Source organism: Barbus barbus, assembly GCF_936440315.1.
Source record: "Barbus barbus genome assembly, chromosome: 12".
NCBI lineage: Eukaryota > Metazoa > Chordata > Actinopteri > Cypriniformes > Cyprinidae > Barbus > Barbus barbus.
The window spans coordinates 26,901,185-27,189,542 of record NC_136740.1 but is presented as its reverse complement, the minus strand read 5'-3'; the positions used below and the strand labels follow the sequence as shown (position 1 = coordinate 27,189,542).

Below are 288,358 nucleotides of genomic sequence, written 5' to 3'. Positions count from 1 at the left end.
GGCTGATATTTGCTCTTATCGGCCAGGAATCAAAGAGGACGTTTTCTGTGTCTCAAGTTCTTCGTGATGTTAATATTCTCCTTTTACAGGAGGTAAAACATAACCTGGGCTAACTCTTCCTCAAATGTCACTGAGTTCAAGAAAATGGATAAAAGCTGGAAGAGCTATTCTACGCTGGGAACAAGAGTTCTCATGCATTCAATTTTACAAAGAAATCTGCATTTTGATTTCATGAGTCAGTTATTTATATATACAGTTATTTATATATATATATTGTAAGGTAAACATGCTCAAATGTATTTTAATCTGACCTGAATTAAACATTAGGAGGATCCAAAAGTATGAAACCACAAGTCAAAATGCTTTTATTTTGCATTTTAATGTATTATTTTAATTTGATGCAAAAAAAAAAAAAAATCCATACAAATTATATGCATAGCCATTTTAAGTAGCAGATGAGTGAATGTAGTTACACTTAAACCATAATTAAAAATGCCACTGCATTAACAAAATGTCAAACCAAGCGACATTTATTTACAAATATTGCACAAGCTCTTCAGTCGACACTGATTAAGAAATGCATTAAATTTAGTGCATTTTCAAGTGTGTTATGTGTCAACTGTACATCACTTTTTGTGTTTCTTTGGGTTGGCAATGCCTTATGCAAAACCCAATGATCCGTGTTATTCCGTCATGTTGTGCTTCAGTGGAAGCAACAAAGTCTGACCTTTTGTTCACATGGTCAATGACACAAATTTGCTTTCATTTCATTAGTGACCTAGAAATCGTTCTTCATTTTACCCTATAGTGTTTCTTTGTTTGAAATGATTCAGTCTTTCTGTTTGTTTCCAAGTTTAAAGGAATAGTTCACCCCCCAAAAAAATTGAAAATGCTGAAAATGTAATCAAACCAGGAGGTAGATGAGTTTGTTTCTCCATCAAATTTGGAGAAATGTTGCATTGCATCACTTGCTCACCAGTGGATCCTCTGCAGTGAATGGGTGCCGTCAGAATGAAAGAATCTACACAAATCTAGTCTTGTGAAGCTAAAACCTGTATGTTTATAATTAGCCAATAAATCCAAGTGTTTCAAACCATTTCTGGCTAAAGTACGAGTCCTCTATCCATAATATTGCTTTCACAAGTGAAAAAATCACTCTATCTGAATGAGGAGAGAAATATGCACTGATCAAGCACAGTTTACAAGCGAAAACAGTCTGAAATAGTTATAAACTAAATAAATGTTGGTGGATTTTGATATGAGAGGACAACAGTAGGTGGACTTTTTCACTGAAGGAACCCTTATAATGGATTATGGACTGATATTTTGGTTAGAAGCAATGGTTTAAAGTTAAAACACCTTAATGATGGACTTATTTGTTACCAGTGCGCAGCTTTTCACTGAGCAAGATTTTAATTGATGGACTGGAGTGGTGTGGATTACTAGTGGATTATTGTGATGCTTTTATCAGCTGTTTGGACTCTCACTCTGACGGCACCCATTCACTGCAGAGGATCCATTGGTGAGCAAGTGATGTAATGCTACATTCCTCCAAATCTGTTCCCATGAAAAAACAAACTACTCATCTACATCTTGGATGACCAGAAGGCGAGCAAAATTTCATTTTTGGGTGGACTATTCCTTTAAATGGGAAAACAAAAAATGTGATCTCATATATTTTGACCTCACTGTTATATCTTATATGATACTGAAAACTTAATTTCACTGTCACAGTGATCTGAAATGTTTACAATCTCTATTTCCTATAAGCCCAAGAACTCACAGGCATCATGGCAGCCGGCCGTTATCAGAGAGAACAATTACTGCCTCATCCGCTCTGACTATCAGCCCTGATGATCTGCACAGATTCACATGACAGCTAAATAAATATGTAAAGGTGCTGCGCTGGAGATCCGGCAGATACTTACAAGCTCTCTGAGGAAAACTACAGCGCCAGAGGAGATGATAATGATTGTGGGAACGCACACTAAATTAATCTCTCCTTTATCACTCCATCTTCAAGCTGATAAATGTGTTACGAGCGTGTGATTTTGTGTGCCATTGTTTTGATAGCAAAAAAATTGCTACCAGGTTAGATGATATCTTTTAATATACACACACTGGAAAAATAGACAATTATTTGCAGTAATTAATTGTGCATTTTTTTTTATTACAGTTCTTTTTGTGTTCCATGGAAAAAGGAAAGGTGAAAGTCACGAAGGTTAGTAAATAATGACAAAAATATCAAATTTTTGGGCGAATTGTTCCTTTAATAATTAAAAAAAACATGAATATATGCTTCCCAATATCAGCTTTACCAAAAATACTACAGTACAGCCAAAGCAAAGACCTCAAAATCAGAGGTTTCTCTATGAGTGTCATAAAGCATGCAGACATGTCTAGTAAGCTCTAATGCTTTGGGTTGACGCCTGCTCCCTATTTCCCAGAATGCTTTGAAACATGTAAGACCCTTCTCAATCACTTTTCAGCTTCGATATTGGCTGTGCTTTGGCGACACAATAAGGGAGCGAGACGGTCATGGGAGGGATCAGCTTTATTCCACCCAAATAAAAGCAATGGAAACAAAGCATCATTGCTATATTTAACCAAATCTGCAGCTTACTGCGACAAGCACATGATAATGATATCCTCTTAACAAGCGTCGGCACTGAATGACAGCCAATGGCGCTGAGGCAGCCAGCACAAGATGGTGTAAGAAAACGGCTTCAACTGCAGCGATGCTACCAGACCTATGGGAATGTACAAATACTGATTATTAACTGTTAGATTTGTGGTGCTGTTCGTACAGTTATTTACATTTAGACAACAAGTAATCATCTGTTTTAAAAGAAAGGCACATATAAGTCTTACATACCCTTGTACCCTCAAAAATACACCTCTGTACCTTATTTACAAATATATAGTGTAGATAAGGTATTGCTATGCTTCTTTTAGGGGTAGATATATTCTATTTCTGAGGTTACTGCCACAATTTTTACTAGTATTATTTTAGATGTTATTTATTTACCAGTATTTATAAATATTTTGTGGTTTTATTTTTATATTTTTCTGTTTTCAATTAAATTTTATTTATTTTAATTATGTACTTTTTATTATTTTTATTTCATAATCACTATTTTTTTCAGTTTGAGACATTTTAGCACTTGTAAAAATTGTAAAACTTCTGTTACACAACATTTTTTCATTTTTTTTTTTTAAAGCGAGTGAAAAAAAAAAACATTTTAAATAATTTTTACAGTAACAGAAATACATAAAAAATGTATCCAATATACCCAATATTTGTGTGTGTGGAAGCTATGCTTCATCACATCCTTAGCTTAGTAACAGAGAAACATGCTAATTAAAAAAAAAATATTGAAATCAACTGTAAGTTAATTTTTTGTGCATTTCTTCTGAGGAGATTTATTTGCATGGCATGCACAATTCTAATGGTGTTTTAATGTTTTTAGAATGCAGTGGCGTGTGAAGTCAACCTTGTTTGTTTACAATACCTTTCAAAATTAATATTATTTAATATTAATATTAGATATTAAAATTTGTATTCATTAAATTGATCAAAAGTCACAGTAAAGACATTTATAATGTTACAAAAGATTCCTATTTTAAGTTAATGCTCTTCTTTTCTATTCATCAAAGAATCCTGAGAAAATGTATCACTGCCCCCCCCCCCCCCCAGCAAATTAGCATCACAACATTTTAATAGCAAGAAATGTTTCTTGAGCAGCAAATTAGCATAATGATTTCTGAAGGATCATGTGACACTGAAGACTGGAGTAATGATGCTTTCAGCTTTGTATCACAGGAATAAATCACATTTAAAAAAACAGTATTACTTTATACTGTATTTTTGATAAATATAATTGCAGCCTTGGTGAGCTTAATAGACTTCTTTTAAAAAAACTTTTGAACTGTAGTTTACGTATATGTAATCAGTACTTAGACAGGAAGTCTTCACTTCAGCGGCTGCCATAAACTTCCAACAAACTTTTGTTAAACATTACCTGAGTCCCATTTCTCCATCTCTAAAAATAGACTCGTCTTTCATAAGTGTCTTTTTGTTGTTCTGCCAAATCTTAATTAGCGATTAGTCAGAATTATTCTCAAACTCCCTGATTCTTGTGCAGAGCTGTAGATAGTGTGGTGTTTTAATTAAGCAGAGGTCAGATGTCTTAACTCGGCAGGAGATGTGCGGAGTGACGCCACGGTTGGTGGGAAGGGTGTGACTTCACTGTCCCACATCAGTGCCCAGAATCTGCATCTGTTAATCCAAAGAATGCATGGGAAGGAAAAGAAGAATGAGATGGTGAGCAGAGAGAATAAAAAAAACTGGAAAGCTGGTAGCTAACGTGTTGAAAAAAAACAGCTTGGATTCCCATGCTGGTCTATGATGGTTTATGGTGGTTAATACTGGTCTAGTTGGTTGAAAATAGGCTTGTTCAGTGTTATTTTATATTTTTAAGACTATTATATTTATAATATTTAGAATTCTATTTTATTTATATATTTTCAGTTTTAACATTAATTTAACCTTAATAATTCTATGTGCATTTTTTCATTTTTTTTTATTATTAATTTTGTATTAATTTTTATTTCAGTTTTAGTCATTTTAGTGCTTCATCTTATTTCAGTTGTCATCTTATTTTAGCTGTGCCTTTTTTTGCAAGCTAAAATTATTATATATTTATATTATATTTGATAGAGAAGGCTTTTTCTGTTTGGAAAATCCAAACTCAAATTCCAGCATGACACTTCAGTTTTAAACTGTGAACGAATACAAGGTTAGATGTAAGTTATTATCTGTTTAGCAATAAAAATGCTAAATGACTAACAGTAATATCCAGTCATGCAACCTTTTTTTTTCTTTTTGTCAAATTTCACTGTTATTAATTGAAAATACTGTATAGGCTGTCATTTAATTGAATGTGATGAGACGACAAGCCTTTTTCAGTTTTGCATTTTCAACATATACAAAAATGACTGTATGTGTGCATATAAAATAAAAATATGATTCGAGTACAAATTGATTACTTAAAGTAATTTCTTGTTCTTTTAGCCTTCTGTTTTTTCTTTATTCCCCTGAATCTATTTAAAATCCTTTACTTATTTAAATTATAAGGTTATAGCTTAGTTTTAGTTAACACTAGAAAAGCATATCATGCTGTTGAGCTGCAAAAAAAGGAGCAAATCTGCTGGTTAAGCTAGTTGAGAAGCCTGGTTGGATGCACAGTAGCATCTCATGTCACAGACTAGCATTCAAATTCATGCTAATAATTAAAAAGTAAAGAAACTACTACATTTCTGTGCAGAATCAATCCGCATTTTGGCTAAGATATTATCAAACCTAAGGTCTGCTGATAATAAAATGACTTGCTTTCATATCATAGCAGGTCAATAGGACTAATAGAAGAGCATGAAAATGACATTTGACTCTGGATTGGATTTACATGCATGATTTGAGTCCATCAGCAAGTCTTCTTAACTCTGATGAACAAAGTTTTCTTTCTTCGATGTGCAATAAGGCTCAAACGTCTGTAGCACCTGCTCTCCTCAAACTGTCTGGAAAGAATGAACTTCAATAAATAGGCTATACCATCAATGTCACAGATTCCCTCTCTGCTTTGCACGATCGTAATCACAAAATCTCCCTCTCCGAATTTAAACTAGTCCCCCCGGATGTTGAAAGACAAGACCGGTCTGATATTAAACCGGCTGGCAGGCCTCAACGCTGACTGACACCGTCCCAACGATAGCGAAATCTAGCAGGTGCGTTCACGCGCTCTCCTCTGATCTGTACACCGACCCACTTGTCTTCTTAGTGTACTCTGTAATAAGCTGCTTCAAAGATCACTATGTATGCTAGCGACCGATAAGATCTGCAGTATGGAGTTCTCTTTTCCTTTCACGACACCGTCTGTCTCGCACTTGTGCTCTTCTACTCCGTATCTCTCCCTCTCTCACTCTTTTGGTTTTCTTAAGAAAATGTCAGTCTAATCATATCTTAATGCTTTGATAACGCATTCTTTTTTCCATGGGAGAAGAACAGATATTCTAGTGTCTTAAAGGCCGAGGATGGGAATGGAAATGAAAGAAAACACCCTTGAAATTCAGTTTTTCTCCAAGCGTGTGGGTGGCGTTTGACCTTATGCACAATTACTTAATTGTTTCATTTAAAGACATCGAAAGATCATACAAACACGTGATAAACAGAAGAAATGTGCTGTGAAGTGTAAATGTGACACTGTCGTGTACTTTTGTTGGTGAAGTCTCTTCCTGCAGACGTGTAAAGGAAAACAAACTGGCATGTCATAACCGCATGATTCAATTAGTGTGATATTTCATTTATGCCAGCATCAAAGGACGTTCATTGTGATTGATGGCTGCTTATCGGCCGCAGTGAATAGATACAGTTAAATTGATTGTTTTTGGGAGGAACTGTGTAAAACGCTGTTATAGGTACATAAAGAGAAAGTATAAAAATGGTTCTCTCCTTTATCTTCATAATCCCGAGAGCACCGTCGCTTCATATACTTCCCACAATGCTCATATAGGCTCTTTGTAGTTAAACTTAGTGCAGTGTTGTATTTGGCAAGTTTAAATGAGCTAGAATGTAAAAAGTGAGTGGTGATTGCCTATGCACAGTGCCACTGCTTCTAGGCAGTGCTATTTGACATTTCATTGTAAATTTATTTTAACGTTTAGATGATGTATTTTATAACATGTTTTTATATTTCTTTTGAGTTTTATTTCTATTTATTTTATTTTAAGTTTTAATCCTTCAATACATTTTTTTAAACATTTCATTTTATTTATTTAATTTGTTACTTGCCAAGTTAGTTTTTAATTTTTATTTAATGGTTCATGCAATATTTATTTTATTTTTATTTCGATTAACAAAAATTATTTTTAGATTTAGTTTTTGTTAACAATAAATGGTGACAGAGTGGTTTGTAACATGTTGCTCATATATTATGTTTCAATCAGAACAGATTTTGAGAAATTTGGCATTACATTACTTGCTCACAAATGGATCCTCTGCAGTGAATGGGTGCCGTCAGAATGAGAGTCCATCCCATGTTGTCCTCTCACATCAAAATCCTCTAACATAATTGTTTAGAACTGTTTTGCAGTGTTTTGTATACATTGCTTGATCAGTGCATATTTCTGTTCTGATTCAGACAGGACAACTTTTTTACTGGAAAAAGTGAAAATTTCAGTGAATTTTCATTTTTTGGATGAATGTTTTTTTGAAAGTACAATTTTTTACAAACTAACAGTTATTAGTGTGAACTTTGCGACCCCATTTACGGGCGGCTGGCACAATTCTACCCTGGTGAATAAAGTGGGGTGGATATTTCTGCTATTTGCTCCATTAGGTGTGACAGACATGTCCCTATTATATGGCTCCACTGTGCCTTGAGTTCATGTCAGGATACTGATTGTGCTCTTGTTGTTACAGTAAAACCCCGCAGGCTGCCGGCCTGCACCTCTCACACTGCTTTACCGTGTCCCAATCCTGAAACAGCGCATCACATTGGTTAATATTACAGTTATGTCAAATCTCCTCATTACTGCCCTAAAGTTTCTGTATAGCATTTCACTGAATCGCTCTCCCGGTGAGTGTCAGACACACACACCTCCATCGTTAAAGAGGGTGATGGTGATGGCGGATGACAGCAGCCTCTGTGTATCTCCAGCCGCAGCTGCCCATCATCTTGAGTGACAGCTGAGAAAAGGACAAAAAAATTAAAACTCCTCCCAAAGGTCTGGCAGCGTGTGCACCTGCAATCTCAAGACAGAGGCCTGTACCTACAGAAGCACTTGTTCGCTTTAAACTGGGCCAAACAAAGCACTGCGTCTATAAAGATATGAGGTTTGCTGAATGTATTGCTTGCTATTTTTCTGCTTAAGCTTTTGAATCTTTTTGAACCCTAAATATTCAACTTCACAGCATAACTCCTGCATCGTTTGAGCTATATAAGGATGAACGATATCTTTAATTGTCTATCTTGTTGATGAGAAGTGATTTGAGTTATATTTATTTATTTGCTAGGAAGATGCTAAAAGTGGCAGTCAAGTGACCCACTACATCCCATCTACATTGACGGAAGGCATATTTAAAGACTTGCTGGTGAACTCCTTTGACTTGGGTTAGTATGCAACAACCAAACATCAAACACAATTTCAATATTATTATGAAGATAGCAGCAAATAGCAAACAATTTTGCCACATTAGAGTGCTGCTGCCTGATTTTTTAAATACATCGCAAAATGTAACTGTTATAATCCAGCTCTTTATATAGGGTTGGATATATTAGTATATCCAACTTCATCCTGCTTCAAAATATTAGTATATCCATACTTCAAACTGCTATTCACTGTATTTTCACTGTATTATCATCCAGCTCTAATCTGCTAAATGCGACTATAAAGCATGGAGATTAAGATATTATAAACATTAACATCATGATTTTCTGTAAAGCTGATTGGAAACAATGTGTATTGTGAAAAAGTGCTAAATTTGACTTGACGAGACTAGGTACATGCCAGGGAGTTATAGAAAGTGATAAAAAGTTTTTGAAAGGAGAATCTTATGTTCACCAATATAATAGAGTAAAAACAAAACTTAGCATTTTTTAAAAAATGTTTTGTATAAATGCATGATGGCAAAGGTGAATTTTCAGCATCATTACTCAGTCTTCGGTGTCACATGATCCTTCAGAAATCATTCTAATATGCTGATACATTTATTATTTTTATCAATGTTGAGAAGTGCTCAACATTTTTTATGGGATCTGTGAAACACTACCATTGAAAAGCGATTATATAATAAAAAAGAAATTATATTAATACTTTCATTCAGCAAGGACACACTAAATTATTTTTTTACAAAATAATTATGTTTTAAAAAATGTGTTCAATGGACTTTCTATTCATCAATCAATCCTGAAAAAAAGCATTGCGGTTTCTCTACAAAACTATTAAGCATTTTCAGCATTGACAATAATAAGAACCATCATTAATACGTTAGCACCAATAATAAGCAGCAATCAGCATATTAGAATGATTTCTGAAGGATCATGTGACACTGAAGACTGGAGTAATGATGCTGAAAATACAGCTCTGCATCAAATATGGCATTTATAATATTATAATAGTAGTAATATTGCATAATTGTATACTGATTTTACTGTATTGAATGAATGAGCATAAGAGACTTTGATATTTACAAAACAAGTCATATATTTTCAGATTTTTGTGGTGTGTTGCTCTACTCGCATCTCTTCTAAACAGGCACGTTGCTGTAAGGTTTAACACATGTGATTAGAGCAGTGCTCTGAGGACTCCAGCTTACAGCTTCTTCCAGTGCCTTGTTTTCCGCTCTTAATTTCACTTGCATAATACCAAATTGCTTGGGAGGATGCTGTCGGCTTCATCTTTTAATGAGTTGGTTTGCATGGTCTGTAGAAAGCACAGTACGCGGCGGATTTTGGTCGTCTTTTGTAAAACGCAGCTAGCCATGGTATTGTGTAACTATGTGTCGGCATCCACTTTGATTTGGGCTAATGGAACCCCACCAAGATATACAATTAGAGGGTTGGATGTGTTAGGATCTAATTCCATCTCATCTAAAAGAGCTATGCGCATACTGTGAGAGAAAATGGACACAACAGCACACCAAAGAAGCCAAATAAAGCTGTTATTAGTTGATCACAAACCCAGAACAGATTCAGAATCAACGCTTCCTGGCTCATTGACCGCCTTGACAAACTATTAACAAAATAAAACCTCATACGCAAATGAATTCCTCTGTTTGATCGGGAAAAGAGAAAATGGACTGCTTTCTGCATTTCCTTTGTTCTGTAGTTTGTACAAACTGTTCTTGGATGGAGTTGAGAGGAAAACAACAAAAACTGCTACAATAGAAACATTGATTCATGCTGGCTCATAAAGAATTTACTATGCACATTACAGATTCAGGTCAGCTCAGATTTAATTCATCCGTGCATCAATATATACAAATGTGCAGTGTTTTTGAGAGGTGCAACATAATTTATCTTCATTGCATGAATATTTGTTCTGACATATAGTATATGGAAGCAGGCAACAGCTCTTGATGGCATCTATCAATCAGGGCTGAATAAAATTATGAATTAGCTTCCTTTCTGTTCATGGATATAGAATTGGAATATGAATTAGAATGACAGGAAGCGGGTTTTGCTGCACTGCAATTAAATTTTTTTTATAATTATGCATATTGTTCTTTAGATATATGCATGTGTTTATTAATATAAATGTATAATATATATAATCTCTCTCTCTATAAATATACATTTATTCTAATATTAATCCTATTTCCATGAATTCAAAGTATGCATCCAGTTTGCTGCTGTTTTCCAAATTCATGATTCTCAATTCCGTTCTAGCAATCAACCCTGCTGTCAGTGCCGTTATATGATGGCCAGGGGTCAAAGGAATGCCTGAAATATTTCTGAGATTGGACAGTGTGTTATTTTTAGAGTTGTGGAATGAGAGGGGGAAAAGTTGAGAGCTTTACAAGTAGGTCAGCTGCAGCATTGCTTCATATCGCTTTCAGTATTATTACCGTCCTGCAGCCCAACTTTTAATCCAGCTTGAGCTGCACCAATTGCACTTTCACGGACATCTTTTATTGTAGTCGAAACTGCTTACAGAACCAAAACTGAGCTTCGGCAAATACCTGAAAGACTTTCAGAAGGGAACGATGGCCAACGGGTTAGATTTATTGTGCAGATTTAGTCATCAGAGTTGGGAGACATTATGTTTTAAAGTAACGTATTATATTACAGTATCATTGCTCATTGTCATTTGGTTTAGTTTGTTCTAAAACTGTATAGTAATGCTAATAATTTAACTTTCAGTGTGCACAAACAACTGTGTCTTGTCTGGTCAGGACACAGTGTAAAGGTGTGGTCACATTTGCCATTGCTCTGAAATTTCAATAGGAATCTGCGCTTTTGGGAATTCTGCATGAGGGTGAAAGATTGCATATCTTGTTGATTATGCATGCAGATTTCGCTCATGTTAAATGAATTCACCACACTGACCAACACAAAGCTGCTTGGTTTGAAAGTGACTTCTGTGTGGGCTGCGCTTCATACATCGCTACACTATTGACAATAGATTGTCTGGAGATTGACAATGATTAGTCTGGAAAACAAAGTCATTACGAGTGTTTCTTGAATGTTTTAGGCTACATATTTGAGAGATAGCCTGTTTCAGCCACAGAATTAAAAAGAGGAAAAATTAATGTTTTACCTCACAATCTCAGAATTACGAGATATAAACTCTAATTTGCAAGATCTAAATTTGCAATTCTAAGACAAAAAGTCAAAATTTTGAGATATAAACTCCAGTTTGCGAGATCTAACTTTCCATTAAATCACAATTTTGAGATATAATCTCAGAATAATAAACTTGTAATTTTCAAATTTTCAAAATTGCGAGAGAATTCTGATTTATTTTTTTCTTTGCAATTCCAAGCTCATATTTGGCAGTTCTTTGTATATTTATTTCAATGCTGACTTTTTTTCTCTGAATTATAAGTTTTGCTTTTCTGTTTGTTTGCGCCATGGAATAAAAATAGAAAAAGTAATTGTGATTTTTTTTATCTAAAAAATTATTATTATTGTCTTGCAATTCTGAGTCTGAATCGTGAGATTAAAATGTACCAATTACCTTTTATTGTTTTTAATCCCATGGTGTAAATGCTTCCATAATAACTTGAGTATTTTGGGTGTAATATTAAAACAGAAGCACAGTACTTTTATTTTTTTTCACTCAAAAACTATATCAGTTGCAATACTGCATGACATTGATGATGTTTTGATTCGTTGATGTTTTAGACCCTAAAATGTCTCGCTTTTATTTATTTAGTTTCGTTTAGCGGTGTGAAACTGTCTGGTGTTATGTATTCAGACTGAATGGGGTCCTCAGGAAGTGTTTGAGCTGTGGCGTCTCTCCGAGAGAAACACACCAGGTGTCCCTGCAATTAGCTGCTGTGAGATTGATGAGATCTGGCTGGGCTGATGGAATCACTCTTATTACATTACATCTGGACCGATGTCCATTTATTTATGAAGCACCGGAGGAGCAGGTGACTGCGCCGTGATGGAAATGATGAGGTTTATGGTAGCGTGGCCCTCGTTTGAACTGTGACAGGTAAACAAACTAATTGATTTCAGAGGCCCCACGGAAACAGGAGCTGCCACATTTCCCACTTTTCTGTTTGCCGAACAGACGAAGCTGTCATCCGCAGCGGCGAGAACATGTCAAACGCGGAGCCGGTAATTTGTGCTGATGAATGACAAGCCGAGACTCTTGTTAGGTAGACGGTACGCTCATTAGAAAACACATTTTCAGATGTCAGCGTGCTCCTGTCTTCCATTTTCCTCCGTTCTTTGGATGGAGGAAAGGACGAAATAAACGCTGCTTGAATATTGCGATGTCATAGAATCAAGCAGAAGGAACTCAAACCTCAATTGACACGTCTGGTGTATCCGAGCATGTTTTGAACGCTGACAGCCATCTGCGAGGGGTTCCTTTCACTCCTGCTAATGAGCGCCGTGTCACCGTGGCCCGATCTCCTCTGGCCCGTCCCGGGAGACGCGTTACAGCTGTCGGGCCCCTCGGCTCGATCCTGCGGCTCGCAGCAAAGAGCCTCAAATGACATCGACTTCCGCCGCTAGAGAAAACACAAAGCCTCCGCTGACTGGCTTTCATGAGCGTGTTTGTGCACATGAAGGGTTTATCAGAATGAGTTGAAATGTAAACTAGCATTTGAACGCTGCTTCTGTACCTGCTGTTGGTGCAATTAAGTTCTGCAAGTAACCCTTACCAAAAACTTGTATACTTCAAGCTTATTTTATTAAGTATACTTAAGTATATTTTTAAGTATACTTTATGTAGTAAGTATACAAATATCAGTGTACTAGTAGTATACTTGTAAGTGTACTATTTCAAGACTCCTTGGGACTAAATTGGCCCACTTTTTATATAAAAGTATACTTTTAATTATACTTTAAGTATAACAGTAGTAAACTTTGAGTACACAACTAGTTTACAAAAATGTTTTTAGCTTGTACTGCAAATATACTAAACCTGAACTTGTAGGTATACTGATAGTTTACTAATTAAATACTTTTAGTAGCATTTTTAGTACACCTTGAAGTATAGTCTCAGTAAACTACTAGTCTTATACTGTAAGTATACTCGTAAGTTTTTTTTCAGTGAACTTTACATCATACTTTTAGTATACTACTATGCCCCTATTTATGTATTAATGTATATATTTTGTTATATGAATATCTGAACATACAAAACATCAAAAGAAATAACAGAGTGTCTGCTTGTAAACAAAAATATTTTATTCTAGCTTCATGCATTCTTTTTTTAAACACTTGAATTTGGGTAAGTTTCATAAATAAAAAAAATAAAGAAATAACATTTTGAACAAAAAGCTGAAAAAAGACCATGAATTAGATTCAGAATGATAGTCGATCAGCACCCCAAAGCTTGACAATCATTATTACCTCTTCATTGGTCGACATTTTATTCCATAATGTAACACAGTTTTGATGCTGTTTTATGTCTGATGGTGGTGTTAGATTACATGTGGAAGCATCTGTTGTTTTGGTTTCTTCTTCGCTTGTTTTTTTTTGCGTAGTCGTGCGATATGTGTAGTCGTGGCCGAGAGGTTAAGGCGATGGACTCGAAATCCATTGGGGTCTCCCCACGCAGGTTCGAACGCTATGGACAGGGTTCACCGTTTTTTTCTTGAATCTTGAAAAAAAAAAAAAAACTACATTTCACTGCTGGTTATACTCTGTATAATTCTGTATGTGACAAATAAAATCTTGAATCTTGAATCTAGGGGTGCCAATAATTGTGTCCAACGTGTATTTGAGAAAAACATTTATTTCATAATGATATTTCCCCCTATTTTAAATTCTAATTATCCTATGAAAGGTTAGATTTTTGTGAATTTTTTTAAATAAAAGATCAAAAGGATTAACAATGCAGATTAATTTTCACAGCCTTCTTTATTTACCAAGGGTGCCGATATTTTTGGCCATGACTGTATGTATAATACAATACCGGAAATACCGGAAGTGGTGCATTCCACTGACGAGAATCCATGAAAGCCATTATTAGACCGTTTTCCAAGGCTGCATTAAACCCATTTAAAAATCATAATAAAGCATAATGCTATTATGACACAAAAGCTACAATTCAATTAGATAAGTATATACGTTGCAGATTTAATATAGGCGCTTTAATTATTTACATGTGTGTAGGTTACGTACGTGCATGTAAGAGTGGCTCTGTCGTAAATAAATGGCCAAATATTAAAGATTAAGTGAACATTTGAAGTAAATTTTGTTTAGTCAATATTAAACAAAGATTAGATCATGCAGTAAACTGTAAAAACAATCGTCAGGCATTTGGTGCCCCCGCAGTCATTATAATGCGTAATGTACAATAGCAATTTCTTTTTGTTCAATAAAGCCATATGATTACTTTATTTGAACTAATATTACCTCATTGCTATTGTATACTGTATGTATAAGTAATTTTAAAAGCTATTGTTCGCTTAGGTCTATTTGTATTAAAAAAAAAGATTATTATCCGATTACTCAATTTATCGTCAGAATAATCGACCGATTAACAAACAATCGTTACTAACAATCATTAGTATTCTTTATATATACATATATAGAGATGGAGAGAGAGGGAGAAAGAGAAAGAGAGAGAGACTGTTTGTTTTAAAAGAATCGAATACCAAGAATAAACAAGAAATGAATTTCAACCTTTCATTCCTTAAGAGGAGTATAAGAACATGAATAAAAGAAGTAAGATTATCTATGGAACTAGAAGAAAAATGGCCAATTGGAAATTAAGTCAAATGTTCACTGGTTTCACTCTGAAAATTTCATCCATGAGACGGCAAAGTAAACAACGAGCTGGAAGACAATTTCCCGTAGGCCGTAGCTGGGGATCATTTAACTGAAATACAAAGTTGTGATGATACCAGAAGAGAAGAAAAACACATATTCAACTCTCTCTAATTCTAGTCCGTACTATCAACTGGTTTGCAAGGCTTTTTATGTAAAAAGCAAAGATCTTTGTTTCTGCCTCCAACTGAACGCTGCTGTCTAGGATTTACTGCATTTGAATCTAATCACGAAATCTAAATATTCTCAAAGCACAGTGATATCTCCCAGAAGCAGCCAGCCGTTCATTTAGAAATTTGTCTAATTTATGAGGGCTGAAAACCGTTTTCTGTGCAAGAGAAAGAATCGAAATCAGTGAGAAGCACAGAGAATAATTTATCATGGGATGAGTGTCATTTGAACCTGCGATTCAATTAAACTGTATGTTTAATTTTGCCTCAAGATCAAGAGTTAAAAAGCCTATTAAAGTGGCTCTCTTGATGCCGAATCTATCTGTTATCAGCATGTCGAGGAAATTTGAGAGGCTCTCTGGTGAGCATCTCTATCTGTGACACACTGTCAGTATTGTTGAGGGGCTTGTGCCATCGATGACATTATTCACTGCATCATAGGACAGGTTGGGATGAACAGGGAATATTATTACAATAATAACCACCCCCATGTTCATAACAATAATAATAACAACCGTAATGGTTTTAAAGAATTGTAAGCAGCATTATCATTGCACTCTCCACAGAAACACGAGACAGCACCGGCGCTTAACATCCTTCACCTTTGTAAGTATTAAATTGTTAAAAGATGATTTAATAATGAACTCATGCTTAGACTAACAATGTCTTCGGTCTTTTGTTTTTGTGATGTGTTAAATGTGCTGGAATATTTATATGGTTTAACATTTAAGTCACAGACAAAAATCTACGAATGTCACTGCATTTGATTACAAAATATAACATTTATTTGAAAGAAAGATGGCACATGGTCAAGCAAAATCAATTCCACCAAATCCATTTATAATACTGTTTTCTTACTAGAAATGATGTCACTTCCCTAGGATGATGTCATTAAGGACCTGGCTTTAGTTATTTAAAGACATTTACAAAAGAATGAGAGATTGAACATTGCAATTGAGGAAAATCTAAAATAATAATAATAATAATCACAAATTAAAAAAATCCACAAGTTGACCTTTTAGAATATTTGTCAAATAACATTTTTGTAAATATACATTCAAAAAGTATTTAATATCTCATTAAAAAATATTCTAATTTTATGTATTTTATATCTCAAAATATTACAATTTTGAAATGACTTTATTCTGGAAAATTTTAGTTGACTTGTACAATGACTATTATTAGGTTTTTGGGGGTTTTTGTAAAAAAAAAAAAAAATTTTTTTGAAATATTGGATCTTTTTTTAACATGATACTCAACCTGATTTTCATATTTGAAAATTGTGAGTATATTTTTCATCCTGGATTTTACATCCATATAATGGAGGCAAGAAAATCTACTGCCCAACACTATTTGAACTTAAGACTGAAAGTATTGTGATGTTTTGTGGTTGTTAAATATTAGTGGAACATGTTCATGGTTACTATGATGAAATATGCTTATGGTTACTCTGCAGGAAACCTGTGAGAAATAACATAATACAGCCACTAATAATCACATTGAGACCAAATTTCTTACAATTGCAAAAAAAAGAAAAAAAGCTATTTTTGGTAAAAGCTCTAGAATTATTTGGCTTTGGTTTGGTTTTTGCATCTAATTCCAGCATTTTTTAAATGTGACTCAATTGTTCAAATGCATTTCAGGGCCACTATATATGCTAATGATCATAATAAGGCTTGCGAATTAAAAGCACGTTAGTTCTTCACAGCATTACTCCTGCAGTGATCTGTGCAGCAGTCTTTGTCAGTGATTGTGAACCTGAGTTGGATGAAACGTGGCGCTCTGATCGTGGTCTGATAACCAAAACGGATCAATATGTGTGTTGTAAAGGTTAAATGACGCTCTGTACTGTGTTGTCATGGTGCAGCGTGAGTCAGGATGAATGATAAGAGAACTACAAGCCTCTAACACGGACAGAAATCACGTTATAAGTAAATCAGAAGAAGGATTCAGCCATCAAAATCTTTGCTTGTTGAAATGAGAAATGTGTTGAAATTTGCAGTGCTCTGTGGGCTTGTGCTGCATTCTCAGGCTGCGTGTTGCTGACGGCGCTCCTGATGCTGCTGTGTTCTTCTCCAGGAGGATTAGACACTTCCTGAATTACGTAAGTGAGCTAATGAGCTGCACACACTCCCACACACACATGCACGCTCATACACACTCCAGTCCCTGTGGGGACCTCATGCAGACAGTCTATCCTCTCTCCCCCGGGCCTTCTCACTGCCTGCTATATACACCAGAGAGAGAGAGAGAGAGCAATACATGAACTGTACTGTGTATTCAAGGACACAGAGACAGTGTAAAAATGTTTGTGACCATCACTGTTTATCTTTAATTATTCTGATTTGAAAAGTTTGTAATCCTTCTGTAGTATACAGTATGCCTACTGAGTGTAGTATGCACATTTTTTAAATACTTTTTTTGTTTTTGTTTTTAACATTTTTCAGTGATTAATGAACTGGATGTAATTACAACCATGGTTTTCCTTGACTTGTTTTCTTGACTGATTTTCTTGCCTCCTAAAAAGTGTAAAAAAAACAACAACAAACAAACAAACAGTGGGAACAAAGTTGAGACAAAAATTGTGTGTGTGTGTGTGTGTGTGTTATCATAATAAAGCTGTCAATATTGTTTAAAAATGTTGTTTAAATACTGTAATAAATACTGTTTAACATTTAAAAATTGTATTTTGCCTAATTTTAGTAAAACAATATATAAATTCTAAAGGCCTATATATATATATTTTATATATATACAGGCTAATACACATGTAAACACATACAGTATAGTGAGATTTTTCTATTCTATTTCTATTTTATTTATTTTCTGTTCTGTTAAAGCTTATGCCAGTTGTGCTTCTTGTAGCTTTAAATATATGTTTAATATATTTGCATGTGTGTGTGTTTATATATATATATATATATATATATATAAATGTTGAAAAAAAGGAACCAATGTGTACTTAATAATGTAATTTACTTATTAATATGGATACATATTTATGTGTGTGTGTGTTTGTGTGTATATGCAAATTAGCTTTGAGGAAAATATATAAAAGTATATTACCTCTGTCATTTAGACTGGACAATATAGTACATTCACAAGCTTTATTATAACCAATATTGTACCAATTTTTTTCCACAATGGTTTTTAAATGACACACACACACACACACACACACACAAATTTGTAATGTCATTCATGTTTGATCAGCTTGTGAAGATCATTCTGAAATGACTAGAATGCATTAAATGAGAACATTGTGTGTATATGGTGTCTTTTCTCAAGGTCAGCAATGTTTCCTTTCACTTCATCATATGATGTAATGCAAATACCCATTGTAAATCAATTAAAGCGTAAATTAATTTGTCTGATTTATTCCACAGATGCTGTCGGCCATGAGGAGGGTTGTTTGCATCTGAATACTCTCATGTTCAGAACGAGCAATAAGATGGTGAGTATTATTTCCTTTATTCAGATAACTGCACAAAAGGACAAATCAGTCGTCCTTGGATCTGCCCCTCAACACAAAAAAAAAATCAAGTATTGTGAGTGTTTCAATTGCAGGAACATGATGTATTGTTTTCATTGTAGCAATGAGCTTAGTAATTGTAATGAGTACGTATTAATTCCCCAATGAACGTCAAATATTTAGATGTACCCCTTAATTAAAATGTGTACTTGAATGCTTATCTCTTCTGCTATATTACCTCTACTGTGAACAATTAGGATTTTTTTTTTTAAAAGACACTCGCTTCCATAAGCTAATTGTTTTCTCTTTTTTTCAGGGAGACTTTATCAGAACTGGCCACTAATTAACAGAAATCGCAGTAACTATTGCATAGGTAGCTTGTTAATTAATGGTCTAAGATGCAATTAAATTACAGATGCACATCCTAATTTACTAACCAACTTCTCTTAATCCTGTTTAATTTCAGAGGGATCTTGTTAAATCGAAAAGCAGAGTGATCAGGGTGGCAAAGTGCTAATTAAGCTCTGAATGGGGGGGGGGGGGGTGCATCAACAGAGCACAGGGATGATCCTTCGCTGTCTGTTTACATCACTGCAGTGCATTCTGGGAGGTCACCCCACAACCTGGGGCAGGCCTACTGTTCTGCTGCTCTGGAAAAAAAATGTGTAAGACAGATAAAAACAGCACATCTAAATCCCTTCAGCTCTGTGTTTACAGACACAGACGGCTTTATCTGCACTAATGTCATCAACGTTTAAAGCAGGAAACTTTATTTCCAAGAACTGAAGCCTTTCCCCACAATATGTGGATGGTGGGTTATTTGTTGCTGCAACAGAAGCACAGATTTTCTGTTACATGATGGAAAGGGTTTCTCATTGATAAGAAAATTCTCTTTAATGTCCCGTTTGTGTCTTCTAGACAGAAATATGGTAACTGAGTCTCAGATTTTTCTGCTCCTCTAGTGTTTCAAAAGAGATCTCAAAAATGTCTCAAACTGTACTCAGATTTGACAAGATACCAAAGGTGAAAAAGCTCAACAGTTCTCAACAAATCCTTAATTAGGCATTCTTTGTAGATATTTCTTGAGGAAAAAGTCAAATCTTGTCATCTCTAAAGTTTCAGAGATGACAGTTTAATTTCTCAAAAATGTTCCTAATTTTCCAATATGCCAAAGTCTGCAATTAGATATCAACTATCTCTGAATGAGCATGTCTCAACAGATTGTTGTTGTTGTTTTCCTCTTGAGGAAACGAATTCAGTCATTTTGCGTGTCGTTCCTCTAAAGTTTCAGAAGAGATCACAATTTCTCAAAATGTGCTAAATCCTAAGTTAAATCTCTTTTTTAGACTGTACCTGTGGGGACAAAAAAACACTCGTGTCATCTCTAGAGTTTCAAAAGAGTTCTTAAAAATGTCTCAAACTGTGCTCAAGTTTTCAAATATACCAAAGTTTGCAGTCAGATATCAACAATCTCAGAATGAACTCAAACTTTTCTCAACAGATTCTCTAGTAGTAGTAGTAGTAGTAGTAGTAGTAGTAGTAGTTGTTGTTGGTTTCCAGATTGTTCTCTGACAAAATGACTCCGGTCATCTTGAATATTATTCCTCTAGAGTTTCAGAGGAGATCTCACCAACATCTTAAAGATGCCAAAGTGTACTAACAGTGAGTGATTACCACATCAATCACAGAATTCACAGTTATGTCATTTTAAAACCCTGATGTTCTAATGTCATCTCTGGAGTTTCAGAGAAGATCGAAAAAATGATTCAAACTTAAGTGAGAAATTTCATTATGAAATCAAACATTTCTCATCAAATAATCTCATAATCTGTCTATCCACATTCATTTTATAGCTCTGTACTTTTACTGTATGTCAGCAATCATTTCATTTTTATGTCTCCAAAGGAATTTTATACAAAACATCTAAAAGAAAGTTGCCATTTAAATGAAACATAATGGAGGGACGCATTAGTCAAATTCAGTCAAGACTACAGACGTTTCTTACCACAGGGTATTAAATGACAAAGTCCAAATCAAATCTGAAAAATTAGGTATTGCGGTAAAAAAACTTTGCAACTCTGTCACTGCGAGTGAGATATTTTACATTTGTCTCATGCTTGTTGACCACAATTTCCCTCATTTTTAAGTGTCTCCTGTGAGGAAAACGTGGCCCCCGTCATATACGGTTAAGATGCCGTCCTCTGGGCTTTAGGGAATCAGACAACATGGCTGCCTCTGATTAAGAGTGTAAGAAATCCTGTTACACACTTGCAGCTGAACGCCTGAGAATATCACCACTCTCATTATTGGGCTGGGATTTGAAGAAGGGCTTGTAGCGTTCCTCATTGGGAAAATGTCTACAAACATCTTTTCATCCTTTTTCCTCTATATTTTACTCCCTCAGTCCATTTAGTTTCATCAGTCTTGTAAAACAATCATGTTTCTTTTCTGCATGCATTCTTATGGTCAAGGTGACTCTTTACTAATGCGTGTTATAAAAGAATTGTGTAGCGGGAAATGCTTACAGCTGTAGCGCTCTGCTTCCACAACAAGATCTTTTAGTTTTCCTACATAAAGAACAGACAAAAGGAAAGTTGCATGGTCAGTAAAACATTTCAATGGACTATGCTTAAGGTTAGTCCATCATGTAAGAATTAATTTTTTATTTTTGTTTTGCAGTTGAGAGATTGGAGAAGAATTAGAGAACAATTGAATGAAACAAAAAGAAAGAAGGTAAGACTAATTAAATTAAATGTACTTAAACATTTTTATTACAACATAAATTTTTACACAACAAATCAGAAATTATACTAACTTAACTCTAATTTTACAAATACAAATCGATAACTCGTAAGTTTGAGACTGATTTTTTGAATTATGAAAAAAAAGCATAAGTCACTGTTTAAAAGCAACCAGTTTATAAGAGTAATTTGTTCATAAACTACATTGAGTTGTTTGTAGTGATGTACAACCAAATTGCAAACTCATCTTTTAAAGTTTTAGTGATGGCGCAAACTGTGTTCTGTCCACATAGATGGAAGTGTGTAGACATTTGTGAACCGTTAACAGAACAGAACGCCAGCCAGGTATAAAAAAAATAGGTTCTAGTAATCAAAAGCTAGGTTCTCTCCATTCAAAAGCTTAGCTGCGTTGTGCATTTATTGTGCATTTGACACAACAGCTTGTGTGGGTTCAAACTCCCAATTTTAGAGCGTTCATTTCTGAAATGCTCTTTAAAGCATTAAAGTATCCCGAGTTTGAGAACACGTCTGCAACACAGAGACTTTGCTCTGTAATTACAGTCGTGCCCGCACCAGCAATTTGTTCCTTGACACAAAGCATAAAAGTCTTTCCTAAACGCCGACCATACACACCATATCAACTTTTCGAGGCCATTTTGATCCCTCTAGACTTCCTATCAATAACACGTCCCCCGATCAGCCGGCAAACTGCAAAACACAGTCGAGGCGGCAATTAGCACAAATTAACAGACATTTTCAAAACCGTCTTTGCTCAGAAAATGGCCGCTTTGTAGTTCAAAAACATCCCACTCTGGCCCTCGTGTGGGAGTTCTTCCAGCAATTGCTTAAATCCTAAAATAAGTACTGCAATCTCCAGGCACAGACACACTGGAATGCTTTAAAAACAATTTAGAAACTGTCATCGTTGTAATTACAGTAACTAATTACCGTCCTAGGCAAACAAATAGCTTAACATAATACTGCGGCCCAATCAATTTTGAAGAAATGCAAATTCCGAGCGCGAAAGGGGGGCATTTTGGCAAACCTGAAAAGGAATTCCGGAAATAATGCACTTTGTTTTATCCACACATAATTCCCAGGGAATATCATATCATAAATATTTGCATTCAGTTCTTATCAGGACATTTGCATTTGCCTCTTATCAGCCGGCAAACCAGGCACCGGCAGATAGCAAGAGCGGCTTCCAAACATACACACATTTCTAATGAGACACGTCCCAGGCTGATATCATATTTTGGCTAGAACTTTATCGCCAAAACGAGGAGGTCATTTTCTCCTAGAGTTGGCTCATCTTGGAGCTGTCTTTGAGTTGTTGCTTTTTTCTCTCATTTGATGTGATTCAACTCAGATTCATTTTTTAAAAGCCCGCAAAAAAAGGATTATTCCTTTTCTTCTTGCGACTGCCTGCTATCAGTGGCACGTATGCTTGCGGTGATTATCACCACGTCACAAAATATTTCAGTTTTATCTGTGTATTATTTTATTTGCCACTGTATCATCCCTTGAAAGAGGGCGGGAGGAGGAGGGGGAGAGAGAGAGAGAGAGACAGGAGGCTCATCTGCATGAACCGTCGTCCTCGCAGCACAAACAGACAGCTTGCCGCCATGCCCATCTTCTTCAATTACTACACGTATGCAACAGTTAGCGGGGAAAAAAAATGAAAATAATTGTTTGATAACGCTTTCAAAAAGGCATTCCACAATAACAATTTCATGGCGCATTGCGGAGTGTAATTATAAATCAGGCGTTTTTCTCGGACAGCCTGAAAAACACTGGAGGTCAAGTGAAGTGTCCTAGTCAAATGCTGCTCTCATTAGCACAATCTGCTATTATCTGCTAATTATTTCTCTGTTGCTCTGGGCGCTGGGCGTCCGTCTACCCACGCGCCTCTCAAATCAGTCACCTCTCCAGAGCCGGTGCTTGTGCAAATGCGTTCGTTTGCATAAATTACAAAAATCATTCAACAAAATGCTATATTTTCTTTTGATGTAACCATAATCAAGAGAAAAAACCCACAAATATATGTTGACTCTCACTGTTTGCCTACTTATTTTCTGGGCGTCTGTGCTTATCTCTTTTCTACAATTAAACGCATATGCTGAAAAAATAAACAGGAACTTATAAAATCCATATGCGACTTACCATAAAATGTACAGAATCTAGTGCAAAAACTAACTCATCTAGGAATACACACACACACACACACAAAAAAATCAGGTCAGGTAAGTTTTTTTCTCAGCAAGGGCACATTCATTTGGTCAAAAGTAAGAATTCAAATATTTATAGTGTTACAAAAGTTTTCCATTTCAAATAAATGCTGTTTAAAAAAAAAAAAAAAATCTATTCATCTAAGAATAGTGGAAAAAAATGTGTCTCGGTTGCCACAAAAACATTAAACTGTTTTCAAAATGCTTGAACAGCAAATCAGCATATTAGAATGATTTCTGAAGGATCATGTGACTCTGAAGACTGGAGTAATGATGCTGAAAATTCTGCTTTCTAATCACATAAATAAATTACATTTTAAAATATGTTAAAATACAAAACTGCTATACCAAATGTATATATATATATATATTTTATTTATTTATTTATTTTTATTTTTTTCTGTTTTTGCTGTATTTTCAATCAACAGTAAAGCAGCCTTGGTGAGCATAAGAGACTTCTTTCAAAAACATTTAAAATTGTACTAAACTCAAACTTTATGTGGACTTTATTATTTTTTTAAGTGAAGTGTGTCATTTCTGCTCTAAAAAAATGTTTTTTGTTCAAAAAGTTGTTCACGACTAAAATTAATTTTTGTCCAATATTTAACTGGGTTGGAAGAACATATTGTAACATGACACGCATCACCTTGAAATCTATGTGAATGTGTAATGTGCTGAAGTAAACATTTAGGTCAATGCTACCACATCAATGCTAACGCAATCTCTGTTTACTGCTATCTCTGCTCTGGGCTCGTTCTGATTCTGAAAGAACACAGATACAGAGGAATGAACTGATATGTGTATCCCGAGCAGACCGATCTCTCATTTTTGGAGCATATTAAATGTCTTGCATCTCCCTGTCTGCTAACGCTACTAGTGGCTAAGCTATCTCACCTCTGTTATTGTCTCGAAATCTTATCTTCATCTTTGTTTAAACAGAGAGGCCAGCACATTCCTATTCTGTTCCTGCTGTTTTCCCTTCATCCAGAGCACCTCCAAAATGTTGGTTTCGTGCTCAACTTCATTTAGACCAAAAACTGAAGAACCCCCCCCAAGAAATAGATTGATCATTGTGATAAGTGTTTTATTAAGCTTAAATGTAAATCATAATGTACTGCTATCTTCTTGTGTGTTTACATATACATTTATTCATTTAGCTGACGCTTTTATCCAAAGCGACTTACAATTGCTATATATGTCAGAGGTCGCACGCCTCTGGAGCAACTAGGGGGTTGAGTGTCTTGCTCAGGGACACATTGGTGTCTCACAGTGGATTCGAACCCGGGTCTCTCACACCAAAGGCATGTGTCTTATCCACTGCGCCATCACCACCTCCACCACCTGTTTCTTAGAAAAAAGTAAGTCACATGGGTTTGGAATGAGATGTGGGTAAGAAATTGATTTTATTATTAGTATTATTGTTGTTGTTGTTGATGTTATATGTGTCAGACCTCTGTTGTATGTGTCTTGTGTTTCTACGTGCTTCCTGTGTTTCCGTGCCCATGTTTGGTTTGTTTTCTGTCCTTGTCTGATGTGATTATTAGTTAAGGCTTGTCCAGCCGTGTTCGTCTCATTATCTATGATTTACCTGTGTATTTATAGTCCTGTCTGTTCAGTGTAATGTTTGAGTTTACGTCTACGTGTCCTTGATCCTCCCTGTTGTGTGCAACGTGACAATATGATTGTAGATATCTGTCAAGTCTGTAATAATAATAATAAAGTCATATAATCATTAATAATAATAATGTATATGTGACTTAAATATAAATATAATTATTTATTAATAAATTATATAATAATGAAATTACATCACATCATTATTATTATTTATACAAAACACACATATTAACTTGTGAAATGTCTACATTAATATAATAATAATAAAATAATTTGCATTTATATACACTGAATACACAAACACACACACGTTTGTTTCTGTGAATTGTGGGGACATTCCATAGACTTCTTTAACTTTTATACTGACCAAACAATATTTTCTATCCCCTAAGCCTAAACCTACCCCTTACAGAAAACCTGTTTGCATTGCTACACTACATCATTTGCTATTTTTAATAAACTTTTTCCAAAAAAAGTTTGTCTTTGTCAAAAATTTCAGGTTTTACTATCCTTGTGGGGACATTCGATCCCCACAATGTATAGCATAAACAAGTACACACACACACACACACACATATATATATATATATATATATATATATATATATATATATATATATATATATATATATATATATATATATATAATGATTTATTTATATACTTTATGTCTTGGATCTTGGATATCTTCCAAAAATTGTTATGTCATGAACCATGCAAATTTGATCAGATCCAATGGTAGTTCTTCCTAAGAAGTGCTTATTGTAGCATCCTTAAACTTGTAAACTAGTGAACTGATAAAATCCAGTGCACTAACTCCCTGAAATTTTGTAAAGCCAGCTAATCAGATTGAAGCTTGCGATTACAGCCAGCTTTTGACATTTTTGTGTGTATTATGCATCAGAAGGTTTGTAGGCAGTCTGTGAGTGTGCCGTCTGTGAGTGTGAAGCTCAGACTAGAATGGAGATGGAGATCTGTGAGATAACCCTTCCAATCTTTAATGGATTCAGTTGACAATGACTCTATCAAAAGCTGCTGATGACATTTAAGTTGTAGTGGATTTTAGGGATAAACGTTTCCTTCTCTCGCTTCTCACAGGTGGAGGGGCAGAGGATCAGACAGACAGGAGGAACAAAGACTCATTTACACAGATGAACATGTGGACAAAAGTCAGGTAGAAACCATCACAGTGTACACAGCAAGATTTAACAGTTATAATTTTAGTTACCTTATTTTAAAGAGATCTGTAAAGCTTTGGTAGTTTATAGATGTTAAAGGTGGGGTAAGTGATTTCTGGCAGCCAATGTTGACATTTGAAATCACCAAAACAAACACGCCCCTAGTGCAAAAGGGTCTTGCCCCTATTTTGATAGCTCTGCTCCACACATACGTACGGCAACAATTAGTTATGTGAAACATAGCAAAACCAATGTCACTCACCTATCGAGAAGAAACAGCTCAACAACTCAATCAGTGATGCTGTCTACAGTAGATGCCACGACACGACAAATCCCCGGCAGTAAACTGCTGCCGCGTTCTATTAATGACATATTGACACAAATTTAAAATGATTTTCAACGGTTGCTTTGTCACATCCAGTGTAGACATGGTGTAAGCCTTCTTTTGTTCCGCAGACGTTTTCCTCTTTTGTTTTTTTATCCGCCGTCTCTATCTTTCTGTCGTCGCTCGGCTAATCTCGTGGGGAAGTCGTGGCCTAATGGTTAGAGAGTCGGACTCGTAATCCAAAGGTTGAAGGTTCGAGTCTCGGGCCGGCAGGGATTGTAGGTGGGGGAGTGAATGTCCAGCGCTCTCTCCACCCTCAATACCATGACTGAGGTGCCCTTGAGCAAGGCACCGAACCCCCAACTGCTCCTCGGGCGCTGCAGCATAAATGCCCACTGCTCCGGGTGTGTGTTCACGGTGTGTGTGTGTTCACTGCTGTGTGTGTGCACGTTGGATGGGTTAAATTCAGAGCATGAATTCCGAGTATGGGTCACCATACTTGGCAGTATGTCACTTCACTTCAATGTCCGTCATGTGCACTGATGAGCGCTCTCTCCTCGCATCATGAGTAGATACGCCCCTTACTGCTGATTGGCTACAATTGTTTTGGTACTCGGCCCCGACTCAGTTTTCTAAAGCCCCGTTTCCACTGCAGGAACTTTCCCCAGGAACTAGGGACTTTGGGCTGGTACTCGTGTATTTCCATTGCAGGAACCAGGATCTAAAAATCTAAAGTTCCGGGTAAAAATTTGCCCCTCAGAAAGTACCTGCTTACGAGGTAGTACTTTTTGTCCGGAACTTTCGGGGACGAGAAAGCTGAACATGCTGATTGGTTGAGTTCACGCAGCATTATTTCAACCACCATTATTTTCTAAATATTACTGTTATTGTGTCATGAAATGTAGTTTTAAAAGTATTTTTGGCAAGAATGTAGTTGTTTAAAACTCGATGTGCCATGTGCTCTCATGTCAATTGTCTTTACCCCACGCACCTTGTTTCCTGATTATTGGTTAATTTGCCCCACCTGTGTTTACTTGTTGCCCTCTTCATTTGCTCCCTTTATAATCTTCTTGTGTTTGCAGTCCTGGGCCGGTTCATCGTCGATGTTACCCTATGTGAAGTCCTGTCCTGCCTTGCCTTGTCCTGCCTTGCCAGTCAGTTTTCCCCTACGGGGTAGTTTTTGTTTGTTTATTTAATTTTTATTATTAATAAAGCCCTATTTCCTCCTGCAAGTGAGTCCTCGCTTTATCCCTTCACCCACACCTGGCAAATAACATCATGCTCATTGTTGTACTCATAGATATGTATAGTTAGATTCTCCATTCGACTGCTCCAAGCATGTAGACGCGTCCGCCATCTAAATAATAGGGAATCTACCTATACATATCTATGGTTGTACCTGCATGAATGGTCATGTGACAAGCATTTTCGGTTGTGTAGTGTAACTGAGCTCATTTCTGAAATGCAGTGAAAACGCCAGTGTAGGTGAGGATCGATTTCATTTTAAAAAGCCATTTTAAAATGAAAACACACTAGTGTAAACAGGGCCTTAGACGTAAAGACACGTTTTGTGTAAACGGCCCTTAACACTGTTAAAGTCAAAATGAAAGTCAAAACTAAAAATGTTAAAATGCCCAATTTCCATAATGTGCATTATTATGTGAAATCTAATTTCACTTGTAGCACTTTTTGTTTTTTGTGGGTTTTTTATTTATTTATTAGATTTATTATATTATTTCTTCCTAAAAAATAATTTTCCAAATTTTGTAATATTTGTGCATCAACATATTGAACAATATAGATTATAATGTGTATTATTATTTGAGCTTCACTTTTACTGTGTCCTTGTAAGAAGACTTTGACCTGAGAGAAGATTTCTCTTAATCTCCCTCTCACAAACACTGAAAATAGTCTGTTTGGGGTTTGGAAATGGCATATGAGGGAGGACAGGACGGGGTTGGGTGGAGTCGTGCCGATTAAGTGATTGGAAGCATTCGGCCGCTGAAGCGCTTTTCTTCAATCCTGCAGATAACATCGTCCCTGCGCTCTTTATCTTTCTTCTTGAACTTCTTTTAAACATCTCTCCCTCACTCTCTCTTCATTACATACTGTCCACTTCTTCTGGCGTCCACTTTCATTACCGAGACTTATCTCATTCACCCTTCCGCTGTCACTCTCGTTATTGTGTGGTGAGGATTTTCAGATTAGCTGTTCCCACAAACTTTTCACACCGCGCTTTGTGAGATCGGCCCAAGGAGCTAAAAAATGTATTTATAAGTGAGGTAAATTAATTAGGCTGTCATTGAGAAATGGGCCGCTCACGTGTTTGCACGGTTGATGGTGCTTTGATTGGTGTGGAAAAGTTCATTTTGAGTCAAGCGATGCTTTGTGGCCTTATTAGACCCGACTGGCCCCTGATTCATGGGATTTAAAGCGAACAGCTTAACTCAGCTCTGCAATAGCGGTCAGAAGCTTGCTCTTCTATCAGTCCTGCTGTATACTAAATCAAATTCACCAGGACAAACAGCTCTGTTATGTATAAAGAGAATCATTGTGCGATGATCACGTGTTGCTTATTAATAATATTAATGCATTATTTTGTTCTGTTGTTCTCAATTCCAAAAACATAGTCAAACCAAAATTTATTCAGACACCTTCAACATTTCTCATTATGCTCTGTTTATTCTCTATATTTTAGAAAATGGTAATAAAATATGACAAGAAATCAGTTAAACTGTGTAAGAACAAATTCATCTTGATAATGTCAGATAACTTTGATAGAAAGGTATGTAATAAATTAAGTTGAATAGCTGTCAGCTGTTAAATTTAAGTACACAATTAGATAATACGAATTTAGGTCAACCAATTACCAAGCAATGCTTAATTTTCTTCAGTCTGTGGTGTAAAAAGGTCGCATTAGCATTTAAAGAAAAACATTTCCGCAAAACATGGTCAGGTCAAAGTGTCTAAATAATTGGGCCTAAATTGTTATCAATTTTACTGGTTGTGCACTGTATGGAGAATTTTATATAATATGCCACAGTTTACTTTATTTTGCTATACTCACTTACATAAACTATAGTGCCCTGCACCCACTATAGTAAAAAAATAAAATAAAAAATAATATCTGGTGTCTGAATAATTTTTGCTTTGGCTGTAAACATATATCTGTTTTTTTCTTTTAAAATAATGGCAATTAAAATGCTCCGTGGCACAAGATTCGAAAGAAAAAAAAATTTCAGAATAAATAAACTCCTAAGTCATGCTATTGGCTGAGACAGTGTTGCTACATGTCGACTCCAAATGTTCAGTCTCTTTCAATCAGATTTGAATTTGGATAATATTTTCAGATTGATTTGCTAACATAAAGGCTTTCTATTCTGATAGAGCTATCAGTTGGATTGCATGAAAATTCAAATGTATTTTGTAAATGCATGTTATTGATCTTATTGTGAACGATTCAATCATGCACCTTTCATTTTTTAGAATTATAATTTTTTTGACCTTGTTATGTTTAATCAATGACAGACTTCTCTCTGGTGATATATCTCAGACTTTTCCAATCATTTAGGCCAGTCAAACCCTCCCATTTCTCACAATCGACTGCAAATGTGCAGTCAGATGTGCCTGCATCCAATCAAAAACCAGTAAATCAAGACCCAGCTCTCAGTTATTTTATAAGAAATTACAGAACAAAAGATATGTTGCTACTTCTGTTTCCATTGTGACATTAAACTAAACACATAAAACTATCCATGCATCCATCCATCCATCCTTTGTAGTAAACATAACATTGTATTATATTGTATTAAATTAGGTTAGATTAGATTAGATTAAAACAGTACTTCTTAGTAATGAATTCCAAGTTTTAAATGCCTTTAGCGTGAAGGTGGGTCTTATTAATATTCCTGGGACTCTTCCTCAAAATTGTATTTTGTGCTTAATTTTCTTTTTGTGCTTCAATTTCCATTTACTGCATATCACCACCGGCCACTGAGACTAAATGCGGAATCAGTTGTGCATTAATCAGTGAATTTTTTTGAATCAGTGAACAGATGTAACTGAGTTAAATCAAATAACTAAAGAACTCTCACTCACACACCAAAGTGTTTTTGATCTGATAAGTTCTTCCCTGTAGTCTCTGTGCATGATGTAATTTTATCATTCAGCACACAGGTTAAGAGAGGTTAAGAACATTAATACGCTCTTTTTTTAATGCGCACATATTCGCACAAAGCACATTTCCCTGCTGTTTTAATAACTCATCTAAGACCTGCGATCTAATCGGCATGTACAGCAAGTAATTCAAGTTGAAATTAATTACTGTCTGTGCTGATATTCTAATCAAACAGCTTTGGAGTATTTTGTAGCAGAAAGTTGATATTTTGTCATCTGTGTTTTATCTCCAGCAGCGGCGTGCGATCGTCTGTACTTGCAGATTATTCCTCGCCAGGAAAAGCTCAGGAAGCGACAGATAAAGCAGGAGAGAACTTCCACGCTTTTTTTTTTTCTCGAGTTCCCGACCTCTTGACAGTTCTCATCCCTCGTTCTACTCCTCCGTCTCTCCCTCTTTCTCTTCCTTTATCATGACAGTGTTTGGAGAGAGATAGGGCCAAGGCTTTGTGACTGCGTTTGATGGAAATTAGACAATCGTTCATTAGTGAGTAAGATAAAGTCCCTCCCTTCCTCTCTCCAGGCTGACAGTTGTCTCCTCGTGTCTCCTCGGGGAGCTCATTTCACACCGCGAGCTTGCGGTGGTGCACGCGTCGCTGCTGTGGAAGTGACTCCGACTCGCTCGGGTCCCATCTGAGTTTGTCTCGGCAGACAGTGCCACTGGAAATGTCAGCAGGAGCAGAGAGGAGCTGTGTTTAGTCGCTCACTCTAACAAGCTGAAGGCTTCTCCCCGCGGGGCCCGCTTATGCAGAGCCGCTCTTATTTCTCTGCTTTGTCTCCAGTCAGACTCGTCGCAGAGCTCGCTGCACCTACAGAGGTTGCTTTTATAGAGGAGACTTGTGTTCTGCACCACTAGCATTAGTTGCAAAAATAATGACTGTTTTCAGACAGGTTTTGCAACCACAGATGCATTTATTAGATCAAAAACTACAGTAAAAATAGTCGTATATATAGTCGTATATATAATCAGCATATATTCTAATATGCTGATTTGCTGCTCAAGAAACTTATTATCAGTGTGGAATACAATTGTGCTTTTTAATATTAGTAACATTTAATAACAGGATTCTTTGAATATACAAAAGAACAGCATCTTTTTGAAATAGAAATCTACATTTTAAAATAACATTTTACATGCCTTTACTTTCAGTTTGGATCAATTTAATGCATCCTTGCTAAGTAAAAGTATTAATTTCTTTATAAAAAAAAACATTACTGACCCCAAATTTATAAACAATAATGTCATTACTACATAAACACCTTCAAATTCAGTTACATTACTTAAATACTTAAATAAGGATATACAGTGCCCTCCATAAGTATTGGAACAGTAAAGACAAAATTGCTCTGTTGGCTGTGGAGTCAAGACATTTGCAAATATGATTAAAAGATGAATATGAGACAAAACTACAGAATGTCACATTTTATTATTAGCCGTTTCAACACATATATGTTTTACCAAATAAAAAGAACAGCACTTTTAGAGTTCATCCCACTCATTGATGTGAGCATAGGGACAGTTGAACATAAGGCAGATATAAAAGATTAAAAGCTATTATTTAGTTGCAGATCCCTTACGCACAATCACAGCAGTGAGTCTGTGACCCATAGACATCACCAGACTCTTGGTCTCATCCTTTGAAATGCTTTTCTCAGCCTTTAATGCAGCCAATTCCAATTGTTGCTTGTTTTGGTGAGTTTCTGCCTTTATTCTCCTCTCCAGCTGGTGAAATTCATGTTCAATCGGATTTAAATCTGGAGATTGATTTGGGCAATCTAAGACTTTCCATTTCTTTGCCCTTATAAATTCCTTGACTGAACTGACAGTGTTTTGGGTCATTGTCCTGATGCAATATGAAGCACTTCCCAATGAATCTGGTGGCATTTTCTTGAATATTGGTTGGCAAGATGGTTTTGTACCCTTCCAAATTAATTCTGCTACTGTCCTCATACATTAAGTCATCAGTAAAGTTGAGAGAGCCTCTACCAGAGGCAGCCATGCATGCTCATGCCATGCCATCACCTCCACCATGCTTTACAGATGAGGCTGTATGCTTGGGATTATTGCAGTTCCCTTTTTTCTCCACATTTTTCCTTTCCAATCACTTAGATAAAGGTTCATCTTTGTCTCATCGATCCATAAACACAGTTCCAAAACTCTTCTGGCTCACCTTTGTGCTTTTTTGCAAACTTCAGGTCTGGAGACTGTCTAGGCCACTCCAGGACCTTGAAATGCTTCTTATGGAGCCACTCCTTAGTTGCGCTTGCTGTGTATTTGGGGTCATTGTCATGCTGGAAGACCCAGCCACGACCCATCTTCAATTCTCTTACTGAGGGAAGGAGGTTGTTGCCCAAAATCTCGCAATACATGGCTCCCTCCATCCTCCCCTCAATACGGTGCAGTCACCCTGTCCCCTTTGCAGAAAAGCACCCCCAAAGCATGATGTTTCCACCCCCATGCTTCACGGTTGGGATGGTGTTCTTGGGATTGTACTCATCCTTCTTCTTCCTACAAACACGGCGAATGGAGTTTATACCAAAAGTTCTATTTTGGTCTCATCTGACCACATGACCTTCTCCCATGCCTCCTCTGGATCATCCAGATGGTCTTTGGCAAACTTCAGACGGGCCTGGACATGTGCAAGGATACCTTGCGCGCACTGCAGGATTTTAATCCATGACGGTGTAGTGTGTTACTAATAGTAACCGTTGAGACTGTGGTCCCAGCTCTCTTCAGGTCATTGACCAGGTCCTCCCGTGTAGTTCTAGGCTGATCCCTCACCAGAATCAGAATGAGCTTTATTCCCAGGTATATTTACATTTACATTTAACATTTATTCATTTAGCTGACGCTTTTATCCAAAGCGAATTACTATATATGTCAGAGGTCGCACGCCTCTGGAGCAACTAGGGGTTAAGTGTCTTGCTCAGGGACACATTGGTGTCTCACAGTGGATTCGAACCCGGGTCTCTCACACCAAAGGCATGCGTCTTATCCACTGCGCCATCACCACCTCTTCACATTTGCACATATGAGGAATTTGTTTTAGTGATAGTAGCTCCACAGTGCGACAGAATGACAGCAACAGGACAGGACACAGATAATAAAAAATAAAAATAAAATAAATAATGTACAAATATACAAAAATGGCCAATGTGCCAAATAGCACAAACACAATATACAAAATAGACAATTCGGTATGTACAGGTATGTTAGGTGCAAATTTGAAATGTAATAAGTATGTGTGTAAAATAAAAATAAAAAGTATGATGCTTTCTCAGGATCATTGATACTCCACGAGGCGAGATCTTGCATAGAGCCCCAGTCTGAGGGAGATTGACAGTCATCTTGAATTTCTTCCATTTTCTAATAATAGCGCCAACAGTTGTTGCCTTCTCACCAAGCTGTTTGCCTATTGTCCTGTAACCCAACCCAGCCTTATGCAGGTCTACAATTTTGTCCCTAGTGTCCTTAGACAGCTATTTGGTCTTGCCCATAGTGGAGAGGTTGGAGTCTGATTGATTGAGTGTGTGAACAGGTGTCTTTTATACAGGTAACAAGTTCAAACATGTGCAATTAATACAGGTAATGAGTGGAGGATAGGAGGGCTTCTTAAAGACAAACTAACAGGTCTGTGAGAGCTAGAATTCTTGCTGGTTGGTTGGTGATCAAATACTTATTTCATGCAATAAAATGGAAGTTAATTATTTAAAAATCATACAATGTGATTTTCTGGATATTTTTTTTTATATTCTGTCTCTCACAGTTGAGGTGTACCTACGATGAACATTACAGATCTCTCCATTCTTTGTAAGTGGGAAAACTTGAAAAATCGGCGGTGTATCAAATACACATTTGCCCCACTGTATGCATCAGACGTTTAGCCAACGTTCCATGGGCGTGACGTCTGAGGCTGAGACTATGTATACATCAACATCTTCCACTTTCTAAATGTCAGCTGTGTCAGAACTAATATTGGCTTTAAAATGAATGTGTATAGCACAGCTCCAATGATGTTGTCCTTCTCCTTGAATTTATGTTGAAATTACTGAATTTTGATTAAAGAATTGGTACCATCTTGACAAACAGACGTTGTTGAGATCTTCTCTGAATCTCTAGAGACATTGAGATTACAAGGCTCTTTCTCTCGGTTTAGTTCATCTCAGTGCTGTCTATGAGAAACAGCTATAAGAAACAGAGCGAGATCTCATTTGTGATTTTGATCTTTCCTGTTGGCCTGCACACAATTTTGCTGTGTGTCATTTAAGTTTGATTGCGTTCAGCTCGAGCCATTGTGTATAAATCAGTTTGCATTAATATAATGAAATGAGCTCGTTTTCAAGCAGGTTTAATGACACAGTGCTGCAGAAACTGCAAAAACATGACGAATTAAGTGAGTTTTGTGTCATTTGCAAGCAGAATGCTTACAAGACGTATTTTCGTAGCATGAATTAAGTTTTCATTTTCCTAATGATGAAGAGAAGCAACTTTTGAAATGATTATCCAAACCTGGAGTCGAATATAAACAGTGTTTGAGACGGACACAAAGGAGAAGTTAGAGTCTCACTCCACAAACTTCCAGACAAAAGTTTTAGACAAACACTTTCTTTCATTGTCTTCAAGGCGATTTTGATGTGCAGAAGATCAAGCGTTTGAGAAAGCGTCTGGAATGCGGTCTACATCAGGGTCAGATGAACACATAATCACAGGCAACTTCACGCAAGGCAGGCCTGCCCTCTCTCTCTCTCACTCCCTCGCTTTTCTCTCTCTGTTAGCTCCTCAGATATGGAGAACTGTCCCTCGTCTCGGCTCACAGATCAGAGGCTTCTGTTCTGGCCTGCAACAACTTTTCCTGCATTAATACAGGTCTGACAGAACTTTCCAAAGCTTTCTGATGGCGTTCAGCATTCACCTCAGGGGGAAAATAACAAGCTGGTTGCTCACTTTGTGACCTGCTGGATGAGGTAAATCAATATAGACTTACCAGGAAGAAAAATTATAATTTTAAATCAAATAAAGCTTGTTTTACTTCTGTGATATGACACATTTCTGAGTGAAACATGATATTCAATAAGACAAATTTAGGGTGAGACTAAAGTGAAAAAGTGGATATAAAATTGAGAGGGATTGGTGATGGCAACCAGAAAGGTAAATCATTTCAGAGGTAGAGCAAGATTTCAACACATTTCATTTCTTTAGAATAATGTGTACCAATGATGACTTATGAAATTATAAGACTAGGGAAAGTTCATTTTTAATACTTGTTGAGTTTTAACAACGCGTGATACTATTATTCCAGTTAAATGTCTTGACCAAGGGTGCAATGGCTTTTGAGACATCAGAAGACTTGGTACACATTAAGTCATATGGACTACTTTTATGGTACGTCCTGTGAAATTTGTACATGGTTCCTGGTCACTGTATGCTTTTATTGCATATATTGTGTAAAAAAATAATATATATATATATATATATATATATATATATATATATATATATATATATATATATATATATATAGTGGCGGGAGGAGCAAGCGACAGACACAGTGGGCCTTTTAAGATAATCCTTTTTATATTTTATTAAAAAAAATCACAAAAATCTAACCTTTCATTGGATAATAAGAATTTAAAATGGGGGGGGAAATATCATTATGAAATAAATGTATTTCTCTAATACACATTGGCCACAATTAACGGCACCCTTTTATTCAATACTTTTTAAACCTCTATTTGCCAGTTTAACAGCTCTAAATTTTCTCCTATAATGCCTGCTGAGGTTAGAGAACACCTGACAAGAGATCAGAGACCATTCCTTCATCCCGAATCACTCCAGACCCTTCAGATTCACAGCTCCATGTTGGTGCTCCTTCTCTTCAGTTCACCTCACTCGTTTTCAACAGGGTTCCGGTCAGAGGACTGGAATGGCCATAGTAGAAGCTTGGTTTTGTGCTCAGTGACCCATTTTTGTGTTGTTTTTGAGGTTTGTGTTTGGATTATTGTACGGTTGGAAGATCCAAATATGGCCTATTATAAGATTTCTAACAGAGTCAGTCACTTATTGATTCTTTTATGAAGTGAAGTGAAGTGACATTCAGCCAAGTATGGTGACCCATACTCAGAATTCGTGCTCTGCATTTAACCCATCCAACGTGCACACACACAGCAGTGAACACACACACACCGTGAACATACACCAGGAGCAGTGGGCAGCCATTTTATGCTGCAGCGCCCGGGGAGCAGTTGGGGATCCGGTGCCTTGCTCAAGGGCACCTCAGTCGTGGTATTGAGGGGGGAGAGAGCGCTGGACATTCACTCCCCCCACCTACAATTCCTGCTGGCCGGAGACTCGAACCCGCAACCTTCGGATTACAAGTCTGACTCTCTAACCATTAGGCCACGACTTCCCCTGTTGGTATTTATCTGTTGGTATTTGATAGAATCCATGATGCCATGTGTCTAAACAAGATGTCCAGGACCTCCAGCAGAAATATAGGCCCACAACATCAAAAATACAGCAGTATATTTCATTGTACACATGGGGTACTTTTCATCCCTGTGTTCACCAAACCCATCTTGAGTGTTTGCTGTTAAAAAGCTCATTTTTTAGTTTCATCTGACCATAGAAGCCAGTCCCATTTGAAGTTCCAGTCGTGTCTGATAACTGAATATGCTGGAGATTGTTTTTGGATGAGCTTGGATTATTATTCTTGAAAACCTCCCAAACAACATGTGGTGATGTAGGTGTTGTTTGACAATTTGTTTTTTAGGTTTTCTGATCCGAGACTCAGCTATTTTCTGCAATTCTCCAGCTGTGGTCCTTGAAGAGTCTTTAGCCACTTAAGCTCTCCTTCTCACCGTGCATTAGGACGATATAGACACACATCCTCTTCCAGGCAGTTTCGTAACATTTTCTGTTGATTGGAAATTCTTAATTATTGCCCTGATGGTGGAAATGGGAATTTTCTCTTTTCTTAAAGCCACTTCACTAATTTGTGAAGCTCAATTATCTTTTGCTGCACATCAGAAATACTTTGTTTGGTTTTTCTCATTGTGATAGATGATTAAGGGAATTTGGGCTTTGTTTTCCCTCTTATTTATATTTCTGTGAAACAGGAAGCCATGGCTGGATAATTTCATGTTCATAATCACGCTGGTGTGCTCAAAATTGTGAATATGAATGGGAATATACTTCAGAGATATTTTAATCATAAGAATTTCTAGGGGTGCCAATAATTGTCTAATGTTTATTTGAGAAAAACATTTATTTCATAATGATTTTTCCCCCCATTTTACATTCTTATTATCCAATGAAAGGTTAGATTTTTATGAGTTTTTTAATAAAATATCAAAAGGATTAACAATGCAGATTAATTTTCACAGCCTTCTTTGATCATATTTACCAAGGGTGCTCATATTTTTGGCCATGACTGTGTGTGTATATATATATATATATAAGACATTTTAAATTTTACTAAAGGTTTCTGTTTTAAATGCCTTTCTTTTGAGCTTTCATTTTGTTAAAGAATCCTGAAAAAAATGTATCAGTTTCCAACTAAATATTTTCAACATTAATAGTAAAAGTAAGATATGTTTCAGCAAATCACTGAAGACTGGAGTAATGATACTGAAAATTCAGCTTTGCATCACAGGAATAAATCACATTTTTTAAAATAATATTAAAATACAAAGCAGTTTTCTAAATTTGTGATAATATTACTGTTTTACTGCATTTTTTATTTATTGTAAATAAATGGGTGATATGATTTGGGGCCAATTCTCACTATAAACTCGTCGCTGCTTAGCCTGAATTTTACTAGTATTTTGGCTGTTTATTAATACTTATTAAGCAAATATCGATATCCTATTCTGCATGACCATGTTTTAGTTCCATTAATACTACCCCATACCTACCATACTAACTATAATAAGCAGAAAATTAGGAGTTTATTCGTAGTTAATAGTTAGTTAACAGTGAGAATTGGTCCTCAAATTAAGAGTGAGCTTAAGAGTCTTCTTTCAAAGATATAAACAAATCTTACTGACCCCAAATTTTAACAATAAAGTGTACGCCAGAACTTTCTGACCTTTTTTTTTTTCTTTAGACTTCTATTAATGTCTTGATTTTGCTCTTGATGGTTCTAGGTGGTTCCAGGTGCACCTGTCGTACTCTTCCTCCAGGCAGGGAACGTTGCCCCCTTGTAGTGCCTGTACCTCAGCTGAGTCGGGTGGCAGTCTCCCATTTGTTAAATGCTACATGAGGTGACTGGAGCTTCTCTGCCCGTCGCTGAGAGGACAGATGGAGAGGCCATGGAACGTTCTGGAGAGCCGATGGTAATTACGAGCCAGTAGCAGAGCCGGTGGCTTCCGCAGGGAACCAGCCTGAGCGGAAGCGCTCGAGTGGCGTGGGGGGTTGTTTGCCCTTTGGCTGCTCAGCATGCTGTTGCTCTGCGCGGTGAGCTCGTGTTGGGACCGCCGTCGCTGCACATTTCTCCGCTCTTCTCGTCACTGAAGTGTGTGTGAGAACATGGTGACATTTGTGAGCTTTTGTCATTCACAAGGAGAGTTTAACTCTTCAGATGTGTTTCCGGTTCTATTCATTTCAATAGATAACTGATGGAAGTTGCAGATGTCTACAAAAGCATTTTATGGAATAGTCCACCCAAAAATGAAAATTGTCATTTACTCATGTCATTCCAAACCTGTTTTTTTTTTTCTTACAGCACAATTGGAGAATCTTGAAGAATCTTCAGGCAGCTTTTTTCTGTACAACGGTGATCAAAAGTGATATTTACAGTGAGTTTTCTTCATACATGTCTCATATTTCATATTCTCTTCTCTGACACTTGTCTCCTTGGTAATACTAACTTTTAAAAATTTACTTAATGACATAATTGTTGTTTGTGTACACCAAACGTATATAAATCATAAATTAGTAGAATTTTTCTATTGGATTTTTTTGTAGTTTAATTTTAATTCTGATTTTTAATGGATTTGTATAGTTTAAGATAAGGCTAAAACAATAAAATCATATGTAATTGTTTAATAATATTTCTATTCATTGGATTTTACATTTTACATTGGACTACAAAATTTTTTGCTTCATATATTAACTTTCTCACAATTACAAATATTTCTCACAACTGTGACTTTATATCTCACAGCTCTGGCTTTTTTTTTGCCATATTTTTTTAATAATATAAAAGAGATTTGAAATGTAGCAACAATAAATGAAGGCATACTAAAAAGTTTCTGTGCCTTGTAAACGTTTTCTCATGAATCCATCATTACTGCCCATGTATACATTTATATTTGTCAGTTTTATTGTTTTACCCTTGTCCCTGACTTTCACTCTTAACTATAACAAGTCATTATAAAAATATGAATTAATAAATGTTTAAAACTATGATGTGAACAAAGAGTTCAATACAAAGAATGTTTCGATGTTGATTGTGTAAAATGTTTTTTTTACACAAATTATGACTGTACCTCGTTTGTGGTGTCCACAAACAAGTTATTTTGTAGTTACTGTACTTGGTTACAATAGAGACAAAAAAAATTCAATGTAATCTTTATATAAAAAGGGGGGTGGGGCTTTAAATCTGTTAGTTTCAATAAAACCAAACCTTGAGATATAAAAAGTGCATGAAGTTGCATGAAGAAACACCCTTATATCTTCTCAGATCTGACCAGTCATTTGCTCAACATCTGAAGAGCTTCCTGTCAGCAGGTGATTTATTACTTTGTCAGCCGTCAGTCTCAGAAAATGAGAGGTGCGGAGAAAAAAAGGAGGAAAAGGGAGGAGTATGAGGGAAAGTGAGTGAGCACAGCTTTGCAGGATGCTGAAATGTAGCTCTGCAATCCCCATAGGGCTCATATTAATGAGGGTGCAGAGAAAGTTAACAACTCGCATTAAGCACTAATGCATTCTTTAATTAATTAAGTGCTCATTTATAAATATCCAACACATCCTGTACACGTTCAATCTGACTTAACAATAACATATTAACGATTCCTGTTCCAGGCATAACATATTTAAATGTCACTGATACTCCCACGGCTAGATAAACATACTCTGAAACTCTATTAGCAGCATTAGGTGATGTCTGGAGCAGCACGAATTCCCCTGCAATTCTCTCATAATTAATTAATTTCACATTTAATGTATGAACACAGCCATGGTGAAATTTAGTTAATTAGTTGATTAAAATGCATAGTTCAAAGTAAAAACTGAACAATTCTGGGCCATTTAGTGAATCATTTTGTAGTTATTGGACAGTTGTAACACTCGTCCTTTTCATTATTTTTAAAGCAGGTTCTTAGACCTGGATGATGCAGTTAAGACGCAGATGTGTGCAATACCACAGAAAATGCCTTTATTATCATTACTGATTGATAAAGCGGCCACTTAAATGGAGATGCCACATCCAGCTTTAGCATCATGTGACACATTCAGCTCAGACAGAACTGCCCGTGGAAATGTAAGTAGCCCATCACACACACACAGAGCTTTGAGACGAGTGTTAATCTCTGAGGTGTGTATCAAATAAAGCTCATGTAAAAATATTCTGGGGAAATTATTTACTAAAAATCATCCTAGTAAATTTGAGATAAGCAAAAACTCCATGTGTCATTCCAGTTTTAGCCCAATGCGATGGGTTTCATGAGAAGGATAACATGATAAAGATGTGTTTGAACATATAATTTCTGAGAAAAGATGTCATGATACGTGCAGTGAAATGAAGCGAGAACTCAAGTGCAGGGAAATGGTGGTTTAATTATAAAAGAAACAAAAACACAACATAAATTCTCCCGAGGGGAAAAACAGGCAGACTAAGCAATACAACGATCAGGATCTAGAAACACACAGGACTTACTGCACATCACATTAGACAACGTGGCCGAACAGGACTGCAAACACCAGGATCATTTAAAGGAGACAAACAAGGAGGAACCAGGTGTACACACTGAGACAATTAGGGAATAACAAGGAGGGCGGGGTCAAACAATCAACCGGGGAACACATGGAACAATCACAACACAACCCCATGTGCTCAGACAAGACAGTGACATCTGGTGGCCAACCAGGGCACACCCACAGGATACGTGACACTACCCCCCAACAAAGGAGCAGCTCCCAGATGCTCCATCTGCAACACTAAGACGACACAAAAACATGAAAAATGAAAATACAAAATGTCAAGAAGGGAGGTGGGCAAGAGACGGATCAGGGGGAGGGATGGTGGGCCAGGCCCGTGCAGAGGCAGGGGGCCCGCAGACCAAGGCAGAGCAGGAGACCAGAACAGATCCGGAGGGACGGACCAGGGGGTTTCTGGCCCAACAGGAACCCCAGCGCACGGCCAGGGTGGGGCCGGAGGGACAAGCCAGGCAGTGAGTTTACGAACGGCCTCTGTGGCCGTGACAGGGCAGACAGTCAGTTCAGAAACGGCCTCTGTGGCCGTGACAGGGCAGACAGTGAGCTCAGGAACGGCCTCTGGCAGGGTAGGGAGCTCGAGTGGAGCCTGCAGGGCGAGAAGTTCGGGTAGAGCCGGCAGGGCAAGGAGTCTGGGTGGCGCCGGCAGGGCAAGGCGCTTGGGTGGCGCCGGCAGGCCGAGGAGTCTGGGTGGCGCCGGCAGGGCGAGGAGCTTGGGTGGCGCCGGCAGGGCGAGGAGCTTGGGTGGCGCCGGCAGGGCGAGGAGCTTGGGTGGCGCCGGCAGGGCGAGGAGCTTGGGTGGCGCCGGCAGGGCGAGGAGCTTGGGTGGCGCCGGCAGGGCGAGGAGCTTGGGTGGCGCCGGCAGGGCGAGGAGCTTGGGTGGCTCTGGCACGACCTCCTGGCCAGCAGTGAGCTCCTGGGTAGCCTCCTGGCCTTGTGGGACGGAGAAGGCCTTCCTCCGCCTCTTCCTCCGTCTCCGGGAGCGGGGCGCCGCTGCGGCATCTTCGGCCACCACTAGGGGATTGAGAGCGGGCACCGCCGCCTCGGGAGCGCTGTGAGCGGGCACCGCCGCCTCGGGAGCGCTGTGAGCGGGCACCGCCGCCTCGGGAGCGCTGTGAGCGGGCACCGCCGCCTCGGGAGCGCTGTGAGCGGGCACCGCCGCCTCGGGAGCGCTGTGAGCGGGCACCGCCGCCTCGGGAGCGCTGTGAGCGGGCACCGCCGCCTCGGGAGCGCTGTGAGTGGGCACCGCCGCTTGGAGATGCGCCAAAAACTCCACAAACTCCCCAAAAGTCAAGCGGCCCAGCCCCCTCATCCACTCCTCATCGAGTGGCTCCTCCAGGGCCAGGTTAAAAAAGTCCTTGAGAGCCGCATCGTTGTAGCCCAAACCCTCTGCTGCCTCACAGAACGTCAGGGCAAATCTCCTCACGTCAGTGCCCCTCTGACGGAGGGATCGCAGCATCCTGACCTGGAGGATCCGTGAGTAGCGAGGGTTCCTCACGTTAGCGGCTGGAGGATGGTGTGGATCCATTCCCCGCTGAGTTCTCAGTGTCGGCCACGTTCTGTCATGATACGTGCAGTGAAATGAAGCGAGAACTCAAGTGCAGGGAAATGGTGGTTTAATTATAAAAGAAACAAAAACACAACATAAATTCTCCCGAGGGGAAAAACAGGCAGACTAAGCAATACAACGATCAGGATCTAGAAACACACAGGACTTACTGCACATCACATTAGACAACGTGGCCGAACAGGACTGCAAACACCAGGATCATTTAAAGGAGACAAACAAGGAGGAACCAGGTGTACACACTGAGACAATTAGGGAATAACAAGGAGGGCGGGGTCAAACAATCAACCGGGGAACACATGGAACAATCACAACACAACCCCATGTGCTCAGACAAGACAGTGACATCTGGTGGCCAACCAGGGCACACCCACAGGATACGTGACAAAAGATTCCTCTGGGTTAAATTCAAAAGAATCACTTTATGCACATCCGACCATGCTGATTTTTTTTCTGCAAAAGCAGGAAAACATCTCTCATACAGCTCTCTCATACCTTAATACTGAGACAAAGAAACGCATGCACGCCGCTAAAAATAAATTGGCATGCATAGTCAGAATGTTGACAATAAAACCAAAAAAACAACCCTCAGGATGTCAACAATCCCGACACTCGGAAATAAAAGCAGCCCTGTTAATAAAACGCTTCGTTTCCAGACAAAATGCTTAACAGGCGTCTCTCAGAGTCAGTTTCAACATGTTTGAAATCAATCAGAATATTTATGCCTGTGGAAGCAGGCAATCTGTGTAGAGCTGCACACCTCCTCACTGGAGAGGAACTTCACTTTTGGCACGGTGTGTTTCAGTATTTCATGGAGCTGCACCTCCTTTTTCCCTGCAAGCGTCTCCTCAGTGTTCCTGCAGAACGTGTGTGTGCTGAACAAAAGCCTAGGTTGTTTACGTCAGGGTAATTGGTCATGGATGGGTCATTACCTGCAGCAAAAAACTGGAGAAACGAAAAGTGTACAACAAGAATCCGCAAGAATCTTATGTCATGAAATCAAGAGAAGAATTAAATAGCGGATAATCACAGTTTATTATAGAGAAGAACACCAGGAACAACGAGAAGCAACACAGGAGCACAGAGATACTCTGAGGATCTGACAGTAAGAGTAGCGTTAGCAGATCTTAAATAGTCCCCAGTAACGAGTAACCATGAGCTGGCCACACCCACTCATGCCACACACACCACAACAGACAAGCAGGCTGAGACAGTGATTCTATGAACCGTGGCATCTTATCAGGTCATTTTTGAACAAGTGGAAATATATATATATAAATTAGTGCTGTCAAATGACTAATCGCGATTAATCGCATCCAAAATAAAAGTTTTTGTTTAGATAATATATGTGTTTGTACTGTGTATATTTCTTGTTTATAAAAACACACACATACAGTATGTTTTGAAAATATTTACATGTATTTATATGTATATATTTATATTCATATAATTTATATTATATTATATATAAGTATATTTAATATATAAACATGACATCTTTTTCTTAAATATATACATGCATGTGTGTGTATATCATTTTAAAATAAATATTATAAAAAATTAAAATTAATCATTATTTACTCACCATTTTTACAAAAAGGGCAAAAAAGTACTTCAAATTTACTAAAGCCATACTACAGTTTTGTGTGAGGAACGACCAAAATTTAAGCCATTTTTGACTTCGTGACTTTGCAGGACAATCGAGAATTTGATTTGAGAGCTGCAGTAAAAATAATGGGTAAAAATTATTTAATTTAACACAAAGCTTCCATATTGCTTCAGATGACTTAAAATGTATAGTGTAAAAAAGAGTACTTTTATGGTACTCTTGTTGTTGTTGTTGTTTTTTTGTGTGTGTGTGTGTGTGTGTGTGTGTCAGTCTCTGGTCAGTCTGGACTGTCTGTAAGAACTGCATGAAGATGCCTAAAAAGAATAGTAAAAAAAATAATATATATATATATATATATATATATATATATATATATATATATATATGGATGAAATGTTGTTTTAATTTTAAATGATAAATTCATAAATCATTTAAAATTTGTAAAATAATATACGTGTATATGGAATTTAAAAATATATATATTTTTTAATATTAATATTAAAGAAATTATAAAAAAATATTATTTTTATATTGAAAAATATATATGTTCCCAGGAGGGGTAGATGCTTATTGGGTTCTTTATCATTTATTAATCACAGTTTTTATGAAGTTATACCTGGACATCTTCTCTATTTGATTCTGGTAGGTATTTCCATGCGGTTGGGTGATGAAGAGCAGGTGGCCTCATTTGCAGGGGACACTTACTCAGAAGCAGCACCTTCACTGCCTCCTCTTCCTCCACGTGGCTGTTGGGCAGGCGAGGGCGATTGCGTTCCCCTCCCGCGCCATGCCGCCTGTCCGCCTGTGGGACCTGCTCCGTGGGCTTTTCATCAGCTGCCATTTTCACCAGCATGCAGTAATTTCATGGCTCATTGCAAGCGCTGAAAACCTTTGAAACTGCAAATGTTAACTTTTGCCTGGCCCGGAGCCATTTAGAAAGCGATTAATTCAGCAAACAGACGTGAGCGACTTTCTCCTCCCAAGTTTTCGCATATTTTCCAACCCCTTTCAATCTGGGATTTGCATTACAGGGAACTCGCAGGACAAGGATAATAACCACTCCGGTTAATTGTGGTTTGGAGAAGAAACAAGGCCTGTCGCTCTGCTGTCTGATCTGCCCCAATCCAGTCCAAACAGGAAGAATCGACACAATCGACATCGATTGTGAATCAGAGAAAATTGTGTACAAGACTCTTTGAAGGTGAAGTGCACAGTCTTTTAGATATTAAATCTACATGGTACATTGTTTGCAGTCCATTTAACATCCATAACGTGATGTATTTCTGAGTGAACCAGAATATTCAACAAAAAATGGTGGGGCTTGATTTAATCCATGAATTGTCAATTAGGTATTTACAGCAGCTTTGAATGGTTCTCATTTATTCACAACTATGCATTTCATAAAACACTATTAATTTGACTGTTTTTATACTTATAAGTCAAGTGTTCAATAATGTGAAGTACTAAAAGATTACTTTTCATTTGTAAAATATATTTTTTAGATTATTAGTAGATTATTTATAAATACTAACTAATATTTAATTCAGTAGATCATTTAGAAATACAGACTTTTTTGTTGAAATTCTAGAAAATAAATAAATGTTGCATATTGTACATGTTTGTATGTATGTGTGTGTGTGTGTGTGTGTGTGTGTGTGTGTGTGTACAGTATATATATAATATCATATGATATATATATATACATATATATATATATATATAATGATAAAATCATGATTTTTACAGCTTTTATTTTTGTTGAAAAAAAAAGATCTTTACATAAAAGAATCCAATGAATTAAATTGTGTATATGTGTATATATATATATATATATATATATATATATATATGTATAAAATCTTGATATAAACTCCTGTGATAAAAGGACTCATAACATGATGAAATTTCCCCGCCCACCCCTAATTCAGATGCATTAGGTTTACATTGAAATACTGAACTGAAAAACAATTATCAGTGCTTCCAAACATCTGGAGTTACAGATTCACACTTTAATCTGTCAACACAATCAATCAGAGCGCTGCGTATGAATGTTAAAGCTGCAGGTACAGCGTATGTTCTGTGTGCGGTAGGAGAGAGAAAGAGAGAGTCCTGTGCAGTAAAGCGTGAGAGACGCAGCCGTCCCCCACAGCTGTCCACCTGCGCTCTGGCACCCACAGACGCTTACCAAACACAAGAACTAATTCTGCTGCCTGAACTCCATTAATTTCCCTTTGCTGGGACACCCAATGCTTGACAGTCACATATAACTTGTGTCTGAGAAAAGCTGGACTTGCTCAAAATAGTATAACAACCCAACAGTGGCAGAGAGGTTTTTTTCAATGGGATCTGATTTACATCTTAATGGGAAAAATGTTAAAATATCTCTAAAATGAAATTGGTATTTTCTGGGCATCTGGTGTCAGTATAGAATACAGAAACCACAAGTGATGAGAACTGTATAATTTTTTTTAATGATTCTACTTTACTAAAACAACCAATTTGATCAATCTTTAAGTTTTTATTCACTGAAAAGAATCATTAGTTCAAGAATAAAATTTCACTAATTGCACTGTATGGTTTGATTTCATATACAAAAGGGCTCATGAGAGTAATTAGGTCAAGAATTAGACTTCAGTTCAAACTGAATGTTTTTGATTCACCAAAATATTTTTTTTTAAAATAGTTTGAGAAATGTTTTTGATTAACCAAAAAAGTGTATCATAAGAATCAATTGCTTGGGAGTAGGGGTTCACTGGTCGTGCTGTATGTGTCAGGGAAAAACACAGATTTAATTGCAGGTTCAACTCAAATATTTATTAAAGTCTCAAAACACAAAACTCGTCTGGGGCAGAAGGCTGGGAGCCGTAATTCAGGGCAAAGAATGGAGACAGGAAGAGGGGAACAGTCCAATCAAGCCTCCAGCTACTCTACAAGGCAGAGAGGGTAAGGCTAAAGTAGTTAATGAGATAACGATGGGGACCACGAAGATAAAGAGCACATAGCAAACTGTCAAAACAAAACTCACGTGATCTCAACAACAAACACGTACAAAAGACAAGACAAACAACAACCTGCTGATCAGACCGAAGTCATGACAGTAACCCCCCCCCCCCCCCCCCTCCCAGGAACCAGCAGGGTGAAGAGGGGAACGAAACACAGGCTTAACCCTGGATACATGAAAGACAGGGTGAACCCGACCAAGCGTGTGAGGAAGCTTGAGCTGCACTGCCACCGGATTCAGAACCTTGGTGATGCGATATGGCCCAATGTACCTGGGTGCCAGCTTACGAGAAGGCACCCGGAGAGGCAAGTCCTTGGTGGAAAGCCATACTTTCTGACCACACATGTACTGAGGAGCAGGAGTCCTGTGACGATCAGCTGCTGCTTTGGTCCGTCTGGAAGCCCGGGCCAAGACTTCCTTATATGCGACGACATCAACGAACGAAGGCTAAGGCAGACGGGACCGCAGCTTCGGGTTCCTGAGCAGGCAAAAGAGGTGGTTGGTAACCCATGGAACATTGAAAGGGAGACATACCTGTGGACGCTACAGGAAGGGAATTGTGGGAATACTTGACCCACGGTAGCTGCTGACTCCAGGAGCTCGGACTATGTGATGCCAGGCAGCGGAGAGCTCTCTCTCGAGATCCTCGCTCGGACTGCCCATTGGTCTGAGAGTGAAAACCTGAAGACAGACTTGTCGAGGCCCCGATCTGTCTACATAACTCTTTCCAAAACCGGGAGACAAATTGTGGTCCTCTGTCGGAGACCATATCCACTGGAAGACCATGAATCCGGAAGACGTGGTCCACCACCACCTGTACTGTCTCCTTGGCAGAGGGGAGTTTGGGCAAGGGAACAAAATGGGCCGCTTTAGAGAAGCAATCCACCACCGTCGGAATCACGGTGTTGCCTCTCAATGGGAGAAGGCCAGAGACAAAATAAAGGGCCAGGTGTGACCAAGAATGAGAGGGAATGGGCAAAGGCTGCAACAGACCAACAGGAGACTGGTTAGAAGTCTTTTTTTGAGCACACACCGACCGAGCAAGCAAACACAAACTGCTTGATATCCTGGGCCATGGATGGCCACCAAAATCTCTGATGGATGGTGGCCAGCGATCTCCGAACCCCTGAATATGACAGGTTACCCTGGATTCGTGACCCCACCGGAGGACATCAGGATGCAGCGCAGCCGGCACAAACAACCGACCCTCCGGACACCCCCTCGGGACCTCCCCCTCCCACAAGGCCTTCTTTACCCGCCGCTCGACATCCCAAGAGAGGAATCCCACCACCAGCCCCTTGGGGAGAATGGTGTCAGGAGCCACATCCCTCCCAGGACCCTTGAACAGATGAGAAAGGGCGTCAGGCTTAGTGTTCTTGGAACCCGGCCGATATGATAGGGAGAAGTTAAACCACCCAAAGAAGAGTGCCCAGCGGGCTAAATAGAACCGATTCAAAAGAATCATTTGTTCAAGAGTCAAATTTCACTAATTGCTCTGTATGCTTTGAATCGATTTTAAAAGAAAGGGCTCGTAAGAGACATTAAAGGGATCTCATTCCAAACATGTAAGACATTCGTTCATCTTCAGAACACAAATTAAGATATTTTTGATGAAATCCGAGAGCTCTCTGAGCCTCCGTAGACAGCAACTGAAATGTTCCCAGACCCATTAACGTAGTAAGGACATCGATAAAACAGTCTGTGTGACATCACATCAGTGCCTCCACTTCTATTTTGCGAAGGAGAAAACAAAAATAACATAATTTATTCAACAAGTCGTCTCCCCAACTTAAAATCTTCTGCCGTTTTGGAGAGTACCACAACGCATGCGCACGCTTTCTCCTGAACATAAACAACGCTGATGAGGGTAATTGTAATGAGTAATTAATGACAGAATTTTCATTTTTGGGTGAACTAACCCTTTAAGTCAGGAATCGTACATAAGGGCACAGTATATATTTTTGATTGTGAATCAGACCTTACTGATCTCGATTTGTTTTGATTCACTAAAAAGAAAGGGTTCATACGAGTCATTATAGCTTAGGAATCAGACCTTACTGATTGTACTATTTCTTTTGATTCTCTACAAAGAATATATTCATACGAGTCATTTGCTTGTGAATCGGACCTTACTGATCGCCCTATTTGTTTTGATTCACTAAAAAGAAAGGGTTCTTATGAGTCATTAGCTTACTGATTGGGCTATTTGTTTTGATTCACTAAAAAGAATATATTCATACGACTCATTCGCTTGTAAATCGGACCTTACTGATCGCATTATATGTTTTGATTCACTAAAAAGAAATGTTTGACTCTCAGGAGTCGGACTGGTCACACTGTACAGTAGAAAAGTGTTTAGTACCGTGTTCAGTCACATCGCATTTTTGTAAATGGAGCAGGTTCTGAATAAAAAAAATGGAAAAAAAAACAACGAAAAAATTAAGAACATCGGCACGTAAATGAAAACAATATTCATATAATATTCTGATTAATGCACTTCGGCAAAGTTATCTAGCAAAGTGATACTGCCATACATGGCGAGTTTTAGAATGCTATAAACCTTACAATAATGCTGTCCTCTTTACAGGCAATTTGTCAGTCACTGTCACTTTCCCTTTCCACTAAAAATGCATCAGCAAAATCATGCTGTTCCTGTTAACCACGAGCAATGGATTGGGTTGCTTCATGAAGCCGTGTGAAGTTTGTAGGAGACCTCTTTTACTCACGCGTACAGATTTTAATGGGAGACAAATTTGCATCTCAACACCTTAGCTGCACAGGAGTCTGACAAATAAAAGAGGCCACCTGGGTTTTGTGGAAGCTGCCCGAATGGCTCTAATGAGAATGAATTCAGCTGTTGGGATGCAGTCCTGACAAACACAGCCTACTTTTTGCATGGATGTTTTCTTCTAAATCATCCTCTGCTTGTCAGTATAACGCCCTTCTGCTCCCTTAATCAGCTGATTTTGAAAGAAGATCTGACAGCATTGCTGTTAGCGTTTTCCCTGCTAACAAATCTGGCAAATCTTCCACAAAATTTTCCATCAAGAACAATTAAACAGGAAAAATGAAAGTCTCAAAATAGTATAAAGGTATCAACATTTTCTTTTTAGACATGTATAATACATTTTCGGCATTTGTTGAAATACCTCAGAGTATTATATAAAGACCATGGTACATGAGTAATGTTATGTGAAAATAAGTAGGCATTTATTTATTTATTTAATATACTATTTATTTTTGAAAAATGCACACAATGTTCCCAGGACTATACATATAATTTTTTTTTTATTATTATTATTTTAAATGTACCATGGGAATCTGTATTTATTTATTTTGTTTGTTTGTTTTGCTTGTTAGGGACAATTTTTTTTTTAAAATGTCTTAAAAAATACCTAATTTTACACTAACAAACCATATTTTGCTACTATATCTTTTGTTTGTTTGTTTGTTTTATGAATTTGCTCTTATTTAAACACTATGGTGATACAATGGTACTTTTTTTGAAGTACATTGGTAAATACCATAATACATGATAACAGTCATTCTATACAATACAAAGTATATTATATACAAAGTACTATGGTAATACAATATTTTTGGATATATACCATTCCAATATCTTATGTCTATTTTCTTTTTTTTTTAGGGAATAGATTGGATGAAATGCTGTTGAGGGCCTGACATTGAGAAACATGTAAGCAGAGTATCTAATACCCCGAGGGTCTGTGGTTTAACACAGGGATCATGGCGTTTAGGAAAAGGCTGCTTCCTTACCTGGCTTGCCGACAATCACATCTGCATCCTGCGTTAACGGGGCAGTCCAGCAATCTCCACACCGCCAATGCGCCGTTAATTGCGTTGGAAGCCACTGAAGTCACCGTTACAGATAGCGGCCAGTTTTATTTCACTGCTTATCATAAAGGTTCCACATGTCCCAGTTCCAACACTAAAATAAAAACAGATAATATTGTCTTAATTGCATCCCTTCAACAATATTGTTCGACAGCCAAACACATCAAATTAAATTTTGTTTTTGTCCAGCGAAAGGCTAGTCAGTGTCTTATATTTCCATTGCAGGTACATTGTCTGATAAACAGGGGAACGAAAAGAGTAATTACAGGGAGGAAATTACATCAGAAATGAAGGAAGTCGTGAAAGGATTGGTGCTTAAATGGATTTGAGCAGAGCGTTAAAAAGGCCATTAGCGTGACTCCACACAGGTGTTACTCGCTCCTACCAAAACAAACACAAAATACTCAATAAAACAGACTTTTAAGTAAACATTTATCACATTGTTCAAAATAAGTTCTCGTTTCACACTTGAACCACTTGCCATAGAAATGACAACATTCTCATTCTGACTGTCACGTTCCCTCTCGGGACACAAGGAGCGAGGAGACGTAGGAGTTCCAATAAGGTTCTTTATTAATATCCAGCGGACAAACAGGGATCATGGGGAGAGACGAACACATCTGACGTGATGACCGGACACAGGGGCTAGGAAACACAGGGCTATTAAACACTAGGAAAACAAGGAACAGGTGTGGACTAATCAAACACAGGGCTAGGGACTAATTAAACTAATGAGGAAAGGAACGAGGATGGCCAAATAGGGACACGAGAGGAGGGGAAACACAAGACAAGGACTGACATGTAACATATCGCCCCCCTCCCGGAAGGTGCGTCCCGCACCGTAACATACACATCACGGGCGGGGGGGGGGCGGGCGCTCTGGAGGCTGGAGCAGGGCCCGGACAGGGAGGAGACCAGGGAAGCCTCCAGGGCGGATCAGGGGCCTTGGGAGGCCATGGCAGGACTGGAGATTCGGGAGGCCATGGCGGATCTGGAGCCTTGGGAGGCCATGGCAGGACTGGAGATTCGGGAGGCCATGGCGGATCTGGAGCCTTGGGAGGCCATGGCGGATCTGGAGCCTTGGGAGGCCATGGCAGGACTGGAGATTCGGGAGGCCATGGCGGATCTGGAGCCTTGGGAGGCCATGGCGGATCTGGAGCCTTGGGAGGCCATGGCAGGACTGGAGATTCGGGAGGCCATGGCGGATCTGGAGCCTTGGGAGGCCATGGCAGGACTGGAGATTCGGGAGGCCATGACGGATCTGGAGCCTTGGGAGGCCATGGCAGGACTGGAGATTCGGGAGGCCATGGCGGATCTGGAGCCTTGGGAGGCCATGGCAGGACTGGAGATTCGGGAGGCCTTGGTGGATCGGGGTCCTTTGTGGCCTTGGCCTTTGGCCTGGCCACACAGACTGGGACTATATGGCCCCCCCCCAAAATTTCTTTGGGAAAGTTCCCCTCTGGGGCCCACATTGGAGGAGAGGGCTCTTGGGGGCGCTCGGGAGGAGCGGGCACTAGAGGGCGCTCTGGAGGAGCGGGCACTAGAGGGCGCTCTGGAGGAGCGGGCACTAGAGGGCGCTCTGGAGGAGCGGGCACTGGGGGGCGCTCTGGAGGAGCGGGCACTGGGGGGCGCTCTGGAGGAGCGGGCACTGGGGGGCGCTCTGGAGGAGCGGGCACTGGGGGGCGCTCTGGAGGAGCGGGCACTGGGGGGCGCTCTGGAGGAGCGGGCACTGGGGGGCGCTCTGGAGGAGCGGGCACTGGGGGGCGCTCTGGAGGAGCGGGCACTGGGGGGCGCACGGGAGGCGCGGAGCTGGACGGAACCAGCGGAGACGAAGGAGAGCTGGACGGGACCAGCGTAGATGCAGGAGGGCGCTCTTGCAGCGCGGACTCCTGAGGGCGCTCTTGCAGCGCAGACACTTGAGGGCGCACGGGAGGCGCGAAGCTGGATAGAACCAGCGGAGACGAAGGAGCGCTGGACGGGACCAGCGGAGACGCAGGAGGGCGCTCTTGCGGCGCGGACCCTTGAGGGCGCTCTTGCGGCGCGGACCCTTGAGGGCGCTCTTGCGGCGCGGACCCTTGAGGGCGCTCTTGCGGCGCGGACATTAGAGGGCGCACGGGAGGCGCTGGGCTGGACGGGACCAGCGGGAACTCAGGTGGGCTGGACGGGACCAGCGGGAACTCAGGTGGGCTGGACGGGACCAGCGGGAACTCAGGTGGGCTGGACGGGACCAGCGGGAACTCAGGTGGGCTGGACGGGACCAGCGGGAACTCAGGTGGGCTGGACGGGACCAGCGGGAACTCAGGTGGGCTGGACGGGACCAGCGGGAACTCAGGTGGGCTGGACGGGACCAGCGGGAACTCAGGTGGGCTGGACGGGACCAGCGGGAACTCAGGTGGGCTGGACGGGACCAGCGGGAACTCAGGTGGGCTGGACGGGACCAGCGGGAACTCAGGTGGGCTGGACGGGACCAGCGGGAACTCAGGAGGGCTGGACGGAACCAGCGGGAACTCAGGAGGGCTGGACGGAACCAGCGGGAACTCAGGAGGGCTGGACGGAACCAGCGGGAACTCAGGAGGGCTGGACGGAACCAGCGGGAACTCAGGAGGGCTGGACGGAACCAGCGGGAACTCAGGAGGGCTGGACGGAACCAGCGGGAACTCAGGAGGGCTGGACGGAACCAGCGGGAACTCAGGAGGGCTGGACGGAACCAGCGGGAACTCAGGAGGGCTGGACGGAACCAGCGGGAACTCAGGAGGGCTGGACGGAACCAGCGGGAACTCAGGAGGGCACGTGCGTGGAGCCGGCACTGGAGGGCACGTGCGTGGAGCCGGCACTGGAGGGCACGTGCGTGGGGCCGGCACTGGAGGGCACGTGCGTGGGGCCGGCACTGGAGGGCACGTGCGTGGGGCCGGCACTGGAGGGCACGTGCGTGGGGCCGGCACTGGAGGGCACGTGCGTGGGGCCGGCACTGGAGGGCACGTGCGTGGGGCCGGCACTGGAGGGCACGTGCGTGGGGCCGGCACTGGGGGGCGCTCGGGAAGCGCGAGTTCGCGGGGGCGCTCTGGAAGCGCGAGTTCGCGGGGGCGCTCTGGAAGCGCGAGTTCGCGGGGGCGCTCTGGAAGCGCGAGTTCGCGGGGGCGCTCTGGAAGCGCGAGTTCGCGGGGGCGCTCTGGAAGCGCGAGTTCGCGGGGGCGCTCTGGAAGCGCGAGTTCGCGGGGGCGCTCTGGAAGCGCGAGTTCGCGGGGGCGCTCTGGAAGCGCGAGCGGCGGCGGGCTCGGGGGAGCCGCTGACGACGGCGGGCTAGCTTCGACTCGGGCCCGGAAGTCTCCCAGACACCGGAATATCCCCAGCCTCCAGGTCAATCCCGTGGTGTCTGGGAGGTTCATGGGGCGGTGGTGACAGGCCCCGAGCCGGAAGAGCTGGAGGATGACCGCGTCGTGCAGCTCCACCTTCCCGGCCAGCTCGCAGAACTCCTCCGTGTACTCCACGAAGGGGAGATCGCGGAGTATCAGGGCGCGGAGGCGGGCGGCGAACTCCATCGCCATGGAGGGAGCGGGAAAAAAGGAGCAAACAAAAAAACTTTCAAAAAACGGAAAACAAAATGGGGGAAAAGGAGCGCCGCTTACTTTGTAGGTCCGGTCATCTGTCACGTTCCCTCTCGGGACACAAGGAGCGAGGAGACGTAGGAGTTCCAATAAGGTTCTTTATTAATATCCAGCGGACAAACAGGGATCATGGGGAGAGACGAACACATCTGACGTGATGACCGGACACAGGGGCTAGGAAACACAGGGCTATTAAACACTAGGAAAACAAGGAACAGGTGTGGACTAATCAAACACAGGGCTAGGGACTAATTAAACTAATGAGGAAAGGAACGAGGATGGCCAAATAGGGACACGAGAGGAGGGGAAACACAAGACAAGGACTGACATGTAACACTGACTAAAGACCAGATTCAGATATTATTGTGGATATCCAGAAAGTGTGTTTTTTTTTATCTGCTTATAACCAATGCAGTTTGATCTTTTCACATTACTATTATTATGAGGAGGCCATATAGGTCTCCTGTATTGCTTCTTTATATCCACATATAAGCCCTATATGTACATGTAAATGTAAATTTCGACATTTTGGGCTTTTATTTATGTTGTCTAGTAACATATAAACATATAGGTGCATAATATATGCACACATATATATACATGCATATATGTACCTATATATGTACATATATTATAGGAAAACGGCCAATTTTATATATGTTACATATATCAAAAACATATATCAAAACCTATATTAAAACATATGTTTATATAGGTTATTTCCGTGTGGGACAGACTGATGCAAATATACATGTGCTATAGCTATAGAACTACATATTGAACACCTCCAAAGCATTTCATTTTATTTTTTAATTCATTAAAGGTGAGGTGCAGTATAATCGAAAGGCCAGAAACATAACAAAAGTGCAATAGCAATTAAGCACGTTATCAAGGTGAAGGTAATTAAAGCGTTTGGTGCTGGTAGACTGATGGCTTTGGAGTTGGTGTTAAGTCTTGGATTTCTCGCGCTCTCTTTCCTTCTCTCTTTTTAGCCGAAACATGTTTCATTCCTGACAGAGAACTTAAGAAATCTCTGTATCATTGCCTAGGATTCTGAAGCTGATTAAATGTTTCATTATGGAAATTAATTAAGCAATACTAGAGACCAGAACATTTGAATAAAGAACCTGTGATTAGAGTATTAGCTTGGGATGTTGACCTTTGTGAGGGAGAAAAAAATCCCATATTTAATATCTCAGGAATATCTAAATACTGAGTTATAGATTTTTTTTTCCCCCAATGTGGCTAAAATTAAATCTCTGTATTCTCATTAAAGTCTCACATAGCAAAAGTTTTCATTATCTTCATAAAGTCTGGCACAGTTTACAGCTGAGACTACTATCTTATCTGAACTGTCATGAATTTGTCCTACTATGTGTTTTTATTAAACTTGCTTGTTATAGTCTCTAAAACTACCGCATCTCATTCTCAGACATTGATCCTCTTTTCAGACTGTCAAAACCAAACCTTTAGGTTTCTCTTAGCTAACTTCAGTGAGTCCATTGGTTTCTGCATGGGTTTCCTGAGAGTGTTCTCAGTGTTTTAGTTCTATGGCAGAAGCACATAATTGTTGAGTGTTCACCCTTTCCACAGGTGTCCTGCCGTGATAAGATAAATGGAGAGCAGTGAGTCGGAGCTCTCTATATTACACTACTACAGGCCTCCAGGGCTGATCATCTTATAGAGAGAGAAACACTGGGGAAAATACAGAATTTACTTAATGGAACTAAATTTTCAGTATTAAAAATGAGAAAACATACCTTAGTAACATGTTTTGGTTTTTGATGTTGAACAGTGGCCTATAAATGAACAGGCTATAAATGAATACAACAAAAAGCTAATGTGAAGAGAAATAGATTAGAGGGTTAAAATGAGTTCATTGTCACATATAGGGGGTGAATCTAATGAACACATATCCAGGTCATAGTTCACTCCAAATCAGAAAGGAAAGATGTATTTAAAGCTATGAATTTATTATATTACATTTTTATAATTTATAGTTGCAGTATTATAGACATTTGTAGCATTACTCTTCCTTAAAATAGGATTAATCGTCTTTGTATAAAAATACATTATTGTGATTTAATGTATCTAATTTCAGTGAATTGGGGGGGGGGGGGGGTGTCAATCAGGCTCAAAATTAAAACAACAATAGTAACAAATTTGTTGGGCTATTAAATAATAATAATAATAGCAATAATAAAAACAATAATAATTTAAAGTGTTTATTTACTAATTTATTCATAATGAATAATAATAATAAATTATATAATAATAATACATAAGTATGAATATGCGAGAGAGAAAGAGAGAGAGAGAGTAGATGTACTATTTAGTGAAATAAAGTTGAAAAAATCATAAATTTGTAAAAGTTATTCATTTGTACAGCTATGAAATAATAATGTCCAGGGGCCCGTTTCAATAAGGAGGTTCAACCAACTCTGAGTTTAAACTTGAACTCAGAGTTGACTTACTCTGAGACAGGAAACTCTGAGTTTTCGGTTACAAAACAGCTGAACTGAGTTAGTTTACTCAACTCTGAGTAGGTTGACTCTGAGTTAAGCTCGTGCACCATGACTATGAAAAGTCATGATCAGCGGAGCGCCGAAATTACGATTCACCATGGCAACAGCTCCCGCCAAAAAGACATCAGCGTGCGTACTTCCGTCAACGCATAACTTTAATTCTTAATAACTGCCAATAACTTAATAACTTTTATAATATCAGAGGTGAAAACCATAAATTATTGAACTAAAATGCATTTTAATGGTATCTCATGATCACAAAAAAAAAAAAGAAAGAAAAAGACAGAAAAAAGAAACAAGAACGTGGCAGCAGCTAAAAATGAAGTATAAAAACACAATTCAATCAAGGTAAAGCTTTAAACATGAAAGGTTCATGGGTGTGGGCTACATGACTTTTGACATTAAATATCATTCAGTGTCTATTTCAATGCGCTGCAGCTTTTTTCACATAATTAAATATTCTCTAATCCAACCTGTTACATTTCTTAATTACAGTAATAAAATTAACTACTGACTTGTCGACAGCAAGAAGGCAGAGGCTCCCAAAAAGGGGGGAGAACCTGCACCTGCACCACTGACAGATGAAGAGGAGATGGTCAAGTATTGGAAGATTTCTAAAATCCAAAAGTAACTTATAAAAATAACTTTTTCTTTTGTATTAGGAAATAAAGATGACCAAAAAATTGTGACTAATTTGTTTATTTAACAGCTGTGGTGGTGGTTATGGCTTATACTACCCTTCCATCTGGCATCCTTCTATTCCATAAAGTAATCGGTTTCATTTTCAGAAGGGGTGATGGTGGGGATGTGCTTGTCATCAGTGCATCCAAGCTTCCACACTGGAAGTCCTGAAGGAAATTCGGATTATTGGGTTACTTCCAGACGTCTCAGAATGATGTTATCAAGTGAACATCATTTATCAGATCAGCCTCATTTAAACCAATTTTTATACCACTGACTTACAGTCCTGTGAAACCCCTCTTTGACGGATTTGTGCCCAGGAAAAAATTCTCAGAATGGGTGTGAGAGGGATGCACACTTTCCTTAGAATCTGCATACAGTGGACTTATAATGTGCTCTGCATCTCCGATGTTTTAAAGTGCATTTTTCTTATTTTGCAAATTATCTTCCAATAGGGTAAGAAATTAAAAGTATTCTTGTTTCCGTTTGCATTAAGATAATTTTTCTTACCCTATGGCGGACAATTTTACTTGTTTTATGTAAAAGGCACTTAAAAGGAAAATCCCACAGGAAAAAAGACTAAATATAGACAATTATATAAGATGCATATTAAGAATTTTTTTATATTTGTACTTGAAATAAGACAAAAATACTTGGTAAGAAAATCTATTTTGCAGCGTGAATGAATGAATAAGGTATTTAAACTTCGCTAACACTATAAAAAGGGGGAGGAGACCGAAAGAAACTCTGGGTTTACCGAAGAAAACCTGCTCCCGACCAGGTTAGGTTCACAGAGTAAGTTACTATGGTAACTGACTCAGAATATAAGTTACCTCTCTTTCAGAAACGGGCTTGACTTACCCTGCTTTCTCGGGTTTGACAAACCTCCCATTTTGAAACCGAAAACCCAGAGTTTCCCTGATTTCAGGGTTAACATACTCAGAGTTTTCACTTAACCTCCTTTCTGAAACGGGCCCCGGGTGTCCAGATATAAGTTTTATTATTATTATTGTTATTTATTTTATTTATCAGTTACAATTTTCATCAGATTCTCATCGGTGTAATACTTTCTATTTTTTTATGTTTTATTTATTTAGTAATTTATTTAAAAAATTAGAGTTTAAGTGTTTAGTTGTTAGATTTTAATGTTCCTTAAAATACAGTATGACTAATTTCTTTTGCATTACAATTTATTTTAATGTATTATTTTTCTTTTGATTTTGGGGTGAAATGTTTTTTTGTACCCTACTTTAAAATAGGACTAGAATGAACGCAGTGTTTATAAATGACATCCATTCACCTCCTCCCTTTGTCTCTTTTCCTGTAGTTCTGGATGGCATGAAGGTTGACGTGGCTGTGGTCCAAAATCATCGTGCCTGAGACCACACAGATGGGAATGAGATAAAACTTCTGTGAGTCGCTCTCTCACACACACACACACGATGCGTGCTCAGTGAGGATGGCTGGATAGGTTATAAGCGTGTGATTGGTTGTTTGGAGGTTAGGGGCGGGGTTAGTGAGCCACCTGCGGCAGTGACATCAGCACGACAGAGATCAGGGGCCCCATGGTCTCCATCCCCCACATACACCTCGTGTCCTTTTATCTGTGATCATGTATCACCTGCAGCTACACGTCCAGCTGGAGGAGACAGATTTCATCTGTCATCTGCGAGTGGATCTCAATACCCAGAACTAAGTCTGTCCAGAAGTCCATGTCCAGCGGCCGGCCTGCCAGAGCTAATCTCACAGATGAAGCATCTCCTTTTCTGCTCAGTCATGTACCTGTGCGGGAGGGGGAAAGAGACGAGGAGGCCTTGCGATCAGATCCATCTCTTATTAGAACATGCGTCTGGGGTTAAAGGGATAGTTCACCCCAAAATTTAAATTCTGGGATCATTTTACTCAAACTCAAGTCATTTTAAACCCGTATGACTGACTTTCTTAGGCCGAGAAGTCTCTCTATTTGCAGTTGCAGTTAATGGTTAATCAAGTGTTCAAGCTTCCAAAAAGACACAAAAGCACCATAAAAGTATCATTAAAGTGATCCCACATACCAAAATATAGGTTATTGATAAACTTTAAAGGAGTATTTCACCCCAAAATGTCATCCAAGATATAGATATAGAGTTTGGAACAGATTTGGAGAAATTCAGCATTATATCACTTGCTCACCAATGGATCCTTTGCAGTGAATGGGTGCCGTCAGAATGAGAGTCCAAACAGCTGATAAAAACATCACAATAATTCAAAAGTAATCCACACACTCCAGTCCATCAATCTTGTGACGTGAAAAGCTGTGTTTGTGTAAGAATCATTTGAACTTTAACCTGTCTATGCTTTCTCCAGTGAAAAAGTTTGTTCCCTGTTGTTCTCTCACATCAAAATATTTGTTTAGAACTGTTTTTGATTATTTTTGCTTGTAAGCAGTGCTTGAGCTGTGAATATTTCTCACCTGATTCAAACGAGATGACTTTTTTAATTTTTTTTTACTTTTGGATGGATGACTCATTTTAAATTAAAAACATTTTAATGATACATTTGTTTATAATAAACAGCTTTTTGCTTCACAAGACATTAATTGATCAATGTGGAGTCATTGAAAAAAATTGATTCATAAGAATGACTCATTTATCATTCCATAGACCTACTTCCCTCATGAACTCTCTTAAACATGCCAAAGGAAGCAAAGAAGCCATGATTTTGTGTGAATTTTACCTGTGAACAAGGATAAGTGAATAATTTCTCCAAACACTTTTGGAGAGACTTCATTTGCGTAGACTTCATTAATATGAAATCAGTTCTCGTCTAATTCTTCCAAAACCAAACAATCTGATCTATAGTATCCACATTCATTTTATAGCTTCAGATGTTGTCTTACACTCTTAAAATAAAGGTTCTTTATTGGCACTAATGGTTCCATGAAGAACCTTTAACATCCATGGATCTTTTCCACTGTACAAAAGGTTCTTTATAGTGAAGAAAAGTTAGCTTTAGATTAGTATAATGCTCTTCGCACTAAGAAAAAATGGTTCTTTTAAGAAGTGTTCACTAAAATGTTGTTTGGGGGATATTATTAAGTGTCTGTTATATAAGACATTTTAGATGTAAAACTTTAGACAAAGATACTTGACCGTTACTTTTCCACGCTAACTATGAATAGAGTTTGAGCACCGCTACACAAACACTATGTACGTCATCTTAATATAGGGCTGCAGTTCGACGTCTTTCATACAAACACACCCCCACACGACTGCATGCAAGCCTTGAGTTCATGTATCTCTGGTGTCAGGGGAGTGTGCTTTAATTAGAGAGACTAATCAGCGTTAACGTCTTCATATTGCAGACAGGAGACTGACACGTCAAAGACTCAGACTCGCTCTAAACTCATCTATAGTCATTGTGTTAACGTGCTTCGATGCAGTCAGAGATGCCCACCCACATATCTGCTAATTGTAGGTCTTTGCCCCTGAGCGTCCTCACAGACACAGAGACAACAGGAAAATTTGGTCGTTTTAGCTCTGCCACTTAGAATGAGACATTTATGACACTTTTGCCTCTTCCACCCTCCGGTGGCTTTGCAGAAGGAACAGACTTTTCCCTTTTCTTTATTTAGATTTTTGTGTTCAGTTAAATATTTGTTCCTCCAAAGTTTTGGGTGAATATGCACCCAAACATATTATTACATCTTGATTTTTTGGGGGGGTATTGCAAAGATCTCTGCCATGATGCTGAAATGTTGTTAGTGGCTTCTTTCAACAGAGTTTGGCGTTAATATGTTGCTAAACAAAGGTTTGCTAAAACAGTCCATTTTAATTAGATTAAAAAATGTTAAGTAATTTATTGTTTTATTGAATATTTTAATATTTGGCATTAGCATGTTGCTACGTTAATGGTATTATACTCAAAAAAATGCTAAGCAATTTTTAATTCGACTGAACAGAACAGAAATGTTCTGGATTGAACAGATTAAAATGTTTTAATGGATTGAACAGAAAATTATTTATTTTTATTAATATATATTTTCATTTGATCTATCTATCTATCCATCCATCCATCCATCCGTCCGTCCGTCCATCCGTCCATCTGTCTATCTGTCTGTCTGTCTGTCCGTCCGTCCAGAATTGAAAGATTTTGAAAAATGTTTGATTTTGGTGTTTTGGTACATTATGTACAAAACTAATCAGAAACTACCTATTATTAATCTTTGTGACACTGATAGGAGTCATTTTAAACGCTCTTAGGTGAACCATCAAACTTTCAGTCAAGGGGAGCCAAGCAAAGCTTCATCACATCATTTATTTTCTCATTTTATCAGACTCTGATGAATATTTTTGAATTGCTAAATGTCATTTCCATCCTGAAGCCTAAATGCCGTAGGATCGAAACAGACTTGTTTTTCTCTTCTGACTTTCCTGAGTAGCGGAAAGAGGTCTTCAGATAGTAGACAAGCAGAAAGCCATGAGCTGATGAGTGGAAATCCCTTTGCTTTCTAATTAATGGAGGTACACAGGGCCAGAGGATGAAGCGGATCAGGGAAATGACATCAGGAGAGAGATAGCATCACTCATTTCTCTGGGCCATTGTCGCCCCACGGGATCGGCTGAAATGAACCGCTCTAGCATTCGCCGATACATTTGAATGGTGGAGAAAAATTCATTGTCCAGTGGAGAGTTTTCGATAAGGATCTCATCCACTCTCTCTTTTCTATTCTGCCTCCACTTCTGCTCTTTGTCAGAGAGCGTCCCGATCAAAAAACGGAATCGAGGCATCAGCAACAGGTGCGGTACATCCCTCAAAGCTGCAGGAATCTTGCAAATGAACTGAGGAGATTTGGTCTCGCCTAACCCTGGCTTCATTCATCTGCTGGTCTGTGTCAAAAGGGGCAGACGTGAGGTGTTTCAGGAAGGTGGAAGAGGCACATCTTAGCAGGCGAGAGAATTCAATGCAGTCAAAAAACTTAGATTTGCAACCAGTGACTGAATAGTGTTGCTATACGAGAGTAAACACCAGTTAGATGAATGCAGATGAACTCAGATACAGAAACACTGAAGAAAAACTGAAATTAGTGTTTTGGAAAGTAGTTTTAACAAACAAGACAGTTGAAAATGGTCCAAAAAATAGTAAAAAGGATTAGTGTGCATGACAGTGTGCTATACTTGTGTATTTCAGTATATTCTAAAATCAGTTACATTTTTGGTTTGTTCCTCCCAAAAAAATAAAAATAAAATTAAGAACATGTTTGTTAGGAACATTTTTCACGGAAAATTCCTCTTTGCTGAAATTCTAACATGTCATTTGAACTAACACATCGAATGGGAAAAAGGCATGTGTTGCGGTGCTTTTATTGTAAGTAAACTTTTTATGTAAAAAAATCATTAAATCTACAGACAAATAGACAAAAATATACATCAAGAAAATCTTTACTTCAATATTTAAAAATATTTAAATGATGCTAAAATTTGATGCTACTGACAATAAAAATTGTCTCAACAATATCACACACTGTAAAAAATGATCGTGATTTTAACGGTAAAAAACTGTGAAAATGCTACGGTAAAAACCTGTTACATGGTTAACGGAAAGTTCCTGTAAAATTTACAGGGAAAACCCGTAAACTGACGTTCCCAGAATTCCCTGCATTCCATTTCAAATTCTGTTTGAATTTGACGTTTTTTTCTTTGAAATAACTATGTTTCTTCTTAGTTTTTTCTTATCGGTTATGTTTATTAGGGTTGTATGTTACATCTAATGTTGTTAAATTAATGTTTATAGCATATTTCAGTTTAATGAGTCTCACCATGATGGTGTTTAGTGCTTGTGTGAATGACACTGTGCACCTTCTGTATATTCTATTGTTTAAAAGTTGCTTGTGATGGGCTTTGGCTCATCATGTGACTTTCTCATCATCACCTGCATTTGGTGGTTATCAGTGTATTTCAAAGGAACAAAATAGATTTCAGTACTTTAATAGGTTGGTATATTAAGATTATGCCAGTTAAAGAAATTACGGTATTTAACTGTAAATTTAAGTTAAAACCGTAAAACCTAAAACGTTGCTACCGTATTTTTTACGGTAGAATTCTGGTAACCACAGCTGCCGGTTTTTTTTGTAAATTTTATGGAATTTTTTTTTACAGTACATGACTGATGTTGAATATGATTTATTTTTTCTTAAAAAATTATGTTTTGTGTTTCACAGAAAACTAACAGCATGGGAGGATGAGAGTGAGTAAATCAGAATCAGAATCAGAAAGAGCTTTATTGCCAAGTGTGTTTGCACACACAAGGAATTTGTCTTGGTGTTAGGAGCTTCCAGTACAGAAAGTACAAACATAGTGCAGACAACATATAATTAAGGTGATAAAGAACACTAATAATGAAGAGAATAGACAATAATTAAGAATAACAATAGTAATAAAGAATAAAAATATACAGAAGAGACATGGCCATAGACAGAACTGTGAATGTGTCCTTTGTACAGATGAAGGTTTGATGAGTTATGGATGAGTAAATACTGAAAGAAGTGTCCTTTTTCGATGAGCTATTCCTTTAGATACATTTCTTTCAGCTTTACGGTATGTCTATTTTGTTCATTCTTTCACAGTGTTGCGCTCAACACTATTTGCAGAGAAGAAAGACATGGAGAAGAAACCACAACCAAACTTCATCAGTTCTCGCGTGTATCGCTAACATGCCAGGTGAATGAAATTTCAGACTTTTAGGCTTTTTTTTAGAACTATTGGGTCAAAGGAACTCACAAAGCATTGTGAGAATGCTTTGTTCCACCATTTAATTCTGTTGATTTGCTAAAATGTAAAAGTTTGGAAGGGTCACGAGCAAGAAATGTATTTGCTAGGAGTCTCTTTTAAAAGCTACTGGTGTTTTCTGGTGAAAGGACGGTGAGTGAAGTGTTGAAACTTCCATGATCCTTGCATTTGTAGTCGTAATAGTCATTCCGGCTCAAACGGCGGTTCTGATAGGACAACAAAACTGGAAACAGAGGTATCTTCAACAGAACGAAAGAAACACAGCAGAAATCAGGGTCTGTTTTGGATTAAGCTTCGCCACCTTATTCCTGTTCCTTGCAACACCAAACGGTATCAAGAACAAAGAGCTTTGCAAACGTTACTGCAAAATCCCAGTTTTCTAAACGCAAAAGTGGAAATTACCCATCATTCTGCATTATTCGCCATATCGCTTTAGCGAAAACACCACCAAAGGTCCACATGCCAGAATCACACATGCTCTGTTGGGATTTGCGCAGCCTATCCATTGACATTCCCTTCAAAGTTTCCCGTGATAAGTGAGAACTGAACGCAGCGGAGCATATATTCCCTCCCTGCTTGCCTGCGGTAAATAAGCGGGTGTCTCTGAGCTCCACTAGCTTTGTCTTTCCTGGCTTTTAAATGATAATTTAAGTTTTCCTGGCTAAGTACTTCCGTCCATCCCAAGAGACCTCTATCCCCATGTAAGACGGTGTGTGTGTGTGTGTGTGTGTGTGTGTGTGTGTGTGTGTGTGTTTTTAATATATACATATATATATATACCCCCACCTCAGCCCTTATACCCCTTGCTGATATTTAACACATAACCACTCATAGTCTGCCTATGAGATATGAATATAATTGTATGTTAGTTTTTAATTACAGGAAGAATCTAACTTGTAAGACGATGAGCTGGAAGGTGCCACCGCATTGTTATATTTTTTCATCCTGGTTTTTCTGATTATGTGAGCTGGGCTCCTTTGCTAAGCGTTGATAAGCAGAATTTCCATGTTCCCTGCATAATTAATCCATCTCTGCCTGCCTTCCATGCCAACTCCTCCGTTATCGCCCGCACATGCCTGAATTGCAAAAGAATTCTCTCTTCAATTGGAACTTATTGAAATTCTAAAAAACTGGAAATCCTTAAATTTTAAGCCACAGATTGTTAAATGGATTAATTTCGCGGCAATCTCGAGCATCTAACGCGGGAAGACAGGCAAGGCGAATCCAAAGTGTCTCCCGTTTGTGGACTTTTAGTCCCAAATGATAGGGTTTATTGGCATCCCCCCCACCCCCCAGCTTCTCCTCCATAGTCAAAAATTACCATTCATTTGCATCGTATAAAACACTTTTATATGGTCTGAAATTCAGAGGAATGTCTTTCAATGCCTGTCGTTTGGCCACCCGATAACAACTCCGGCCCGGCACATCTGGAGCCTTTTGATACTGGGTGAAAGGGAAGCCTGAATATTTAATATTTTTATCTGTTTTTCATCGAAGGTTTCACTATTAAGGATGGCGGCGCTATTTGCATGGAGGCTGGCAGATGTAGATTCACTTCTCAGAGCTGTCTACACCCAACCTCACTGTGAAAATATACACAGAGATGCGTTTTTCTTCTCTTTCTTGTCGTGCTTCTGCTTCTGCGGATATACTGACCAAAACCATCACGCTGCAAAACAATTTTGGAATAACTAGCACCAAATCCAAATGTTCTAGTCCAGACATTTCAGATGAAACGGCATGCATCGGACAATTATATTAGTCGCATTAGAATAAGGGTCTCTGATTAACTGGCAGCTCTGCTCAGAAATGTGATATTATGCGGTTATTGTTACATCTGTCATGGGCGCAAGTGCTCCCTGCAAGCATGTAATTAACCGCAACTGTTGTGGACTGTGCCCGGCCGTTTGTAATCTAATAATTATAGATTAATCAACTCGATATTCTGTGTATTTTCCTCCCTTGGCAGCCTTTAATGAAGGTATTGCAGAAATAGTGTGCAGCTGTATTTCAATGCAATTATTCTGTCAGAGCGAACAGCCAGTTTGTATGCTGTTTGTGACTGATATCCACTGAATATTATCCTCGCAAACCTAAACGGAAGGGAAGACTGCAAATAAATCCCCTCGGGAGGATATTATGCACAATGCTGGACATAATAGGATTTGGATAAAAATAAAGATGTTGATCATTTGGTTGTAAGATACAATCAAATCTGCTGGTTATTCATAAAAAATGATTCTCTCTAATGGTAAGGATGCATTTACAACTGCACTTACAATTGACTTCTTAAAAAAAGTAACTCTTTCAAACATTTAGTCCATGCGATACACACATTTACTTGATCATCAGCAATAAGAAGTCTAATAAGTGGTGATTAAATATGCATTAAAAGTGCAGAACAGTTGTTGTTGTCCTTGAAAACTGTCAGTTGCATAACTGTAAAAGATCTGGTTCTCTCTTAATGTGTCTACACGCTGTTTCACAAGCTGTACAGTGCTTAAATGTTGCAATATTTCACAGCTCTTGCTGTCATTTCTTTGAGCCTGCATTGTAAAAAAAAATGTTTTGTCAGGGAACCTAAAATAGTCTGCTTCATTTGGTAACATCTAAAATAACCAGTCAAAATCAGAAATGTCATTAAATATGATTGAATAAACCTGACGGTGAAATTTATGGGTCAGGGCCGGTATAAATAACTCATTATGGTAACAATAGTGCCTTTTTACTTTTTATAGTACTGTATGTGTGAAGAGGTTATTAGATTAAAACTAATCCAATTTGCATTTTATGTCATTCTTTTTTTTTCTTCTAAGTAGTGAGCATTGCCTGTCTGTGCATATTCAACGCTTAGTGTTAAATATAACTTATTTTCTATTTTATTTTAATAGAATTGTATATTTATGACAACAGGAACAAACTATGTTTAATGCCATATTTGAGTTATTCTTAAAATTAGGGTAAATACTGATTAGTGGAACTGTTTCTATTTTAATTAATATAGTATTTCACTTAGAATACCGTTTATTTTTATGATAATTATTATTTGAATCATTTATATTAGCAAGATATAGATAATCCTAATAATCTTGATCATTTCCCTATAATTCTCTTAACTGTTTAAGTGCATATGTAACAATTATTCAAAAATTTGAAAGACGGTTAAAAAATAAATCATTTTTGAAGAATCAGTAAAATATTACATTTATCATTGATTGATTGATTATTTACATTTCAGTGAACATCTGACAGTGGGGTATATGAATATGAATATTTTAAATAGTGATAATATAAATCAAATCAATATTCGGAGGGGGGGGGGGTGTGAAGAGAAATCTAACATCAAGGAATAAAAATAAAAAATTATCATTTTAGAACATGGGTTGCATTAGCATTTGCAAAGCACACACACACAAAAAATATATATTTTTTTACTCTTTCCTCCCAAAGTCAAGAAAAAATGAACTCATTTCTAATTATTCTAACAATTTGATTTATTTACTAAGTCCCCTTTCAAAAAATGTCAAATCATTTTTAATCTCCATCTCTGTGTGTTTTACTTGTTTTCAGCTCCAAGACAGCAAAACAAACCGAAGACGAGTTTCAAAATGGAGGGATGGAAATCAGCAGCGAAAAGAGGAGAGGACGAGTGCAGAGAAAACAAAGAAACGGAGGAAGAAGGGAAGAAAAAAAGCAGAGAGAAGAAGGTGTGGAGCAGAAGTGTGGAAGTGTGTTGCTGGGCAGAGGGCTGGCGCTGAACGCGGGGGTTGGCAGGCGGGGTGGAGAAGCGGGCACGCTCACAGACATCTGTTGGCACGCTGCGGATGATGGAGGGGGCACGGTGCCATGACCAGAGGGAACATGGCACACTGATAATGCTGTAGCTATACTCAGATACACACTGCGTCTCTATAGAACACCACACACACCAGCACTAATGATAAAATAATCTCACACTATCGACACGAGCGACACAGGACACACATGTCGCTGATCAAAATATCATAATTGGCAGCTTTCAGTTTTCAATCTGGGCAAAATACTTTTTATGAGAATCTAAGAGAAATTATCCTGCAGAATAAAAAGTGAATTTACACTCCTGAAAATAAAGGTTCTTCATTGGCACCGATGGTTCCATGAAGAACACTTATCATACTTTCCACTGCATAAAAGGTTCTTTAAAGAGGAAAAAAGTTCTTTAGATTATTAAAATATTCTTCACACTAGAAAAAAAAAAGAAACTGTTCACCGAAAGGTTCATTGGGAAAAAAAATTCTTCTGTGGCATTCATTCTTAAAAATAAAAGGGTGCCATAGAATAGCCATTTTTTTCTCAAAGAACATTTCAATTATGAAAAAGTCTTGAAAATACAGAAAAAGCTATTAATTGATTAATTCAAACAATATTCACAAGAAAATGTTTGATTGAAACATTTTGAGTAGACAAAGTGGGTAAAATTGAAATAAATTTCCAGTTTCTCTATGTTAGAAGTAGAAGACAAAAAAATGATCACATCCTTCAAGGATTATAAAGTTCAAACATGTTTTTTTGGGGGGTTTTTTTTCATGATATTATTATAAAATACGGGAACATGAAAATATAATGCAAAGTAAGAATTTAAATAAACATATTGTTCTCAAACCTTTAAAATCCATGGAACATTTCTAAAAGGTTCTTTATAATGGAAAAGGATTGTTTATAATATAAAAATGTTCTTCACACTAAGAAAATAAAACGATGCTTTAAGAACTGTTCACTGAAAGATTTGGGGGGGGGGGGGGGGGCAAAATGGTTCTTCTGTGGCATTTACTCTTGAAAATAAAGGTTCCACAAATATATGTTTTCACAGCAGTGCCACAGAAGAACTATTTTTGGTTCCTTGAAGAACTTTTCAGTGAACAGTTCTTTAAAAGGACCTTTTTTTTTTTTGTCTAAAGAACATTTTAAAAATCTAAAGAACATTTTTCTACTACAGTATAAGGAACCTTTTGTGGAATGTTAAGATTCCATGGATGTTAAAGTTTCTTTCAAGTACTGTAGTAGCATAAAAAAAGGTTTTTTAATAGTGCAATTTGATCACCACAACTGACTTTCTTTGGTGCAATCTGGTCGATTCTGTCATAAAATTCTTACTAATATATTTGACTTCAATAAAACCAGTCAATTTAGATGTCACCACATTTTTAGGTTACCTGACAACACATTTTTTATTCTGTGCATCATTTCATAGCAATTTTATTCCCCGTATCTTCTGGCCTTTATTAATTTCATCATTATCAACACTAGACCTTCCATCTCTTTTCAAGCAGATGGACATGAATGCATGGCCTTGATGCTCGTCCACTCCTCCAGCTGTCTAACAGCACCCACACACGCAGTCACAGTCACCTCCTCTGGATAGCAGCCAGTCCCATAATGCCAGTTGGTGTGGCATCATACAGCAGAAAATCAGCCTTGCGACTTCAAGAGCCGCTGATGCTGAAGTTCAGACGGCAGTAAATCATATTTAAATGTGCTGGAGGCAGACGTGGATATATTTAGCTGCACCCACACACAACTCGTTTACAGTGATTTTGCAATATGAAAAACAAAAACGTGCCATTTTTAGCGTTTTTTACTTGACTCGATCCATTATAAATGACTTTCATTAGCGTAACCTGTGTAGTCAGGTTGATATTGTTGACTTCATTTAGAAGTTACCTCATTTTATAGGTTACCAGGCACAGATTTTTTTGACAGTGGACAAATATCGGCTTGATTTTCACAAGTGCAACACATATTTTGCTGTAAGTCTATGACTGTGCATTTTTTATCATCACAGCACAATCCCATATGTCTTCTAAATCCCTTAATTTAATGTTACCGTTAAACTCCTCACTGTATGTGTGTTAAAGCAGCAGCGGCATGATCTCCATGCCACTGATTTCCCCTGCTATGAGAACAGCATCATGTTAATTATTTCAACCATCTGCTGCAGCCCGTGATGGAGGCGCCCTCCACCTCACATAGATTTGTACCTGTCAGTCAAAATGCGGGACCAACACGAGGCGCCATGGCGGCGAGAATAAGATCCAACGCATGCCAAGGTCCTGAGGGATCGAGCTGTGGTGTGAAATTAATCTGGAGTTCACAATTTAGCTGGACTCTCTGAATTTACGCTCAAAGAAGCCTCAACATCTGGCTATTATTGGAGTGTTTTGGCATGAGAAATGTAGAAAGCAGAACTTTAGGAATTTCTGCAGCTCCTTTTGACTGAATGTGATGTTTCATGATACACATTTCTGTAAATATCATGAAACATCACAGAATTATTTGAATTTCTGAACACCCACCAAAAATTATGACACTTCCTGGAAGATGATGTAATTAAGTAACTGACCTTTGCTAGTTTCAGAGGGATTTTGAAAAATGTATAGGATGAAAAAGATCTTGAAGATAAAGGAAAAATACAGGATCTTATCAATTTCGATAAACATTTCAAATTTCAAGTTTAAAAAATAAAATAGTTACTTCCTGGAGGATGATGTCATTAAGAAACTGGATTTTGTGAGTTTTAAAGCGATTCAGGAAAGAAAGAAAGAAAGAAAGAAAGAAAGAAAGAAAGAAAGAAAGAAAGAAAGAAAGAAAGAAAGAAAAAGAAAGAAAGAAAGAAAATCAGCTTTAAAAAGCTTAAAAAAAAGGGGGAAAAAAAATACAGCATCTTATGAATTTTGTTAACTTAGTTGTTAATACTAGCTGATGTTTGTTCTGCTGTTTTCCCTACCACCAAACATGTCACTTCCTGGAGGATATTGTCTTTAAGAAACTGGCTTTTGGTAGTTTTTAAGAGATAAAAAAAAAAAAAATCATCGGTTTGAAAAATATTCATAGTAAAATGTTTTGTTTGTTTGAAACTTTGATTAGATAAAGAAAAAAAAACACTTGGAATATATTTAAATAAAGTTTTTCTATGGAAAAAAAAAATCTTGCATGTTTTTTATTGTGATATTGTGACAAAATATATGATTTCCATCTTTAAAACGTAGATTTAATATTTTGCGAAACCATTAGACCGAATCACCACAGTTAATCAGATTGATAATCTCATAATTCAGTCTAGAAATGTTATTGGTCTGTCTGTAAATGGAAGCAATTAAGTTCAATAATGCACTGCGACCAAATGCAACTATATTTGATGACATGCATGCAGCAGTGGCTGTCTCTGTGTGCTTTGAATTTGGGATGAACAACACCTTAGCAAACATTTTTATACAGCACATTATTATTTTTCAGCCATATTTATTATCTGACCTGGTGTGCCTTGAAACAAAATACAAGGTTAAATTAAGAAAGAGCAGCGTTTCCTGATCACTGTGACTGATATTGTGTCGCATATACACACAGCGTCCTCCTGCAGTTATATCTCCTGCAGCAAAACACTTTGATTCAATTATTGATTGGTTAAAACAGCCTTTAATTCCTTGCATATGTGATTTTCGAAGAAATGAAACATGTTTCCAAATGTAATCTAACCTTGAACGATATAAAAAGACAGCGCAGAAAGGACAGGGTGGGGTCACTTAATTAATTTGGAGGTGCTCGTTAATACAAACCACACGCGCTGCCGATGACCTGCCACAGGAGCTCAAAGAGGGTCAGAGAAGTCATACTCGGCCCTATTCAGAATTACACAAAACAACAGACTGTGACACCTGTGGCCTTGGAATTATGTGAAAACCATGTGAGCGCACAATAGAAATAAGCATATACGCAACATATTACTCTTATTTACAAGGGGTGCAGAGTTCAAGGGAACAGCTGTGATCATGAATTGAGAATAATGTGCTTTTTAACATGGAAATGAATAGCTTTTTACGGAAGAGTCAGAATGAGTGTAGGCCCAGACTGTGAGCCTTAAGTTTGCTGGAAGTCTCCTGCACAAACTGAGCATCTATAGAAATTCAGAATTCTAAAACTGGCATGTTTTATTGAGGAAAACAAATTATAATATTTTCTGGAGAAAAAAAAATCTATATTTACAAATCCTGATTTATATTTGGAGTGATGAATAAAATGATCACACATTCATTACAATAGGAAACTGATGATGATGATTTTAGAAAATCTTGGATGAGAAGATATAGAAAAATATTCAGTTTAACAGTGAAAAATTTATAAACCAGCATAAATACTATTCACTGAATCACCTAATATAAAATCAAGAGAGGCATGTACGGTATGCTGAAGTAAATTATCTGTTTCTTACAAACACAGCTTCAGACTGGAGTGGCGTTGTGGATTATTGTGATGTTTTTATCAGCTCTCATTCTGACGGCACCCATTCACTGCAGAGGATGCACTGGTGAGCAAGTGATGTAAGGCTACATTTCTCCAAATCTGTTCTGATGAAGAAACAAGCTCATCCACATCTTGGATGGCCAGAGGGTGAGTACATTTTCAGCAAATATTCATTTATGGGTGAACTATTCCTTTAAAATCAACATGAAAAAAACATTTTGTATGTGATTTATGTGTTTTAATCTGTATTCAATGAGAAATTGCATGGCATTAATTTTTTTTATAAAATATTAACTTTTTATTATTTGGAATAATAAGTACAAAGAAGTCATGTATAAGACCAGGAACCTGTTTTAAGAAGGTAAAAAGGCTCAGTTTTGGTTTCATGTTGGCATGAGCCTCAGTGTGCCACTAATAGCAGCAAGTAGAACTGGAAAAATAATGACTGCCTGCCATTGGTTCGGCCAAATATTTAGTTCCACCCCAAACTCAAGCCATTGGTTGAACAGGAAGGCTTCTCAAACAACAGAGCAATGTTTTAACGTGTCACAAAAATGACACAAAGCAGCTTTAATCTAGTTGTAGTTTATAGACAATGAACATGAGCTTTAAAATATTACACATAATAAGTGACACAAATTTGATATAGATTTTCACCATCATTTAGATCTGAAGCAGAACTAGAACTCAGCTGTGAATGGCTAACGCTATTCTCCTTCATGGCTGGAGCTCACAGCCCGCCAGCGCTGGAGCAGAGGACTCTGGGAAGAGCACACTTCTTGCCAGAGTGTAATGGCTGGTGAAAGCAGAAGCAAACTGCACAGAGGCAGATAAAGGTTTCCTCAAGGTGCAGCTCCGTTGACTAGTTAACCCCTTGAAATTATGCCGTAGTTTCAGACTCCGTTCCAAAGTCCCGGAATTGGGTTACAAGATAATTTCACAGGCGACTTGCTTGTCTTACTTGGCAGTTCAACTGGCTAATTGAAGAAGGCGATTTCCGGGCCCTGAAACTGTTTAAGAAATGATACTTCAAATTTGAGTAAAGGGATTTTCTGTGACGTGGAAGTTGCTGAATTTTTGAATATATATGAACGTATTTTTCACCAAATGCATGCTGAAAGTAGCACATTGAAAGTCTTGAGTTAGTTGAAGATCACTTTTTAATTAAAACATATGCACTTTTTTTCATTTGCGTTTGTTTTCAGGTGATTTCAGAGTTAGGACTGAAAAAGACAAGGACATTTGTATGTAGTTTTCTATAAAAAGATTTCTAAAAATCCTCACCCAGTAATCACGAAAGACGAAATTCATTTGAGCCACTTAACATATGTTCTTTTATATCAAATATAAAAAAAACTTTTTTGATTGCTTTATTTTAAAATTCTGAATAGGACATAATACGCATAACTACATTTGTATAGCTGCTTTAGAGTTTTTAACTGGGCTCTGCAAATAAATTGAACTGCACTGAATCAACAACATTTGAAATTCATTCAAAATTCACAAATACAAAGGAAAAAAAATGTGGTATCAAAGAAGATTCACCTACTCAGACCAAATGTGTTGGTACAAGGGTATTTTACTGATGCAAAGAAACTGCATATGAATCTACAATCAGTGGTAAAAATAAAAGAATTAAAGAATTGTTGCCTGTTAATGTCATTATTTTTAGACATCAAAGTATAAAACTATTAAATAACGTTTTATGTTTAATATATTTAAATTAGATATGTATATGTCATAAACTCATCTATTTATGATTTAAAAATTAATAGCCACACAATAGCCACTACATTTGTCAACGAAACTAATTTCAAGCATTTAAACACAATTCTTTACATGTTTTTCAAGTTTATGAAAATCATAAATTAAGCCAAGTGTGTGACAATAAATATACAGTAAACATCACGACAAGACAATATAATATATATATATATATATAAATGGTTTACGATTACTTCTGATATTTAAAGTAACGCTTAACCGTGGTAGGCTAGTTTATTTTTAACTTCACACCTGTTCCAAAACCCCGCCCTCCAAAGAATGGCAGCCAATCCGATTTGACCAAACCTGAACACAGGTAATGATTGGCAGGTAATCTACGTTTTTGATTGGCTAAGAAAAACGCCGACCAGGGCTGTGTAACTTCTGAGGACGCATATTTTGGTAATAGAAACGCTTTATACTCGATAAATTAAGTCATTAATACATTAATAAGTCTATTTTATTCGGGATTTCAACTATCAAACCTTTTAAATAAGTTTTTTGCAAAAAAGAATGAACAAATTTGGCCTGAGTGTAGCGCTTTTCGGAACAATAGTCCGCGTGTACAGAGAAGTTTAACAGCATTATATGTGAGAGATTGTGTGTGTACGGCGACCGCGGTGGATCAAACTTCATGTTCAAACAAAAGCGCGAAACGCCTTCCCCTCCGCCGTCAGTCCGAGCGGACCGCAGCTCCGCGCGCACACACACACATACACACACACACTCGTGCGCACGCACGCACGCACTGAGAGCCTGTGAATAATCCTCATTCCTTCTGCTACCCGTTCGGCTTTTGGATGATCCATAATAACCTCTCATAATAACCCATAATATCAATTAATAATCAATAATCATCCGGATCAACATGTCCCGCAGAAAGCAGAGCAACCCCCGGCAAATCAAGCGTAAGTTACTCTGTTTATTATTATCATTACTGTTATTTGTTTCAAAGCCAAGCGGAGTAAAGTTGGATGAAAGGGAGATTGAGATAGATCAGTTTATGATGATAACTGATCGTAGAAGCAGGTGCAAATGTTCTTCTTTTAGTCCTGCTTTAAATCTTGTTTGATGCTTCAGTGTTTTTGTCTTTAACGAGGCTTGTTTTTCGCGTGAATGTAACATTTTGAAGACTTGTTTGTTATGCTTTCATTTTGCATTTACTTATTCGTAGATTGTTGTGCCTTCTTTGCTTATAATATTTATGCACGTGCTTAGGCTATTTAATTCTTAAAGTTTAATATAGTGACGATCACAGAAACTGAGTAAAGTAGTTGTTTCAGATGATGATGAAGCCCCACGAGGGTCTGTTTACAGTCAGTCCTTTTTTGTATTTGTTGAGGTATATGGAGATGTTTTTCATAATAGTGACATTTTCTTATGTTTTCAGTTTTGCTTTTATTTATCATTTATGCATATTGCAGGTTTATTATTGGCTATCAAACATAATTCAAAATAAATAAATAAAATGCAGCTCTAGAAGTGCTTTTGTAATAGTTATGCATGTTTGTTTAGTGCTGAAAGATTTATATTCAGTAGTGAGGAGCTCATGAACTGATTCAGTGTTTTAGTTTAAAGTAGTTTTAGATTTGAAGACATTCAGCTGATTCTTTAAATAGTGTTTTGAGTCTGTTCATCTTTCGGTCTTGTTGTATTTGACCATGTGAAGATGTTTTCAACGATTAACAGGCAATACGTTTATCACATTTCAATGTCATGTTTTTATTCTTGACATTTATTATAGCGTTATTGTTGTTTGGCAAGCTGTATCAAATTATGATAGCTGAATTATCATTCAGTTTTTAGGTCATTGTAGTTTTACGTCCAGCGTTTCTTGTAAAGGTTTTAAGGGTCTGTTTCGAATCAGATGTGGATGTCAGAAAAAATCGCCCAGAATCCCTCATGCATGCAAATAAAGACTGAAATATAGTTTATGTATTTATGATAATGCATTTAGAAAAGAAAATACCAAAAAGTATTTCTGTGGTCTAAAATAAATATAATATTTAATAAATATGACACATCTCAGCCTAGAATAATCTGCTCTACAGAGTTAAATAAATAATGTGTTTCATAAAATATACACCATCAGTAGCTTGAGCATTTCCATTTTTCAGGGCCTATTTTTAGGACACTGTTATGATATAGTACCTGAATATTTTCAGCACCTCCCGAAATGAAAAGTTCAGACAGTAAAATTACAGTTCTGTCTTTTATACAATAATTAAATAGGCTGGCTTTTGTTGCATTCATCTTTTGTGAATGAAAGAGCCGAAGTGCGATCGCTGGTCAGGGCCTTTAGATACAGCCTGTGTGTGTGTGTGTGTGTGTGTGTGTGTGTGTGTGTGTGTGTTTGGACCGCAGGGAGGAAGAACGAAGAATCTTCTTCCTCTGTTGTGAAATGTTGTTTTTTTAGGAACATGTTAAACTGAGCCAAGGAGAAGGGATCAAGCAAGATTGCACACTTCTGAAAGCCATATGTCTCTTTATCGCCGCTTGATATTTGTATGTTTGTACTAGTGCAATGAAATGTTTCTGTTTGAGTGTTTGTGCGTGAGATCATACGTTGAGCTCATGTACATAAAGTAAAATTTGACTTAAAAAAACTGTATTCCTTTGAAAATGTTTTATTTTGACCATCCTGTCACTTGGGTGACACATTGAGATGTATTCTGTCAGATCAAATATTGTTTGACTGTACTAGTATTCAGTACAGTAAATACAAATACGTTTGAAGGCTTTCAGTCAGTGCAAAGCAATCTTTGCGTATTTTGTTTGATGTGGTACTTTCTGTTATCTCATTCGACAAGCATGACAGCTTCTGAATACCCGAAATGAGCTCGAGTCATTAAACTGTTGACCGAGGCGTATGCATGCAAATCGATCTGCGTCGATTTCTTTCTGAAATGCATCCGAGATGTCCAGGAACTCGGTAATCTAACGGCTCTCACAGCTCCGTTACTAGAGCATTCATAATATCAGGGTATTGTCTCTAGCTCTGAAAGGTCACGCAGAGCCCGTAGTTCCTGTCTCTGGCACTTCAGGAAGAGGAAGAGAGAAGAAGAGACCGTCTGATCCAGTGCACAGAGAGATCGAGAGTCATTCTAAAGGACAAAAAGGCTGTTGGGCATCGTACCCCCCCTCCACTGCCATACGTTGGTCGGTTATCTAAAATTGTGATTTATGCAGTATTTTAATATTTTGCTTATTCTCTCCCCTTGGGTGCTCTCTGAGCAATGATAAAAAGGCCGTGCTGAAAAAGCACCATTAATTTGCACCGATGCCTGTGAGATAGGGCCAGATAATGGGAAAGATAAGGCAGGGAGATATACCATCAGAGCTGCGATTATTACCATTAGAATTCCAACCCAGCAATCTGCAGCCGGCTGATAATTCCCTCTCCGTTTCCACCACTTTGGATGATAAGGCAAAAAATAGTCATCCACTGCTCCTTGATTAGGCTGCCTGGATATTCCGATAATGCGGTGATAAATTATGTATTTCTCCTCCTTGTTTTTTGGCCCTGAAACGTTACATCTGATTTCATTTTTTATTAATATTTATTTTGCATTGGTTTTGGTCCCCGCCCCCACCGGCGAATCGAAGACCCCTCTCGCCCTCTCCTCTTTCAGTTATTCTCATCGTAATAATAGTTTGACAGAGAGGTGATGGAGGGTGAGATGTTTTGTATGGGAGCTCATATCTGCGTTATCAGCTCATCTCCACGAGCGGCTGCTCGCCGCTGTTGTTTTTAGCCCTTATCACCTCATGCCAATATGCCAATAAATTGGGCCGATTGTTAACCAGGCCGAGCCAGGGCCAGTGAAAATTTATGACAGGAAGAGATGAAAATATCGCTGATGCACGATTAGCTTCGCAGTAGAGCGTGATGTCTCAGTCTGTGCTGAGGAATGCCTGGTGTCGCTTTAATAGGCAGGGCAGATACAAGGGTTGGCGAATGGAAAGCGTGCCCCGTGGTGTAATTTGTCTGTAAAATAGCCCCTCGAGTTGCACGTGTGGGCTTGAAGAGCAGGCGGGTTGATGGGAAAGGCCTCTCTCCATCTGTTTACGCTCGCTGCAGGTCTGTGCGCTTCTAAACGCCACTTTGCTTTGTGGGATGCTAAACTGTACAGTTTTTCTTTCATCTCTCTTTCAAAAGCTAGTGAGTTGCCTTGTTGTCTATTGCCTGCATAGGAATCATCATTAAAACATTTACATTTACCTCATGCTCTTTCACAAGCCCACCGTCTATAATTTGATTGGCCAACTAAATCATTTTGACATTGATGAGCACTGTTAGATTCGCTGAGACAGGCCAGGCTAAAAATGTAACTTTTAAAACTTGATTCGGATTCTCATTTATGAATTCCGCAGATGCTTTTATGCTTTTCAAACCGGCTTTAATTGCATTTAAGGTATGCATTTTATCTCTACATCCACTCCCTGGGAATCAATCCCATCACCTTGGCCAAATTGCTCCCCCTGATATATGATATTCTTGACGCGGCTCTGCTGAACTTCCACCCTGTTTGTCTTCCTCAGTGATCTCACAGTGCACATCAATGTCAAAATGATTGAGATGGCCAGTCAAATCAAAGAAGGCAGGCATTACCGTTCACAGAAACAGAACATGAATTCCAGTGTGACGCTTCAGTTTTTAATGGTTAGTGTGAGTTAAAATGCACAAAAGACATTTAATATTTGACAATTGTTTCACAACAGGCATGCTAAATAACCAACAGTAATACCTAGTGATTCAAGCTACTCTACTTTTTTCTCTTTTCTTTTTTTGCAAATTTTGTTGCAGTTTTGAATTTAAAGTACAAGCTTTTGATTCATGTGAGACAACACAAAAAATGAACAAAGCATTTTTCCGGAAAATTAGGTGTACGATAAATGAGAGAAAGTGCAGATTTTAGAAAAATTGATTACGTCATATCAGACAATAAATTATACTCTTTTCCTGGTCTTCTTTCTTTTCTTTATTCCCTTAAAGTCTTTTAAATCCTTACATTTTTTACATTTCTTTAAATGCTTAAAGAAAGTATTCAAGACATGGCCTACAGACATTAGTAATGTCTTCAGTAAGCATTTTATTTATACAATAGTACATTTTTAAATAGGTTAGTCTTTTAGTATTCACTTTTTGATCAACATTTTTTTTTGACTGAACTTATCGCAGTGCATTCTGGGATTGCCTTATCCCATATGAGCGACCCAAGGGGCGATCACACTGCCAGCAGTTTGTAGCGACCCAAAGTCCTTTCAGACAAACTACAGGTGATGTCACTTTATGCAAATGAGCAGTAGTAACATGCTGTTTAGGTAAGATGTTTGCTAGAGAAACTAATTCTAACCACTTGGGGTTCAACAACACAGTCAAGTGCAGTTTTGTTTCAAACCACTCAATTTTCAGCTGACATTTGACAAAGGAAACATGTCTGACTGAAATAGCTACTTTTAAAGTGTCTTTTTTGAGTTCCAGAGCGAATCCAAATGATTATTATGCTCAAACTGAAGTATATGGAGGATTTGCCAGCATTCGGTGCTGGAAAATGGTAGTCAGAGATCTCGGGTGGAGGTTTGTTGTTGCTCTTTGTGAATGTGTGTAATCGACTTTCAGTATGACTTCATAATAAGTGTGTGATTATCATCTCGGCTCCGCCCAGTAGATGATGATGATGTCAAACGAGAGCTCCGTCAGCCCTATCAGGTAACACGTCTATCTCTGGACGGGGTTTATCACAGTCTCAACTTATAATGGTGCAGTGAGAGTGTTTGCTGACTTGGCTGCCAACATGTCAGTGTGTGTGTGTCCATGGATATGTTTATGTTGGAGATGAAACGGATGGTGTGTGTGGTTTGAATTCTGTGGTTTACCAGTCAGTCAGTTTACTAAATTCTGTTCTATTTTTATGCCTTTTTATTTTATCAAATTATTGAATGCATATGGAGCATATGGAGCATTCAATAATATTTTTGTCTGCGGTCTGCTCAGTGTGTTTCATCATCAAGGAAGTTTTTGACACCGTAAGTCTGGGTGTGTGTTGTGTTCTAGTGTGTGTGATAATAATGAAACTCCTCTGAGATGACTTTCTCATACTTGAGACCTTTCTTTGGTAGATTCCACTGATGAAAGTGTGCAGCTTTTTTTGTGTTCCTCATAGATTTGTCTCATGACGAATGGCTGCTGGATGCCAACTTTCCTTTTCAACATCTGTTGGCTGCCAATTACAGCTTGCGTTGTTTTGCCTTGTCTAAGCTGAAGGGGCCATTTGACTTTACAAACTTATAGAAATCAAATGCTCTGATAGATAGACAATATTTTAATCGTCTGCTTTTATCAAGTATGCAAATGCTTGACCAATGTCTGCATATGCTTGGTTTCGTTCTGAATACTTTCTTGCACTGCTATGGCTGTAACAAACCTCAATACTTTAAAGGGATAGTTCATCCAAAAATGAAAATTCTGTCATTAATTACTCACCCTCATGTCATTCCAAACCCATAAGACCTTCGTTCATCTTCGGAACACAAATTAAGATTTTTTTTGGTGCATTCTGAGAGCTCTCTGACCCTTCAATAGACAGCAATGTAATTAACACGATCAATATCCAGAAACCTAGCAAGGACATCAGTAAAATAATCCATGTAACATCAGGGGTTCAACCGTAATTTTACGAAGCTACTTTTTTGTAATACTTTTTGTACGCAAAGAAAACAAAAAACTTTATTCAACAATTTATCTCCTCATCAAAAATATCTTAATTTGTGATCTGAAGATGAACGGATGTCTTATGGGTTTAGACATGAGGGTGAGTAATTAATGACAGAATTTTCATTTTTGGATGAGTTAATCATTTGATAGCGCTAATATATATATATATATATATATATATATATATATATATATATATATATATATATATATATATATATATATATATATATATACACACAGTGGGGGAAAAAAATATTTTGTACGTTTGCCCATTGACAAAGAAATGATCAGTCTATAATTTTAATGGTGGGTTTATTTGAACAGTGAGAGACAGAATAACAACAAATCCAGAAAAATGCATTTCAAAGAAGTTACAAATTGATTTGCATTTTAATGAGTCAAATAAGTATTTGATCCCCTATCAATCAGCAAGATTTCTGGCTCCCAGGTGTCTTTTATACAGGCAAGGAGCTGAGATTAGGAGCACTCTCTTAAAGGGAGTCTCAGCTTGATTCCTGTAGAAAAGTCAACCTGTCCACAGAAGCAATCAATCAATCAGATTCCAAACTCTCCACCATGGCCAAGACCAAAGAGCTGTCCAAGGATGTCAGGGACAAGATTGTAGACCTACACAAGGCTGGAATGGGCTACAAGACCATCACCAAGCAGCTTGGTGAGAAGGTGACAACAGTTGGTGCGATTATTCGCAAATGGAAGAAGCACAATAACTGTCAATCCCTCTCAGACTGGTGCTCCATGCAAGATCTCACCTCGTGGAGTTTCAGTGACCATGAGAACGGTGGGAAATCAGCCCAGAACTACACTGGAGGATCTTGTCAATGATCTCAAGGCAGCTGGGACCATAGTCACCAAGAAAACAATTGGTAACACACTACGCCATGAAGGACGGAAATCATGCGGCCCCCACAAGGTCCTCCTGCCTAAAAATCACATGTATAGGCCCGTTTGAAGTTTGCCAATGATTCAGAGGAGAACTGGGTGAAAGTGTTGTGGTCAGATGAGACCAAAATCAAGCTCTTTGGCATCAACTCAACTCGCCGTGTTTGGAGGAGGAGGAGTGCTGCCTATGAGCCCAAGAACACCATCCCCACCATCAAACATGGAGGTGAAAACATTATGCTTTAGGGGTGTTTTTCTGCTAAGGGGACAGGACAACCGCTCCACATCAAAGGGATGATGGACGGGGCCATGTACCGCCAGGGCATTGAAGCCATCCAGGGCATTGAAAATGGGTCATGGATGGGTACTCCAGCAGGACAATGACCCAAAACACATGGCCAAGGCAACAAAGGAGTGGCTCAAGAAGCAGCACATTAAGGTCCTGGAGTGGCCTAGCCAGTCTTCAGACCTTAATCCCATAGAAAATCTGTGGAGGGAGCTGAAGGTTCAAGTTGCCAAACGTCAGCCTCGAAACTTTAATGACTTGGAGAGGATCTGCAAAGAAGAGTGGGACAAAATCCCTCCTGAGATGTGTGCAAACCTGGTGGCAAACTACAAGAAACATCTGACCTCTGTGATTGCCAACAAGGGTTTTGCCACCAAGTACTAAGTCATGTTTTGCGAAGGGGTCAAATACTTATTTCCCTCATTAAATGCATATCAATTTCTAACTTTTTTTGAAATGCGTTTTTCTGGATTTTTTCTTGTTGTTATTCTGTCTCTCACTGTTCAGTTTAACTGATCATTTATTTGTCAGTGGACAAACGTACAAAATCAGCAGGGGATCAAATATTTTTTTTCTCCACTGTGTGTGTGTGTGTATATATATATATATACATATATATATATATATATATATATATATATATATATATATATATATATATATATATATATATATATATATATATACATATACATACACAATTGACCTGAAAGACAAGACTGGCTATAAAAGAACAGTTAATGTTTGCAGTAGAACCCTCTTTGCATCAGTGTTGAAAATGAAAACTTGGGTTGCAATATGAATTACATTTCCAAATGCAACAATACACACAATTGAGCTAGTGCAGCTAGAAGCATTTGCATTTACGTACTTGTGTTGTGTATTTTTCATGTCGTCTTGTTATTATCACTGGTTACCGTAGAAATGAATTGATGTTGTGCTTTTAAGTGTCAGTTTTATTTCCACTGAGTGAGTGTGCATGTAGAGTGTCCGTTTGCGTTTCCTGGGAGGAAAATACAGATGTGTGTGAAGAGTTTGCACATCCATCATTAGAGAAGAGGAATGCTGTCATTTCTGTCTCTGATCCATCCTTTCTCCCAAACATTCCCCTTTTTCCTTTCCTCTCTCGCTGTCAGTTTGTCTGTCTGTTTCTCTCGCTGTGTTGGAAAACAGTCTATGATACATCAGGGTTAGTGGTTTCAAAAGGTGGAGGTCATTTCCTGCTGAAGTTTCCTCTTTATCTTCCTTTTTCCTGAATTCCTCACAGATGATTCCAGAGCTGACAGTTTGCCTTTCTTTGCTCTGATATTTGTGCAGACAGAAACACTGTAAACAATATATTCATCTCAAGAGAGCAACTCATCAATTTACGGTTGTCACTTCAGATTCACATTAGTTTAAACTCTGAATTCATTAATTCTCACAAGCCTGGTAGTTGTTAATCATTCAATAATTTCTTCACAGTTGATGAAAGGAATAGCTTACACAAAATGAAGATTGTGTCTCTAATTAAAAATTAAATGATAAAAATGATTAAGAATTAAAAACTTATTAAATTGATCAAAAGTGATAGCAAAGACTTTTATATTGCTACAAATAGATTTCAAATAATTGCTGTTCTTTTGAGCTTTGTTCATCAAAGAATAAAAATATATTTTAAATATATCATAAAATAGTTTCCACAAAAATATTAAGCAGCACAACTGTTTTCTACATTGATAATAATAAATGTTTCATGAGCAGCAAATCAGCGTATTAGAATGATTTCTAATGGATCATGTGACATTGAAGACCAGAGTAATGATATGGAAAATCCAACTTTCCATCACAGGAATAAATAGCATTTTAAAGGGGTCATATGACATTGCTAAAAAGAACATTATTTTGTGTATTTGGTGTAATGCAATTTACCGTTTATGCGGTTTAAGGTTCAAAAAACACATTTTCCACATACTGTACATTATTGTTGCTCCTCTATGCACTGCCTTTCTGAAACGCGTCGATTTTTTACAAAGCTCATCGTTCTGAGAAGCGAGGCATGCTCTTATTGGCCAGCTATCCAGTGCATTGTGATTGGCCGAATACCTCAAGCGTGAGACGGAAATGTTACACCCCTCATTGTATTGTGATGCCGTGTCCCGGCGCGATGAGACCAAAACAATAAAGTGGGGACAAAATTACTAAAAAGTCGCGTTTGAATCGTCAGTGGCAAATTCTTTAAATAAGAAAACATAGCTACTTACAGGCTATGAGTCAGAAGCGCCAGACTGCCCTTGCAAAGTTGCGATGGCCCCACTTTATAGAAACAGCCTTTGTGCAAGCCAGCATTGTAGGCTACTCTTCCAGGTTCAGGAAATAGTCCTCCGTAAAATGTGCTTTCACAACAAAACACAGCGTCTCCGGGACATGGCGCCGGCGGCAGCAACAATACTACAGCGAGAATAATAGTTCCGCCTTATTTCATTGCGTATACGTTTGGGCGGTGTTTTGCAAATCTTCCCACACCGTGACGTAGACATGTGGAGGCGTGTTTGAATGAGCCGTTTTAGGGGGGCGTGGTCGAGTCTTAACTTTTATAAAGAATATCTCTTTGGTTTTGAGACTTTAGGGATCTTATCTATGCACAAACAGCTTGTAACACTCCAAAGAGAAAGGAAAACTTGAAATCGCATCATATGACGCCTTTAAAATATATGAATTTAGAAAACAGCTATTTTAAATTGTAATAATATTTCACAACATTAACGTTTTTACCATATTTTTGATCAAATACAGCTTTGGTGAGCATTTTTCAAAACTTTTGAGGAGTAGTGTATTAAAATTGTCTGAATGACTCATTTGAGTTATTTTTAACTGCTTTTATAGTACTTTTTGATTGGTTTCCTCTTTTGTGTTCAACATGAGGGTGAGTAAATGATTTTTGTGTGAACTGTCCCTTTAAGTCAACTTTTTCCTTTGACTCTGTCTTGAAGGACCTAACAAGATCAAATCACAGAAATTGTACTTGACTAATCTGTGTCGTCTGTTGTTTAGTTTATTTGGCTGTGATATCAGTGATCAGTCTATTGAACTCCAGGTAACAATTGACTTTCAGCCTTAGAGTTAATAGCGTTGTGTCTTGCTTGTACAGATCGATATTGGTATTAATTAATCAGCGTTATCGGCCACACGATCTGGTTCTATTTGTTGTTACATCAGCGCAATATCAATAGGGAAAGTGTACTCCCTGATCGCCATGGCAACTTCATCGCTCAGGTCAAAGAAAGTTTATCTTATCTTGCTGCCGAGAGTGGCAAACTGCTTAGAAATCTAGTTTAGACTCTCAGATCATCGATTGGGCCCTTTCTGCTCTGTCTGTCTCCTTACTCTCTCTGGCCTGCATTCTGATCAAGACAAGAATGGAAGGATGGATCATCAGTATTTAAAGTCTGATGCTGCCCTCAGGAAGGAAAAATCACAAATGAGATCTCTTTTACATCTCAATTGTTTCTTCAAGACACCAATGAGATTAAATAACAGGGTTTTTTTTCTCTTGAGAATAGACCCAGTAATCTCATGTGTGTCCTTTAGAATTTCTAGAAGATCTCAAACTTTTTTCAAAACGTTTTTCCTCAAACCATTCCTATACCAAATAATCTGAGATATGCTATCAATGTTTCTATCTATATCCTCTTCCTTTATATGGCAACAATTGCCTCAATTTGTGTGTGTGTGTGTGTGTGTGTTTTTTTTAGGGAGTTTTTAAGGAATTTATATGGTATTTTTTATCCTCTGAGTAATACATTTTTTCTTTTGGATGGAGTGTCTTGAAATAGGGCTTTTATAACTAAAATAAAGCTATGATTATTAGATTTTAAAAATATTAACTGTAAATAACTAAATATTTATATAAAATCACTTTTTTATATTGCATTGTATTATATATGCATTTATTAGTATTAACATTTTATATAAATTATAATTAAAGGGGTCCAATTATGCTTGATTTTGTTTAGGGGTGTACTAGAACATGCTCTCATGCTTGGTGGTTCGAAAATTGCATTATTTTTCACATAATTTACATGATTACAATATCTTTCTCCCCAGCCTGGCACAAACAGCTCGATTGTACCGGGTTTGATGAAGGCCCGCCTTCCGAAAAACGAAATTTGTTGTGATTGGTTAGCTGTCCCAGTGCGTTGTGATTGGCGAACAGCTTAGATGGCGTTTCAGTATTGCCCCGCCCCTTGCAAAAACGGCAAGTTCATCAATATTGCCATATCAGTTCAGACCCAGAGAATATTGAACAAGAGGATCGTGCAGAAGCTTTGCACGCACGGATATTTCAAGACATATTAAAGTGGTAACGTTATTGTTGTTGTTGTTTTTGGCTAAAGCACGTTTTAGATACGATGTCAACAACAGCTTAAAAATAACTGCATTGACTATGTACAGATAAGTGCAACGGTAATATGGGGAAGTCGTGGCCTAATGGTTAGAGAGTCGGACTCGTAATCGAAAGGTTGCGGGTTCGAGTCCCCGGCCGGCAGGGATTGTAGGGGGGGAGTGAATGTACAGCGCTCTCTCCACCCTCAATACCACGACTGAGGTGCCCTTGAGCAAGGCACCGAACCCCCAACTGCTCCCCGGGCGCTGCAGCATGGCTGCCCACTGCTCCGGGTGTGTGTTCACGGTGTGTGTGTGTGTGTGTGTGTGTGTGTGTGTGTGTGCACTTGGATGGGTTAAACGCAGAGCACCAATTTCGAGTATGGGTCACCATACTTGACAATACGTCACGACTTTAATGTATTATGCAGGGCTCGCAAAATCGCTAGCCCGCTAGCCTAAAGGATCATGTGACACTGACAATACTGCTTTGCTTCACAGGAATTAATTACATTTTAAAGTATATTAAAATAGAAAACATTTATTTTAAATTACAATAATATTTCACAATATTATTTAGTGAAATAATATTCAGTGGTTCTTTATCAAATAGATGCAGCCTTGATGAGCATAAGAAACTTCTTTAAAAAACTTTATTGATCCAAACTTTTGAACTGCAGTGTATTGTTCAGTAAAAATGTTTTCTCATGTAACCTAAAATCTGCAACATTTAGTTACATCAAGGGTCAAATCAAATATAAATAGCACATTAAAGTTAAAAGTTACACACTTTTTTGTGCGCGTGCTGTACAGGTCTGGTATAAAGAATGCTTTTGCTCAGGTTGTCCACCCAATAGAGAGAAGTTTTGCTCTGAAAAAAAATTAGAGGGAGCATTGCTCCCACAGGTCCTTAAATTTGATACAACTAAATTGAAGAGTTTTTAGGGCCTTAGTTTTAAATACGTTAAATGGTATAAGAAATCATTTTTCAAATTGCCTTAAATAGATTTTTAAGAATTCTACAGATACCTTGTAAATAGTAAAATAAAACTCTACTTTATATTCGTTTATATTTGTGTATTGGAAATGTTTTTATTGACATTTATCGTCTATTTTATTTGGGCTAGTTAAATTAATTTTCGGGCTACCAAAATCTGGAGTACATGCCCGAAGGGCTACCAGGGATTTTGAAATTGTGCGAGCCCTGATTATGTTTATTGTTCTTTAATTCTAACATTATAACATGAATTGCACTGAAACTGTTATACAGTTGAATTTACTTAGACCATAGTCCCATAGACTTACACTATTTGTGGCGGCATATATATGCAAATGAATTCTCTGCCAGCAGGAGCCGCTGTTGTAGAGGGAGAGATCGAGGTTTCCCCAGTATCGCTGTACACAAAGCAGCGCTCTGCTCACAAATGCTGCTTTATCAGACATAACATGCAAGATGAAATGAAAATGACATCCAAAAATTTCTGAAGACAGTTGGTTTCCTTCAGAAATACAGTGATATGAAAACACCCTTCACTTAACGTGCAGTGCTCAACCAAGCGTTCTCCCCACCCGCCGACTGTTCGAATTTCCGTAGGAGGGATTTATTTTAATTATATTCTAATGGACCACTTTGTGATATCACAAATACAGGAAAACAACTTTGTGGTCCAAACGAGTCGTTCGTTGTAGTTCTTGAAAAGGGATTTTTTTAAACGAAATATCTCCCTTTGGAGTGGACTTTGAGATTTGTAACTTTGTAGATCTATTTATGCCCAAACATGCACACTACACACTGACTAAAAAAAAAGCATAATAGAACCCCTTTAATATAAAACATTTTTGTTATTTTATATTTTTTATAAATTACATCCTTATAATTGTTTTTAAAGTCAGACCATGTATTTGCCACAAAAACAAATGAATTAGAATGACAGTTACCAGCATTAAATAAAAAAATAAATAAAACTAATAAGATTTAAATAACTCCATTAAAAACACAATGAAGTTAAGTTAGTTGTTAATGTAGTTAACATTTAGTCAGTTACTCCCCAGTACTAGTGCAGCCCGTCTGCAGCATTTATACAGCAACTTCTCTCTGTCTTTCCCACGTGTTCTCCTAGAGGTCCCAGTTACAGCCCAGTTTGCGGTTTGGTTCCAGCATGGTTATATACCTCATCAGGCTCAGAATAGCCCCCGGGGAGCCTAACACACAGACGCTTGCGTTTTCCCCCCTACTCCTGCCTGGGGGACACAGTCGCTTCATTTACCATTCTCTATTTGGCCCCTGCCAATAGGAGAAACGGAGAGAGAGATTGAAGGGGCCACATCATGAATTCACTCATTTCACTCGCACGTCTCCTTCACCTTGGCTCCGAACATCCCCGCCATGGAGATACGGCTCAATTAAGTGTGTTTCACGGGTTAGACCGCCAATCTGCCCGCCAAAATTTTATCAGCGGAAATCTTAGCATGTAATGAATATGGATATTGACTTGTGTTAAGCGTGTTTGTGTGTGTGAGAGACAGCGATGAACACAAACACACACTCCAGTGCTTCCCAGAATGAATAAGACTTTAGCCAGTATCTGTTTCAGAAAGAGATTCAGGAGCCCAAAGGTTGCTGCTTTTTTCTGAGCTCATGAGACATAATTTAGCCATATAAACTTATAGCTATAAAAAATATATATATATTTTTGAATGCACTTTTCAGCTTTGTTGAATTGAAGTTTCAAATTGGTCTCAGACGTTTCCGCATTTTTGGGGTGAATTTTTGCATTCTTATTGAGAGATATTTGACTTCTGATTGCAGACTTGATATCTTGAGAAATCTGAGAACAGATTGAGATTTCTTGTAAAGATAGCCTAAATTAAAGATTTACTCTGGTCTTTTTCTTGGGAGGATAAATGTTATACTCCACTTAATGTCACTGGTGTCTTAAAGAAACAACTGATATGTTAAATTTACTTTTTGTTTGTTTTTACTTCTTTTGATTTGTGTATTTTTTTTTACCTATTTATTTTCTTGCTAATTTTAACTTTTAAATTCAGTTATTTGTATTGTAATGCACTTTGGATCAACTACGGTTGTGTTAAACGTGTGCTCTGTAAATAAAAATGGCCTTGCCTAATTTCATTTGTTTGTTTGTTTGTTTGTTTATGTATTTATTTACCTATTTCTGCCTTGATTGGATTTGAGATCTCATCTGAAACTCTTGAGCAAAAACATTTTTTTTTTCAATAGAAAATTATTTTATTTGCATTCAGTTTAATTTCCTTTTTGTCTATAGGAGAAATAAGTGAGATTTTAAGGAGATCTATTTTTTGTGATTTCCTGTTCCTTTGCAATAGGAAACGTTGACCACACTCAAACTCACTTCATGAGCTCATGATGATGATATTAGTTTTTTGCTCATGTTAAGATCCTTTACAGGGAATATATTTTTCAGACACACTGACCTTAAGCTGATGACAGAAATATTGAAGTGTGAGTTTATAGCAGGAATTAGTGCAGCTCGTTTCGATCTGATGGAGGGGTTTGGGCATTTCCCTGGCATTTCTTGGGAAACATCATTAAGGAAAAGGTGCTGGGGAGGATTAAACATCAGGCCTTTCACTTCAATTTGTACATCAGCATTTCCTCAAGCTTGTAATATAAAGCGGACATCATGTTTCAGACTGACTGGAAAATCACTGGAGACAAAGCTCTGGAAAATAAACAGATCAACAAATTACGTCAGATAAGTAAGAAATAAGAAGTAAACCTCCAGAACATGTTAAGGCTTTAAGGGCAAAGCTGTGCATTGATTTGACAGGGCCACATGTCTGAGGTTTGTCATGATATGGACTTTCTGTAAAACTCTGTTTTATCGTCTGATTCACACATATCTGTCCTTTTGCGTTCATATGTGTCAGCACACACAGAACTTGAGCCAGGATTTGACTTAAAAGGGAAAGTTCACAAAAATGATAATTTTGTTATCATTTACTTAGGGCTGCCACTAACGACTATTTTTATTTCGATTAATCTATCGACTAATTTATCGATTAATCGATTGATCTAAACGATTAATTTCCCACAAACAATCAACAATTTTACTTAATATTTTATTAAACCAAACGAAATCCAAATTTCTATGAAATCCTTTTTTTAAAGCAAAAGTAAAGTGCAACATAGAGCAGGAAGCAAGCGTCTATAGTCCAAATCACTGAAATCAAAGTTCATTATTATAGTGTAAGAATGACAACATATCCACGTGTTATAGTCTACTAATACTAAAATTATAATCAAAAAACATTTCTGATTATTTACCAGAAATATTATTTACCAGAATTTATTTAGGTGAAAAATGTAAATGTGCTGAAAAAAAAAAAAAAATAAATATATATATATATATATATATATATATATATATATAAAATCAATTAATTGGAGATGCTTTTGATTATTAAAATTTAATGGAGCCATAAAAACAGAATTTGGTAAAGATAAAACTGTAAAACTTAATTAATTAGGCTTTTTGATTAATAAAATTTAATTTAACCATTAAAACAGAGTAAACAAAAATGAAAATGGATTTCATAGGGCCCTATAATTATAATAATTTTTTTTTTTTTAGCTTTTAATTTGAAACCGCAATGTATTCTCCTGTGTTTGAGTGGATTTATAAATGATTTACCTTGCAAATCTGATGAAATGGCGCATGTTGCGTCCCCAGATGAACGTTATAATAAACCCAAACTCACAACAACATGCAGAGATGTAGTTTAAGACGCTCCACACATGTAAATGATAACAGTTTCTGTGGAACTACTGTAACTGGAGCCGCTGTGTGACACACACACTTAACCTACACGCATGTAAATAATTAAAGCGCATATACTGCGTTAGAACTGCATCGCATATAATTATTTAATTAAATCATAGCATTTGTGAATTCACAATTCTGCTTAATTATGATTTTAAATGGGTCTAATATATAATGCAGCCTTGGAAAATAGTTTAATAATGTGTTTTATGGATTCTCGTCCGTAAAATGCGCCACTTCCGGTATTTTGCCGGTCGGTTAGTCGATGATTTTTTTTAAATCGACTAGTCGACTAAAATCGACGAATCGCGACAGCCCTACATTTACTCACCCTCATGTTGTTATATACCTGTATGACTTTCATTCTTAAAATAAAATCTTTTATTCTGTATTCTTTTATTCTGAATAAATTAAGTTAGAGATCAGAGAAAAATAAAAAAACTCAGCATTTTGTAGAATATCATTTCAAGAATGGACTGAGTATTGCTCTGTTTTTTCTTATGCATATGAGTGTGTATTTGTGTATAAGTGTGTGTATGTTTGCTAGGATTTGCAGAGGCGCACATTTGACCATCATCAACTTTCTTAAGCCACTGAAGCAGGATAACGCATGGGTCAAATGATAAGAGAGTCAAAAAAAAGGAAAGTGCTGATTGATTGATGTCTGGCTCTGTGTTTGACAGCGAGTTTCGGATCAGTGTGTGTTTGATTCCCTCTCTCAGATGGAAGCTCTGAAAATGTGAAGGACAAAAAGGTCACAGATATTCGTCGTCTTCTTTCTCATCTCCTGCTGGTCTCGTGACGCTAGTCATAGCACAGTGGTCAAGTGTGGCCGCTTCTGCTGAGGTGATTTACATTTTTCATTTTTACATGAGTTTTGTCCATGTCTGTTAGCTTTGCGCATAGTATATGCTGCTTTACTCATAAAATTGATCAATTAACTTTAAACTGATGTAAAATACATAAAATGTATTGTCTTAGTCAGGTTTAGAAACAACTCTTCTTTAATAAACGAGTTAAAATGACTTGCAAATCAGTGTTAAACTCAATTGAAATTTGTCTTATGTCTCACTCACTAATTTAATCACTAAGTGGCTCACTGAATCACTGAAAACCAATCATTACTTTTGTCATATTCAACTAAAAATGAACCAAGTTGCTGTGTTTGTGTGCTTATGGCTTGAGGTTGACACAAGAAAGTATGTATGTAAATGTAAAGAACCCCATGTCTTTTCCTTTTGTGCTAAAGTAACTGTTTAAGGAACCAGAAGTGCGGAATCAGAACCAGAATTGTTTCTCTTCTTAGAAATGTTTTAGAAAAAAGGAAAAATTAATGTGAGAAGAATGTGGGAAGCCAAACAGCTGCTGGTCCACAGTGACTTCCAAAGTATTTTTTGCTACTATAAAATTCAATGTGGACCAGTAACTGTTTGGTTACATTCTTCAAAATATCTTCTTTTGTGTTCAGCACAAGAAAGAAATTAATACAGGCTTGGGACAACATGTGAGTGAGTAAATAATGACAGAAATTAAATTTTAGGGTGAACCATCCCTTTAATGACAATCGGCCGAATGTTTACTGTCCCTTTAAGACCTCCACACGTCTAATATACAGGCACGCATCCGTTTTCTCTCAGCTGTTTACTTTCATTTTAGACATAATATCATCATTTTAGTCTATATATAAAGCTTGTGTGTTTTGACAGTATTAGCGCAAAAGATAACTTTAGTTCCGTAATCAGGTGCTGTTAGACAGGCTTTTTAGTGCGCGTGCTTCAGGTGTACGGGCTCAGAAAAAGCACACGTCAGACCAGCACGTGAATGAAACGTTTAACCGGCTAGGCTTTAAAGCTCATGCAAATAATGTACTTTTGTGCTTGCGAATCTGTGTCCCGTGAGAGTAACTCTACAGCTGAGTTAACACTGATGTGAATGCATGTGGCGTTGTACATTATATTGAGACGGAGACACCAGAACTGCAGCTGATAGAATGTGTGTAGCACGATACTACGATATTTCTTCAAAAGCAGATTGTGGAGACATTTTTATCGTCCACGATCAAAAATCGTAATATCGCGCACCCTTACAGTACTTGAGCCCACACTTTCGAACGTTTGACTCTTGCTGTGAATGACGGATTGCACGCAAACACACACTGCACACATGCGCATGGATATTACACGCACGTCAAGCAAACGTCGGCCACATCATTCAGTGAAGGAAAATGACAAGCAGCAGCTTCCAATTCGCCATTAACATTGAAGTATACAGATATAAAACAACGGAAGTATCAGTAACAGTATCGTTTGTCTTGAAGCTTATCGGTAGTCCGGTATATTGACCCAGTTACGTACCGGTCCAAAAAAATACCAGTTCTCTGTACCCATCCCTACCCAGGTGTGGTCATAACTTTAAAACCTGAAGTGAATATGGGAAAACACAAGCCCCTTACTAACAACTATCCTGGTTTGTGAGGTCAAAAAACGGCAGACTGAGAAATATAGTCCATATGCTTCTGTATTCACATGCATTTGAATGAACTGTGACCAGTCCTTTAGCGTGGAAGCGTGCTGATCCGGATCTAAGGTGTGAACGGGTCAGCGACTGCATGTTCACAATGAATAGGCCTCAGTGTGTGATTGCATGTGTCTCTGGTGTTCAGGCGTGTGTGGGTCCGTGCGGTTCCCTCTCGACTCTTTGTTCAGCACCTATCGGCATATCAGCAGAGAGTCCTTCAGTCCAGGCCTCTAATGCACCATGTATGGCTTTGTAGAAGCAGCCAGGATTGTGGGCAGTGCTGGGCAGCAGGATAGCTGCAGGCCTTCTCTGCAGTCAGTGGATTAGAGGTGGCCTGCTTTCACACACACACACTCACACACACACACACACACTTACACTGGTGTGAAATCGGGCTCTGCTCTCCTCTCCTCAAATGCTAAAGCCTCTTCCCGACCATCTGTAAAATCCCCCAACTCTGTGTCTAAGTTGAGTTCAGAGTCCAATCTCTACTGCCAAAGCCTGAGAGAGAGAGAGATAGTTGAGTGACAGCATAGAAAGGAAACAGAAAGAGTGATTTAGGTTATGTTTGGAATGGTATACTAGCCCTTGCTACACACCATGTGTACTGTAGTTAGTTTAGATATCAAAAGTGCCTGTAATTTGCAACCAAATGTAACAATATCAGTGTTTATATTAGTATCAGCAGGTACGGACTTGATCTCTGTTTACTAAACTGAGAAATGCTTGAGGGCTACATGATATTTGATGCATTTTATTTATTAATACTAGGGCTGGGCAAGTTAACGCGTTATTACGTTGTTACGCATTAACGCTGACAATTATTTTATCGTGCATTAACAGTTTATTATTATTATTATTATGAAAGCACGTTGCTCACTGGCTCTGAATTCACATACAGACAAACCATGGGTCACAGGAGGGGTGGGATGTTGATCAGTACTGGCTTGGGATGGGCATCATCACGCGTCTCAACCAATGAGAGCATTTGGGGAGGGCTTAAGACTGCAGCAGCGCTCACATGAAGCGCTCCCGATAAAAATGATTAAGGCTAAGCATCAACATTCTCAAACCACTGTTCACTGTTATTTTTAACAGAAAAGAATGCAACGTGCTCGTAATCACGACTTCATAATTGGGAAACAGGAAGTTTCCGTGAAGACAGCAGAGAAGCGCTTTTATGTGCATTGTTTTGTTCACTTTATGCTTTATTGTTTTGAGTTGTTTGGGATGCGGTGACACACGGCCCTCTCACTATCTATATATATATATATATATATATATATATATATATATATATATATATATAGATATATATATATATATATATATATACATGCGGAATGTATCAGAACAGAAGTTCTCCCACATCCCGCACACCCGAGTCTCTACCCTCCCGCATCCGTACTCGCCCATCAAGTGTTGTGCACAATACACTACTTTTGAATTATTAAATTTTGTGCATAACAATGCGATTAATCGCGATTTAAAAATTCATCTTTGCTCAACACCAATTAATACTCTTAAAATATTTCACTTTTATGTTATATTTGTTAAGTAGTCTGTTCAATAACTTACTGGAATTTGATATCAACCCTATTGCCCAATATTTAAAAAAACAAAAACAAAGTATGCAGCTATAAAAAAAATATTTTATTTTTATTTGCATTTTATTTAGTTTTTATTTTTATTTATTTTGTCTCGTGATTGCTGTTTAATTCTAATTCAGCAAGATAATTCATTATTTAAATTAATAATTAATTTAATTAATCTTTTGTGCTTGTAATAAAATGTTGTGTATAAATGTCAGACTTTTTAGCAGTCTGAGAAATGAGGTTAATACAAGTAAAAAAATGTGCAGTTTATAGACCTTATGTAGCTCCGCCCCTTTTCAGTACTGCAGTCGTTGTGTTATGTCTTCTGGTTTGTATCTCCACAGCGTTTAGGTAGGATTGTACAAATTTATGAATGAACTGCTCATTTTTTAAATCTTCCCAGTCTACTGACACTTGTAATGAAATCTGCTTTGAACATTACAATGCATGTAATAACTTTCTTTTAACTCTACAATGAGTATATTCACCAGCTTGGCCTAATTACTCTTCACCAGTGATGCTATAAAACTACCACAAAAAAGGAATTTCAAAGACAAAATTACAAGCGAAATTTTTTTAATTTTTTTTTTCTCCTTATGCGCATGCTCACTGATTTGTTTACGATGTTGTTCATAATGGTGTTATATTTCATAATCGTCTAAAAATCTAGATCTGCGCTTGAAAGCACACTGAGACGAGTGGCTAAAACGAGTACGACGTCTTTTCAGACTCTCGCATCCATTTCACGGCGCTTTGGCAGTCAGTCATATTCTGTGGTTAAGCTGGGTGCATTTTTTCCATATTTTGACATTTGTAAGTCAATGGTAACACTCCTCAACGTCAGCTCTCTCCGCAGCTGTGTCGAGAAGTGGAATAAAAGAGTCTATCATAATCAGGACACAAATTATGTCCTCTGTTTTTTGGGGGGGGGGTTTTTGTTCTGTGGCTTTGGAGTTGAGATGCATGTCTAATCTCTGGTGATTGTGTGGCATTTCGGAGGGGGCTGGGGGGAGGAGGGGGTCGACAGGGAACATTGGCCTTCGTCTCGGCCAGCACATCAGCTTTCCATCCTCGATGTGAATCACGCTGTCGCCGGACTCATCAGAGATGGAACGTTGATTGCTTTTTGACACCCCTCCAGCATGGACTCATTTCTGCATACATCATCCAATTTGAACACACCCAAAGTTGTGTGTGTGTGTTACTTCGTCTCGCTCTCTCCTTAAAGACACCGATTCTGAGTGCTCTGTCAGTCTGTATGTGCTTTAGGTGGTGAGGTTGATATTGCTGTGTTGTTTTTTTGTTTCTCAGTAAATTGCAAGAAATTTTAATGCCACATTTGTCCTTTTTGTAAGTGAAAGCAGAATGTGTTTGTCACATCTATCATCTGTCAGACAGCTGAGGAAAAATATATCTGTTTTGAATTTAGTGGCACAGAGAGTGGTGCTTTTTCATGAAAAGCATTTTTAAATCACAGGAAACAAGTTATGTAATGCTTAGTGCTCTCTTACTGAAAGTGTTGACTCATTGGTGGTTTATTAGACTGATGTCAGATTTCCAATGCTTTTACTTGTAAAAATGATATTTTATTACATTTCGTTTGCATAGTTCAAGTCAAAAATATGAAAGCTTGTTTCCACCACGTAAAAAAAAAACTCAATTATATATAATCTATGGTGGCCGAGAGAGCTCAATGCGCTGCAAATAGAAAAAACACCTGCCAATTAAGAAAACAACTTCGTCAATTTTACAACACATGCGCTGCAAATGCTCACAACACAAACAAGTAAAGAAACACACTGCAAATACTCACAACACAACCAAACAAAGAATAATCAAAATAAATAAAAAATCTTTATCAAATCTTTGTGTTGTGAGAATTTGCAGTGCGTTTCTTTATTTGTTTGTGTTGTGAGCATTTGCAGCACCTGCTGTCAAATTGATGAAGATGTTTTCTTGATTTGCTGGTGCTTTTTCTATTTACATGTGTTTTCTAAAGTTGCAGAACGTTGAGCTCTTGGCCACCGTAATAATCTCAGAATTGCAAGATATAAACTCGCAACAAACAATTGTGAAATATAAACTCAGAATTCAGAGAAGAAAGTCGGAACTGCAAGGAAAAAATAAGAATTCTGAGAAAAAAATCACCCCCCCCCCCCCCCCAATAAAAAGAAATAAAATCTGACAAAAAAAGCTATAATTTCAAGATATAAACTCGAGATGTAGCCTTTAAAAAATTGTAGGATGCACACTCAAATTGCAAAAGAAAACGTGCAAAATTCTGATTTTATATTTCAAAATTGTGGTTTTTATCTTAGAATTTCAAGAAACATTTTTTTTTCTTTTTTTTTTTGTTATCCTGTGGCAGAAACGGCCTTCCATACAAAAGGGATGTTTGGTAGGCATTCTTGATTATTTGCATTGATAAATTTTATTAATTTCTAAAGTTTTATGGGTTAATAACATTCAATTCAAAGGCAACATGTATGTTTAGTATTGCACACTGTTCACTGTGAAGATCTAAGATACCCAGAAGATCTGCTATATTTCCCAAAATGAACAGTACACAGAGCACAATTTATGAGATATGAATGTACCCCACAGTACAATGCACTAAACTTGACTTTCCATTTCCAGTGTGATGAATAAACCGGAAGTATCAGTTGCAGTTTTAACATTTTATCAGCTTGTTAAATCATTATTTGATCAGGCTGCCAAAAGATTTTTTTTTATTCTAAAACTGAATTAGAAATCCAAACCCATATTTTACTCATTGAATTAGACTTAAAATCGAATTAGGTCATGTGACTATTAATGTTTCATACTGCTGTTTGATGCGTTTATCATTGCATGAGGAAAACATAGAAAGTGGTACACTAGTTTCCATTCTGAACACCGTCTAAGTTTATCACTTACTGCTGAAAGCATGTATCACGCCTGATTCGGATGGTATTTAAAGAGAGTTCAATTAGGAGAAGAGCAGAATTAGGTTAATACCACCGGGCTTAACAACAAACATCTGTTTTATTTTAAGCGTTGACCAACGGGACATTGAGCTTTGAATGAGTTCGAGAGCTTAATTTGAGTTTCCTCCTACACGTGTCCCCCAGGTATGCTAATGAGCTCTTTGTAATTGGTGGGCGTAACAAAGGGGAGGAGTGTCGCTTAATTAGGCAGGACAAATGAGTGCATGTTATCCAGCCTGCTTTAATAAAATTACTGCAGACAGACAGCATGTCACGCCTCGCTCATGCAAAGAACACGAGCAGGACAGTTTGTACTTTTTCTAATTGTGCACAAAAAATGTACTCTTTATCATTATCTGCATTTTATTAACTTTAATTGATTTAGCTAATGCTTTTATCCAAAGTCATTTATAGATGACAAATGCTACAACACCGGCGATTTATCCTAGGAGACAGAAGTGCTGCAATATAAGCTTTGCTCTGAAAAGTTGAGCTTTTTTTTTTTTTTTTTTCTCTAAATATCAAAGTATATCAATAATATGCTTGATAAAGGTCATGAGACTGAAAAGTTGTCAATAAATAAATTTGATACTTTTGCAAATATTGGTATAGTGTGTGGGATTTTCTTTTGTTTCATTGATTTTGTTTTTTAAATATAAATTATATAAAATAATATATAATTGACTTAATAATTGAAATAATGTATTGTATTGCATTATATTTTATTGTATTACATTATATCATATTTCATATGTCATACATAATATATAAATGTTATTATTATTATTTTAAAAAAAAAATTTACGATCTACATTCAACTTAAAATGTCATCACATTTGATAAAATATCAAACCAAGTGGAATTTATTTTATAGAAAGACTACAAATTTCACCAAAATAAGTTTAAGAACAATCAATATTCAAAATGACAGCAAAATACTTTTTTGGGGGGTTGTCAGACGTGGCATTGTGCACTGAAAAAAAACAAAAACAATTTTCACTCAGATATTGCTAATTGCCAAGAAATTGCTACAATTGCAAAGAAATTGACATTGAATTAAACAAATTTATTGCATAATTCAAGTCAAAAGTATGAAAGCTTGTTTCCACCACGTTAACAAAATAAAATCTCACAGTTATATATAATCTCAGAATTGCAAGATAGAAACTCGCAAAAAACAATTGCGAGATGGAAACTCCAAAATCATAGAAAAAAGTGAAAATTGTGAAATATAAACTCAGAATTGTGTATTAATCCCCCCCCCCCCCCCCCAGAAGAAACAAAATCAAATAAATATATAAATAAATAAATCTGACAAAAAAAGCCAGAATTTCAAGATATCTCGAGATATAGCCTATAAAAAAAATTGTAGCATGTACAAATTTTGAAGAAAACTTTTTGTTTTAAATGTACTCCAACAATCTTAGTTTTATTTACAACTTTGAAAAGACATTTTTTACAGTGTGGGATATTAAAGTGTGGCTGCACAATTCCAAATCCCAGTGGATGTTGTAGGTCATCCAGGTATTGTTCACCTCCAGTATCATGAATACTAAGTAGTATCCTTAGACGTTTGACATACTGCTTTTTGCATACTTTGTAGCAGGTGCACAGATTCTGATGCAGGGCTTGACACCAGTTGGTTAAAAGTCGTTGCAAAAATGTCTCAGAAAAGTGAAGTTAGTTCAGAGTTCGTTTTATGCAGATGCCACTTGGTTTGATGTTTTGTTATCTAATGCAATGAGATTCACTCATTTTTAAGCGTGGCTGAAGTCTCCAAAGGGTTTTTTTAAAGGCCGCTGATCTGCACATCTCAGGTCTGTTACTAAAAGCTTTTGCAGGAGCACAGGTGCTGTTCTCTGAGCCGCAGCCCTGTTTTTGTTACTCCACGTGTTAGAAACGATAAAAAAATAATAACACAAAGTGCAATATCGGCTTCAACAGGAATCATACTGCTGTTTCTCCTCTTAATCTCGACACTGATCATAATTCCAATAAAACGTTTCCTTTTTTCCGGACCAAGAGGCACTCCAGTCGTGTTTCTGTGGTCATACTTTATTGAATATCATTTTAGATAAGAATATAATCCTTTCAGCCAGATGATGTATATTGACCAGCTTTTTTTTATCAATAATAGTGTACAAAGCTAGAGACCTTTTAAAGTGGAGTGTGAGTTCATATCAGTGTGTACTTGTGTGTCATTTCGTACCCTTGACTTCAGATCTATTGCAATAAACCTACATGATCTGGTAAGGAGGGTCTTGTATCAACTTGAAGGGGTTTATTTGATGATAATGACCCACTGACTGTTCATTTGTCCTGCTTATTATGTGGCTATTTACCAAATAAGATTATGTGAGAAGAAAGACATGATACAAGAAACATGAAACATGTCAATTATACAGTTTAACAGTCATTACAAAAAGTGCCAGACCACAAGATGCCACAATTGACCAATGGTTTTGATTATTCTAGGCATAATCACATCTTCTGTTGTTGATCAGTTTAAATGGTTAATCGGGATGCTTGCTTGGCTGTGGATTGTGATATATGCCTTTATGAACTTTTTTTCTTCCTATACAATACTTATTTTTATTTTCATTGTTAAATTGTATTATTATGCCGAAAAATCTGATATTTTTTCATAAAAAATATATTTTTTTTACATTTTCTTTTTTTACCTGTCTGTCCGTCTATAATAAATATGATTACTTTTTACCATATCTTTATTTTTTTTTATAAAAATATTATTATCAATATATTATATACAGTATTTATTTGTCTCTTATGCTCATCAAGGCTGTATTTATTTGATTAGAAAAACAGAAAAAACTGTAATGTGAAATTATTGCAATTTCTAATATTGGTTTCCTATTTTAATGTACTTTAAAATATAATTTAGCCTATTTCTGTGACGTAGCGCTGAATTTTCATGTGCCATTACACCAGTCTTCAGTGTCACATGATCCTTCAGAAATCATTCTGATATGCTGATTTATTATCAGTGTTGCAACTGTTGTGCTGCTTAATATTTTTTTGGAACCTGTGATACTTTTTTATTTGATTTTTTGATTAATAAAAAGTTAAAAAGAACAGCATTTATTCAAAATAGAAACCTTTCCTAACAATAAGTCTTTACTATAATTCTTTATCCATATAACACATCCTTGCTGAATAAAAGTATTAATTTCTTTTAAAAAAATGTACTGACCCCAAACTTTTGAATAGTAGTGTATGTATATTGTAACACAAAAATGTCTATTTTTGAATAAACCCTTTAACAAATTGCTGTCCTGTTAGAGTCTGGGGAGCATAGAAAGCCTGATCAACTGTTGGTTGAGTGAAAACCAAGCTTGTTGTCCTAAGGGATGGGAACATGTCTGAAGTGTTACTGTTAATGTGACAGCACAAATTTGAGCATGGCCTTGTTGGATGTGACCACAGGACCTCGTCTTATCATCCAGTGCATTTGCTGACTCGTAGAAAAGAAAAAAACTTAATATCTCAGTTGTTTCTCCTGGCCAGAAATGAGATGAGATTGAGAGCAATTGGAGTGAATGTTGATTGTGATGGTGTTGATCAGTTCTTGTAGTTGGCGAGCGATAGATCCAGATTGGAGAAGTTCTTGGTGGCAGATGTCCACATGAGAGCCCACACCGAGGTGACATCTCACCCCAAAACTTCACCCAGGAGGAGGTCAGAATGTGTGTTTTCCTCCAATTTACATCAAAATCTGTTCACCAAACTCTCTGTAGCTCTCACGTAACCCCGCTCACACCTGCTCATATCTCTCCTACTCTGTTTTCCTCTTTTATGCCACTATTTGATCCGTGAGACCTGCCTGGTATTAAGAGATGCAACCTGAAATTCCCAGTATTGGCATCTAGGCAGTGCATCTTTGCGGATTTTGGGCACAAAGAGCTTTTTCTAATGCTGTTATCCTGTGTTTCGGAGCGCTGCCGTTCTCTACCCTCAGACGACTGAGGCTTGTAGACCCGGTGTGTTATCAGCACCAGATGAGCATTGACTTCAGCCTTTTAATGTATGGTAGAAAGAGAGCGAGAAACTAATGAGAGCCATAAAGCTCCTACTGGATAAATAATTAGGCTGCTTCACAAAAAATCCTGCCTTAAAGAAAAAAAAAAAAAACTTTCATTTTCTTCTGAAGTCAACAGTGTCAGTGATTTCTGAGGTGTTTTTTCTTCTTTCATTTCTACTGTGGAGGATATTCTTCAGTGTATTTTCGTCTAAAGAATCTGAAGGTTGACTGCATTGAATAATGAATGTGTATCGCTAACAAAAGCACATTTAATCTGAATATCTCCAGCTCTGAATAATCACGCAGGGAAATATTTCCCTTTGACTTGCAACTTATGAGCTAATCCTTCAGAAAGATGGTTATTAAACATTTAGATTAAAGATGTTTGGAACATGTCTGTATATTCTGTTGCAATTGTTCGGATGATAAATATTATATCTTCATTTCTCAAACTAGATTTGCATGTCCTAAAGGAAATACAGTATCAGCATTTGCAAGGCAGTAAAGGAGTAATGTTAAAGTTTTATAAGTAGAGCTTTTATATTTTTCATAATATTCTGAGTGTCATGACAGCTTGTGATAGACTGTATATCAAGCAGGCATATTAATTGCAGATATTGGAGCATTATAGGAGATTATTAGCTTCAGCTGACAACCTTGTCCTATTGGTGGTTGTTTCACCTTATGCAAGTTACAAAATATTAAAGTTTTTAATGTTGTGCTATTAAGCTTTTTAATTTTTTTTATGTGTAATAAATATTGTGTAAAGTAGGTGTTCATTAGAATACAGTCTTTTTATTTCCTGTCATTGAGATTAAAGTTGCAGGAATGATCAGTCATCAAAGCGATGATTAGTTTTTATTGAATTTGAAATTCATTAATTACTATCGACAATGTTTCCAAAAGTGGCCACATTTTACATTTTGTGATTTTTAGCAGAACTTTGATGTACAATTAATCAGAAATGCATTTTTAAAAGTATTTTTAGACATATTTTTGAAACATGATTTTTCAAAGAACTTTTTTCAATTAAAAAGAAATGCACAGTAAAATTAAATTAAGATTTAAGAGTTAAAGAAAGATAAAGAGTAGAGAGACACACTTTATGAAAGTTTGTTAATTGTAGCAAGTCTTAAAACATAAGGCATGTAGAATTTGACATTGTTGAATTCACTGTTTTATGCTGTTCTCATTCCCTGAGTTATATCCTGAAAGAATAAGTTCTCAGAAAGAAATGATCTGCAAAACAATGTTTGGAGTCTGTAGATTAAGCAGTTCAAGCTGAATTAATTGTGGGGAAAAAATAAAAGAATAAGGATTTTCAGTGCAGTCTTGCTTTGCAAGCACTCTAATGAGCTTACTGTATACATTGCTCACAAATACAAGAAAGGATAAATTAAATTGTTTTATCAGATCACTTTGATCAAAAGACTTCTAACTGTTAACATGTGATCTGTACAAGCTTAATATGCATCGTGTTCAGACTGTTCATTTTTTTTACATGTGCCGGGTCCCTCAGGATGGGCTGCTATTGTTGTCACGCTCTACGGAGCGTTTGCATTCCCATTGTTCTAATACTCTTCCGACATCTTCAGAAGCGAGGGATAAAGGGGAGAGAAAGAGTGACATTATCCTCGCCGTCTTTGATGGTGACTCGTGTTTCGGTACTAGCTAATCTGCCACTCTAATCTCCCCGGCAGATAGAAATAAACAAGCAGGTCTATGAATGAGGCACCGTGCATGGGTGAATCGCAGGAGGATTATGGTAATTTTTAAGGGATAAGTAGAAGTATTTGAAACACGGCCGTTCTAATAGGGAACTTGCGAGAATTTTCTTGCATGAAAAACCTCTTTTTGCAGATTGTCAAATGCTTTTCGATATCCTTTGGCCTCCTCGATTCCAGTTGGCCATTAGAAGGACAGGAAAACACATTCAAAATTTGGAAAGTGGGAAATCAATTACGAGTTACAGCTCAAATGAAAGGCAAGGCACCGTTCGACTTAAAAGTCAGTCTGGCTCGCCTTTAACCGGGTCCATTACAAAGGGAAAAGGAAATCACACCGCATACCTGATCTACCAAAAAGCCCTTTTGAAACGGGTTGCTGGGTGGCATCCAGCCTGGCAAACGCAGCGGGCATCGATGGCACAGCCCCTGGGCGCGAGGATGCTTGGCCCGAACGTGGCGGTCCTGGGCATGTATCAATGGGCACTGACCCATCCGCTGGGAGCTCCTAAGCCATGCTGTCTGAAGGAGAACCGATGGGCTTGGCAGCACATGTGGGCATGCGGCGCCTGCCTGCGTGGGCACCCGATGTTATCGCCTTGAGCCACCGAACATGCTGCCCACCTCTCTGAGCCCAGCCCAGCTGACCTCCCTGACTGCGCCTCACACAAAACGCCTCCCTCAGAACTTTGCAAACAAGCTCTGCTTTCGTGCATTTATTTCAGTATACTTTTCCTTTTGGTGCATGAATAAACACGAAATGCAAAACAGTCCAAACGGCCTTTAGATGCAAAACTAAGCGTGTCATGTGTCATGCTAGCTACGCGCTTTCCTCGCATTGGATTCTCTTCGAAGAGACCGTGAATGTTGACTTTCAATGAAAATACATAACCTTTGCTGAAAAGCCAACTGGGTTTTTTTTTTAACCGCACAAAAACCTGGATGGAGAGCGAGCCGATGAAAGCGTCAGGCGGTGGGCGGGTGAAAGCATGGCCCCACGTTCACTTTAAAAGAAGCTCTAGGCGGAGGTGAGGGGTGCGCTCTCTCTGCTCCGCTGTCTCTGGAAGACTGCTGCCAGGACATATATTTTGTCTTCCATTATCTTTATTTTCTTATTATTTAAAATGGCCGGATTTTTCCCTCTCCTTTGCTCCAGCGGTCTTTTTTGATATCCATTTAGATTGGAGCTTCATTAAAAAAGCTCAGACAATAGAGTGACTTCTAATTAAGAGCAGCAGCATCTGGCCTCTGGCACTGTATCCCAGTGTTCCATCTCTTTTGCTGGGAGAATTCATTTGTTTCTTAATTAAGAAAAACACCAATAGCGTGAAAAATCTGCTTATGTTACCTGAATCCTAATTAGTTAAATAGTGAGTTGAAAAACACATTCCAGTAACCCTAGAAATGAACTCGGTGCTGATAAAAATGAACTAGCCTCGTATAAATCGAAGCCGGATGGAAAGTGTGCCATCATTACGGCTAAGACAATATGCAAACTATCTTCAAAGAAATCAAATTGCCGGAATGTTTTCATTTGCATGCATTAACCATTAACATAATGAGGGGAAGTGACACCGGACCCGGATTGCGCGTCTGCTCGGATTGATAACTCCTATGTCGGCAAATAGTCTTTTCCGCCGAGCACGAGCAGCCAGATCAGCTCTGAACCGTGAGCGTGCGCGTGCGCGTGCAAACGAATAAAGCCGTGTGCCTCCGTCTCCGGGAGGAAAGCGAGGGTCTGCGGACATGTCGTGCGGAGCACTATTCATTCTGAGGCGGGCAGGCGGCCAAAGCTGGCACCGCGTGCGCAGAACGCCACCGTTTTCAAATCCAAAACCGTTTTTCCTGCTTGCTACATGCTATTGCGGGCGATCAGCCTCTCAGGTCAAATGATTCAATTAAGTGTCTGTTTATGGCTGATACCAAAGCTGGGTGTCGTCTTCACTTATCACCTTTTTTGCAGATCAGTGTTCTCCCAGAATGCCACAGGAGAGATTGCTGGGGCTGTAATTAAAATGGCACGGAGACAAATTTCACGTAGGAGCTAACAAGCGGGAGACAGAGCTGACGCGGAGGGGGGAAGGAAGGAGGAAGCTTTTAGAAATGCTGTTAGCCAATTAGGAAAAAGAGCAGGTTTGGAAGAGCCGGTGCAGTTGAACCATGGACCCGACAGGCTTATTGGCTGTTTACGATGTCGACATGCGATCAGTCCTTTAGTTTAACTAGTCTAATACCTATTAAAGAAGGTCAGAGACTTTTGATAACGCCTAACTGGGAGTCTAGCTTAAAGGCCGGTCTTGGGCAGTTGATGTGTGTGGCCTCATTCGGATGTGGCCGAGTCCCCTGCTGTGCCACATTTGATGCTCGATTGGCAGGAAACAGACACACGTGTTCCCCGCGTCTCGTGGTAGCTGTACCTTTCACCACGTGACTTCTTTGGGGAGCCTGAAAAAAGAATTCAAATGCACCAATAAGCAGCAGAAATGCGAGATGAAAAAGAGACAGAAGAACAAGAAAGAGCTGTTACAAAAAGCGACTTTGGATTTCCGGCCCGAAATCTTCCACGGGCTTTTGACAATTTGCATTGTTATCGCCGATAAGGCTGATGTTTTTCCTCGGCTGTACATTTTGGTGTGAAATATTTCAAGTGTAAACCGAGCGAGCGTACCCTTAATGAGCAGGGGATCCGGTCTCTTGCCGGGATGGAGTCTTAAGTAGCGGCTTGCTGCTTTGGATGTCTGATATCTGAATATTTAAAAGAGTTTCAAGCTCATCTGCAAATGTGATTTGCACATATCACACTTCTGCAGTCGTCAGGCTGCCACATCGGCAGGCTTCTCAGCAAAGACGAGAACACAGGGAGAGAGAGAGTCGAGGGGGAGATGTTGCACATATGGGTTGCTATTGATGTATTCCAGTCCTGACCTAATTTAACTCCCTGCCAGCGAGCTCATATGCATACTGTACATTTGCTAAATTAGAGAGTGCAAACCTCGCCTTTCTCCCGGAGACAGGTGTAAACAGCATTGTTGTCATAATGCGGCCGCAGTAAATATGATAATTGTGTCGCGATGCAGCGGAGCACAAAATAATTTGGCCATCATTTTGATGCCCGGGGGCCCAGGGGATCGCCCTCCGGAAGGAAGACGGCCCATTGACATGCGGCACACGCGGCAATATAATTATGGCTGCCCATCTTTGTTCCTCGCTGGCGTCTTCTCGCTGCACTAGTAATTTGCTTGTAATATGGAAGCTTTTAGTAAAAAAGGAGGCTGTGATATTTGAGTTGGAGGATTCTCAGCATGCCGGAGATTGACGGCATTATAATGCAATGGGTCTGTTTCACAAAGCTCAAAGCTGTTATATAAGAACGCCGTTACATGCAAATGTAGATTCTATCATTGTTACAGCAATAATCATTTTAAATAATAACTATGTGTTAGTTACTTCTATAATAATAATTATTATTATTATAATTATAATAATTATTATATATTTATTGATTTATAGATTATAATATTAGATTTGCTTTTAGTTTAATTTACATAATATTTAATAACATTATAAAATTTGAAAAACTAAAGTATGTATTTCTGTTATGAAATATAAAATTATATTTTATTTTTTTTAAAATATGTACTTATTATATACAACATTTTTAACAACATTATTGACAACTACAACAACAACAATAATAATAATAATAATAACAACAACAACTATCATTTATTATTATTATTATTAATAATAATTAATTAATTAAATTTATTATTATTATTTAATTGAATAAAGATGCTAACTTTTCAAAGACAGTTATTCAGCCAGGTTAATTTATGGCAGTTAAAGTTAAGGACAGTGTCGCTGGACACATTTATTTATTTTTTAGTTTAACATTGTTGCTTCCCATTGAGTTATGATAATTATCTCCCATGGACTTAAGTTAATTCCATTTCTAAGGCGTTCTCAGGGTGTGATGTATTATTTTATGTAACTGTGTTACTGTGCAAGCGTTATTTAAATAAATGGTTATTTTGTATTATAAACTACAAAGCTTGTCATTTATTTTATTGAAAATATGCTATAGTAAAACATGGATTTTTCTTCTTATTTAACATGTATACACATAAGGTCATGAATATTTACCTCAAAGTCATGGAATTGTATTGGTAAAACTTTGTACGAACCCTGAATATTAGTTTATATTCTAATAGTAAATATAATATAACATGTAATATATTAACATTAATATAAAATGTTTTTTATAAAACAACAACAATAATAATGACATTATGCATAATTACTATATTCTATTAATATGAAATGTTTTTCAAATGATGTATAGAGAACATTAATACAATACAATGCAAAAATAAATGGGATAGAATAGAATATAATAGAAATGGAATATGGAGTAGATGTTAGTACATTGGTGAAATGAGACTGTTTCTAATGTGCTGTAGTGAGAGTGATATGTAAACATGGCTCATACAGTGTGCAGTGCTGCAAAGCTAGACTAAGACTTTAATTGCAAACATTCATCAGGCACATCTTTGTCTTATGAATCTGTTTAGTAGGCTGTGGTAAGAGCTTATGTTAGTGTGTGTGTGTGTGTGTGTGTGTGTGTGTGCCCTGTCAGGAGGGGTGTCTCTCATGAAGTCTTTTGACAGAGGTCTCTCTCCCAGCTTTAGTTAAAGGTCAATGCGCTGTCTTCTGTGTGTTACTGTGGGAGTGTCCGTTTCTCCCTCTGGAGGTGACGTCTCTCTCCCTTCACATTCGCTTCTGCTGCCAACTAACGAAGTGTATAATACACACAGAGACTGCATGCTGTTCCACATGGGTTTGTAGTTTAACTAAGTAGGGTTCTGGACATTGGGATTCATATTTAATGATCTGTTTCCTCTGACAGTGTATTTAATTTCCCCAAAATATTATTAGCCAGTAATACTATAGACTGACCATTAAGATTTTATCCAATCTTGATTGCTACCCTGTTGTTCACTAAAGATTCTGTTTGACTGAATTTAATGCACATTGACGTATATATAGTGTGTGTAGTGTAACATGCAGCGCAGATGTATTTTTGTATCATTTATAATTATATTTCTACAGTATGTATCAGAGTTCTGTCCTCTGAAAAACCATATTCTGCTGAGTCATTTAGAAGAGTGATGTAATTACTCACAGTTAAACAATGACTGTATTTTCGGTGGTTATTACACATCACACATGGATGACATTTATTGCACTATTATGGAGTTTTTCTCAAACCTTATGCAGCCTACATAGACTGCATGTTAAGGCAATTATACACAAAAGATAAGCAAATAAATATTTTCTTCCTATATTTGTTTTAGATATATCTATTTAAAATATTTTTAAATGTTTTCTTGTTCAAATTGTTCAGAAAGGAAGTAAATGCATCTTGATTTAATTTTTGCTGCCTGTTATTGAGTATTTGGTAACACTTTACTTAAAGCCTTGATGTATAATGTACTATAAAGGGTTATTAACAGGTATAATGCATTGTAATTATTCATACTCCGCATCGTAATACATTATATCTTGTCCTAAATGATTCTCTAACAATCTCTAACAATGAATTGATAAGTGTTATAATGTATTAACTGTAGTTACAATTATTCGTGAGATTCTACAATGCATTATTAGGTGCATTACAAGGCAAAATTAATAAATTACAACATTTTTTATAGTGCATTATACATAAAGGCTTTAAAGTGCACCTATTATGCCATTTTTAAGGTGGCTAATATTGTTTTATAAGTCTCCTAAAAAAGGTTTACATGCATCCAAGGTCAAAAAACACTAGTTTTCTCAAAAAATAGCTTTAATTTGACTTCATTTCTAAATGATTCCTAAACGACTTGTGTGAAGCAGTTCAAAGAATCAGTCTCTCTAAACCCCACCTTTCCGTGAGCCCTCCTTGCTGTGATTAGTCAGATGGCGCAGTCCTTTGTGATTGGTCTACCGCGTACAGCGCAAATGACAGCCCATGGACGGACATTATGCAATAATAAGATTCGAATTCCTAACAACTCATTTAAGCGATTGCGAGCCGACTCTTTTTTTTTGATTGACAATAACTTTATATATCGTGCACTTTTGGCTTCACAACTTTGAAGAAAGTTTATGTTCACATATTGCTACATGACACACCGCATGAAAGGTAATATTCAAAAAGGCATAATAGGGACACTTTAAGTAAAGTGTTACCAAGTGTTCTAAAGTGGTCACTTATGAGGTTCCATGACAGTCATGATGCTGCCTTATAGAAGACAGCAGCAGTAGAAAGCCAGACAGCTCACTAGGTTTTGGAACAGAGCCGATGTGTTCCTAACTCTCTGACGACATTAAATGAGTAACATTGTAATGACGCGTCTCCCTGCGAGTCTCATCGTCAGGATCATTAGAAGTGACACTGGTGCTGCTCTATAAAAGCTGAGTGTAAGTACCCTCTGGAGACGCTGTGGAGACAGTAGGTGAGGGCTCCAAGGGCCCCCGGCTCCGCTGTTTGAGAAACATTAGGCTGTGACACTGCAGGAGCATCTCTGATACATGATGAAATCAACACGAAACCTGAGACTTCATCTTCGGCGAGCAGATCGCGAAAGTGTCTACCCATAGGAAAGAAACATCACAGATGAAATGGCTTTAATATCACAGTTGTTTCTCCTAGAAAATTAAATAGATCAGAGAGCTCTCAGATTTCATCAGAAATATCTTAATTTGTGTTCAGGTCAACAAAATGAGGGTGAGTAATTAATGAGAATTTTCTTTTTTGGGTGAACTAACCCTTTAAGAGAAACATCTGAGTCAAAGTTGATACTTTAATGAATTTGCAACCTCTGGGCAATATCATTTCTTTCTAGGTTAGAAACAGAGCAGCCCAGATGAATTCACTGAGATGTTCCTTCTTGTGTTATCATAGAAACAGAAAATGTATTTCACACTTGACCCACACGTTAAACAGTTAGACCATCAGAGGACTCCACAGATATGGCCGCCCAATAGAGGCCTTGTGAGTGTCTTCAGGAGGCAAAACGGGCCCTTCTGCCTCGGCTTCTGACGGAATTTTAATCTCTCTCCGTAAGCTTCACACGACCACATCAAGACTTAAGAGCCGGCAAGAAAAAAACCCCGCCCTCTGTCTGTTTTAAAGGACAGCACTTTGAATGTCATTTGACAATTTCCTTTTAATTAGAACTAATTTACAGAAAGATGCCCACCAGCTAATCTTTACAGGATAATTAGCTTCTATTTTCTTTACTTTTAATTAAAAAGTGGAAAAGATTTAGCTGATCCATAAATAATTGTTCTTTTGAAATGTTCATCAGACTTCACACTTCTCTTTGGCAAGAGTAATATTTAGATCTTATCGTGGATTCTGTCTCCTTAGAGTTAGAGCAGCGATTCTTTTTTTTTTTTTTTTTTTGTATTATTATTTTTATCTGGGGTATTAAGAAGTGGAACTATCAATAATAGAAATAGGATCCAGAGGCAAATTAGAATTGAATTAATGAGGAATTTATTGCTTAAAGAAACTGCCGCCTCTTTCTTGCTGGAGTGAAATTGGAATTGCGGGTATATCCGTTTCAGAAATTGTTCCTTGATGGAGAAACATTGTTTTATCTCCAAGTATTTAAGACTCCAATCACTTTCCTATGAAAGCGCCTCATTTATTTCCTTGATATAAAATGGTCTTGATTTAAAACTAAAGCACTGAGAGCTCTAGAGCGTTCATTCTCATTTACCTCAGAAGACATCTGCTTTTGGATGGTGACAGAAATCATGTCCTAACCAGGCACGAAACAACAACATGTATTTTATTTCACAATGAAAGAGAAAATGCTGGACCTGACAGCCAGTCAGAACATATTTGAGGATTAATATTACAGTTATATATACCAGAATTTTGAACCGCAAAACTTTTAAAAATTCGATTTCAAATTCATATAGCGTAAAGATATTTTAATGATTTAGTATACAGTATTTAAAGTGCCATTTACATCTTACATTTTTCTGGTGTATTTTCTTCACAACCTAATATATTCCATAATGTGGTATATTTTGAATATATTCAGGAAAAATAGGAGAGAACTTGCTTTTATCCATCGGAAATTGATTGGATCATGAACAATGAGTGTTACACTTTTTAGCCAACTGGTTGGAGAGGAGGGATTGAAAAGTTGCGTATGTGAAGGAAAACAAAGATTACGAAGACAAACATTTCTTTAACTTCGAATATTGTCCACCAATAAATTGTTGGCAATAAGACCAGAAATGTTCATTTAAAAAGTTAAATGTGTCAATTCTTGATTCTGCTGTTATTAGTTCTTTATAATGCATTTTATCTTAAAAACAGAAGGCCAAAAGTGCAACAAATTGTTTGCTGAAGGCTGAAGTGATTTTGTGTGATTTAAAGTGTAGTGTGACCTCACCTCAGGCTCAGAAATCCAGTGCAGAAGGCCGTTCACTTGTAAATGTCTCTCTCTGGAGCTCACTGGAGTTGATGTGGAGCAATCGGAGAGTGTGTTTCTGAAAGACGGCCCAGTCCAAATTGGGACAGAGCACAGGAGCTAATGAGAACTCACACCTGAGCTTCAGAGAGCAGGGTCTCAGTGATTGGTGTTGAACATTTGGAGGACGACCCTCAGCCTTTAATAGGCGTGTGGGACTGCCAGTTGGTTGCAAAGAGAGAGAGAAAAGTAGAGGCTCTGAGATTCTGGCATCTGTTGAAGCCCATCAGCTCGCTCAGAAACGCCTCCAGCATTTTAATGGCCTTGTCAAATGCCAGTCCTGTTTTTATGCCATTCCAATTCCGGTCTACTAGATGCTGAACACAGGATGTCTCACTTTCATATGCACACAATCCAGTAACTCTGCAAACTCAACAGCTCAGAGAGGCTTTGCTGTTTGTTAGCATGTACATGTGTGATTTTTCACAGTGATTATGAAACGCTCTGTTCTGATTTGATCTTTATGGACTTTAGCTGCTATAGTAATTGAAACTTTTAATCATGGATCTGTGAGTTTAAACACATTAAACATGCAACCCAGAAAACATGACCTAATTAAGATATAACCAGATGTTTTGGCCTCATTAAACATGAATATATTCAGATGTTTAGATTTGAAAAACACTATATAGTGATTTTATGTAAAAAAAAAAAAAAAAATTATACTCAAGTAAAAGGTTCCCATAGGCATGTAAATTCAGAAATATTAGCTTTCTGAGTGCAATATCTATTCATGAAAAAAAAAAATGCTTTTGTGGTCAAAACCTGTGAACCCTGATTCTTTAATTTTAAATATAAACACACCTATAGTATTGTTTTATATATTGTTAAGAGGTTGCACTTTAATGTCTCTAGTTATATATTTCATTCCAGTATCAACTTTGTCTATTGTTTCTCCTTACATTTGAGTTCATTTTCATCTCTGTGGTATCTTGATAAATCTGAGCACAGTTTGAGACATTTTTGAGATCTCTTCTCAAACTCTAAAGATGACAGATCACTTTTTCTCAGGAGAAATATTCTGAAAAAGTCTCCATTTGGTGTACATTTGTTCTCCATTTAATCTCATAGATGTCTAGGATAAAAACATTCTGTGGTTATTTTAGTTGACTCTCTATATGTTCTACCAGCTGCTTTTCAGTATAGTAGTTCAATCGAAATATGGCGCAAATCCTGCATGTGTGAATCAACTGGAGGTTAACTGAACTATTTAGCAGCTTCAGAAGAGTTGCGCTGAGACGAGTGTGTGTGTGTGTGTGTGTGTGTGTGTACTTTCAAACCAGAATGTCCCAACACCACACCAGAATCTGTCTTTTGCTCACAAAAGGCAGGTTTCTGTCCAAGTCTGGCAGGGTTTGGACTGGTCTGGGCGTCCCTATAGGCCTTCACGCGGCATTATGTATTCCTGTTGGGTCTCAGGTGCTCGCTGTGTGTTTTATCCTCGGGCCAAGCTCGGTCCCGTTTTCAATGGCGCAGTCAGATGAAAAAACGACTGCTGTAGGTGCGAGTAGAATGATTTCCATGCTTGTAGAGATCTGCTGCTTTGTTCTATGCGATTCAATTACTTCTACCCTAATTAGGAGCCATAGTGAAGACCCAGACTGTGATGGGACTCCATACTGTGGCTCCCACTGATAAAGTGTGCTATCACCATCAGAGGCCCCAGACGAGCCCAGGCCCGCCTCCAAACGTGCACACGCGGTCCCACCACCGGTCAGTCCCCAACACCGACCCGTTTGTTTTCTGAATTCTAATTTTCTCCTCTTACTTGTTAAGGCTCGCCAGGGTTAGCCAGAGTTTAGATTTGAAGTGCGGTGACATGTTATGAATGATCAATTTAGAAATAACTTTTTGATTCGCGGCTTCCCTTGCGCATATTTCCAGCACGTGTCTTGTTTAGAGACAGCGAGCAGAGGTATCTTTGCATCTCTGGGCTGATGTTTATCTCGCAGGGTTCGCTGGATGAATAGAGGATCATGTGAATGTGAGGTAGCGCTGTGCTATATTAGTATACACTGCTGCAGCTTGAGTTGTGGAGTTTTATTATGAATTCTTAAAGCAGGGATTCCCAAACTTTTTTGTCAGCCAAATACCTTGGACCTAAAATATTTACTTGAAGTACCCCTTCGATTTTACGTTAACCCATATTTCTAAGGGCTCTATATTATCAAAACTTTGCTTAAAAAAACTGTTGTATACAATCTGATAGATGCCTTCTGTCATGAGTTTTATAGTTTAGATTTGTTTTAGTAAGTAAAAGGCCTTTTAGTATAATTGTATAAATGTCCACCTTCAAGTGTGGTCTTTTTTTAAATATCCACAGATTTTTATAAAGTCAGTGTAAGAATAACTTTTATATTATTGGTAATATTTCACTATGACCACTTACAGAACTGAAGGAGCTTATGTTTGATTATCCAATCCATATGTAATTTTTTAGAAATGTCAGTCATGTCAAATATGATACATTACTCTTTTGAGGAATGTTTGTCTCAGTAATTATTGTATCGCATTGTAATAAATGGTTTAGATATACAGTACAAGACATCGAGTGACCTGATATTTAATTCAGCTCCATATTCTCCTATAAAGCCTGATGTATCAAGTATGATACTCAACAAAAAAAAAATATATACATGGCAAAAAAAACAAAAAAACACCAAAGATTCAAGATTTTATTTAATTTTTTTTATTGATTTATTATTTTATTTATCAACCAACTCACAAACCCTAGTTTGGGAAACCCTGTCTTACAGTTCACCCAAAAATGAAAATACAGTCAAAATTTCGGCAGTTGTGGCCTAATGGATAGAGTTGGACTTGTAAGGTCGTGGGTTCGAGTCTCAGGTCCAGCAGGGATTGTAGGTGGGGGAGTGAATAACCAACACTCTCTCCACCCTCAATACCACGACTGAGGTGAGACCCTTGAGCAAGGCACCAAACCCACAACTGCTCCCTGGGCGCCGCAGCATTGGCTGCCCACTGCTCCGGGTGTATGTTCACTACTGTGTGTACACTTGGATGGGTTAAATGCAGAGCACAAATTCCGAGTATGGGTCACCATACTTGGCCACACACTTTCATACAGTGAAAGTGAATGGTGACCAGAGGCTTTCAAGCTCAAAAAAAGACCATAAAAGTAGTCCATATGACCTTAAGCCCTATATTTCAAGTCCCTGAGATGAGGGTGAATAACTGGTGACAGAATTGTCATGTTTGGGCTTGCTATGCCTTGCAACGTGCACTAAATATGTTGCATTCATAAACAGTAGTTCTTCAAATGTTTTGCCTATGCAGTAAATTTAATTCACTGTAGTATTTGTGCTGTTGGATGCATACATCCAACAGTTCTGTCATTATATATGACTGACACAGAGACAAATTTCTGTTAGCTTAACAACACAGATCAATTTTCCTCTGCTTGCTGAAAAGCTGCAGTTCGTCAATAGACCATCAAAAAACGTTTTTGGATCACAAAGTCTGTGGTTTTCACGTGACTTTTATTTTCATAGAATCTTCATCTAACGAGAGTCTCTCTATCTCGTAATATATCTGGTCTCATTGATTTTCTCTCTCGGGTTCAAGTGATTCTCTGATGGTGTCAGAGGGCGGCGTCTGGCGCATTTGGCCCCTCTGAGCATCTGCAAACCGCAGCCAGCGTTCAGCCGTCAGGAGATTGATTGTGACAGACTTTTAAACAGTACACAACTAAATATAGCGGGCTACAGCACTATCAGAAAATGAGCTAGGAGTGCGGGCCTAGTCGTTTAGAAAGTCATTATTCTTATCGTTTGCTGTCTCTGAAATTATTTCAGGTCTCTTCATGCAATGAATGCAGTATAATAAGCCAAACATGTGCAAAGGGCTTGAACTTTGGTAATCGAAGCAGGTCAGTGAAGTAGCCTTTTAAAACATGACTTCGATGCAAGACTGTTGTGACACATTTCATCAATCTGTTAAATGTCTTTCTTGTGAATGGTAATCATACAGTACCCTAAAACTTATATTTCTCAGAGATCTGACCCTTAAACATGACTTATACTGATGTATTCTTATGTAATCAGCGTTGATTCAGACAAAGTAAATCACATTTCTTGATATTTGTGATGAAACTAGGGCATTCAGTTATTAAGGTTTGGATAGATACCAGCATACGATTCCAGTCTCTCATACCATGTTATAAGATAGATATTGTTATTTTAATTTAATGTCACTCATTAGTGATGAATTATGAATTATATTAATGCATTAAAAAACAATCTGTAAAAAATCTGTAACTGCAGGTCTGGTAATTCATTTTAATGACAAATGTAGCAAAATATATGCGGAGCTGCGTAAAAAATAGAATTTCACATTTGTTGAGCTTTAATTGTGATTAAATTGTCCCATACAATGAGTGCAAATGAATTTACTTTTGTTATCTGATTTATAACCAATTACTATTATAATTTGAAGTTAGTTAGTACTGAACTGAAATAAAGAAATTGATACTTTTATTCAGCAAGGATGCATTAAATTGATTAAAAGTGACAATAAAAACATTTATAATGTTTCAAAAGACATCTATTTAAAAAAATGCTGTTGTTTTGAATTTTCTGTTCATCAAAGAAAAGAAAATCTATCACCGTTTACACAAAAATATGAAGCGTCACAATGGTTTTCAACATTGATGATAATAAGAAATGTTTATTCAGCACCAAATTGATTTCTGAAGGATCATGTGACACTGACGACTGGAATAATGATGCATCACATGAATAAATTACAGTTTTAAATATATTCAAATAGAAAACAGATATTTTAAGATTTTACAATATTGCTGCTTTTACTACATTTTCAATCAAATAAATGCAGCCTTGGTGAGCATAAAAGACTTCTTTCAAAAACATTCAAAAAATCTTACCAATTCCAAACTTTTGAATGGTAATATATCATATTTACCCCTTTTTTTTTTTGTCTAGAGTCATTTAAAGACATTTACAGCTGTGGGTGATGGTTTTTCAGGACACCTCCTCAGCTTTTGTTTGAATAGTGTTTTCAGAAATTCTCCCAGTCGCTCCTCATCCTCCCAGAGAGAAGTGTCAGGCCTCAGCGGTTCAGAGCAGCTGATATCTCTCTGCCCATCTGCTTTTAGCATATTGAGATGTATTGAGAGAACGCGAGGCGCCGCTTCCCTCCGTGAGCTGGTGAAAGGCCCGAGTGCGATTAGATCATAAAACTGTAGCCTAATTTAAACGCCGGCTCTCCAGCGCTTCACACCGTGTCTATTAGAGATCTGTGCACTAATTCTTTTCATGTACCATGAGTCCTGCAGATGTAGTGCACTATAAAGGAGTCATTTAGCAGTCTTAATGAACAGAGACGGCCGTTTGGGAAGATCAGGCAGTGCTCGACGGTGCTCTGTGCAGGAAGAAAGGACTCTTCACGGAATTTATTGCTTTATTAAAGCGAGCGTCTCGACGGTTACAAATGAACAAAATGACAAGTTAAGTGGTGTACTTAGGATGTCAACATTCCCTAACTTGAGAATATATGGGAATTTTGACGTGCAAAAGGCCATTTGTGCTTCTTATTATGGTTTGATAGAGAAACGGAATGTCAGTAAGCTACATTTTTTACATTTTTCAGATTTTTGGGAATTTTGAATGGTTGCAAAAGTGTGGCTGCCAAGATGTTCTGAGTGGTTGTTAGCATGTTGCTATACAGTTGCTAAGTTGTTCTGGGTAGTTGTATTGCTAGGTATTATTATAATAATTTGTAACATAATAAATGTACTTACTGTAATGTTTGATCAATTTAATGCAACCTTTATTGTATTTATTGTATGTATTAATTTCTTTCTTTCAAATGAGAAAAAAAACCTTTGAAAGGAAGTGTATACAAAACAAGTATTGGTTCTAAATGCACTATTAAATAAATATTTATTTTACATTTTTAGGGTGGAGTTGCAGAGAAAAAAAACCATCTCAAATGCAGTCTGATCCTTTTTTCCCCCTATACAATTTTAGGTGCAAGCAATTCCACCAATGCCCTTGATTGTAGCAAAATCATATGCACATATGCACCAACCCCAAAAAATACTGCTACAAGCCAAAGTCAAGAAATCATTTAGATTTAAAGAAATAACATTGCACAGAGCAGAGAAGAAAAAAAATTAATCAATGGGAAAAAATGTCTCCTTTAAGATTGCACCGGTGTATTACCTGGAGGCATGGAATGTAAATGGAAAATCAACATTGTATCCTGTGATAAGGCAGACAAATTAATAAAGGCATTTTCTGTCCTCCGCTCCTGCTGACGCAGGTGTTAAAAGTCAGTAGGTCGTGCGAGAGGAACTTTTCTCGCAGATGAAGAGGGTTTCACAGGTTTGACATCGGCTGAGAAGCGGCAGTGCTCCACACGTGCAGCAGCGGTCATGAGGATACTCAGTCAAGTGGGCCACAGGAAACACTTTCCTGAGGAGAGATTATGTTATGAATACTAGAGTACAGGATAAGGTGCAGCATGTACTGTATGCTGCCTACTATTTCACAAAAATATAATAGGAAACAGTATTCAGTATGCAGCAGTGCTGCTACATTGTTGCATTTGGAATTCAGGGAATACCAGCCAGTTGTCATCTAGGAAATAATTATGATTATTTTGCATTTCATTACAGTTTTGTGAAAAAAAGAAGACGTCATTTGGTGGTATTAGTCTAATAAAATACAGTATTCCTTTTCAGTTCAGTTAGCAGGTCAAATTGAGTGTAGTGCATTCTGGAAAACTACTTGTAGTAGTGTGGTACGGTTTCATTTTGAACATAGGCGTTGTTTGATTAGTGCAAATGCAGTTTTGTATAGTGACATTCTGTGGCTTTGTTTCAAAACCTAGTAAAGCTGCCTTTCTAGTAAGAATCCTAACTAAGTAGGATCTCAGCAGTGACTTGGATTTGTGCTGTGTGTGTCAAAGGAATTGTGCTTAAAGGGTTAGTTCACCCAAAAATGAAAATTCTGTCATTAATTACTCACCCTCATGTCGTTACAAACCCGTAAGGCCTTCGTTCATCTTTGCAGCACAAAATAAGATATTTTTGATGAAATCTGAGAGCTCTCTGACCCTCTGTAGATAGCAATGCAACTGCAATGTTCCCAGGTCCAGAAACGTAGCAAGGACATTGGTAAAATAATCCATGTGACGTCAGTGGTTCAACCGTAATTTTACGAAGCTACAAGAATACTTTTTGTGCGCAAAGAAAACAATAATAACAATTTATTCAACAATTCTTCTCCCCGAGTTACCGTCTACTGCCATTTTGGAGAGTACCCCCAGAACGTAATCAACCTAATCAGTGTTATGTTCAGTAGACAGCATGCGCATGCTGAACGTAATTATGGGATTGCCTTCTCCACAAAGGATACATGCTGCTCTTTATCAAAATTTGGTTGACTTAACAAAAAATAAAAAAAAAGATGTAAACAATTTTCACCTAAAGAGTAAGTAACATTGGATCAAACGTGATTTTTTTTATTATTAAAGAAAAGAGTCTGTAATTGTATATCTTGTAAAACATAATCAAAATAATCAACTTCAAAAGTTCCTGACACATGTGCAATACAAGTGTAAGTGTTCCTGCCTGGCAGCATCTCACTTAAACAGTCTGATTGTGCTGTGTTCTGTGTGTAGGTCCACTAGATGGAGGTCTGGAGGAGGAAGAGGAGGAGTGCATATCAGACGCAAATGAACTCACTGCTAAAGAGGAGTTTTCAGTGGAGGAAAACTTTCCTGCTGATTTTGAGCCGGACAACCTCACCTGTGAGGACATGGAGTACTTCTGCGGCAAAGGTCAGATATTCCTGACGCTTCTATTTCTACCATATATAGCACAACCTCTCATGTAGAAGATGTATAAACCAAGGAATTGTTTAGAAATTGATCACAGTGCATATCCTAGTGAAATGAATTGTAACATTCAAAGAAATTCAGTTTTGCTAATTGATTCCCAGCTGAAGTCTGGCTCGGAGGTGTCTCTGATCACTGGTTTGATGGCAGTTTTAAACCAAAGCTTGAACACATACTGTTTTGGCTGGGCTTGTAGAGGCGTGGGAAAATCTCCAGCATCCTCTGCGTCCAGGTTTGGATAGGCTCCCTTTGATATCCGATTCTCACTATGTACCTGAAAACAGGAGTTTGATCTAGGCAATGGCAACCAGTGCGCTGGCTAACCTTTAGTCATGTTCTAGCCAGGATTTACCATGGGGAGCGAAACATACCTGAGCTTTTACCGCTTAAAGGCATAGTTCATCCAAAAATAAACATTCTGTCGTCATTTGCTCACCTTTATGTTGTTCCAAACCTGAAAGCCTTTATACATACAATACAAATAATGAGATGTTTAACAGAATGTTGACACTGCTCTTTTTCATACTGCAAAAAAGGATTGGTACAAAATGAATAGAAGAAAACATAAAAGTTGTACATGATTTGTTATGTATGTACAATAGTACAGCACGCTTGAAATGTGTTGGTTAAGCATTTGCATCTGTGTTTGCCAGGTGTTTTGGGGTGTCTCATGCCAGTTCAGTCAGTGTGTGCCTTTTCTATGATCTTATTCCTTTTATGTATTGGTCACACCTGACTGATTTACAGTGTCTTTTAGTTCAAAGTTGTGAGTATGTCTGGACCCCCAGCACACCCCTCAAGAAACCCTTCTCAGGTGTCCCAATTCTGCCTTTACTGTTCATTGAGAGGAATCTGACCGAGTTGGTGCTTTGAATGTCCCTCTGCCTCAAACAGAAATGTTTTTAAATTACGTTTCTTTTAAAAACCACGTTGTCCAGAGGGATTTTATACAAGGTTTGTCTTTGAGGAGCAGAATTTTTTTTTATGTCTTGCACAAGGTGGGCTCCATTTTAATGGTTTTCCTTTTGTTCTACCCGTAAAGGTGTAACAGGCGTGACATGCGTGAACCTTAGAACTAATGGCAGTTTGGCAATATTTTGTTTCAGGGTCAAATTAAAATCTTCATATGTGCGTTTGTTTCCCACTGCTGGATTGAATGTGCGTGGAGAAGGCCTGCTGATGAATATAGTTTTACTTTGTTTTGTTTGTGGAGCTTGAATTCAGATTCTCAAGGGATAAAATACAGTATTGAGATGCTAAATTCAAGTACTATTACTAAAAGATCCCAAGGTTGTTTCTTCTATTTAGAAATTAATTAGGAAAAATGTAAGGCGTCATGTCTAGTAGATGTCTATATAAATGTGTCGTTTTCTTTAAACTGGTGGGATTCATGAAATAACCACTTTGGTGAATCTAAAGATTCAATTTAAGTATTCAAATGAGTTTTGGTTTTGACAGGGGTCACAAACTTTGTCACCATTTTTGTTTTAGTACCATGATATTATTTATTTTTGCCTTTTTTGTTTCTTTTTATTTGTTTATTTACTGTATATTTCTTATTTCATTTTTATCTTTATTAATTGTGTTTATTTTTTGTCATTTCTGCATACAAAAATATGAAAAGTGCTATGTTTTTTTGGACATGGCATTCTTTTAAGTATTTCATAGTACTCTGGAATACTTACAGTAAACATTTAAGTACCATAGTAATGTCACTATACACTTTTGTAAGTCTTGGACCAAGGCAGTTTTTGAGTATGCACTTGTATCAAAGCCATTCGATGGCCTCTTTTGTCTGAAGCACCAGTAAGTTTGAGCAAATCTCCTCTCTTAAGATTCCTTTGAACTGTTTTGATGGCTTTGCTAAAACGAAGACCAACAGTGGTCCAAACTTTCAACTCTTTAACTTCCGAGATGCTTTAGTAATCTTATGCGAGGGGTTTGCATCAGATTTCTCAAGCTCCCTATCAGCTGCAATTCGGCTCTAAGTCTTCCGTGTCCTCGAATTCTTCGGACAAGTTCCCATTCTCTTCCCGTTAACGCACAGTACAAGCTCATCAGGTGTATTCATTTCCCCCTGATCCTCTGCTCAATTAGATCTCTTTAAAGCGCATTTAGTCCAGCGTCTGAGTGGCTTAAATTCACTCCACTTATGCAGAAGTGCTATGAATTGAAGGCGAACGCAATCCTGGTGGCATTAAACGGTTTATGTGTGTTATTCCTCAGCTATAGGATGGCAGAGAGTGTTCTCTTGATTAAGTAAACCCTCTGAAATTAGATGACGGGCTGTAATTAGTCCAAACGGAGTCAAATGTTGGAGCTTTAAAAAGCAGTCACTCATCCCTGGGCCTTTATCTGTTCTGGAGAATAAGGTCTCCTGTGTGAAGTTCCTCGCTGGCAGGCGGTTGCTCCATGGCTGGCTCGTAGTTCAGTGGTCGTGTATCTTTGTCAGCATTTGCAGACAACTAGCTTGTCAGGAGAACCTAAAACCTCCATTAAAAGTTTCATCCTATAATAGGTATTAAAAAGCTGTCTGAACAAAAAGAGGAATCGCCCGTCTTCATTAACTCACCAAGCCCTTATTAACTTTGATCGGACGACGGTGAAGGAGCAAAGAAGCTTAAATTCACAGAGGTCAGGCGGTTGGACGGCAACAAAGTCTCACCCATTTGCTTGAGTCTGAATTTGTTGCACCTTACAGCTCAAGGTTTGAAATGGAATTAACTATAATTGTTAAGAGGAATCAGAATTGGTCAATTCCTTAAAATTCCCATTCCAGACATCTTCAGCTCATATGAAAAAGGGATGGGAACCATAAGGTATTATTTTTAAGAATGGGCATGTAATGAAAGTATTTTGATTTCAGTATTTAGATTTTTTTTTTTAACCAGATAAGAACAGCTTTTTATTCACAAATACTTGATTCACTTAAAATTCACTTAAATTTGTTCAGGAATCAGATTACTTTGCTCTGTTCTGTGCGTTTCTACGGTGTTCCTTCTGCATTAGCAGCGTATTACACATTCAAGAACCATTTCATAATGAAAATATGGTCATTTCTGTATTTTTTTTGTCAAACTGTATAAGAATTGGTTCTTATTTACAAGTATTTGATTCGCTATAAAGAAGGGGCTCATAAGAGTCATTTGTTTAGTAATCGGATTACACTTGTTGCGCTGTACTGTATGTTTTACAATGTTACCTCTGCATTAGCAGCGTATTGCACATTCAAGTGGCATTACATCATAAAAATGTGCTAATGTTTTTGTTTTATTTAATCTAACTGGATAAGAACTGGTGCTTATTCTTACGTGTTTAATTCGCGATAAAGTAGTGGCTCATAAGAGTCGTTTTTTCAGTAAACGATGTTCCTTTTGTATTAGCAGCGTATTACACGTTATACATTAATTTCTGTATTTTTAAAATCAAACTGTAATAGAATTTATTCTTATTCACAAGGATTCGCTGTAAAGAAGTGGCTCATAAGATGTCTCTGCAATATTATGTTTGCCTTGCTATATTAAAGAACTGTTACTTAATGAAAAACATTTTTTTTCTGTATTTTAATCTGTATTTAATTGAATATATGTACTTACAGTATCTATGACTCTTCAGCACACTGTAGCTTGAACAGTCAATGTCCAACACCAATATCTGTACACTGATACGCTCCGATGACAGCATTCATAACGTTGTGAAAAACCACACACACACAAAAAACTAACTGTTTGGTTTATAACAGTAAGCGCTCACAAGAACCATCATGCATTATGATCAGTAAATCTTTTTGATGCGTCGACTCTTTGCACATCACTCATTCCAATTCCCAGCAGCCTCTGTGGAACCAAATACCCTGAAACAGCAGAGGGGTTCCTCTCTGCGCCGACCCTAAACTGTTTGGAGAGGGTCTCGGCTTCAGTGGAATCGTTGCGCACTCATGTACCATGAAATGATTGAGACGCTTCCGTCAATGGCTTCATACGAAATGGTTTCGAAACAGCAGAGCACACTGTGAAATGAAGTCCCTGCCGATGAATAGAGTGAGTCTAGCGCACAAACGTGAATAAACATGAAACCTGAGGCCTTTCGGAAGAGATGGGCCTCCTTATTTGAAATAGAAGACGGAGGGAAATAAAGAGAAAAAAGGCACCCCTGATAGTCCAGAGAGACAACCTTGTTGTGTCCTTTGACAATTGAAGCAGCCCCCCTCCAAACAACTTCCTTTTCACGGTCAGTTTCACATTTATGGGCGCTGCGCTTGTGAACAAGTTTCAAACTGAAACTACAAGCCGCTGTCACAATCGCTGCTATAATTGTGAGCATGCTGGTGTTATAGTTTTTTGTAGTTTTACAGAAATTGTGCAAATTCGATCTTGCTTCTGTGCTTTTTTTGCGGTTGTGAACTCTTCAAACCAATAGCGAATGTTGGCCTTGCTAACGAAAAGAAATCTGCAGAATAAACATGTTCAATATGAATTAATTGATCTTAATGACAGCATTGAGATTCCATTCTGGTCTGATGGTATCACAGCGGAGAAAGACTTGAATAATTATGAGTCATTTTAGCCTGTAGCAAGGTGCCACTTCCGAACAAATCCTTTGAATTTGGGCGGCCTTACGACGCGAGCCAGTAAACAGTGCGCAGTAGAATTAATTACACTCTTCTTTGTGTCGCTTCCTCGCTAATCGGGATCTTCGGCTGCAGAAAGATCTATTCAATACATTTCTCCCGTTGCTGATGGTAAAGCGAGGAGAATATGGGAAAATGCTCATTTGCGCAGCGATAAGATGAAAGACGCATCCCTTTAGCCACGTTTGACTCTGTGCAGGAAATCATTCATTAATGTTTAAGTATGACAATCTAGCCTGGCCAGATCTACATACTCCAGACGGCATCGCATGGAGAGATAACGCAGGCCAGCAGCAGCCAGAAGAGAGCACAGCCAGTTCCTGTAATGATGGGGAATTTATGGGCCTTTAAAGAGATAGTGCCGAGGCCTTCCACTAATCACACACTCCACCGGGGTGCTGGGTGGGATTTTGCTGGGTTATTTTCCTATTTTGTTGTCCGTACTGGAGGCATTTGAATTTTTTTTGTAATCCGCTTCCGAGAGCTGCATGCCACTGCAGATTATTGGGCGGAAACGTGAAACTGCGGACTTTGTTTGAGTATTTGTTGTACAGCTGTCTCTAGTTTTTACAGGGAAATCTGTTTATTTAACAGCAGTTCACTTTATAAAGTCCTCAATTACCACTGCTTTAAATGGAGGGGAAATATTGGCTTCCTAAGTGGCCACCCATCACCAAGCATAACAAAATTAGCACTTTATCTTCAAAACACACAGGATACATAATTCAAAAGTTCCCATTATTAGAAAACAATTCAACGAGGCAATTTTGGTCATGTAATAGCTAGAGCTGTGTTTCTCTTTTTACTCACACTAAGAAAGCATTTCACTTTATTAAACATACAGTACACACAGAGGGAACAGAAGTGGGTAAATTACTAACAACAGGCACTTCCAGTCTTACTGGAAAAATAATTTTTGTACTCTTGATAAATGGATACCCAAAACCTTTGCAAAAAAGTACTGTGGTGGTAACATGGTACATCAATAGCATCAAATACTTTGATATATTCAGGACCATGCTACTTAAAGTGAGCATGAAATGCTCTTTATGATTATTTTACTTCATAATATGATGTTTTCTTGGAATGTTTTCCCTTGAGAAAAAAATTGGGTAGATCCTTTGGGAATTAATTGGATTGTGAAAAGTGGGTGTTATGTACCACAATGGAAGAGAAATAATAAAAAAAGAGAAAAAAATTTAATAACTGAAAACTAAGAGGTACTTATGACGCCAGCCAAAAACAATAAAAACAAAATAAAAATGTTGTTTAATTTTACTAAAATTATTTATTTATTTATTTATTTAAATTAGTGTACTGCAAATTTGATTTAATGTTTTTTTATTATTATTTCTAGTGCTGTCAAACGATTAATCACAATTAATCGCATCCAAAATAAAAGTTTTTGTTTACATAATATATGTGTGTACTTTGTATATTTATTATGTATATATAAATACACACATATGCATGTATGTAATTAAGAAAAACTTTATATTTGTATATTAAATATATTTATATATAATATAAATATATACATGTAAATACATGTAAATATTTAAAAAAATATATACTGTATGAGTGTGTATTTATATATACATAATAAATATACACAGTACACACACATATATTATGTAAACAAAAACTTTTATTTTGGATGCGATTAATCGCGATTAATCGTTTGACAGCACTAATTATTTCTATATCTGTACTCCAAGGTGGGTGAAAAAATAATAATAAAAAAAATCACATTATCATAGTAGCACGTCAAAATGACGTAAAAAAAGCATGGTACCATATTTTTGGTGCAAAATAGTATATGCAGGGATATGACCATTGAAATGGTCATTTTCAGTGAGAGTAATAAGCAGTATTTATTATATTCAGACTATTCTTTTAGCAACATTGGTGTACCATTAGAATACAAAATAATTTTTTAGCATACTAAAAATTTTTTTTTCTTTTCTGCACCGATATTGTTTATAGGTAAATCTTTCTGTGGACGTCTGTGCATGTGTGGTCATTCACCATCTAGACTATAGTATTTGATCTTTCTGTCACTCTGTCTCAGTTTGTTGGGATTAGAAAGCTTAGATCTCCTTAAAATCACCCTCACCAGATTGACATTTTCAAGGGCTTCCTTGGTAGAACAATGCTGAGAGGAAGAGAAAAGCCAATATGACTTTGTGTCTACCTTGCTGCAGGAGCTGTTTGTGTAAATCGCCTATAAGCTTATTGACCCGCATGCATGTCACTGCCATTAGACAGAACAGAGGAGCTGCGATCTGATTGGCTGATTTCTCACTAACTCTATCCTAATGTCTGACATATGCATGCATGGTTGAACGCACGCATGCAAACAACATCTTGGCACCCAGATCAATCTCTTACTCTTTTTCTTTTTTAGACCAGTGAGCAGAAGGGCTGTAAACCTTATGTCTGTCCCACCTCATTTGACACGGATTTAAACGAACCGGTTTCGAACCCTAGTGAGCTGACTCTACAAAGACCGCTTCCTTCCTAGGCAGCATCCTAATTGTCAGAAGTGACTGATTTGAAACGCTTTTCACAAGCAGCAATTCATTTAACGGTCACTCACACACATCACACAAAAGTCTTGGCAAGCTCAAAGTTAATTCCAATTCGATTATAGGCATTAGCATGTTGCTAAGCTAATGACTCAATGCTCTAATTAACATAAAAACACATGGCACGCACAAATATTGGATTAAATGTTGTATTTTAATCTGATATCTAAATGACTAAATCCGTCAAAGTAAAGATGGTTTTAGATGTGTTTTAAAGAATATACTATTTATGTATTTTTAAAATCATTTGAATAGTCCTTTTCTCTTTCTGATCAAGTTTATTTAGTCTTGGCATTGCGTACTATGAATATTGTTGGTTCTAATGATAAATTGTTTGTGATGCTACAAATTTGTAAGTTGCTTGGGATAAAAGTATCTGGTAAATGATTAAATGTAAAGGTACGTTTGGATAGCGAATATGAAACTGTTTGACCGATGAAGTATGGAATTGATCTTGTGGACTTTTTTTATCTTTATGAGTGCATGTAATTTTTTTCTAGCCATATATAAAAAAACAAAAGCAATGTAATGTCCATTTATGTCAACTGCTATACATCAGATGAATGAATTAATTAATTCTTTCTTATTCTGAATCATTTTGATTATTACTTCTAAATTGCTTGTCATTTATTTTTTAATTCAATAAATGCAGCCTTTGTGAGCATAAACACCTTTAAAAAAAAAAATTGCGAAGGGAACCCTAACTATTTTAAAATAATTGGCTGGTCACAATTGATAAAGAATTGATAAACACTTCTTTTCCAAAAGCACTTTCTATCTCACTTTCTAGCTTTTTCTCCTCTAGCATTTAGCTTGTATTGGTTTTCTCTTGAATGAATTGCCTGTGCTTGTGTTATTCTGATTTGTAAGTCACTTTGGATGAAAGTATCTGCTAAATTAATACATTTAAAAATGGGAATGTTGGCGTGAATATCTGGGGCATTTTGCCCTGAGCCCTGGTTAATTTCTGACCCTGTTATTTATCTGTCTGCTGAGAAGCAGGATGGATATTTATATAAACTACATACAAGAGTGACAAAGAAACATGGAGAAATGCAAAAATACAGGCAAGATGTGTCCCAAACAAGAAATAAAAGGTATATGTGACTTCTGACTTGGATTGTAAAAACGTCAGATTATATTCTGTTGCATGTAAGTCTTCTTCATTTTATTCAGGTAATTTCTGTTGCACTGTACCTGCTTGGCGCAATGTTTTCCCGGCGGATTCCCTCCATGTTCCTGAAAGAAACTTCATCAAGCGGCTGTGACACTTGTTCCCTGCGAGGTTGCCTGGGCGATTGTGTTTAAAATGCATTGCAAACGGTGTTAGATAGAAGGCAGAAAATCCTTAATCACTGCTTAATTAACAAATCATCTTGTAGCTTCATTTCCTGAACGGTAATTAAACATTTCCAAGACGTTTCGTTACAGGGCTTAACATGTTCGCTGGAGATCAAGGTAGAGCCTTTAATGTTATCTCGCTGCCTTCCCAAACTCGCTACACTGGAAAGGAACTGTTGATATTGCCTTTTGTTATCCTTATGGTAATGCTCAATGAGTATGCTAAGGAGCTTCTCAAGGCCTGACAATACAAATAGTGAGGCACTTTTTAGCGGGAGAGTGAGGAGGACAGAATGAATATAAAAAGCTGAGCCCTAGCAGGAACTTGCATGCAGGAAAATAGGTCAGAATGACCTCATGTGCAGTAAGTAGGGCAGCGTGGCCCTCTCCTCTCGCCCGGGTGTGCAGAGGCAAGCAAGAAGCTGCGATCCTTTTGGCCATGTTTACTGCCTGCCTTTGAAGTGAACCACGTCTTAACTGGCTTAAACACACTGTGGCGAGAGAATTTGATCTTTAGATTAACCCATCCGGACGGACCAGTGTGTGTTTGAGGACCATGGTGAAGGCCGTTTCGCTGCGTTAGAGGGTCACCGAGACACTGCCACGAAGCATCTTTACTCAAACTGTGACTCCAGTGTGCTTCGGGGGACAAAATGACTATCTATCTATCTATCTATCTATCTATCTATCTATACAAATGTAAATTAATGAAATATCAAGTGTCAATATTAAGTGTAGACAAAGCAGTTTACATCTTCTGTTAAATGTACAATCACAAATATATGATTTATTTATTGTGTTTTTAGGGGAAGAGAATGGCAAAAGAGAAACAGGAGAGACAGAGATGGAAACAGACAGTGGGAAGACCAGACATCCTCCTCTGGAGCCAGAGGAATGGGACGGTCCACGTAAGTGCATCATCTGATCGCGTTCAAGCTCATATGTTATAACCATCAATTTTGACTATATGTTTCATAATTGTGACTTTATATCTCCAGTTCTCACTTTACATTAAGTATCTGTACAGACAATATGTTGTCTGACTTATTTCCTTTTGTATGGAAGCCCTTTTCAAACGGACAGTGATGGACAAGAAATATAATTTTGTGACATTGGCAATATCAACTTGTAAACCAAACGTCACGATGGGCTTTTAGTCCAAATCAGTTGACCTTGAGGTAATCTATATGTTGACTAGTTGAACTTTTAACCAGTGATATTTTATATATCATTGCAATGCTCTTACAGTTTAGGTTTAAATATATTGATATAGTTCTTTATTTTTGTATTTTCTCTATTCATTTTAATTTATTTAATAATTTTTTCATATTTTTTATTTATTTTGTATTTTATTTTTTCAATGCATTTATAGTTTGTATTATTTTTTATTTAATGTTTAAATGAAAAAAAAAAACATTTAAATTTAATTTGACTTATTTCAAGTAAACAAATTAAATAAAAAAAACTTTATGGTTTTAGTTTTGCTTCTAGTTAACTATAATTACCCTGCTTTTAACAAATATACACATTTAAAAGTTTAATATTTTTTCAAATTCTGGTAAAAACTGACCAAATATATTGACAAATCATCTTGCATTCAGAGGTGCATCCAAATGTTTTTTCAGTAAAATACTCTATAGAATGAGAATGCCCCTCCACCAAAACAATATCCTTCTGACTAGCATTAGCAAGAGGCAAATCATGGTTCAGGCAGTGATGTAAACTAAATCTATTGAATATGTAAAATAGAACAAACACTTTGATGTAATATCGCAATTGTTAAAATGCATATGAACAAGAATTTAAATCATAAGTACACTATTAAAAACTAATGTTCCAAAAGATGGGTTTTGCGCAGATGCCATAGAAGAACCATTTTGGGTTCCCCAAAAGAACCACTTTTCTTAATGTGAAGAACATTTTAATAATATAAAGAACCTTTTTATGAGGTGAAGAAGTTCCATGGATGTTAAATGAAACATCAATGCCAATAAAGAACCTTTATTTTTGAGGGTAATTTTTAAATAGATAAATAAGTTGTTTATTAGGCATTTAAGTAATTCTGAGAAATAAAGTCACAAGTGTGAGAAATAAAGACAAAATTAATCAACAAGTTGCTTGTTTTTAAGTGTTGGGCCTCCATAGGTTTCTTAGCATGAGCACCTAATGACCTGGTCCATAGCCCTTCTTGGACTGTTTTTCATCTCCTAGAGTCTTTCTGCACCACAAAAGCTTTCTGATTTTATATGCTGGAGAACAGAAATATCAGAGAAGAAACCAGTGCTCAGTGCCCCTCTGATATGATACTCAGTCCTGAAGGTCCAATCCAGCACGCGATCATTCCTGGCCCTCCTTTAACCGTTTAGGCCATTAGCTAGCGGCCAGTAATCACTTGTAAGCGGCTCATTATGACACGTTTTAAATGAATCCATCTGGGATCAGGGGATTTCAGACGCTCAATAGCAGGACATCTAAAGATATCCTTGACAAGGCCACCCGACAGAGGTAAAACTCTCGGCTGCTTCTGAAGCCTTAATGAGCTCTTGAATTACGAAGAGCGTATTTTTTCTAACTTATGTTGAATTGTGATGTGGTGATCTCCTTTTGATCACAGTCTCATTGTATTAACAAAAAACAGTGACCGTGTTACTAAGGAAAGAAGGCAAAAATGGTGCACACCTTTTTTGTGCTTACTATTTTAGCATGCTGTCTACTCCGTATTTCATGGTTGGAAGTGCATGATGCAACTTCTAATATATTTTATGAAATGAGGAGATTATTATATAATCTGGAATCTGATGTGATTTGCATCTGACAATAATTAGTGTTTTGTTGTTCCCATGTGACATGTACAATTCCTATACATGAAAAAAATTCTGTCATCATTTATTTACTCTATAGTTGCTCCAAAGTGTGTGACAAACCTGCATTTTTCACAGATGTTAGACTGAATGTCTGAGGTTTTTTTTTTTTTTTTTTTGTACAGTAAAAACATACAGTAACCAGGTGTCATCAAACTTAAAAAAAGACACAAAATTACCATAAAATCACTGTAAAAATAGTCCATATTACTCATGTGTTATTTTCTGAAGAAGTCTACTGAAGTCTTCCGGTAGTTTTGTTTGAAAAAAAACAACAGCTGTAAAACTGTCCATAAAATAAAATAAAATAATTTGGACTTTTTATTTATTTATTTATTTAAATGTGATCAAGTTGATTTGCGATTTGAGAGCTACATTGGAGAAGACTTTCTGTTTAAATGGTTACTTATTGTAAATAATTACTGACTACTTATTATTGCTTAAAATATTACTTCAAATTCACTTCAGAAAACATCCGAAAACTTGAAATATATAACATTAGCCCTATGTACTATAAGTACTATATAATTTCATTATATGGAAAAGAGCAGTATGGATATTCTGCCAATGTTCTTCTTTTATGTTCAACTGAAGATAGGAGGCAATACAGGTTTGGAATGACGTGAGGGTGAGAAAATTATCACAGAATTTTCATTTTTTGGATAAACCATCCTTTTAAGCTTCAGTAGAAAGCACACAACAGACGTAAAAACAGATATCTTTTCTTTTCCAAGAATCTCGCCTTACCATGCAGATTTTCCCTCGCCGTCTCTCGGTAGAGAAAAAAAATCTGTTTTATCTGTCTTTTTGCACTTCTTAAAAGTCACTTCATCAAAGTGATGGATAATACATCCAACAAGATAGCAACGGCAGCAATTACTGTTCAGCCGTGGCATCACATCGCAGAATACACAAAATATGATTCCCCTTTTAATGCATATGACCTCCAGAATTTATTGCAGGTACGTACATTTACAAGAAAGTGGATTTTGGAAAGTTGGCACCGGTGAGCCCCCTGGGGTGTGTATTTTATACTGACAGCGAATCAGAGTTATCAGCACCTATCAGATAATGCATTTATCATTAAATTTCACATTTGCATTTCAATCTGGAAAGGAAATGAGCATTGGCGGCGTAAGATAAGAGCGGTAGGGACGACGGTAATAAACGGTCCCTGTGATCAGTCAGCCAGCAGGGCTGAGGGGGTCAGTCACACAACGATGGGGGCAAACGCATACAAAAAGAGGCATCATAGACCAGTTAAGGCTTTCCGGAAGAAAATGCTGAGCTTTAAACTCCTGTTAAAAAAAATAATAAAAATGGAGGGGGGCTAAGCAGCCCAATGTGTCTCTGATCATCCATGCTGAGAGAGAGACAAGTCCCTCCCTATTCGTTTTGAATGATTTTTGTTGGTTGTGTCGCTCATCTGTGAAAGAATCACACAAAGAAACATGTTCCATAACAACACTCGAATTCTGTATTTTCTGATGGAAATGTGAGTGGTGCTTGAGGTCTCCAGATATGTTGCGAGTGTTTGTCGGTGGGATTCATTTCACCTGTTTTATCGCCTGCTAGGTGAAAATTGTAAATCTGATCTCTTAGAAAAAGGACCATACAAAAATCTGCATGATTTCTGGTGTCACTCAGGTTTAGAGCATAAATGGAGCCGGGTGTGTTACATGCTGAAGTTCAATATTTTGTGTTAGAGGTATAAGCACGGTTGCCTTAGCAAACACTGCTAACTAGTCTGATATCAGTCGAGAAGTTGGTGTTATAGTTTCAGTTCATTTACTGATGCATGATACTGTACATTTACAATTATCATCTAATTACAATCAGACATTTTTATCACCATTTATAGCATGCTCATGCTATTAATGTATAGCATGTGCAAGCTCATTTGTTTCTCTAGTTTTACATTTATTTTTGCTTATTTAACTCTTACTTAAAGTTCTTTAAAAACACTGATTATTAAATAACACTGTTACTGCAAATACAATAACATTTCAACTAATTAATTAATTAAATTATATAAATAATTATATAAATAAGACAACTCATTGTCTAAAGAGTCATGGGTAAAATAAAGTAACAAATCCATAACTCACTGTGTAAATTATAACAGTGTGATAAATTCCTAAATTGTGTAATATACTGTATATTGATGGTAAAATCTGAGTTTTCAATATTACTGTCTTTACTGTCTTTTTTAAATAAATGTTCTATAATTTCTAAAATATTAAAAATAAAATTCAGTCCAAATTCCTATTATCCAAAATTGTAATGAGCATGCATCCCAATAATCGTTACACCAAACAAAATAAAAATTGTTAATTGTGTTGTGTAAAAAATGGTGTTACATTTGACCTGTTTAGCTTTGTTTCTTCTGTGAAACACAAAATGAGGTGCTTTTCTGAATATCCAAGTTACAAAATTAGATTTATACTGTCAGTCAGAATCCTGACAGTTAAAAACAGTCACAAAAAGAACAATAATCACCATAAAAGAAAACATGAAAGTAGTCCATATGAATCGTGTGCTATATTCCAAGTCCTCTGAAGTCATACGATAGCTTTGTATGAGCACCAGACTGACATTTAAGGCGTTATTCACTGAAAATCTTGCCTCCAGCTCTCAAATCTCATTGGAGCCACATGAAGGCGAGTAGATAATGACAGAATTTTCATTTTGTCAGATTCATCTCACTGCTGAATTCCATATTTACCTCCCACCACGATCTCTCTGTTGCTAATGCTGCCGATAATCTTGTTACATTACACAGATACCATCTATTCTACATGCCCCATTCGCTCCTCACAGAGACATTACTGTCAAACTCCAGCAGGAATGTGGATTTCTGGCAAAATAGAATGCAAATGAGAAAATCGCCCAACAGGAAACAACCCTCTCAGAATACAGGATATGACATCGCTCACGCAGCTGCATCACTGTCTCTCGGGGAGCTGTACAGTGGACATTAATCTCCGCACGTAATAACCGCATTCACTTTCACGTCATGTCTTCTTCTGAAAGGCTATTTCCCCCCCCTTTCATTCCTCCCATTGTGTTAGAAAAGTCAGATGGGCCTGTTATAATTTAAATAAAGATGGGAATCACACCATCAAATATGAACATCTCAAATGAGATGACTTCCTGTTCGCAGCGATTAAAAGCAAATGTATTTACTACCTTGTTATCACTTTATTTATTTAATTTTTTACTCCTTTTTTAATGTTCAAATCTGGAGTCTTTGTTATTGCCCGGCTTAAGTTAAAATGCATGATTACGATCGGGAACAGATAATTCTTAATTGTTCGGTGTGAATGGGATATTTAATAGAGAGTACATCAAAAGAAGGACAGTATCTTAATGAAGCGACTCACACAGGTTGCTCCTGCTTTAAGAATCTTTTAAAGCCAATTCCAAGATTTGCTTTCGGTGTAAAAATGGCAGAAGTTCACAAGCTTCAATGTTAAAGGGGTCACAAATCAATGGTGTTTTACGTGGTACCCGACCGGTGTTATTTTATTATCACTGAGATACTTTTATTAATATTTTGAATTAGATTTTTTATATACATGCTTTCTGGTTTCATTTTAATTTTACTTAAAGTTTTCGTCATTTTAGTTGTTTTTAATTGTTAAAAGTTTTAGTCATTTTATTAGTTTTTGTTGTTTTTAAATGTGTCTACATAGCTTTTATTAATTATATTTCAATTTAAGTTATTTTAGTATTAAACTAAATGAAAATGAGAAATGTGGTCTCTCGAAACTAGCTGAAATTATATCATTTTAATATATTTAATTTTATTTCAGTTAACATTTTAATTTGTTTCATTTTATTAAATTTTACTTTAGTTAACTATATAACCATGTACATAACTCTCTGGAGATTCTAATATTTTTGTGTTTATTTTTTATGTTTTTATTTTTTATTTTAGTTACTTGTTTTAGTTGTTTTGTTGTGTGCTTTTGTCATTTTCATTTTTATTTGTATATTAAATATATAATATTTATATTATGAGGTTATTTTAGTTTTATTTTTGGTTATTTTAGTGCATCGTTAAACTAAATTAAAATAAGAAATGTTGCTTTAGCAACAAGCCAAGTTTAAAATTTTTATATTTATTTCATTTCAGTTCAACTTTTTCTTTTTTTTAGGTTTTAGTTTTAGTTTATCCAATAACCCTGGTACCTAATTGGCCAAACTTTGTTTGCGATCTCGTACCATATTCGTTGCACATGAGAGGTGATGTAAAACATAAAATATTACTCTAATTACTATATATTTGTGTTGCATATAACTGATCACTAATAAAAATAGCAAAGCTAACTAAGTAATGTTTGTGAATTAACGTTTTAGGTGAATGAATGATTCTCATTCATACCCATGCACTGACTGATCAAGTCTTGGCACAAAAATTTTGGGGGCAAAATATGATTTGACCCCTATAAGCACTTGAGTTCCACAAAAGTGAACTTCTAGCTTCCTTCTAGTCCGTAAGCATGTTCTGTGAAGGCAGGAGGGCATCCCTGAGATTAAAGGAACATCCACTCTCAGCTCATAAAGGCGGTGCTCTGTTATCTGCTCCTCCGTCTCCTTCATTCTCTCTCATCATGGGCTTCTGTATATTAGTGGTAATAGCCTGTACAGCTATTTTGTTAATTATCATGGACGTCTTTGATACATATCTTGACATGCTCCTTAAGGCATAAAGAAAGTGCATGTGCAGGAACAGAAAGGGAAGGAAGCTTTTATGGATTAATGAACTTCTTTTTTGTACTTATCACAACGTCTGCCCTTAAATAGAAGCCTTTAACTTTAACTTAAAGTTACTTTAACTTAACTTTTGATCAATTTAAAGCATCCTTGCTAAATATAAGTATTAATCCCCCCCCCCCAAAAAAAATACTGACTCCAAGCTTTTGAATGGCATAATATATAATGTTACAAAAGCTTTATATTTCAGATAAATGCTAGATCAAATAAATGCAGGCTTGGTGAGCAGATGAGAATTCATAAAAAACATTAAAAATCTTACTGTTTAAAAACTTTTGACTGATAGTGTATATATTAAAAATGTATTTTTAGAAAGGTCGACGTATATAGTCAAATTAATTTATATTTTATTTATTTTAAGTATTAAAAGAGAGGCAGTATTAAAAGAGATTATATATAGATTAGTGCTGTCAAAATTAGCACGTTAACTCAGGGAATCATGAATTTTTCAGTTTAACTAATTTAAAGTTATTTATCGCCGTTTACGTAGGGGCGGAGCCTGGGTTGGCCACCCCACTCATAACTGCTAATTCTGTCTCTTTTTTTCTTGACAAGAAGTGCATTTATTCAGTCACAGACCATCTTTACGAGCACATCAAACAGGAGACGCTTCACTTCAGCGTCAGGCGCAAGTCAAACGAGCGTGGAAACTGAACTGCACTCGCAGCGCGTGCTCTTCGATACACGCACAAAGGTGCCAGCGCACGCATAGCCTGTATCATTTCATATCAAATCGACTAATTTTGATAGCACTAATATATATATATATATATGTGTGTGTATGTGTATGTATATTTTTTACTTATATTTTAAGTCAACTTGTGTGAGCTTTCTTGCTCTATCTATTACTATTATATATTATTTATTCTGAGAATGCACAAGGAGATGATGATGAGTGGAGGATCTTGGTTGTCCAATGAGCATTGAGTAACCCTCAGCTAGATCCAATCACCTTGAGGACTGACACACCTCCTCCTGGGCGGCTCTCTAAGCTCAGCAGTGCCTGTCGGACACAGTCGGTTTCGTCTGCGTGTGCCAACTGCACCCAGGCCACGAGCCGAACACAGGCAGGTTCTGCTGAAGAAGCCCTGAAGACAGACAGGAGCGGGTATCCAACCGCCTCCGCCTCGCAGTCAGGAAGCACGTATAGATTCCCTGTTCTCCTCTCAGCCCACCTGTACGTGGTGCTGACACTGTCTGCCCTTGACCGGACCCCCTCACCCGCACCAAACAATGGCCGCTTCAGCTTTAATGCACATATGTCATGCTAAGTGAATTTGTGGAGCAGATGGTCACGATAGCATGGCAGGTGCCTCGACAAATGTTTGCGTTTGCTGTGCTGCTATTTATATCGGCGCAAAACACAGCGGCACAAATATTTGAAAAGGCCATTGGGTGTTTTTTCAACATGCGTCACAATTATCAATGTGTCTTTTTTGTTCTTCCAAGCCCAAAACAAACAGATGGCTATGGGTTCAGTGCTAACCACCTTAGATTTCTGTGCAGATCTGAAAATATGCAGCAAAAAGATGGATGAAGGTCTTAAAGGAATAGTTCACCCAAAAATAAATATTTTCATTATTTACTCATGTCGTTCCAAACAAGCATGATGTTTTGTTTTGTTTTTTCCTGGGAAACACAAAAGGAGATGTTTATGCTTTTCAATCTAATGAAAGCAAATGAGGCTTCAAAAATGCCAAAAAAAGCAACCAAAAATAATGTAATAGTAGACTATATGTGACCCTGGACCACAAAACCAGTCTTAAGTCGCTAGGATATATTTGTAGCAATAGCCAAAAATACATTGTATGGGTCAAAATTATAGATTTTTCTTTTATGCCAAAAATCATTAGGATATTAAGTAAAGATCATGTTCCATGAAGATATTTAGTAAATTTCCTACTGTAAATAAATCAAAACTTAATTTTGGATTAGTAATTTGCATTGCTAAGAACTTAATTTGGACAATTTTAAAGGTGATTTTCTCAGTGTTTCGTTTTTTTGCACCCTCAGATTCCAGATTTTCAAATAGTTGTATCTCAGCCAAATATTGCCCTATCATAACAAACTGAATTCAAAAATGAATTCTTAGGTTTTTATTTGACTTATTTTGACTAAACAATAAATAAAAAGAAAATTCTGTTCATTTGGTGGTGGTGGTGGCGCAGTGGATAAGACACATGCCTTTGGTGTGAGAGACCCGGGTTCGAATCCACTGTGAGACACCAATGTGTCCCTGAGCAAGACACTTAACCCCTAGTTGCTCCAGAGGCGTGCGACCTCTGACATATATAGCAATTGTAAGCCGCTTTGGATAAAAGCGTCAGCTAAATGAATAAATGTAAATGTAAATGTAAATTTACTCCCCTTCATGTCATTCAAAACGTGTTTGACTATACTTTATTCTTTTATTTTATTCATTCTTTTTTTTTTTTTTTAAAGAATGTTGTTAACCAAATAATTTTGGTTCTCATTGATTTGTATAATATTTTTTGAACATAAAATGGAAATCAATGGGAAATGAAACTGGTGGGTTACCAACATTCTTCCAAATATTTTCTTTTTATCTACAGAAGAAAGAAAGTCATATGGGTTTGGAATGACATGAGGGTGAGTAAATTTGGATGGTCAAGTGAAAAAGATATATTCATATGAAGCAGTGTTGCATCTCAAATAAATGCATGTTGTTTTAAGGATATTTAGATGTCTTTGCTGGAAAATGAATATTTTTATATAATTTAACTGAAAGTGTGCAAACAAAAATGAGACTTGACCTAACGCAGATGGGTCCATTTTCATTTTTGTCTGTTACTCACATGAAGGTATCACATGGCTTTATAGAAAACTGCTTTTATTGGACTTTTGTGCTGCATTTTTGTGACACTTTATGGAACTTGTCATTCTGTGGTCACTAAGAAAGGAAGTCATATGGGATCGGAATGACATTAGGGTTAGTAAATTATACCAGATTTTGAATTGTTAGATGAATTAACCCTTAATGGTGCCACTGATTTAGCATATTTATCACAATTACAAACATCACAAGGGTTTGTTCCTTTAAGACTCTTCGAATCAGTCTGTGTATGTCAACATATTTAGCAATGACCTAGAATCCAGGAATTAAACATTCAAACAGCTGCAAACTGGCATTCTATTGTCTGCTTGCTGACAGCTTTTGAATTACATGCTTTAATGCTGGGCTTTCAGATAAACATCCCACTGTACCCACAAAAAAAATGTTGCATACAAACTGTTAATCAACGTTTGGCAACCGACACCTGCTCGTGTCCAGCAACTAGCAAAGTTTCTCATCTTTCTTTTCACATTTGTATCTTTTCCTCTAATTATTCACCGAAGTCTGTTAAGTCACGGTGCCGTCCGGTGGGAGGGAGGGGGGCCCAGATGCAGATTAGGCTCCTGAAGATGAGGGTCTAAAAGGGATTTAATGGTAGAATGGATTAGAGAAATCCTTGTAACAATGTTAAATAATTATAGTTCCAGCCGAGATCAAAGCAGCATTGATTGAACCCCTCAAGCCTTTAACACAGAGAGGAAAGAGGGAGAGAGAGAGAGAGAGTCTTGGAAAGCAAAGATTGGTAAACTCCTGCTCGGGCTGCAGCAGTGCTCGCACATGTGGATTGGTGAGGAAGCGCGTGGATAAAAAGATGTATCCTTTAGGAGAGCTCCGTCTGGCTTTTGTCACTGGAGCTGGAGATCCATTTGAGAGGTCTGATAACGGCGCAGACGAACTCGTGAGGGAACGTTGTCAGAGGCGCTCGCGCTGATACCTAAGCGTTTTAAGACGACTTATAGACAGACCGGATTTTAATGTATGCAAAGCACCAAGTTTGAGCGGAGGCTTTCAGTCGGAGTTGTTTATTTCCCATGTAATCAAGAAATTTTGACATGCCTGGCTGCCGCTCATTTTCCGAGCGAGGGTGTCTCATTCGCTGCTCTCAGCCATCTTACCGCAGGCTTTCTCTGCTAGTCTCGCGCAGATAAGTGGTATTGTGCGAAATCAGATTGTCGTGACAATGCGGTACAGTAGAATTTGGTATTGAATGAGCCGGGTTATGTAGACGAGGTGGGTCAAAAAAAGGACTAACTAATGTGGATGTGATTTCCGGTGATGTTTGGCAGCTGAACCAATACAACAACCTGATGCCTGAATGCCAATTTGTGGGCGGGGCTCGGTTTTGTGTTTACTGGGGAGGGAGGAGCTAGGCTTTGGTACCTTACTGCCGCACACACAGTGGCTGATTCTTGTGCTGATGATATACTCAAGCAGAGATTAGCCTGCACTCTTCGCTAGCAGTCTTAAGTGTCCAGATGCAAATTTCTCCACTGATCCGAGATGTTAAGAGGTTTAAGAGCAATGACTTCATGCTTGTTAGCAATGGAATCAATCTGAAAATGAACTGATGTAGTGAACAGGCTAGAATAATGCTGCACTCTTTATTATCAAACTAAGATGTTTGTATTTCACCGTTCAGATATGAATATAGACCTCTGTTGTGTGCTAGGAAGTAATATGTTTTTTGTTTGTTTTTTGTGGAATGTGAATCTTGTTTCTTTATTTTCATTATATTACTCTTTATTTGTCTATAGATATCTCTGCAACAGAAATCTAAAAGCTAATGGTACTATGAGAGATAATGCTACGTTAAAAGCCTTATAAAAGCATTCTAAAATAAAATCTGACAGTTAATTAGAAACTGCATGACTTATACATTCAGTCAGAATTCTCCAATCCAAAGCTTAGGTAGACCTGTTGACAGCTACATGGAATATGGGCGGAATAAAAGCAAGAGAAGGAGGGCAAACAGAGGGTGCGCTGTGAGAGGCATCCATATCAAAGCAAACACCCCCCTTATTTAGGGGAGGAGCAGAAAAAGCAAAATGCACATTCGCTATTCTTCCACAAACCCCAAAATACCTCCACTTCTACCAGTACAGTCGGACCATTCATGGAAAGCTTTATGACATCATCTCAGCAACAACAACAAATAATAATAATAATAGTAATAATTATTATTATTATTATTACTACTGCTGTAGTTGTTGTTACTATTATTTTGTTATATAGATTTCCACATGAAACTTATAGTTTCTTGTATGTGTGTCGTGGTATTCAATTATGCAATTTTCATTGGCATATTAATCATCTTTTCAACAAACAAGTCAGCGTTAATTAAAGCAAAGCATGGATAAAGATGTGTGACTGGATCATCACTCTGTTTATCACACAGAGCCAGAGTCAAATAAATTCAGACTGTGACAAGAATTTCAATGTCTGTCCTCTTTTCCATATCGTCTTCGTGAATGTGTGTGTGTTTGGAGAGAGGGAGAGAATGAGGAGTTGGGGAATGAGTGTGTTGTCATGGTAGCTCATCTTTTGTAAAGGTTCTTGACTGGAGATGAATGGATTTGTGGTTGGAGAGAGTCGTCTGATTGTGAAATCTCCTGAATGATCAGTTCAGCACAGAGGAAAACTGTATTTAGATGTATAGAGATTTATGTATAGAGTTCTCAGTTATATTTCATTTGTGTATCAATTTGCTTCTATCAGAATGATTTTAATTCCTACAGATGCCATATTGCTCTTTTGGGAGGGTTTTCTGCATTGGTAATTTGGTATATCAGCAACAAATCAAATCAAATCAAATCAAATCACTTTTATTGTCACATCACCACAGCACGTGTGCCTTCGTGAGTGAAATTCTTGAGAGCGTGCTCCAGACACTGCAAAAACAATTTACATATAGACATTACCATACATACGTACAGACTTATACAGATGACAATGTGTAATATACACATACATATACTCAGTACACATAGTGTACTATTAGACAGACATACAGTTACCGATACACATTATACACAGTATGTAGTACACATTCTACGTTATATACACACAGTAATATGCGAAGATGCAGCAGATTATATATAAACCGGGTGTGCAAATGTCATGGATGTGCATTGGATGGTATCCGGTGCTGGCAAAAAGATTGTTGTATTTGTGCAGTAGTGTACTGGTAGTCCAGTTTGAACTGTATGGGATTAAAGTGCAGTGCGTATACTGTAAGGTGGGATTATGCTGTAGGTATATTAGTTTTGACTGTTCATTAGCCTGATAGCCTGAGGAAAAAAGCTATCCCTCAGTCGGCTAGTGCGGGATCGGATGCTGCGGAGACGTCTTCCTGAGGGCAGCAGAGAGAGCAGTCTGTGGGACGGGTGGCTGGAGTCACTGATGATCCTCCGGGCTTTCTTTATACACCGCCTGGTGTAGATGTCCTGGAGGGAGGGAAGCTCACCTCCAACAATGTGACGGGCAGTTCGCACGACCCTTTGCAGAGCTTTGCGGTTGCCAGCAGTGCTGTTTCCAAACCAGGCGGTGATGCAGCCTGTCAGGATGCTCTCCACAGTGCAGGTGTAGAATGATCTGAGGATGCTGGGGTTCATTCCAAACTTCCTCAGCCGTCTCAGGAAGAAGAGGCGTTGGTGTGTCTTCTTCAGCACTGCATCTGTGTGAGCGGACCATGTGAGATCCTCAGTGATGTGAACACCGAGGAATTTGAAGCTGTTTACTCGCTCCACAGGTGTCATGTCGATGGTGATGGGTGTGTGTTCTCTGCTCTGTCTCCTGAAGTCCACCACCAGCTCCTTGGTCTTGTCGATGTTGAGTGAGAGGTGGTTCTCTTGACACCATTTAGTCAGGGTTCTCACCTCCTCTCTGTAGGCCGTCTCATCGTTGTCAGTGATCAGGCCTATCACCGTTGTGTCGTCAGCAAATTTGACGATGACGTTGGAGCTGTGTGTTGCTGTACAGTCGTGTGTGTACAGGGAGTACAGGAGTGGGCTGAGGACGCAGCCCTGAGGAGCACCAGTGTTGAGGGTCAGCGGGGATGAAGTGTTGTTGCCCATTCTGACCACCTGACATCTGCCTCTCAGGAAGTCCAGGATCCAGCTGCACAGAGATCCGTTTAGTCCCAGAGTCTGGAGCTTCTCAACCAGTGTGGCAGGCACTATGGTATTGAATGCTGAGCTGTAGTCCACAAACAGCATTCTCACATAGGTGTTCTTATTTTCCAGGTGGGAGAGAGCAGTGTGCAGGGTGAAGGCAATAGCATCGTCTGTGGAACGGTTTCTGCGATATGCAAATTGTAGGGGATCCAGTGAGTCAGGCAGCACAGAGCAGATGTAGTCTCTGATGAGTTTCTCAAAGCACTTGCTGAAGATGGGTGTCAGAGCAATGGGCCTCCAGTCATTCAAGCATGTGATTTTATTTTTCTTTGGTATGGGCACAATGGTGGATTTTTTGAAGCATGCGGGAACCACAGACAGAGAGAGGGAAAGGTTAAAAATGTCTGTGAAAACCCCGGCCAGTTGGAATGCGCATGCTCGGAGCACACGGCCTGGGATGCCATCGGGACCCACAGCCTTGCGGATGTTCACCCGTCGGAAGGATCGGGTTACATCTGCGACAGAAAAGGAAAGTGCGCTCGCCTCTTCTGCTACAGCCGCGGGAGCGCGCTCTGTGTGGGCGGTGTTGTGAGCCTCGAAACGACCATAAAAGTTATTAAGTTCGTCCGGTACAGAGGCGGCAATGTTCACAGTAGCTGGTTTATTCCCTCTGAAATCTGTGATGTTGTTGATACCCTGCCACATGCTTCTTGCGTTGTTGGTTTTGAATTGTTCTTCAACTTTGTTTTTATATTGTCGTTTGGCAGCTTTGATTGATTTCCTGAGATCGTAACTGGCTTGTTTGCGATCGTCAGAGTTTCCGGATTTAAAGGCAGATGTCCGCGCTGACAAGGCTGCTCGAACATCGCTGTTAATCCACGGTTTTTGGTTGGGGTAGATGCGGATTGTTTTTGTCGGTACTACATCCTCTACACACTTCCTGATGAAACACGTTACAGTATCTGAGTACGCCTCTATGTCGTCATCAGACGCTGCCCGGAACATGTCCCAGTCCACGTGATCAAAACAGTCCTGTAATATAGCGTCTGATTGGTCCGACCAGCATTGAATTGTCCTGAGGGCGGGTGCTTCTCGTTTCAGTTTCTGCCTATAAGCAGGCAGGAGCAGAACGGAAGTGTGGTCCGATTTGCCGAAAGGTGGGCGGGGGAGCGATTTGTAGGCGTCCCGGAATGGAGAGTAGCAGTGGTCCAGTACACGATCACCACGCGTGTTGATGGTGATGTGTTGAAAGTATTTTGGAGCTATTGTTCTGAAGTTGGCTTTGTTGAAGTCCCCCGTAACAATAAACGCTGCATCTGGGTACGCGGTTTCCTGCTCGCTTATATTCCCATACAGTTCCTTAAGTGCCTGGTCTGTGTTGGCTTGAGGGGGAATGTAAACAGCTGTGATTATGATCGCTGTAAATTCCCTCGGTAGCCAGAATGGTCGACACAGAAGCATATGAAATTCCAGATCAGGGGAGCAGGAGGATTTAATAGAGTGTAGGTTCCTTTCATCACACCACGAGTTGTTGATAAAGAAACAGACGCCCCCACCTCTGCTTTTCCCTGTGAGCTCTTTCGTTCTGTCCGAGCGGTGCACGGAGAACCCCGTGAGCTCGATGGCTGAGTCTGGAACCACTGCCGACATCCAGGTTTCTGTGAGGCAAATAATGCAGCAGTCCCTTGTTTCCCGTTGGTATGAGATGCGTGCCCGCAGTTCACAGAGTTTGTTGTCCAGTGACTGAACGTTAGCCAGCAAAATAGTTGGGAGAGGAGGTCGGAGGGGACGGCGTCTGAGTCTGACAAGGACGCCGGCTCTCTTCCCCCTTTTCCGGCGGCGTTTCTTCGGTCGCGATCGTGCAGCCCAGACAAAGGGCTCTGATGCAGTGTCTGTAAACAAGGCGCCGGCGTTCAGGAACTCAAAGTCCGGTTTGCGTTGCGCGACGAAGGAACCAATGTTTAAAAGCGTGTGTCTGTCGTAGACAGTTATACTGACAACATCTAACACGTGAAACAACAAAATAACAAATAAAACATAAAAAACATAAGAAAAACTGCAGAGTTTTCTTGGAGCTCGCAACACGGCTGCCATGCTCGGCGCCATCTTGGTTCACTATCAACAGGATATAATGCCATTTTATTTATTTATTTAAAAAAAGTAATGTGTCACAAATGCTAACCCCTAAAAAATTAATTATAAATAATATATATATATATATATATATATATATATATATATATATATATATATATATATATATATATATATATATATATATATATATATATATATATAAAAATACTAATATATTTTATGTTAATATTTATTTATAATATATGAATAAATATATAAATATTTATTATTTAATTTATATATATTAAAATTAATAAATGCAATAATTTTAAGAAATTAACTTATGAGTATTATCTCTAAGCATTTAGTAAGCCAGTAAGTCTGTAACATAATTCAGTTATTTTATATTTCTTTTTTTATTGTTCATTATGTTTATTGTAATAAAAAATGTATATATATTTGACCCCTAAAATAATCACAATTAAATATTATGACAGATTGTAAAAGACAAAAAATCTGCATGTTTTTTTAGTTTCAAAATTCAGAATTGTTTTAAATGATTAATTATCAGTGTTTTACCAGTGCCTGATTATTATTATTATTTTTAGAAGACTCTTAAAAGCATGAAATGGACTTGTCATGACTTCATTTTCATGGCTCAGGTGATTGGCTCAAATTGGTTCTGCCAACAGAACTGAGTGCCCGTGAGCAATGATGGCAGATTTCAAATAGTGCGCATACACAGGGTCCTGTGCCAGCCGAGAAGCTGCCTTTGTATAGAATGGAAATGCTACCAGATAGATTCCTCCAGGTATTACAGAGCCGGAGGTTCAGACAGACAGAGCTGTACCGGGACTGCAACTCCAGCTGCAGAGGTTCAGGCGTGTGTGGGCCGGCAGCTCTCTTCTTCTCTGACTTTATCAGCTCACACACTTGTGGGCGAGACGAGGGCGAGTCTCACCCTCTATACCTTAAACACAAGATCTCTGTGGTTTGAAGCACTCGGCTGCTCCTCTGTCCTCCAGCGTCGCTCTCTGCCAATCTGAAAGGCAAACAGACCTACACTGGAGCTGGTAAAATCACACACACACAAACACTTTGTTTCTGCTGTGTTAGCTTGAATCTAAATGCACTCAAACAGAATGTTTCACAGGAGCAAGATCTGTTCTCCAGGAAGACAGACAGAGGGAGAGAGAGGGAGGAAAAAAAAAAGAGAGAAATAGAAGCGGAGAAAGATGGAGAGAGAGAAACCAGAGTCAAAAACCGCCACATAACAATGCCGGAGAAAAATCAGAACATTTTCCAGCGAAAGATGGGCCATTTCCAAATCCTCGTGCCCTATCAGACAAATTAAAGTAAATCAAGCATGAAATGAAGAAGGAGAGCCCGGAGATAAGACTCCTTTAAGTCCTTTCCAGATTAGGATAGGGGAAGAGAGGTGCATCTGCTCTCTGCCAGCCGAGGAGGCTAGCTTCTCATTTCACAATAGCAGCCTGTGTATAGGATTACTTTCCCCTGTCACCGACACACACACACACTAACACACACACACACTCAGTCCGAACATGTCCTTAATGCGTCGCTCACTAACTTGTTTTACACGTTTTTGACAAGTGATCTATAAATGTGTACAGCAGCCGGTTGATCATGGAATTGTGTGAAAACGTGCTAGGTGATGATTTAACTTATAGTTTCTAATAGTGTTCCTGAAGCTCAACTGGTAGAATATGGTAAAAGCAATATGAAGCTCATGGGTTCGATTCCCAGGGAGCATGCATGTTTGTAATTTATTCCTTAAAGCATTAGATTTACATTTACATTTATTCATTTAGCTGACGCTTTTATCCAAAGCGACTTACAATTGCTATACATGTCAGAGGTCGCACGCCTCTGGAGCAACTAGGGGTTAAGTGTCTTGCTCAGGGACACATTGGTGTCTCACAGTGGATTCGAACCCGGGTCTCTCACACCAAAGGCATGTGTCTTATCCACTGCGCCATCACCACCCAGATTTAAATGGGTAGTTGAGAGGAAGTACTTTTAGGAAGTTGACATGCAGTGTGATGTGATATACTTTGTCTTTAAAGTACTTTAAACAGGATTTTGATCATTCTTTTATAATTGTACATGCAGTTTAATGGCCTCAGAGTAATATAGAAATATGGAATACTTGTACTTTTGAAAATGCATTTGTCAAAGCACAACAGGATTATTACTGAAACACTAAAACATTTAAAAATATATAAAAAACTAAAATTATTTTAAAGGCACTTCTCGTTTCCATTTAATTTAATTTGAAAAACTAAAATAACTAAAACTATTAAATAAAATTAATAAAAATTGACATTTTTAAATATATAATATAAATGGCAAAAAATAAAATGCTAAAAAAGGACTGAAATCAAATAAAAGTATTAAGTGAAATCAAGCAAAAAATCAAATCTAATTCAAATATAATGATACTGAATTAACACTGAAATCACAGGGCTGCAAAAATGCTCAAAACGCAAATGCTGCTTCTACATGTAAGGGACAACAGGGCTAGTTGTCAGAATGTCATTTAAAGGGTTAGTTCACCCAAAAATGGAAATTAGCCTGTGTTTTAATCACCCTCAAAGTATCCTTCAAAGCGATACCCAATAAGCACCACCACACTTACTAATTCATACAATATGCATCTAACAGAGAATTGTGAAAGACTGCTTATGTGATATCCACATGTCAATTTATTATAAGCAACAGAAGACTTTAACAGCCAATGACATTTACAGCTGGGGAGGCTGGACTGAATTTCTTTTTTTTTTCTCACTTGGACAAGCTGTCCAGGCGGATGCGCGCCTCTGAGATATGAAGGAGATATAAAGTGTCCTTACTTTAGCAAAGGAAAACCAGTCTCCTCTTGGCTAATATAGAAATCCTCTGACATTTTTTCTTTAGAAATCCTCATTTTGTGCTTCTAATTTGAGACCGGTGTTTTGTTTTGTTCTCTCTCCGCGTTCGTCACTAATCATGCAGCGCCGACATCCTATGTCATCCGCCTGGACGGCTTCCACATATGACAGTCAGCGGAAGTGAGAAAAAAAGTGTTTATTACGTTTGAAATATATATATTTTTCTTACAAAAACGCATGGATTCGCTACAGGAGGCCTTTATTCACCCCCCAGAGCCGTGTGAGGCACATTTTATTATGGATGTGCGCACTTTATTTCACGTCTTCTGGATTGTTGACAAAAAGCACCCGCTTACCTCATTGTAAGGCTTGGAGGGGCCAGGACAATTTTTAATATAACTCCGATTGGATTCGTCTGAAAGAAGAAAGTCATATACACCTAGGATGCTTTGAGGGTGAGTAAAACATTTGAATGAAAATTTTCATTTTTGGGTGAACTAACCCTTTAAGGTTTTGAGACAAAAGTCCAATTACAAAAACTTTGGAAACTTTTTCTAGACAAAAGTTTTACATCTTATATAATGTTTGAAATATATATTTGTATAATTTTATCCTCCAAATTGAAATTACAATACCTGTCTGTTTTCTTTTGGGTGAAGCAGTAAACAATGTAAAATGCTGTTGCTGGCGTTTTGTGACAACTTACCTCACATGTAAGGAGAAAACTTTATTTTTTAATCAATGTTCAAAGGACTTTTTTTGCAGCCAGACTTTTGTGGTTTTTACAAACATAAAATTAAACCTACTATGAGAAATATCCCCAGAGTAAAAGCATTCTAGCATAAAGAAGGCAAGTTCATATCCATGTTATTTTTCAGATGCAGTTTCCCTCCACATCTATAATTCTCCATATTTTGTAGATGGGCAGATTCTTTTAAATATTATATTCTCGCCATAAAGTTTTAGCACTAAGATTAATTATGTAAGAGTTACTATGTTACCATCTGAAATTATTGAAGCACAAGCCTTGCTGTAGCGCTATCACAAAGGTCATAGGTTTGATTCCCAAGGAAACAAGCATAAAAAATGTGAAATGCAAAATTAAAACACATTTTGTTTTCATAGTCATGACTGACGTTTCTCTTCTTGACTTCTCCCTCATCAGGAGTTTGTTAGTTATTAAACAGCGCGGCCGTGACCTTCTACGCCCTGGTGTCAGGTTTAGGCCTTCTATCACCCTCTATCTCCAGCCATTTAAAAACTCCTCCTGAAAGTGACTGATTTAACCTGCTTTTACGCCGTTTATATCAAAACTGGATGAGAGAGAGAAGGGGAGAGGGGAAAAAAAACTTAATCCATCTTATCTGTTGACTGTCAAACTGCTGGAGCTAAGACCTCCTCACAAAAGACAACTGGGTCAGGCAGGCAGGGGCGGCCGGATTTGTGCTGGAGGAAAGTTTGAAATGGGGTAATTGACTGGAGGGGCGGCTGCGGATAGAGCTAATGACCCGCTCGAGCCACTGGAGAAAAACATCACCTGTAAATGCAAAGGAAAAACAAATGTGCGGGAGATACTTGAGCTGTTATGTGACCCGGGAGCTTGGTAGTAATTAACACACCCGCAGATAAGCGGGCGTTTATTTGTGTCGTCTTGTGGAAGGAAAATTCATCCATGTTCTCCTTCAGATCATCGAGAACGCAGCGAGATTCTTTCAGAGGGGCTGAAAGCAGCATTCCCATAATTCAAAGTATTTATGAGCGTTTCCAGTGATTCCAGGCACCATTAGTCAGTCCGTGCTGACAGGAGAAAGAGGAATTATATCCCACATGAGCACTGAGATTTGTAACACATCGCAGACTATCAAATTTGTTCTCCTCTAGATTCAGATAGGGCATCTTCCTCAAGTTTACGTCTAATCTTTTGTGTCCTATCATTCAGAGTGACAGAAGGGAAATAAGCTTTGGAGATTGTTGTCGGAATGACTTTGCTCAGGTTTTGTTCGAAATGAGCTGGAGGAAACTGGACGATCAATGTTTAACTGGTTAGTTCCTGCTGGGAGATATGGTTACTACAGCATTTGGCTCTAAAAGCATCAATGTTCATTGGCGATCATTGAAAAGCAGCCATATATTCTGAGTCAGTGTATTTTTTTACAAAAACAAACAAATAACTAATATTTTTCATTATTTTATATTGTAATATATGTAGTGCTTTTTGTACTATAGTAGTGCCATAGTATTCTTTGAAGCACTGTGTAAATTCTATGGTATTTAACAATAATAGTTCAGTACAGTACCATAATATTTATCAGGGTCAAACTATACATATTGTCACACTTATTAGTGAAATGAGAAAAAGAAATCTGGTGATCAATATTTATTACCATCCATTAAACTGTATTTTGTAGTTTGATTGATTGATTGATTGATTGAAACACCATCATTCAAACGCTTGGGATCAGTAAGATTTTTTAATTTTAAATTTTTTTTTTTTTTTTTTGAAAGAAGCTCACCAAGACTGCATTTATTTGATCAAAAATACAGTGAGAATTTAAAATTTATAAAAAAATCTATTTTCTATATTCATTTATTTTATAATATAATTTATTCCTGTGATACAAAGCTGAATTTTCAGCATCATTACTCCAGTCTTCAGTGTCACATGATCCTTCAGAAATCATTCTAATATGCTGATTTGTGTTCAAGAAACATTTAATAATGTCGTAAACAATTATGCTGCTTAATGTTTTTGTGGATACAGTTTTTTTTTTTAAATATAAACTTTTTGTGGCATTATAAATGTCTTCATTGTCACTTTTGATACATTTAATGCATTCTTGCTGAATAAAAGTTTTTTTTTTTTTTTCCTGAAATCTTACTGTCCCCAAACTTTCAAATTACTTTTTGATTCCATCACTGCACCATTATAAATGCACAGTACTTTTTTATATAAGTAAGACAGTGTAACTGTTAGTGTAAGACGGACAGTATCTTCTTACATAAATGATGCATGTTCTCAGAATACTCCAAAATCAAAATTCTCTTTTAGTAAGAGGTTAGTTTACTAAGAGAGAGAGAGAGCGAGAGAGTATGTGTGTGTGTGTGTGTGTGTCAGAGAGAGAGAGAGAGAAAGAGCGAGCGAGGTAAAAAAGGTCCTTGTGTGTTTTAAAACAAGTGTCTGCCGAGGAGATAATGGTAAAGCTGTGGGATAAAAATGATGCATTTGCTTCTCTTCGAGCTGATAATGGGGGTTTGGAGGGGGGTGGAGGAAAGTTCATCACTCTCTTATCGAAGCGCTCTGACATTTCTCCTTCAGCTGTAAAATTTCAGATCACATATCTCCTTCAGAGCTCCTGCACCTTTTGTGGAGTGATACAGAGCTCTCCATTTCTCTCCACGTGCCCTTCACAGTATGTTAATTTGCTTCATAAGCTGCTGTACATCTTGATATGTGACTCCTGCATTGTCATACATGGCTGATGGGCATTTGTACTTTGGAAAGCGTCAAATTCATGACCTTTTTTAAAACATTCATCTTGATCTGATCCCGATCATTTCTGAAGTGTGAATGTGTGAGGATGACTATTAAAAACAAGGACTGTGTGTTTTGGGGTAAAATGCTATTAAAGGTAAAGCATGCGATTTCTGCACCAAAGGTTGGTTCTTTCTCTTCCCGTGCTGTGGCGTTATACTTGTTAGTTCCTAAAAACTTATGTTTTTGTCTGTATTTTAGAGGTGGGAGGTGCGTCCCCCTCCATCCCCCATCGTCCCTCCGTCACGGGGGGAAACAAACAGTTGCCACGTGCAGCATCTTTTTGGGGCTATCAGAGGAAGATCTGTGCACACAAAAGGGACATTCATGGTTCTGCCAGGGATCTGCGGTGAGGGGGAGCGGACCCCGGAGAAGAGCGACAGATGATCTTATCTTGGGAGGAGTGGAGGGATGGGGGGATGGAGTTCTCTTCACTCGTATCAACAGCTCCTCCGTGCCAAGATGGTGGCATTTCAGCGCTGGTTGATGATTTTGGGTGTTTCGACCCGTGAGCTCTGCTGAGGACGCTTCATTACCACTACTAAACTGATCTTGCAGTTTCTGTTTCAGTGATACTCAGCTGATGGGTTGTGACCCAAAAACTAGCCTCAGTTTATTTTGATAATGGCCACACAGGGAAAATCAATGCTAAATGCTTTTAGTAAAATGCAACTACCCTGCACAGATTAAACTAAGCTGGTTTGATGGTCTGAGCTGGTTTTAATAGGTCTAGAGGGTCTCCCAGCCTGGTTTAGTTGGTTGACCAGCTGGTTGGTAATCCTCTAAAACCAAAAGACATACCAATCTAACCAGACTAGGACAACAGGTAAGACCAGCAAACCAGCTAAGGTAATAATTGTGCTTGAATAATTTATACATATTATTCAAAATAATGTGTGATGTGATATTGTTTTCAATAATGTGCTAATCTGTTAACATCTCAAAAAATGCAAGGTAACTATATGATCATATACTGTGCCCTCCATAAGTTTTGGAACAGTAAAGTCAAAATTGCTCCATTGGCTGTGGAGTCCAGACATTTACAAATATGATTAAAAGGAATCAACCAATTTGTCATTGGGTGATTCAACACATAGATGTTTTACCAGCTAAGAAGTTCAGCACTTTTAGAGTTTCATTCCTCTATCTGATGTGAGCATAAGTATTGGAAAAGTTGCCTCACAGGTCTTTCTAAGTGATCAGCTGTGTCCTGTTGCATTAATTCTTCAGATATTAAAAGCAGGGAATGTGTCGTATCAGTTATATCCATTACTTCTGGATTCTGAATCTTGCATTCGATGATAACACACACAAACCAGGATGAAGACGAGGGAGCTCACTTTAAGAGAAAAGCAAGCAATTTGGATGCTAAAAGAAAAGAGGAAGTCAATTAGAGCTATAGCAAAAACAAAGGGCATGGGGAAATCAAGAGTTTGGAAACCACCAGCAACCAACAACGACCTGATTGGCTGAGAAAACAACGACAAATCATAAAAGCTGTGAAAATGAATCCTAAAAGACATATCTGTAAAATCACCAACAACTTCCAGAAAGCTGGGGTAATGCTGACAATTTACTGTCCTCAGGAGACTTTGACACAGAATTACAGATGCTACACAGCAAGATGCAAACCTCTGACCAGCACCAAAAATAGAAAGGCAATATTAGAGTTTAGAGCCAAAAGAGTTTTGGAACTGTGTTTATGGATTGATGAGACAAAGATGAACCTTTATCTAAGTAATGGGAAAGCAAAAATGTGGAGAAAATAAGGGAACTGCAAATGATCCCAATCATACAGCCTCATCTGTAAAGCATGGTGGAGGTGGTGTCATGGCATGGGCTGCCTCTGGAACAGGCCCTCTCAACTTTACTGATGACTTAACCTGTTACCGTTCACCAGAGCGACGTCGCACTGAACGCTCTTTTGTTTGCGTGTGTCATTGTTTTCTAACAGAATAAATGAAACGGGACAAAGTTAATCTTGACAAACTATATATCCTTCTGAAGGTCTAAGCCTCAAGCATCGACGACAGATCGCTGTTTTCCGATGGAAAGCTTATAAGGAATGTATTTGCTACATTTGTGTAAGCAGTACACATCCAAACACGCAGAGTAAAAAAGCAGTACGTACCTTTATCATTGTAATAACAAGTCACAAACGCGTCCACTGCTGAAATCCCAGTTTAGTTCGAGAGGTAAGGGTCCACAGAACAACATCCCAGCGAGCACTTTTAGTCCAGCGAAACAATAACGTTGTAATAAGGATGAATATTCCTTTGTTTACGTTTCATTTCTTCCGGAGTTATTGTTCGCGTCCGTTATGGAATAAATTACGCTCAAAAACAGCGTCTTGGTGGTAAAAAAACAAAACGGTGCTGTAGAATACAGTTTTACAAACAGATTGAGATCATCCACGGAAAAAAAAGTCTCAGGAAAGCGGAATATAGATTATTTGAATTTGGCGCTCTCTCCAGGCAGCGATGACGCTTCTGTGACGCAACTGTCATCTGAGCGGGGCATAACTTAGCGATCTGCTTTTCCATAAAAAAATCTTTTTTTTTTTTCTTCTACATTTTTTGTGTGTGTGTGTATTGTGTGGGGAATGTGGCCGTGTCTGCATCATTATAATCTGTATAGACGCACATCAGCGTGTTTATTACCGACTCTATGACGGCTATCATTGTGATTCATTGATCAGCTATTATTGATTATATGGCCCATCTGTTTAATTATCATCTGTATGGATGCACATCAGCGTGTGATTACCGACTGGATGACCATCTCTGCCAATATCACTTCATGTCTGGCAATCAGAATATATACTTCAGTAGACATACTATATACAAAGCTATTTTTTTTCTCCCTTTTTATTACTCAAATAACTATTTTTGTATTTTTTAGTGCTCAAATAAATCACTTGTATGATGTCTAAAATTCTGTATATTATTCTATAATTGAAAAACTATGCAGGAATATGTATAATTACTAACATAATTCTGCAATACATTTGGTGGTTATTTTTCCTCAAACAGGGGGGCTGGGGGGATTATAAATATTTTCAGAAAAAATATTTCAGGAATCTCATTTTTCATGGTATCGTCTTCAAATTTGAAATATAAACTCATGAGACACGTGGCTTTTAATCCATTACTTTTCTGGATTGCTCCAGGACTTATTTCATGTATTTGTATATGAAATAAAAAAACATTCAGTGTGGAAAAATATTTTTCAAGGCACGTTAGTGTCTATAACTTTTATCTTTTATCTTTATCTATAACTCTATCTTATCTTTTTGAGCATTATCAACTCTGGATGATGGATAGTAAAGCCAACAGTGTCTTCTTTCCAAAGATACCTAATTTGTTGGTGTAGCACACTTTGTCAGGAAATGTTACCATTCTAATTTAGGTATGTTATTTTCACCTGCGAGGCCCCAGATGGGGGGTGAAGGTTAACAGGTTAATGTATGATGATAGTAGCAGAATGAATTTGGAAGGGTACAAAACCATATTGCCTACCAATATTGCCACCAGATTCAAAATGCCACCAGATTCATTGGGAAGTGCTTCATTTTGCATCAGGACAATGACCCAAAACACCCTGTCAGTTCAATCAAGGAATTTATAAGGGCAAAGAAATGGAAAGTCAATCTCCAGATTTAAATCCGATTGAACATGAATTTCACCAGCTGGAGAGGAGAGTAAAGGCAGAAACTCCCCATAACAAGCAACAATTGGAATTGGCTGCATTAAAGGCTGGGAAAAGCATTTCAAAGGATAAGACCAAGAGTCTGGTGATGTCTATGGGTCACAGACTCACTGCTGTGATTGTGCGCAAGGGATCTGCAACTAAATAATAGCTTTTAATCTTTTATATCTGCCTTCCTGGGTTCGACAACATTTTGTTGACTTTTTTTTTTTTAGTACAAACAACCTTTTTGTTGACTTTTTTTTTTTTTTTTGGTACCAATTTTGGATTGACACTTGATGTCTAAAATTAAATAATAAATCCTGAATATAAACCATCGTATGTATTATAAACAATAAAGTAAACATATTTGTTGACTCTTTTCGGTACAAAATTGGTTTTCGGGTCCAATTTTGGATTGGCACATGATATCAAGAATTAAATAATAATAACATAAAATCTGAAATATAAAATAAAATTTTTGCTACCTATTTTGGATTGACACTTGATGTCCAAAACTAAATAATAACAAAATAATATATATATATTAGTTTATGAAATATAAACTGTAACAAACTTATTTATAATTATTTTCATTAGCTCTACAATGACCTATCCTTCCTCACTTTGTACATCAGATCAAAATTTACGTATTAAATAATTTTTTACTGTATGATTGACTCGTGGCAAAACTAGATAAAAAGTACATGCATGTCAGTAATGGAGTGGCAAAGCCAGCATTCATCGGCATCCGTGCCAGATCCAAGCGGATAATCTGCGACTATACATCTTGATCTCGTAATCTATGGTGAGTCAACATCTAAATGCTTGTGGCAAACATGGCGACGGTGGCAGGCTGGCTCATTACGCACACAGAGCCGTATGTCGTCGTCTTGCCTCTCGGGCTCATGTCGTATCGGTAACAGCTGGGACGAGCCAGCTGGGACGTGAGGTTTCGAGACGTGGCTTGGAACTCTCGGTGGACGACTGGCACGTTTGTACTTAACCAGCGTTAGGACTTCAGATGTCCTTGTGCCGCACGCCTTCCTCATTTACCCCAGCATGGGATGCACGGAAGACTTCGGCGAAAGTGTCAAGCCGGGCTAAAGAGAAACTTGTGCGATCATGGCGAAAGGCCACAAGGTCTTATCAGAGTAGGAACAGAGCACATCAAGCGGTGGTGGGCTAGCATAGATTTAGCCTTCCTGTGATGTGGACCAGCTGCGCTCCAGCGCTTAATTATTTCCCTTTAATGAGGTTCCCCACCTTCCAGCAGGCTGGCGGGAATGCGACAGGCTTCAGAGAGACCCCCCGCCTCCCAAATTCTCCCACTATCTCTGCTGAGCTCCATAACGGGCAATGAAGGCATTAGTGCTGGAACAGGAAATGAGGAAAATCATTCTTCTAACGTACAGTGTATTCACGTGCAGTATTTCATTCTCAAATACTCTGGAAATACCCTGGTATTTTGATATTTACCATAGGACTGAATGATTACAGTATTCATTTACCGTGGTCTTTATTAGCAGTGTGGTTCAGTAAATAATGTTTAGAGGCTAATACCGATAACTGATAATCACTGAGTGATCAGTTTGTCTGTAGTTATTTGTCAAATATTAAATTTTTGCTACATGTTTACATGCTTTAAGGCATATGCTGAAGCATATTTCACTAAATTGTTCTATATTGAAATGCCATCATGTATTGATATATATACAGTAAATATGTAATTAATATGAATATACAGTATATGTGGAAATTGGCTATTTTTCAAACTGTATATCATAAATCTGTGATGCCTAAACTGAATTAATTTTAAGGGCAAAATTTTATAAATTTTTTCTCTTTCATTATCTGTAATTTATTGCTTGTGATCATTATTTTAGCATGGTGCATCCCTAAAAACATATTTGTTTTGTTTTCTGCCAAAGATCACATTAGTAAAAATCATAATATTACCATAATACTTTTTCCATTTGTTTTGGTTATACTGTGGTACTTTTTGTAACACTTTACAATAAGGTCCTATTAGGTAATGTTAGTTACTGCATTAATTAACATTAACTAACAATGAGCAATACATTTGATATAGTACTTTTTTTTAATCTTTAGGTTATTTAATAAAAATACAACTATTTATTGTTAGTTAATGTCAGCTCAGGTCCATTAATTAATATTAACAGATAGAACTTTAGATTATAGATTAGCCTAGTAAATGCTTTAGAACAATTTTCATTGTTAGTTCATTTAGCTAATGTTACCTTATTGTTAATTGTTATCTTTTTAAATTCTCATTTGCTCTTGCTGAAGTCTCTGTCATGTGTTGTTGTGATATTTAGCAAATGTCAGGGAATCGCGGTACTGAGATGTTTATTTAGTCGCAGGGGAATTTACATACAAGCTGACTGGCGTGTTAGTGTGTCGCAGATATGTAGCTGATATCTGCAGTGAGAAACACAGCTGAATAGGTCATTTTAAAGTTCAGTCAGCACTGAAGACCATGCTGAAGATCATCTACCAACCAGCTTTTATTTAGCATGGGTCACGAAACACGCTGCACTACAAAAACACAAATGATGTCTCTTTAATATCTCTGTTCCCAGAAAGAGAACAAATGGTGGTCTCCTGCATCTCAGATGTTTCTCTTGAGAGTGTCTTCTCTTTTAGATTGTCTCAAACCAAAGATACCTAAGTCTACAATCTAAAATTCAGAGATCTTAACATGAACTTAAACATTTCCCACCAAATTCTCTCAAGACCAAATAATCCACACTCTTTAAAAATAAAGGTTCCAAATGCCATAGAAGAACCATTTTTGGTTCTTCAAATAACTTTTCTTTGAGCAGTTCTTAAAAGAACCATTGTGAAGAACATTTTAATAATCTGAAGAACCTTTTGTACTATAAAGGACCATTTGTACAATGGAAGGTTCCGTTGATGTTTTACGGTTCTTCATGGAACTAAACTTCATGGATCAAAGCCAATAAAGAACCTTTACTTTTAGGTGTGTACGAAGAACATTTTGTGCAATGGAACCGTCAATGCAAATAAATAACCTTTGTTCTTAAGAGCATGGGCTATTCTATAGCCTATATATTAATTTAAAGCTGGACTCTTTCAGTAATTCTCATTAGTGTATTGAATTTTAGAAGAAACATCTGAGATTTGCAAACAATTCACGTAAATATTTTAAGCGTGGTACAGATTCTCAGTCCCCGCCTCACTGTAAAGAGCTCTGCTGTTGTTATGAGTGCTGTGACACAGCCGAACAGGACGCTGGCGGGAAGATAAAGCAGATAGCACTCAAGCTCCGAGGGATAAATCTCCCTCAGTTGCAGGTCGGCCCCAAAAAGCTCTCAACATCGCCATGAAAACCCGCCGGAAGTCTGCTCTTGAGATCCTCGTGACAAGAGCCCCCTAGCCCTCGAGAGACGAGAGTCATGACCAGGCAGTCTATTATAATAACTCTTTGATTAATCACTGTCCTAAAAAAGCACACAAAATCTAACTGATTAGATAGCGGCGCTCGGGGAACTCGCGGGGCTAGCTGTGCTATCCCATGACACGGTTAATTAACTCCGAGCTCAGCGTGCCACTAACAAGAGGCCTCGGCCCCCTTCCTGGAAAAACAGAAATAGAGCCCACGCTGCCAGCCGGTAAGCCTGTAACATCTCAGCGAGGTTTTATCAGAGAGCGAAAGACGCTCTTTCAAGAGGAGTTAGCATCCCAGCGGTTTGACACGCTCCATCTGATCGCCATCAGCTCTGAGAACAGGTGCTGGAGTCTGTATCAAATACTGCACTCACTCGATAGAAGAGGCAGGAAAACATGCTATGATCCTCAAGTCATGGTTTTTATGAAACAGAAACTCAGTGATCATCACACATACAGTGAATTCTGTACTAATGTAGTTAAATACCTACAATATTACTGTTATGGTAATGAGCTACATTTTTATAGGTAATGAGCTACATTTTTGTTGATGTGATTGTTATTCATAAATGTAGTGAGACTTTTTTTTATGCAAATGTCCTGCTGCTAGTGTTTTGGATGGCTTCTAGGTTGTTGCTTACTTGTTTACATTAGAAGAAGAGCCAAGAACCCAAAGAACCCAAGTTTCTTTGATACTTTGGTCTGTAGATATGACTGATAATTATTTATGTATTTATTTCCAATTTCTTATTTTTAATTCTTATTTTTTTTATTTGTTAGTTAGTTTTTTTTTGTTAGGTCTTTTTTGTATGTCAGAATTTATATATACATTTATTTTTAGTTTCCATTTCATTCAAGTAAATTTTTTCCGGTATCTTTCTCAGTCTCATTGGTCCAAATTCGTATACAGTATTTATACAATACATTAGTCAACATTTGAAGTGGATCAAAACCTTTCATCAAAGTTGTCCTAAAACCAAAATGCGTTCTTGTCTTAGGACAACTTTGATTAACTTTTTTGATCCACTTCTTGCTGCGTATAGACTCATCACAAATAATATAGGCATAAAAAATTAAGGAATTGTTTTAGCAATTATGATGCTGTTGTTTATTCACCTTAAATATATTTATAGTCAGCTTGAAGCTTTCATTGTGTGACACTGACTGACTGCCCAGTTCTTTCTCACAGGAGAGCTGGACCTGTTCAACAAAGATGGAGAACGACGGATTCACAGCCGCCAGCAGCTTCCTGTAGGAACCACATGGGGGCCTTTCGAGGGAAAAATTGAGCTAAACACAGATGCTCAGGTATGTTATCTCAAGTTAAATGTTGATGAGGGTTATGGATGAAGGATACAGTTTAATTACACCAAATCAAATTAAGCGGTTTGTTAAATTGGAAGAATCTGTCATTGGCTGAACAAATGGCATTGGTTTGGGAAGATTTTAGGAACTTATTTTTTGTAATCCTGCTAGCACAGAAATTACACTCTTCACCTTTAGCAGAGTCTCAGTGTTTGTTAATCAGTACATGAAACTGTTTGTTGCAAAGGGTGAAGCTTATTTTCCTTGAAGTCCATCATTTGCATATTAACATATGAAAAAGATTACTGAACATAAACAGATGTTAATTGTGTTACATATAGATCATAACCCAGTGCTACTTACATTCCAGCATCCAACTGACCTCAAAATGACCTCCTTTGTGCTTTTAACCATTTCATCTGCACAATGTATTACTAAACTGTTGACTGATATTACATCTACTAGATTTGGTGTTGTTCTCACTGATTCTTCCAGTTAGGCTCAAGCTGTCGTTACAATCCTTCAGCCGTTAAAGAACGAGCAAAAAATAGGAAAGTGTTGACCTAACTACACAGGCGGAAAGAGGAATCCTTTAGGATTTAACATTCCATTTTGAATGTGGATTAATTAAGCAATAGTTATTAAAAATGGTAACGAATCTCATATTTATCCTGTTAAGAAACGTAAGGAAAAGTCTGCGAGCAGTTCGTAAGTAAGTAAGGCCCCATTCTGTCGGATTACTCTAACTTATAACTTTATTCATTTTTTTTCTCATTCTTTTGAGCTGTTTTTTTTTTCTTCTTTTTTTATTTTTTTCTGTACTGCCCCAAATTGGAATATCTTTTTTTTTTAATTTAACCAAATATTGCCTATATTTGAAGAGACAGTACACCTGAAGAGGAAAATTCTGTTGTAAAGATTTTTTAAATTTCTCATTTTGTGTTTCACTGTAAAATAACATAGAGGTTTGGAATTGTATACTGTAAGTGTGGGTAAATACTGATTAATTTTCAATTTTGGGTGTATTGTTCCTTTAAAATCAAAGAGAACAAAACATTGTAAGCAATGATTTATAAAACCAAACATTGTGTGATGTTTCCCAGGGTTAATAAATATAATGTCAGAGAGGAGCATGAAAAACCTTGAAGTTGAATTAGGTGTGATGTCTTTGAAAAGAAAGCTCTATCTTCATGAATGTTGACCCTTTAGAGGTGGTTAAACACTCTGTTGAATTACCCTCCTTTAGTGTCTGATCTGAGAAAGGCAGAATCTGCTGATATAAGATGTATGATATGGACTGAATCTAAAGTGGTGTCTTTTTGACTGCTGGTTTATGGGTTTGAATGTGATTGGCTAAATGGCGTCTATAAATGTCAAAGTTAGTAGACTGAATGTAGTCAGCATGCTGAGGCATTGGTTCAGATGATTGGATCAGCCAATCACACTATATTTTAGTGCTGTGTTCTTGTCATTCACTATGATTGCATGTTTAAGACTTCTAAAAAAAATTAATAGGAATATTTATTATTATTAGTTATTATTATTAATCATTCTTCATTTGAAATTAAATATGGTGTCTTTCCTAACCAAGTTCAGCTGGTCAGAAGTATGTGTGGGTGGTATGCCGATATTTATTGCGACAACTAAATATATCCATGCAGTGCAGGACTGCTTAAAGGTATTGATGTGTTAGAGTAATTAAAAAAGCATGCATGAATGAGAAAATAAAGTATGTATCACGCTTGATGTTAAAAAGAGATAAAAACTCAATGCAATACCTTCGCTGACAGAAAGTCCCCCAAACCCAGGATTTAGTTCTATTTTGCTGGATATTGTGATCGAATAGTTAAGTACAGAAAGAAAGAAACATGTCTTGATGAATATTAATGTAAACATTATCAGTAATGTCTTAAAGGTATATTCTATTCAAAAATGAATAAATCTGCTAAGCAAGTTTCTCATTGTATTTTTTGTACATACAGTGGAAGTCAATGGGAATGAAACAGTTTAGTTACTAACATTCTTCAAAATATATTATTTTGCATTTCACGGAAGAAAGTGAGTCAAACAGGTTTGAGTAAATGATAACAGAACTTATTTTTAGGTCGACTATCCCTTTAAGTGAACAAAAACTAATGGGAAAGAAACCGGATGTGTATCAATATATTGGATCCATGCATTAGGTCTTAAACTGATGGCAGCCTAACCTATATATCGAGATATATATTCTTATCATGAAATCATATTGTCAAATAAGATTTTGGTCATATCGATAACTCCCAGTTAATAACCTTTTAAAAACCTTTTGTACAATAGAAACGTTCCACATTAGATAGTAATGGAACCATTGATGCCAATATGCACATATGAATGAAAGTAAATAGAAATGAAAGATCTAGTGTGTCCGTCTCTTATATATGTTGAAGTAGGACAGGCATTTGGGGGGCATCCAGTTTTAAGAACTGATAGATGTCGCCCTCCTGGGGTGAGCGGGTGAAAGAGATCTTGGCATCTGCAGGGCAGAGATAGGGTCACATGATGAGGGCTTATCGGTGCAGAGGGCACATCGCACATCTGATGTACGGAGAAGTCAGTGGAAACCAGAGGGCTTCTGGGAGTTTACGATGCCACGCTCTGCCATGTTTACACATGAAACTCCTCAGATGCCTCAGTTTGGATGCCATCCATCTTCGTTCCATTCAAACGATTCATCCAAATGATTCACGACTCAGTGAGTCGTCTCTCTCTATGATTGCAGTTATTGATTTAACAGTCTGGAGCGGATCTTCAAAAGCTGTTTGAACACTGAATCGTACCTAGCGTGAAAGTGGACACTCTTTTTATATCATATTTCCTACACCAGGTCAGAAATAATTGAGGAATTGAAATGATTGAAGAGGTGAATAAAATCGCGAGGCAGACTGCTTTAACAGAGTCATTCTTTAAAATGTAACCAAAATGACTTGCAAATTGATTGAAGATACATTGTGGTGTCAGTGTCCGATGGATGTTTGAGCTGCTGTGTCTACAGAGCGCTTCCTCTCAGCGTCTGAGTGATAGTCGCCAGAGTTCTCTCCTCTCCCGCCGATCAATCAGGCCATTAGAGCTCAATTACCCAGCAGCCCCTGCGCAGGTGAGCGACGAGCCCGTCCACCCCCACCAAATTAACACAAATTAATAATGACACTCAGACATAAATGTCTGCCATCTGGGGGCCGGGTGGCCGGTGTGGGTCGAAGCTATTGAGTTGCAGGTGTCTTCATCACAGTAATTACTGGGCCTGGACTCAACCCTGACTGCGGCCTGTGGCTCTGTGCCTCTCTCGCTGCCCAGTGTCCATTTTAAGTGTTAATAATTTATTTGGAAACAACCTAATAATGAACTGCAGATTTACGGGCCCCTTCCAAGACGGCAGTTAGTTGAGTATGTTGAGTATTCAATGTTCATCTAATAAATGAGCATTTCTCTAATTAAAAAGCTTTGTTAAGTAGCGGTGATCAACAAGCAGGATCTTTGTCCTCTATTTTTTTTCTGTCTGTTCTAAATTTACTGACAGCCTTGTCGATGGATGACTTTTATGATTTTGAGTTACTTCTGAGTAAATATCAAAATTCATAATTTAAGAATTTGTTCCTTTTAAATGAATGAATGAATTTGAATTGAATTGGCCACATCCTACAAGAAGTTGAATTGGAATATTTAAAGTGGAATGATTTTGCAGCTTGTATGATATGTAAAAAAAAAATTAAAAAAAACTGTATGGCAGTTAAATTAATTCATTTCCGTTTCAGCTCATTTTAATTCTACAATTTGCTGCTACCTCAATTGAAATGAAATCAGAAAGGCATTCTCAATTCATTTCTGAATGTTGCACAGCCCTGGTAAATATATTCAGCAGTTTTGTGTCTCGTTTGTCATCATTACAGTTTTTTTTTTCATTGTAGATTGAAAAAAAAAAAACATGAGTTGACCATTAGTTAATATGTTCAAGGACACCCACAGGAAAGAACATTCTCAAATAAAAGTCTTTTTATCTCATTTGTTTCTCCCAGAAGTGAGACTTGAGTGCAAATGCTCTTCAGATGTTTCTCCTGAGAAAAAGACCATAGACTTTAAGAAGACATCTTAAACTGCTCAGATTCCAAGTCTGTTTTATTCTTCCCAAGGAATTGTAGGAGAAACATCTGAAATGAAGAGAACTCTGGAGTCTCTTGAGCTTTGAAAGAGCATCCTCGGGACAATCCAGATTCCTCCATGGAGGTTTCATGAGCCAGCATGAGCGTTAAACCAGCAGTAAAACTCTATTGAAAGTGAAAAGTGAAAGTGACATGACATATGGCCAAGTATGGTGACCCATTGCATTTAACCCATCCAAAGTGCACACACACAGCAGTGAACACACACACACCATGAACACACACCCGGAGCAGTGGGCAGCCATTTATGCTGCGGCGCCCAGGGAGCAGTCAGGGGTTCAGTGCCTTGCTCAAGGGCACCTCAGTCGTGGTATTGAGGGTGGAGAGGGGCTGTACATTCACTCCCCCCACCTACAATCCCTGCCGGCCCAAGACTCGAACCCGCAACTTTTGGATTACGAGTCCAACTCTCTAACCATTAGGCCACGACTTTGGTGCATGTAGCTTGTGCTTGTATTTGTGGAGTGTCCACGGCGGCAGAAATGACGTGCTATTGTCTTCATTTGCACCCGTCAGAGGATGAACCAGTGTCAGCTGGGCTCCTGGATTGTTTTTATGCTGTAATTCCTCATGAACCACTGTATCGAATGAGCAGGAGGAATAATTCCAGCCATCATTGGGATTTATCTCCTCCTCTTTGCTGTCCTCTTCCTCCTCCTATAGGTTTATTGTTCATCCCAAAGTTGAACAAGTGGCAGTAGATTTTTTTCATGCCGAAATTATATTTTTCTTCTTGTCATTACTTCATTAATCAAGAGCCGGGCCTTTGGAAAAATGTTTTGTTTTGGTGGCTGCAATCTATTTTGTGGGAGTGGGTGCGTGTGTTTGAAAGGGAGAGAGAGAGTGTGTGTGTGTGTGTGTGTATGTGTGTGTTGTTAATCTGTGCCTGTGGCAGGTTTCCCCTCCGAAACGCAGCGCTAAGCAGCGGTATCGCATGCCTATTGTTGTAGCCTCTGTCATAGCAAGGAGCGCCTGATGCAGGCCTGCACTGCTCTGATAAGAAAAGAGGATTCAACATGGCTGGAAAGACGAATCAGTGGGACTTGAGAGTGGAGCGCACACATACGCACACAGACAAACATCATCCTCGTGTTGGCACATGCATAACCAATTATTTACACTTACATCTAGTTATATATGCAAGTGGGCTTTATTTGCTCTTAATCGAGAAGTCGCACAACTGTGTATTTGGCACGTCGTGCTCATATAGATCTTATTTACATCTGAGGCTATATTTATCAGAGAGAATATCTCCCCATTTGTAATGTCGCCCGCTCATGAGCTTTAACGGGATTTTAATTCCTTGTTGGACACAAAAATTATTATTTTGGCAACCCAAATGTGGCTTTATCTAATGAAATAATAGGCCTGAAGTTTAGGCGGGGAACCAATTTGCGATTGCATACATCAATTACTTTGCTGGGCTTTAACAAGTCACTAGACCGCTGACGTCTCGGACTGCTGAAATGAAAATGGCTCTGCTTTTAGCGTCTGACTGAGGGTGAGTGGGAAAAGTGACAGGGCATGCAAAATCAACACGCAACTACATTTTATGAAGAAAGTATCTGTTTTTGTGTGCAAAAAAATCCCACATTCAAGTCTCTGTGATGCCCTGTTTGCTATATTTGGCACAGTGTAAATTGATAGGGTTATTGTCCACCAGACAAACAATCTCAAGATTGCTTGGAAAATAATAGTAGTATAGGACACTGAAGTTTAATAATTGGGGTCAAGGGTTTGTGGGTTAGTAAGTGTTTTTTTTTTTTTTTTTGTATAAAGGTGACACATCATGAAAATCTGACTTTTCCAGGTTTTAAGTGCTATAATCAGGTCCCCAGTGCATTTAGCAACCAAGGAAACGTGAAAAAGATTAACCCAGTAACTTTGTTTTAGTAAGCCTTTTTCTGCAAGCTTCTGAAAAAACGAGCACGTCTGATTTCGCTCCCTTGGTGACGTTGCAAAGGGATCTCATTATTACCGCCCCTTAATTTGTGAGTTTCCACCCGCTGCGCCGTCATTTTGATTTCGCAAGTGACAGCGGTGGACCAGTTCTAATGCCAAGGTGAAAGTCTGAGCAAAACATGCTAAGTGTTCTGTCTTTGGCTGCACAGACGAGCACAGAACACTATTTAGAGTCCCAGCTTCAGAGGAGACAAGAGAGCAGTGTATTTATTGATTTATTTATGTATGCTGCTACCACACAGATCTAAAATAATCATGCGATTTATTTCCCAGCTGTTTACCTTCACAGACATAACTGACTGTTTTTGTAACTTGTGCGTTTTTAACATAAACTTGTGTGTGAATGAGAACTTAGTTTACTCGCATGCTGTGACAGCCACTTTCTGTCCGTGTGATTCGGATGTGTGCACTCAGAAAACCGTATATCAGAAATTTAAACTAATATGGATTAAAACGCATGATTTCAGCACGATAAACATGATAATTAGAACCAAAACAGATGTTTTTAGCGTGTACGAGCTGAAATGGTGCAGCTCTATTCTGGAAAGGGGGCGGGAGCAGCAGCTCATTTAGATTTAAAGAAACAGGCACGAAAATCAGAGTGTTTCTGCCTCCACTCAAAATAGGCATATTCAAAATTATATAATAAATGATCTGTGGGGTATTTTGAGCTGAAACTTCACAGACAAATTCTGGGGACACCAGAAACTTATATTACATATTGTAAAAAGGAGCATATGCCTCCTTTAAGGAACTAATACTTTTATTCAGCAAAGATGCATTAAGGTGATCAAAATTTGTTACAAAAGTGTTTGAACAATTTTCAAATAAGTGCTGTTCTTTTGAACTTTATATTCATCAAGAATCCTGAAAAAAAATAGATAAAAAACCAACAAAACTGGATCATGGTTTTCACAAAACATTAGGTTAAACTCCTGTTTTTAACATAAAATGTTTCTTGAGCAGCAAATCGGCATATTAGAATGTTTCTGAATGATCATGTGACACTTAAGACTGGAGTAATGATGCAGAAAATTCAGCATATATGTAAGGCAAGGCAAGTTTATTTATATAGCACATTTCATACACAGTGGTAATTCAAAGTGCTTTACATAAAAGAAAGTGAAATAGACATTAAAATCAATGAATAAAAATAGTAAAAACAAGGAATTTTAAAATGATATAGAAAATGATTTAAAATAAATATAAAGAAAATGATTATACATAAAATTTATTGCAGTCAGTTCGGACATATAGCACAGTGCTCATTCAACAAATGCACAGTTAAACAGATGAGTTTTGAGTCTTGATTTAAATGTGGCTAATGTTTTAGCACATCTGATCTCTTCTGGAAGCTAGTTCCAACTGCGGGCCGCATAATAGCTAAACGCAGACTCCCCTTGTTTTGTGTGAACCCTTGGTATTTCTAACTGATTCGATCCTAATGATCTGAGTGGTCTGTTAGGTTTATATTCAGTGAGCATATCAGCAATATATTTAGGTCCTAGGCCATTGAGTGACTTATAAACGAGTAAAAGTACTTTAAAATCAATCCTAAATGTAACTGGAAGCCAGTGTAAGGACCTGAGGACTGGTGTGATATGCTCAGATTTTCTGGTTCTAGTCAGAATCCTGGCAGCAGCGTTCTGGATGAGCTGCAGCTGTCTAATGGTCTTCTTGGGAAGGCCGGTGAGGAGACCATTACAGTAATCCACCCTGCTGGTGATAAAGGCATGAACAAGTTTCTCCAAGTCTTGATTGGAAACAAAACATCTAATTCTTGCAATATTTTTGAGATGATAGTATGCTGATTTAGTTACTGCTTTGACATGACTACTGAAACTAAGGTCTGTCTCCAGAATCACCCCAAGATTTCTGACTTGATTTTTAGTCGTTTGACCCCTAGAGTCAAGGTATGCATTCACCTTGAGAACTTCATCTTTGATTCCAAATGCAATGATTTCAGTTTTCTCCTTGTTTAACTGAAGAAAGTTCAAGAAACTGAAGAAGTTTTTTTTCTGTAAAAAGTTTTTACAGAAATTCACAGATCTCCATAGATTTAGACAATCATCAGTCATACCATGAAAAAAAACTGGAATTGTCTGGTAAATTTAAAATTGAGGAAATAATAAATTGATTAAACTTTCTGTGCTGAATATATTTAGCTTTTTTTTTAGTGTATTCATAGTGTCTATACACATTTTCAATAAACTTATTCAGTAGTTATGAATGACTAAAAAATGTATGGAAAAATCCTGGAAATTCATTGTTCAGATGGTGTTGATGGACTCATGTTTGAATCCTCTCAACGCCCATTTTTCGTCTGATCTCACCCTGCTAATGAAACTATTGTAACACACAGTGGGACTAGTGATGCCTGAGGGGATACAGGGGACCTGAGGTCACGACCTCATGGTAGAGGGGTGTTTAGGATTTATTCTTCCTCTCTCTCTCTCTCTCTCTCTCTCTCTCTCTCGGAGGGATCCTCTCAGCCCATCTCCAGCTCTCTGACAGGAAACGGGGGGTGTGTGTTCTCTCCTCACAGCGCCAGCGGCTGCCGGGGCCACAGATGACTAGAGCTGAGATAATACATGCTCGACTTGATCTACAAGTGAACCTGACATTTCCCCCTTCTCCTCTTCATCACTGCATGTCCCAAACAGGCAAACAGATATGGAGGGAAAGCGATAAGCGGCCACCGCTTTGTGAATGAAGTGATGGCTACATAGTTTAGCACAATCAGGGCGAAGACACCGTTAAACGCCACGTCACAATTCATGGTGTCAAGTTTGTGAATGATACATCCACATAGACGTCATTTGACAATGGCTCTTTCCTTTTAGTCAGTGTGCAGCAAACTGGATACTTTATTTTATTTGAGCATAAGCGCCACGGGCTGCATTTTGAAGATTTTAAAGGCTATATTAAAATAAAGTAGGCCACAAGATTTTACCAGGAGAAAGCAAGACAACAGCATTGCATTAGGCTATTGAACTTGTTGTTTATTTGGGATTATTATAATTATTACAATTAATGCTTAATGCCACTATGGTGGAATCACTGCGTACAGCCTTCTGTGATGGTTTCACTGTAATGGAAAGAAAAGGTAGATAACTTGGCACGATTGGTTGCTCATTTTCCCTTAATGAGTCACAGGAGGCACTGACAGGAGCCGGTGAGGTGTTTGGTGGTCCTCAAGAACACAAGTGACCTGAAATCAGTACTGAGACTGGCTGAGACTCTAGAGACACACGCACTTATGCATTAGGGGACACATTAGCAACAGGAATCCGTCAGGGAGAACGTGTGAGGTAATTTCATCCATCTGGACTTACAGAAAGAGCAGGAGCAGCTCTGCAATTGCACTGAAGCTAACACTATGTTAAAGGTCTTAATAAATGTACTTGATTATTTTTCTGAAAAGAATAGGGACACTGAAGTCATGCTTTTCTTTGGACTTGATTATGACTTGAATACACTTCTTTTATCATTTCATTCATCCATTGTTTTCAATTTCTGAATTATAATTATTAAAAAAAAATTAATTTGAGCATAAAGTGCTAGTGAAGGTCAAGGTAAAAAAAAAAAATCCTGGGGAAAGTTTTTGGTGTAAACTTTTATTATTACTATTTAAAAAAAAAACAAATCTGTTTTTAAATACTACACACACACACACATATTTTTATTAACATAGACTGAATAAGCAGATAAAGATAAGTTTATGAGTTCAAAGTATTTGTAAAAACAAAAAATACCGTAAAGAATGTCTCAAAACATTTTTTCTCAAAATATTAGTTACTGTTAGTGATTTAAATAATTGTATGTTTTGAAAATGGTATAACTTTTTTTTTTTTTTTTTAAATGTATGAATTCAACATGGATACAAATTTTATATTTTTTGTAAGTTGGCACTTGTGTTTTCAGACTAGATATTTAAACGTTTCTCCCTTTGATCATCTGCTCATCTTGGTCAGTGGTGGTTTGATGCTAGTGAAGGCAGCATGAAAGCTGGTTAAGCTAGTTTAGAAGCCTGTTGTTGACACCATGATAGGCTTTTCAGCAAAGTAGAGAGTGGTGCAGTGGATAAGACTCAGGGCTGGTAACTGAAAGGTTGCTAGTTTGATCCTCGCTAACAGCAAGCTCTAACTATAATCGCTTCAAATGCAATTTCTAGGGCTAACATATGAATTGATGTCAATGGTTTCGCTTTGGGAAGTTTTTTTTTTTTGTCTGTAAAGAAGTAAAAACGCCCCAAAGTTTGATATTTTGCATAACCTCAATCAAATCTGAATTAGCAAGAAACAACATAAGTTTGTCCACAGTGTTGTCTCCCTCGGTTTGCGCCACGTCTTGCCAAAGGTGTTGGAATACGCCACGGCAGAATCCACGGCGAACACTGAGGGGGAAAATCTAGCACAAGGGAGAAGAGTTTGAGCGATGCCAGCTGCTTTGCCATCTGTCACTGTCAAGACTCCACTTGTGGGACACTGAAACAACTTCCTTGAAAAGTAGCCGAGATAATCCACAATAGTTTTCACTTGCAATCTCGATTCCCCTGTTGGAATTCAACATTCCACCGTGTGAAGCGGAGATGGTTAATTGGTGGCGAAATCCAGGAGATGTTGGCCGTCCTTTCATGTACATGTGCATATTTTGAAGTGTGCGACGAGCCAGTCTTGGCAATCGATTCTGAAATTGCCTTTCAAGTGAATAAACGTGTGATATATTGTCTAGTTTTGAGCTCGGAGCCAAGTTAGGCTCGCTTTTAGCAAATGAGTTGTGTTATATCAGCAGTTCACCAGTACCGCTTCTGTTTTTGAGTTCTCATATATTAAACTTAACGCCCAAAGTCTACTTGCCCTAACTTGCACTTGATTCCTCACAGGCAAGAGGCCACAGCCGAGGTCCTCATCTCCTCTCGTCTTTTGTCACACAAGCGCTCATCAAACCAGTCCAGATGGAGGAGCAGTACTAAATGAAAGTATTCAGTGTGAAAATCACAGATTTTTTGCAGCGGTCATCTGGTGCGCTATCACAGAAGCCTTTTGTGAGATCGAAACGCTTGATAGAGGCTGCAGAAGTCTGGACAGCGTCTGGCCGTCTGTCCTGGTGGTCTAGCACATTAGACGAGGGTGTACGAGCCTGTCAAAACAGGAAAATTAGACCACGGGGGTCGTCAGTAAACTAATTGGGTAACAAAGAGCATACGCAGCCCTGCAAACCCTCGCTTTAACGGTCGGCGAGCGGAGATAAGGGAGTTCACGTCTAATGCGCTCGGGGGGGGGGGGGGGGGGGGGGGGGGGTCACTCTTATTTATTTACCTATGACTCAATATCGCAAATAATTGTACGAAGAACCCATCTCAAATCACGTTGCGCTTTAATGCTGCCCTGGAAGTTTATGCAAATGGTTGCTACCTCATGCTGAGAGTTTTCTTTACCCACATCACTCCAGTTTTCAGAGGTTATATCACATCTGATCGCGTAGCTTTTATTCCTTGCATCTAACTATGAGAGGAATCTGCACAATGCAATGATGTTTTGTGCGATTGGTTGCCCGGCAGATGCCACCTGCCTCCTCGGGCCTCCAGGTATGCTGATATCTGTACAGGTGTACGGGACGTACAGAGAACACCTTGTTATTGGCCCAATAGCTAGCTCTTGCTGTAGGAGTCGACTGCAAGTTGCATGCAAAGATCAAAGAAGCCCGCAATTGGATTTAAAGTGGAAATTTAAATTGAAATAGGGGGATCTATGAGGAAGGCATGCCATTTCACGAGCCGAATCTGAGCACAAGAGCAGGGCATGATCCTCTGCCTCCTAGACATTATTACAATGCAAAGCAAACATTATGAATTCAGTGTCGCCATGTCCCCTGAACATAATATGCATGCGAGTTTGCTTTCAAGTCTGTTTGAATTTGTTCAGGTTGTGTTGTGTGGCTGTTTTTATTCATTGTAATTTCAGGCTAATTTGGGCACGTCCAAAATTGTTGCATCTACACAATGGCAATTGCTATCCACTTATGATATTGGCACACTTTAAAGAGATTAAAGAGTTGATGTAATAATGACGTTTTTGTCATTATTTACTACATTATTTATTTACCTGATGTGATAAACCTCTTTTTTTTTATTTGGTTTTAATATTTAATGTTAGTTTTATTTTATATTATTATATTTACTGTTTTTTTATTTTTCAATATTGTTTTATGGATGTTTTTAATATATTTTATGTATACATTGTTTTGTTTTGTTTTATATTATTTTATTTTATTTTTGTGGACACATTTTTTTGTGGAGAAATTTAGAAGAATTTTTATAGAGCTCTTTTCCATTACAGTTCATAGTAATTGCAGCTGTTAAAAAAACACTGTAAAGTATGTGTTCGTATGACTTATTATGCTATTCTGAAGTTTACAATAGCTGTGTGAAATAATTTTTCATTTACTAAAAATCTTCTCTCAAAATCTCTTAAAATATTCAGCATTTTGCATCAGTCGTCAATGGTGTTTAAACCTGCCATGATGCCTTGACACTCTTCTTCAATGGTTTTCAGTGATAAATGGCTTGAATTTCTGTTTTCTTCATGTAAATCTATCAATTAGCATCATGAGACTATATAGCGCACAAATGAAATGAACATATTTTATACCTCTTTTAGGTTGCACGCAGAAACCAGCTGGCATACAGAGGGAGAGTAAATGATGACAGCATGTTCATTTGTGGGTGACCTATCACTTTAAGTGCATTTCTTTCAAATTGTGCCATTATAAATCTACCCCATCACAGTATATCGCCGGGTGCATGTGCTAATGAAGTCTCCAGCAGCCCTCTGACTGTCCGTTCAGCCCTGGAGGAGAGAGACAGCGACAGGAAGAGCTCCTGTCCTGGAGGCTAAGTGCTCATTAAACCAGATGGCATTAGAGCTGAAACCTTTCCATGCCTGATGCTTCAAAACACGTCGAGATGACAATATAAGTCCAATGTAAGGTGCTGGCTAGCATCCACCCCTCATTTTGTAATTCATCAGATGAACCAATCAGACGTTCAATATCAGGAAATGTGACGTGTCAAAGAAAATGAGAAATGACAGACAAAACACGCTGTACAGCATGTCCTGTTTATTCGCCGTTGTTCGTAATCTCGATTAAAACCATTTGACTCCGTGAAAGCCTTTGTTTAGGAGGTAAATAGGACACATTTTCGTCTTCAGAAAAGATTGCGATTAAATCAGCACCGAGTCGAACTATGTTTTAAAGCAAGGTGATTTTGAATAAATATGCATGGTTCCTATAGCAACGGCGAACAGTGCAAAACGATAGGCCCGAGCGAACCTCAATGGGTGTTCCTTAAAAGATTGGTAGAGCCGGAGTGATTCTCAATTTAATCGATTTCAAACGAAAAAGTCAATTTAACAAAGTTGAAAAGAGAAAGCAGAGAGGCGAGGAGGAGGAGGAGGGGGGCTGAAAGCATTCTTTTGCACTCAAGCAGTAAACTAACTACGGCACGCGGGCTGAGATTTCTTCCCCATTATCTCCCACCTCACATTTGCTCTTAGGCAAGCAGTTTAAAAGCCAAGCGATTGAGCCAGTGATCCAATTTGAAATGCAGAAATGATTAGAGCAGCTTGCCTCATTTCATATCAAAATTCTCTGATTTATGACAGGGCAGGCGCCAAGATCTATCTCCAAAGGGAATTAGCGTGCAATTTCTCTTTTTGCATATTTCCGTTATTTAGCCTCCCAATAGCAGATGCTCGCTCAAAAAAAAAAAAAGAAGCAGCAAAGACGGCACCAAGGAGGAGGTATCTTTTCATTTTAGGCGATGAAACCACTGCCATTTAAAAAGAGCAGGCTGGAACAGATGACAGACATGGGAATATATTTTCTGGGCTAGATAGTGATTTTGAAAAAAATACAGGGCTTTATTTAGTTTATCAAACAGCACATGAAAAGGAGAAACATCAGGGTTTATTTTTAGAGAATCCATAATTTCGTGTGGATGCGTGTGAAGGGGATTTGGACATTTGCTGTGTGGAAGGGGGGAAAAAAATGTCCCCCGCAACTCACCCGTCCAGCAAGCCTGAGGAAATATTAATACGCGGAGATAACGAGAGCTGCAGGAAAATCTGCCTTAATGAAATTTCCAGTTGACCACATGCAATTTGTTTCATCACGGTGAACAACTAATTGAAGTCGCCGTATTGAGGGTGTGTTATGTTGTAAACAGAGTCTTAGAGCAGGTCCGGTCCTGTTATCCTCACCTTCAGCCTGCACCTCTGCCTCGAACCCTCGCACATGTCAGCCTGACATACGACATTCATATATTCATATAGAGGGGGGCGCACAGTGAGAATGTGCTGTGAATACTGTGTGTGTGTGTGTGTGTGTATGTCCGAGTTAAGGCTGGACATCAGGTGCTGTAGAAAGTTCTGAATGGCTTGTTTGAAAGAAAAAATCTATCATTTATGCATTTGCCAGACACTTTCATCCAAATCGACTTGCAGTACATTAAAGGTATGCAATTCATGCATTCCCTGGGAATATAACCCATAGCCTTGGCATTGCTAGTGACATACTTGACTGTTTGAGCTACAGGAATTTCATTCAAACTAAAGCATGATACAAAATAATTTGTTTTTAATTGACTTATGTTCTTGAATCTCTGCATTTTAATATTTGAAAATATATTAAAATGCAGATATTCAAAGACGTAAATCTAACAAACAAAGCCATTTTGTTTGGCTTAAAATTGTGTAAATTAATTTTTATAAACATTGTCATGTGGCATTGCTTGTTATTGTAGTTTTTTACTGCCTTTTTATGTTACTTCTTAATTTTTTTTATAGTATACTTTTTACTAGAATACTTATTATTTATATTTACAATTTTTATTTTACATACATTTACATTACAAATACATTGCGAGACATTTAATTTTCCAACATTTCTGTTGTTCCAAATTGAATATTTCACTGGTTGCATTAAGAAATCTCAAAATCCAGAAATTTCAAGTTGGTCTAAAACATATACTCTAAATGTACTACAAAAAAACAACTTATTACGTAAAATTTTATAAATGCATATATTCTTCATTGATTAAAATAGAGTGGAGTGTTTATCATGAGGATGTAGATGCGACAAATCCATACCTAACCATATTTCTCATGCTGAATTAAATTAAAAGGCCTCAAATCAAAAGGTATAACCAGCTTTTAATCTCTTCCCATGCAGTTTGGTGTCAGAAATGAAGGGTGCGTAGCGTGGACACTTGGATTTCCGGTGGCCCCGTGAGCCGCGCTGGGAAGCGTGGCAGCGTTCGGTCAGCAGCACCGCTATCATTAGCCTGTTGTTTACACGCAGACCTGGAGTCAGGGTGGCTCACAGTGTCATCAGCCACTTTCTTCCCTTCACCTCCTTCAGCTGATCAGAGGATCAGGGTATCAAGGCCGGATTAGCGGCGACTTGGGATTTGTGTGATTGGTTAATTTACTGCGGCGATGGCGGGTCTTTCATCTATGGCAACATTTAATCAGCTGCCGCCACACAGGCTATTACAGGTTAGCTCCTTTCTGCGGGCCTCCGCGCCACTGCCATCAGCTCCATCACAATTCCCCCTGAAATTTCCAAATTATCTGGAACAGGCTTTAGCTGCTCCGTAATAAAAATTAGAGCTGATTCCCGATAGAAGCTTTTGCTCGTACCGGGCCAATTATAAATAGTACAGCCGCAGCTCGGAAAGAGGTAGAGGAGAGAAAAAGGGAAGGGAGGGAAAAAAGCCAACTCTGAGGGATGTTAGCGTGGAACTTATCGGCAGCCCCTGCTTCCCTGCTCTGATCCAAATCCGACCAGCTGAAAATTTATATTAGATTTTATCACACAGGCCTAAGTCGGGAAAAATCAATGAAGGTTATCTTTTATGTTGCAGCAACTTGTGGAAATATTGATTTTCATTTTATAGCGAATTTGGAGCATCAGTTTGTAATCACTCGCTCGCTGACTACACTGTTTTGGTCACTGTATCTCTTACACATGGAGGAGAGAGAGAGATGGCGAAGCAGTGGAGTGAGACTAGAGATCTGTTACTTACACACAGCGCCTCCGGTGAAGGTCTTAAATCAAGCGTCACCTCAGCATCTGTCTGCAAATGAGAGACGCTTTCGCTTCACTTGTACATCGACGAGAGAATGCAAAACATTATCTACTTGTTCATTGTGGTATGTGTGTTCATTTGCAATCTGTTTTTGATCAGTTTTGTTGTTTTTTTGCTTGATGCTATTAACCTTGAGGATTTTTCAGTCAAACATATTGCAGAAGATTTGCAGTCTGTCTTTTGATATTTGAATGTCTTAAAATCATTCTAGCGCTAAAATCACAGATTACACTATATATTTTTTTAAAGAAATGGTCAGTTTCAATAGATGCAAGGGTCTCTGAGAGATCAACTCAGAATAGTATAGTATACAGTATGTATACTGTGCAAAGTTTGGAATTGTTGCGAATGTTTCACTAAAGGTTTTTTTTATTAACTGGTAATAATTACACACCAAATCAGCATATTAGAATGATTTCTGAAGGATCATGTGAAACTGAAAACTGGAATAATGATGCTGAAAATTCAGCTTTGCGTCACAGGAATAAATTACATTATAAATTCTATTAAAATAGAAATTGTAATAATATTTCAAAATATGTCTGTTTTTACTGTATTTTTGATCGAATAAATGTAGCCTTGATGAGCATAAGAGACTTCTTTTAAAAACGATAACAAAAACTGTAATTATTCAACTTCTGATCAGTAGTGTATGTATATTTCTATAATACTCAAATGTATTTTTTATGTAAAATTGCATTAAAATACAAAATAATCATAACAGAGCCACACTGAATTAAACATGCAGGTCAATGTAATATTTTGAAACACCTTTTGAAACATTTGACAACTGCATACAGAATATAATATTGATGAATAGCAGGATTTGCATTACATGATACTCATCTACATATAACAATTCACATATGTGCCCATTTTTTCATGAATTGCATCATTAGTTGTTTTGGTTGGAGAGCTTCTGGGCCTTAAAAGAAAGAGAGAGAGAGAGAGACAGGGCAGACCTTTGCTTCTGAATAAGAGATGACTCCAGACGGTGGGGATCAGAGAAAGGGTTAATCCGATTCTCATTTTAGATAGTTGTCGTGGCAACAATCAGACGGTCTCCGGTGCTCTTTGACAGGCCTGTAAAATTCTCAGGTCAGCCTGGATATAAGGTGTTATTGTATGGCTAATTTGAGATATGAAACAGGAGCAGTGTTAAATGTCCGAGGGTTCTCTGTCTCGCTGCCAGCATGGGGAAAGACGCCCACGTAGACATCCAGGTGGGTGAGACTGCCAGGTGAGGGTCAAAATACCCTTTACGACAAGGCTTTACTGAAAGAATCTTGAAATCATCTCAATTGTTTCCCCAAAATTAGATGGACAGCAAATGGATAAAAATCACAAAAATCTTTCATATGTCATTTTGTTTCTCTTAAATTAAATGGAGAGCAAATGAAGACTTTTCTCAAGATTTCTGCGTCTGCTGAGAAAATGATGTTTGTGATCTCACAAGTAACCATTTTGTGAGTTTCTCACCTCTGTTTCAAATTCTGAGATACTACTATTTAAAATATAGTTTCCAGAAGGGGTTTTTTACAGGGATGACAGAAGAACCATTGTGGGTTCCATATAGAACCTTTCAGTGAAAAGTTCTTAAAATAACTTTTTTTTTTTTCTTAGCGTGAAGAACATTTTAATAATCTAAAGAACCTTTTTCCGCTGTAAGAACTTTTTATGCAATGGAAAGGTTCCATGGATGTTCTTCATGGAACCATCAACGCCAATAAAGACATTTTATTTTGAAGGGTTCAGAGTAAAGGTCTTTGCACACTGAGTCCAAAATTTTTGTATGCGTTTTTTCGTTTTCTTTCATATTTGTTATTCTTTCTGATCAAAATGCTTACTACGGATGCGAAAACTTAGAAAATCGCAGACGAACGTTTCGGAGGCAGTGTGTAAACGTGATTGACACAACGTGAGGTCGTATTTATTTTTTAACATGCAAAAATTTCAGATGAAAATTTCGGACTCGAAAGGGAGGTTTCCCAGCAATGCCATGGAAGAACCATGAGTGCAAGGTTCTTGAATTTCCCTTTTTTATAGTGTGAAGACCATTTTAACCCTTTTTCCCACTATAAAGAACCTTTTGTGCAATGGAACATTAAAGGTTCTTCATGGAACCTTTATTTTTAGCAAATATGAGATATATATATATATGCTGTTTGTTTATTTCTCCTAAATAATTTAAATCTGTAACAAAGTTGATGCTTAAATGAGCTTTGAAAGAGCAACCACTGAGCAACACTTCCTTCTGACATAGTTTGACAGTGTGTTTCTGACATTTTATCTGTCACGAATGGATACTTTGCGGGAGAAAATCGCAATAGCTCAGCACTTGCTGGGGATGTGGACTCGGGAAAGGAAATGATGTCACGTGAGGCGCCTGAGAGTGACTCCAGCCCATTTTCACTTAGCTAAACTATTTCTGCTGCACTCTAATGAAGGTGTGCTTGGGGCGTCACGTCTAATGGCCCAGAAAGACAGACATTTTGCCTGCCAGTAATGGGCTACTGTAACAGCTGTCCAAGATCTCTACCAATCCTGCCTCGGAGTGAGGAGATGATGTTCTCTAGGCTTTCATTGGCCTTTAAAAAAAGCCATTTGAAAAATGAAATAGAAAAAAAACTGGCATAGAGAACAGCCGGGGTCCTTTCTCCACAAAAATGGTGCATTTTAGTAGCTTTTCTCTATCTTAACGCTTTCACCTTATAGATAGAACTTAAAGCGGCGCGTTTCGACCCTGGCCAGAAAAGAAAAATGACGTTACACATTCGGAATAATTTGCCAGAGCATTATAAAACGTAACCTCAATCTGCCTTTGAAATGGATACTGATTCTTTAAATTCTTCTGGGCCCGTCGCAGGAAATAGTGAGATGCTGGCGATAGGGAGGCACAATGTGGCCAAAGTTCAGTCCTGAACGCTTGCCTTCTCCTCGCCGAAAGCCATCCGCATTCTTTTTGCTATTCCCAGGCACCTGAGATCAGGTCGTAATCGGAGAGATCAGAAACTGGATCGCTGGGAAAAATTTGGGTTGATAATTCCACACTCTCCAGAGTTAAATGAGAGGACCCTGGGCTGGTGGAGAGGTTATTGATACTGAACACACCATTAAACTCTAGAAACTGCCTGAGCTTCAGTGTCACTTCTCATCATGTGTGCATATATATAAATTGAATTCTCCTCTTCTCATCCACAGGACAGACTGGTTGTCTTATTCTTTGGTCTATCCTAAAACGGTTCAGTTTTATGTTCATTCCCTTTTATAGAGGAAAGGATGTTAAATCAATCTTAACAATAAGGATGGCCAGTGCCATCTTGTCACTACTTTTTTTTTTTTTTACACTTTGCAAAAATGTTCAGTAAAATATTTGGATTTCTATGATGTATTAAATGTCATTATTACAAATCATGGTGACTTAAATCAACAGTTTAGGGTCTGTAAGCTTTTTTTAATGATTTGAAAGAAGTGTCTTATACTCTCAAGGCTGCATGTTTTTGAACTAGAATACAGTGAAAACAGTAACAGTAATATTATTACAATTTAAAATAAATATTTTCCATTTTAAGACATTTTAACATGTAATTTATTCATGTCTTTCAAATGAAAATTTTCAGTAGCCAATACTCTGATCTCTTTATTCACTTTTTTTGAAATGTACAATTTGAAAAATTGACTGAATATTTGCACATAAGAAAATATGTCTCTAGAATATATTTATAAAATCTATAGTTCCCCACCATCAAAGAATTATCAGTTTTTATTTTTTCATCCTCAAATTGTAAGGTTTTTTATTTTTATTGTGTGTGCGTGCGTGCGTGCATGCGTGTGCATTTTTTTTAATTTACTTTACACAAAAGTATGCAACTAGCTGGAAATAATACAGCTAAACAAATTCTTACTGATGCTTTCAAGACAATCACTAATTTTGACATTTAACAAAACAAAATAATAATCAATAAATAACAGAAATATCTGATCTTGGTGATAAATGAGAATTTACAACAACATTGTAGAATACATCACAGTGCATTGCATAAAAAAACTGAGGTACAAGTTATAAAATGTTTAGTGAGAAACCAAGGGTCATTAACTGACCCAAAACCAATACTCCCTGTGTTGGAAGTGTAAGAAAAAAACTGAATTAAACATATAATCTTTATTGTTGAGCCCTGTTGAAAATCATAAAGTTCCTTGTGCTTATGAGCTTGTTGCTAAATTGTCCCCAAATAAACTAATTGTTTGTGTGTGTGTGTGTGTGTTATCTCCACTGCTGCAGAAGATGAAGCCGCACATCCCGCTGGTGCTGAACGCAGGCCCCAGGTGGCTGCTGGATGTGACTTGGCAAGGAACAGACGACAACAAGAACAACTGTGTGGTATACAGCAAAGGTAAGAGGACGCTTTATCTGCCCCGTACCAAACACACCAGCACCGCACTCTTCCGCTATCTGCATCTCTTTTCTTTCTTTCCTTTTGACCCGTGTGTGTGTGTACGGCTAATGCTCAGAGATGTTTGGTGTGGCTTCGGTTCCCATGTCTCTTACATCTATTAGCGGTGTGATTTGTAATGTAAGGTCGTGGGGTCACAGGTCACTGTGGTTTTGCTATGACAAATGTCATTCGCTGACATTTGCTTTGTTGACATTATTTTCCGTGTTTCCAAATGGATTTCAACAGCGGGTGACCCAAAGGCGTCAGTGATTCACGCGTGTTTCTTCAAGCATGAAGCTGCGCACATGTAGCAAATCATCTGGACTTCAAACGCAACATTAAGATCTAATAACCCATCCATACTGTCTAAACTTCACACAGTATTAGTGAGAATACACAGCTAAAACCTTACAACTCTTAGTATTTCACCAGAATACTATAATTTCAACAGTTATTATTACTGTAAAATCTTAATAAATTCCAAGACAGGCTCATTGGAATACGTGCCTGTGGCGACATATCTGCAAAATGATATTACATTGCTTCTTGCACGTTTCGCATCAATTTCAAAGTGAAATATCCAGTGAGTGGCACTAAAAAAAAGTGTTCAGTTTTATTCATAACAGGTGTTTTTATTACTTTGGTTGTTGTATGAAATGTTGATTTAGAATAATTTCATGTTTGAAAATAATTTAAAGAACCACCTGTACTAAATCCCAGCCTAAACCTAACCAACAGTGTTACCAAAAGCTCCCCATCATAAGTGCTATGTTGTACCGGATGGGCTACCGAGCAAGTTTACTATGTCGGAAAAACAATGCATATGTAGCTGGTTTTGTAATGCAAACATCAAAATGTATTACAAATAATGCACTGTGTTAATTAATGTAAAACTATTTTGAGGACATAAAATTTTATGCAAGAAACTGCTAAAAAATGAGTCTTTATTAATAGATCATCTGCCCTGTAATCGTTATTTGTGTCAACAGGAATAAAAGTTGTCGGTGTTTTACATTTACATTTACATTTATTCATTTAGCTGACGCTTTTATCCAAAGCGACTTACAATTGCTATATATGTCAGAGGTCGCACGCCTCTGGAGCAACTAGGGGGTTAAGTGTCTTGCTCAGGGACACATTGGTGTCTCACAGTGGATTCGAACCCGGGTCTCTCACACCAAAGGCATGTGTCTTATCCACTGCGCCATCACCCACCACTTTTACTGCCATTAGTGTTCATTTCAGCTGGAAACTGCAGTGAATTGTATGTATAGGTATGTTTTTGGAGTTTTGTAAAAATGTAGATTACAATTGACTATAAAATTGTCATTACAATGTTCATGTTTTGATAATGTGATAGTAGCTAATAGCATATGAACACATTTTTACTGTAGAAATATGTATATTGCCTGAGAGTTTTTGCATGAGCATTGCTGCATGGTTGCTAGGGTTGTAGTTTGGTGGTTGCCGGGTAGTTGAGTGTTGTTTGTGGTCACTATTTTGGCTCGATTCCATCAGTCAACAGATTTTTTTCTTGTCCAGTAAGTCTCTCAACAACTCTTCTTAACAAGGTATTAGCTAAGGTGTTAGCAATGTAATTTGGCTAATTTCGGTCATTAGCCTAGTAAGCAGTCGCTTTTTTTGTGTTTTAGCAGAAACTGTGGTTTCCATCATACATTTTTGGATGACAATTTAAAGTGTTGTTTTTTATGAACGCATGCTTTGATGGCTATATTGCATTGAGTTGCACATATAAACAAGTAAATAAGCAAAATACAAGGATTCCAGAGCGAGAGCTCTCATTTAGCCGAATGTTTTTCAGATGATTATGACTCTCCCTGCGCTGAAACAGACTTTCTTCCCCCTCAAAGTGAACACGAGGCAGACGTGGGATTTTTCGTTTCCCTGCTCTCATCTTCTAATCACTGCACTGCACTGTGGGGCTGATCCTCTTTACCAGCGCCTTCATTTGTGCACTTTATCAGCAAATCATTAAAGTTTTGATAAGCTGTTAAAGAAGATTACGCAGTTCTTTTAACATCGTCTAATCTTTTTGCCAGGAGACTGAATATGGGAAACAAAAAGGCTAATAACAGGATTTCTGGAGTGTTTTGTTAAATCTCTATAATTTCTTCTCTGCCTTCGTATTTATTAGCGAAAGGGAACGACTCCACTGCGAGGTCACCGATTCATCTTTGCTGGACTGTATTTTATCAAATGGATGGGTACGGTTTTGGATGCTTACTGGTCTGATTGGATATTTAAATGTAAATGCACGCTCATTTTCTTCTGTTATTACATTTATATTACTTTTGCCATCTTCTAATGCTCGCTTAAAGTTAATATTTAAATATTTTAATCATATTTTAAACAAATAATTTAATAAAATTGTTAAATGTAATATTTAGCAAATTTCTAAATAAATAATCAGTTTCTGTTTTTTCATTTTTTTTTTTATTAACATTAGAATTCTAATTCTAATTATGCCTAAATTCACTATAACATTTAAGATTAATTTATTTAAGAATTTTAACTTCAGCCGTTTATTATTTGTCATATTTGGCCATAACATTCATTCATTCATTTATTCATTATATGCACTTTTTGTAAGTGTTTGCCAAAAAATTAGCGAAATAAATATATACATTTAAACAATAAATAATAACGAGACTCTGAGGAAGAAAATAATGCACATTATTCTGTTGGCTGACATACTTGTTTAGGATACAGCAGAGATTTATTGACATTTTATTGCGAATAGTTGCATCAGCGTTCTCTCGAGGCCTTGAACATTCACAGTCCAGTCCCTGTACACAACATCACCCTCACTGCACTAAAACACTTTCTATGAACAGACACACATGGTGAAGATGGGAATTGTGTGTTTGCTCCAGTAATAAATGCATCCCACAATCCTGTACAGTTTAATCACTTACTGTATATTCAGACCTGTTGGGTGTGTGTGATTCCCTGCGGGCCGCTCTGAGCGACCAATAGAGGACTTACTGAAAATAGCGCAGCAAGAATAATCAGGAAAACTAGGAACAGCAAACCTGTAAACAAACACTTGTCTTATTATCTTCCATCTTTTTAGCCTTGTCTTCCTTTTTTTCCTCTGTATTTCTTGGTTTTGTCTCAAATTAAATGTTTATTGTCGTTTCTGAATATAGATGCTACGGACTGCCCTGTGTAAGAAATGTTTTTCTTTTTTTTTTTAATGGACTTTTTTTCGACTGCGTACTTTTGAATGAACATTACAAGGTCTATAAACATTTCTGCTGAAAGAGTTTTTCTTCTTCAATGTATTATTGTTGAATCATCTATTTTAGATAAGCCCGCCCCTAAACAGCATGAAAAAACAAAGTGAACTGTGATTGGCTGATTTGCGTGTCAGTCAGATGTTCTTGGCCAAGTCTGGATTTTCGTGACTAAATTGACTGAGGCAGCTTTGAATTGTCACAAATCTGACACATATTTTGTCTTAAAGCCAATTTATTATTTATGTAACCCATTTGTGTTGTTTTTCTGAGACGTTAATGTGCCTGTCAGACACTGAAATGACACTCAAAATCAAATGTATTCTTTTGAAATTTGGGCAGCAGACATTTGAGCTCTTGTGCGTTTGGACAGCAGATATTCTGCTCTAGTGTGTCTGATTATTTAAAGGTCACCTAAATTTTTCCTCTAAGCCTCTTAGAAGCAGGAACAGTCAGATAGAGCGTGTCAGAGGAATCGAGGGGGAAATTTGGCCATTGTGCGTGTGGAAATTGACCAGTGTAACGAGAACGTTTTACATAAGCTCATAGATGGCAGGACTGGACTAATTCACTGTGTCTTTGTGCAGCTCATATTCTGTAATTCCTCTCCATCTGATTCTCCTCCAAACATCTTTATTGTGCGTTTGCTGTGACAGAGTCAAAGCAGAGACATGTTACCTTGACCTCCATCGCTGTCTTGACCTCCTGCCTCTTCTTTTCATAATCTTCTGTCTCTCATCTTCTATCTGTGTATATAGGCATTAAGGATGTGAATCATAAAGAACTGAGTGATTCTGGTTTCTGATTGCATTTATAGAGGTCATCGGATGCCCATTTTCCACAAGTTGATATGATTCTTTAGGGTTTTAATGACTAGTCTATAACATACTTTGGTTCAAATTTATCAATGGTAATGTAAAAAAACAAATTTTTTACCATTTCAAAATCAGCTCTGTTTTTAGCAAGCCATTCTAGTCCGTATTGCTTTAAATGCTAATGCTGACCCCGCCCCTCTCTTCCGTAAGGTGATGAGCAGTACTGTTTACTTGAGCCGCTAAACTGGCTAACTAGCACATTATCAGGAAAGGCGAATTTGCAAAGATTCATAAAAAACCCTTATACTCACTACTTCTGTAGGTGAGGTTGGATCACGAATGATTCGCGTGAACATAGACACATTTAGGTAGATCATGGACTGGCGCATTCCCTTCAAAACAAAAGTAACGTTAATCCTCTGCATCTTCAGCGGCGCAGATGTCGGGAGTAAATGACGACTGCTATGTTCATTATTACATCCAACAACAAAACACCTCAATCTCTTAATCAGAGACATTCTTGTTTTCCCCTGCACCGGAGTCCACACAATGGCGGACAGCTCTAAGGGGAGATGGCCTTGTCAATCAACTATCGTAGGAGTGGCCTGTACAGAACTACGTCATTCAAAAAGGAATCTCAGAACGACCTGATTTGAGAAAGGGGATTTCAAAATAGGGATTTAAAAAAAAAAACACTGGGTGGATTTGTATCATTATAGGATGGATGTGTACAGACATTTCCAACACACATTTATGTTCAAACAACATGTAAAGTAAATTTTGCATTCTTCTGTGATTCCATTGATTCTTTAATGATTCAAATTATTCTTTTAGTACACTGAAGAAGGACCCCCCCTCCAAATAATTAGTCCTAATTATATATTAGGTTAATACACTATATGCAAAACCATAGTTGTTTTGTTTATTTTTCCATGCACCGGTCAATTTTTTATTTTTTTTCCCCCAGCTATTTTGTTTCTATAACATCCAATTATAATATATCTTCATATATCTCCTGCACTCAGTCAGAAATCTCAAATATGTCCACAATATGCAATCGAAATTTTTAACCTGACTTTATTTTGTTTAGATTTCTGTTCTGGAAGTTTATGCAAATGTATACATATTTAATTAGATAATGCCCAATTTGCATATTTAAACAACATTTCAGGAAATGTGTAATAGAAAACGGTTGTCTTAATATACTGTGAATCATTAATCAACTATGGAAGTATCGTGATATGTATTAGTTTTCATTTTTCACCCTATTCACTTGTGGTGTCTTGCCTTAAACAAAAATACTAAACAAAAGTCATTAAACTGCTTTTGGAACTAATCGGTGAGTCTTTTTGACTGGCTCATAAAAAAAAGACCAGCTCATACGAGTCATTTCTCATCTATTTCAGCCTACATCAGACTGCTGTGTGTTTTACATTGCATATAATGAGTCTTTTGGGTTTTTTTTATTAATTATTGGCGCCAAGTTTGGCCTCCTACATTCGGTTGAATCTCACAGTTAAATATGATTTATTTTGCAGTGGTGCTGTAGATTCAATATCAATGCAGAAAACGCTAAGAAGCGCTATCACAACCAAATGTCATGCAAATGATTTGGTTGCCATATTTATTTGGAACTGGTTCTGAATACAAACCCATTCTCGATTCCCAACCCTAATAGGCACCGAAGTGTTTCATCACTGTACAAACCGAACCTTCAAACGTATATTTATCTCCATTTGCGTGCACATCTTTGTGAAAGCGCAGTGCTGGGTGAGGGGTTTCACGCTGGCAATAAAGCGCTAGAAGACGGACACATGCCATCTGAGTTTGGAACAACACAAAAGACAAACGCTGTTGTGTTTTAAACTGTTAAGGCCATTAAATTGTTTTCATTTCATCTTCCCCTTTGAAAGGCACGGAGGCAAAGCACACGGAGGTGCCAGGGTTATTATCTCTTATCTTTGAACAGCGGAAAATACGGCGACGCATAATAACCAAACAACTGCACACAATGTAAAATTTCATTATCAGGGTGTTAAAACTTGGTTGTACCCTGAAGGGGTCCCCACCAAAGCTCTGAGCGCCAGCGTAATTATGTTTAATTAAAATACAACAGAGATCAACAGAATCATTTTCATTAGGAAATTATTAATGATTCTACCATAACAATAATTGATTGCAGTGAGACGGGCTGCAAGAACAGACGGTCAGAGAGAGAGAGAGAGAGAGAAAGATGGGAGAGTTGCATAATTTTAAGTTGAGAGCACACACACACACACACACATAAACACACACACATTTACTGGACATAAAGTGTACTAAAACAAGACTGTGTCATTGAACTGAGACCAGAGGCTAACAAAAGGAATCGTGTTGAACATTGCCACATTATATTTGATGAACTTTAACATTTTATGACTAGTAATGTGAGGACTGAGTTAAAATAACCTCATCTAGTCTTTTACCGTGTTCAGTTGAATTTAACCGTACTTCAACCGTACTTCAAAGTACCATAGTATTACCACTGATGCTGTGATTTGTAAAGATAGTAAATGTCCAAAAAACATGATATTGCTATGATACATGTCAAAAAAATGTGGCATTACCATGGCCCATATTCAAAAAACTAAAACTAATAAAAACAAAACAACTATATTTAAAAATATATATTATTACTATTGTGCAAATAAAATAAAAAAACATAGTATTTTCATGGTACTGTAACTATAAATATTCAGAAAGCATGGAACTAATATGGCATTACAGTGGTGCATGTTCAAAACAAAAAACAGTATTATTATGGTACAGGCTAAAAACAAAACATAATACCATGGTAAATTTAAAAAGCATGGTACATGAATTTCAGTACCATGGTGTATTTTAGAGTACCATAGAATTACCATCAATGCTTTAATTTTTTTGTAAGGATGGTAAATGTCCAAAAAACATTATATTGCTATTGCACATTTCAACAAACATAGTTTAACCATGGTGCATTTTCAAATTAAATATGGTATTATAATACATATTAAAAAACAAAACTAGGATCATTAAAAATGACATGTGGTATTATTATGGTGCCTGTTCAAAACACGAAATTACTATGGTGGGTGCATATTCAAAAAACAAGGTAATACTATGGTACACATCCAAAAAACATAGTATAACCATTGTGCATATTCAAAATAAAGAAAGAAAATGGAAGTACCATGGTTCCTGTTGAAACAATGTATGACATTGCCATTGTGCATATTCAGAAAATATGGTAATAAAATGCTAAATTGTGGGGAAAATACATTACCATAATACCATGGTGTATGTTCAAATATGTATTACTGATTCTTTAAGCAGAAGGTTTTAGTGACATTGCTGTGTTTCTCTCTGCATAATTTGTCAGTATATACAGCTTTAGTATCAGTGTGTGTGTGTGTGTGTGTGTGTGTGTGTGTGTGTGTGTGTGTGGATCACAACCTCCTGCTGCTACTATTAATTATGATTCAATTGTGTAGCTCTGGAGCTGCTAAGAGTGATGTTCAACTCCCCCGTGGCATTTCTAATCAGTTCATGAAGTACCTGCACCTAGAGTGTGTGTGTGTGTGTGTGTGTGTGTCAAGAGTGCACACACTCGTCCTCTCTTATAAGAGTGTGTGTGGGCTTGATTATTTAACCTGCATAATTGTATAATCGATGTTGAGAAATGCCTGTGCATCGATTTCCAGAGGGCAGACAGATCTCAGTGTCACTGTGAGAGCTGAGCTTTAACACACTGTCTGGAGCTGAGCCTTCAATGCAGAGGCACACAGACACAGTAAACGCTTCACTTCCTGTATCCCACAATACATCAGCAGATTATGGCAAAGCTGAGCTCTTCTACTGAAATAATATAGACTTTAAACATGCTGTAATTCATGTCCTGGTCATATTTCACCCAAAAAATATAAATAAATAATATAAAATAAAAATCTTAAACAATGACATAATAAATATTAATAAGTATAATTTGAAAAATAAATATAATATTTAATAAAATATAAATTAATATAATATTATATGTATATGAAACAAATATTATTTTTTTATATTAATACATTTTTTAATTTTGACATTATTTATCTCATTGTATTTTTTTATGTTTAAATTATATGAGTGTGTGTGTGTGTGTGTGTGTGTGTGTGTGTAGTTATATGCATAATTGAAATTGTAAAACATTTGGTAGTGGGCTATTTTTTGTAAAAAAAAATAATTAGAAATCTTTGTATTACATTATTTGCTGTAGTAAGTAAAATAATTAGAAAAAATAACTTAAATAATAAAAACATAAACATCCATATGCATTGCATTAATCAGGTTTTGTGGAAAAATGTGCTGAGATGTCATGAAAGATATAGACACAACCGAAATAAATTTTGTTAATATAATATACATGTATGTATATTCTTATTTTCTTTGGGGGGGTATGACCCCCATACATTCAACCACACACCCTGTGATTTGTCTGTGATTTGCTAGATTTCTGATTGGCTACAAAAGCGCGGGCCGCTCTCCTGGCTCTTGTTTTGCTGTTTCCAGAACCTGTGATTTCTCAGGACACATTTTTCCTTGATATTCAGTGCGTGTGAGAAGATGGGGCCACAAAGCTCAGTAAAATAGATGTCTACAGTAGGAAGAGCGGCTATATTTTCATGTTTATTTCTTCTTTGTGTACAGTGGGGTGACGATTCTTGTTTTGTGTGCTGTGATTCTTCACACTCGATCTATATGTACCGGGGATGCTCATTTCCCGTTCCTAAATCGGAAAAATCCACCCACGCCGTGGCTATTTTTTTCCATCTGCAGACATTTTTCACCATGTTTAAGCACATTATTGTGATTATCTATCTCTTGCGCCTTTGGACATCAGCATAAGTGGATTTAGAGGCTTTCCTGTGTGTTGATTTTAAGTTTGGGCTCGAGTCTCTTTAAACACGGGCAGAATGGAGCGCACATCACCAAACGATTAAGAAGCGAAAGCTAATGTGATTATGAATATCATCATATGTTCTTACAACATAATCAACAAAGAGCACTTGAAAAAGAGTCGTTGACATATCTGTGAGTGTATAGAATACTTGAATGGAAAATTACTCTCCTGAAAAAGCCTATATATTCTTTTTGCCTTTATAAGCTCTTAAACCCTCCGAAGTCTCAGAAACCAATAGAACAAATTGACCATCTCATTTTTAAAAATCAGCCATTTTATTCTCGAAGAAAGAAAACTTTGGTCTTATAGTAACAATTATAATAATAAAATCAATATGAAACATTCACAAACTATTATATTCAGTTAATCTGACATTTCCAAGTGGAATCGGATATTGAACCAGTAAAAATTGTAGGGCGGGACTTGATTGGTTCATGAAAACTAATAGATTTCATTGTCAAACGCCTTGTTTGATAAAAATGGTTTACATCTGAAGAAAGAGTGATTTGAGGACGAATAGTGAAATGCATCTCAGTTAATGTCTTCTGGAGTTCAGGTTTTGGAGAAGATGGCAAGAGAGAGAGAGTAAATGGATCTGAAAGCATCAGGCAGGTCACCAGCCGCCCACTGAGTGAGGATAGATGGCGGTCCAGTCATGTTGTCTCCTCGGCTGCAGGGCTGCACTCTTTATGCAGCATATAATAACTGTCAGCCTGCATCTATACCTCCTCCGAGAGGTCACTAATGCCACATGCATGTTACATACACACATACTCTATACAATTTACTGTACACACTTCATAACTTGCTCTGACGTTAAGGGGATAATTCACCAAAAAATGAAATTCTGTTACCATTCACTCACCCTCAAGTCATTCTAAAGCCCTACGACCCCTATCTAAATAAATAAATAAAAACATCAATAAAAGTAGATGGTTACCATTCACTTTCAGTACCATTAAGATTTATAAAATGTCTGATATCACAATTCCAACTCATCCCACAAAATACCTAGGTTCTGGGACTGAAGAGACTTTTGTTCTTTGTTTTTTTTAATTGCACATCATATCATCAAAGATATGCAAAAATGCTTTATGAGTGATTTTGAATTGTTTAGGATAAATGTTGACCTGGTGATGTAGTTGAAATACTGAAATAATTGGCGATGTACTATTTTTCACTATTTTGATGTTAGCTTCTTGATATTTCTGTATTTGTTCTAAAATAGCGTAAATTGTGTCATCATTTTCAATTAGAGAAAGTAAATAACAGCAACTAATTATTTTCCACTTAATTTAATCAAGCCATTTTACTAACTATACTAATATTACTAACTATACTAATATGTAGTAATATTTAACATATATATATCATATATATTGTACATGAATGAAATGACATGGCATTTTTTGATTATTGAGGCATATTTATCAAAACAAAGTTGTGTATCGATTCACTGGACAGTTTGAACTGATTTATTGAAATTAATTGCATTTACTTCAACTGTGTTTTTGGTACTGAATTGAACTCCTCCACAGTTAAAATAAATTATATGCTATGAAAACAAATCACGGGATTTGTGAATGAATCATTTAGACTGGTTTAGTGAGCCGATTCAATAAAAATTGATTCAATAAAAAAATAAAAATAAAAGATCTGACTCAAAACAATGATTAATGTCAAAATCTGGAGTATGTTGTGTCAGTATGTTTGCCTGTCCTTCTCGCATTCATCAACCCATAAACATGCCTTCTGACCACTCCATAACTACCACTTACTCTGCTTAACAACCTCTTTCTGCTCTGTTCCTGAGCACTGCAGAGAGAGAGAGAGAGAGAGGTGATGGTAGCGCCATCTGTCCAGTCTCCGTGGGTATTGTCATAAAGAGAGCCTAATGTTGTCATCATCCTTACATGGCAGAGGTCATTACCGTTTATAGAGGCACATGAAACTTTATGGCAAATGAACTTATGCTGTCATGATGTGAAAAGCAATGAAACAGGATCGGAACAAAAGCCCCACAATGAACTTGCATGACCTGTCACATAAATTAAAGGCACGCTAACTTTTGGCATTCTAGCGGTTAACAAACAAAACTGCATGAATCTCGAGGAGGAACATTGTAGCCGGAACTGCTTCTGTGTGTTTATGGATATGATGTGATTTCGCCCAGACAGGTCTAAAATCCTCAGAATATAAGCACTTATTATAGGCGTACAGCAGTGATTCAAGATTAGACATTAACACAGTTTTGGAAGATGGATTCATGATGTACTCGCTAATTGTACAAATTTTGTACATTTTAAAAAAGTTACGTACTGTACCTTTAAGTAAAGTACATATTTTGAAAGCCACTGTAGAGGTGAGTTTGAGAGTGTTTTGAAACTCAATGATTTTCCATGAAATTCCATGTATTTTAGGTATGAAGACTTCTAAGAAAAGAGTTTAAGGTTTTTCAAATAAAATAAAATAAATAAATAAATGTTTTAAATTTATTATAACATTTATTTTTCATTTGAAATTTTTACAATCTCAGATTGATTTGATACATAATGTTACAATTATATTTATTGGTAGAAACAATAAACGTCATTGGATTTAGTACATAAAATTAATTGCTGTCAATTTGTAAATAAAATCATTTTATTTCAGACAGACAAAAAACTAAAATATGGCAATTTTTATTTTTTACAAACCTTTAATTAAAATTATTAGATTACTAAACCAACAGGAAATATTTCTGTATTTGTTTTTTTGTTTTTTTAACAAATACCACACGGGTGATATTTGTGGTTTTATTATCCACAGCAGTTTTAACTGCTATAAGTATGAATTTTGCTGCCATCATTTTTGCAATTCCATTTAATGCCACTTGTGTAGAAATGACACAATTTGCACATCTGTTTTTGTGGTTCCTTTCCACTCAGCATGGCAATCAGTTGCTTGTTTTTAACCACTCTCTGTGCGTGTTTATAAGTGAGGGTGATTTCTGGGTTCTGGTCGCCACGAGGTTGTCTGCTTTTCACTAGAGCCGGGCTTCGGGTTGATTTAAAGACCGTTAGGAATGGCAGCGAGAGAAGACAAAAAAAGACTGTCGACAAATCAACTCATGCCGATGCCTCTCAAGGTTTCAGCTGCAACCTATTCAGCAGGAGAAAAGAGAAAAATATATATCCACTCTATCCTGTCAGGGGCTTTTGGCTTATCTTGAGTGACTGTCAAGGCTGGGAATATCAGGGAATGGACAGAAACATATAAAATTAATAAGCTCCTGGATGTTGTCGGAAGTTATGATGCTTCCATAAATCCTGGTTTGATCAGAGAGGACAAGGCTTAAAGCCGGAGCCACCTAACGCACACAGCAAGTGTTTTTGGGCCTGGCTTCTCATTCTGTTGCTGAGATAGAAGCCCTTAGCTGGCGAAATAAGATTTATCTTCCTTCCTCCCCCTTTCATGACTGACAAATCTGAGAAAGCCGGAGGCGACTCGGCAGCCATTACTACCTTTAATAAAGGGCATGGGCTCAGCAAGGTGAAACTTGGGCCAAAGGCAAAAAAAATGCGCAGAAGAGAAAAGAAATTGGCGCTTACTTATCAGTTGTACGTCCCGTGTTGGGTGAAAGGTCGAAGAGCTTTTTGTTTGTTTGTTTGTTTCTTATAGCAAAAGGATGGATGCTATCTGTCCCAGCATCCAAACGGCGAGGCTTTCTGGAGTGGTGCGGGTAATATTTCATGTCAAGAATTAGGCAAGTGAACCTCTGTGGTTTTTTTCAGTGGGTGGCAGAGAGAAACACTGATCATCGTCTCAGCAGCGAACAACGATGTGTTGACTTTTTCAAGAGGATGTTCTGTGTGCAAGTACATTCGTCGCAGGGTAATCAAATGCTGACGGTGTGTGTGTGTGTGTGTGTTTCATACAGCTTGATTCAAGATTCAAGATTTTTATTTGTCACATACACAATTATACAGAGTATAACCAGCAGTGAAATGTAGGTGTAAGAGGTTGTATTGGAAGGGGTAAAAAAAACATAACAATAACGATGCTTGCTGTACCAAATTAGAAAAGCTATATTTCAGTTTGAGGGGTTATATTGTGAATACGTCATGCTTCCTGTGCATGCCAATACCAATACAATCGTAATGATTGCACAGAAGAAATAAAACAAGAAATGGAATTCAAATCATAAATAAATGACTCCGTTGTGATACATACAAATGTACAGAGGACTTATTCAAGTTTCACTTCAGAAATTATTCTGACATGCTAATTTGCTGCTCATTTCTTATTATTATCAATGTTGAAAACAGTTGTGCTGCTTAACACTTTTGTGGAAACCATGACCCATCTTTTTTCTTTGATGAATAGAAAGTTCAAAAGAACAGCATTTATTGAATATGAAATATGTTGTAACATTATAAGTGTTTACTGTCAAAATCTTACACACCCCAGACGTTTTAACAGTAATTTAAATAAAAATCCAAACTCTACAAAAGATAAATTAATAAACAAGTTATTTTAAATGTTACAAGTGAGTTTTGGCATCACAACATTTTGCTGTAAAGTAAGAAAAAATGATATCCATTTTGAAATTTGTTAAAGATTACATTTAAAAGAGTTGATTGATTGGCATTTTATAGATTAACTAAATGTAATCTAAGGGTGAATATGGGAAATAAGCACAATTCAATTTAATATACACATTGTTCACCCTGTCTTTCGTGTATATTGTGTTTGTTCTTGTTATATCATTTGGTTTGCCTAGTTGTGTAAAAATACATTGATGTTTTGATGCACCTTGAGAAATTGAAAGCTATTATGTATTATTTAAAATTTATTGTTGTTGTTTAGAAGGTTGAATGGCTTAAGAGGAAGTGACCTGTTCCATGTACTGTAGATTAAAACCATTTTTTAAACATATTTTTCACAAATACTACTCAGTTTGTGTAAAACTTTTTTTAATTAGCAAAAAAAAAAAGATTTTGCACCTTCAACTGTGAGCTAGAGGAGATTTTTCACAGCTTTAACTATCTTGACTAAAAGTCCTGTAAATGTATTCTGTGAATAAGTGTTTTCTAGGAAATAATTGAATTGAGTGTTTGACGTCTGCTGCGCTCTGGGTGCTTTACTGCTGGACTGGTTCTGAGCTGAAGTCTCTCAGATTATCCTGTGAATTGCTCTACCTGTGAAGTCTCCGGTTCGCCGATGGCTCTTCTGCATGAATTATTCAGATAGGCAGAATCCTCACAAAATGCTCGTGAAGGAAGTGAATTCTGCTCACTGGTAAACAGATTTTAGCGATTTTCTGCTCCGAATCCCTTCTGAGTTGAGTTGTGCCTCGGTGCCAGCGACGGATAATTACATCACATCTCTTTTTCCTCTCCAGACCCCTTCAAACTTTCACCTGAACCCATTGCAACCCCCTCCCCCATCACTTTTTACCGCTTCCCCCAGTCTCCAATCATATCAGTAGTGAGGAAAAATGGTCCCCTCATATTGAAATGGCAACCCAAATACTGGGTTCAATAATGATTGATTGATTGATTGATTGATTGATTGATTGATTGATTGATTGATTGATTGATTGATTGATTGATTGATTTGACTTTTGCGGGATTATGCATCATCACTAATAGGCGTCGGTGTAATGGTCAAGACTAGCTCCATATCGGCCAACACAATACTAAGTGAGTTATTGCACCTTTAAGTTTAACATAAACGGTAAACTTGCTGCGAGATGCTGTGGTTCTGTGTGTATGTGTGTGTTGTGGGCTGCAGTCTGACCTTCACCCAGGCAGTATTTGGGAGGGCACATCTGAAGCCGCTGACCCATACTGGGCTGCACTAGAGAGGAAACGCAGCAGACATGGAGTGGTGTTTGGCCGGAGCCCAACCGGGGGAGAGCACCCGACCCTGCTCATAGCGTGGGTACATGAGTGTGTGTGTGTGTGTGTGTCATAAAACACCTACTGGTGCAGTACAGAGGGTTCAGAGCAGCTCCAACATTCCAGGGCAGATGGGAGGAAAGGACACACACACAACCTGATAAGAATGAGATGCACTGATCCAAACTAAAGACCTGAATGTGTCTTATTTATATGCCATGCATGAGAGAAATTTTATTTATTAGATCTTTCTCATTCATAGCTCAAAGACACTTTTCATTTATATTTCCTTAAAATATCATGTAACTTTAATGTTTGGATGTTTCTCTCAAATTTCCTTAGTGAAGACACTGGGTTTTTCCTTAGGAGACAAATCTGAGAAGCAGTTGATCAAAAATTGATTTGTTCTCGCTGTAGGAACAACTGAGATATGAATGGGATTTTTTTCTGATTTTGGTGTCTTGGCAAATCTAAACACAGTTTGGGACATTTTTGAGAGGAGCCTCATGTGAGAATACTGTTGTTTTCTCGGCAAACACAATTAAGATAATTATATTTCATATGGAATTTCTGTTTTTTGAATACTTTGAGATCTTGGCAAATCTATCTTGGCAAAAATTGGATCTATCTATCAGAAACTTCATTTCAAAGCAGTCTGAATATCAAACACCAGTTAATTTGCTCAGTAATGTTTTGACTAGAATCCATAGGCTAGTGTTATTGTTCGCTCCCTCCTGATTAAAGATACAACAAGCATTTCCCACGTGTTGTAGCATTTGATAATATTTGCTTCTAATCGTCAGAGGACTAGCACTACTCCTATTAGTGAACATTAGCCGTTTAAAGCTGTTTACACTGCAATCAAGGCCATTGGCCGCCTTTACCACTTCACAGATAAATAAAGCACAAAGTTTGTTTTCCTACTTTGTCTTTGAGCTCTTTCGGTGCAGAGGTGAGGCCAAAACCCCAAAGGTGGAGGCAGGAAACACTCCTGTACCACAGCTTTGTCATCACGCTTGAAGAATTTCTGTTTAATGTACTGTAATGTGGAATTCAGCAGGGACCAGTTTAATTGAGTTTTACACAAACCAGTTGGGAGCGGCGCTGGAAGCTAGGTGATGTTGAGGTTCTTAATCTGTTTCTCCGTAGAGGGTTGTTGACGAAGTGGTTCTTTCTTTTTGTGCGGGGAAAAAAGAGGAAGCCTAGGAAATGATACATCCGTGGATAAAACCAATTGGCAACCCTCAAAGGGAACGAGGTTGATAAGACAAATCCAGCACTTGTAGAGAAATAAAAGAATCCAACTGTTCATTAAAGGCGGAAACAAAACAGGCGATTGAGAAGGCAGGCCGGCCGATCGAAAGAGAGAGAGAGGCAGGCAAACAGAGATGGCTCCTATCAGAGGAAAGGATTGGAAAATAATCAAGGATTTGTGAGCTGAATTAATAACCAGACAAATACTGATTTATTTATTTTTTTGTTCCCGCTTTCGCAAAATTAGGAAGGATGGACCACAATTATCTAACGCAGGAAGCCATTTAGCTGCACTTCCTCCTAATTATGAAAGATAACTCAAATCTAGAGCTTCAGATGTTTCATAAAAGCACTGAGAGAGTCAAACTTGCTGCCAAGACTTCAATGTGCCCATAGGAATGAAAAATCACAAAGGAGATCTCTTTAATATCTCAATAGTTTCTCCTAGACAGTGATGAGATTAAATGGTGGACGAATGGAGACGACTTCAGAAGTCTGAGGCTTAATCTCCTCCGATTTTTGATTTTTTTCCTGAGAAATAGACTTCAGTACTATCACGTTTCCTCCAGAGTTTCAGATGAGATTCACAATGTTTTGTAATCAACACAAGAAACATCCCTGAATGATACACTGCTGTTTGATTATATAACATCTGTCTGTATTTCTCTGGATCAGAAATTATCTTTCAGGAAAAAAAACTCAAATAAGATTATTTTTCCTAGACATTGATGAGATTTAATGAAGAGCAGATGGAAATTTCTTCAAAATCCAGATGTTTCTCCCGAGAAAAAGATCCCATCGCATGGGTCTCCTTCAGAGTTTCTAATAAGGTCAACAAAGTCTCACAATCAACACAAAAATGCCATTCAAATCTTAAATTGGGATTTAAGTATCTTGTAGGAAAGAAAAATCGCACAAGAGAGGAGGCTTCTTTAAAAGTCAGATGTTTCTCCCTCCTGAGAAGGAAACTCCAGTAATCTCACATACGTCTCCTCTAGAGTTTCTAATAAGGTCAGCAGTGTCATTCAAATGAATTGGCATTCGAGAATCTTATAGGGAAAAAGAAATCCACAAGATCTTTTTTTATTATCTCAGTTGTTGCTCATACACTGCTATGAGATTAAATTGGGACTTCTGCTTAAGTATTCTGCTCCATAGTTGTTTCTTCTGAGACAAAAGACCCCAGTAATCTCACATGCGTCTCCTCTAGAGTTTCTAATAAGGTCAACCATGTCATTTAAATTATAAATTAGGATTTGAGTATCTTGAAAAATCCCACATTAGATATTATTTGATGTTTCAATTGTTCCTGCAATGAGATCAAATTGAGACTTGTGGTTGAGTATTCTGCTTCTCAGATGTTTCTCCTGAAAAAAAAGACCCAAGTAATCTCACATGTATCTCCTGTAGAGTTTCTAATACAGTGAGGTCAACAAATTATTGCAAGCAACACAAAAATGTCTACAAATGATACACTGGCATTTGAGTATCTCCATTCAATCTATGAGAGAAGTTAGAACTTCCCTGGAGGGTTGTCTTTTGTCTTATTTGTTTCTGAAGAAATGTTTGTGACGTTGCACAAATGGGATCTCTCCTGGACTATGAAAAAGCAACCTCTGAACAATTGAATTTTCCATTGGGTATTAACTCAACACATGTGAATCTAAAAAGCAATTCCAGAACATTTGAAGCATAAGCGAGCAAGGGTGTGTGACCGCAGTACTTCATCAACTGACCATAGCTGTGTAATGAGAGACCGTCCGGCTAACGGTGATATAAACACACACAGACTCACAGAGGGCTCAGGAAAGGCAGGGGACGCTCGCTCGCCATAATCAGTGCTTGTGTGATCTGCACGCTTCGACATTCCATGGCTGTTTTGTGTGAAATAAAGCCATTCATCAACACATCAATAAAAATATAGTGCAGATTATTATTGCGTTGGCCGCCCCATACAGCTTCAGTCGTAAATAATGGCCTGCTCGCCGCTGCTTATATTAATTAGAGGTAGAATGCAGATAATACAAAGGCTCTTTTATTGCGGCGAGCTGAATCAATTTTACAGTGTTATTCAGACTCGTACAAGGTCAGGCAAAGTTGTTGAGACAAGATGTGTCCCTTGTAAAACAGCGTTTCTGTGATCAGCCTCTGTGCTGTGCACTGAGGAGTGAGGACAGATATAGAGATTGAGCACCATAACATCATGACATGCTCAATACTTTTGCATTGATAGTGGATGAGTATCGTGCATGCATCCGTGTTTGTGTGAATGTTACAGCAGAGGTTCTACACAGGTCACAGGTCAGATAGCAGGGACAAACAATGCAACTATCCATATAACCGTTAAAGTTAGGCAAAATGAATAGTTTAATCATAGGTTAATAATAATTTTAAATTGAGAAAATTCATTAAAATGTGAGAAGAAAACACTTTTTATAGCTTTTGTTGTTCATGTTTAAACAAAGGTGTTTTTATAATTAATATGTTTATAGTCTTGCATCCTCAAAAACTATTAATCAGTTTGTCAGCATGGATAATAATAGTTTGTGCTAATTATATATTTTTTCAGTACATTATTAAATAATAAAAAATAATTATTTAATAATAATAATGTTTAAAAAAAATTTAAAGTCAGTACATTTTAATTAATACTTTTATTTAATTAATGCTTTTATAACAAGGATGCATTAAATTGATCAAAAGTGACAGTAAAGATATGAATAATGTTACAAAAGATTTATGCTGTTCTTTTAAAAAGTTCTGTTCTTCAAAGAATCCTGAAAAAAGAAATGTATCATGGTTTCCACAAAAAATATTAAGCCCACAACTGTTTTCAATGTTGATAATAATTGTCATGTGACACTGAAGACTGGAGTAATGGCTGCTTAAAATTGAGCTTTGCATCACCGACATAAATTATATTTTAAAATATAACAAAATAAACCTTATTTTAAGTTGGAAGTTATTTTTACTGTATTTGTGATCAAATAAATGCAGCCTTGCTGAGCATTAGAGAATCTCTGATCATAAACAGCTATTTATCAGAGTCACATGTATTGCACAGAACCTTATTATTGATTTCTCACACCTACTTAATTTTTCTTCTTCTATTTCTTGTCTTCTTAGCAATAGGCCAGAGGTTTAGAGAGCAAACCCATGTGTTGAATCTTAATTTAAGATGGATTTTACACACGCTCAACTGTTCACCGTACTCTCTCTCTCCAGTAAAGTTGTCAGATTAGATGACAATAGTACTATCCTACCATTCTGGAATACCTTTATAACTCTCCAGTTGCTTCTGAAAATAGGTTTAACATGACTTTGACTGGTTCAGATGGCAAATTCTACATCCTCCAGATCTTATTTTGCTCATTTTCTTTTAAGATTTTGTTATTGATCAACCTAGCAGGGTTTTTCAGGATTGAAATCTGCTTTAAGAGATTCACTCTAGTGTTTCAGTGCAGTTGTCATTTCCATAACAAATCTCTGGTCTAGATCATTTTAGCTTGTTTCTGAAACGAGTCAAAACCCTCATTTGCCTGTTTGCCTTTAACAAACGACTTTATAATATAATCTCATCAACAAACAGTGTTCATAATTATTACAATTAGCTCCAGGAGAACCCTTCAGTCTGTTATGATGAAATAATGATGTTCACCCCTAATTTTCTGCAGGATGGGCCTATTGAAAGCCACCTGCAGATGCAGCTTCCTCTCTCTGCAGTAACTTGGCAAAATTGTGGCATTCTCTGTCCGTGAATATCAGACTGACCTGCTGTTTCCTGTGAATATCTCCATCTCTCTCTCTCTCTCACTCTCTCTCTGCTCAATGATCCGAGCGCTGACTCCTGTTAAATCTTGATTATGGATTGTGTGACATTGTAAATGACAGGAGGATCGGGTGGGATGTCTGGGATTAATCGGCGAGCACGGATGCAGATTCCGTCAGTAGACTCCATCTCGAGCTGAGAGGCTTCATTTCCACTCGGCCGCCCCCGTTGTGCATGCAAAGCAGATTTAGTGATAGGTAATCCATGTAAGGTTTTTAGAACAGCTTTTCAGAGGATTGAAGAAAAATTATGTACATGTTTTAAAGGAAGCGTTTGTCTAAAAATGAACATTCTGTCATTATTTACTCATTATTTTACATTATTTACTATGTTATTTGTGATTGTGAACACTGGTGAATTTGAATAACATTCAGAGCTTCAGTGGAAGTAATACAAACCTAAATTTCGGTCTGTTCCTCACGTAAACCAATTGAATGGCTTCAGAAAACGTACTGTAAGCTATAGCACATGTGTTACATGGACTGATTTTATATATGTTTTAGAGTTTTTTTTCTGTGTTAAGTGCAAAAAAGTTGTGTTCCACTAAAAAAATAACATCAAACAGGTTCGGAACAGGTGAGTAAATAATAAAAAGGTGAGTAATTCATAACAGTATTTCATTCTGAGATGAACTATCCCTTTAACATGGCGACTACAGTGCCTCAAATGTTTCATACAGTAGGAAAAACTGTCTCATTCTTTCCTCCTCCTTTCTTTCTGCCTTCAGAAGCGCCTCCAGCAGTCTCCATCTCCATCCCAGAGGACCTGAACTTTGCTAGAATATTCCGGAATATCACATTCTTCCCAGCTCTCTCCCTCTTGAAAAAGTTTGCAGCACCTGTCACCTGTCAAGCGTCCGGTTATTTTCTCTCGGTTTTATACTGCTCTTTCATATTATGGCTCATTAAAGCGCAGCGCGGTCTGCGGCCGTATTTACATAGGGCTGGCGGGAGAGTTTTAATTTGCACTGGTACTGAGCATGACCGTAACTGAGGAGTGCAGTGCCACAAAATGACTTTTCTCACTTGACATCCCCCTTAGAAAACACCGAGCCAGGCTTAATTGCTTGAACAGGGCCACAAAAGATGGAGATGGAGCCCCTCGCCGGGGGACCCGGGGACCGTTGCCCGGCTCCTCATTGGTCCTGGGTGTTCTACTGAGATATTATTTTACAGCATGTGACCATCCCATTAACCCTTTCAAAATGCCTCACATTTTCTTTGACTGCATCTTTTTTTTTTCATGGATTCTTGGATGGTTTTCTGACCCAGCGGTTTTCTGCATTTCATGTTTCTTTGTTAGATGTGAAATGAAAGATGTTTTAGTATTAATGCGTGTTTTGTGTCCTGGACATAAAAATTTCTATCATGAAATAACGGTTCTTGTTTAAGTATCAGCTTAGTTGTTTCTTATCAAATTCCTTAGGACAAAAAAAAAATAAATAAACAGAGGCATTATGATGCAGTAAGCTATATAAAACTATAAAATACATATGAAATTGATGAGAAATATTTGAGACGTTGGGATCTCATCTGAAACTTTAGAGAAGACGTGAGTAATGATGGCTGAAGTCTTTTTCTCATAAGAATATTCTAGGAAGCAGGAATTGTAAGCAAGTCTCAATTTGATTTCTGTTTAGCCTTATTGCCATTTAAGAGGAATTATTGAAATACTAAAGAAATCTTTGTTTTGATTTACATTGTGGTGGGAAAACTATTAAGTATCAAATTAGTCTCAGATTTTTCTCCTAAAATTTCTTAGAAGGAATAAAAACACAAGTTGTGGCGCACTGCGTGGTAAGTGTATGATGAATTTAGAAAAGAATTGATGAAAAATGTTTGCGGTCATTGAGATCTCATCTTGCAAATGAGACCTTAAGATCTCTTCTGAATCTACATTTACATTTATTCATTTAGCTGACGCTTTTATCCAAAGCGACTTACAACTGCTATATACGTCAGAGGTCGCACGCCTCTGGAGCAACTAGGGGTTAAGTGTCTTGCTCAGGGACACATTGGTGTCTCACAGTGGATTCGAACCCGGGTCTCTCACACCAAAGGCATGTGTCTTATCCACTGCGCCACTGCGCCATCACCACCCCGGAATAATCTCTGAGAATAGTCTGTTTAGGAGAAACATCAAATAGGAGACTTCAAGTCTCAAGTCAATACTGCATAGGGGAGACAATTTTTTTAGCCTTTTCTTTTCATATGGCAATACATAGTGACAAAAAATTAGATCTCAGGTATGTTTCATTTCAGTATCAAGGATATTTCTCAAAAAATTCAGCACTTCAGCAAAAATCACTTTGCGCCATTTGAGAAATTGCATCATTTGTGATTCCTCTCCTGTGGGTTAGAATGAAGTCTGTTTCTTTGTCCTTCTCTCTTCTTTGTTCATTGATGTAGTCAGTTTCTAGATCAGCATTAGTTTGAGGTGCTAAGCCAAAATATCACTCACACACACACACACTTACACAACTCTGAAATCAATCACCAGCAATGGGGTTTGGCTCTGATCTTGCTCATCAGCCACGGACACACCAAAGCGCTCAGTACTATCATCACCATGACTGTCGCGCTCAGAATGCGCTGTGGTTTTTTGGAAAGCATATTGTATCATTTCACCATCTGTCCTGGTGGAGGAGATGGTCGAGCCTGTTTACCGTCTGCTGCTTTCAGCACACGCAGATCTGGAGTGTTCTTTCTGGACCGGATCTGCATGGAATGGATAGCAACAGAACCTACAGGGGTCGCTGTAGAGCACAAATATCAGCTCTGGTGGATTCAAGTGTCTTCACAGGCAGTAGTTCCCATTGATTTTCTATTTTATTATTGATCTTGGTATACACATTTCTTTGAGGCAAGGCAGTTCAAATGAAAAACATGCAAAAATGTCATATTAAAGTAAAACAGGTTGCAAACTACAATTCATGTTGACTTCAATACTACTAGTGTCATCGTTTTGCTTGTCCATCAATTTGAGGGAGTTCTAAACATTCAAAATGTAAAATCCAAGGTATTATTGGATTAACACATTACTATAGCATGGAAATTACAACGTCCGGTTCCTCCGTGTGGCCGCTGGCTGCAGGTTCGGCCGCTCTTTGGCTGATGGAATAATATGGAGCAGATTGGTAGAGATCTGCAAGCCGTGTTGTTTGATCTTTCCTCTTCACGCCACGTTTGCTGGCACTCACCGCCTCAGCCTTACTGCATGGCACTGGCGTGGCCTCAACCTGCCTGCCAGCTTTCTTCCCCCTCGTCTCTCTCTCTTTCTCTCTTTCTCTCTCCATGCCAGACTTATTCCCTCATGGCTGTTCTTTATACATTTTGCGCCCCGTTTTACAAGAGCTAAACTAGTGCAATCACAGGACGAATAGTTCAATATACATATGAATGGCCCATACGCTCATTTTCATGATGGACACAAAAGAACTCTAGTAGCGGTACATTCAATTCATCTGCTCAAGGCCAAAGTAGACCTCACATATTATGTGCAGAAAGACGGACGTTCATGAATTGTTATGGCCAGACTAGAGATTCTCCAGAGAGTTTGGGAAGTGTGGACGTCTGAGGATCCTCAAATGGCGTCTTGAGTATCTTTTCATTTTTAGTTTTACAATGTACAGTATGCTCTCTTATTCCAGAGCGTTCATCATCTGTATTTAATGTGCAAAGGCAGTTTATTAAAGAAATAATTCAACCATTAATTTAAAATAAAATTCCTCTCTGGAACATAAAATAAAAAATGTAAATAATGCATTGCAATGAATGGAGACTGGAGCTTTCAGGTTTCAAAAAGGATGCAAATGCACCAGAAGCATCATAAAATAGTGTGTATGACCTGTGCACTGTATTTAAAGTCTATAAAAGCTTTGTGCAACAAACAGTTAATTTTTCATTATTCACTGATAATTAATTCATCATTGAGAACTGGATCAGTATGATTCTTGAATGAATCTTTCAGGATTTGTGAATTGAATCAAATGATTCATTTAAAAGATCCAATTCAATCTGATCGATTCATTCACAAATCAGACATTTCAAATTCACTCATGAACACGAAGACATGATATTTAGTTAACAACAACATGCAATGCAGTGCACACTCAAGTTCTAATTCACTCAGGTTCATTGTATATTGAAAAGAATGGATTTATTCAGACATCTTGTAGGTCATTATTCGATTGCTCTAAGAAATCGTTCTTTAACTGTTACGCTTTGTTGTTTTTTTTTCCATCCTTTTTGTCACGATGGGCGGGAAAACCTGGGGCTAATTTGGTAATAATAGTCTTTCATGATGTGTAAGCCCAATTTGCACACTTTCTTTGCCATTTCCCCGCTCTGCCACGCTATCTCGCCACATCTGTCTCTTATCTCCTCAGTGTGAAGCACTTCATTTGAGGCTAATGGCATATGCCTGATCCTAATCTCTTCCATTCATTCCTCCACTGTGAGATGGAGATCTTCATTGGCAGGATGAGAGAGTATGTTGAAAAAAGGGCTTGTTAATGAGCCGTGCTGACTTCTTCTTCTTCTCTGCTTTTGAGGGTCAAAGGCAGACGGAGCAAAGATTGAGTCTAGGAAACCGCAGAGATGGCAGCTTTGCGTGCGGGCTCCAAACTGTTTTTATTAAAGGGACAGAAGTCATGCTTTATTTGGAGGAGATATTTAAGGATTAAAACCCTTAAAGAGAAATCTCCAGAAATATTGTTCTGTTTGCTGTCCAAAGTGCATCCATAGTATCTGTCAGAGCTTTTAATTCTTTATTCCACCTCACATGATCTTTCCTCAATCTGTTTAGCTGTCTGATTACCAATATTAGAGAGACATCAACATTAAGTATGTGTAAACTTTGTCTTAACTTTATAACAGAAAAATATTTACTTGACTTTTTAAATTTTTATTTATTTGTTTTATTATTAATAATTTAGCTTTTTAATATGCATATTTAAAGTTGTGAAGCTGTAAAGTTATGTAAAGTTGTCTCTAGGGTATTTACTTTTATATTATATTATTTTATTGTATATAATAATTAAAAACTATTTCATATGATTTTTTATTCTATTAAAATGTACTTGTATAGATTTTTTTCTTATGTAAACTGCATTGACAAACTTTAAAAATGAGATATAAAAATAATTATAATAAAAATATAAATGTGTGTGTGTGTGTGTGTGTGTGTGTGTGTATATGCATGCATATGCTATTTATCGCCTTCTGTTTTATTATTAATAATTAAATATCTGTTTTCATATGCACATTTATAATTTATATTTTATTTTTACTTTAAATTATATATTGTTGTTTATATTTATATTTAATATTTTTTTATATTTATATTTGTTCTTATATTTAGCTTTTTCCTCTTTTTGCATATGCTACCTATATACATATATAACCACAGAAACCAGAAAACTGTAAAAAGTTATCTGTATCATTAGCAAAATTGTGTGTGTGTGGCAAATATTTTTAATGTTAAGTAAAACATTTCCAATGATACAAACATGGATATATTTTTGGTCAAAAATGTGTTTGTATGTGGGTTGATTCTTGCATTTTTCTGGGCTTTCCTCAACTACCAGGGCTCTTGATAACTGCAAATGGATTGTAAGTTTGCATTGGCCTTTCAACACTCACAACCAGACGAGCTATTGCAGCAAACACCCGAAGGGATGTAAATAAAGTTGCACTCGACTGGCAGAGCTCTTGATGTTCCATCACCTTCTTCACTGTGTGTCTGAGCTCACGGTAAAAGGGAAGTAGAGAGCGGGGATCGCTTGTACTGTCTGAAACACTGGGTTAGTCTCTCAGCCTCCTGGGCAACATATGGAGGGCTCTGAGTTGTTGCTGTACACCTCAACTGCTGCGGTACAAAGTGGCGCTCTAACTGCAGCCCTTGAGATCTCATTAGAGGCCTGATTCAGCGGCGTGGCTTTGGGAAGTTGCCGTGGGCTGAACAGTCTCGACCAAGACAGGATCTGTACTGCCTGCCAGATCATAAACAATATTTGCATATAATGTTAGTGTTTGGCTATTTCCTTTAGCAAAGGCACTATCTACCCTTTGACAGTTCCTCAACAAAAACAACTAAAAATGCAAAGCTGAATGGTAAACGGCGGTGTTTAGTATTCAAGTGAACATCAACAACAATGCAAAGATATTTGGATTGTTCATCTCAAGCAATTGTTTCTTCTTTTCTTTCTTGTGAAAGGGAAAGAAAAATGAAGTCTTATCAAGCAAGTGTGCCTAGTGTGAGGAAATATCTGTGGTTGCTGAAAATCTTCTCTTCTGCTCTATTCCCATCCAGTTCAAATATGGTCCATTGAATTTCATCAAATTTGATGTTAATGGTGAGAAACATCTTGATGTCAAGCCTGGTGTAACACAACTTGACAAGCCTTATTTGAATTAATAATGCCTTTTAGTGTTCATGTGAGCTGTAAATGTGAAGATATTTGGTTTATCTTGGTAACTGTTTCTCCCTTTCTTTTTAAAATCCCCTAAAAAAATATGAATTAGTATGATTTCACTGTTTACTGAAATCTTACTTAATTCAAATTTGACCTGTCAAGGATGATACATATAAGAATCATATTAGACATGATTACATCGGTTTCTCCCTTGCTTTCTCATGAAAAAGACACAATTTATTTTCTGAAGCAGTCTGATAGTTTTATGCGAAGAAAAGACTGCAATTTAAAATGTTCTAGTCAGAACGTAATGGAGTGCTGCAAGAAATCATTTTTGAAGTTCATTTTTGAACTTCTGTTTCCATCGTCTTGAAGTCAATGGGTTTTTCAAATAAGTTTTTGGTTAAAAGCCTGAAAAAAGGCCCGTGGTTAACAAAAACTCAAGATATTTGTTTTATTCTCTGACATAAAACACATCAGTAATACTCATGATTTTTTTATTTAACTTTTAAGTGTCTTGGAAAAAAGTTTTTAAAATGGGACTACAGGTTTTCGGGGGACATTATACATCATCACGCCAATCTCATCTTCTCACTAGTCCGCTTTTTCAAACCTTGCAAACTCTTAGAACTTTCCAATTTGTAGATTTAAAATAAAAATTAAAAGAGTTGACGGAAGCTTAAAGAATTAGTTCACTTAAAGTTTCCTGATCATTTACTCATCCCCATGCCATCCAAGATGTTCATGTCTTTCTTTCTTCAGTCGAAAAGAAATTAAGGTTTTTGAGGAAAACATTCCAGGATTTTTCTCCATATAGTGGACTTCAATGACGGCCAATGGGTTGAAGGTCCAAATTGCAGTTTTAATGCAGCTTCAAAGGGCTCTACACTAGCTCAGCCGAGGAATAAGGGTCTTAATGTGGTCTATATTACACTAGCCATGCACTTTAGCTTTTTACCTTTTGCCAGTTATATTTGGGTTCAAAATTCATAAAAGTTGTGCTCATTTGTGAAGATTATCATAATAAAAAAATGTGCATGAATCATAACCTTTTGTTAGTCACAGTGTTTTTTTTTTCTCTGCAATAATCTAATATAATCAGGTTTTCACTGAGGGATTTTTTTATTTTTTTTTTACTTCATTGTTGTATGTCTGTATTTATGTAGCACCGTGGTCCTGCGAGGCATGACATTTCGTTCCACTGTATGTCCCCACATGTAGCGGAATGACAATAAAGCTCAACTTGAACTTGATGGTGATGCTAACTTTCAGTTAGGCCTACAGAAATACGTCATCCCTTCAGCACTCTATTCAAATGAGAAACATCATGTTTGATGTCAATGATGAGAAACCCAAAAACCAGTGCCGTTTGACACGAGGACATCAAACCTTAGCACAACACGTTTTGACTCCCCATGTTTCACATTCAATATTCATGCAAACCTCAGCAACAATGAGAAGGTATTTGGATTGTTTATCTCCAGCAATCATTTCTCCCTTTCTTCCTCAAAAAAAATAAAGGCAAAAATCTCTTTACTCAGTTAATTAGCATGCTCACCCTTGGGTGACTCAAAGCTGCATGATTTCTCTCCAGATACTGCCGTTACTTTAGAGGCATCATTGTTGCGGAGTGCACCACATATTACCGGTGGAGTAATTAGGTGGCATTAGGTATTCTTCACACCTATCCAACTGTATTAAAGCGTTGTTACAGTGGCGAGCTCCGCGTTAATGAGAGCGTCTAAGCCGCTGCGCCATCGAGGACGCGCCGGTGCCCCCCCCACCCTCGCCGCTGTATTTGTCATGCAGCGTAGTCTCACACAATCAGCCTTCGGTTCCTCTGTAATTGCGGCATGGAGCTCCACACAATGATAGGCGCTGAGAGAATACAGTCGCCTTGACAGATGTTGTAGGTCTTTGGGGATAAATAAAGAAAAAACAGGCGTAACCTTTTTACTTGAACTGTAAATCACTTTGTGCTGCTCGCTCTCTCTCCGCCCTCCCTCTCGCGCTCCGTTATAGATGGAAAATAAATAATGTGTGAAGGTGCGATGATTTGGGTGATTTAGGGCGAGCTTTGAGAAGCGTATTACGGGGGTCTGACAGGCGAGGGGAGATAGTCGGGTGGTGTTAAGAGGCTGGGATAAGAGGCTGTGACATTATGTCTGCGGGGTTAAGGTGTCGGGCGTCAAAGCATCAGCTGCTATTACTGGATCAATACCTCTAAGTTTTGCACTTATCTCTGGGCTGATGGTGAGCAGCTTTACTGGATGCACACCAGGGACTGAGCGCCGACTTCCCTTCTGTATCTCTCTCTCTCTCTTTCTCGTTAGATAATGCCGGTGAGACCTTGAGAAATTAGTATCAGTGTAGAGAGTTCAGAGTGAAGCATTTCTTGCCTCTGTGTGCACTTTAAGTGCAGTCGTCGGTTTCTTTCCCTTTATGCAGTGGTTTTGTTGCAGACTTATGTTTTCATGCTAGGACAAGAGTGGCATGATAGTATTATTATTTTAAAAAGAAGAATAATGTGAAAATTAGGGCTGGGCGATATATCGAACTCGATGATCATGTCATGTGCATCTCATCAGTAAAGCCGGTTCTGGGATTAGCGGTAAATCTCCATCACCTGCTTTCAAATGGAGCAGCATTTAATACACAGAGCCGTAGTTAAAGCTACACAATATCATATTATTATCGAAGGCGATTCATCTGCGATAATGAACGCGATATTGCGTAGCTTTTCAGTGGTCTAAGGCTCTGTGTATTAAATGCCGCTCAATTTGAAAGCAGGTGATGGAGATTTACCGCTAATCACGTAAATGGCTTTACTGACGAGATGCACATGACATGATCATCGAGTTTGATATATCGCCCAGCCCTAATTTTCACATTATTCTTCTTTTTAAAATAGTAAATCCAAGAAGTTACGCAATACTTTCAAACAAGTAATCTGATTATGTAATGTATTACCCTCATCGCTGGTTTGGGTGTTTACGGTAAACCAAATGTCCTCTTGAAATGTCCTGGTGCATCAGTACAAGAGAGAGTGATTTATTGTGTTAGTGTCAGGCCACAGAGAGAGCGTTCCGGTCACGGCTGTCCTTTGATTTTTATGGAGGAAAATGTTGTCATGAGTGAAAAAGAGCCAAAAGTGAGCGAGTTCCCCAATGGGGCGTTTGCCTACTTTCAAGTCTTTCATTAAACTTCAGAAGCCAGAGTTAATCCTTGCTACAGCATACAACAAAAACACTGCATTCAACAATTGAAAAGGAGAAAAAAAAAGAAAATATGAGGAGGGGGGAGGATGGAAAAAGAGAAAAGAACAAGCCCGATCGCTCCATATTCATATTCCTATGCAGCCGTTATCACTTAAAAGGCTTTCTAATTACAACAACAAGACAAAAACTCCTTGGATTCATTCCAGACCCGCTAAATGATAAAATAAGCTCGCACTCTCTCTGCCGCTTAATCTCCGTAAAGCACCTTGGAGCGTCATCTCCCAAATACATGCCACTGAATGTGGAAATGCCATTTGGAGATGCAGGTGTGACATTTGATAAGAAACTTCTGGATTAAATATTTTCAGCTAATGAGGAACCCAGCTACCATCAGGGCAAACTATTGGTCGGATTGTGTGCGGGCTGATTATTAATAAACAGCCCCAGTCTCTCTCTCTCTCTCTCTCTTTCTCCTTCAGCTAGAGAAGTTGTTTCCCATTAAGGATGAGAGTGAGCGAGGGTGTGGGTTTAAAAGTGCATGTTAATGCTGCACTGAAACAAAAGTTGAAAGCAGAAATGAGTTGAGATCAGGGGCTGGGAGGGTGGTGGTGGCTTCTGGGCAAGCGCGTCGTCCGCTAAGCGCTTGGTGCATTGAGCCTGGAGTCCCCTGCCCAAGCTTGACATTTAGAGTGATTTGGAGCAGATTAAGGCCGCATTAGTGCCGTGGCCTGTCAAAGGGCCGTTAATGAGGTGTGGGGGGCGTCCGGACTCAAATGATGGTCCCGGATTCGGGTTCAATGCACTATAGCTGGTGGAAACGATCAATAAACTCGGGCCGCACGCATCACAGCTGACCCGGAGACTTTCTCGGAGGATAACTGGACTGCTGTGACGCTCCTGCCAAAGTCTCCGGCTCGTCTCATTGGAGAGTGTCCTTTTAAACCTGCTTAGCTCAGCCAGCCAGAGAACGACTCGGCGAATGACGGCAGTGTGTTAGCCGCACCACTGGCTGTCCACAAATATCCATATTTAAATTAAATTGAGAAAAACCAAATCTATTCCGAGCGCTGGGTTTGGCAGGAGTTGAGGTATACTGTGAACTCTGCAAGACAAAAGCATGTCAGACTAAAAAATTTAGTTTTTTTTTTTTTTTTTTTTACATTTTTCGTAAATAATTGATTGACAAGTCAACTAGATTTTGTCAAATTTCTTTTCATATCTGTGTTTCCATGTTAGAAGAGTTGGCAAATTTGCCATGATTTGAAGCTTTTTTTGCAGTGTAGTTTCACACCTAAAATGGCAATAAACGTATAGACAGTTCAAAATCATAATTTCTTTTTTTTTAATGGTAGTTGATGACAATTTTTTTGTTTAATCAACTCCACAAGTATACTGTGTATATTTTAGTAACTGTAGTTTGGGTACCACTTCTTTAAAATGTTACCTTTTCATGAAAATGCAAGTTAAGGTAATTACATTGGATCAAAATGATTGACTTTATTGCACAGGTTATTTATTTTACTTTTTAGTATCCCCCCTCCACCTTGTTACACTTGTTCCTGGTCAAAATGACCACTGATTGATTGTTAAAAAAGAAAGAAATAATAATAATAATGAAATATATACATAATAATAATAATAATAATAATAAAATGTTTTAAAAAATAAATCAATTACATTTTATGTTATAAAATGCATAAAAAAGATCACTAGTTCATTGTACTGTAGATGCTTCTGCAATGAAGAAAATGCATTTTTAAAAGTGCAAATACTCCAAATTATAGCAATTTGTCAATATTTGTAATAATTTATACAAATTGTATGTATAAAAATTATTATATAAAAATGACTTTGGTCCAAATAATTGCAAACTAGATTATTCTGCAAACAAAATTAGCATTTGTGACTATTCAGAGTTTTTCCCACAAGTTTATACAAATTATAAACATTATTATTTAGAAAATGGCTTTGGTCCAAAAAAAAAAAACATGTTGCAGTCCACTTTATAAGAGTATAAGATGTTAACTACCCCATAAGTTTAAAATTAATATTGCAAAGTTTGATGCTTAAAAATGAATATTTTGAATGAAGTGCATACATTAGCTGCAAAATAAAAACACTGGCCATTTTGCATTGTTTTAGCATGTGCAAATGAAGGTTGCAGGTGTCATGCTGTTGCTGAAGAAATGCTTTATGATGATAATGAGAAGTTGGGTAATTTTCAGTCTCTGCCATCAGCCGTGAGAAGTTCACAGTCCCGCTGTTCAACGGCACCCAAACGGGGCCACCGCGCAGATAACGAACGGGTGACAATGTCACGTGCAGGTGGTAGCGGTCAATTACAGAGACGATTGAAACCACGAGCTAAATGAATCATTCAGACAGCATATCAAACGCAGCCGCCACAGACTGGCATGTTGCACGTGTGTGTGTGTGTTCATTTAAAAGATAAACAAAAGAGCAATCTGCAATCCACTGTCATTAAAGAACCAGAGAGATTTATGTATTTGACCCTCATCATATTTAAATGGCAGCATAAATAAAGTTCTCTTCAACTGTTGTTGGAGGATGGCAGTGTATCTGCAAGTCTCAACTAGACATGCTAGGATTACAGAAGCTACTTTAATACTGTAGCTTGCCAAGGTATAATCTACTCATAATTTAAAGTATAAGACTGTGAAAGCTGCTAACAAGAGGTATCTGACTATACTGCAGCTACTGTATTGTTACATGAATGTACAGTATATGTGCTTACTGCAAATTGCCCCCCAAAAAGCTTCAGTTTAGTAGAAGTAGTTTAGTAGAAGAGCTGATAAAAATGTAAAAAAAAAACTGTAAATGAATGCATGTAACTTGAATGCAATGTAAATCGCTTTGGATAAAAGCGTCTGCTAAATGCATAAATGTAAATGTAAGTAGTTGTTAATGAAAAAAAATATTTGATTGTATAAGTATATAGGCTATTATAAATCATAAATATTATAAATAATATATAATGTATATAAATAATTAACATAATAATTAATATATAGTTTAAATAATAATCAAATTATTTAAATAAATTATGAATTAAATTATTGTAAATATATATTATATTTTATACTAAAATATTATAAATTATAATATATACAATTATTTGAATATGTAAGCATATAATAATTCAAAAATTATTATATAATTATATAGGAGCATCACTGGCTAATTTACATAAAATATATAATTTTGTACAAAAAGAAAAATGTAAAATTTCGGATTTCAAATAAATCAGTAAAAATTAATGAATGAATTAAAAATAATTAAATAAAATCAATAAATCAATAAAAGTAGAATTATTATTTATTTTATAGCAAAATATACAGTGATGTAACATTACAAAAATTAGATATAAATTATATATTAAAAATACATAATATACAGTAATAGTGGGATATAATCAAACTAACATTACAATTATGGTATTTTAAGTGCTGTTTGAGTTCATTTAAAAAATTTCACAAAACTAAATCAGACTAATCAATGCGATGTAAAGCATGCAGTAAATCATGTAGTTGAATTAGTAGTGCGGCTACATTTTGTAAACTACTCCCCAACAGCTGATGATCAGTGAATTTTGTGCAGACAGAAGTGTGATGGTGGAAGCGAGGTAATGGACATCATAAAATTGAGTTGTACAAGGTGTGCTGCACATTTCATAGTTTTTTTTCCCATCCGCTTCTTTATGTGGAGGGAATAAAAGCCATCGGAAGAGACTTTCATCTCGGTAGGCCATGCGACAGCTAATCTTTCCCTCCTCTGCAACAACATTTCCACTCCAGTTCCTATCCACTCCAGATGTATTTGCTCTCTGCACCTGCTCGTGTCCCGTTAAGATTTAAACGGCAAACACAGAATGCCCAAGATAACCTGCACGCAGGGGCTTTTGGAGACACTTTACTCCCTCAACATTATTTTAAAAGAGCAGATCTGAGTGCTCCGCCGCCGCTCGAGAGAGACGCGATTATCTTTTGCGATCCCTCTGCGACGCACCGTGGCCATTCATCTCTCTCACACACACACACACACACATGCAAAGGCCTGATCTGAATTTCAGGATTTTGGCAGGTCTGACTGTAGCGTCTGCGTTGTGACTCTCTCTGATGAATCGCTCTCTGTTGTGTGGAATCCTGCAAATCCTGCTCTTCATCAAAGGCATTACTGTATATCACTGCACCCTTTTTGATGCAGCACATGTACGTCTGCTTTCTTTCTGACGTAGTGCAAGTCTTTAAACATGCTTAGAGTCTGTAGTTATTGACTCATTATGAATTGTTTCTTGTAACATTTTTCTCTGCTCTTTAATTAACTCATGGAGCTCTCAGTTATGTTTCAGTTGACTCTCAGTCTCTCAAGTCTGTCTTGAGTTCAAGTTCAAGTTTAGTTGTATAGCACTTTTTATGATACAAATCGTTGCAAAGCAGCTCTACAGGAAATTAAGTTTCCACAATATATTTATATATTGCAGAACCTTAATATATATAACTTATGGCAAAATTTGGTAATTCTGTATGTTGTCTGAGCGTTGGCATCCTCTGAGGTCCTCTGAGGGGTTGGCATTATCTTTTCTCAGGTGTTCGGTCATCTCAGATCATTTAAGGGTTGGATCCAGACTGAAGTTTCTGTAATTCCTAGTTACCATGGGATGTTAATCAATGTATAACAATCACAATATTAATCCCGTGGCAGAAACAGAAACAAATAGAGACATAATTAGCGTAGCTGCTGGTCTATCTAAGCAAAAATTATTTGTTTAACCCAAGCTAAAGAATAATAATAATGTGCATTTGATCAGATATAACAGCAGTACAAGATTATAAGATGCATTATGTGAATGCTTGGCTAAAGAGATGTGTCTTTAATCTAGATTTAAACAGAGAGAGTGTATCTGAACCCTGAACGTTATCAGGAAGGCTATTCCAGAGTTTGGGAGCCAAATGTGAAAAAGCTCTACCTCCTTTAGTGGACTTTGCTATCCTAGGTACTACCAAAAGTCCAGAGTTTTGCGTCCTTAGGGAGCGGGTTGGATTGTTGCGTGGTAGAAGACAAGTTAGGTACGCAGGAGCTAAACCATTTAGGGCTAAACCATTTATTGTAAATGATATGGAACTTAATAGGTAGCCAGTGCAGAGACTGTAAAATTGGGGTAATATGATCATATTTTCTTGACCCGGTAAGAACTCTAGCCGCTGCATTTTGGACTATCTGTAGCTTGTTTATTGAAGATGCAGGACAACCAGCTAGCAGTGCATTACAATAGTCCAGTCTAGAGGTCATGAATGCATGAACTAGCTTTTCTGCATCAGAAACAGGTAGCATGTTTCGAAGCTTGCCAATGTTTCTAAGATGGAAGAATGCTGTTTTTGTAACATGGGAAATATGATTTTAAAAGGACAAGTTGCTGTCTAATATAACACCCAGATTTTTGACTTTAGAGGACGTAACAAAATGACTTTAGAGGACGTAACTCTTGAGAGGAACAAAAATAGACAAATGAGGTCATTGTTGACATACAGGAGGAGTATAGCGCTATTAGATGAATGTGCATATCAGCTCTTTTATTTAGACTAGGAAGAATGTGATGAGAAATGTTCATTTTGAGATTTTTGATTTAGTGTTTTGGCAAAGCTAAACTCAGTTTGAGACATTTGGTTGTTTTTCTCTGGATACAAAAATGAGAAACTAGACTTTAGAAGTATTTTTTGATAACTGCTGATTAAGAGAAAGAAAAGAGATATTACAGATCACATTTGGGGATTTTTCAGACTGAAATAATATATATATATATATATATTTTTCAGCATCATTACTCCAGTGTCACAAGATCCTTCAGAAATTATTCCAATATGCTGATTTTTGATGTATTTTTATATAATTATCAATGTTAAAAACATAAAACAATATTTTGTGGAAACTGTGGTACATTAATTCAGGATTCTTTGATGAATAGAAAGTTAAAGAGAACTGCATTTATTTGAAAAAATTAATATTTTGTGGCATTATAAAAGTCTTTCCTGTCAATTTTCATAAATTTAAGTAAACAAAAAAGAATAAATGTTTTATTTTTTAAATTGAGATCTCTTATAAAAAAGAAAGTGCGACTAATAGCACTTAACAGTATTGCAAAAATTATAATTGTTTTTAAGTATGTTTCCTGTCTGTCACTACCTCATAGTCCCGCCCTAAACTCATCCTATTGGTTGAGCCAGCGTTCCTAGTTGGGATGCTCAAACAAACAGCAATGTTTTGATAGTGTCACAGTGTTTACACTTTTCTAAGGGAATCAGTCTACAAATTGCTCCCTTATAGTTGTCTGAATATTAAGCTGGGGCTGGAGAAATATTTTAACACTGGTATTTTATACAAATTAATTTCTTTTGACCTCTTGATGTAATGACCCTAATTGGTTCCCTCTCAGGCCAGTAAATCTGGACCCTGTATATTAAACACAGTAACTGTTTGCATTCTGCCTGTCAGGATTCTATTATGGAGTGTGCGGCGCTCCTTGTTTTGATACAGTGGTAATTTAAAGAGCGTCTTAATTGACTTGATTTCTTCCTGCATGCACCGCAGTGAGCCTTGTTGCTTTATTGGACCACACACAATGCGCCAAGTTCAATTTTACCATTCATAATGAATGCAGTCGTGCCATTCAAATGCAGCCATAAGCACACAGCAGATAAGAATTTAATTAAATGTAGATTAAAACCAAACAGGAAAACACACTCGCTGATAATTTTTTATCACATCCCCTGGTCATATTTTTTTTTCCCTCCTCCTTCACACTTTCAACTTGTTCTTCCTTGGGCTACAGGACTCTCTCCCTCTCTCTCTCTCTCTCTCTCTCTCTCTCTCTGTCTCTCTCTCTCTCTCTTTCTGTCTCCCTCTATCGCTTTGCGAAGCTGTGAAAGTGGAAGCACCTTGTGCATCTGGATTTTGGTGCCCTGATGAATGGAAATGCAAGACGGGGAGCGGCGCTGGTTTAATCAGCGGAGGGAAGGAGAAATGAGGGGCAGGAGGAGGAGGGGAGAATCACAAACTTAACATGAGCCGAATTACACGCACAAACAAAATGTCATAGTGACACGTCTGCTGTATAATATCGATTTACACTGACGCATAGCTGCAAATGCAACATGCATATCTCTGTCGTTTCGGCATGAAAGCATCATGATTTTATATGAACAGTGGCTCCAAAAAGTATTTTGACATTATATTACACTTTTGTGTGTGTGTATGTGTATATACATATATATATACAGTATATTGTTATTGTTGTTAAATTGTTTGCCGTTTACCGTTACTATTTAAAATATTTTTTGTTTAAAGTTAAAAAAAAATATTAATATCTTTCTTTTTAATAAATGACACTCGGTTTTGTTATATAATGCAATGATTCAGCCATTTTTAAGCATGTGTGAAATGTACAAATACTTGGAGCCACTGTATATGAAGCAAATAAAAACAATTTATAATTAATTATTCTTAAATTAGTAAATTAGTCTTATTCTTAAATTAATAAATTAGTCTTTATTTGCTGTATATTAAGACATTTTATTTTTCATTTATTTTCACAACAATATAAACTTTTTAACCATCGTGTTTTATGCAACTCAAAGGATTAAATCTGCATAAATGTTATGAAATGTTGAGTGTTTTGTAGAAGTGGCTCACTGGACTAGCACAAGGAGTTTAGCAGATGTTTTGCGCTCATTAAAATGTTCCTGTATTCAGCATATCCTGAGCTACAGAGTATGTTTGAGCCTGAAAAAAGCAGAACGTTCCCCATCTGGCGTATTTATCCCTGTAAATATTTTGGGATATATTTGGGTTTGTTTTTGACACCTTTCCAAACTCTTTTGCTATTTTGTGTCATTTTCCAAAGCGTACTGCGAAGTGAAGCCTTTCAACGCATATAGAGAAGTTTTAATGATGCTGTAGACATCAGCAGGAAGGATTTTCATTTCAAAACAGTCCCTTTTCCGCTTTATTTCTTCTCCTGGGATGACTGTCTTGCCGCACACACACACACACACCAGCTGAAGTGGGCACACCCTGGCACAGTGTTTCCACCAGTGCCCATTCCACGTTTGCTGTGGATACCAGGGCTGGTGTGTGCTGCGGCGAGACCCAGCGAATCTGTTCCACTCTATTACCCTCGTGCCTGCCGCCCACCTTTACTGTGGGGAAAAGAGCAATTTCCTGTCGCAGTCTGTTTGATCAAGTGCTAAACCCTTATGATCAATAGAGAGACAGATGTCAGCTCCAGATGGCCGTGTGGCAGTACCTGGGGCAGTGGACGGGCCGTGCCAGGACGACAGCATGGCACTGTGCAAGGGCAGCAGTGTCCTCCCTCCGCACCAGCCGACAAACGCAATTAGATCCTTTAGCCGCTGACTGTTTATTTCAGACGCTCGAAGCGACGGCGGACGTAATTAGCTCACGCTTTGCGCAATATGTGGAATTACAGAAGAGTCGTGGTGCAGGCGTTCGGGTTTCTTGGGTAGAATTGTACAGTAGGTGATGTCTTTCTGTGCCATTGGCATTATGACAAAAATAATCTGCCTTCAAACAGGTTCCCAAACACTCCTTCATCCGCCATTGGTCAGACAAACAATGAGTCTATGGTTTACTACAGGGGTTCACAAACTTCTTTTTTTGTCAGCAGAACCCCTTGGATGCACTGGTTTTTAGGAACCCAATCAAATGTATTATTATTATTATTACATTTGGTTGGGTTGTTTGAACTCTAATTACAATATACAATTACAGTTACAATATCTAATTATATATATTACCATTGTAAATTACAATTGTACTGTAAAAGTATTATTATTATTATTATTTGTTTAGGAACCCAATCAAATTGAATCATTTATTAATAATAAAAAATTATGATAAATTATTTATAAATAAATAATAATTATTATTATAGTTATTTTGTATTTTGTATAGTTTTTTGTTACAAAAATGAAGCCAGAAATATATTACTGTAAATTACAATTGTACAATTATAAAAATTAATATTTGATCATTATAATGACAATTGTATTTTACACTACAAGTTTTTAATTTTTATCTTACAAACCATCAACCTATAAATATCAACCTATAAAAATCCTTGTGCTTTTATTTTGGCTGAAAATAAAAATATTGTAAATGTTGGCAGAATGTAAAAATGTTGCCCGCCCACAAAAATGATGGAAATTACACAAATGTGTAAATAAAGCGAACCTAGCACATGCTGCGTTCCCAAGTGAACATTAAACTTGCAGTACATGCAGAGATGGAGTTTGCTGAATTTACTGTGAATGCCATGTTTCTCTTTAAAACAAGCAGAGCATCTACAGTTATTTAAATAAATTATGGCCTATGTTTTGATAATTGCACTAATGAATATAGCGACTATCGGGCAGCCCCTTATATTTATTTTAATTTACATTGGATATAATTCATTACTAGCGTTTCATCTACACACAAACCCCCTGCAGTTCCCTCATGAACCCCCAGGGGTTCGCAAACCCGCATTTGGGAAACCCTGGTTTACTGTATTATTATAAAAAAGACACGCTTTATCCTCAAACGCCTCTTTTTCCAGAATGCACTTCCACTGCGAGACATCTTTGTCAGCTCTCCTCCTGCGATTTGTCCATGTTGCAGCGATCTGTCATCTTCCAAAATGGTTGACAGGTGCATCAATCTGGCTCAATCTCCCACGAAAAAACGCCACTGCCAGACGGCCCGAGTCGAGGTTTCCAAAGAGGAGAAAGAGCCATTTTTCCAGGCCGTGCATTTGCATGAGGGCAAGCGTCCACGGGCCCATGTGGCACGGGGACGGAGCCATGTTGGAAGAGAGCGGTCCCGCTGGAGCCCGGCCGTTCACCTGCTCCCCAGCGTGGAGCATGCTGGGAAGGGGACGCGGGCCACCGACCACAGCTGGGGGTCTGCTGCGCAGCTCAACACTACCGCTCCCCGCTGCCACGAAGGCGTGACGTCCCATTAACGCTGATGGTCAAGACGGGTGGCATGTGTGTGTCCCTCCCAGCGGGGGCCGCAGTAAACACATGTCGACTAGCCGCAACCAAAATGCAGTAACCTGACGAAGTGAGCACTTCATGTTTGCTCAACGCTCTCTTTTACTCTCGAGTATTTCGAATCTGCAATGAGAATATTAACAAGATTTCTTACAATGAGTGAGCTAATCTATGCCGCTTCCCATGAAAAGTAGATCACGTTCTATTTTTATTTTTTTCCATAATAATGCATGTACACAAAATGTGTAATTTCAAGCCAAATATATTTATTTTCCGCTGCGGGATGCTTCCTTTTCATCCAAAAATGCTTTTGCAACATTCATGTGATGAGTAAACAAAGTTTGGGCTTGACGTTAAACTGATGAGCGGATGTGTTTTTAATGCTAATTCTCATCACAGCTGTTGCTGTAAACACAGTAAATTAAAGCTTTTGTCAGTGTGATTCTCAAATCGGCAAATGAAAAGTACTTCTAAAGGGATTTGTCAAAATCAGCTTTTAATCATTAAATAAACATCACATTTTGACTATTATAAATCATTCAGTATTATAAACACATTTCTGTATCTGATGGGAGTTAGAAACCTGTAGTGTTTTGAGCTGGAATTTATAATATTGAGAAGAATTTCATATTTCCTTTTGCTCTGTCATTCCAGATAGTCGGGAATTACTGTACTCTGTCTGCCACAGTCTACTATATGATACTGCACTAATGCAATACTGCATTTCACACCACAACATAACATGTACTGTACTACTCTACACAGTACTATACTGCATTACATTAATGCATATATTTTAGACTTTTTATGCTAATATCAATACTGTCATTTTATTTACTTGAACTCTTCCACAAATGTGCATCCCATCTGCAAAGAATGTAAGCACGTGTACAATAATTCCCATTTATGCTTCAGAAAATACTGTAAAACAGTCACTACAAGACAAAGAAATGGTTGAAATGCTTAGAAAAAACTCTTTTCGGGGAAACAAGGAGGGGACAAGTAGCTGTGTCTGAGATTGGATTGGTCTCGTGTTGTTTTGGGGATGAGCAGAGTGAGCTCTGATAGGTCAGATCTGTATTACAGTATGGGAACAGTGCCCCCTTATGGCCATACACAGTGATTGTTGACATTGAGACAGAGCATAGCCTGATGGCTTATCAGTAACATGACTCCCTTATTTAGACTTGTATTGTTTTTTTGTTGTTGTTGTTTTTTATCTTAATAATTAATTACTGAGGTTCGAAGTGTAGATGTGCATTCACATTTAGTTCAAAATTAGTGTTAGCATTTCATTGCTGGACTGAGTTCAGTCTTATCCAGGCAAGGTTTTTTCGAAGCCAGCATGAAATGCAACCACATTTAACTTCCATAATCGGATGCATTTCCAAGTGAAACACAATACTCAACTAAAAAGAATGTAGGGAGGGAATTGGTTTTATCCATTGGAAACGGATTGAATTTGAAATTACTCCATGTGGTAAACCACTTACACTCAATATGACCAGGAACATGCTTTACAAAAGCAAAAAGTATCCATTTTTTCATTTTATTTTGATTTTGTAACTTATTTTGTTGGTCATTTTAGGACCTCTGTGTTGGTTTCCTTTTTATTCAGTTTTTAAATTGGAACATCTATTTCTCAGGACAAAATATGAGCAACTATTCAGTCAATTGTTGTTTGCTGGTATTAGATTATTTTTAAGCCTTTTATTCTGATGTAGAGACAATCTTTTGTGTGTTTTTAACTACTTGAAGCCTAGAGGTCTCAAAATACTTCATATTAGCAGCTTATTGCATGCTGCTTGCTAGTAAAGTTAAAGTTATGAGATGCATTGTTCTGTTTTAATAACTAATTTAGGGCAATGATTTTATTGGCATTTATTTTTCCCCCTACTGTCCAATCAGAACAACCTGCAACCTACCATTTAACAACTGCACTTTACTTATTTTTTTTATTAATATTATTATTATTAGCCTCTAGTTCATAATAAGGAAAAACAGAGGATGACAAAGTCATAATTACATGTCATTCCTTACATAAGGTTACAGGAAAGAGGAAGTGGAGAATATATATATATATATAATGTTTTTTTTTTTTGCTCCAGCTTTGCATGTAGTGAATGAATTACTGAATGTCTGAAGGTAAACGCCTGCCTGATCTTTCTGGAAGGATGACATACAATTTAAACATCAAATACACACAAAATATAAAGAATACATTTGCCTTCCTTTGTCCCAGATTCATTTTTAGCAGTGTCATTTTTGGCGTAGCGTTAAGGTTTGCGCTCCACACCGCCGTTACGGCTCCTGATGCAGCCATTTGTCCGGACAGATGGGAGAAACAAACACGGATATGTTTAACTATGCATTTTACAGCAAACTATTAAAGTCTTTCACTGTTTACACATGCAAACATTTGAGTAGCTGTCCTCCGGCAAGTTCATTAGCCAACCCTTCTGTCGGCTTTTGCCACGAAAAGACAGAAAGAGAAAGCAAACGAGAGCTAGAAAGGCTTGTTTTGTGCTTTTACAACACGCTCAATCTTTTAAAGTGATCATTCAAAGTGCTCGTGCCCTGCGTTAGGCGCCTTTGAGGGCTTCGGTCTGCGGCTCATCCTGGTGCGTTTGATTAGAACGGTGCAGACTTACACATGTAATTGCACAACGCTGAACCCTCCTGTAATTCCTTTATGTGAACATCTTTAAGTAAGTGTTTAAAAGCATCATTAGTGCAAACGAGGGGAGAGCTTGGGCTGCGAGGACGAGTCCGCGCTAGTGGATTCTATAGTGTGAGATTGTATGAAAAGAAGCTTTTTTTAAAGTTATCTGGACTGTGTACAGGATACCGGGTTTTGATTGTTTTAATGAAGCAGCTGGCTTATTGTGTGTCCTTAATTCCTCCATTGTTTTTGGAATATGTCAGTTCTTTATTCTTTTATCAGGTGCGCTGCAGGAGGACAGAGACAATAGGCTTCATTGCGGCTGCATTGGCCGCGGCACAAAGGCCTTCTGCTGCAGACAGCTCTCAGGCGAAAGCAACACGGCGCTGGCTACGCTTTTCAGCCGGGGTCCCGTGTCTCCTGCGCGTGCACTCTAACTTTAGGGCCGCCCATCGACCTGTGTTTTTCAGTGTGTGAACTTACAATGGCACAGACAGGAAGTCTTCATCCCAGCTGTGGATGTTCTTTAAGTTGGACTTTTTGACCCTGCGAGCACCTTGAGTTGAGGAGGAGAATCGGTTGGAAATGTTTCTACACTCATTTAATTTCAAAGAAGCTGGCCTGACCGCCCACACCTGCGAAGGGTTCGAGCCAGCCTTTTGTTAATCACTGCATGAAGTTAGGCTGTGTTTGACATAGAATATTGGCATATTACTCTTATTATTTCTGAAGTATTTAAAAGACTCACATTATGTTGCACACCATGCAATTTTTCTCTCTTTTTTACTAGATTGTCAAAAGTTAAGAATGTTTTAACAAAATCTGATTAAAAATGCAAACCTTTTATTTCCAAGATGATAATGGGCAGCTGTGCTTTTTAACTGGTAGGTTGCAAGTATGTTCTGATAGGGTCACAGAATTGTAGGGGAAATGCTAAATACTAATAATTAAAAATGCAACTAACCATATAATTATGGATATTAATAGCAAAATACATAGGAGAAAGCATTTTCCTTAACTTTTGCTGTTGAGGTCAAAGGTCATCCATCCAGTGTTTTTTCATCTGTCATTAGTTGCTGAGAGTATGAAAGCATCAAAGTTTAGAGAAATTTAGGAACTACATTTTGATTTTAAATAATATATAATTTTTTTTGTAATTTAATATTATATATCAGTATTATATATTATATATCAATTCTGTATTTATCTTTGCATTTAAAAAATGTCATGATAATTTAGCATTTGCTGATATTTGTTGACCTTATTAATGATAATGTATTTATATTTATAATAATTCCCAGTTTAAAGCACATTCATATTTTAAATTATACTTTTTGTTAACTGAAACTAAAACAATCATTAACAATTATTATGAACCGTTTTTTTAATCAAATTTATTAATGATTGATGATAAATGAAAATGATAAAAGTTGCCCTGGCAACTCCCTGAAATAAATGAGTTTAAATTGAAATACTAATTACCAAAAGTAAAGTAAAATAAATAAATAAATAAAATGAGAAAAGCACATAACAAAATTAACTTTAAAATTAAAATGAAAACTTTATAAACATAAAAGCTAATTCTAAATATTAATAAATACTGCAATTTTATATAAATAATACTAAAAATAACACTTGTATGTTACTCTGTGATGCGTTGGATTGCCACTTGATGTCCGGTGTAGAATCTTAAAATCTGAAGCAAAACCTCACCTTGCAGCCGCAAAAACATCTGCATCGGAGAAGGACATGACAGCAACACTAATATTGTTCTGATATTTATTACACCTAATTTCTGGGCAGTCTCAAAGTTTGCCAGTGATCCATTTTCTTGTATGTAAAGTGCTTTGAGTACCTAGAAAAGCGCTATATAAATGTAACTTATTATTATTGTTTTGACACAACTCATAAGCCATCCCACAATGCAGCAGCGCCCTGCATACATCACATTTCTGCCTCCTTTTCTAGTGCAAGTAATGAGTTCTTCATGCAGCTTCCAGCAGTACTCTGAGAAGGCAGAGGTGACCTGCGCCCTCCTGCTGGTGCAGGTGACAGTTTTGATCTGCGCTGATGGCGACGGCAGTTTTTGTTATTTTAATTAGGAGATAAGGAAGGAGAGAGCCTCTCCAGGCAGTGTGTGGTGTGTGACAGGATCCTGCTGATGAAGAGGACCCGTCTGAAGAGTGTGTCTCCCCGCTGCAGATTCACACCATGATAAGCTGCTCTTTCAGGCAGCAGTCGCGCATTTCTGACACAGAAGCTTTCACAGTCAGTACCTGCATAGAAAGCCATTTATTCTCCAACTTTATTCTTTTTATATATCTGATCTGATTGTATGATATCTTTCATTTTTGAGCACCCCTTGAAAATACAGTGATTATTTCATCCTAAGATTTATCCTTAAATGTGTGCTTGTTAGCTTATTTTTATTAGACCGCTAATTGTCCAGAAATGTAGTTGAATAGTCAATGAGTCAAATGACTCACACTGGTGCTGTATCATTCTTTCAGACCGTTTCAGTGATTACATTCCCTTTCTTTTTCTCTCCTTACCTATCCAACAGCTGCTCTGAAAGTGCAGCTCATCTTCCTCTCTGAAGCTCCGTCAGTGTGTTTGTACATCTCTAACTGAGAGCTTTAATTAATTGTCCAGCTTCCCTACTGAAACAATGTCCTAATTCTGCCATTTAGCATCTGCGTATCATCATTTATCTCAGAAGCCAGATTTTTTTGTAAATAGTCATATTTAAAATTTTAATCTCTTGAATGGCAAATGAAGTGCGGCTGAAATCCGTCCGTGTGCGATGATCAATGCTATCTGAGCTTAAACCCTTCGCTGACTTCCCGTCTATCCCTTCTCCCCTCTTTTCTTTTCTGAATGTATTCCGAGAGTGTTTGATCTGAACTCAAATGTTAGATGTACAGTAGACCGTAAATACACACCATCCCTTTAGAGCAACATGATTAATTAAAGATGAAGTGTGTAACATCATGAAAATTACAAAAATAGTGATTTGTTTGTATTATTTCCTGAATGCTCCCCAAATTCTTTTAGGGAGCATTTGCCATTTTTCCAGCAAAACTTCTTTATGAATTTAAGGCTGTCCTGTATGTGTATGGCATTTTCCTGTTTAATTATAATACCTGTATAATTTCCAGTAAACTTAGCGTTTGATGCAAAAAAATAAATAAATGTGTGGAAAATATATAATAATTTATATAATTTTAATAAAATAATATTAAAATAAATGTTAAATAATACATGCAAAAACTATAGAATAAAATCTATTCTAAACTACTACTTAGAATTTTAAATAGAATACTATAGACTAAAGTTCAAACGTTTGGGGTTGATTTTTTATGTTTTTAAAAGAAGTCTCTTATGATCTCCAAAGCTGCATTTATTTGATACAGTAAAAACTGTAAAATATTATTATAATTTTAAATAACCGTTTTCTATTTTAATATATAATTTATTCCTGTGAAGACACAGATGAATTTTCAGCATCATTACTCCAGTCTTCAGTGAAATCATTCTAATATGCTGATTTGGTGCTAAAGAAATATTTTGAAAACAGTTGCTCTGCTTAATACTTTGTTAGAAACCATAATAAATTTCTTTAAGATTCTTTGATGAATACCAAGTTCAAAAAGTTTAAAACATTTATTTGAAATATTTTTACTATGCCGAATATTAAGACGGAAGGAGAGAAGTAGATTAACATTAATTTTATTAAATTAAAATTACTCACTTCATCTTTAAAGAATCATGAGTAATTAATTTTCTTTTAACTTAATTTAAATGCATCATAAATATGATCCAACTACTCCATGTTTAAATCAGTTTTTACATGTGAAGCATTTGCACACTTTTTAAACTCGAGTGTCTAAATGCAGCAGTGATAATGTGTGTTTTCTTGTCTCACGCAGGTGGTCAGTTGTGGTGCACCACGACAAAGAACATAATGGAAGGGGAAGAGCTGGTGGCATTCGCAGTGGACTTTGACTCTCGATTGCAGGCGGTCAATCACATGTCTATCGGTGAGGGCATGTACCCAGCACGCCTTCTGGACACCATCCAGCTCCTGCCCCAGCAAGCTGCCATGGCCTCCATATTACCTACAGCTATAGTCAACAGTAAGCCCTGCTTCTGTTTACACACAAGGTCAATAACTGTCCACAGGCATCATAAACATGTATGCAGCGAATCAAAACTAATAACTGTCAACATACTTTTACAATGAGGCCGTACGGTTGAGTCTCGCCATAAAACTTGGCCGCAATATTGCTGCATATGGGGTCTCACCTGTTCCCGCGGCTGCACCGTTGAGCTCTCCAACCAATCATTTGAGCCAGTGTTACACACGCACATATTACACTGAAAACAGAGGATGCTGGAGTTATTCACAGATTAACCTCTGCTGGAGGAACGTGATGTTCTGCCCTTCAGTTTAGGGGTACAGTAAACATATCTGGACTCTGACCAACCTTGTAATTGCAAAATTCAAGCCATTTGCAAATACTTTGTTTGTTGACTTTATCAGGGAAGTCTAGAGTTCAGCTTGACACAGAGGATGATGCTAGCAGATGGTGCAATGTTTTCATTTGCCCTTGAGGAAAGGGCACAAGCCTACTGGAATCATCTCTGTTGCCATGCAACATCACAGCAGAAATGTCATTTAAAACTGTTATTTGTGCCGTCCATGTGAACTGCATAAATGCTACTGATAAAGCTCATAATGTGTCAAATTAAACACTCAGCAGAATTGTTGTAGGTTTGCCTTCACATGCCTGTCTCTGTGTTTCAGAGGACATCTTCCCCTGTAAAGCGTGTGGGATATGGTACAGGAGTGAGAGGAACCTTCAGGCCCACCTCATGTATTACTGCAGTGGGCGGCAGAGGGAACCTGATAACATCTCTGAAGAGACTGATGCCAATTCCCGCCAAACTCCCAATATCTGCCCTTTCCCACAATGCAACAAGAGCTTCAGCAACCCTCGTGCTCTGGAGATGCATTTGAGCTCACACAGTGGTGAGTATGATGGTGTCATAAGTACAATGCATTTCAACAGTTAGGGTGTACTCACACTAGGTGTTTTGAACCATGCCCGAGCGCGTTTGACCCCCAAAGCCCGGTTCGTTTGACTAGTGTGAGCGTTCCGTGCCACACTTGGGCGCGGTTCGTTGAGTCGTCCCTGGCCCGGTTGGAAAAGGTGGGCCAGGGCACGGTTCGGTTGGGCTCGGGCACGGTACGCATGTAGTGTGAGCGCTAACTGCACCGGAGCACGGAACAGATACTATTTTGTGTGCGCTATTGTCATCATTACGACCACAAACATATACTATTACTACTACTACACTACACTTTTCAGTCAATTTAATTCAATCCAGTATATTTACGTTTATAATGGGTCTGGTTCTCACCTTATTGATGAACTGGAATTGTAATCTGCGATTTAAAGATGCAAATTCTTTCATTAATGCTGCAGTCCGTAACTTTTTTTGGTTAAAAATGCCTTACTTTAGCCTGATTCACAATGGTTGTCTTATAATTTGAGTGGTACGGATAGGTAATGATAGGTAAATATGGTAATGATTTTTTCCTCAGTTGGTCAGAACAAATGTGGCAGACTTGTTACTTGTTCAGATTCCAAGATGTAGGCTAGAATCTGTGATTGCGAAGTACCAAATATCAACTGACTGCCACACATACTCTTCAAAACCTATTCATCCGCGCTGGAGCCGTGCAAACTCACAACCCCACGCAATCAGAATCTGATTGCGTGGGGTTAATTCCGCAAAAAGCTGCAATTCCAGGTTTTCAAACAGAGATGGCGACAAAGAGGCAAAACTTACAGACTGCAGCTTTAACATCAGCTGCCTCCGACAAATTCTGTGATACTTACAAGTGAAAATCAAGGCACGGCATAAATAAAAAATGTATTAGGCAGAATATTAGTGAAAGTGGGGTTCTCCGTTATCTCGCATATGACGTAAGCGTGCTCCAGCCTGGAAAGTTTAGTGCAAGTGTGAGTGCAGGCCAGCAGGGGAGTGGGAATAATCACGATCGGGCTCGGTTCAAGGCAACCGTGCCTAGTGTGAGTAAACCCTTAGAAAAAAGTTATTTCTGACAGTCATTGCACATTTAGCTCACTCATCACCCATTCCTATTTGTAGTTATCATTATATCAAACTTTGAATGTTACAGTTAATTATGTTTAAGTTTTGTAAACACTGTGCAAGGGTAGAATATCATTAAACATTCAAATGTTTTCATTTTATACCCGTAATATTATTAAAATATGAATTAATATGAAAATATTTAGAAACGTTTTTAAAAATATTTTAAACCCAGCCAACCTGTACATTAATGATGATGATTGTTATTATTATAATTAACAATAATATTATAATTATTTTATATTAACATTATACTATTAGTTATATACATAGGTAATAAATACATATTAAAGATAAATAAATATTATATTTCTGTCCTTATTATACTTCACATTCATTTTACTTCACTGCCATTTTAGGTGGTTTGATCCGCAACAGCCAAAAGCCTACCATTATGTTAATATTAAAATAAACTAAAATGTTATATTTGCATGTAAAGAAAAATCGAGAAACAATTACAATTTTAGCGGTTAGATCAAATAATAAGGTTAGGTTAGATCAAATAATCTTCATCAGGCAATAATGTACGTCTAAGAAATAGACGTACATTAGACACCCAATATGCTACAGCAGACACAATTAGTGGAAGTGCAAGTTTAACAAAAACAACTGTCTTTTTTCTTTCTCACAGGTGTCAAAATGGAAGAGTCTCTTCCCCCTGGCACCAGCTTGAAATGCACAATCTGTAACTTCACAGCAGATTCACTCCTTACATTCCAGCACCACATCCTTTCACACCTGTCACAGGCAGCTTTCAGATGCAATCACTGCCACATCAGCTTCCAGAACCACAGGGAACTGCTGCAGCATCAAGACTTACACGGACACTCCGGGAAGATTCACAGGGAGAGTGACAGCGAGAACTCCCCAAGAGGAGGAGAGGAAAGCCTACAGGCGGCACGAGCAGAACTGTCAGGCAGGAAGGATGTGGTTATGCAAAGTCCCAAGAGCACACCTAACAAGGCCAACAGTCCTGATGGAGAACTCGAAAGACCTGAGAAAAAACCTACCCTCGGCCTGCAGAAGGGAGAAAGTCACCCAGGAAGCAAGGCTAGTTTCTCTTACACCAGAATCAAGTCGGAACCCTCTAGTCCACGGCTAGCCTCCTCACCGGTCCAGCACAACATGGGCCCAACCTTCCCCATGGGTCCATTCCTGTCACAGTTTGCTTTCTCCCAGGACATTTCTGTGGTACCACAAGCATCTGAGATTCTAGCCAAAATGTCAGAGCTGGTGCATCGCAGGCTACGCCATGGAGGGAACAGCTACCCTCCTGTCATCTACAGTCCTCTCATGCCCAAAGGAGCGACCTGCTTTGAATGCAACATCACCTTCAATAATCTAGACAACTACTTAGTTCACAAGAAGCACTACTGCAACAGTCGCTGGCAGCACATGGCGAAGTCTCCAGATTTCTCCAGTGTTCCGGACAAGGTGTCCGATGCCATAAGTCCAAACAGTGGCCACACTTCCGTCGGTATGCTCCCCGGATGCCTTCCATCAGAAACCGACAGTCATCTCGTGACAACAGCTTGCTTGAATTCATCTGTTTTGGATATTATGAACGCTGGTGGGAAAGTACCAGAAAAAGACATTCCTGGGCAAGTAAAGAAGGTTACTACGCCAACAGGAGTTGAGGAAAGGCTCGGTGGAAAACAGCCTGAGGTGAAGAGTCCCAGCACATCTTTGGTGGACGGTGACAACGACCCAAACAAGACCACATGTGAAGCATGCAACATCACCTTCAGCCGGCATGAAACGTTCATGGTTCACAAGCAGTACTATTGCGCCACTCGCCATGACCCACCCATGAAACGCATGTCTGCAAAGGTGCCCGCCATGCAGCGGACCATGAGAACGCGCAAGCGGAGGAAGATGTACGAGATGTGTCTATCTGACCAAGAGCAACGGCAACCAATGGGGCCACAGCCGGGATTCTTGAGTATGCCCACTCTAGGAAATCCCTGTACATCCCAGGAAACAGTAGAAAGTCTGGCTGACCGCTTCCATCCACGATGTGACATCTTTCCAAGCCTCGTCCCAAAACACTTAGATGCTTCTCTTACCATCTCCAAGCCTATCCTTGCCCCCAAAGGTAACACTATTGCAGACCCACAGGAACTAGATGCTCCGATAGATCTCAGCAAAAAGTGCTCACCTCTTCCTGACAAGTCGTGCAACTCCCCCAAAAGACTCTTGGACTATCACGAATGTACCGTGTGCAAGATCAGTTTTAACAAAGTGGAGAACTACCTTGCCCATAAACAGAACTTTTGCCCTGTCACATCTGCTCAGCATGGCGAGATCGGCAGTCTGGAGCAGCCGATGTTCCCGAGCGTCAAGAGCGAAGGCAATAATTCAGAAGACATCTATGATAAGAGTTCTGTGAAATGCGAGAAAAATGGTGGCAACAAGTTGATGGTGCAAAACGGAGGCATGTTTCCACCACACCTCGGGCCGGCATCGGATCTGAAAGGTTTCGGTGATGCATCGCTCCTGACTTCGAATGATGAGAACAAGAACATATTTTTGCCTCACTGTCTCTATCCTGGAGCAATAAAGAAGGTGAAAGGTACAGAGCCAATATCACCGTATTTCGGCATAAAAAGAAGCGACTACATGGCAGGGAGTCTCGTTATGCAGGGTGAGGGGGCCGAACAGGAGCAAAGCAGCAACGGCGCAGGTGAGACAGGCACAGAACCACCTGCGGCCAATGGCTGCCCCCATCCCGGCAAGGAGCCGCTGCCCCTTCTGCCCAAAAACAGGGGCATGGTGATTGTCAACGGTGGTCATAAAGAGGATCGCCAGACACTAGTAACTCCCCAGCAAGAGAATCAACCTCACAACACCTCATCACCAGAGGAACAAACCTCTCCCACGTGGGGAGCCGAGAACCCTCCCGACCCAAACGAGAATGTATCGCCCACTTCGAAATCGCCCATGGAGGAATCCGCACCTGCCGGAAAAGGCATAAATGGGTCAGCGCCACCAGCAGGCAGTGGGAAGTATTGCCGCCTCTGTGACATCCAGTTCAATAACTTATCAAACTTTATCACTCACAAGAAGTTTTACTGCTCATCACATGCCGCCGAGCACGTGAAATGAAATTCGCTCTTCTCCCCTCTTCGTTTTTTTGGGTACACGGTCGTGTCTGAAATAGTGCATCATGCAGTTTTATATACTGCTTGTGGACAATCAAGAGAAGCTTCTTTCTTTATTTGAAGACTTCATGCAAAATAAAAAAAATAAAAAAATCCAAGTGTAATATTGGTGCCACTTTCACCTTTTATTTATTTAACAATCAGTATTAATAGGAGTAGTGCGCTTAATTTAAATTCAAAGAAAGTTTATATCAGAGTTGTTTGTAATGTTAATGTATAGTCATTCTTGTGTAGCAGACATATTGTTTACAATGTACGTTAGGTTCAAGGAGACAATAGGCACAGGATACAAAACTGAACTGCTTTTTAGACCCAACGATAGCTACTGGAGCACTTGTGTATTCTTATTTGCTGGTACAGTTTTTTGTATATGTCAAAATGTCACTTGCAGTATGATTCTCTTGACTTCAGCCTTAAAACAGTTTGGAGGGATAACCAGGCACAACGCTGCAGCTCATGTTTTGGCATATACTGTACACATGGCTTTGCATATACACTCACCTAAAGGATTATTAGGAACACCATATTAATACTGTGTTTGACCCCCTTTCGCCTTCAGAACTGCCTTAATTCTACGTGGCATTGATTCAACAAGGTGCTGAAAGCATTCTTTAGAAATGTTGGCCCATATTGATAGGATAGCATCTTGCAGTTGATGGAGATTTGTGGGATGCACATCCAGGACACGAAGCTCCCGTTCCACCACATCCCAAAGATGCTCTATTGGGTTGAGATCTGGTGAAAATGGGGCCATTTTAGTACAGTGAACTCATTGTCATGTTCAAGAAACCAATTTGAAGCTTTGTGACATGGTGCATTATCCTGCTGGAAGTAGCCATCAGAGGATGGGTACATGGTGGTCATAAAGGGATGGACATGGTCAGAAACAATGCTCAGGTAGGCCGTGGCATTTAAACGATGCCCAATTGGCACTAAGGGGCCTAAAGTGTGCCAAGAAAACATCCCCCACACCATTACACCACCACCACCAGCCTGCACAGTGGTAACAAGGCATGATGGATCCATGTTCTCATTCTGTTTACGCCAAATTCTGACTCTACCATCTGAATGTCTCAACAGAAATCGAAACTCATCAGACCAGGCAACATTTTTCCAGTCTTCAACCGTCCAATTTTGGTGAGCTCGTGCAAATTGTAGCCTCTTTTTCCTATTTGTAGTGGAGATGAGTGGTACCCGGTGGGGTCTTCTGCTGTTGTAGCCCATCCGCCTCAAGGTTGTGCGTGTTGTGGCTTCACAAATGCTTTGCTGCATACCTCGGTTGTAACGAGTGGTTATTTCAGTCAAAGTTGCTCTTCTATCAGCTTGAATCAGTCGGCCCATTCTCCTCTGACCTCTAGCATCAACAAGGCATTTTTGCCCACAGGACTGCCGCATACTGGATGTTTTTCCCTTTTCACACCATTCTTTGTAAACCCTAGAAATGGTTGTGCGTGAAAATCCCAGTAACTGAGCAGATTGTGAAATACTCAGACCGGCCCGTCTGGCACCAACAACCATGCCACGCTCAAAATTGCTTAAATCACCTTTCTTTCCCATTCTGACATTCAGTTTGGAGTTCAGGAGATTGTCTTGACCAGGACCACACCCCTAAATGCATTGAAGCAACTGCCATGGGATTGGTTGATTAGATAATTGCATTAATGAGAAATTGAACAGGTGTTCCTAATAATCCTTTAGGTGAGAGTATATGTTGCTGTTTGTCTGTCTTTTCTTCGACTCAGAAGTGGATGTTTAAATGAGGATGGCAGCATTCTTGTATAGTACTTGTACTTCTGTTTGCTGATACATCTTGTTCTCCCTTTTTAAAAATTTGCTCTCAGCGCAATACTTTGTATAAAAAAAATTAAAAAAAGGAGGGCGGGAACATTACGGAAAGCAGTATTATAAAGGGAGAAGAGCAGCTATTTCTTACTCCTGGAAAAAAAATTAAATTGTACAAAAAGCAGGTTTATCAATGGTGATTATTGATGGGTGGGATGAGACAAGGGAATACTGTAAAAATGATCATTCCAATGTCCTTATGTAAGTAAAATATTTCTTAAAAATGTTGTTGCTATGCATGTATATGGATGGAATAAAATTCCAGATCTGTTGGAAATTTTTATTTTGATGTGGTGTCAATTAAACTTCAATCCTCAGGATAAACAGACCATGTTATTGTCTTCTTTCAGGATGTCTAATGGAAACATTTACAGGTCTCATCAAAAGGGGAAAAAGGGAAAACGTACTTGTGTGTGTGTGTGTGTGTGTGTGTGTGTGTCTGTGCATGTTTATGTGGTTTATGAGGACACGTGTATAATGACATGGGTATTACAACATGAAGGTAACTTATGAGGACCCTTATAAAGCTTACAAATCTTAAGGCTTATAAATCATACAGAATGAGTTTTTTGAAGACCTAAAAATGCACAAAGTTTTCTGTGAGGTGTAGGTTTTGGTGTAGGGCCATAGAAAATACAGTTTGTACAGTATAAATTCCATTACGCCTATATGGAGAGTCCCCATTAACCATAAAAACCAACGTATGTGTGTGATATTGTTTTAAATTATACACAAAATTATTAAAAAAAAAATGCAATGTTGCAAATAAAGTCCTAGTTGTTTTGTTTTTTTCCTTTTTAAGCTAAATATAATTTCTACATTTAAAAAAAAAAAAAAAAAAAAAAAAAAAAAAAAAAAAAAAATTTGTTTATATTTGTCACATACACAATTATACAGAGTATAACCAGCAGTGAAATGTGTGCTCTGCATTTAACCCATCCAAGTGTACACTCAGTAGTGAACATACACCCGGAGCAGTGGGCAGCCAACGCTGCGGCGCCCGGGGAGCAGTTGGGGGTTCGGTGCCTTGCTCAAGGGTCTCACCTCAGTCGTGGTATTGAGGGTGGAGAGAGTGTTGGTTATTCACTCCCCCACCTACAATCCCTGCCAGACCTGAGACTCGAACCCACAACCTTCAGGTTACAAGTCCAACTCTCTATCCACTAGGCCACGACTGCCCCTTAGGGGTAGTCGTGGCTTTTAATTTACTGGAAATACTGGAGTTCGTAGGTAAATACTTTTGTGCATAGGTTCAACAATGAGTGGAGCACCCATAATGGTAGATTTCTAACAAAAATACTTTATTTAGAGGCTAATAAATAGAGTTGGAATAGAATCTGTTATATCACTAATGATGATGTGAATCGAAAACGTTTTTTCTTTGCACTGAACACTTTGCATTTTTGCACCTTTTTGGCATCTAAATAAAGTATTGTTTGTAGGAACTCTGAAATATGACTTCTAGACAGGTTTTGTTTACATAACTTTAATCGCATTAATAAAAAGGCATTTTGACAAAAAATAAGTGCAATTAAATGCACTATGTCTTCAGCAGTTCACCAAAATGTATAATCCATCAACAAACAAACTACAGAGATTTCCTTTGTGAGCAGAAATATGAAGCTGTTATTTGGCCTCTTGCATCACTGAAGAGAGTTTGTGACAGCTGCAGGGAAGGAGCTTTTATTGATCTGCTGTTATTAGAGAGGCTACATTTTCTGAAGCATCTCACTGCCTCTGTTGGTTGGACTGCCTTTGTGACACGAGCTTATGCAAATGTTTGATAAGCGAGGACGGATTTTTGTAGATCATGTGACGATCCGCCCCACGAATCTGAATGTGATTGGCACTAGGATAAGAGCGCTCCAAAAACTTGCTCTGAAGTTCAGCAACCACCTGACAGTTAATGAGACGTTCAGCAAAGGATTTGCCTCTGATTAAAACAATCTAAAGTTCAGAAGTGAAGGTAGAAAGTGGGACTGTGAAAGACACTCACTTGGTTGAGATCTGAAGGAAGCTGATCATCAAAGGATTCCCCAGTGATCACATGCACAGATGTCTTGCTAGAGAGAGGCTTATATCTGGAGATCTCGCTGAAAAAGTCAAGGACATTCAAACAGCAACATAAATGAAGGCAGTTCACACTTCACACTCGAGATCGCTTATTAATACACCATTAACTGCTTTGACCAATGTTTTTTTTCTTTCTGTCTTATACATACACTGTCCACACTTTTCTGCTTAAGCAGGTTTATTATTGTTATTCATAATTAGCGCAATTAACAAGAATAAATTAATATTACTGAACTGCAGCAATAATAATTTGTAGCAGATCCATAATATTTATTGTAGTTTCAATGCAACAGTTCTGCATTCTAGTTATCAGAAATTTAAACAATAATAACAACAATGATGATGATGATGGACATTGTTATTGCTGTAGTCCAATGAAATGTAGTGTTTCAAAAAGCAGAAATAAAAGTTCTCTCTTTTAGTTATCTAAGCTTTTAGTTATTGGGAAAAACCTCAAAATCAGATCCCACAAGTGTTATTTTAGTATCACCGAGATATTATTATAGTTTTATTAATACAAACTTTGAATGAATCGTTTTTTTTTCTGTTTTCATTTTAATTTAAGTTAGTTTTACATCTGTGTTTTTGTCATTTTTATTAGTTTCGGTTTCTTTTTTTATTCTTTTTTAAATTTTCGATTTAATTTTAAATTTAATTTTTTTAATTTCTTATTTCCTATAAAGTTTTTTTTTCAGTTTTAGTTATTTTAGTACATTACAATTAACTAAATGAAAATGAGAAATGCTGCCTTGGCAACTAGTTATTATAAAATAAGTTTTTATTTTATTATTATTTTTTTTTAGTTCAATTAATATAATAACCCCTGTGCAATGCATATTACATAGTGGTTTTAAAAGTATTTTATTCAAAATATTCTCATTGCATTACATTACAAACAAAAAAAATCACTGCAATAAATTTGAATTCACGCAGGTGTCCTATCAGAGTAATTAAACGCGAAGATCATCACAATAACTATGAACACATTTCACAGTGTCCAATCTTAATTTTTGTATTAAATACAAACAAGTTTCTTATGAAATGTGGTTCAAAAGTATGTTTTTTGGGGCCACTATAAGTACAGACATCTATCAAACTCTTCATTGAAGCTAAAGTCGTTACCTGACTTGAGATGCGCTCTCGTTGAGAAAGAAATGCTCGTCTACTGCAGCACTCTGATGGGCAGGGTTACACAGCAGATATTTCTGACAGGACAATCACAAGAAAAAAAATCATAACAGGCACTGATTAATATATTGATTTGATTTCTATCTTCACTTAATAGCTGAGACAAATGTATTTACATAGAGATATATTATTGTATAGCTACGCCATGACAGCTGTCAAGGTGGCTCGAACGACGCGAGTTGTTCCAATATTTAATTTTCACTCTTTGGTCATTGTAACATACACGAAGATGTAAAACACTTTCGGTGACCTCAGACAGACACACTTGAAAGTGTCAAGGCAACACTTGAGTCAACAGCTCGAGAGGAGCAGATCCTCTCATGAAGAACAATCCTCCATTCTGAGAGACAGAGCGGTCAAATTAAATGTCGACAAGCATTTCAAGAGCCACGATTCTACTCAGTTAAACATGAAAGCACCATGTAGCCACTAATTGCTATTTGATTGTCTGTGTTCTTGTGTAAAGACGTCTTATGTGAATGCAGTGTAAGCATTGACAGCACTTTTTCCTTTATATCTTTAAATCATGTGATTTGTAGTTTGAACATGCATTGACAAGTCCCTACGAGCAATGGCAATAGACTTGATATCTGGCCTGAAATACTTGGTGACCTTAGGTTAACATGGCCTGCGGTAATATTATAATTATTATGCATGCAATTATATTAGTAAAGAGGTCAAATTTTGTACTTTTAAAAATGCATGTCACTCTGTAGCTTTTTTAATTACTTCAGAAAAAGCAAAAAGGTGTTTAAAATAGTGGAAATTTTTAAAGACCATTCTGTATATTGTAAATAAGACAAAAGTCCAAAGAGTCAGTAAGTTATACACTACCATTCAACAGTTTACGGTCATTTTTTTTCCCTCCAAAAGTCTTACATAACAAGGGCACATTAAATTTATCACAATTAATTAAAATAGAAAGCATTTCCCAAAATTACTGTTTTTACTGTATTTTTTATCTAATAATTTAGTCTTGATGAGCATAAGAGACTTCTTTTGACACCAACCTTTTAAATATATAATATATGGCAGCAATCATATATTATTTTATTTTATTAGATATAAACCATAAATTGAGCATGTATTAAACTAAGATATTAGCTATAGGCCTGGTTTCATAGACAGGGTTTAGCCTAAGCCAAGATTAGGCCATAGTTCAATTATGACATTTAAGTCATTTTTATAAACATGCCTTAGAAAAAAGCATGGTGTGCATCTTAAGACAAAACAAAGGCACTGACGTGTTTTAAGATCAGTCAGTGCAAGTTTCCTTCAGCTGAAACAGCTCAGATTTACATTTTAGTCTAGGACTAGGCTTAAGCCTTGTCTGTGAAACCGGGGGGTAGTGTATTATTTGAGTTCAACCATAGAGATTGAACATTTTCCTTTCAGAAATTTACAGTCAAACTGTTGGCAGAGACTAATGCATCATGTGACCTCTCTTATAAAACAACACACACACACACACACGTATGTATATATATATATATATATATATATATATATATATATATATATATATATATATATATATATATATATATGTGTGTGTGTGTGTATGTATGTGTGTATATACATACATGCATGCATACATATATGTATATGTGTGTGTGTGTGTATATACATACATGCATGCATACATATACATATATATATATATATATATACACACACACACACACTTTTTTTTGCAAAGCAGTTTATTCAGTGGGCATCTTCTCTATCGACTTCCATGCAAGCAGTTCTCCAAAACATCAGTGCCATTGATGTGTCTGAAGTTTCCAAATGCAGCACAAATGTAGTTAACAATAACATGCATCTATGGTTGCAACCATAACCTGAGGTTAATTTATACATTTATAATAACTGTATACTAAAACAGTTGCATGCCACGGATGCATTTAGCTTCAAGCAGCCTACCGCATTTACACCAACAACATAAGCAAAGTTGTTTTTGTCTCTAGCAAACAGCCAGATATTTTAAAGCTCGTTTATTTTGTTTTGTTTTGTTGAAATCTACCGTTACAAAGAAACATATTGCTTTCGTTTTATGCTTCTAATCTTTCCCAGACAAATGAGACAGAGGTCTTAAAAACACTGTGTCTGTTTTTATGCAGATAGAGAGGAAGTATGGGCATGTATGAAATACAGAAAAAAACGCACCTAGTCATCACCACCTTCCTGTTGTGCATTAATTATTTCAACTTCCTAAAGGCGAAACATTCCTCTAAATCACCTCTCCCGTTCTTCAGGTCAACCTTCGATTCATGTCGTAAATGGGAATCTGTAGCTTTTTGAGGGGAAGAGGGGCCATTCAAAATTCTAATAAATGTTTTGCATATTCGTGGCCGCATGTTAACGTGCATGAAATTGGGTGGAACTGGAGCGAAGAGAGCGGCCTCGTACCTTGACTGCACGCGGCTGTTTTGCATCGTGACCTGAGAAACCCTGTCTGAAGGCGTTTCATAAAGCCTCGGAGTCAGTCTCTGTCTGCAGCCTCTCACATTCACATGATCCATCAGGGAAAGTTGTTCATCTTAGACAACTGATCATTAAACTGCTTCTCTTGTTCTCCAGAAATCCTGCCCCACATGTCAAACGCAACAGTACCACCAAGTGGCCATGTTCGAAGAACCTTTTTTGTCTCGCCACCAGCAGTATAAATCAAGTTTGTTGAAAAAAAATAAGGAAAAAAGTACAGCTTGTATGAGCAAAGGACAATGTCTTTTTTTACTGATGTCAATGAGAAGATGACTAATACAGCACGATGTCTGCAGGTGTCAATGCAAATTGATGCAACTTACATTGCTTTGCTTTTTTAAAAGAAATCAAATGCAGTAACATGCCAAAGATGAAATGTACTCTTGATAATGTTTTTAAACTATATCTGTCGTCAGTGAAACAAAAGAAATGAATCACAACAGTTTAATTATTTTAATCGTTTGACAGCTATGAATTAAAACTTAACAAGTAAAACCAAGTTATTTCACAAATGAAAAGAAAATCATAAAATTAAATCACAATTATTTTAATCTTTTGACAGCTAATATGCATGTTTGTTTGTTTTTTTTATTGTAATTTCTCATTATAGTTTTACAATTAAAACCAAAATGAGTTATTTCAAAACAGTTTAACAGCAAAAAGTTGATATTTCAGAACTTTGACAGAAAAAAAAAGAAATTATTCAAAATTAATAATTTTAATCTATTGGTAGCAAGTATCTTTTTTAAAGTTGTAATAAAGTAAAAAAAAAAAAAATATATATATATATATATATACACACAACTTAGAATTTATTTTTATAGGTTAAATGAGTAAAATCAAATTTCAGACCTTCAAAATCATTAAAATTAACCAAAATTAATCTATTCACAGCTAGAATTATTTTTTTTTAATAGATAAGTACTAGTTGAAATTTACTCAATACCTTTTGGAGTATGTACCCTGATTGAGAATCACTATTGTAGAAAACTAGGAGCAGTGACATCTTAACCTTTAGTTGTAGATTTACTCACTGATCTGCTTACAAGACACAATTAGCCTTTAAACATTAAAAACTGAATCTGCTAACACTGAAATTACGTGACCACAATAGCGGTTCGTTTTGGTGGATTGTTGGCTAAACGGTTGCAGGTTTAATCCATGAGGTGTCAGCAGGCTCAGATGGAGTTTGTGGACTGACCTGTCGCTGTATGAGTTCCTCTGAGACGTCTCCTCCCTGAAAGACCGGCTTCAACACCCCCAGAATAATGAGCAGACGACTCAAACCTGCGGCTGCAGAGAACTGCATCATCTGCAGGGAAGGGACGAGGTGAGAGTACCTGTAAAAATATACAAACATTAGATTTTGAAGGGGTCATATCAAGAATCCAAAAAGACCATTTATTCAAACTAATTGTATGGGTCACAATGAGGAGATGTTAAAGGCCAGAACACAGGAGCCAAAGCAGAATCAGTGACAGGCGTCTGCTGTGATGAACTGCATTAATTGAGCGGTCATTACCCACGCATGAAGGACTAATGACTCCTCACTGCGCAGTCTAATGCTTCACAATGACAGCTCATTTATGAAGAATGAATCAATGACACAGAAACACTGATCAACACTCTTGTGAAGAATATTTAGACACGTTCATTCACACTAAGACACACGTGATAGAACTCTGATTAACTCTGTTGATGCTCTGGAGCTTGCCGGAGCATTGCTGGATGGTTGCTAGGGAGTCGCTAGGGTATTATGGGCTTGCTGACTGCTCCAAGTCAAAATCTGTTCTTCACAAAATGTATATGATTTCTTATTTTCTTCTTCTATTTAAGTTTTATCATCCAGCAGGCAGAAATCTAGTTAGTATGATCGCTTCAAAAAAATAATAGAACGCCTCTCCTCAAAACCTAAATGATTTGACAGACTGCAACTAAAATGACAAAATACTATAATAAATTAAATGTGTGATTTTAAACATGTATAGGGAAAGTTTTGTGAGATATCATCTCATTTGAACAATGAGCAAAGAACACACTGTGAAACAGTCGAAACAAATCACGAATGGAACTTTTAACCCTTATTAAACCTCAAATAACAAACAGGAATTATCACTGTTAAACAAACAAACATGCAAATAAATACATGTGCACTTAAATGTTTTTAAACAGATAACACTGGCGCCATCCTTAAAAACCAAAAAAATCTTCAAATTAATTACAATTATTTAATTATTTTAATCATTTGAACTCTAATACGCATTGTTTTTACGTTGTAATTTTGTTTTATAGCTAAACAAGTAAAACCAAATGTAGTTATTACTGAAAATGAATCAATTTTATTCTTCTGACAGCTATTTTTAAGTTGTAATTTACAAGTAAAAATACAGAAAACAAGACAAGAAAAAAACATGAAATTAATTATTAATTTGTTAAACAACTAATTATTTTAATCTACTAACAGCTAGAATTCATTTTATTTTTTTTATTTTTTTAATTAAAAATTGTATAGGGTTAAAATATACAAAAGTAGTTATTTCAGAACTTTGAAAGCAAAAGAATTATGAAATTAATCATAATTCATTATTTTTAATCTATTAAAACCTAGTATGGATTTTTATTGTAATCTATATTTGTAGTTTTAACAAGTAAAACTATATATTTTTTTTTTTCCTTTTTACCCCCAAATTAAAATATATAAATAAATAAATGCACTGTGAGAATACATATATCTCTGTGTTAAAACTACTAATAATAAATATCTAAATAATAATAAAAATAAATACTATATAAAGTCAAATTATACAAATTAAATTTGTGGATTAATCAGTATATATTGCAAATAATTAAGTTTTAAGGTTTTTCAGCTGCTTTGATGATAGAAATTAAATTTAAATTTTTAACACCGTTTTTAAATGCCATATAACTTGCCTGTATTCAAAACAATATTACATAAAAATTCAACCTACTTGCTCCTGGGTTAGCAGTTTGAATCAGTCATGCTTCGGTCACATCCGACTTATATCACTCTATTTTCTTACTGTTTGGTCATATTAAATTACAACTAAAATTAATTTGGCTCCTAAATGTTTCTGTATGAAACACTGTAATAAGAGTTATGTGCTGCAGTTCAATACTTACTTTAGGGGCTTGTTCAAATAGTTGGCTAATAGTGACAAAATGGCCCAAAACTACTGATTGGCTGTGAAGGAAAGTTCTACTTAAATACTCCAGAAAAAAATACACATCCAAACGCTCGACCTTCCATCAAAAGTTTAGCATCGAAAGTTTAAGACAGAGTTTGAGCTGATCTTTTTAAATATTCTTTTCCATGTCATTTTACCCCTTTTCTTCAAACCGTTCTTCCCTGACACCTTTTCATCTGTCAGCATTTCCCCCAAAACACGGCCCGTATCGAGCCTGACAATTTGATTCGGAGTCAAATCAGCCCGTTCGCTCTGACATTTTATTTCCACCTGTCCTATTCTCTCCATTTCGTCATTCTATCAATTCCTCCGGTGCTAATTCTGCCCGGTAGGTCTGGATTATGCACAGGAAGGCATGCGTGTCAAAGGGAAATTTAGCGAGGGTAAAGACAGCCCAGATAGGAGGATGAATTAAACAGATAACGGCAGGCAGACGGAGTGAGGAAGTCGTGTCAAGCAAAACGCCTCACCAATGTTGGTCATTTTCCCTTCCATTCTCTCTCTCTCTACTTCCCCCTCCTTAAGCATGACAGAAAACTATCTAAATGAATAAAAAAAGTGATGAAATGACTTTGGTGCCGTGGACTTTCTGCTCTTTGACTTCCCATCTGGATTAGTGCAGGCTGAATGGAGTCTGTTTCTTTTGTAAGAACCAACACATGAGTCTGTCTGAATGTTTCTCTCTCTTTGACACACACACACACTCACACACATTCTGTGCTTGATAAGAGTCCATCTGAATTTGCATGGCAAATTATGTCCTGTACAACCACTATAGCTGCCCAGATGGACTGCTACACAAATAGGGGGAGACAAGGTTATGACAAACAAATTATTCAACTGACTATTTACCATGACTCAAATGGATATAACTGCTTTATTTTGATAAAGTACCAACTTTAGCAATGCTGGAACTGATGTATTTTGTGTGTGTGTGTGTGTCCTTATACCAGCAGAATCAACTTTAAACACTTATCACAAAAATGAACTGAAACTCAGCATATATAGGCTATGTTACGTGTCACACTTTTTTCCCTTGTTTATCTGTTAACTGAATCAAACATATTTCAAGAATTTATTCCTTGTATGTATATATGTACTGCAGATTATATATATAATGTAATATAATATTTAGTATTACTACTGTACTACTCTCTGTTCAATATAAATGAAAAGAAACCGAGCATAGTAGATTTGTTGTTTTTTTCCTGTTGTACCGAAATTGTATCGAACCGTGACCCCCGAACCGAGGTACGTACCGAACCGTGCCACCCCTAATTAATATACATGTATATGCATTAGAAGCATCTGGAGTTATTATGACAGAAAGATGAAAAAAAAAAAAAAAAAGTTCCAGGACACATGAATTTAGGCACTGATCCTGACTCCAAACAACACATTTGATTCTTCCTTGTCTCATGACTCACAAGTATGACCTGTCTTTAACCCTAAAAAGGGCAAAACTATAAAGAGACATCAGAAAGTTCATTTATTCCTATTTTCTTATTGGAACTCAAATAACAATACAATTTCATGACTTTTTTTTTCAAATTTGATTCTTATTTTCGGGGGTATAAATTCACTGAAAATAGAACACTTGTTTATCAATGCTTGGTTACAACATGGTTGTAATTCCTGAACGCTTTGGAATGCAGACCTAAGGTTGGTCTCTTTTTAAAGAAGACACATAGCAGATTATTGCTGAAGTGAAAGCATTTAAAAAAAAAAAAGTATAAAAAAAGTTATAGAAGTTTACGTTTAAATTAAAGATAATGTAGTATACTATTTTTATTTATTTTATTTATTAAGTATGTTTTAAAATATGTTGAACACTAAAATTTATATGAAATCAAAGCCATTTGTCTAACCAAGTTGTGTTCCAAATTTGAAGTTGATCACAACAATAGTGGTCCCTGTGAGATTTTGTTTGGGCACTATACCAAAAATAACACTGCGTTTTATACCCAAACTCTATTGATTTTTTTTATGCAGTTTTCTTTCACAAATCAATAATTTTCTGTCACAATATCACTTCTATTACAAAACAGTTACCAAATATGGAACCTTGACTGTCAGATGTTTCCAACGATATGCGTTTTGTCAAGATTACAAAAAGATCAGATTTTCTAAAACACAAGCCACAGAGTCTATATATACAAAGTCTTCATACCCCTTAATTGTTTTTCACATTTTGTTATGTTGCGTTGTGTTAAACTGCTTTAAATTACTTTTTTCCCCACATAAATCTACACCCCACTCACCATAATGAAAAAGCAAAAAACTGATTTATCACAACTTTGCAAATTTATTAAAAATGAAACACTGAAAAAATGACATTGCACAAGTCTTCATATCCTTAACTCAAAACATAAAGCACTTTGGCAAAAATTACAGCCTCAGGTCTTTTGGGGTATGATGCAACAAGGTTTGCACATCTGCATACAATAAAGCCATTTGTGCCATTCTTCTCTTTAAATCATCTCAAGCTCTGTCAGGTTGGCTGGGGACCATCGGTGGACAGCCATTTATAGGTTTCTCCAAAGAGGTCTGATTGGTTCCGAGTTCCAGCTCTGGCTGGGCCACTTGAGGATGTTCATAGAGTCTTCCCTAAGCCTCTCCTGCATTGTCTTGGCTGTGTGCGTAGGGTGATTGTCATGTTGGAAGGTGAACTTTCAGCTCAGTCTAAGGTTCTGAGCGCTCTGAACCAGGTTTTCTTTAAGGATATCTCTGTATTTAGCTGCATTCAGCTTTCCGTCTGATCACTTCCCCAGTCCCTGCTGCTGAAAAACACCCCCGATGCATGATGCTGCTGCCATCATGCTTCACCGTTGGGATGGAATTATGCAGGTGATAAGCAGTGCTTGGTGTCCCCCAGACATGAATAAGGAATTGAGGTTCATCAGACCAGAGAATCTTTTTTTTTTTTTTTTTTCATAGTCAGTTATTTGGGTGTATTTTGTACATTCCAATCATGGTTTCATGTATCTTTACTGAGGAGAAGCTTGAGTTTGGTCACTTTGCCATCAAGCCCAGATTGGTGGAGTGTCGCAGTGATGTTTGTCCTTCTGTAAGTTTCTCCCATCTCCATACAAGATCATGGAGCTCAACCAGTGTGACCATCAGTGTCTTGATCAACTCTCTAACCAAGACCCTTCTCCTTCGATTGCTTCGTTTGGCCAGGAGGCTAGATCTAGGAAGAGTCCTGATTGTTTCAAACTTCATCCATAAAGGATTATGGAGGCCAAATACTCCTGTGAACCTGTTTTTTTTGTCGTCTTCCCCAGATTTGTCACAACACAATCCTGTCGCTCAGCTCTGCAGGCCATTCCTTTGACCTCATGTCTTAGTTTTTGCTCTGACATCCATTTCAGCTGTTAAACTTTATATAGACAGGTGTGTGTGCCTTTCCAAATCATGTCCAATCAACTGAAGTTGCCACAGGTTAATTCCAGTCGGAGTATAGAAACATCTCAAAGACGATTCACTGAAACTGGAATGCTCCTGATTTCAATTTCAAGTGTCAAAGCAAAGACTTGTGCAATGTCATTTGTTCAGTGTTTCCTTTTTAATAAATTTGCAAAGTTGTGATAAATCCGGTTTTTGCTTTGTCATTATGGTGAGTGGGGTGTAGATTTATATGGATAAAAAAGTAATTTAAAGCAGTTTAACATAACGCAACATAACAAAATGTGAAAAAAATTAAGGGGTATGAAGACTTTCTATAGGCACTATATGATTTATACCTTTAAAAGGGCGACGTATTCCCTGAGATAAAAAACATTTAGAGACTGATTACAAAAACATTTAAGCATTTTTATAGGCGGCCATGCAGTTCACAACAAACACCCTTTCAAAATGAAACCAAGAAATAAGACCTACACTTTCACTGCTTCTCCCCACAGCTTCTCAAATGTTTGTATCCCCCAGGATACGTTGCCTCTTTTAGGGTTAATGTAAACTAAACATTATGGTGTTGAGAAGCTCAATTGATTTCAGTTCAAACTATCTATTTCCATAAATCCACTTGATTGGGCAACTTGTTGGCTTTAATCACTCAAAAATGCTCACAAAAGCCCCAGTGAGGCAATTTTCTTGTATTAAAATTATCAAAAAATGGTGTGTGTAAAATTAGTATTAAAAAAAAGCATAAAAATATATTTAACTACATTTTTACGATTAGTTCCTGAATTAAAAATTTGCCATTCGGTTGAAATAATGCTCCCGTTTACGCCGTTTCAGAAAACTTGCATAAAGCAGCTGGATAACAGCTATAGATTAGTCTTAATATCAACTATAGCTGTATATAAAAGCCATTAAACGTAAATAGAAAATAGTTGTCAGTAGGGGGCAGTCATGTCTCACTATGACACACTGAGTGAGCACTAAAAGGGAAAGACTAACGTGGTCTTACTTCATTACTGATGATGACTGACAGTAGCTGCTCCAGCACTAGAAGCTCTAATTACTGTTAATTGTCATTATTGAAGCCAGACCAATGTAATTCCACAGGATCTCTTACCTACTACAGAAGAAATTAAAGAAAAGCTAAACAAACATTATAGGTAAGGCCAGCAATTTTCTGAATATGAATTTCATAAAAAATCCACTGATTGACTGCTTGATTGATTTTTCCCATTGACTCCTGTGATTCAGAGGTGTCTGTTAGAGGAAGATCATGTGATGAAGGCATCTGACTGTAAAGTCTTCTTCAATCATCCTGTACCTCAGACCTGCAGGGTCTTGCACCACTTTAACCCCTCTAAAGGTGCCTTCACATTAATGGCAGTTCAATCTCTGGAGGTCAGCAAGTTGCAGTGCTGCGTTAGTTGCTAATAGGCATTCCCACTACAGTCCAACACCTCCAGAAGACAAATCACATGAGCTCTACTGTCGTCACTCCTATTGGGAGTTGTCACAAGAAATCAGCTGCTAATTTACAGCTCTGTCAAACTCTGTCAAATTAGACGATGTTTGCTGTGGTCACCACAAAACTCTAAGTTATAAACAAATAGTCAATCAATTCATTCAATTCACTGGCATTAAACACAATAAGAGCTATTTTTCCTGACAGGTTACTCCAAGTACAGCCAATAAAATATCCAGATAATGTTCATTTCTTATCTAGCTGAACTCAAATGAGTCACATAATGGCTATAAATAATGATGGGAGTTTATGATGGATCTCGGAGTAAAGCAAGAAATATAGATAGACAGACAGACGACTCCAACACTCAAGGCAGAATAAAGCAAAAGTACAGTACTCTTTTTTTTATTGATTTTTTTAAATCAGCCATATTAAATAAATTCTTGATTTTTATGAGTGTCATTGTGCCATTTGATAGACAGGATGCACAGACAGAAAAGACTTTATCTTGGGGAAATCCCTCTCGAGAGAGACTTTGAAATTTGACAATTCTGACACTTGTGTAAATGCCAGCGTGGGGTTTTCTGACAGCTGCTTCTGTTCCTTCAAAAGCAAAAACACAGTCTGTACGGTGTAAACCTCACAGGAACTGCATTCAGATGCTTTTCACCAAAGCAAAAAAATTAAAAATCTACAGAAAAAAAGACCATCTGTTCGCAAGCAACCGTATCCGAGATGACTAGAAAACCCAGCTAAAACCAGTGTTTGGAATAGAAGCTGCTTTGTTTGTTGTTGGTTCAAGATGGTCTCCTAGCTAATAGCCCAGATCACTTAATCTGTTGCAAAACCCATTTTTACCCAATTTTCTGATTTAAGTTGGATTTTCAAGGATGGGTAGATTCAACTTGACAAGTCACCTCTGAAGTGTATTTCTGAGTATTTGCACAAGTCTCTGACCGCACATCAGAGATCAGACCGGATGAGAGCCGGGACACTCTGCTGCTCTGTTTTGTTCTCCAGCAATTGGGAGTGACTCATTTTGTCGGATATAATGGAACTCATTTCAGAGTGAGGCAGCGTTAATGAGATGCTCTTTTGATGTGGAAATCCTGCTGGCACAGGGAAGACGCTGATACCGTCTCTGCTGTCATCCTCAGGTGCGTCGGCTCTCCTTATTGGACACTGGCAGTTTATCTCTTAGTCGCCACACGAGGCTTCTTAAAAGGAAAGAGACGGCAATTACGCAGACTTGTGACCCAATTAAATCCATTCAAAAGAACACGGAACCACTGCAGTCAGCAAAACAAAGTATTTTTGGTTTGAGTTTACACCTCATGTAAAAGCCTCTCATCGCTCAAAGAATTAACGCCAGCTTTTGACACACCTTCGAGACTCTTAGTAACATAAAAGGAATTGGTAAGCAGGAAATGGGCAAGAAAGTTGTGTTAAGTCAAAAAATCCTGAAGCAATATGTGCAAGTTTGGTACGGGAATTTAAATCATAAAATGGAATTGGAACCAATCCTAAAAGATGGAAGTAAATAATAAAAATGTAATCAAATAAAAGATTAAATATGTATTTTATTGAATTGTCTATATATCTAATACCGTAATCTACTAATGTTTTAGGAGATTTAAAGGATATAATGCTGTAAAATAAAATAAAAATATGAACAATTTAAAAAAGTAAAAAATAAAAAGGTATATAGATATCAAAAAGCACATAAGATGATTCAAATTTTAAATAAAAACCCCTGAAAATATGAAATTAAAAACTAATTTAAAAAACTATAACAGTACAGAAATAATACCAATATAACACTGTTAAGGATCAATATTACAATTTTTTTTACATAATTTTATGCCAAAAACTGCAGATAACAAAAATACATTTTAGAAAATTCCAAGGATCATTCCAGCTTTTGAAACTGTTCTAAAATAAAATTTGAATACTATATTTCCCCAAAGACTTCATTTTATATTGCACGGCTATCACATGATCGCAAGCAGAAGTGTTTAATACATCCTCAGCATCGTTAATTTAAACCAGCAGCTCTTATGATTTAAGTAAGATCAGTAATAAAACTCATGTGATACAGATATTAACTTAAGCCCTGAGTTAATATTCACGACATTTATTTCAGTGTGTCCTAAGTAATTGGATTGCATGTACACCGTCTTACACTCAATGGAACGAGCATCTATTAATCAAAGTGTAATTGCGCACATTTCCCAGATAAATGGCGCTGCTTCTCGTCCAGTCATGTACAAATGAGTCAATCCGGGCATATTCATTTCTTATCTAGCTGAACTCCTTCGAGTCGCATAATGGCGATAAATAATAGAGGTAGAAGTTTATGAAACAGGATATTCTCCATGAAGGAAGGAAGGGCTTTTAAAGCAGCGCAGAAGGGATCTCTGAGGAATTGTGATCATGTCACTTCTAAATGACTCCAATAGCAGGTAGAATGAGGCCAGGAAATGCGACTCTATTTCTTCCACTGAAATTGAATAGCTTCAGCATGCTTAACTATGGACATAAACTGCAACTAGCTGTAAATACCCATGTAACTGGAGCTGCACGTGGCTGTTTAAATATTTAATGAGTGCTTACATTGGCTGTATACTAGTGTCTGTGAGCACTGAGCAGCTCAGTTTTTGAGCTCTAAAGCGTGAAAGTGATGTCAGACTGGCTCCTTTTAACTCTTTTAACTTTAACTTAAATATTTGCTTCTACAATGATTCAATTCAAATCTTTAAAAAAAAAAACATCAGTCGTTTCAATTTGATTGGGACAATTTAAAAAAGAAAAAAAATAATTCATATTATTTGTACAAGTAAAATGTATTTTTAAAAGTAAAAATATTAACATGGTATAATAACTTGGACTATCAGGTTTTGTATAAACGTATGGAGTTTACGTCAGCTCAGGACAAACCAAATACTAAGAAATATATCAAATATTTTTTATATGAATTTTGAAAATAAATAATTTTTATACTGAAAAAATATATATTGAATATATTTTTAATATATGAACAGATAGTTTAATTTAATGTAATATCTATATCATATTAATCATAATATAAATATGTATATATAATTTTATATATGTAAATTATATCTAAATATGTCAATAAATATTTATATACAGTCATGGCCAAAAATATCGGCACCCTTGGTAAATATGATCAAAGGCGGCTGTGAAAATTAATCTGCATTGTTAATCCTTTTGATCTTTTAATTAAAAAATTCACAAAAATCTAACCTTTCACTGGATAATAAGAATTTAAAATGGGGGAAAATATCAATATGAAATAAATGTTTTTCTCTAATACACATTGGCCACAATTAACGGCACCCTTTTATTCAATACTTTTTGAAACCTCCATTTGCCAGTTTAACAGCTCTAAATTTTCTCCTATAATGCTTGATGAGGTTAGAGAACACCTGACAAGAGATCAGAGACCATTACTTCATCCCGAATCACTCCAGACCCTTCAGATTTCCTGCTCCATGTTGGTGCTCCTTCTCTTCAGTTCACCTCACTCATTTTCTACAGGGTTCAGGTCAGAGGACTGGAATGGCCAAAGCAGAAGCTTGGTTTTGTGCCCAGTGACCCATTTTTGTGTTGTTTTTGAGGTTTGTGTTTGGATTATTGTACGGTTGGAAGATCCAAACATGACCCATTATAAGATTTCTAACAGAATCAGTCACTTATTGATTTTTTTATCTGTTGGTATTTGACAGAATCCATGAGGCCATGTGTCTAAACAAGATGTCCAGGACCTCCAGCAGAAATATAGGCCCACAACATCAAAAATATAGCAGTTATTGTAATTATACACATGGGGTACTTTTTATCCCTGTGTTCACCAAACCCATCTTGAGTGTTTGCTGCTAAAAAGCTCATTTTTTAGTTTCATCTGACCATAGAAGGCAGTCCCATTTGAAGTTCCAGTCGTGTCTGATAACTGAATATGCTGGAGTTTGTTTTTGGATGAGCTAGGAGAATTTTTCTTGAAACCCTCCCAAACAACATGTGGTGATGTAGGTGCTGTTTGACAATTTGTTTTAAAGGTTTTCTGACCCCGAGACTCAACTATTTTCTGCAATTCTCCAGCTGTGGTCCTTGGAGAGTCTTTAGCCACTCAAACTCTCCTCCTCACCGTGCATTAGGACGATATAGACACATGTCCTCTTCCAGGCAGTTTCGTAACATTTGCTGTTGATTGGAAATTCTTCTTTATTGCCCTGATGGTGGAAATGGGAATTTTCACTACTCTAGCTCTTTTCTTAAAGCCACTTCACTAATTTGTGAGGCTCAATTATCTTTTGCTGCACATCAGAAATATATTCTTTGGTTTTTCTCATTGTGATGGATGATTAAAGGAATTTGGGCTTTGTGAATTTTTTAAATAAAAGATCAAAAGGATTAACAATGCAGATTAATTTTCACAGCCTTCTTTGATAATATTTACCAAGGGTGCCAATATTTTTGGCCATGACTGTATATATTTTAACACTTATAGATCATTTATATAAAGTATGTATATACTGTATATAAACACACACACACACATACATACACACCACCATAAAATTAAGGGGGAAAAAAACTTTTTGAAGAATTCCATAGTATTTCCATGTATATGGAAAATTAATATTATATAAATGCCAATTTTTAAATACAATAGTATAATTTTTGTCAGTCAAATCAGATACTACATCTGTGTATCAATAAATATAGAAAATTTCAAAAACTTGATTCAATTAATTATTTTCCTTTAAAAACTAGTTAAAGGTGAAGGGTGTAATATTTGTTCCACTAGCATAACCAAACTTAATAATTGCCAAAAAAAAAATATATATATGTATATATATATACAGGTATATATTATTTTCATTGTGTCTGGCCAGAGTAATGTTTTCATACAGCAACAGTCTGTATGCTTTTCAGGGAAAGCAACTTCTGAATGGCTTACTAAAAATAAAAGAAAGTATTTTAACAACTTTAAAAAAATTATACACTTCACCTTTTAATTTCTTCCTCTGGCTCTCAGCATTAGAATGGAGCTGGGATTTGACAAATGATGTTTGTGCCTCACACTCTCTGTCTCGGCTGATGACTCACCAGTACTGCTGCCACTTCTTCTCTTCAAAGACATCCTCTGGGATCGGATCGATCAACACCAGGTCAGACACTTGCCTGAAGAGACAGAAAGAGACACAGTGAAAAGACCACACAGAGGATGTTTCTAGAGCTCAGATGAGACCCCACACACCAATCGTGAAATGAACAGCATCTATCGAGTGAGATGAATGGGCTCAGAGCCGCAGCGGGGACAATATTTTCTGTCCTTGGGCTCTACAGGCCTGACACAGCTGAATTTATGGGTCTTAAAGATGCACATCAGGGCAGATGAAACGTTAAATCTGTCAGATGGAGGGAGGGTGGAGGGGTTGGGGGAGTGTGTGCCGAATAGTCAGTCCCAAGCTGCTCTGATGGATCTTTTGGTCATGACAGGTATAAATGTCTGGAAGAAAAACCCTATATAACACCAATGTATTGTTCACTAGTACTACTGGTCAAAAGTTTGAAATTATGATTTTTCAATGTTTATGAAAGAAGTCTTTTTTGCTCATTTATTAGATCAAACAGCAATATCTGAAATATTATTACAATTTAAAATAACCTTTTCCATTTTAATATATTTTAAAAAGTTATTTATGTAATACCACATGCTTCTTCAGAAATCATTCTATTAAAGTGATTTGGTGCTCAAATATTATCAATTACTGGTGCTCAAATATTAATAATGGTTCTTATTATTATCAGTGTTGAAAATTTGACCCTAACCCTAACCCCTAACTTGACAAAAGTCAGTTTGTCATCGTGTACATAGACGATATCCTGATCTAATCCCGGAACCTGGCCGAACATCGCCATCACGTGACGCAGGTCCTACGCCAACTCAGGAAACACCACCTCTACCTGAAACTCAAGAAGTGTGAGTTCCACCGCCCCACGGTCCAGTTCCTCGGCTACATCCTCAGTGCGGATGGGATCCAGATGGTCCAGGGGAAGGTCCAAGCCATCCGGGACTGGCCCAAGCCTCAGTCAGTAAAGGAAATGCAACGATTCCTCGGCTTCACAAATTTCTACCGGAGGTTCATACTGAACTTCAGTCTCCTCTCAGCCCCCCTCACTTCCATACTCCGCCAGAAACCCAAGTCTCTGTCCTGGAACTCCGAAGCTTGAGCCGCCTACAAGAAGCTCCAGGAGGCCTTCTGCACTGCTCCCATCCTCTCACATCCCGAACCCCAAATCCCATTCATAGTGGAAGTGGATGCCTCCACCACCGGCGTGGGAGCAGTGCTGTCTCAATACCACTGAGAGCCTCCCCGAATCCACCCTTGCGCTTACTTCTCCAGGAAGCTTTCCCCAGCGGAGCAGAACTACGATATTGGAAATCGGGAGCTGCTCGCCATTAAACTGGCGCTGGAGGAATGGAGACACTGGCTGGAGGGAGCTCAACACCCCTTTACATTCATCACTGACCACAAAAACCTGGAATATCTCCGAAGTGCTAAGAGGTTAAACCCCCGGCAGGATCGCTGGGCCCTCTTCTTCACCCGGTTCCAGTTTTCCATCACGTATCGACCCGGAGATAAGAATGTCAAGGCAGATTCCCTCTCACGTATCCATGCCCCCGACGAACCCTCCACACCTGAACCCATACTCTCTCCAGCCGTCCTTGTGAGCCCCATCCGGTGGGTCCTGGATGAACACATCCGCATCACCTCAATCACTGAACCCGCTCTGCTAGGAGGCCCAAAGGGCAAAACATACGTGCCCACCTCCTTCAGGACTTCCCTTCTGGGCTCCCTGCATGCTTCCCGGGCTCTGGACACCCAGGCAGCCAGCGTACTCTCTCGCTCCTCCAAGCTCGGTACTGGTGGCCCAGTACGTTCGTGGATTCCATGTCGCCCCTGGTCCCACGTCGGAGTCGACTTCGTCACAGATCTCCCCAAGTCAGAAGGTTATACCTGCATACTCGTTGCAGTTGATAGATTCTCCAAAGCCTGCAAGTTAATTTACCCACAGCCCTCGAAACAGCAGAGGCCCTCTTCCATAATCTCTTCCGCACCTTCGGCATCCCGGAAGATGTCGTCTCCGACCGTGAGCCACAGTTTGTCTCCCGTGTCTGGAAGGCATTCTTCAAACTCCTCGATGTCACCGTCAGTCTCTCCTCAGGGTATCACCCCCAGACTAACCGGAAGATTCAGGAGATTGGGAGATATCGCCGGGCCTACTGTCATGACAACCAGCACAGCCGGAACCGCTTCCTCCCGTGGGCCAAGTATGCACAAAATTCCCTCAAGCAAACCACCACCGGGCTCACCCCTTTCCAGTGCATACTGGGCTACCAACCCCCTCTGTTTCCCTGGACAGAAGAGCCCTCCGACGTTCCAGCTGTCGACCACTGGTTCCGAGTGAGCGAGAGAGTTTGGGAATCAGCTCATGTCCAACTCCAGCAGGCTGTGCGGAGACACAAGACATATGCAGATGCCCGTCGGTCTGCCACCCCCGTCTATCATCCTGGAGATAAGGTCTGGCTCTCCACCTGGGATCTGCGTCTTCGCCTGCCCTGCCGGAAGCTGAGTCCCCGCTATATCAGTCCCTTTACTATCGAGAGGCAGATAAATGAGGTCATTCCATGTCTCACTCCTAAAGCCTGTCTCTCCCTCTGTCACAGAACCCGACGAGCCTGCAGTACCTCCTCCTCCCGAGATCATCGAGGAGCCCCTAGTCTACAGGGTGCAGGACATCTTGGACTCTCTGCGACGGGGTGGTCACCTGGAATATCTTATTGACTGGGAGGGATACGGGTGGCCTGGGACGATGTGCCGGATCCCTCTCTCCTGGCCAAGTTTCACCAGAACCACCCTGACCGTCCCGCACCCATAGGCCGTGGCCGACCCCGTCGCCGTAATAGGGCATCAGGAGCCGCCCATGGAGGAGGGGGTACTGTCAGAGAGTCACCACAGTCACTGCAGTCTCCACCAACGACACTCACCAGATCCCAATCCCCTGATTTCTGATCACCGCCACCTGTCAGCACTAATCAGCAGCACTATATCCCTGCACTCCTCCCGTTCACTCACTGTCTGGTCTCAAACATTCTATGTTGATTAACCTGACCCACTTACCTTTTGTCTACCTACCAGTTGCTCCTGTGTTCCTATCCCCATTCTCCATCGCTCCTGTGCTCCACCGTCTCCATGCTCTGCTGATCCCTTGGATTAGGAAACAAGGACATTTACACTCAGATAAACCCCAAGAGACTTTCCCATTCCCCGCCTGCTTACCCGGACTTACTGCTCATCTCATTCCCCTCTGCTGCTTTTCAATAAACCTGTTGTTTGTATTGCACTTACCTCTGTGTCCCATGTCTATCTGCTGACAAATGCATCCTTGCTGAATAAAAATATTAATTTTTATATTCATTTCATATTCATTCATTCAGCAAACTTTACAAAATTGCCTTAGAAGAAAACATTACAGGTGTGCATCTTGACACAGAACAATGACACTGACATATTTTTAGATATGTCAGAGCAAGATATCTTCAGTTGAGACAGCTAAAATATGCACTGTAGTCTGGGAGTAGCTTAAGCATTGTCTGTGAAACCAGGGGTAAATGTATCAAGGTTTCCACAAACATTAAGCAGCACAAACGATTTCATTAATAAGAAGAAATGTTTCTTAAGCAGCAAATCAGCATATTAGAATCATTTCTGAAGAATCATGTGACACTGAATACTGGAGTAATGATGCTGAAAAGCTTTGCATGACAGGAATAAATTATATTTTCAAATATATTTAAATAGAAAGCAGTGCTTTTAAACTATAATAATATTTCATAATGTTGTTTTTACTATATTTTGATCAAATAAATGCAGCATAAAAGAGTTCTTTCAAAAACATTAAACATAAACGTAACATATTCTGTGGTGGTAACAAACTTCCTGACATGTTCAGATAAAACTGCCTGACATTTTTTCCAAACAGAACAGCATGACTTACGTGTCATGGATATGGCTGTAGAACCTGCCGTTGAGCGTGCCCAACTCAGAGCCAATCAGGATGAAGGGTGTGGCTATATCTGCAGCCTTGACCAATCGATGAATGTCATCCACCATCCTGAAGGATAAGGAAGGAGAGATACAGGTCAGGAATGAGTGCAGGTTTGTGCAAATAAAGTCTAGACATGACTCATTTGACAGTTCATTAATCACTGAGACACATTATGACACACATGTCCGTTCACCTCCAGACGGGACGCCCACTGTCCCAGACTGCTGCCCAGTTTTTAAAGCGGTCAGTGATGCTACATGAAGGACAAACTGACCTCAAACCAGAGGCTGACATACTAAACTAATAAGCACTGTGTACCATGAGACACTAATGGGTTATATTTCTGACATCCTCATTAACTAAAGGGCCATGAAGTTTCAGTGGGCACTGAGTGATTTACTGCAGTATGTCTTCAAGATGTGCAGGTGGTCAAGAAAACCTAAAGACTGACTGACATTGTTTTTCTCAGAATGATTTAATTATAGATTCCATTATTCCTTTTAACAGAACACATTTTTTATGTTTTATTTATACTTTTTGACAAACAAAAATTTAAATAAAATAATTATTATCATTATTATTTATAATTGCAATAATTATTATTGTTGTTGTTTATGCTATTAAGTTTATGCATATAATAATAATAATAATAATAATAATAATAATAATATGTATGATTGTTTTGGGCTGCTTCTAATCATAAAGCACACATGTTTGGTGTTTCATTCATATTAAGGTGAAAAGTGAGAATATTCATTATAAAAAAATCATAATGTTTCATATTTAATTCAGCAAGTGCTGTCCTGGTATTATTTAAGTGTTGGTTTGCATTTTTTATTAAATTTTGTGTAAAATATAATATTCCAATATAAATATTAAATATATATAAGTATCAAATAATGAGCAAAGAAAATATATGTTTACAATAATAATTTATATTTATTCTTTGATCACACTGGAAAAAGAAGGTCAAGTTGAGCACACTGCAGTATACAGTATTACACACAATGTTTAGTACAGCAGTGCATACAGTGGGGATAAAAAATATTTGATCCCCTGCTGATTTTGTACATATAATTTTAATGGTAGGTGTATTTGAACAGTGAGAGACAGAATAACAACAACAAAAATCCAGAGAAACGCATTTCAAAAAAGTTATAAATTGATTTACATTTTAATGAGTCAAATAAGTATTTGATCCCCAAACAATCAGCAAGATTTCTGGCTCCCAGGTGTCTTTTATACAGGTAAGGAGCTGAGATTAGGAGCACTCTCTTAAAGGGAGTCTCAGCTTAATTCCTGTAGAAAAGTCAACCTGTCCACAGAGGCAATCAATCAATCAGATTCCAAACTCTCCACCATGGCCAAGACCAAAGAGCTGTCCAAGGATGTCAGGGACAAGATTGTAGACCTACACAAGGCTGGAATGGGCTACAAGACCATCACCAAGCAGCTTGGTGAGAAGGTGACAACAGTTGGTGCGATTATTCGCAAATGGAAGAAACACAATAACTGTCAATCCCTCTCAGACTGGTGCTCCATGCAAGATCTCACCTCGTGGAGTTTCAATGACCATGAGAACGGTGGGAAATCAGCCCAGAACTACATGAGAGGATCTTGTCAATGATCTCAAGGCAGCTGGGACCATAGTCACCAAGAAAACAATTGGTAACACACTACGCCGTGAAGGACTGAAATCCTGCAGCGCCCGCAAGGTCCCCCTGCTCAAGAAAGCATAGGCCCGTCTGAAGTTTGCCAATGATACAGAGGAGAACTGGGTGAAAGTGTTGTTGTCAGATGAGACCAAAATCCAGCTCTTTGGCATCAACTCAACTCGCCGTGTTTGAAGGAGGAGGAATGCTGCCTATGACCCCAAGAACACCATCCCCACCGTCAAACATGGAGGTGAAAACATTATGCTTTGGGGGTGTTTTTCTGTTAAGGGGACAGGACAACTGCTCCGCATCAAAGGGCAATGAAGCCAGCCAAGGCATTGAAAATGGGTCGTGGATGGGTATTCCAGCACGACAATGACCCAAAACACACGGCCAAGGCAACAAAGGAGTGGCTCAAGAAGAAGCACATTAAGGTCCTGGAGTGGCCTAGCCAGTCTCCAGACCTTAATCCTATAGAAAATCTGTGGAGGGATCTGAAGGTTCAAGTTGCCAAACGTCAGCCTCGAAACCTTAATGACTTGGAGAGGATCTGCAAAGAAGAGCGGGACAAAATTCCTCCTGAGCCAACTACAAGAAACGTCTGACCTCTGTGATTGCCAACAAGGGTTTTGCCACCAAGTACTAAGTTATAAAATTATAGACTGGTCATTTCTTTGTCAGTGGGCAAACATACAAAATCAGCAGGGGATCAAATAATATTTTTTCCCCACTGTATATATAGTAAATAAGTCTAAGAACAAAACAGCACATGCCCTTGTCAAAAAATTTAAATAAAATGAGTGTGTACTATTGGCTTTCCTTCAACATCAAATCAAATCAGTTTCCAAATGAAAAGGTTTCAGGAAAGAACAAAAAGGACAACACTCCACATTTTTGCTCCTGGTTTATTGAACTTTAGGAAAATTAATATCTTGCTGTTCACCTTCTAAACGTGCCAGACAGAGGAGAAAACAGGACCCTGATAACCCACTCCCCTGTCCTCTCCCTACACATCCCTTTAATGCATGAAGAAAAGTTATCATGTCAGCAGCAACAAGATAAGAGTGACTCCACATGTAGGATGAATAAACCTGAAGGCAGGACGTCTTGTTGCCAGAGGACAAGGACAAAGAAATCTCTGTCCTACAGCACTGATTGAATAGTTGAGTAGGTCAATGTCAAAGATACGAGACGCACAGATACCTGCTTGTGGATTAAAACTCTTAACATGGGAGGGGTGTTTCTTTTTCATCCAAAATAAAAGTTTTAGTTTACATAATATATGTATGTGTACTGTGTCTATTTGTTATGTATATATAAATACACACTCATACAGTATATATAAAATATCGGCACCCTTGGTAAATATGATCAAAGAAGGCTGTGAAAATTAATCTGCATTGTTAATCCTTTTGTTCTTTTATTTGAAACATTCATAAAAATCTAACCTTTCATTGGATAATAATCATTTAAAATGGGGGAAAATATCATTATGAAATACAAAAATTCTCTAATACACGTTGGACACAATTATTGGCACCTCTAGAAATTCTTATGATTAAAATATCTCTGAAGTATATTCCCATTCATATTCACAATTTTGAGCACTCCATTATGAACATGAAATTATCCAGCCATGGCTTCCTGTTTCACAGAAATATAAATAGGAGGGAAAATAAAGCCCAAATTCCCTTAATCATCCATCACAATGAGAAAAACCAAAGAATATATTTCTGATGTGCAGCAAAAGATAATTGAGCCTCACAAATTAGTGAAGTGACTTTAAGAAAAGGGCTAGAGTAGTGAAAATTCCCATTTCCACCATCAGAGCAATCATTAAGAATTTCCAATCAACACAAAATATTACGAAACTGCCTGGAAGAGTATGTGTGTCTATATCGTCCTAATACACGGTGAGGAGGAGAGTTTGAGTGGCCAAAGACTCTTCAAGGACCACTGCTAAAGAATTGCAGACAATAGTTGAGTCTCGGGGTGAGAAAATCTTTTAAAAAATTGTCAAACAGCACCTACATCACCACATGTTGTTTGGGAGGGTTTCCAAGAAAAATTCTCCTAGCTCATCCAAAAACAAACTCCAGCATATTCAGTTATCAGACACGACTGGAACTTCAAATGGGACTGGCTTCTATGTCAGATGAAACAAAAAAAATAGCTTTTTAGCAGCAAACACTCAAGATGGGTTTGGTGAACACAGGGATAAAAAGTACCCCATGTGTATAATTACATATACTGCTATATTTTTGATGTGATGGGCCTATATTTCTGCTGGAGGACCTGGACATCTTGTTTAGACACATGGCATCATGGATTCTATCAAATACCAACAGATAAAAGAATAAGTGACTGACTCTGTTAGAAATCTTATAAAGGGCCATGTTTGGATCTTCCAACCGTACAATAATCCAAACACAAACCTCAAAAACAACACAAAAATGGGTCACTGAGCACAAAACCAAGCTTCTACTATGGCCATTCCAGTCCTCTGACCTGAACCCTGTAGCAAATGAGTGAGGTGAACTGAAGAGAAGAAGCAACATCATGGAGCTTTGAATCTGAAGGGTCTGGAGTGATTCTGGATGAAGGAATGATCTCTGATCTCCTGTCAGGTGTTCTCTAACCTCAGCAGGCATTATAGGAGAAAATTTTGAGCTGTTAAACTGGCAAATGGGGGTTTCAAAAATGATTGAATAAAAGGGTGCCGTTAATTGTGGCCAATGTGTATTAGAGAAAAACATTTATTTCATATTGATATTTCCTCCCATTTTAAATTCTTATTATCCAATGAAAGGTTAGATTTTTGGGATTTTTTAAAAATAAAAGATCAGAAGGATTAACAATGCAGATTAATTTTCACAGCCTTCTTTGATCATATTTACCAAGGGTGCCGATATTTTTGGCCATGACTGTATACACTTATATATTTATATTATTATATTTTATATTATATATAAATATATTTAATATATAAACATACCATATTTTTCTTAAATATACACATGCATGTGTTTGTATTTATATATATATATATATATATATATATATATATATATATATATATATATACATAATAAATAAACAGTACACATACATATATTATGTAAACAAAAACTTTTATTTTGGATGCAATTAATCGTTATACTAATATTGTACTAATATATACAGCGTGTGTGTGTTTGTGTGTGTGTGTGTATGTATAATATATATATATATATATATATATATATATATATATAGTATCTCACAGAAGTGAGTACACCCCTCACATTTTTGTAAATATTTTTACTATATCTTTTCATGTGACAGCACTGAAGAAATGACACTTTGCTACAATGTAAAGTAGTGAGTGTACATTTTGTATAAAAATAGTGTAAATTTGCTGTCCCCTCAAAATAACTCAACACACAGCCATTAATGTCTAAACCGCTGGCCACAAAAGTGAGTACACCCCTAAGTGAAAATGTCCAAATTGGGCCCAAAGTGTCAATATTTTGTGTGGCCACTGGAGTCCTCTACCACTCCTGAGGTGAGACCCTTAAGCAAGGCACCAAACCCCCAACTGCTTCCTGGGAGCCACAGCAATGGCTGCCCACTGCTCCGGGTGTATGTTCACTACTGTGTGTACACTTGGATGGGTTAAATGCAGAGCACAAATTCCGAGTATGGGCCACCATACTTGGCCACACACCACTTCCCTTTCCTTTTTTTTTCCACAAATGCTCAATAGGGTTTAGGTCTGGAGACATGCTTGGCCAGTCATCACCTTTACCCTCAGCTTCTTTAGCAAGGCAATGGTCATCTTGGATGCGTGTTTGGGGTTGTTTTCATGTTGGAATACTGCCCTGCGGCCCAGTCTCTGCTTCAGTATGTCACAGTACATGTTGGCATTCATGGTTCCCTCAATGAACTTTAACTCCCCAGTGCCGGCAGCACTCATGCAGCCCCAGACCATGACACTCCCGCTACCATACTTGACTGTAGGCAAGACACTCTTGTCTTTGTACTCCTCACCTGGTTGCCGCCACACACGCTTGACACCATCTGAACCAAATAAGTTTATCTTGGTCTTATCAGACCACAAGACATGGTTCCAGTAATCCATGTCCTTAGTCTTCTTGTCTTCAGCAAACTGTTTGCGGGCTTTCTTGTTCATCATCTTTAGAAGAGGCTTCCTTCTGGGACGACAGCAATGCAGACCAATTTGATGCAGTGTGCGGCGTATGGTCTGAACACTGACAGGCTGACCCCCCACCCCTTCAACCTCTGCAGCAATGCTGGCAGCACTCATACATCTATTTCCCAAACACAACCTCTGGATATGACGCTGAGCACGTGCACTTGACTTCTTTTGTCAACCATGGCGAGGCCTGTTCTGAGTGGAACCTGTCCTGTTAAACCACTGTATGGTCTTGGCCACCATGCTGCAGCTCAGTTTCAGGGTCTTGGCAATTTTCTTATAGCCTACACCATCTTTATGTAGAGCAACAATTCTTTTTTTCAGATCCTCAGAGAGTTCTTTGCCATGAGGTGCCATGAACTTCCAGTGACCAGTATGAGAGACTGAGAGCGATAACACCAAATTTAACACACCTGCTCCCTATTCACACCTGAGACCTTGTAACACTAACGAGTCACATGACACCGGGGAGAGAAAATGGCTAATTGGGCCCAATTTTGACATTTTCACTTAGGAGTGTACTCACTTTTGTGGCCAGCGGTTTAGACATTAATGGCTGTGTGTTGAGTTATTTTGAGGAGACCGCAAATTTACACTGTTATACAAGCTGTACACTCACTACTTTACATTGTAGCAAAGTGTCATTTCTTCAGTGTTGTCACATGAAAAGATATAATAAAATACAGTATTTACAAAAATGTGAGGGGTGTACTCACTTCTGTGAGATACTGTAAACTATAGAAATATAATTTTTTTTAAATTGTGTCAGGAGGTCATTTATTTTATGGACCATGGTGGTATCATCACTTCCAAGAATGCTTTAATTGAAGCCAATGTTATTTGGACATATTTTGGTGCTGTTGCACCTACAGATTTGGAAAAATGTTTAGTTTCAGACTAAAGGTCATTGCACACGGAGTCCAAAATGTTTGTACGTTAAAAAATAAATACGACCAAACGTTGTGTCAATCACGTTTGCACACTGCCTCTGAAACTTTCGTCCATCAAAAAAGAATTCGGATCATGTTCGATTTTCTGCGTTTTCGCATCCGTAGCATGCATTTTGAAAGGAAAGGATAGGGAATACGAAAAAATGGAAAAACGCATGCAAAAATTTCGGACTCAGTGTGCAATGACCTTAAGACACTTTCATACCTTCCAGTGGTTGATATTCCCCAGACTTTCTCTGTGCCTGTAGTTTCATTCTGCAGGGTTCTTCGGCTGAAACCCAGACCGACTCTGTCATAGGTGCACACCTGAGAAACAGATCACAGATCAAGTGTCATGAAAATGACAGCAGGAGAAACCTCAACTGACACTCAAAAAACCAAAAACCTCATTGATAATTCCTTTAGAAAACTTCACCTGCAAATAAAGTGTACATTAAACATATTGTATTATTCACAATGTTGCACAATTTAATGTTGCAACTCATTTAATCATCAATTATTTCAAATGTTTGCTACATCGTCTGACTCTACTGGACAGTCACTGCAATGCAGGCCATCAGCAGGAATCTCCAACACTTCACAACTAGGTTTGTTCTGACAGCATGTCACAGAAATGCTTCACTGCCTCACTGCCTTGAATTACAAGAGTAATACAGCAGCACATGCTCTGAAAGCTGAAGTCTTGTAACTTCACAGAAGAAGCAGAAAAATCAATAGTGCCTTTATGTCCCTAAAGTAATGACTCACATCAATGAAAACTGTGGTGCTGCTTTGTTTATTTAATGTTGTACACGACATCAGTGAAAGGCTTTCTCTTATCATCCCCTTAATTGAAGAGTTTTCATTAGTTAATTCTAAATGGCAAAAAGCTCATTTAATCCCGTTAAGTAAGTGTTTTTTTGTTTTGGAATCGCATGCATAAAACATCCCTACAACCTGATAGATGTCAGTGAACGGAGTTATTTTGCAAATGTATGTTTGCTGACATGCCACAGAGATGTGAGCTTGTGAATTATATAACATTTGACGAGAATAAGACAAGACAACAATAAAGTCAGCAACAATCAATCAATTTTGCTTCCCACCCTGACTGCAAGAAAAAAACTAACACACAGTAGCGCACAACATGCCATTCAATTCGGAAAATTACTGAATCAGTCAAACTGATAGGCAAATCATACAGAAGTCACAGGATCTCATTCAAAAATGAGCACACACAAATTTGTGCATAAAATTGTGCATAAAAAACCTTTTCATGAACAAATCATGATTCACCAGTTACTTACTAAACTTTCTTCTAACTTCACAAAAATATGTAGAAACGACACATGGAACCACAGATGCAAAAAAAAGTGCATATTCTGCTTTATAATCTTGTAAAGATTGAATTTATACACTTATATTTCATCATTAACAGTGTAAAAGTGAGAAAAGCAACATAATCTCTAGACGTGTTTTTTGCGCTTTTTCTGCACTCCAGAAAATTATTACTGATAAATCCTTATCTGATGAAGGAGATTAAGGTATACCAACCCGAGAATCATTTTCCTTGACAATATTTCAGCAATTATGTTATATGTTTGCTATCATCTGTTTACAATCAGATCTAGCAATGTAATATTCATGAATGAATCACTATTTATCTAATCGATCAAATCGGATTGCAAGAAGGTCTGAATTTTTTCCTGATTAAGTTTGATTTAGACTATTTGGACAATTCGCTAACAACCTTGAATCATTTGCAGTGGTTTCTGAAATAATAATGGGATACTTTATAAGAAAGAAAACAAAAACAGGGCTCTAGACTGCGACCAAAATTGAGAGTGTGCACTTGTGTGAGTGCATGGTCTGCGCTGCTCCAAAGCATCTGCTTCATACAGCTGTTGTGCTTTTTTAATTAAGAATAACAATGAATCCATCTTCTGTTTTAGTCTTAAAAAGTGAAAGGTGTATAGATATAAAGCAAAACAGACAATTATGTTTTCTTGTAAAACGTGACACCAAACTGTGATAAAAGTTCATGAGCATGCATTGATTAATCAAATGTTGAAGCAAAAAAAATAAATAAAAAATTGCGACCAAATTATGTGCTCGTGCGACCAACTGAGAAAGTTAGTCGCAAAAGTGCGACCAGTAGGAAGAATGAGTCTAGAGCCCTGAAAAAGAATGCTGGATGAGGTGTATATTTACGATACAGCGATTTACCCACAGTCCATGAAACAAAACTTGTAAATGTCTCTATCATTTGTCAGCGATGAAACAGCTCTTTTGCTTGAGGATTGAATTCAATAACCATGTCTGTGTTGCAAATTTCATCAAATATGAAACATGTTCAGTTCAGCTATAGCAGCTCTACAGAAGGCAATAGTGTTGTTATTCAGCACAAGTCAACTCAATGTTGATTCAATTTAGTTCAGTGTCGGTGTGGCAAATTTAGAATCATTATTTAACTAAATTCAGTTCAAATTTTGAACTCATTCGATAGTGTCAGTGCAGTTATATTAATAATATTACTGATTATTAACTGGGTCATTCCGTGTCAACTCAACCAGAGGTCCCCGGCTCAAATTTTTGATTTTACTAATATTTTTTCTGAAGAAAGATAGACATGTATAGTGATGAAAGCCAAAATATTAAATGTCATGGATGAATATTTACTGAGTAATCCGCTATTTTGTAGAGGGTGGTCAAAATGGCCATTTTAATTTGGAGCAAAATGCAGGGGGGTTAACAGAGATTGGTAGGTCTGTTAGTAAAATCTGTTAACGTTAGCTCTCTTTGTCGCATTGTGTCAGTGGGGGACCATTCAAAAATGGGGAAATATGACAGTGTGTACTACATGTTCAGAAACACATTCATTCATGAAGCTACATTAAATGTTTTACCAGTTTCCAAACATCCAGTAGTCATGATGGCAGTTTGTTTGAACGAACCTTTGTTGATAACGAGAGACCCTCCTGCACATAGTACCAAACATCCGAAGACATCCCTGCTGGAGAATCAAGAACAACTGAAACAAAAATGAAACATCATTTTCACTGTGCACAGTCCACAATATAAATATCAGACTCTTTTTCCATTTTTGGTTGAACTATTAATTTAACTTACCAACAGGCTGCCCGTGTCCTTTGCACAACAGATGGATCTTTTGGCCGAGGCCGATATCAATCAGCTGAGCACCTACATGTCGAAAGAAATATTAAAACAAATGAGCTGAAAGTTACCAAACTGCACATGATCCTAAGGTCTTCCTGAAGAGATGATGAGGTCTCACCTGCAGCTGACAGCACCTGTCCCTCTCTCTGAAGGGAGGCGTAGTTCAGGAAAGCTGGAGTGAAGATGACGAAGAGCAAAACCTTCATCCAGAAGGACACAACAGTCCAGCAGCTCCTCTGTGAGACAGGCGCACCAGTAACACCAGAGTCCTCTGATGTCTGTGGTGGGAGAGTTGAAATTACATGTCAAGCAGTGGCATGATATACTCCAACTAATTTTTGTTTTTTAAAGTTTGTATAATTTGTACTATAATCAAAATATCGGCCATTTTCAAAGTTTCTGCAACATCCAATAACCTTTCTGTAAGTTTTAAAAACTAACAATAGCCTTGGCAACACACTAACTTTCGTTTAATGTTACAAACATGTAATCAGTTTCAAATTATTACTTTTTAATTGATTCCTAAATAATTTAATTTATTTATACATTCAATAATTCATGAACTATTCTCATTTAAATATGTATTTATTATTAATATTCTTAGAATATACTATGACAGTCATATACAGGTGAGGAGGGTATTTACAAAATAAAAAAAAATGTACAATTAAAATGTAACAAATAGTAAGACCGTGATTCTTTCATTCAGATTCACGGGGCTCTTCAAAATATACCATGGTAACACTACAGACCAGGATTATGGAATTACCATGGCTACTACAGTATTGTTGGTATTCAGTCAATAAGTTGCAGAGTTCACTGTGATTCATCACCTTCTTTCTATCAGGTTTGACACTGTCCGCATCTTCTCGTCCGTTTGTCCTTCTGCGCAACATCTTCTGACAGTTTTAAGAGCACTTCAAGTACAGGACAGATAACGCATAATATTATATTTGTATGAATGAGTGTCAAACACAGCATGGAGACACTTCCGCATTGACGGGGACCCATGAGAACCAAACGCGTTTCGTAAAAGCCGCGATCTGCGATGTAAACGCATTTAAGAAAATAGGCTTGCTATCCATGTGCTAAATTACTATAATACCATATGTTTGTGTCATATTATTATGTACTGTGCCTTCAACAGAAAACAACAAAGTTGCATCGATAATAATTTATACAATAACACTGCAATAAAAAGGTTTCATATGAGGTATATAGCATGGGACGTCTTATATGACTGTTCATTGCTTTCTTCTACTTATTAGAAGCCCTCTGAAGTAGAATAATGTAACATTTCATCAAAACGCTGCAGTAAAATGGTTTCATATGAGGTCTACATATATTATGGGATGTCCTCTATAAGAACTGATTATTGTTTTTTTTTTTCTACTTATTAGAAATGGGTTCTTTATACCTCTCTAAATCAAATAATGTACCATATCTCAAAAACGCTGCAGTAAAATGGTTTCATGTGAGGTGTGCATATAGTATGGGACGTCCCGTATAAGAACTGCCCAATCATTTCTTCTACTTATTAGAAATGGGTTCTTTATACCCCTCTAAAGTGCAATAATGACCCATATCTCAAAAACACTGCAGTAAAAATGGTTTCGTGTGAGGTGTACATGTAGTATGGGACGTCCTCTATAAGAACTGCCCAATCATTTCTTCTACTTATTAGAAATGGGGTCTTTATACCCCTCAAAATTGATTAATGTCCCATATCTTTTTTTCTATGAATCTTGCAATGATTTGAAAGGTAGAAAAATATAGTAATACAGAACCGTCAAACACACCAATAAATAACACAAATATTAAAGCAGATATACAAAAATAAAAAATAAATAAAAAAGCACGTTCTCTGTGTTGTTCCTGTGATTACCGTAATCATAATAATAATTTCATTCGCGGCTGGCTTGACCGAGGAACATAAAAGGCTTGGTTAACGGTTTGTAACTCAGTTTTAATGTGACCTTTATTACAAATCGATGCCTCTTAGAATAGTTTATAGCAGGCATCCTAAAATCTGGCCCACTCCTGCAGAGTTTACCTCTAACCCTAATCAAACACACCTGAGTCTTCAAGATCATTAGAAAATCACAGGTGAGTTTGATCAGGGTTGGAGCTAAACTCTGCAGCCGATAGGCCCTCCAGGGAAAGATTTGAGGAGCCCTGGTTTATAGGAAGTGCAGCGTTTTTTCCACAAGGTTTTTGGGCCGAGATGAACCCAAAGGCTATGGAATACACTACTTTAATTGCAACGACACATCTGTCCTGTGGGAGGCGTTGTGTGACATTATCTGACTGTAAATTGATCCATTTGCATGTCTAACCATCTTAAATCACATTTTATGTTACACTATCAGAAGGACATATAGGTCCAGTGGAGATGTTGAGGCTCTGTAAGAGAATACTTAGTGTGACAGCAGAAATAAAGGTCATTATAAAGGTCAGTTCCAGCACTGCAAGGTTATTCATGAGTGTGAGTGAATTCAACACATGCACGCCACAGGACACTGACCCTTTCTAGGTCCTGTATATAAGTCCAGTTTAGAGTTTAATTATGTATACAGCACTAGGAGTCTTTCTAAGGGCAATGCTTCTGTCGCAGATGTATGTAAATGATGATTTTATGCATCCTTGCTTTCACCACAGATTTACATCAGAGTCCAGCATCCATACTGAACACACTCTAAAGTTCAGCCTGTGAGAAACCTCAGTTTGTGTCGGTTTTGTTTGCTTTCTAGATGAGGTAGGCCATGCTAAACTGAACAAATGTACATGTTTGAGACTCTTCTCTGCAGGAACCCTGAGGAAAATAAAGCAACAACAACATCAAGTGACAGGAAAAGACTTCACGCTGTGCCTCAGACAGCAGGTGTATAGTTATGTGGCTCTCTGTCTGTCATTCACAGCAATCACTGAACGATACCACCGGCAAACACTGCAGAAGGATGATTTCTCAGAGTGTCAATCATCACGATCTGTTCAAACATGTCTCTGGCACAGCCAAACCGACGGTGATGCCAGAAGTGTCATGCCTGTTCAAACCGAGGGAGCACATGTGATTGAGCATTTTAAAGGAATAGTTTACCCAAAAAGAGAATTTGTTGAAAATGTACTCACCCTCAGACTGTCCAAATTCATTCAACACATTTGGGGAAATTTAGCATTACATCACTTGCTCACCAATGGATCCTGTGAATGGGTGCCGTCAGAATGAGAGTCCAAACAGCTGATAAAAACATCACAATAATCCACTAGTAATGTAACTAATCCATGATCTGTGCGTTAAGACTTTTTTTTTACTTCAAACCATTTCTTCCAGCTAAAAATATGAGTTCTCTGTTCATAATATTGCTTTTTCCAGTGAAATTGTTTTGTCTGAATCTGGAGACCAATAGGCAAGCACCATTTACATGCAAAAACAACACGTTCTCACTCCCAGCTTGACACATATTGAAGCTTGGTCAGGATCCCCATGGCGTCATGTTTTAACTTACTGGGTACCCCTTTGGCGTCATGTTGTAACTTGCAGGGATTCCCATAGACTTCTGACCGGAGCAAAAACAGTCTAAATTGGTGGATTTTGCTGTAAGAAAATAACAGGGGATGAACTTTTTCACTGGCAGAAGTGTTATTATGGATTTTGGACTGGTATTTTTGCCAGAAGCAACAAAACCTTTTGCTTCACAAGACATTAATTAATGGATTGGAGTCATGTGGATTACTTGTGGATTATTGTGATTTTTTATCAGCTGTTTGGACTCTCATTCTGACGGCACCCATTCATTAAATAGAATCCATTGAGCAAGTGATGTAATGCTAAATTTCTTCAAATCTGATGAAAAGACAAACTCATCTACATCTTGGATGGCCTGAAGGTGAGTAAATTTATAAGAAAATTAATATTTGGGTGAACTATTCCTTTAAATGCAACTTAATTAAAGAACATGTTTTTTTGCTTTGAATTCTTTTGACAAAATCTTTTTTTTTTTTAAATCTATAAAATGTATTTAATATATTTTATTTTATTTCAATTATTTGATGTAATTTATTAACAATGCAGAAGATTTTTATGGAATATGCTGCGTCTATATGTGTGTGTCATGTGTCATGTGAACCATGATTATGTATATCTATCTAGATTTAAATCTACACTTTTGGCATTTCAAGTTATTTGGGAATCAAATCCATGACCTTGACATTGTAGGCCTCTGCTCTACAAAGACAAATGTTATTCTTTTATCTACAGGATGCTTTCAGAACCAGCCGAAGCTGTGGAGAAACTCACAGTAAATGGATAAAGGAGGTCTGAGATTGCAGCCCTGCATTAGATTCATCGCAGTAATTAAATGAAAGCAGGCAGATATGGATGATAAATGGCAGTTATTGACTGTCAGGTATGGCGTGGGTGTCAGATATTTTTAAACAGCGACGTTGAGGCCCGGCAGAGGCTTGCGTTTCCAGAGGCTGCCGTGAGCTCAACCTCCTGCAGCTGTTTCTGTCTGGCCTAATTAAACTCTGCGACGACTTATCTCATTAAATTCAAACCATACAGAAGATGGAACAGAATCTGACCATTAATATCCAGAGGCTTGAGACATTATGTAATCAGCTGGAAAATGTTATTGTTTGAATTGTGGAAGTATAAAGTATTGTGAGAAACTTTAATTAATGTAATCAGCATTTGCCATGTTGTCGGCACAGACAGATGTATATACATACATAATATAATCATGATTTTACCAGCATAAAATCTGCACATGAATGGAATAATGACTAAGGATGTATTATTTTCCACAAAATTGTACTCTATTTATATTTGTCCTGTGCATCTATACAAAATAGGTAATTTATGATTATATCAGTATTATTTTCGCATCATTGATATACTCTAATTTCTGTTCTAAATGTTTATGTTTATATATATATATATAAACTTTTTATATATATATTCATTTTTCATTTTAATGTCAATTAAAGTTTTAGTAATTGTGTTGTGTGTTTTTTTTTAAGTTAAGTAAACTTATATTTTTAGGTTTAGCGAAAACAAAAATGAGAAATGCCTTGGTGACTATCTAAAATTAAATCAGTTTTTTATATTTTATTTTATTATAGTTAAAGTTTGTTTTATTTAAATGAATGCAAATGTATTTTTAATTCAATTAATGAACTTTGTTATGTTTTAAGTTTAAGTTAACGATAATAACCCTGACAGGAGCATGTTTCTGAATCATGATACTATACATAATTGCATTGTTTTACAGAAAAACACTTAAATTTGTTACATTCATGCCAACACCTGAGATTTGTTAATAAATAAATTTTAGGAGCAGTAAATCGATTAAAATCACGTCTGTCTGCAATTATGGAAGCCGTTGAACTGTTTCAAAATTTCAGTAAGTTCATATCAACTAATTACCCAAGAAAACAGGAACATGTAGGAGGGGGTGACATTGTTTTATGTTTTTTATAAAAAATCACTTTCTGTCATTAAAGGAATATTTCACACAAACATTAAAAGTTTTGAGTCTTACTAAGTAGGCTTATCTTTGGTTGAGCTACTGCTTCCTATATTTAGCAAAAACTGTGCTAAACTTCTCAGCTCAAGGATTTCACAAATAAGACCGCAGTGTGTGACGCAAAATAAAACAAAGCAGCAGCTGTCAGACAACCTGTCCATCATCCCAGCCAACAAGTGATATCCGCTCGGTCTACTCTGTCTACAGAACTCTAACCGGCTTTCTGAGGAAGACTATGAATTTTTAATAAACCATTTAAAGAGCATAAACTCTGGCAGACTACACACATGCTATGAGGGCATGTCTGCACACCGACGCAGTGCTAATATTTCTATATATTTGCAATATTCATAAATAAAACATTTTAGAGCATGAAGGTCTTGGCTCGTGTTGAGTTAAATTTGCATTAGTATGAGGTTACAAGTAGCTACACATGATTTATTTATTTTTTTTTAGAATCCAAATAGGACTACTGCAGAATATTTTTTAACAACTGTTTATTAAATTTTATTTTGTGGAACACTAGTACAAAACAAAAAGCAGCTGTACAAATTTAAAACCCACCCCTAACCCATCCCACTCCTTGGTAGACTCAAAAAATAAATAAATAAAATTTATAATAATAATAATAAACACATTAATTAATATTAATAAACTACTGCAGAATATTAAAAGCAAAACAGTACGACAGCATAAATAGATAAAACGTTGTCTTTTACTTTAATATTTAATGAAGACTTTACGAAAATATTGAATGGAGACTTATCTGTGTCTTCATCCGTCTGCATCTCTGTGTGAAACAACATTAATTCGTTTTAGTGAATCGGTTCACTCGGACAGTTCAGAAAGTTGATCATATGGGCAGTCGGACCTATTTTACTGAATCGGTTCTTTTATCTGGTTCCAAGAGTGATTCACGTGTGGAAAGTGTTCTAGTTAATCGGTTCCGTTTAAAGAGAGATCCACTTGTGGCCAGTGTGATTTATTTTAGTGAATCGGTTCGTTCGCACGGGTTCAAAAAGTGATTCACCTCTGTGAAGTGTGATTCGTTTTTGTTAAATGATTTATTACTGTTCAAAAAGCGATTTTTGTTTTAGTGTTTTTATCTTAGTTATATAAATGCAATTCTTTTTAGGGTAACACTTTAGAATAGGTAACACTTGTTAACTATTAACTAAGACTTTTCCCTCAATACATTTTTAATTTGCTGCTTATTAATAGTTAGTAAGGTAGTTGTTAAGTTTACGTATTGGGTAGGATTAGGGATGTAGAATAAGGTCATGTAGAATAAGGCATTAATATGTGCTTAATTATCACTAATACATGGCTAATATTATGCATGCTAATAAGCAACTAATAGGTGTCACACACATTTGGGGGTTCGGTGCCTTGCTCAAGGGCACCTCAGTCGTGGTATTGAGGGTGGAGAGAGCGCTGGACATTCACTCCCCCCCACCTACAATCCCTTCCGGACCTGAGACTCGAACTCGCAACCTTTAGGTTACGAGTCCGACTCTCTAACCATTAGCTGTGTTTACTATTGATTTAGGCTATAGGCTGTGTTATCTTCTTTTGTTTGTAGGCTACCAGATAAACTGCTGTGATTGAGAAAATAAATCATTTGATAGTTAGGCTACTACATATTAGAAATATATTCAGATTTGTGTATCCATTTCCAAAGATGTGAAAATATCATACATGTCAAATTACACACTGGGCTCTTGGATGTCCTTGACTGCTGGTGTTCATGTGTGCCATTTGTTGTTGGTTTGCCTGAGTGGGGATCAAAAACCGTACTCTACAGATTGTGGATCAGACTCTGAGAAATAGGTCAGAGCGCCAAATCCCACATGCTTTCAGCAGCAGGCAGGACTGATCCCCGGCTTCAGATAGGCTACAGCATTCAATGAATGTGATTGCTTTTCCCCACTGATTAAATAGAGATATGGTGTAATAATACATAACCTTTTCACCTCACCATTTGGTTATGTGTTGCTGAAGCAGAGCACCAAATGTTGAGCTAATACTGGAGAGAAAAATGTTCATTGTTCATTGCAATTTACCATGCAGTTTTGCATTTATATTATCATTATCATTTATATTATCATTATATTATATTGCATTTATATTATCATTCTCATTCAGTTTTAGGGAATAGTGGAGTTTGTTAAAACATATTTATACGTCTGGGGAAATGTACACTACCAGGAATAATTCAGATTTTTTTTATTCTCCTATGTTAACCAAGGCTGCATTGATTTATTTGAGTAAAAACAATAATATTGTTAAATATTATTACAACTTAAAATGAAAAATAAAACAAATTTCAGCATCATTAATCCAGTTTTAAATTTCACATAATCCTTCAAAAATCATTCTAATATGCAGAACTGAAATTTAAAATAATATTAATAAATATTTAGCAGCACAACTGTTTTCAGTATTGATGATAAGACGAAATGTTTCTTGGGCAGCTACTCAGCATAATAGAATTCTGGAGTCATGGCTGCTGAAAATGCAGTTTTACATCTCAGGAATAAATTACATTTCAAAATATATTAAAATAGAAATCAGTTATTTAAAATGGTAATAATATTTTACAATATAGCTGTAAGTTTTCAAAAACATTAAAATATCTTAATTAATTATTCCAAACATTTAACAGGTAATGTATGTGGTGCTTATTTTTAAAGTAGATATCTACAAATCATTTTCTATGAAGATGCTTGTTTCATTCATGCAGTCAGTGACCTTTGACCTCTGACAGTACAGTAGAATAGCTCCTCTGTAAAACTTCAGCAGTGCAGCAACTCCTTGACATCTTCCTTGACAGTGTCTTCAGCCATCAGTCATTTTTCTGTGATGTTTCTTCCCTTCTGTTCCTAGATAAACACTGTTTCTCCCAGCGGGAAGCTCTGTTGTGATGAACAATGGTATATTTCTCCCAACAAATCTACAGAAATTAATAATAACCTATGACCTTATTTTCCACTTTCCCCTGACTCCGCTTTTCCCAAAAAGGTTCTTATTCTTAAACTTTGCGCAGTTCATATATCCTGTAACAATATCCCTTAATTCATTTGTAGGCCTGAAGAAAGACATACTGAAGAGGAAGATTTATTCTCAGTAACAGCCTAATCTGAAGCCAGAACTCTGAATTTCAGCACACGTTTTCCAGCAGCCGTGTGAGATGTAGCTGTAATTGAGATAACATAAGCGCTCATGAAAACCCATTTCCCATTTGCGGTATCTGTTCATCAGATATGCCGGGTTCACAGGAAAATGTATCGCGGTGTGGGAGTCTTATCACTGACGGGCATCATTGGCCTCTGCTGGCCGCTCAAAGCAAACAGCAGGTGCTTATATCTCCCCCACCTGATTTCCTGCCAATATTAATTCAACCCTCAACATGTCCATCCAACGGCTCGGGGGCTTTTCTGCTCAAAATGGACTCTGCCGTCTCAAATATTCTGTTCGAATGTAATGAAAAACATCAAAGCTCTCCATCATTTTCCTTTTAAATCGTTTATCAGATGTGATTTAAATCGTTCGCTGCTTGCATTTCACAAATGCTGCATAAGATTCAAAAGGTGCAGAATTCATCCATGCAAGAGTTATTGCTGCTTAAAGTCATGCATAATCTGCCCACCAATGAATTGAATTATCTTTTGAAGTCAGTCACAAAACACCTATATCAAAATGTGGTTTTCTTTTAAAGAATACAGTACATGCCACTTTCTATGAATTGTGCAGTAGACTCAATAGTGTCCCGTAAGTTTTTTTTTAAATATATATTTTGATGAATTATATAATATATAAAAATATTTTTAACAAGAGAAATATCTATCTATCTATATATATATATATATATCACAGGCCACTTTATTAGGTACACCTGTTCAATTGCTTGGTAACACAAATTACTAATCAGCCAATCACATGGCAGCAACTCAATGCAGTTAGGCATCTAGATGTGGTGAAGACGACTTGCTGAAGTTCAAACCGAGCATCAGAATGAGGAAGAAAGGGGATTTAAGAGACTTTGAACGTGGAATGGTTGTTGGTGTCAGACGGGCTGGTCTGAGTATTTCACAAACTGCTGATCTACTGGGATTTTCAGAACCATCTCTAGGGTTTACAGAGAATGGTCCGAAAAAGAAAAAATAACCAGTGAGCGGCAGTTGTGTGGATGATAATGCCTTGTTGATGTCAGAGGTCAGAGGAGAATTGGCAGACTGGTTAGAGATGATAGAAAGGCAACAGTAACTCAAATAACCACTCATTACAACCAAGGTATGCAGAAAACCATCTCTGAACGCACAACACATCGAACCCTGAAGCAGATGGGCTACAGCAGCAGAAGACCACACCGGGTGCCGCTCCTGTCAGCTAAGAACAGGAAACGGAGGCTACAATTCGCACAGGCTCACCAAAATTGGACAATAGAAGATTAGAAAAACGTTGCCTGGTCTGATGAGTCTCGATTTCTGCTGCTACATTCAGATGGTAGGGTCAGAATTTGGTGTAAAGAACATGAAAGCATGGATCCATCCTGCCTTGTCTCAACGGTTCAGGCTGGTGGTGTAATGGTGTGGAGGATATTTTCTTGGCACACTTTGGGCCCCTTAGTGCCAATTGAGCATCGTTTAAACGCCACAGCCTACCTGAGTATTGTTGCTGACCATGTCCATCCCTTTATGACTACAGTGTACCCATCTTCTGATGGCTACTTCAAGCAGGATAATGTATGATTTTTTAATTTTAAAATTATGCCATAATATCAAAATTTATATTTGATTTATTGTAGTAAAACCCAATTATGCATTCATTTTAATTGCCAAAACATGATTTTTTTATTTTTATTTTGAATGTATGTTTTTTTAAATCATACAATACTGTCAAAAGAGAATTGAATTTATTGTAGTAAATTATTCATTCATTTGAATGGCCTTAAACAAGAATTCTATTTTTATTTTGAATGTATGATTTTTTTTATTTTAAAATCATACAATAATATACAAAAATTGTATTTCATTTATTGTAGTAAAAAAACTATTTAAAATTTTTTTTTAATTATTTCTAATTGCCAAACACATTTTGAAAGCAGTCCTATTACTTCATGTTTTCCCATTACCTTAAATTTGTGACACCCAGGAAGCGACATCATTTGAACCCTTTCTGTAAGATGTTTAAAATGGCATAACCTTCAGTTTCCTATTGATTTTGCTAATAGATGTAACACGTCTGTATAGGTGGGAAGAGCTCATCAAAATCCACCTCATGGGGACTAAAGTGTTGTATCTGCTTCAGAAAACAAAGTAAACAATGTGAAAAATAGAGAAAAATCTCCTGTGTGCTTCATGACTGTTAGCAAGCACTGGAAATGTGTATTTTCTCTTAGCAAGCTATAATCACATTCATGAGAATCCTGACATTTGTGAATATGTTGCCCTTTAGCATGCAAATAGTGGCTTTTCTTGCTTTCTTTACTAATATGTGGAAATAAGGGTCATGTGACTGCCTCAGTATATGACAGACATGTGAAAGAGGGCCACTAGCATCTAAGACAGTTTCTGCTGAAGGTCATCGGTTCCTGCAGCTGCCATCTCAACCCTGCTGTTCTCCGCAGTCAGTCTGTCATACAGATAATGATGACCTCTCAGACATCAGTGCATGAAGATAAAGGGGGATACAGACCATAGAGCTTTGTTACAAAATCTTGAGATGGTTTTTAAGGCACTAGGTGCACTTATGACTGTTCAAATTATTTTGGCAACATATGCTCCTTTATATCCCAAGTTCTAAGGCAGCATTGCATACGCTGGTGGCCAAAAGTGTTTTCTTTTTTTTTTTTTTATGAAGTCTCTTCTTTTAATGCTCATTATAGCTGCATGTATTTGATCAAAAATACTGTAAAAACAGTAATATTGTGAAACATTATTACAATTTAAAAGAACATTTAAAATGATATTTTAATATGTTTTTAATTGTAATTTATTCTTGTGATGCAAGGCTGAATTTTCAGCATCAAAAGTTTGGTGCAAGTAGGAATTGTTTTTTTTTCAGAATGATTTCTGAAGGATCATGTGACACTGAAGACTGAAGTAATGATGCTGAAAAATTACTAAATTTTGCATGACAGGAATACATTTTTAAAAATATTTTATTATAATATTAATATTTATTTTTACTGTATTTCTGATCAAATAAATTCAGCCTTAAAATCACTACAAATAACTTTTGGCTGACAGAGTATATCTATTAGGCTATACTATATACAAAAAAGCCATTTTAAAAAAGACAGTTGATGTTAACTTGCTGCTAAGTTAATAATGTAATAATTATAAATGTTTATTGATATATTTTGCAGCCTATACAGTTTAGAACAGCCTTCATATTGCCTATGATGCCCAAAATTGGTACAAGCAGCTGTATGTTCAAATATCCACCTATAGATGCAGAGAGTGTATGTGGAGGATGCTAACACAATTCATCGCTGGTTCAAATCTCTCTCTGTCTACCCACTGACTCTCTGACTTATTTATGAGAGCCCACCAGGGTGTTCATGCAAAGGCATCAGAGGCATCCGTCACAGCTCTCCTGGTATCCACACAGCGCTCATCGATTTCCACCTCTTGCAGCGGACACTCGCCATCAATCAATATGGTAACAAGTCTTCATTTCTGCTGGGAAAACCCGCTCTTTGACTTCAACGGTTGATGACAACAGAGAATGGCCTCTGAAAGAAATTTTAAAATGACTGGGATTTAATCAGTCTCATATTGCAGTTATAAAATGATATAATGATTTGTGTTTAATTATATAAATAAAATTAGTATTTGATGCTGCTTAAATTTAAAACCAATTGTTGCTTTAATTTTATGTAACAATAAATGTATCAAGTATGTAAACACAATCAATCATTTCTGATACATCTCTCAGAACAGACATAAGAACGCAAACAACTTTGACCTTGAAAAAGCAGAGTCAATCTTAATATTTGATATTCAGTTTAGACCATGTCAGTTTATTGTCGTTTCATCTTTTCTTCGATTCCAGCTCTGAACAGCGAGCGGATCGAACAAGGCCAGAGCAGATTATATTACTGCATTAAAACACTTTACATAACACATCCAGATACAATATTCATTCTGGAGGATTTTTCTGAAGAACAGAAGGCAGTTGAACTGCTCAGGACAAAAAAGGGACTCATGAACAACTATCACAAAATCTAAAAACAGTCATGGACATTTTTATAAATTCAGTTATTATTGTGTCTTGTGGAGTATATGTAAACATCTGTTATGTGAAATAGCTTATTCAGGTCAGTACTAAATAAAAAATAACATGCAATTTTCATGATCCCTCTTATTTTGTTTCAATTATTAATATTTTGCACATTCTGCAAGGGGTATGTAAACTTATGAGCACAACTGTGTGTGTATATGTGTGTGTGTGTGTGTGTGTGTGTGTGTGTGTAGATAGATAGATAGATAGATAGATAGATAGATAGATAGATAGATAGATAGATAGATAGATAGATAGATAGATAGATAGATAGATAGATAGATAGATAGATAGATAGATAGATAGATAGATAGATAGATAGATAGATAGATAGATAGATAGATAGGTTTATAGATATGTCAAGATATATTCCTTTTGAAAAGCAGACTGAAGCACATGTTCATTAGTCCTACAAAAATATTTAAAATTTTAGTATGTCTACATATAAATAAGATGCACTCTGTGAAAAATTATCATGATTTTAACTTTAAAAGACTGTAAAAATGCTACAGTAAAAACCTATTAATTGTTTAAATTCCCCTACTAGCCTATACGGTGAAAAACTGTGAAAACATTTTTACAGTAAAATACAGTTTTTGGAAGTGAAAAGGAACGTATCATTTTCAGTGAAAAACCATAAAGTGACTACATTAGCTACATTTCACATTTGATGTTTTTTTTTTTTTTTTTGTTGACATAACTATGTTTCTTCTTAGTTCTTTTCTTTTCGTTTATGTTCATTATGGTTGTATGTTACATCTAATGTTGTTAAATGAATGTTTATTGCATTATTTCAGTATCATGTGTGTTACCATGATGGTGTTTAGTGTTTATGTGAATGGCACAGCGCACCTTCTCAACGCAATTTAATCAGCATTCTAGTTCAATCTTCAGAGCGCTTATCCAACACGCTTATCAGGTAATTGGAACTTTTAAGGGCTGTTTCAAACTTGAAATTAGTTTAGTGGTCTGGAACGTTCACTAACTCAGAAGGTCTAGAATGCATTGTAAAATTTGGAAAGCTGAAGAAGGCTACTAATAACGCTCCCATACTGGAATAAACATCACACCACATGAGCCGACTCGATTAATATATTGATACACAAAGGTTTGGAAAGACAAATCTTTTTTTTTTTTTTTTATGAACATGTAAAAACAGAACAATGTGTTTAAAGAGAATAAAAAATAATAGCCTATTAAAAAAGATTGGCCCTGCATGTTCTATATAGCATTTTTCTTCTTAGCTTGTGGAAAAGCTGCTTGTGATGAGCTTTGGCTCATCATGACTTCCTCATCACCGCCTGATTTTGGTTTTCAGAATATTACAAAGGTATAAAGCAGATTTCAGAACAATAGGTTTGTAGGCTATATTAACATTATATCAATTAGCCTAATGAAACACAGTTTTTAAATGTTGCTAAATTTAAGTTAAATCTGTAAAACCTATGGTAAAATTCTGGCAACAACAGCTGCCAGTTTTTTTTGTTTGTTTTTTACCGTAAATTTTAGAGATTTGTTTGTTGATTTTTTTTTTGTTGTTGTTTTTTTTTACAGTGCGTAGGCTATAGGTCTACTTTAAACCCAATAAAAGCTGTATCATTTTACTACATTCTCACACAAAGTAAACATAAAATATACTTTAAGTCAGAGTAAAGTAAGTACATTTTCTGTAAATACACTAAATATCACAAAAAATTATACTTGTTTAAGCATAGACTAACTAAGCATATATTTATAAATTTATAACGTACTTTATCACAATAAATGTTGAATGCACTTAACGTAAGCATGTTAGGATTACTAATAAACTATCTGAATTTCAAGGACATTAAAGAGTACTTATTTTTCACCAGGGATGTATACTGTACACACACACACACACACACACACACATATATATGTTTTTATATATCAGTGTTATTTTATTTTATCGATATAGTTTTATTTATTTTTTATTTCAGTTGAAGTTTTAATTATTTTAGTACCACGAGTTACTCTCAATTGTTGCAATAATATTGTATTTTTTTCCAATTAACATTTATTTTAGTTCGAGGAAATTTATTTATGGTTTTTAGTTTTATTTAACTATAAAAACCATATATATATATATAAACTGACTTTCTGTATAAATAAATCACTCCCTGTGTGTGTGACATAAAGGATTTGGTATGATCCATTCCTCCCCTCAATGGTTCGGTCTGTATTCAGAAGGTCAGATTACTTTCTGTGTGTCTCATTCTGTACATAGATGTGCATTACTGTGACCGGCTGCATAAACTCATCAGAATCGTCCGTGTACAAGAGACCTGGGACATGGAGAGAGCTTCATTCTGAGAGTGAGTTCCATCTTTTCTTTCTTCTCTCTCTCTCATGCATGTTTAGGGAATGATGCAGCAGCACCTGCATGCTCTGACATAGAGTCTTTAACACCTGGATGACAAGAGTTCATGCATGATGATATAGATGCATAAAGTGGTACAACTGATGAATTTATAGAGACTGTTGTAGTGGGTTTTGCATGATGGTCAGAGACTGGACACACAGGAATAACTGTCTGTAGTTTGCAGTTGTCTCATATAGATGTGCTCTTCCAAGTTTTGCTGATGTTGGGATTTAATCTCAAATTTACATATAACAAACATAATTTAACTTTATTTGGATGACTATAGAAAAAAGTTAAAAAATAAGTAATAATAGTTCCAGAATTGGTAGTAAATTAAGGCTAGAGTTTTTTTCTTTTCTTTTTAAATAATGTATTTTAACTGATTATTAAATAATATGGAAAATATTATATGAATAATAATATTATTATAGTTTTTAGTTTATTCTTTTTTTTTTAGCATTCTCCTTCAAAGATATGTTAGCTGCGACAAATTGTTGATGTGCAGCTTTTAATGTTTCTACTTTTGATTTATACTAAAAAACTGAACACAAAAGCTAAACAATGATGCCTTTGAAAGCATCCCGTCCTCTCATGTGAGGAATCCCGCATCAAGATCTTCTCACAGAAACACAACTTGAGCAATCTTATCCACTTTAAATAAGACACACTCATTTACGAGTTATTTACTTCAAATATTGATTCCTTGAATTGTGTTTTGAATTGTCAGAGTAGATGTTCCCTGAGAGCGAGTCGGTGACTGAACTCGGAGATGAGCATTGCTAACAACCTTTGTTTATCTCCAACTGTGTGTTTAAAATAAAATTGAACTTATTCCTCATGGACTCTTAAATATTTAAGTACAAATTTCAAATGTTTCAAAATGACCTAAAATATCATCAAAATGCATATGCCATTGCTAAAAGTTCAGATAAAGAAATGTTTGTCATTGTATTGGGAAAAACAGATTTTCCTTCAATGAAAAGTCCATCTCCAACTCTAGGGGGAGCTCTTCATCATAGATATGCTTTCAGAAAACTTTCCAGCTTTCAGTGAGAATCAAAAAGCAGCTTGAGACCTTGAATCTGTTTTTTTGTGTGTCATCATAGACTAAATATTGAAGAAGCTGTCCTGAGTGGGGAGTTTAAATGCATCTGATATGTATAAAACATTAAATTGCAGAAGAAACTAGAAATAGAAAATGTATTTTGCTCTTTAGCAGCCTGTGGAAGAACAATATTTGTCAAATTTAGGATAAATCTTTGCACCAGTTTTGTGCTTATAATGTTGTAGCGGTGCATTGTGAAATGAAGCCGGACACATTGCTTTACATCGTTTTTAAGAACACTGGTAAAATGGTCAAATCAATGTAAAGTGCAGCCTGTGAATATTAATCGGTACAGTATCCTTTGACATGTGAGTTCAGATTAAATATTCAGAGAAGCGCAGACCCACCAGAGGATTTGATTTATCTATAAAGAACATAACCTTCTTCTCGGTTCATACAGAACATAGACACTCTGATAGTCATGTTTCAGATAAGAAATCTCACTCGTAATAAGAGCCTCAGAATAGGACAGGCGTTCATTTTATGGTGAAATGTAAAGGTAGAAATCTTGACAGCCATTTCCTTTTCTTGTGACACTAAAATGACAGCTGCTTTATCGACTGTTCAAGGCTACAATCTCATTTGTTCCACTGGAAGATCAGTTATGATCTTCCCTGTTTCCTTCTATGACTTAATCATAGTGTGATATGTAACAAGATGTGTAGCCTACTTGATGCAGCTGTAGGATGTTGTTGTTTGTATGTATGTATGTATTGCATTGTATATATTTACTGTTCAAATTTTTTTTGCATTTATTGGATTAAAATATAAAACAGTAACATTGTGAAACATTATTACAATTTAAAGTGCCTCTAGTATATGGGTAATGAAAGGTTCATATTTTGGTTTTGGGAGTCCCCAACAACAGGTTGGCATGCATGCAAGATCAAAAAACACGTTTCTTGTCTTATAATATGCATTTATTTTTACCTTATTTGCTCAACAACTCTCTAACGATTCGCTCAACTATTCATTTTTCCAAACCCCTCCCTTGCGTGATGCTAATCTGCGGTGATTGGTCTCATTTCCACTTCATCATGCCTGTAATGCCCGACAAAGCAGTTTTTGTGAGTGCAGTACTTTGTGTACAGCGTTACAGGGGAAACCACTGTTTTTACTGCTCCAAAAGCAGCACCTAGTGGCAAAGAATGAATTTGCATTTTCATTTAGATCAGCCCAAAATGACCAACAAGTGGGCGGGCAATATGCTAATGTTTCATGTTGACCTCAACATTAAACAGCTTGGGATTCGTTTTAAAAAACGACTCGTTTCAATGTTTCAGAGTCGACTCTTTCTTTTGAGAGACAATAACTTTATACACAGTGCACTTTCAGATTTAAAACATTGCAGGATGTTTTCATTCACTTAGAACTGTGTTACACACTGCATGAAAGGTCATTTTCAAAAATCCTTAAAATAATTTCTATTTTAATTTCTTTTAAAATGTCATTTACACTTGAAAATAGGGATTATTTGATCTTTGATTCTTTAAGAAATTATAGAAAAACAGAATTATTTGGAAAGGTATTTTTTGTAACAATGTAAATTTACAGTAGCCTTCTGTCAAATTTGACAAACGTAATGTTCTTGCTGAATAAAAGCATTTCTTTCTTTCTTTCTCTCTCTCTATATGTATTCTGTGAAAATAGAAGGTTTTTCTGGAATTTTTTGGAGACTGTTGATTCTGTGTATGTTGAAGTTTTATCTTGTATTGGGAAAACACTGTATAAATATTGTGTGATCAGTTTCAACAGGAAAATGCTAAATGGGAAGATTGACACCCACTGATGTGGTTTTTACATTCATGTGATTTGCTTTTGCTTTCATGTAAGGTGAAGTGGAATGTGTTTTAGTTGTATTGTGATTTTTTAAATGTATTAAAGTTTTGTTAAAATTCTTTCTTTCTTTCTTTCTTTCTTTCTTTCTTTCTTTCTTTCTTTCTTTCTTTCTTTCTTTCTTTCTTTCCCCAAAATGATTAGTTTATTATTAAAACAATGGCGACTAACAAATCCACACACCTTTGTTCTGGCTTCAGATTTCAAAAGCTCATATTTGTATGCGATAAATGTCGGGTAATGTCCTCGCGCACCATTTATTTTCTATTTCTCTAATTGCACGGGGGACCTTTTCTCGTCTCTTAGTGAAATTAAAATTCTGCTCTATTCTCTCTGAAAGACAGTCACATGAAAGACTGAACATCATGACAGCTTGTCTCTCTCAGATTCTTTCAAAATGAAGGTTTCACTTCAGGGTTGACGGATCTCTTATTTACAGCACATAAAAAAAAGATTTCCAATTAAAACTATGGCTCTGTTCCAATACCAAGTGAGCTGCCTTGCAAGAAGAAATTTCGCTCACTCCACCCTCTTGTATACATTATTTCAAAGAACTTGCCGCAATGCATTCTGGGATTATCATTTTCATGAAAGATGCATACAGTGCTTCCCTTTTAAATTTGATTAGAATGAAATATTGTAATCACATTGCCTACCTTTTGGAACATATTTAAAATGCTGCATACATAGTCAGCTCACTAGGTTTTGGAACAGAATTGCTGTTTTTGTTTTGAACACTGCAACAATGATTTTTTTTTTCTGTATCTACGGTATTATAGTCAGCTCATGGTATTGCACAATAACAGAGTAAATCCTAAATCCAAAGAAGCTGGTTGGAGTCCTCCAGGTGGTAGGAGCTTTACTGGTTCAGGCTACAGCAATATATCAGCCACACTTCATTTATGAATTAATAGTGCGTTGACGCAAACTAGTCAATGATTTATGGGACAGACGGAAAAAGCTGAAATATCAAGACTTTAAAAAGGGTTGTTGTGTGGGACTGCATAACAATTTATGAGGAATGTTTCTTTTTCATGAGGAGAAAATGTCAAAGCTCTAGGTCTGTTAGTGATAGCCCTGCTAACTAATGCTGTAAAC

At 37.5% G+C, this 288,358-nt stretch overlaps 2 protein-coding genes across 4 annotated transcripts; one reads left to right on the top strand and one right to left on the bottom strand.

Annotated features, from left to right (window-relative positions):
* Window positions 1–76,200: 76,200 nt before the first annotated feature.
* LOC306877656 (zinc finger protein ZFPM2-like) lies at window positions 76,201–236,538 on the top strand. Of its 2 annotated transcripts, none has more exons than XM_079429554.1 (8): window positions 76,201–76,407; window positions 121,617–121,775; window positions 131,198–131,299; window positions 161,805–161,923; window positions 182,514–182,625; window positions 228,956–229,162; window positions 229,834–230,058; window positions 231,838–236,538. In XM_079429554.1, exons 1-8 carry the CDS (start codon window positions 76,368–76,370, stop codon window positions 234,309–234,311), a joined length of 3,438 nt encoding a protein of 1,145 aa, XP_079285680.1. In that variant the 5' UTR covers window positions 76,201–76,367; the 3' UTR covers window positions 234,312–236,538. The 2 variants fall into 2 exon arrangements, with proteins under 2 accessions (XP_079285680.1, XP_079285681.1); XM_079429555.1 differs by lacking the exon at window positions 76,201–76,407 and adding an exon at window positions 81,330–81,529 and having other exon boundaries at window positions 231,838–236,524.
* A 1,143-nt stretch (window positions 236,539–237,681) lies between these two features.
* Window positions 237,682–270,129, bottom strand: LOC306877722 (uncharacterized protein). 2 transcript variants are annotated; one of them, XM_079429657.1, is made up of 11 exons: window positions 269,955–270,129; window positions 269,240–269,399; window positions 269,074–269,145; window positions 268,899–268,975; window positions 266,171–266,271; window positions 259,115–259,231; window positions 255,158–255,232; window positions 243,156–243,294; window positions 239,405–239,487; window positions 238,206–238,302; window positions 237,682–238,105 (listed from the first exon to the last, which is right to left on the bottom strand). In XM_079429657.1, the coding sequence occupies exons 1-11, from the start codon at window positions 270,015–270,017 to the stop codon at window positions 237,938–237,940; spliced, it is 1,152 nt and encodes a 383-aa protein (XP_079285783.1). In that variant the 5' UTR covers window positions 270,018–270,129; the 3' UTR covers window positions 237,682–237,937. The 2 variants fall into 2 exon arrangements, with proteins under 2 accessions (XP_079285783.1, XP_079285784.1); XM_079429658.1 differs by having other exon boundaries at window positions 237,682–237,875.
* Window positions 270,130–288,358: the final 18,229 nt, after the last annotated feature.

Bases quoted from the DNA above. Each gene is read 5' to 3' on its own strand.
- LOC306877656 (XM_079429554.1), top strand. From the start codon at position 76,368: ATGTCCCGCAGAAAGCAGAGCAACCCCCGGCAAATCAAGC. The intron at 121,776-131,197 runs GTCAGATATTCC...TTGTGTTTTTAG, and splicing joins GGAGTACTTCTGCGGCAAAG to GGGAAGAGAATGGCAAAAGA. The intron at 182,626-228,955 runs GTAAGAGGACGC...TGTCTCACGCAG, and splicing joins CTGTGTGGTATACAGCAAAG to GTGGTCAGTTGTGGTGCACC.
- LOC306877722 (XM_079429657.1), bottom strand. From the start codon at position 270,017: ATGTTGCGCAGAAGGACAAACGGACGAGAAGATGCGGACAGTGTCAAA. The intron at 268,976-269,073 runs GTAAGTTAAATT...TTTTTGTTTCAG, and splicing joins AGGACACGGGCAGCCTGTTG to TTGTTCTTGATTCTCCAGCA. The intron at 238,106-238,205 runs GTGAGTGTCTTT...ATTAACTGTCAG, and splicing joins TTCCTTCAGATCTCAACCAA to GTGGTTGCTGAACTTCAGAG.